At 36.1% G+C, this 229680-nt stretch overlaps 1 protein-coding gene and 1 pseudogene across 17 annotated transcripts; both read left to right on the forward strand.

The window, feature by feature from the left end:
* The first annotated feature begins 29723 nt into the window (after positions 1-29723).
* On the forward strand, positions 29724-29953 carry LOC106831289 (small nuclear ribonucleoprotein G pseudogene; annotated as a pseudogene).
* A 45449-nt stretch (positions 29954-75402) lies between these two features.
* PPP1R12A (protein phosphatase 1 regulatory subunit 12A) lies at positions 75403-227896 on the forward strand. 17 transcript variants are annotated; one of them, XM_070507253.1, is made up of 27 exons: positions 75403-76212; positions 123221-123351; positions 147692-147810; positions 156529-156688; positions 160490-160634; positions 166823-166897; positions 167529-167617; positions 167772-167929; positions 176142-176266; positions 182290-182406; positions 182794-183009; positions 184280-184374; positions 185207-185311; positions 186192-186359; positions 186750-186926; positions 194410-194500; positions 195723-195923; positions 196165-196333; positions 204386-204507; positions 207336-207401; positions 212455-212471; positions 213917-214052; positions 215927-216031; positions 219996-220043; positions 222433-222463; positions 223185-223235; positions 225735-227896. In XM_070507253.1, the coding sequence occupies exons 1-26, from the start codon at positions 75976-75978 to the stop codon at positions 223214-223216; spliced, it is 3135 nt and encodes a 1044-aa protein (XP_070363354.1). In that variant the 5' UTR covers positions 75403-75975; the 3' UTR covers positions 223217-223235; positions 225735-227896. The 17 variants fall into 17 exon arrangements, with proteins under 17 accessions (XP_070363354.1, XP_070363350.1, XP_070363351.1 ...); XM_070507249.1 differs by lacking the exon at positions 222433-222463 and adding an exon at positions 224114-224282; XM_070507250.1 differs by lacking the exon at positions 222433-222463 and adding an exon at positions 224114-224282 and having other exon boundaries at positions 186228-186359.
* The last annotated feature ends 1784 nt before the right edge of the window (positions 227897-229680 follow it).

Raw genomic sequence — 229680 nt, forward strand, 5'->3', positions numbered from 1 at the left:
TTAGAAAAGAAGAAAGATATAGAATCACCTTAGGAAACTAGAAAAACAAGAGCAAAGAAAACCCAAAGAAAGTAAAAGAAGGAAAGCACACTTTCTTTGTGTGAAATAGAAATCAATGAAATAGAAAACAAGAGAAAGAAGAAGAAGAAATCAATGAAGCAGACCACAAATAGTAGAGAAAATAATGAAGTCAACAGTTGATGCTTTGAAAAGACCAACAAAACTGACAAACTCATAGTTAGACTGCTCGGTAAATACAAAGAAAGAACACAAATTATAAATATCAAAAAATAAAGAGGGCATATTACTACAAATCCTATGGACATTAAAGTAACAATAACAAATATTGTGAGCAACTTTATGCCATAAACAACTTAAATGAAATGGACAAATCCCTTTAAAAATACGTCTTAAACAAAACTGGCACAGATGAAATAATAAATCTGGATAGCCCTACACCTAATGAAGAAACTGAATTAATTTTCAACAAACCTTCCCGCAAAGAAAGCCCCAGGCCCAGATGGTTTCACTAGTGAATTCTGCCAAATATATAACAATGAAATAAAAATATTCTCACATAAAACTCTTTCAAAATGGCCAAGAGCAACTAATGTATTGAGGGGAAAAAACAAAGCTGTATAACAAGGATTTCTCAAGAACCTAAAATATAGGTGATTTGGCCAAAACACCTCACCCAGAAGGCTATACAAGATGCGGTTTGTAGTGAAAGCAGAGAAGAGAAATCAAAATTCTCAGAAGTGCTAAGATCCATGGACCTGCGAAATTGCCAAAACAGACTTTCCCAAAAGGAAAGAACCCTGTACTGAATTGGGACTGAGATGAGGAATTCTGAAAACATCCCGTGAAAGCAGATATCCTCACAGGCTCTGTGGCAAAGGCGAAAGAAAAATGATACACAAGAAAATCTGCACCTTATATTGTGAGATATTTCACAGTAAATGTGTTTGATATTACTTCTGGTACAAAGCAAAAGAAAGCTATCCTTAAATACCTGCAAAATTTTCAGAGGGAGTAATTGTTCTGAAGTTTGGTAGGACAAATAACATAGAGAAGTTTTTTAGAAGAAATTTTTAGAAAGTTTTCAAAATTTTCAGATTTCTAAATGTTCCAAGAGTTGCTGTTTAAAAGGAGAATAGAAGGAAGGAGTGGTCACTAAATTCAGCAAGCTCCTCCTGCCCACACCAGCAGAACACTGGGTTACTGGTTCTACAGTTCCCATGAACTGGGAGCTTTGTTTTTGTGCGTTCAAGATCAGAATTCACCAACTCTGATGAAAATTTAAAAATTTACATAGAAATCTTAAAAGAAGTGTGTAATTTCTGCAATAAATATCGCTAAGAACGCAGGGGCTGAAAGATGATTGATAGTTAAGACAATTATGCAAAGCTCCTTAAAAGTTGATTATGATGTTGTGCTTGGAGAGTCTATGAATATGGTGGAAAAAGGAATTATTGACCCAGTTATGATTGTAAGAACAGGTTTGATAAATGTGCTGGTGTGGCTTCTTTGTTAACCACAGCAAAGTCGTAGTCACTGAAATTTCTAAAGAAGGGAAAGACCTTGCCATGGGTGGAATGAGTGTATGAGTGAAGATAGGATGGGAAGAGGCATTTTCTAATTCTGAAAATGTGCTTTGTCATCATTAAAGAACTGTGGTGGAAGTTCAAGGCAGCATTCTTCACCAATAACTTGAGAAGTCAGTTGGAGAGAGTAACAAAAGAAAAGGTTAGCTGATGTTTAAGAAAATTACTAAAAACATCAGTTATGAGCTTCATTGACAAAATAGATAATAATTGGCCGTGTCTTTATCCCTGCTTACAAATAGTTTATTTTGTGTTTTTTGCTAAAGAGCTATGTGTACATTCCTGTTACTGGGGCAGGAGATACGTACCAATATTTTGCTTTCAATTAAATCAGCTATGGCATTTTTACTATTCATCTGTTAAAATCAGGATTTTAATGCTTTCCATCACTAGATGAGAAGTTCAGAAGCAGCCCTTCTGTAGAAAGTAAAACTGACTATGTAAAATCATGTGACACCTTTATGTAATATTTTTAAACTACATATTTCCTATTTCTGTCCATCAAAAAGGCCTAGAAGCAACGTCATCCCAGCACTTGGCCTCTACATACTATTTCCCACTGAAAGGAACCGGCACTATTGTAAGAAATGGTTGGTCCTATGTCTGAAGCAGGAAACGTAAAATATGGGTCTGGGATATCTTGTGAGGAAAGAAAGCAAAAATGTTATCAAAGGGTAATCAGGTCATGTCCAAAGGACACAAGAGCACTCTTGAAGAGGTTCCCACTAATCAAAATGGGGCAATTTAAGGCACCAAAAAGAATAGAGATGGCAATTTCATAAAACACATGAACATATGAGAATTGATAATGAGTTCATAACGATGCTTTAAAAGGGGGGCAGATGGAGGACAAAACAAAGCAAAACTCATTAGATACGATGGAAATCTGAGAGGGCACCAAATCATTACTTTCTAAATTGGTAATAAAAGGGAAAGAATTAAGCATTTATCCTGCCTTCTTTGGATGAGCTATCCAAGAACTATCCTGCCTTTCTCTGGATGAACTCAAGAGTAACCAAATATCTTTGGTAGATGAGAACAGATAATTCCATTCATCAAAAATAGCAACTAATAAATGCATGTAAAATGATAGAATTAGAAAACTGCCATTTGCAAACTCTAATGAGCTAATTCAGGCTATGGTCATCAGTGGGTGGTAATACCATTAGATTAGTGGTTGATGGGAAACTATGAAATGAAGGATCAGGCTATCACATTTGTACCTATTAAGCAATCCTAATAACACTAAAAGTGAGATAACTCAGGCTTATATTTCATCTGATGGAATGTAATAGGAAATAATACATGTGTAGGAAATACACAATTATCTATGACATATTCTTGCCCAAATAATTTGCACCTAATTCTAAGTTTCTATATCTAATTTCAGTCTACAAGAAATACTGCAGATAGAGAAACAAGTTAAATGACATCATAGGAAGAAATATACCAAATCCAGAATTCTTCTGGCCACTTGACCCAGTTTCTTCAACAAGTCCATAGCATGACAAACCAAAGGAGAGAGCACCATTCTACATTAGAAATAACCTAAAAGGAATCATAACCAAATATGGTGAGGGTTCCTGGCTTGGATCCTAATTCAAATCAACTGTGAAAACACATTTTAGATAATGGGAAAATTTGAATATGAACTGGATATTGGATCATAATAAAATTTTTTTATAATTATATCAGATGTGATAATGGCTCTGTAGTAATGTAAGAAAACGCCTCCCCCTTTTTTGAGATGCATATTGATATACGTAGGGGTTGAAATGACATGACTCTGGGATTTGCTTTGAAATACTTTAGCAAAAATAATTGGAGGATAGATGAAGCAAGTATGTCAAAATATTGATGTTTGTTAAAGTTGGGTGATAGTGGGGTTTTTTTGCTGAGGAAGATTCATCCTGAGTTAACATCCATCTCCAATCCTCCTCTTTTTGCTTGAGGAAGATTCGCCCTGAGCTAATATCTGTGGGAAATCTTCCTCTATTTTGTATGTGGACCACCACCACAGCGTGACCACTGACCAGTCGTTTAGGTCCATGCCAGGAAACCAAACCCCAGCCACCAAAGTGGAGCGTGCTGAACTTAACCACTAGGCCACCAGGACTGGCCCCTTTTTTTCATAATAAAAATTTTAAAAGAAAACAGAAAGACCTAATATCATAAAAGTGCCAGCCTCTGCAAATTGGTTATAAAGTCAAAGTTACTATGATCAAAATTCCAAACAGATTCTTGACAGTATTTGACAAAATCACTCTAAAATTTATATGAAGCTCAAAGGATCATGTAGAGCCAAGGCAGTTCTGAAAAAAAATAATGAGATCAGAGAGATCTGCCTATCAAATTGAGAGATTTATTATAATGTTGGAATAATAAAGACAGTGAGATACTGGTACGGGAAAAGACAAGTACACCAAGCAGAGTCAAAGGCCTAGAATCAATCCCACATAAAAATGGATTCCTAATTTATCACAGAGCAGACTCCACAGAGGAGTGTGAAAGGATAAACTATTCAATGGACCCAGCAGGAAAACTGACAATCTAGTTATTCACAAAATCAAATCAAATCCCGGTGGATTAAAAACTTAAAGCTGGAAGACAAAACCATTAAACTTGTAGAAGATATATGTAATGGTGAGATCACAAATAGATCATTATTTGTTTGCACAAGGAACTTCCAGGTATTTCCAAATTCCTGAACAACTGATGATATTTCTTGACAATTTTTCTCTTTGTAGGTTTAAGATGTGGGCTTCATGCCTGAGGTCATACTGCAGAACCCCCAGGTCAGTTCTGAAAGGTACCAAGCAGCAAGATATCTCCCTTGGCAAAAAGCAGCTCACTGCCAGGGCCGGCCCGGTGGTGCAGTGGTTAAGTTCACACTTTGCTTCAAGGCCCAGGGTTTTCTGGTTTGGATCCCAGGAGCAGACTTACACGCCGCTTGTCAAGCCACGCTGTGGCAGGCATCCGGCATAGAAAGTAAAGGAAGATGGGCACGGATGTTGGCTCAGGGCCAATCTTCCTCAGCAAAAAGAGGAGGATTGGAAGCAGATGTTAGCTCAGGGCTAATCTTCCTCAAAAACAAAACAAAAAAAAGCAGCCCAGTGCCTGCAGTACTGTTAATGGCAGAGACATAAAGTCTTTCCCTAAGTTCTGAAGAGTTTGACACTTACTATGATTTTTACGTGGGAAAATAGAAACTCTCTGATCTTTTATTTCTCCAATGTAAAAAGAAAATCTGTAACTTTATACATTTAAATGGTCTCGTTAAGAAAGAAGTTGTTATCCGTACTCTTTGCATGTGTTTTGGGCTTTTTTTTTTTTTTTTTAATTTAAGAGGTGCCCAAACAGTGATGTGTGTTCAAAAATTTTCAGGGTTCAATTTCAGTGTCATTTCTTTATGTATATATTCTTTCTCTCCGTTCCCTGTCCTGGCCCAATCTCCACCCAGGATTAGTGTTACCATAATTGAATTGAATCAATCTTTTTCTTTGTGACTAGTGCTTTTTGTGTTTTGAGAAATTCTTCGTATCCTGAGTCAGAAAGTTGTTCTACTATTTCAGGGGCTGACCAACTTTCCATGTGAGGGGCCAGAGAGTAAACATTTTGGAGACCACACAGTCTCTGTGGCAACTGCTCAACTCTGCCCCTGTGACACAAAACAGCCACAGACAATGCATAAGGAATGGGCATGGCTGTGTTCCAATCAAACTTTATTTATGGAAACTAAAATTTGAATTTTATATAATTTTCAAAGTTACAAAATATTATTCTTTCAGGTATTTTTTTCAACCATTTAAAAAGGAAAAAGCCATTCTTAGCTCATGGGCCACACAAAACCAGGTGGCGGCCGAATTTGGGGTAAGCCATAGAGTTTGAAGGATTAACCATGGAGTCGTACATAAGGAAGAAAAAGAAGCGATCCCCTTCTTGAGCCTGAGAATTATGGGAAGAAAGAGAGAGGGGAAGAGGAGAGTGAAGCCATCAGATGTGTGTCTCTCAATTTTTCCCTCTCCAAACTTTGGCTCAGTGAATGAAGAGGTGTCGTTTGGTAAACGATGTGGGCAGAGGCTCCTGCCTCAGATCTCTGATTGAGATTCCATAACGCAACTCCTCAAGCTTCCCCTGCACCAGTGTCAGAATTGACCTGATAGTATGCAATGGTCACAAAGAGGAAGGTTTAGTACTCCTGGGCCAGCATCATTTCTCAAGGAAAATGAATAGGATAAGTACCATGGAGAAAAATAAAACAAAGATGATGGATAAAGCGTGTTAAGAGGATTGTCATTTTACATGGGATGTCAGGGAATTTCTCACTGGGAAAGTTTTGAGCAAAGGAATGAAAATTCTAAAATGTTCTAGAAAGGAAACAAATGCTTCAGCTCTGAGGTGTCTGGCATGTTCAAGGTACAGCAAGATAGTTACCACTCTAGAGCAGAGTGATCAAGGGGAAAAGTGGAAGGAGATTAGCTGAAGAAGATCTTGGGGCTTAGGGTGTTGTATGGGGTCTTCGGTCAGTGGAAGAAATTTGAATTTATTCTATAAGAGATGGTAAGCCATTGGAAGTTTTTTCACAGAGGAGTAAGACAACCTAACTTTTGTTTTTACTAGATCACTCCAACTGCTATATTGAGAATGGACTCTAAGTGTCGAGGACAAAATCCAGAAGATCATTTATCGGATTGTTTCAATAATCCAGGAAAGATATTGGTAACGTGGATCAGGGTGGTGGTGGAGGTGGTGAGAAGTAGTTGAAAGCTGGATATATGTTGAAGGCAGAAGCAATGGGATTTGTTGACAGAATAGACGGATGGTGTGAGAGAAAGGTGGAAGTCAAGAATGAATCTAAAGTTTCAAACTAAGAGCAGCTGCAGTTTGGAATCATTGTTCTAAGCATCCATTCTGTATATCAGGTAGGGATTTCTTCAATGATCACTGAGACAAGTAGGGTGTAGTCTTCTCATTGACTTAACTAAATATCCTTATATGTGGTGATGCCCCTGCTTCTGCTGTCCACTTTCTCTGTTCAGACGTTCTTCTTCAGATAGCCACTTTTCTTCTTAGCTTCTGCGAATCTGATTCACTGTAAATATGCAAAGGGCTAAAGTTTAAAAGAGGATACTAGATACCCTAGTTTGTGAAGTTTTAAAAATGGAATTTTACATTTCTAAAATGATGGGCTCTGTTTGAAGTGTAGCTTCAGATCTTTATTCAAAATAAAGTATCTGAGATCACTATTGTTAGCTTTCCTTCCAATTAGGGAACTTTGTTTGGTTTGTTGTTATTGGTGGGTTTCTACTTTACTTCTGAATTTGAAGCTGGGTTCCAGATCACTAAGGATATTATAAAAGGAATATAGGAGGAGCCAGCCCGGTGGCATAGTGGTTAAGGTCAGCACACTCCGCTTTGGTGGCCCAGGGTTTGCAGGTTTGGATTCCGGGTATGGACCTACTCACGGCTCATCAAGCCATGCTGTGGTGGTGTCCCATATACAAGAGAGGAAGACTGGTAGATGTTAGGTCAGGGACCATCTTCCTTAAGCAAAAAGAGAAAGATTAGCAACATATGTTAGCTCAGGGCCAATCTTCTTCCCCCGCAAAAAAAGGAACATGGGAAATCTGGGGTTCTTATGTTTGTAAATTGTAACTTAAATATGCAAGTTAGCTCCACCCCCTTCATCCTGTTGTCCCCATTCCTAGCTCTTATTCCTCAAGTATTGTATAAGTTAGGTGTGGTAAAATTTAGCACCTACCTGATGGTTCTCAATGGTTAGTGTGCATAAAAATCATTTGGAATGACTCAATAAGATGCAGATTCCCAGATCTCACTCCTAGAGATTTAGATTCAGTAGAATTTTGGTAGACTCCAAACACCCATGATGAATCTGCTACAGTGGGCAATAGAGCACAATATGAGAAACACAGATGTAGGCCATGCAGGGCAAGATGGTAAGCAGCAATGACCCAAGGTGACAGAATTAGAGGAAAACACTGAAGATGGCCATAACAGGCTCTGAGGAAAAACGATGCTAAGATATCACCTTTGGATGCATCAGCTCAACTTAACATTGAATATGTTGATTATTGATAGTTGGGCTGTGTTATGTGGGGACTTTGAAGTCAGCTTTACCTCTGCTGAAGATCTAAGAAGGCTAGCAATTAATTATTACAAACTACATAATGTTGGCCAAATTACCTCATCCTTCTGAGCCTCGGTTTCCTCACCTGTAAGTCGAGGGGGAAAAATGCCTAACCCATAATGTTGTGTGAATTAAATGAGATAATATAATTAAAGCATTTAGAATTCTACCCAACACAGAGTAAACACTCAATTAAAGTGGATTCTTATTATTAGAGAGTATAGATAACACATATATAAGGTATATAAGGTGTGAGTAGGTGGCTTGGTGCACACCACATACTTATATTCATACAACATTATATAATTCTATTCTCATCATCAAACAAAGCCCTGAAATCTCAGGATCTTTTTTCTAGATTAAAGAACTTTTCTTCAAAGTCCACATGCTCTAATATTGTTATATTTTACATAGGAATAATGATAGTTTGTATTAATTTATAGAAATTGCAAAGTTCTTCTAGTTTCATCTGTGATTACAACCTCATAAAATAAGGAACAAGGTCTTTGTGGTTTACTTTATGTAGAACATTAATATGTATCACATACAACAGGGAATTTTGTGAATGGCTTTGTTAATTTTCATCTTTTTAAATATTTACAAAATCTGCCTTAATTTAGGTTAAGTAATTGACTAACAAGCTTACTTGAACAATTGACAAGTAAAAGAGGCTTCTCTCCAAATTTCTAATTCGTGTCCTAATGAGGATAATAAGAAGGTGAATAAAGCCAAGCAAAAGACATAATTAATGATTTGGTCATGGCCTTTAAATTGGCACAATTACTGCAGGCTTGAAGAACGAGAAATTGTTGAATGGTGACAAAATGGAAAAGAGTAATGACTCACTTGAGAGTAGTCTTGTTTTTGTACTGAAAGGTCCAAAAGTCACAACCCAATGTGTGTTATTTCCAGTGTCTAGAGCCCCTTACAGAATTGGAGGGATGTTGGTGTGGAAAGGTTGTAGGGAATGAGATTTAGAAACACATCCCATTACAACTAGAATACACAACTATGTATTGGGCCTTTGGGGAGAGATACAAAAAGGAATATTGGCAACCAGATGTTAGCTCAGAGCGAATCTTTCCCAGCGAAAGAAAACAAAAACAAAAAAATAATCGCATAAAGCTAAGGAGTGCCTAGGAATCTCAAAAAGACTCCAGTTAATGCCTGTGATGGATAAGTGCTGATGTAAGCAACCTATAACAGATTGCTACCCAGTATCATCCTCAAGAAGGTCAAAGGATGGCACCAAAAATACAAATCCCTAAGACCATAAGAAGTAACAACACCGCCGCTACCATACACTTATACTTAAGTGGTAGCTACTTTGTCGAGTACCATTCTATGCATGTGAGACTGATCCCATTTCTCTTCCTCCCAAACTAAAGAAAATCATTTAAATGACAGAGCTATGTTTTCCGCCTCCAGCACACCCAACTCCAGTTCTCAAAATAAGTGAGGCCTGTTCATCAGGCCTCTTCCCCATGGCCTCTCATCCTCCATCCTCCTTCACCAGGAAGCTGGCTCCTGAACCCTCACTTAAGGAGCCTCTAAGAAACTTCTCTTTGCTAATTAGTCGACAGTCACACCTGTGATGCCATGGTCACTATGAGGTTTGATTCTTCAGGCTCTGATGTGAGGGAACTCAGACACTACCCTGGCTCCCATTCCACAGTCATTAGGAAAAGCTCTTAAAGTACCACCTCCCTTTGCCCACATCCAAGCATTATGATAAATCTTATTTTATTTAAGGTTATTTATTTGATTTGTGCTTATTCTTCTAGGGTCTCTCTTTTTCCATACCAATCCTGGTATATTAGTTGGCTTGAGGGCATACACACACCCCATTCCTTGGGCTACCCAAAAGGGCTGTTAACTTCCCAGCAGATTTATTCTCTGCACCTGCCCCAGCTCCATTCTCAGGGAGGCATGTTGTCAAAACCAGAGAAGAGTTCCCTGCCCACACACCACACACACCTTCACTTTCACTCTGTAACCAGAAACAGTACCAGATATGAGTGGATTCCTAAAACTCTGAGGGGTCCCCACACACCTCAGTTAGAGATTTAACACCTACTCCCTTGCCCCATCCCAAACTCTCAATGAGTCTAGAGAGTTCTTCTTGGGTTTACATCTTGCACAGCCACACTTAGAAAGTGTACCTTTGGCTTAGCACCTGTTGTGACCCACCTAATGAAAGGACATTGGCAATTGAAGTCTCTTATTCTTTTCATTTGCACTCTATTCAAGGGAAATTTAAAAAGGATCATATTTTCTTTAAAAATGAATACAGAATTATGTTTCAATCTATTGTCACCTTGTTCCTAATAGATTTTGTGGAAAGGCGTGTCCTCCTGACTTCACTGTTAGCACCTGCTCATGTACTTTCTCATGCGCACCAGTGTCCAGGGAGCAATATACCCAAGTTCCCTTTCTTTACCTCAAGGAAATCTTGTTTGGAAGTTTGGACAAGTTAGTTGAGCTTCCATTTCTATATCTGCAAAATGGGAATAGTGATTCTTACCTCGCAGGGTATTGTTGGGGTTATAAAATGAATGTGAAATCACTTCATAAAGTAAACGCATCATAAATATATAAATCCAGGTAATGAAATTTTAATTGGATTGGCAATTCCAAGTCTCTCAGTTGGTTGTCTCAGTTTTCTTAGTTAGATCTCATTGATTACAAGTAATACAATCCCTGTGGTACTAGCTTAAGAAAAATGGAGAAATCTTTTATAAAAATGTCATGGTATCTTTAAAAAAGAGAGAAGGAAAACAGCAGAACCTTGAGAGGAACTAAAACCAGGAATCGGGAGAACCCTGGGACTCTTTCTACCTTGTCTCTTGTTTTACTAGCTCAGCATACCTCATTCTTCCCCAATACTGCCCTTAGACCCAGGCAAGAAGGACCCCTGTCCTGGGCTCAGAACTTTAGAGGGCCCCACTCCTGCCCTTTCCTGACTGTGCCCTTCCCTGTGAGGCAAGGAGTCTATGGGCTTAAGAAGATAGGCCCCCACACATGCATAGCCTCCTGCATGGACGTGGGGGTGCAGGGAGTATATTGGAACTGGATGTACCTTCTGCTCAACAGTGCTATGAACCTAAAACTGATCTAAAAATGAAGTCTATTCAAAAATAATAAGAATTTTAAACAATCTATGCCCTTCCAGAGCCCACATAGCCCCTTCTAGAACATGTTGTGAGCACCCGAGGCCCCAGAGTGCCCTGCCCCTGGTGGTTTTGGGTTTATTTCCAGGACCTACAGTAGGCTTTTTCCTGGGTCTGTCTTCCTAAGACAGAATGTTCCACAGGTTCACCCTTCTAGTCCCAAAGCATGGTCAAGGGGATGGCGCTTGAATGAGCTCCTGGAGTGTCCATGAACGTGTAATGCCTGCACCTTCATACCTGATGAAAAGAGGAGAGGCTACAGACCATCTCTCCCTCTAAAGTCACTTTCCATTGTAGAATTCTGAGGATTCTCAGAATTTTAAATTTTCAAACCTCACCTCCCATGTGGTTGTAAATTATGTTTGTCAAGACAGGAAGATGGAAAATATCTTATTTAATAGTTCATTTTCTTAATTTATGCCTTTCCAATATTTAAACATATGAGATGAGGGCCACCATTTGTAGACTTGCTCCTGGTACCATTAATGTTAGGGCTAAGCCTGCGCTTCTTTCCCAAAGGCAGGCTGTGTTCCCAGCTCCAAGGTAGCAAGCAAGAGGGTCAGTCACGGGTAGAGAACAAACTCCATTCTCTTAGCCCTGACTCTCAATTCCTGGGAGAGTGTGATTGGCTCAGGTCAGGTTGAGGGAGGGAGGAGAGCTTCAACCTCTGTTCAGTCAGTTGAGTACCTTGGAAGTGGGCATTTCACAGCAATAGGACTGTTAGGGAAGGGAGACAGCCCTGTGGTAGAATGGGCAGGTCCCAGAGAGAGATTTGTCTGGGTAGATTACCCACTGAGTATCCAACTTCACAAGTAAAATAGATACAAGTTTGATTCTTCTTATTTCAATGGGACAAATGGGTGGGAAATACGGAAAATCATTATATTCCAGTTGGATGACAAACTATACCATGCTTTGTTAGTCTTTTTCACAGCTGGATTTAACAGGAACAAATGAACTATAGAGGAGGGGAAATTTCCGTAAAAGAGAAATTAAAGTTTTCTTAAAATGATATTTGGTCTCCAACCTCATATATTTTAAAAAGGTTATCAGTGTGCAAATACAAGTCTAATACTTTTTTCCTTATTAGAAAATCAAGCTAAATTGTTTTTAAAACATTCCATTGACTTATTCTTCCCAATCTCCTTTGCTTAGAAAAAAAATAACAAACCTAATAAGGTATACAATGTTTCATTAGAAAACACTTGCCAAGCCTTCTAGCTATAGCAGAATGAATACAGTTCATAACTGGGAACTGGAACAGTCCTATTTGAAAAAATACAAAAGACTGGAAACTAGTATTTGCTTTGGATACAAGGAAAGCATGTAGAATAACATTGTTTCAGCAAGATTATCTCCATGTGACAGTATCAAATATGGAAGGAATGAGAAAGTATAGTTAGTTTCAACCTTTTCTGAAAGAAAAGAACAACTTCATCAAAAAAAGAAATCGAGACAGGCATACATGGTTACTGTTTCCCGTATGTGTCTTCACCTCAAATAACCTAATGTTACTGTTTACACTTAAACTGAAAGGCTCATCCATTCTACCAAAGTCTGAAGCTTAACCTCCTCTACGCTTTTGCAGACAAAACTTCTGCCGATTTCATTTATCACCCATAGACAATATGCAACCCTCTGGAAGTTGTTAGCAGTTCCAAACAAAGGCGTTATTGCTCGAAAGCAACAGAGGGTCCATAATTCCATATAGGAAAGGCTTATGGGCAGTAATCCAGTTACAATGGACAATAGGAGTGGAATCTTCAAACATTTTTACTTGAGTATACGATTAAAGAGTACTTAAATACTACGAAGCACCCCCAATGTCTTTAAATCTAAATATAAAATTTTTCTTCCCCGTAAGTTTAAATAGTAGCGAAAGATGCAATTCCAACATGCAGATTTTGACATTTTAAAAATAAAATAATTATAACACTTTTTTTTAAGATTGGCACCTGAGCTGACATCTGTTGCTAATCTTCTTTTTTTTTTTCCTTCTTCTTCTTCTCCTCAAAGCCCCCCAGTACATAGTTTTATATTCTAGTTGTAGGTCCTTCTGGCTCTGCTATGTGGGATGCCACCTCGGCATGGCTTGATGAGCAGTGCTACGTCCACGCCCAGGATCCAAACCAGTGAAACCCTGGGCCACCAAAGCAGAGAGCGTGAACTCAACCACTTGGCAACCGGGCCAGCCCCATGACACTCTTTTAAATGTATCAAAAGCAATGAAAATAATATAATGATTTGACACCACCATCATTCATTTTAAAAATGTGAACCAGTTCTTTAACAGTTCCTTTTGCTCCTTGAATTCTTATTTCCTTTTCACTCCCTTCACTGAATTGTAATATATTTTGTGTCTTCCATCTCATATTAATTACCTCATCATATTTCTTTGCCATAAAGCTATGTACTGTAGTCCCCCTTAGGCACGATTTTGCTTCCCTTGGTTTCAGTTTCCCCAGTCAACTGCAGTCTGAAAATATTACATGGAAAATTCCAGAAATAAACAAATCATAAGTTTTATATTGTGCGCCATTCTGAGTAGTGTGATGAAGTCTCCAGCCATCTCCTCCCGTCCTGGACACATATTCGCCCAGCGCTTCCACACAGTACACACTACCCACCCCTTAGTCACTGAGTAGCCGTCTCGGTTATCACATGGACTGTCATGGTATCACAGTGCTTGTGTTCAAGTCATCCTTATTTTACTTAATAATGGCCCCAAAGTGCAAGAGTAGTGATGCTGGCAATTCAGATATGCCAAAGAGAAGCCATAAAATGTTTCCTTTAAGCGAAAAGGAGAAAGTTCTCCATTTAATAAGGAAAGAAAAAAAATTGTATGCTGAGGTTGCTAAGGTTTATAGTAACATTATAATATATTGTCATAACTGTTCTATTTTATTATTAGTTATTGTCATTAATCTCTCACTGTGCCTAAGTATAAATTAAACTTTATCATAGGTATGTATGTATAGGAAAAAACAGTCTACATAAGGTTTGGTACTGTCTGCAGTTTCAGGCATCCACTGGGGGTCTTGGAACATATCTTCTGTGGATAAGGGGGGACTAGTATATATAAATTGAAATTAAATGGTCATTTTCCCTTATGACTGCAATGGTCTAAGTGTTTTGTTGAAAATCTTCTGGTTATCATTAGTAGTAGTCATTGATTATTGCAAACATCATAAAGCATTGCACACTCGCAGTGTGCTAAGACTGGAGATGGGACAGAGGTAGTAGGCCTTTTTTAGTCAAGTGGGAGAAGGACAATCGTGAAAAGAAAGGAAGCAAAGGAGAAGTACAATGACCCTTGATCATGGGGAAGTCTCAAGTAGATCAATTTGTAGAAAGAATAAACATGAAAGTTTAATGTCTGTGGACTAACCCTCTTAAAGTGATGAGTCCAAGTCCCCACAGGAGGATCTTGTACCCCGGGGATTGCATGCATCGGTTTGAAGATCTTTGAGCCAGATAACTTTACCTGAAGCTATATTTGCATAATAAGCACATTCTTCTTACAGAGATTGTGCCAATCAATACATTGCTAAAGTTTTATAATGATGTTTTATTGAACACTGAAGAAAAGCAATTTGAAAACATATGTTATTTTAATTTGGACTTGCTTGAGAGGCAGTTGGTAAAGATTAATAAGGAACTAAAACCATCTTCTTGCCACTCTTACTGCTCATAACCACCTTTTATCATTTCTTCGCCTTGGCCTGCAGTGGGTTTTTTCAACCCTCCCTAAATTACTCAATGTTTTGTTAACTCAGATTGCTGTCCCAGGTGGAGAGATCTTCTGTCAAGAAAGTTATATTCCCTTCCATCTTTGCTTGTAATTGACTCAGTCTAGTCTGAGTCTCTACGTCTTGAAAGCTTTGCTGAAAGAACTAAAGAAATAGCCAGTACCTTTCAACATGTTGAACTTTTTTTTGGTGCCTTTTTCTATTAGAGCTGTGATCTCCATGACCATTTGGTCCACTTTCCAAGTTATTGCAGATGACAGTCTTCCAAATGTTTATCTACTGTACAATAAAAGTAGTCAGCTTTCCAGATTGTAATAACTGTGTTATTATACCCACCACCTGACCACTCAGCCAATGCCCACTTTTAGGTACCAAATTCTGTACCTTTTAGGATATAGGTTCACTTGCTATAATAAAACCCAGAATAACAGTGGTTTAAACAAAATAGTTTATTTTCATGTTATAATCCAAGTTTAAGCAGAACTTGTCTGATATGGCAGCTCCATGATATTGGGAACTAAGGGCTCCTGGTTGGTTCTGCTGTCCTAAGTAGTTGCCCTCATCAAAGAAGGCTCAGCATCACATTTCAGGTAGGAGGAGGAGAAAAGAGATGCAGGGAAACACATGCCTCTTCCTTTTAAGGACATGACCCAGAGTTGCACACATTACTTACGCTCATATCCATTGGCCTGATCAAATGGCCACACTAGTGGCAAGAAAGACTGAGAAATACAGTCACTTGGTGGGTGGCCATGAGCCCCAACTAAAAATCAAACCACACGGAAAAGGGTAGGGACCGGCCCAGTGGCACAGCGGTTAAGTTCACACGTTCTGCTTCGGTGGCCCGGAGTTCACCGGTTTGGATCCTGGGTGTGAACATGGCACCACTTGGCAAGCCATGCTGTGGCAGGCATCCCACATATAAAGCAAAGGAAGGTGGGCACGGATGTTAGCTCAGGGCCAGTCTTCCTGAGCAAAAATAGGAGGATTGGCAGCAGATGTTAGCTCAAGGCTAACTTACCCAAAAAATGAAAAAGGGGGGTAGAGGGGGGTTGGAATGGATATTGGGGGACAACTAGCCAAGTATATGACAATGTGTGTTGGAAAAGCTATATGCATTCCCTATACAATGCCAAACAAGTCATCTGCACTCTCCTCAGAGTTAATTGCAGTAGCCATAGCTGTCATTGGATCAGGTCAAGTGAGATTATCTGTTTCCTAACTTGACTGGCTGAGAATTACCCCTTAAACAATAATTCAAACTATGTGGGGCAGCATTATATCATACCAAAAAGACTTCTGAGAGCAAATAGATCAATATTTTCTCAAACGACAAATCTCAATTTGCTTAAAAGGACACTGAAGAAAATGCAAACTTTTCCTCAAGTAATCTATTACACTATTATATCCAGAAAACCATTTTTCTTTCCCTTCCTCCTTCCTTTCCATCCATCTTCTCCTTCCTGGATTCATATTTAATAAGTAGATACAAAGTATCTTGTTTATACCAAGAACTTTTACATATATACTATCCTACTTAAGTCATATGACAATCATGAGGTAAATATAATCATCCTTAATTTATAAATGAGGAAATTGAGAGGAGTTGGCTGACTAGCTCAAGACCACATCATTAAGTTATACAACCACGATCTGACTCCAATTGTAATATTTCCCTACCACCCCATGGTGGTGACATGTTAGAAACTTCCAGGAAGCCCTATATCTCTGTCTCCGCCTAAAACAGGTGATATGCCTATGTAGCTTTCTCTGAGAGTGTCAAACATTGGAATCTAATAAATGAGAGAAACTAAGAAGTATAGTTGGTTTGAAGAGCAATTTTAGACCCCATGGCAGGAACTTCTTGTCCCTGGAGTCATTCCTTCTTTGGTAACAGATTCTCTAATTTAGCTGGGCACAATCCCCCTTGCACCCAAGTTTGACCGGGGTAAGCAGAATTTTTCTGTACAGCATATAGAAAGTGTCCTTAAAGGAAAGAGGCATAGCCTCCTTCTTCCTTTACTACTTTTGCAGGTCGGAATGTAAATATGATTTGGGGCCTATTATGATACATCGTGCCTCCCTACCCCCAAAATAAGATATATTGAAGTCCTAATCCCCAGTACCTGGGAATGAGACCTTATAAGGAAATAAGTTCTTTGCAGATTTAATCAAGTTAAGATGAGGTCACTAGGGTAGAACTTTAATCCAGAATGACTGCTGTCCTTACAAGAAGAGGAAACTTTGAACAGACATATAGGGAGAATGCCATGTGAAGATGCATTGAGAGGCACAGAGGGAAAACAATGTAGGGACATGCAGGGAGAAGAGGCTATGTGATGACAGAGGCAGAGATAAGAGTGGTGCATCCATAAGTCAAGGAACACCAAGGACTGTCAGCAAACTGCAGAAACTAGAGGAGGCAAGGAAGAATTCTGTCCATGGAGAGACCATGGCCATGCCCACACCTTAATGTCAGCCTTTTAGCCTCCAGAACTGTGAGACAATGAATTTCTGTTGTTTTAAGCCACCGAGTTCATGGTACATTGTTACAGCAGCCCTAGGAAACTAATGCAGGGCCCAAGCAGTCATCTTGGGTCATGAGATGTTTGCTATGGATATCAGAACAACAAGAGACAAGGATGGGAGCCTTGATGACTTCACAGAAGAAAGCTGTGGACTCCCTGAATGTGGAATTTTACATCACAGAGAAATAAATGTCAATCTTGAAGCAACTGTTATTTGGAGTTTCTATTCCTTACAGATGAACCTAATTTTAATACCAGCTGTTTACCTCTCCTTCTAAGAGGTGCTACAAATGGCTAAGGTGTCTAAAATTAGCCTTAGTTGAGTATTATGATTCTCTATCTATTTTCTCAGTGGAAACAGTTGGAGGTGGGATAAAGCTAATTATAAGCTTTAGCTTTGCTAAGGAAGACAGTAAAATTAAGGTGGTTCTTTAGGATTGCTGGGAACTGGGGGTAAATGCCTCCAAGCTTGAAATCATGGGTTATTAGGATTTAAAATGATAATAACATAGCACAGAGGGTAAAAGCACAGACTGTTGCATCAGATAATCTTGGAATCGAATTCCAACTCTACCCCTTACTAGCTAGCTAAGCGATTTTGAATGAGTTATTTCACATCTCTATTCCTCAGTTTTCTTATCTGTAAAACAAACGATAAAAGGGGTGTGTTAATGGATTGCTTAACTGAAGATGGAGAACATGAGTGAGAAGATGATAACAATCTTACAGGATTGTTGAGGGGCTTAATTGAGAAAAGCACATGAAGGGTTTAACACAGTTCCAGAAACATAGTAAGTTCCTTCCCACCACAGGGCTATTGCACATGCAGTTCTATTTCCATGGATGCTCTCTTACTATCATCAGATTCTAATAAAAGTATACCATTGTCTGATTAATCCATATTCATGCATTAATCTCATATCAGAGTTCATCTCTTTAGAAAATCCTGTTTTGGTCACCCTTGCAACTAAGTTATGCATCACTTTATGATTTTTAATCATAGCTCTTAGTAAAATTTGATCTAGGATAATTATTTACATTACTATTTGATTGATTTCTGTCTGTCTTTCTAGACTAGCACTGCTAAAAGTAGGGTCTAGTGGCCAATGCTGGTCTGCAAACTATTTATTACTCATCCTCCAGGAAATAAAAACAGAAACAAAGATTAAGTGTTTAGAAACTTTTACAGCAATTTGACATAGTACTTGGCTTGTATTTTTCATGTTTTTATATTTTGTTTTTCTAGTAATTAATTTTTATTATAATTTACAAAAATATCTGTCCATAATTGTTTTTAAAAATTTTTTAAACTGATCTTAACTAAAATAACTAACAAAATGGGAATGGTAAATCCTTCCCTATCAACAGTTACTTTAAATGTAAGTGGATTAAATTCCTTCCCCAGTCAAAAGGCAGAGAGTGGCTGAATAGGGTAAAAAGAAAAAGACTCAACTATATCATGTCTACAAGAAACTCATTTCAGACTTAAGGAGACACATAAGCTGAAAGTAAAGGAATGGAAAAAGATATTCCATACCAAACAAAGTAGAATTTAAGTTTAGAAAATACCACAAGAGACAAAGAAGGACATTATACAATGATAAAAAGATCAGTGCACCTGGAAGATATAACAGTTAGAAATACATATGCACCCAACATCACAGCACAAAAATATATAAAGCAAACACTGACGGAACTGAAGGGAGAAATAAACAGGAATACAATAATAGGAGGAGATGTCAAACCCCACTTTTAATAATGCACAGAACATCCAGACAGAAAATCAATAAATAGAAGACTTGAATAACACTATAGAGCAAATGGACTTAACATAGACATATATAGAACATTCCATCCAGCACCAGCAGAATATACTTTCTTCTCAAGCACACACAGATCTTTCTCCCAAATAGATCACATGTTAGGTCACAAAACGAAGTCAACAAATTTAAGAAGATTAAAATCATCCTATGTATCTTTTCTGACCACAAGAAATGATACTAGAAATAAAAAGAAGGAAAACCATAAAACTCACAAACATGTGAAAATTAAACAACACACTCTTGAACAACCATCTATTCAAAGAAGAAATCAAAAAGAAAATTAGAAAATACCTTGAAACAAACAAAAATGAAAACACGACACACCAAATGTATGGGATGCAGCAAAACTAGCATTAAGTGGGAAGTTCATAGTGATAGATGCCTACATTAAAAAAGAAGAAAAATCTCAAATAAAAAACCTCCTGTTATACCTCAAGGAACTAGAAAAAGAAGAACAAACTAAGCCGAAAGTTAGCAGAAAGCAGGAAATAACAAATATTAGAGCAGAAACAGAAAATAGAAAAACAATAGGAAAACAATTAATGAAACTAAGAGTTGGTTTTTTGAAAAGATAAAACTGACAAGCACTTGGCTAGACTAAGAAAAAAAAGAGAAGTCTTGAATAAAATCAGAAATGAAAGAAGAGACGTCACAACTGATGCCACAGAAATAAAAAGGATCATAAGAAACTATCATGAATAATTATATGACAACAAACTGGATAATCTAGAAAAAATGGATAAATTCCTAGAAACATACAACCTGTCAAGACTAAGTCATGAAGAAATAGAAAGTCTGAATAGACGTATAACCAGTAAGGAAATTGAATTTTTTCTCAATAAAGAAACGCACAGGACAAGATGGCTTCACTGATTAATTCTACTTAATATTTTAAAAAGACTTAACGCCAATCCTTCTCAAATTCTTCCAAAAAATTGAAGAGGAGGGAAGGTTTCCAAACTTATTTTAAGAGGCCAACACTACCTTGATACCAAAGTCAGACAAAAAGACCAGAAGAAAAGAAAACATGTCAATATACCTGATGAATATAGATATAAAAATCCTCAACAAAATACTGGCAAACCAAATCCAACAGCAAATTAAAATGATCATATACCACAACCAAGTGGAATTGATCCTTGGGATGCAAGAATGTTTCAACATGAAAATCAATTAATGAGATACACAACAATAATAGAATAAAAATTAAAATCACAAGATCATCTCAATAAATGCAGGAAAACTGTTTTAAAAACTTCAAGCCCCTTTTATGGCAAAAATCTCTCAACAAACTAGGTATAGAAGGAATGTATCTCAACATAATAAAGTCCACATATGACAAGCCCACAGCTAACATCATACTCAATGGTAAAAAACTGAAAGCTTTTCCTGTAAGACCAGGACCAAGGCAAGGATGCCCACTCTTGCCACTTCTACTCAACATAGTACTGGAAGTCTTAGCCAGAGCAATTCAGCAAGAAAACGAAATAAAAGACATCCAAATTGGAAAGGAAGAAGTAAAATTATTCCTGTTTGAAGACATGATCTTATACGTAGAAAACCCTAAAAACTCCATAAAAAAAACTGTCAGAACTAATAAACAAATTCAGTAAAGTTGCAGGATACAAAATCAACATACAAAAATTAGCTGTGTTTCTATACACTAACAACGAAATATCTGAAAAGGAAATTAGGAAAACCCATTTACAATAGCAGCAAAAATAATAAAGTGTTTAGGAACAAACAACTAAAGAGATGAAAGACTTAATATACTGAAAACTACAAAACATTGATGAAAGAAATTAAGCAAGACATAATCAAGTGGAAAGACATCCTGTGTTCATTGTTTGGAAGAATTTAATGTTGAAATGTCCATACTACCCAAAGTGATCTACAGATGCAATGCAGTCTCTATCAAAATCCCAATGGCATTTTCTACAGAAACAGAAAAAACAACCTAAAATTCATATGAAATCACAAAAGAGCAGGAATAGCCAAATCAATCTCCAGCCAAATCAAGTTAGAGATATCATACTTCCTGATTTCAAAATATATTACAAAGCTATAGTAACCAAAATATTATGGTGCAATATCATAGTAAGGAAAACATAGAGACAGACATATAGGCCAATGGAACAGAATAGAAAGCCCAGACATAAATCCATGCATACATGGTCAAATAATCTTCAACAGGTGCCAAGAACATACAAGGAGAAAGAACAGTCTCTTCAACAAACAGTGTGGGGAAAACTGGATATCCACATGTGAAAGACTTATATTGGACCCTTATCTTACATCATACCCCAAAATCAACTCAAAACGGATTAAAGACTTAAGTGTAAGACCCTAAACTGTAAAACTCTTAGAATAAAACACAGGGGGAAAACTTCACAACGCTGGTCTTGGCAATGATTTCCTGGATATGACACCAAAAGCATAGGCAACAACAACAAAAATAAACAAATGGTACTACATCAAATTAAAAAGCTTCTGCACAGCAAAGGAAGCAATAACATGAAAATGCAGCCTGTTAAATGGGAGAAAATATTTGCAAATCATGTAGCTGATAAGGCGTTAATCTCCAAAATATATAAGGAACTACTACAACTCAACAATACAAAAAACCAGTAACCTGATTTTAAAATGGGCTAAAGACTTGAATAGACATTTCTCTAAAGAAGACATACAAGTGGCCGATGAGTATACGAAAAAAGCTCAACATCACTAATCATGAGGGAAATGCAAATAAAAACCACAATGAGATATAACCTTACACCTGTCAGGATGGCTATTATCAAAAAAAACAAAAGACAAGAAGTATTGGCCAACATGTAGAGAAATTGAAACTCTTTCACATTGTTGATGGGAAATCAAAATAGTGCAGCTGCTATCAAAAACAGTGCAGAGGTTCCTCAAAAATTTAAAAATAGAACTACCATATGATCCAGCAATCCCATTTCTGAGTATTAATCCAAAACAATTGCAGCCAGGATCTCTAAAAGATATTAGCACCTTAATGTTTATTGCAGCATTATTCACAATAGCCAAGATGTGGAAACAACCTAAATGTCCCTCAACAGATGAATGGATAAAGAAAGAAACTATCATATATACATGCAATGGAATACCAGTGGCCTTAAAAAAAGAAGGAAACTCTGCAATATGTGACTACATGAATGAACCTTGAGGACATTATTGTAAGTGAAGTAAGCAATCCCAGAAGGACATATATTGAATACTTCCACTTACATGAGGTGTCTAAAATAGTCAAATTTATAGAATTAGAGAGTGGAATGGTAGTTGCCAGGGGCTGGGCAGAGGGAAAAATGGGGAGTTACCAATCAACAGGCATCAAGTTTCAGTCAAGCTGGATGAATAAACTGCAGGTCTGCTGCACAATGTTGTACCTCTAGTCAACAAGATCACTCAAAAATCGGTTAAGAGGATAGAGCTTATGTTAAGTGTTCTTCTCACAATAAAAAAATATATAAAATAAAACTGAACTTTTATTACAGGTAGTTCAAGAAGCACTGTTGTGGACCAGGGATCAGCAAACATTTTCTGTAAAGGGTGAAATAGTAAAAATTTGGGCTTTTCAGGCCATACAGTCTCTGTTTCAACTACATAACTCGGCCCTTGTAGCATGAAAGCAGCCGCGGATGATGCATAAGTGAATGGATGTGGCTGTGTTTCAACAAAACTTTATTGTTTTATTCTACATTGTTATTTAACAGTTTCTGGATAGACTGCATCATGCTCACCACCAATACTCTGATTTTTATCTGTCACCATACATATGTGCCCCTTTACCCCTTCACCAAACCCCCAACCCCCTTCCACCCTGGTAACCACTAATCTGTTCTCTTTAACCATGTGTTAATCTTTCACATGTGAGTGAAATTATTCAGTGTTTGTCCTTCTCTGTCTGGCTTATTTTGCTTAACATCACACCCTTAAGTTCCATCCAAGTTGTTGCAAATGGGACAATTTTGTCTTTTTTATGGCTGAGTAGTATTCTGTTGTATAAATATACCATGTGTTCTTTATCCAGTCATCAGTTGATAGGCACTTGGGTTGCTTCCACATCTCGGCTCTTGTGAATAATGCTACAATGAGCATAGGGGTGCGTAAGTCTCTTTGAATTGTCGATTTCAAGTTCTATGGATAAATACCAAGGAGTGAGCTAGCTGGATCATGTGGTATTTCCATTTTTAATTTCTTGAGAAATCTCCATACTGTTTTCCATAGTGGCTGCATCAGTTCTCATTCTCACCAGCAGTGTATGAAGGTTCCCTTTTCTCCACATCCTCTCCAACATTTGTTACATCTTGTCTTGGTAATTATAGCCATTCTGACCAGTGTAAGGTGATATCTCATTGTAGTTTTGATTTGCATTTCCCTGATAATTAGTGATGTTGAACATCTTTTCATGTGCCTGTTTGCTATCTGTATATTTTCTTTAGAAAAATGTCAGTTCAAATCCTCTGCCCATAGTTGATTGGGTTGTTCATTTTTTTGTTGTTGAGTTGTATGTATTCTTTGCACATTTTGAGGATTACCCATAGTCAGATATATGATTTGCAAACATTTTCTCCCAGTTGGTTGGTTGTCTTTTTTTGTTGTTGTTCATGGTTTCCTTTGCCTTGCAGAAGCTTTTTAGTCTGATGCAGTCCAATTTGTTTATTTTTTCTTGTGTTTCCCTTGACCCAGTAGACATGGTATTCAAAAAGATGTTGCTAAGACCAATGTCAAAGAGTGTACTGCCTATATTTTCTTCTAGGGGTTTTATGGTTTCAGGTCTTACATTTAAGTCTTTAATCTGTTTGAGTTAATTTTTGTGCATGGTGTAAGATAATAGTCTACTTTCATTCTTTTGCATGTGACTGTCCAGTTTCCCCAAGATCATTTATTGAAGAGACTTTCCTTTCATCGTTGTATGGCTCCCTTATCAAAAATTAGATGTCCATAGATGTGTGCATTTATTTCTGGGCTTTCAGTTCTGATCCATTGATCTGTGTGTCTGTTGCTGTGTCAGTACCACGCTGTTTTGATTACTGTAGCTTTGTAGTATATTTTGAAGTCAGGGATTGTGATGCCTCCAGCTTTGTTCTTTTTTCTTGTGATTGCTTTCATTATTCAGGGTCTTTCTTGTTCCATATAAATTTTAAGATTCTTCTTTCTATCTCCATTAAGAATGTCATTGGGATTCTGATTGTGCATTGAATCTGTAGATTGCATTAGATAATATGGACGTTTTAACTATGTTTGTTCTTCTAATCCATGAGCATGGAACATCTTTGCAATTCTTTATGTCTTCAATTTCTTTCAATAATGTCTTATATTTTCAGTATAGGTCTTTCACCTCCTTGGTTAAATTTATTGATAGATATTTTATTTCTTTTGTTGTGATTGTAAGTGGGATTGTTTTCTTGAGTTTCTCTTTCTGCTAGTTCATTATTAGAGTATAAAAATGCAACTGATTTTTGTAAGTTGATTTTGTACCCTGCAACTCTGCTGTAGCTGTTGGTTATTTCTAACAGTTTTCTGGTAGATTCTTTAGGGTTTTCTATAAATATAGAAGCACATTGTCTGTGAACAGCAAGCGTTTCACTTCTTCTTTTCCAATTGGTATACCTTTTACTTATTTCCTTGTCTAATTGCTGTGGTCAAAACCTCCAGTACTGTGTTGGATAAGAGAAGGGACAATGGGCACGCTTGTCTTGTTCCTGTTCTCAGAGGGATGACTTTCAGTTTTCCCCCATTAAGCGTGACTGTAGGCTGTGGGTTTGTCATTTATGGTCTTTATTATGTTGAGGTACTTTCCTTCTATACCCATTTTATTGAGAGTTTTTATCATAAACGGATGTTGGGTCTTGTCAAATGCTTTCTCTGTATCTATTGATATGATCATGTGATTTTTTTATTATTATTATTTTGCTGAGGAAGATTCACCCAGAGCTAACATCTGTGCAAATCTTCCTCTATTTTCTATGTGGGTCACTGCCACAGCATGGCTGCCAATGAGTGGTGTAGGTCCGCACCCAGGAACCAAACCTGGGCTGCAGAAGCAGAGAACACTAAACTTAACCACTAGGCCATGGAGCCAGTCCTGATCATATGATTTTTATCCCTCATTTTGTTAATGTGGTGTGCACATTGATTTTTGGACATTGAATCATCCCTGCATCCCTAGAATAAATCCCATATGATCATAGTGTCTGATCTTTTTAATGTATTGCTGTATTCAGTTTGCCAATATTTTGTTGAGGACTTTTGCATCTATGTTCATCAGCAATATTGGCCTGTAATTTTCCCTCTTTGTGATGTCCTTGTTTAGTTTTGGTATCAGGGTAATGTTGGCCTCATAGAATGAGTTAGGAAGCTTTCCATCTTCTTCAATTTTTTGGAATAGTCTGAGGATAGGTATTAAATCTTCTTCAAATGTTTGGTAGAATTCTCCAGAGAAGCTATCTGGTCCTGGACTTTTGTTTTTTGGGAGGTTTTTGATTACTGATTCAATCTCTTGTGATTGGTCTATTCAGATTCTCTATTTCTTATTGGTTCAGTTTTGGGAGGTTGTATGAGTCTCAGAATTTATCCATTTCTTCTAGGTTATCCAATTTTGGGCATATAGTTTTTCATAATATATTCTTATAATCTTTTATATTTCTATGGTATCCATTGTTGATTCCTCCTCTTTCATTTCTAATTTTATTTATTTGAGGCTTCTCTCTTTTTTTCTTAGTGAGTCTGGATAGGGGTTTGTCAGTTTTGTTTACCTTCTCAAAGAGCCAGCTCTTAGTTTCACTGATGATTTCTACTGTTTTTTAAGTCTTTATTTCATTTATTTCTGCTCTAATTTTTATTATTTCCATCCTTTTGCTGACTTTGGGCTTTGTTTGTTCTTCGTTTTCTAGTTCTGTTAGTTTAAGATTACTTATTTGAGAGTTTTCTTGTTTGTTGAAGTAGGTCTGTATTGCTATAAATTTCCCTCTTAGAACCACTTTTGCAGCATCCCATAAGAGTTGGTATGTGGTATTTTCATTTGTCTCCAGGTATTCTTTTATTTCTCCTTGGATTTATTCATTGATCCAATGGTTGTTCAGTCTTCACATATTTGTGCCTTTCCCAGCATTTTTCCTGTAGTTGATTTCTAGTTTCATAGCATTGTGGTTGGGAAAGATGCTTGATATGATTTCAATCTTCTTAAATTTATTGAGGTTTGCTTTGTTTCCCAAAATATGGTCTATCTTTGAGAACGTTCCATATGCACTTGAGAAGAATGTGTATTCTGCTGTTTTTGGATGGAATGTTCTATATACATCTGTTAATTCTATCTGATCTAGCGTTTCAGTTAAGGCCATTGTTTCCTTGTTGGCTTTCTGTCTGGATGATCTAGCTGTTGATGTACGGAGGTGTTGAGGTCCCTAATATTATTGTGTTGCTGTAAATTTCTCCCTTTATGTCTGATAGTAGTTGCTTTATATACTTTGGTGCTCCTGTGTTAGATGCACACATATTCATAAGTCTTACGTCCTCTTGGTGGAAAGTCCCTTACATCATTATACATTGCTCCTCTTTTTCTCTGTCTTTTTTTTTTTTTTCCTTGAAGTCTGCTTTGTCTTACATAAGTATAGCAACACTTACTTTCTTTTGTTTGTCATTTGCTTGGAGTATTGTCTTCCCATCTCTTCACTCTGAGCCTATGTTTGTTTTTAGAGCTGAGATATGTTTTCTGGAGGCAGCATATTTTTGGGTCTTGTTTTTTAATCCAGTCAGCCGGTCTTTGCCTTTTGATTGGAGAATTCAATCCATTTATATTTAGAGTGATTATTGATATATGAGGGCTTAATACTGCCATTTTATCTCTTGTTTTCTGGTTGCTCTGTATTTTCATTGTTTCTTTCCTCTTGTATTTCAGACTGCCATTTCAGTGTGGTGGTTTTCGCTGGTTTTCTCAGTTTTCTCTTTATGAATTGTCTCTCTGTTCTGATTTTTTGTCTAGTGGTTACTGTGGGGTTTGTATAAAAGATCTCATAGATGAAATAGTCCTTTTTCCATTAGCCTCTTATGTCCATTATCCTAAGCAGGTTCCATCCCTTTTCTCTTCTCCTTCTGAGTTATTTTTGTCACAAATTATTTTGTTTTGTGTTCTGAGTTTGTGACTAAAGTGAAGTGCTTTATAGTTATTTTTTATGCTTTCCTTCCCTTTATCTTTTATGTTATAATTAAGTGTTTGCTAACCCGTTCTGATAGAAGGCTTCAATTTTCTGATTTTTTCTGTCTATTTATCTCCTGGCTCAAAGCTTTGTAAACTTTTGTCTTTTTGTTTCAGGTATGAGGGCTTCCTTCATCATTTCCTGAAAGGGAGGTCTGGTGGTGATAAACTCCCTCAGCTCTTATTTATCTGGGAACACTTTTATTTCTCCATCGTATTTGAAGGATGGTTTTACTGGATAGAGTATTCTTGGCTGAAAGGTTTTGCCTTTCAGTATTTTGAATATATCATTCCCTTCTCTCCTAGCCTGTAATCTTTCTGCTGAGAAATCCACTGAAAGCCTGATAGGGGTTCCTTTGTAAACTATTTTTTTTCTGCCTTGCTGCCCTTAATATTTTTTTCTTTGTCATTGACTTTTGCCAGTTTTAATATTATATGCCTTGGAGAAGGACTTTTTGTGTGGATGTAATTAGGAGTTCTATTGGCTTCATGTACTTGTAAGCCCTGTTCTTTCCTCAGGTTTGGGAAGTTCTCAGCTATTATTTCTTTGAACAAGCTCTCTGCTCCTGTCTCCCTCCCTTCTCCCTCTGGAATACCTGTAATCCTTATGTTGCTTTTTCTAATTGAGTCAGATATTTTTCAAAGAATTTCATCATTTTTTAAAAATCTTAGTTCTCTCTCCTCCTCCATCTGAAGCATATCTATATTTCTATCTTCTAAGTCACTAATTTTATCCTCCATGATGTCAGCTCTATTTTTTAAGGATTCCATATTATTTTTTATCTCATTAATTGTATTCCTCATATTCAGAATTTCTGTTTGGCTTTTTTTTATAGTTTCAATCTCTTTGGTGAAGTATTCCTTCTGTTCATTAATTTTATTCCTTAACTCATTGAACTGTCTTTCTGAATTTTCTTGTAATTTGTTGAGTTTCTTTATGACAACTGTTTTGAATTCTCTGTCATTTAGATGTGAATTTCTGTGACTTCAGGGTTGGTTGCTGAAGACTTGTCATTTTCCTTCTGCTCTGAAGTATTATGTAGTTTATCTTGGTGTTTGACAAATTGACCCTTTGCAGGCACATTTGTGGTAGTATCAGGTTGCTGATTCTACCTCCCACCACTGGGGGGAAGCAGCAGCTGTGTTTCTGATCCCACTCCATCTGCTGGAAGTTGTTTGGGTACAGTGGGTGCTCCCTGCAGGCCAGGACAACATTCATGTGTGCATGGGCTGCTCTCATCTTTTCTTACAGTCGCACCAGCCACTTGCTTGGTGGCTGGGGCTGCTTCACAGGGTCTAAACCGGGGCCACTTGTTGGGGCCATGGTGGCAAGGTGGGTGCTCCCACAGGCCTGGATCGCATTCACACATTTGCATGCAAGGCTGTTGCTTCTTCCTCTCACAGCCACACAGGGGCATGTTCCCATTTGTGGAGCCACCACAGCATGCTAGACACTCCCATAGGCTGAGATAGCATTCATGCACAGGCTAGGCTGTCCCTGCCATAGAGTAGTGCTGGCCTCTATGTGATGACCCACAACCTGGCTTGCTGCTGCTGGGGAGAGGCAGGGGAGCTCTCACTTAGCTCCACTGCTTCCCAGGTACCCTTTACATCTCCCTTCAGATGTATAGCTGCATGAGTCTCTCAGGTGCCCTGTTGTACTGTGTGAGTATCTTCCACTGGTTAATCAATGTCCACTTAGTTGTAATTCAGAATGGGAGAGACAAAGGGAACAGCTCACTATGCCATGTTGCTGATCTCACTCCTCAACAAAACTTTGCATTCAAAAACAGATGGTGGGTCAGATTTGACCCACAGGCTATAGTTTTCCAACCCCTGTAATATTCCATAAACTTCCAGGAGCAGATGTCTCAGTTGTTTTGTTCTTCATTGACTCCCCAGTGCCTAAAATATCCTTCACGTAATAGGGGCTCAATAAATATGTACCAAAAAGATGAATAATCTACATTCTCATAGATGCAGATCTTGCTTGAGTGGACATGGAGGTCATATGTGCAAGGCCACCACTACCATGGATGACCACAAAAATGGTGTTAACTGGCCCTGGTTAATAAGATAAAAACCACCATTGTTCCAGGGCTCAAACATAATCTAGGAAGCAAAAGCAAAGGCAATCACCACTTGCTTGAAAGAAGAAAGGAAGAGGGTGTTGCCACTTGACAGGGCTTCAAGGAAGCTGTGAAAGTTTGGGAGGAACAGCAGGGGGATCTAAAAGGGGCATGTGATGGATTGTTCAGCTGAGGTTGGAGAGCTTGGTTGAGCAGTGACAATGACCCAGAGGAAAGCAGTTTCCTCTGACAAAGCCTGGGGCTTAGTGTCATGGAGAGATTACCCTAGAAGGAAGATTGTTTGATGTATCTGTGCCATTTTCCTCTTTAAAAACCTCTGAAAGATACAATGGGAGTGTGAGGGAGACTGTGATTTCAGTTACAAGGCAGATCTGAGCCCACTGAGTAGGCACCATGAGCAAAGCGCACCCTCTTGACTTGAAAAACATTAAGGACAAGAAATTATCATTGAAATTAAACAGTAGCAGACATGTCTAAAGAATATTGAGGGCATTTGATCCCTTAACAAATCTTGCAATAGATGAATGTATGGAGATCATACCTGGGGGCAACAGAACAATATTGGAATGGTTGTAACACAAGGAAATAGTATCACCATGCTGGAAGCCTTGGAAGGAGTGTAAATAGAGGCTGTTTATAGATTGGTTTCAGCAGAGAAACCAATTGCTTCCACATGTCCCTCTCCAAAGGTCCTGTTTTATTTTGGTGTAAAAATCAGGTCATGTATGATTGTCATATTAAATTTTTTTATTACAATAAAAACTTTTTAAACTCCAATGACTGCTAAGATCAGGTCCAAAATCCTCTGACTGACATGTAAAGTCCTTCATCATTTGGTCCCAATCTACTTTTCTAGTCACTTCACGCCAATAACCCTTTCCCAATGTGTATTGTTCCACATGGGGTTATTCATTGTTTCCCTCAAGATGCTTGGCATTTCACAACTCGATGCCTTTGCTCTGGCTATTCTCTGCCTTGTGATGCCTTTCTTTTCCTCTCCATCCAGCAAATTCTTATCCCCCTTTGAGATCTACACTGTGAAACTTTCATGGCTTACTTATACTATTCAAACATCACTTACACTGTGAAGCCTTCATGGCTCACTTACCCAGAGAGTTTGTCTCTCATTCCACTGCTCTGCCATTACATTATATCCCAATTATTTGTTTGCACGTCTGCCTTCGTGCTGAGACAGGGAGCTCCTTGAAAGCAAGTTTTAAAATTCTGGTGCTTAAGTAGAATTGGCAAAAAAGCAAATAGCCCATGATGCTGTGTTGAAAGAAATTGTTGCAGTATTTTGTCCTGCATTCTCTCTTGCTACACTAATTTTCCTTTTTGCACTTATTCCTTCACAGCTGAATCTTCCATTTTGCTGTTCTTAGACCCAGACACCGGAGAAAACATCTCTATGCAATGTAGATTAGCTTATCTGTAAGAAGGATCCAATAAATGTTTCAGTTGTGTTTTTAAATTATTGAATACCCAAACTCATGAAGGTCCTTTAAAGAACTTTTCCACCCAGTGTGCATTTTCAGGGAAATGTAACTAGTTATGTTTTTATTAGCTAATTTACATTTAACTTATCAACACAATGTACTTTTTTAGTCATTACACTCCAAATCTAACACATTTCCTTAGGAAGCAGAATAATTTGGTTTTTTCTCTATTAACTGTGCGTTGTTTTTGCCAATTGAAACATGACACATGATAATATTAATAAAACCAAATTTTTACTTTCTTCAAAATAAAGTTCCCAAATGAGCACAACAGAGTTCTGGATCTCTGGGTTAGTAACCACCAGGAGACAATAGCAGAACCCAATCTTTTCTTTCCTCCCTTCTCTTCTTTCTTTCATGCTTTCTCTTTCTTTTTCTTTCTTTCTTTCTTCCTTTTTTTTTTCTTTCTTTCTTTCTTTCTTTCTTTCGTTCTTTCTTTCTCTCTCTCTCTCTCTCTTTCTTTCTTTCCTTCCTTCCTTCCTTCTTTCTTTCTCTTTCTCTCTCTCTCTCCCCCCATTCTTCTCTATCTCTCTCTCTTTCTTTCCTTGTTACTTTGTCTCTATGCAACAGTTTCAGATCATCATAACTTCATAATATTTTAATTTTATCATAATAAAAAAATGTTTTAAAGCTATATGAGATTACATGCAACACACTTAGAAGTTGTAGCACCAAACTGAAATAGTCTGAATGTTGCAGTTAAATAAATATCCTTCTGGACTTGATCTTTTGACATTTTATTTCATAATAAATCTTGAAGAAGTGGACTCATTCTTCCCCAATTTTTCTCACTTAAAATAGTTATCATGTACAAGTTTTCCTTTTATAAATCAATCTGACCCCTTAAACAAAATGACAACTGTGACAAGCGATACTAAATTTCAAATAGACATACTTATTCAATAACCATTTCCTGTGCAAGATACTATGTTGGACGGGGGAAAGATAACAAAAAGTTAGTTTCATATATCTTGAGAATCCACCAGATATGGTCCAGTTAACAGTGGGGAAATAAAGGAGGGACTCAGCTTGATAGTAGACTCATCCATGGGAATGTGGCAGACATTTGGAACCAATTCAGCCACAGATGCTGGGAGAAGGCCCAGTGAGAGGGCCATACTCTGTATCTGAAACATTCCAGCAAACAAGAGAAGGTAGCCTAGAAAAGTAGTCCCTCAGGTGGCCATTACCAGGAAATGGGAACACTCCTACCATGAGACTCCTAATGACTATAGTCCAGTCCCCTAGAAGCTTACAGAAAAGCTAAAAGAGCCAGTAAGTCAAGTCAACAGTACCAATGAAATCAGATAATTGATGCAGTCTTAGTCTAAGTCTTTAGTAGGAAGCAACAGTAAAGCAAAGTGTCAGATCTTCAGAGACTAATAGTCAAATTACATACAGTGACTCAGGTACCAGATATCAAGGTGGATGGTCCATTATTAGAACTGAGGCACAAAGTCAGAAACCAATCTAGGAGCAAAAACCTGGATGCTGCATCACAGAATTCTGTAGATTACTCTTGTCTCTCCTCAATATTGGTCCTGTAGGTTAGGGTGAGATTGAATATGCTTTGTGATTCAAGTTCAATCAGCAATGGGGAAGAAAGTACTGCAAAATGCAGCAACAAGGCTGAGAATTGGTCCCTGACCTCATGATTTACACTGCAATAACTGGGAGGAGGTGGGGGAGATGGTACCCAAGAGAAAACATGCATTACTGTTTTACCAAAAGAAGAGTTCATGGATATTGAGTTGGCAAAAACAAAAGCTGTCCTCTGATGTGAGTTTCAAAACAGTGCTGTTGTCTAAAGAATAAGGAATAGGAAAATGATGCTGTGTATTCTGAGAGGTCTAAGCTATAGATCCATTCAAAATCACTAGTTTCTGTGAGATTCATGTGATTTTAATGTATTGGACAGGAGTAAAGTCTTCACAGTCTGTGGAAAGTTCTAAGTGAAATTTGATGATTGAGTTTCGTGTGTGAATGCAGTAATGAACTTTGCACTCTTAATTTCCCTCTCTCTCTGGCTATTGAAACCTAGAATTAGAAAGCTATAAGCATATACTTACAGCTTGTAGCATACAGCAAGTGCTTCAAGAACTTGTGACTATTCTTTGTAGTACTGCAAGTTCAATTCAGCTAAATCGTGACACCAAGAATCAGTAGATAAGGAGATAAATGCCATTTGAGATCACACTGATGGCCATTGCCTATCTAGTCCAAGAGCAGAGAATGGATTGATTCTATGATAGCAACCACCAAACCCTAGGAATATGATCCCAAAATAATCCACAGCTTCCTTTTACAGCAATTATAGATTTTCATCATTGGCCAATAATTTAAGTTTTAGTTCTCAATCCAAAAGAATTTTTTTCTCAAAATCATACCTCCTTTTATAACTGTGAGTTGAGACCCACAAATAGGTTATAAAACCATTTCGGTGGGTCAGGACTAGAGTTTTTTGTTTTTGTTTTTGTTTTTGTTTTGAGGAAGATTAGCCCTGAGCTAACATCTGCCGCCAATCCTCCTCTTTTTGCTGAGGAAGACTGGCCCTGAGCTAACATCCGTGCCCATCTTCCTCTACTTTATATGTGGGACGCCTACCATAGCATGGCTTGCCAAGTGGTGCCATGCCCACACCTGGGATCCGAACTGGCGAACCCTGGGCTACCGAAGCAGAACGTGTGTACTTAATCACTGTGCTACCGGGCCGGCCCAGGACTAGAGTTTTTCATGAAACAAAAGAGAATACAGTAGAACTGAAGAGTAGAGAAGATAAGCAAAGAGAAGAAAGAAACTTTCATTTCAGTTTTATGTGTGCTAGGTCCCAATATAAAATATATTTATTTCTATGAATTACAGTTTAAAAAATAGACATAGATACAAATATAGATATATAAAAGAAATAGCTGGCAAACTCTCCCCAAAATACTATCACCAACCCCATAGGAGGCACCCTCCACCATAATATTCATGGGCATCAACAAAAATACAATCATGATAAAATGACCACCTTTGGCAACAAGCCAAGGCATAACTAGAAGTTAAAACAGAGAGAACCGCTTACTTAAAGTTTGGAAGACAAATTTCAAACTTAATAAGCTTAACTTCTCCAAACTTAATTTTTTCACACTAAAAAAGCCCAGATGATTTAAAGAATATCTAAGCTCTCAAAATGTTTGATTCTGTTCTGTTCTATTCTTCTGTTCTGCCAACCCCAAATCTGAGTATTGTCATTCATATTCATTCAATTCTAATATCAAATACTTCTCATACCGAATATTTATGAAGTCTTCCTTGTTTTAAGAAAGTTTCTCTTTTTTCCACTATAGAATGAATTTTCATTCAACAAAGAAAATGTAGAAGAAAGAAAAATCACTCTTAGGCCTACCACTTAAAGCAAATAGTGAAGTTTTTCTAAGCAGGGTAAATTATCCAATATTTTCAGAGAGATTTACTTTAAATTATAAGATAAGGCCAAGTTTAGAGATCACATTATGTGGGGTCGTCTGTTTGACTTACTTTATATCTTTGAGTTATACAGAGCTATACAAATATATGTCCTGATAAAATGAAGAGTAAATCAGTATAGCATTGTGGTGTCAGCCTTTGTGTTGGCAGAAATATCCACTGATATTTTGGAGTGGGGGTGAACACTGGAATTCCTTTTAAACAGAATATCTATCAGCTGCATAATTCGCCTCTGATCTCACACCCACTTGTGCTGATCTTCCCCTCACTTTGCCCAGGCACAGAATGGAAAGAGATCAGAACAGAATTGTAACAGGGAGGCAGTTTGACCCTCCACTCCCATTCTGCTCAAACTCCAGTTCAAAGATAGAAATGAAATCCAAGCAGGGTGTGGTTACACTGTGGGATGTGAGCTTGGCCAGAGCCCGAGCATTGTTATCTCATCCTTTTTACCCACTCCCTGAGCACTCAAAGTCCTATCTCTGATTCATTCCTTCTCAGTCCTCTGAACCTTGAACAGAAAGAGCTGGCGTTTTAGAACTGGATAAGAGTGATGAGTATCATCTAAACCCAGAGTCCCTACTATGGTCTGTAAGGAGCTTCGCCATTTGGCCTCTGTCTTCTCCGTGACCACATCTGCTGCAACCCTTGCCTTCTTTGCACTGCCCTCCTTGTGGGCCTCAAACACATCCAGTATGCTCCTGTTGCATACGTTGTCCCCTCTCCCTACGAAGCTTATCCCTTAGGTTTCCTCGTGGCCTAATTCAGATCCCTGCTCCACCTCTGAACCTAAAACTTTCTTGGCCCCATCACTCTGTATCTCATACACAGTCATGCACCACATAAGAACTTTTTGGTCAATGATGGACTGTATATACGGTGGTGGTCCCACAAGATTAGTACCATACAGCCTGGGTGTGTAGTAGGCGATACCATCGAGGTTTGTGTAAGTACTGTAGAGGAGGAAGAAATTTTCCTCTACCCTTCTCAGTTCTTCTGGCTTGTCTAAGGATTAAACTGACATGAGACAGATTAACAGGACAAAATCAAACAACAGTTTAATAACATATATGCATGGGAGAGACCCAGAAAAACCAAGTAACCGGGAAAAATGGCCAAAGCTCTCACCTTAAATACTATTCTCAAGCAAAGACAAAAGAAGATGTTGGGGTAGAGAGAGTCAGGGACCTCAAAGACAAGGAAGGCAATTCATAGGTGGGTGAAAAGGAGAAAATGTTTAGAAAACAAGTGTTTGTTTGGCCACAAAGAAACAGAAGAACAGAGAAAGAGTCCAACAAGAGGCTTTTCCAGGTACTTGCCTGTCTACCACCTAGTTCATGTTATGCTAAGGTGATAGCTCACGTCCTGAGACAGGTTTTTTAATTTGAATTTCTTTAGGCAGTTAAGGGGGAGGTAACAGGAAAAACTTTCTGAGACCTTTCTTTCTTAAAAATAATCAGCCTAAATAATCCTCATGTAAAAGAGATCCCATCAGGGTAGCAAATCTTGTCCTCCTCAGTACACTGTATGAGGTTTGCACAATGACAAAATCACCTAACCAGATGCATTTCTCAGAACAGATCCCTGTCACTAGTTGGTGCAAGACTGTACCTTGCTCTATTTTTCTGGATAGCACTTACGCGTGTAGCTTGATTTCTACATCCATAAATATGGGTTTTAGAGTCAGATGCACCTAGGTTAGAATCCTGTCTCTGCCCTTGCTCTGATCTTGGACAAATTATATACTCATACCTCTTAGACTGCATTTCCTTATTGGTAAAAATGAATTATTGCATGCTTCAAATGGAATTACATGTATAAGCCCCAAACTCAACACCTGTTATATTAAGATTTTGGCTTCATAAGGGCAAGGATTTTGCAGGTTTAAAGCTGTACTTCAACCCCCAGAACAGTATCAAGAATTGGTTTAATAAATATATTTTGAAGGATGGAAAAGAGAGAGGGATATAGGAAGGGAAGGAAGAAAAGAAGATAATTATGTGTTCAGTCAATGTTAACTTATGTTCATTTTTATTCACTTTTTTTCCACCAAAGTGGCTCTGAAATGTTTCTATGAAAGAATACTTGTTTGATAGATGAATATGCAGCTAACTTTTCCTAACTCATAAGAGGTCCCCACTTCCCTTCTCATCATCCAACTCCTTAAATTTATTCAATCCTTGTTTTTTATGACATCTGAAAACCAACCAATAAAGTAAAATATGAGAAGTAACATACTGAAGCTAGGATAGCAATGGTATAAGTCAGACAGGCAATTGTTGAGACCCAGAGTCTAGTTAGACCTACCAGAATGAGATGGCTCATATAGCTGATGGCCCACAACTGTGAAGCTCTCCAGACTAAAGAATGAATTCTTTGCATATTCAGTGGTAGAGACTCTGGAAAACCTGGCAAGCAAAGCCCAGAATTAGAGGCATCTGTCAACAGAAGTCCTGGCAGAAGTTCAGGCAGGCATGAAGTCAATGTCAGTGAAATCTAATAGTGGTCCTCCAATCAACTACGAGCTCCATGAGGGCAGGGACCATCTCTGATGCATGCTTTTCCATATCCACAACACCTAGCCAATTCCTGACATATTGTGCTTCCTCAATGATTATTCATTGAGTGAATAAATTATGAATCAATTAAGATTCTTTTTCAGTTAAAGGTAACAAACCCCAACACAAAAAATAATATTACTGAGCAGTGCAGTCTTAGATTTGACTTCAGAAGCAGCTGAATGCGGGGCCCAAATATTAACATCAGGATGTGGTCTCTCCATCTGTTCCTTTGGATGACTCCATTCTCACATCACCAGCACTTCCCAGGGCTGCATGCTTTCTTAGCCAAATCTAGCAGGAAAAGGGAGAAGTCTTTCACACACATGAATTAGTGGGGGAAAGCATATTGCATTGCCTCTGCTTGAAACACATACCATTTTTTTTTAAAGCTTTTATTTTTTTCCTTTTTCTCCCCAAAGCCCCCGGTACATAGTTGTATATTCTTCATTGTGGGTCCTTCTAGTTGTGGCATGTGGGACGCTGCCTCAGCATGGTTTGATGAGCAGTGCCATGTCCGCACCCAGGATTTGAACCAACGAAACACTCGGCCGCCTGCAGTGGAGTGTGCAAACTTAACCACTCGGCCACGGGGCCAGCCCCGAAACACATACCATTTTTGAGCCTATCACTGGAGCACTGGCATTAAGGGAATGCAAAGTGCTGATTGTCTGATGCCTGTTTGAGAAGAACATAGGGTCAGCTTCACAGTAACCACTTGTGCTGACAGAGAAGGTGGAGGGGTGGGGATCCACCAAAAGGAAATCTGGTTGGGGCTACTTCTTAGAAGGAGTGTGAGTGAGGGCTGGGCTCCATAAACAGCAGATGTCCACATTGAGGCAGCAGGCCTAGGCATGAGGGCACCACCCTGAATCAGTCTTGCAGCAGGGACCCAAGCATGAGGTCTAGACCAGGCTCCCGTCCCCGGGAGCAATGATGGGAGTAAGGCAATGCTGGAGGACTTGGAGCGCAGATTGAGGTAACTATAGATGTGTGACTCAGCCATGAGCCAACGTGATTAGGAACCATTACTGAAACTAAGGGGAAGGGCAAGACCTTGGTAAAAGTGGGACCAGCCTCAAGGCTGATTTGACTTTAACTTCTCAAATGCTTCCTTGAATGAGAATAGGGTTGACTCTGATGATGCCAAGGAGGTGGTAGCCTTCAGTAATGAATTAGAGGATGTAGAAGATCAAAGGGATAAAAAAAGTTCAGAGTGTCACCATGGGGATCCATTTATTATCCTCTTACTCTACTAGGTCTGAAATATCTCCTCCAGCACTGGCACTTTACCTTTAAGCATATGTCAGACTCTTACATTCAACTGCATGTTGGACATGTCTACAACCATGTGCCACAAGTACCCCACTTCAACCTCACGCTTCATCTCCTACCTCTCCTTGCCTCAACCAATACAATATTTTCCTCCAAATCTAGCTCTTCTCGAGAATCGCTGGTCTCAACTAATGGCACCTTCACCTAAGCCAGAAACCTGTCTGTCATTTCCCTCTGTCTGTCTGTCTCTCCCTGTTTAGCTATTTATCTATCTACCTCTAGTTCTCCTCTTATCTAATCAATAATCAAATCCTGTCTTTCATATTTCCTATATTTGCCTGACTCCATCCCCTGACCCCTAGTCCAAAAACCTTTGTCCTGATTTAGGCTCTCATCAGCTTTTGTGAAAAGTCCTTCAATTGCCCCCTCACTGAATTCCCTACCTTGAGACGCACATTCCTGAAAACCATACTCCACATAGTTCTTCTCTGTTCCCACAGCATTCTGTGCCTGCTTCCTACTTAACAGTTACAATATGATATTGTGAGTATGTGTTTATGGGTCTCTCCCCCGACTAGATACTGAATTTCTCAAACATGAGAGTTTATCTTTGATTCCTCAGTACCTAGCGTAGTGTCTATTGAAGTGGACCAAGTCATTGAGTGTTTATATACTGAAAGGCAAGACTAGATCAATAGATACTTCAAATTCTCTGCCTAACCACATGATCATACACAAAAAAACATCAACAGTGCCTTGTTTTGGGACCATTGTGTAAAGTTTTTTCTTGACACTTGCCGTGCCATAGACCAGACTTTTTCTGAATTAGTAGACAAAATTCTACCCTATTGGAATCTTTTGCTTAGACTACATGTTTTACTTTCATCAGCAATTTGCAGATGCAATGACCTGCAGTTCTGTAGTATGCATATTATATCTGTGAAGATGAAAGAAAACATTCCAAACTTGGGCTGTCTCCCTCAATTATAATTATAGATAGCCTACTTTGCACTGGAGAAGATCCAGAGTATCTCTGGGTATCAATTTGAAAACACTACCATAATAGTCTAACTTCATGTAAGTAATCAATCAAAAACTCCAAGTAGAGACAGGGACATAACATTCTTACCACGAGCAGACAATGAACTTTCTTCTGAATGTGTGGATTAATTGACTTAGTTATATGTAATCATTTTGGCTCACCTACTTAAATGATGTTTGAATTATGTAAGATAATGAAATTTTTAATCATGTTTCTAGGTTACCACGTGTATTTATCTTTGTTTTGATTGGAATATGTGACCTGCTTTAACTATTCAGACAAGAGACATTACATAATATGTTTATAGGTATGTGCTTTATAGTTAAATTGCTTAGGTGAATCTATGATAGGCTCTGATTCCAACAATGGGAATTTTTTTTTAAGGAAGATTAGCCCTGAGCTAACATCTGCCTCTAATACTCCTCTTTTTGCTGAGGAAGACTGCCCCTGAGCTAACATCTGTACCCATCTTCCTCTACTTTATATGTGGGACACCTACCACAGCATGGCTTGACAAGCAGTGCATAGGTATGCACCCAGGATCCAAACTGGCGAACACAAGGCCGACGAAGCGGAACATGCACACTTAACTGCTGCACCACCGGGCCAGCCCCAATAATGGGAATTTTTTTAATGTGTCTTGTTCTTACTCTTCTCTGCAAGAAAGTTCATTTGAAAATAAAGAAATGTTATCATCTTAAAAGGGTAAAAGTACTTATTGATATTTATACATTTTGAGATACTGTGACTAATGTCCCTTTGTTTCAAAAAATAAATGTCATATTAGCGGATGTTTATCTAGTAATTCCAATGAATAACTTAGAAATAATCCTGATGAATTTGCTCAAGACACAACCTTAGTGCTGTGTGAGGAAAAGACCATAGGGGATGGATGCTTTACAGAAACAAGTGATATAAAGTTTAACCAGAGTCAAGGGCAAAGAAAAAAGGCACAAATTATAGGTAAAGTTATTTTCAGAGGTAACCAGATATACAAAATGCATCAGCAATCATTCCAAAAGATTTAAACTTGTTCTTTGAAAATAATACACAGCCTTGCATTTACTTTCTAAAAATCCATAAGCTATTTAATGATTTATGCATGTTCCTATATGTATGTATTATGCTTCAATTTAAAAAGCTTACTTTGAAAATGCACACCCTCTAACACATTTAATAGGCACCTGAGATGATGACAGTTCTGAACTATCAATACAAAAAAATAAAATTCACTATTCTTTATCTTTTCCTCAACATGCATCTCTTTAATTCATAAAACAAGCTCATTCATTCATGGCGAGGATGTTTGTTTCTATTGATGATCCATATTGTGTTAGCGTGTGTTAGAAGTTAAATGAAGACAAGAATTATAAAGGTAAGATCCCTGTCACTTTCAAATGGCCTTCCCTAAAAGTCCCGGAAACTCTAACCATTTAAGGTTTGCACACACTTTACTAGATGTCCAGCTCTAGGCTGAAGGTATAGCAGAGCTTTATTTGTAGAGACATGGACCCTGGCCTTTCAGATTTGCAACAGTACAGTGACTTCTACCATGGACATCCTGTTACACAGTGCCTCTGTGTGTGTGTGTGTGTGTGTGTGTGTAAGGAGAGAAAGAAAGAGAGAGAGGCCAGCTTTTTTTCCCAGTGAGTCAGTCGTGTTGGTCAGTAAAATTAACATTCCTATCTCACTAATTAAGTGGAAACAAATTCACATGCCAATGGATGTGTATGTTGATACTGGTGAAGCCTTCACCCAAAATATACAAATTGTATTACTTTTCCTAATAAATATTCAACAAATATTAAATAGTTGTGAGTCTTTTTCTTATTTTTACAATAACATGTGATTATCTACATCTGGCACTCCGTGTTTTATGAGGCAGAGAAAGATAGACGAGAATACCGCCATGTAGGGTTAAAACGAAGGGACACAAACTGATAAATCAGATCACAGGGCAAATCTATCCAGGAGGTATATTTTGTTTGACAAACACAAAGTTTTAAAAAATTACTTAACTCCCCACATTAAATGATCTGGATATTTTGTAACAGATCTACATTTGGAGTTTCTCTTGACAATAAAAGACCTGGAAATACTGGACTCTCGTTACTGTACGGACCGAGCTGAGCACGGCTGCTTTCTCAGACTGGGCATGACCCTGCAGTTGCAGGATTGTCCCCAGGCTCTACACAGTCTGCTTCCTCACTCCTGTTTCCTGCCTGGCTCTGCAGACGTTTGAGGTTGCAATCCCTAGTTTCCATAGAGACTCTAATTTAATTATCTGCTAAATTGGCTAATCAAAAATTCATTTTCCCTGTTTTCTTCTCACCCCATAGTGGAGGATATTAATACCTTAACTGAAGTATTCTGTTTATCAGCTTTCAAAATGATCCTTGGTAAGTGTCTTATGATCCTTCAAACAAAAACAAAACAAAATCCTTTTCGTTGGTTGTTTTAAAACCAAAGTCAAGTCTTTCTACTCAAAGGATTATCAGTGTTTTTAAAAATACATTTTTGTAAGTTCAGATTTCCATATAATTATTTACCCTCTTACTAGAAAGCAGTCTTAACGATAGTTGACAAATAACATTATCCTCATATACAAAGTGAGGCATATTTCAGTGGAAGTAGCCCAGGATCAAGGCACTCAGCCATTAGCTTGTGGAAGTGTCTATGTGTATATGGATATCCTGCTTTTTATTTCTTTAAGAGAGATTTTTTAAAAAAAAGCAATCTTTTGAGTTTTTTCCTTAAAGCATGGAAGAGAACTTCTTGGTATTAAATGGTGATGGGAAAATATAAAGAATAATTTCTGTTTTGCCACTGACATTCAGTATTATTATGATGTCCATTATAAACTTTTCCTGCTTATTCAAACATTAGATGCAGGGAAAAACTGAGCATATGAATATTTCATCACACTGTTCATCTTTATCATGGTAACTTTAAACTCAAAAACTTTATGGAACAGTCTGCTGAAAGACAGGTACATTGTTCAAGTTTTACCTGGAGGCATTTTCCTAAGGCTGAGATAGGAACAAAGTTTTGCTTGGAAAATTGAGGCGCCCTTAGCCAACGTTGGTGGATGCAGCCTGCTATATTTAAAAGTGAAGCATTTAATTTTTATCTCCTTATAAGGATGCAAGAGATTAACCTCTAAATTTTTTTAATATCTTCTAGATCTATTTAATGTGCATAGAAAGAGAGCTACATGTTTATGTGCTGATATAAATATTTAAATGATCTAATTTTACCAAAGGAAACATTTTAGAAGTTATATAACATAAAAATTATAATAGCATTAAGTTAAACATTACTTTCTTGAGAAATTATTATGTTCTTTACTCATAAAGGTAAATTTGCCTTAAAAAACAAGAATAATAACTCTTTGTACCAATAAAAACTTTGGGAAAGAATTTGAGAAATTTACCATTTATGGTCTACCGCCTACAGAGATGGTGCTACCACGCACCTTCAGTCGCCTTCAGTTATTCACCCAGAAATTGGGATGAATGTGTAATAATCTACCATCCTTCCCCAAGGCCCCACCATACCTGCACGGATGCTGTGGATTGTGAGTGGGATGTCGATTACGGCCAAGAACAGGAATAATTTATCCAACATCTGTAGGGAACTGAATCTGTGACAGAACTCTAAGCAGCTGAATCAACAGGCTACGGCCAGATAATGCTGTTTACACAGAGAGGGCATAATTTAAATTTTCCCTTCAAACTAGACCATCCCAGTTCTCCTACCATCTCTCCCACCATTTCTCAATGCTCTTTATTAGTTACTTTTTTCTCATTATAAAACAGAATGGGGTCTTCTTTTTATACTCGCAGAGTCTGAAAACTCACTCTTTGTTTTAACCACATCAGGAGCTGTTCTTTTTCACAATACAGATGCCAATTTAGCCTCCTCATCGTTGGTTAACACGGTTCACCCACTCATACCTACAGATCTAACCTGGAGACACCAGAAGCTGGGGAGACAAATTAAAATAAGTGCCTGTTATAGCTTTTTGTATAAACTTGTTCTCCTTATGTACCATATTTCCACCCTCAGGACAGAGATTGTTATATTATTTTTTTGTGGGTCATGGTACACAGAAGTGCTTAAACATGTTTGCTGACTTAAAGGAACATATCGAGTCCCATGGTTTAGACTGGTTCCAAAATTTTACTATGCATAAGAAGTCACCTGGAAGGTTTGTTAAAACACGGATTCCTGGGCTCTCTCCCAGAGTTTCTGATTCTGTAAGTCTGGGTTTGGGCCAAAAATTTTGCAATTATAAGTTCCCAGATGATGTTGATGCTGCAAGGCTAGAGATTACACACTGAGAACCATTAGCGTAGACCATAGGAGTGCATTAATTGTGAGACTATAAAGTGCTCTATCTATGTATGCAGTAAAGCAATCATTTTTCTACCATTAGCCTAGTTCTTGTAGCCACATATACAAGATAGAAATACTGCCTAAGATTCAGCACGAATGTAGCAAGACTATAAAATTAATTCATTTCTCCTAACTACACAAGAAAATTTACTTCATTACTATTTAACAGTAGGGAGGGAAGAAAATGGCATAGTTTGCAAAGAGAGGAAACTGGAGAGCATTCCCAGGTGCAAGCAGCAAGGGTGGAATTGCCAGTGGCAAAAATAGGGCAGTTCTGCTCGGAGGCTATGCTGCAGGCAGCTTCAAAAGGGTGAGCCTGAATTTCTCCTCTCACAAAAACAGGACGGAGCTGCTCTGCCGTCTCCCCACTTCTCTCTCCTCGAAACTAAGGAGCCCTGAGCCTAAGCTCTCTCCATTACATAGGGAAGGAATGAATCGTCTGCTTGTCTCCTATTTTACCTAAGCTTAAATGTAGTTTAAGAAAGGTGATTTTCAATGCCATTCACTAATGTCCAAATGCATAACAGCATCAACAAGAAATGATCCAATTAGAAAAAGAACATTTTAAAAATCAATGTCAGAGATTAATGTGCTTTCATGGGAAGGAAGGCAAATGCACATTCAATGAGAAATTAATGTAGCAAGCAGTGAAAAGGGATCAGTGGAACGGAGCGATCAAAATGCCCGTATTTAGACAGGAACAGTTTCTTCTTTTATTTAGGAAAATAGTCTCCAATTCTAGGTAGAGCTCAGTGTTTCTCAAATTTGAATGCTTCCTCATGTTGAAGTTGGAGTTGTTCTTCTGTATAATATAAAATTATTCCTTGCTATTTGGATAAGATGCCCGGACCAGCAGCATCAGCATGTGAAACTCAAGAAGGAATCGGGCTTTCAAGAGAAGCTGAGGGAAGCTGCTTATCTACCTTCAAAACTAAAAGACCCTTCAGGCTTCTCTGATCTAAATCATTGCTAGTTACATACAAAAAACTGCCTTTTGGCCATTTGACCTGACTTCTGGTGTCATTGAACTTGTTCTTTTTTATTCTCCTTTTTCCTGTAAACTGGGAATTGGGTCTAAAACTTGACTAAATTTGGTTTATACATTTTGGGCACAAATACTTCATAATGACACTATAGTCCTGTGACCATACCTGGAACCACGTAATCCAGTTTGTCTGTCAGTGACACTAGGTTTGACAGCTGTGTTAAGTGATCAGGTGCTTCCAGCGTAAAGGTAAGGGTTTCTTCCCTTTGCAATTAACAAGTAATCTGTGGGGTGATACTCAGATGACTATGCAAATTTCCTCCTCCTCAGTTTCTCACCCAAGGATTTTGGCTTCTATCGATGATCTTTGCCTGAATCAATTATTCCATTAAGTGTTCCAAAGGATGATTTTTCTAATTCTGCTATTTTTTCCATATTAATAAGTTGGCATTCTTTTGCTAAAAAAAAGAGAGCTTTCACACATTAACAGCTTTCAACAGTTCTTTCAAAAAAAGACACGATAAATAATTTCTTACCTATTTCAAGAGTAAGGTGTTGACATAATGTCACCTCCACCGGTGGCAAGCAACTCTCTCTCTCTCCTCAAAACTCATGGATTTTTATTTATTTCATGTTTTATAATCATTTAGTTTTTCTTTGGGGTGCTTAATTTGTTCCAAATTTGATCAATAGAAGCTGCGAATTCACCGATTTATTTTACTCAATGTTTTAAAATCATTTGGTTATACTTTTAAGATGATTGCGTTGCTCCAAATTTGGTCAATGAAAGCTGCTTCAAGCTGGCTCCTTTATTTGAGGACTCGCCTGCTTTCTGGCACAAGATATTACAAGGTCGACTTTTACCTAACTGCCTCAGATGTGGAATCAGCCATTTCTTTAAGGAAATCTGGTTCCTTTCAGAGATTCTAACAATCAAGATCTGGGGACTACAGAGTCATCATCGCTTTTAAACGCTTTCAGTAAAGAAAGATAGGACCTATATATATTTAAACTATGAGTTCATATTGATATTTCCAATTCAAATTTAACATTGCAGGGATTTTTTCCTTAACTTCTTTGACTTCATATTTGCGTGTCCTTTTCTCATATGAAATCTTATCTCCTAAAACACTTACTTATTTTTCCCAAAAAATATGCAATAAATTTTTAAATTATAATACCAATATTACTACTAACAATAAAATCACTAAGTGATTTTTAAGTTTTCTTTGCAGTTGTTTTAGTCCTTAGAGTATATTTCACTAAGGATGCAAAGTATTACCTTAAAATTCACTAGAAATCAATTTCTTTCTCTGTGTGATTTTGTTAGCATTTTGACATACAGTTAAGGTTTGTTTCTGTTTTCAATTTTAGAGTTTTTAAAAAAGGAATGCAGTGTTTCTTCATATGTAAAATACTTACATGTTTCAAAACATAAATTGTACAAAAAAGTAGACTTAGATTTCTCAGTCTTGTAGCTCTCCCTTTCCCTTCCACTCCATTCCAAAATCACCGTATGGATAACCATTTTTTTAGTTCCTTGTTTATACTTCCAGTGTTTCTTTTTTGCAAAAATAAAAATATATGCACCTTGATTTTTTTTCACTTAGCTATATATCATGGTGATCTTTCTCTTCTTGTTATAGCTGCATAAAAATTAAAATGGCATTATCACAGTTTATGCAACCAACCAGATTCCAGAGTTTGTTCCTAGAAGCAAGATTGCTTGGTCAAAGGACAAATACAAGTATAACTTTCCTAAATAAGATTCCACATACTTTTTTAAGCTTTTCCAGAAAAATCGGCCAGGTTGGATTACCAATAACATGCATATTAATATCCATAGTATACTGTTTTATTCAAAGCAACAAGTTCTAGCAGAAGGGAAAGAAAAACAATGGAACAAGTCTAAATTGAGCTGCTATTTTGAGCTGGGCATTACAGCAGAATACAAAAAATAGTATTCGCTTGCCTTCAATGAATTTATAAAATGGAGTTGTCCTGCTCTAATCTCCTTAGGGAGACAATATGAACCTGCAAAGGAAGCAATTAGATCATACCTAAGTGAGCTCATTTCTCACTACCAGAAATAGGAGAAGTAGGCAAGAAATAATGAAAATAGTACGAATCGGATATACAGTACTTGACCGTTTTTACACTTTAGATCACTCACAGTGCTGAGATGTAATGCAATTATGATCTTGAACTAACATTGTCCTTAGGGAGGAAAACCTGTTCTCTGTAGTAGGCGTTTTCAACTTAGACATGACCGGTTAGTGAATTGTGAAGCTAATTCGGTGTGAAGTAAACAATACGAAATAGAGTAGAACAGAATAAAAAGTATCACAGGTGCCAGCCATGTGGCCAAGTGGTTAAGCTCGCAAGCTCCATTTTGGCAGGCCAGGGTTCTCCGGTTGGGATCCTGGGGGCAGACCTATGCACCACTCATCAAGCCGTGCTGTGGTGGTGTCCCACACAGAGGAACTAGAATGACCTACAACTAGGATATACAATGATGTACTGGGGCTTTGGGGAGGAGAAAAAAAGAAGAGGAAGGTTGCCAATAGTTGTTATCTCAGGGCTAATCTTCCTAACAGTAAAAAAAAAGTATCACAGGTCATAAGGCTAAACATTGTTTCATGTAAATATTTTTATTCATCAACACACACATTTGTAAGAGTGATTAAATGTGATATCAAATTAATTTCTTAAGATGAATTGTGATTTTAAAAAGCTTGAGAAATACTATAGAAAAGGAACAGCTGTTTTCTTTGAGTACTCGCTACTCAATTTTCTTGTTTAATACTGATTGTCATACACTGCTATAATTTAGTCTTCAGGTCTAGAAATACGCTTTTTTGGGTCTGGTGTTACGTAATAGGATTTGCTCAGTGATTTGTTTTTTCAGTTTTAATAAAACAATTAAATCTTTTTAGCTTGTAATAAAATATATTTAAAGCAGAAATGACAAACTGGTGGCAAAATTTGCTCAGAAGCAAATTTTGGACCAGAATAATGTTGTTTTGTTTGTTCAGTCGTTTTTATTTAGCCAGTAGAGTGTCTTAAATTTAAACTAATTTCTAATACTCAAAAATTACAAAATTTCATTTAAAATGTCAGGTTCTAGCTTTTCTTGAAGAAAAGAAAATAGACGATTTGGCAAGTATGAGCCACCCAGAATGTGGAGACAAGGCACCTCCTGCCCAGTTTGCCACAGTCTCCCTGTTACATCTCAACTCTGAGGCTGTCACTTGCATTTGCAGCCTTGTTCTTGGCCTGCCCCCCTCATTGTTATTATCTACGTAGGCTAACAGGCTCTTTGGTTTACCACTCCTGCCTTGCCTCAGCTATAAAATGGAAATAATAACTGTACTAACCTCATAGGGTCATTGTGAGAAATAAACAATTTAACTTGTGTAAGGGGCTTAGCACAATGCCTCATAAATGTTATCCATTATTCCTGGAGTCAGGTTGCAGAGATATTGAAACCCCAAGATTGATAATTTAGGCAAAGAGTTCTTAGACTCTGACAATGGCATGATGAAACTCTCAAGTTAGGGTAAAGTGTCAAGCTTTGCGACATAAATAAATATCTGAGAGGTTCTTTTCCAAACGCAGGTCTGAAAACCATGGGTAAAACCACCTGGAGTTCTCAGATAGCACATTATTAATATCTGCTGGTATATATTCTAAAAGTGAGGTTTCTACTTGCTCATCACCTGTTACATCATTTCATCCACCCAACTGTTCTCTCACAGGCACATCTGCTCACATCTCCATTTGCTCAACGATCACATTCCTGCTTCCTCCTCTTCACACACTATTTCTGGATCACCTGCCCCACAGGCCTGAAACCATCCTCACTTGAGCTCTGAGAATCTTGAGAAATCAATTTATTCATCTCTACGTATCCAGCACCAAGGTCTCCATCTGGGCATAGGAAATGTTGCTTAAATTGAATTAAATACGTTTAAAGGAACTGTGGCCTAACCAGTTGGAAATTTGACAGCAAATTCCTTCCAGCCTCAGCTTCCACAAACACAGAACTTCTGATGATCTTTGTGTCCCTTTATGAAATGAAGTCACTATGCTTTGATAGCTGAGTTGCTAGATTTAGCACATACAGGTTGTTGTCAGTGCCGTTGAGTCAACTGCAACTCCTATCGACCCTGTGTACAGCAGAGCAGAACCCTGACTGGTCTTTTTGCACCACACTCTCCCCTTCCAGCACGGTATCAGACAGTGCTCCACTCCTACTCACAGCGTTTTCACAGCCTTTTCCAGAAGTGGGTGGCCAGGTCCTTCTTCCTAGTCTTAGTCTGGAAGCTCCACTGAAACCTGTCCACTATGGGAGATCCTGCTGGTATTTGAAATCTTGGTGGCACAGTTTTCAGCATCACAGCAACATGCAGCTGCCACAGTATGACAACCAACAGAGGGGTGGTGTGGTTCCATGACCAGAAACAAACCCGGGCCACAGCACTGAGAGCACCAAATCTTAACCACTAGATCACCAGGGCTGGCAAAGAATACAGTTCACTCAGTTAAATTAGAATTTCAGGACCCGGCCCCATGGCTGAGTGGTTAAAGTTCCACACACTCTGCTTTGGCAGCCCAGGGTCACAGGCCCAGATCCCTGGTGAGGACCTACTCCACTCACCAGCCATGCTGTGGAGGTGTCCCACGTATGAAAAGATAGAGAAGATTTGGCACAGATATTAGCTCAGGGCTAATCTTCCTCTGCAAAAAGAAAAAATTTCAAATAAATAACAAAATTTTTTACTGTAAGTATTTTCCATGAAATACTAGGGACATATGCTGAAAAATTTTATTTTTATCTGAAATTCAAATTTCGTGGAGTCTCTTTGGTTTCATCTGGAAACCCTATATAAAAGGCACTTTCTTTGTTTACACTTAATATTTACTAATTTATGTCATTTGTGCATGTTCACTATTGTTTCAAGTATCTGTCACAGAAAGTTTCAATAAAGCTTTTTATAGTGATAATCACCAGGCTTTTGTCTTTGACTTAGGTACTATCTAAAAAGCTAAATGTGTCTATAAAATGGAGATAATAAATACTTATGGTGTAGCTTTTTTGTATTTATGGAAGATTTATATGCAAATTTAGTAGTTCTTTTTATCTCAGCATTTCTAGCAAAGATTGTTGGTTGGCTGTGAAGTTTATTGTCCTCAGAATATGTTCTGTACCTCTTTAATATGAATTTTCATCCTCTAATGATACAGAGAGGCAATTCTTCTCTGACACACTGAAGAACTCAATCAGATACAGGGCCTAAAATCTTCAGTGGTTCCAGGGCTTTATTAGGACAAGGCCTGGCAAGAGACAGTGGGAAACACACTCCTGGCCTAATCTGGGAATATGGGCCCATTTCTTCACACAAACAATTTGGCTCCTGGCTACTCCACAAACTAGCACTATATAAATAGGCATTGATTTTCAGGCTTTTGAGAAAGAGATATATTTATAGTTGCACCTGCAGAATCCATTTAGTTAGACATTTTCATGTACTTTCTAAAAAATGAATAAAACCTAATATGCTCTCTATAAAATACAAGACACTGGGGCCGGCCCTGTTGCTGAGTGGTTAAGTTCACACTGCACTTCAGCGGCCCAGGGTTCACTGGTTCGAATCCTGGGTGCGGACATGGCACTGCTCATCAGGCCATGCTGAGGTGGTGTCCCACATCCCACAACTAGAAGGACCCACAGCTAAAATTTATACAACTGTGTACTGGGGGGCTTTGGGGAGAAAAAGGAAAAATTTTTTTAAATCTTTAAAGAATACAAGATACTATTTTACTCTATCATGACTCGCTCTCTTGGAATGGTGAATGTGAGTCACTGAATGCCATTGAGACCATTTGGGCCACAGCAAATTTAGTCATTCAAAGTTGGCTTCCATCAAGTTACACATACACTGAGAGCTTGTTTACATTATATAGTGGACCTCTCTAGTTTTTTCTGCCAAATCTTTCATGTTTCTTTTAGTAACAGCACCCTGACTTTCTTTTGGAAGCCACCCTTCCCGCATTGTCAGTCTATGTACTCTCCACCCCAGCTATCAGTTCCTGGGAAAGACAAATGACCTAGAACATGCCAATCATGCACAGCATCCTCCTGTCCACCATGATCTGTTTAGGGGTGAGCAAGGAACCCAGGCAAGTCCAGTGAGATTGAAAGTGTCCACTTAGTACTCAGTCCAGTGGATGAAAATAGACACCCATCAAAGCACAACATCATAACATTTCAGAATATTAGGAAAAGGTAAAGTTTCTCGAGAAAAAAATCTGGTCAGAAACAAAGGGTCATGAAACAGAATGGCTTTGGATTTCTCCACAGCAAACCTGGAAATTAGAAGATAATGAAGCAACATTTTCAAAATTCTAAAGAAAATGATTTTCAACGTAGAATGACATACTATGCCAAACTAATTAGTTGTGAGGGCAGAATAAAGATATTTTAAATAGGCAAGATCTCAAAACTTTACCTATTATGCTCTTTTTTCTCAGGAGGCTATCAGAAGACATTATCCTCCAAAATGAGAGAATAAACCAAGAAATGGGAAGCCAAGGCATGCAAGAAACAGCCTCCCAGGACGCCAGTGAGGAAACGCCTTCGGATGACAGCTGTGCCACTGGTATAGCCAGCAACTGGTCCAGACTGGGGTAAGTCAGAAGACTCTAGGAGAGATTTCCTCAGGAAGATGAAAATGAAAAGAACACTTAATTCATCAGAAGACATCAAGAAGTTGAAAATTATAGAACACTTTATTCATCTAAAAATATTATGATACTTGGATAACTGGGAGAGAATTGAGTTTAGATTAGTAAAAAGAACGTGCTAGCTTGAGCCACAATAATGCTAATATTAAATAATTTTGTCCTACAAAAGTGGCAATTTCATATGATTCAATTTAGTAGAAAACTAAGGAATCAAAAAGTCATACATTTTTTCACATAAAAAGTGAGTAAAAGTTGTACAGGAAAGGAAATATAATAATATCTATTATATATAGTTCAGCTGTGATTAGCGGTTTCATTCTCATAATAATGTAAATACTGAATCGTGATCTAATCAAAATAAAAGTATAATGATATGCCAGACTCAGTGTTCAGAAGGAATTCCTGTGTGTAGTGTATATGGAGAATATGAGGAAAAGGAACTAAATTTTCATCTTTTAAAGTGACCAGTCAATAAATTAAACCCAAATCTGAAAAATCAGGAAGTGGCTATAATAAGCTTGTTATTAAGGTAAAAAGCTTGACACCCAAGGAATTAGCTGGAAGAATTCAAAATAATTTCCTCCAGGCTGACAATTTCAATAATTGAAGCAAGAGATAATGAATAAGAGTCCTAAGACAAAGGCAGAGGGGCGAGAGAAAGGGGAAGGAGAGATATCGAAAGGATTGTATGGATAGCTGTTGGTGATTAATTAGAACGCCACATTTCTGGCTTGGGCTGTTAGACGGTTCAGTTACTCACCAAGTCAGGTAAAACAGGAGGAAGAACAAACATGGTAGTAAGGGGATACATTATTGGACATGCTACATTTGAGGTACATGGAGGACAAACAGATGAGAATATCAAAAAAGCAGATGAATACGTGGGTCTGGAACTCAGGAGAAAAGCATAGATTGGAGGAACAGATGTGGTTCCACTACACCATGACTGGCTTGAGGACAGAGAGAAATTCATCTTATTGACATAGGTATCCCCATCATCTAGCACAAATAATGCCTGACATGTTCATTCGTGTATTCACTCAAAAAAGTATATATATCACTTGAAACACTAGAGGCAGGGGAAATGGAGAAGAAGAGCAGGAAGTTGAGGGAGTTTGTGTGAGAGAAACTATTTGCTCAGTGAACAAGGAAGTCTGGTGGTTTGCTGGAAGGGGAAGGGGGCAAGGAGCATACAAAGATGAAATACAAGGGTTCAGTTACATAAAGGATTGTGAACGTTGAAATAGCGAGCGAAGAGAATGGAAGAAGCAGCTGGAGTGGAGTGTAAAATCAGAATGTCAAGAAGCACTGTTGGGAAGCTGAAATTGGACGCCATCTTGTAGTGGCAATGATCCCAACAGTTGCTTTCCTCCAGCACTGCTCTCCCTTTCACCCAGTATTATGCCTCCGTGTTCTGTCTATGTTTAGCACTGTGCTCCTCCTGCTCCTACAGCATTTGTCAGTATTTTATTACAATCGTATAGTCTATCTACCCTTCCACAATGTGAAATCCCCATCTTTGTATTCCCAGCACCCAGCATAGGGCCTGCCACAAAGTAGGCTCACAATCAATGTGTGTTCAATTGAATTGAACACCAAAACAAATGATTAACTTTCCTGCAGTTGGTAATCTGAAAAACAAGCTAACTAACTGCTTGTTTTCATGGGAGTATAAAAACGTGTTTTGGGGGAACCATTGAGGTTTGACGTACAAAAAGTTATGACCTCAATGTCATTCAAAAGTGATGAACTTAAAAAAGCAAACACTTCGTGTTATGGATTGCTTAGATTGTGTTGACGGAAAGACAAGATTAAAAGCAAAGCTTTCTGAGCCAAAGTTGCCATGTTGTTTCTTTTTGTTGTACGTGACTACACTTCCTCATGAGATAATCATCAGATTCTGTCAGACTGTCTGTTTCTTGTGCAATGCCAAGGTTAACTGGGCAAGTGAGTTTCAAAAATAAAAATGGTTTTACAGTAGAATTGTGGAGATACAACCATCCAGAATGTTCCTGTCACTTCTCATGACTCACTAAAAATATTTAAAGATCTATCTGGACAGTCAGCTCCTCTGTTGAAATTTTCAACTCTTCTGTTGACTCGGGAGAGCAAATTAAGACTAAACATCTTAGGTGTTTATATGTTTATAAACATAATAGGTGATATATAATGAAAAAGATTGACCCAAATCTGCTAACATTAAAAAAGGAAAGTTTTGTAAATAAAATTTAAGTGGAGTTTTCAAGGGGATTTTCTGGCAGGAAAAAAGGAAAAGAACACTCTAGGGAGGAAATAATGCCGTATGCAAGGGCATCAAATAGTTCCAGGTAGAGAGAAGTATTATTACATTTTAAGTCGCTGCTTAGGCTGTATTTGCTAATGGGCAGGATTTCCAAGTGTTAACTGTCAGAGGTAGGGGCTGTCTCTGATTCTCTCCCTCCCAGACCATCAGAGCATTAAGACTGGGGCTGGCCCAGAATGTCAGAGGCCTAATCAGCCAGCTCACTCTCAATCTCGTACTTATTTTTGTTCTTTGTGAGCAGAGTAACATCTAAAATGTTAGTGTTAGATTGAGTTTAGATAGTGCTTTGAGTGTTAGATGGTTCTTTGGCCTAAGGTCATTTAAATCCAACTAGATTAGGAAAATGTATGTTCCCCTCAAACTAGAGGTCAGCATATCATATTCTTCTGTATTGAGGTTAAGAGCCCAAGTGCTAAGTTTGCTTGACTTTGCCATTGTTTCTTTTGCAGATTCATGCCATAGGAACTTCTTGGAAGAGTGTTGAAGTAGGATTTGGGTTTTTGTGCTCTGGCCAAAACACCCTAAATATAATCAAGTTTTAGCAAATAATGATTTTTAAAAATTGGAAAGTGTTTTCTTAGTTTGGCCTGTGCAATGTTACTGAAATTATCTCCTTACAGGTTTGTTTCCTCCATCAGATCATTAGTTTCTTGAGAAGAAGAACTGTTTTGAGTCTACTTTATATTCCTAGGGTATGCCACAGAGCCAGGCGCATGGTAAGCACTCAGATGTTTGTTGAGAGAGGCTATTCGTCCAGTGCCAGTTGTATAATTAGAATTTCCTTCATTCTTGCATAGTTAGGAACAAAGCTGCTACGACCTGCTGCTATTTTGAGATGCTGACTATCATGGAAATTGTCTTGACCTGTTTTGTTGGGATAGCCCAGTCACAAGAGCTCTAGTCGATGTAAAAACTGTACCAAGAATCTTTTGTAAAACCTTGGGGCAGTGAGTATGAGGCTGTGCAAGGAATACCAAATTGGTCGTGTTCTAATCTTGGCTCTACTACTTATCTACTAACTATGGGAAAGCCACTTCATCTCTCAGGGGCCTTAATTTCCTCCTCTGTCCATTGCGGGCTTTATATTACATTATCTCTAAATTCCCTCCCAGCATTATTATCCACAGTAAATTCATCTTTGTATTCCTAACATAATGCTGGACTCATAATATGAGCTTAATGTTTATTAGTTGAATTAGATTGAACTTACCCCAGGGTCTCTAATACATTGCTTAACAATGCTTTAGTTCAAACTTAACATGGCTTTCAATGCTCAGTTTAAATTAAAATCTAAATGGTCTCAGAGAAAAGGTTACTTTTCCCCCATGTTTTCTTTATCCAGCTTGTATAAAAAACACTCACACAGTGAGAAAATCACAATGTCAACCTGTATTTTTTAAAATCTGGGTTGAAAAATTTTGCCTTTAATTGTGAGCAAAAGATTCTCTAAGAGAATCAGATTTCAGGGGAAAAAATATTTTAAATTAATTATGCAGGTTATACAGGTACCTCAAGAAGCTTTAATAGCACATAAGTTACTAGCAATCTAAAGTGAAAAAACTCTAGTTTTACTTCTATAACAAAATGTATTCCCTCAAAGAACGTATTGAAAACCCTCCTTTTAGTTTACTTATAGTTATTAATTGAATTTAAAAGTAATGTAACTATTTTTATTTTTTTATAAAATCTATAATTCATACTTTCTACTAATTCAGGTTCTTTTCTAATGATCAATAAAATTAGTGTGGTTTTGCATGTTTATATGATTACAAACAAAATTGTACAGACTCTATATAAATATAAATCTATGGAATAAATTTTAACGGTCATTGTTAATATGTTGAGCTTGAACTCTCATCTCTGGACAGCATCAATGAGCACCTGCTGGATGTAGAACATTATTATGATTATAAGGAAGAAGGATTGATAATTTTTGACTGCTTACCATATAACAGGCACTTGCATTATCTCATTTGACCCTCTCAACAACTCTAAGATTATCATCTCCATTTTTAAAATGAGAAAACTAACGTTTAAAGAAGTTGTTACTTGTGTCAGGGAAAACAGTGGGATTCCATCCCAAGCTATCAAATATCGAAGCCTATGCGTGCTCCTAAACACCGCACCTTGTTAACTTTGTTCTAGTAACTGCTCCACATAATACTTTCTGGAGTTCATGAATCTGTCTAACTATATGTTCACCAAAAAGCTCAACTAACTAGATAGTCATATACAACTCAACTAGATAGTTGCTTAAGGGTAAAAGGTCAATATGTGCCCAAGATCCTTCAGTTACCAAAAAAGGTTTTAATTTCTAGTATGAATTTACCACTGCCTCTGATATGTGATAACCAAACTACAGTTGTAAAGAATCACCCTATCATTGGTAGGGAACGTTATTAATGCTTAACATCACTGCTAATACCAACCACAAAAACATCTGTGGTTTGGTATTTCCCTATGGCAGATGTTGATAGCAAGACTTAGATAGTTAACAGTGTATTGAGTTTATCCAAAACCTTAGACCACAAAGATTTGCAGAAGTTTCCTTCCTAAATAACTATTTCAAAATACTTCTCAGTGGAGCTCCTTAGAAGTACCTCAAAAATATACTTTTTAAATATAACTTAAATGGTTAAAAGATTAACCATTCCAAATTAGCTAAGCAACAGTTGTGTCCCTATAATCAGTCAGATAGTCTGAAGACCAATCAGTAAGTATTTACTGATCTCATGCTTGGAGCTCAATCTTCTGTTATGCAATTCTATTTCAAGGAATTTTTCCTTAAGAAAGATGAGTCAAAGATATTCAACTATGCATTTTGTTATAATAAAAAATGTGTAAAATGCCTGAAAAATCACCAAAAGAAGATCGATTAAATAAAAAACAGTACATTGAATATTTCTGTACTGTAGACTTACATTCATTGACTTGGGAGGATGTGCATGATATATGGATAAATGAAAAAGATAGTTATTAAACTCTATGTTTAAAGTGATCTCATTTTTGTCTTTTAAAAAATAAACCTGTTCAAAACCACAATGAAGTTACCATCTTACACTTCTTAGAATGGCTATTACAAAAAAACAAGAAATAACAAGTGTCGGCAAGGATGTAGAGAAAAGGGAACGCTTGTGCACTGTTGGTGGGAATGTAAATTGGTTCAGCCACTATGGAAAACAGTTTGGAGGTTCCTAAAAAAGTTAAAAATAGAACTACCATAAGATCCTGCAATTCCACCTCTGGGTATTTATCCAAATACTAACTTGAAAATATATATGCCTCCCTATGTGCGCTGCAGCATTATTCACAGTAGCCAAGATATGGAAACAACCTAAGTGCCCATTAATAGATGAATGGATAAAGAAAAATTCCATGTACAATGGAATATTATTCAGTCATAAAAAGAAGGAAATCTTGTCATTTGTAACAAGATGGATGCTACAACATGGGCATTATGCTAAGGGAAATAAGTCAGAGAAAGACAAATACTGTATGATTTCACTTACATGTGGAATCCTAAAAAAAAAAAGAGAGAGAAAGAGAGCTCATAGATACAGAGAATAGATTGATCAGATTGGTGGTTGTCAGAGGAGGTGGTGGGAGGTGGGAGAAATGGGTGAAGGGAGTGAAAAAGTACAAACTTCCACTTATAAAATAAATGAGTCATGGAGATATAATGTACAGTATTGTGACTGTAGTCAGTAATATGTATGGCATATTTGAAAGCTGCTAAGAGAATAAATCTTAAAAGTTCTCATCAAAAGAAAAAAAGACTTTGTAACTACATGTGGTGATGGATGTTGACTAAACTTATTGTGGTGATCATTTTGTAATATATGCAAATATTGACTCATTATGCTGTATACCTGAAACTAATACAATGTTCATGTTAATTATACATCAATTAAAAAAATAAATAAACATGTATATGTATTCATGAATGTATCAAAGAAAAAAATCTGGAAGATATGTACCAAAATGTGTGCAGACTTCTGAGTAATGGAATTACAAATGACACTATTTTCTTCTTTACATTTTTTAGTATTTCCTGATAATGTTGCAATGAGAATAAATTAGCTTTATAATCAGAAAACAAAAGCTATTGAAAATAACTCTAATGGGCATTTGGGGGGAGTTTAACCAATGGTCCCTGAGAAATGATTGCAATGTCCATGCATGTAGCACATTTGAAAAAAATCTATCATGTTCGAGAGAGTCCCAGCTGCAAACTACAGTATTAGTCAGTTAACTCATCAGAAGCATTTGTCAAGCGTGCCCAGTGTGAGGAACACGATGCTTCACAAAGTAGGAGAACAGAAGAAACTGAGTCTGCCTTGAAGGATCTTAGAACGAGCTGGAGAATGAAAACATACCCGCATGATCCATTTTTACAATTAACTAATAAAGAATGTAAACACTTGCTAACTTGTGTTCATGTGCAGAAAGAAATCTGTCTTTTAGCTATTTGTTGAATCAGTTTCACGTTTGTGCACAAGATGAAGTGGATGCAGACCTCCAATACTTTTTGTATCATTTAAAATTATTAATTTTAAAAGCATTAGTGTCTTAGGATCTGTAGGACTCTACTGTACCAAAAGTTAAATTTATGAATTTATAAATTTGTCTCCTGCAACAATGAAAAAAGCTAACAGTTAGATGTTATTTAATATAATTAACTTTTTATTAAAATCATCTGAAAATGTGATATTCCTCTTAACTAAATTTTCTTAATGTCTAGAGCTTACATTTTAAGCATCACAATTTTTAACATTTTACCAACTATTCACAAAGTATGTTCCTGTCTTCTTAAATATCTAAATAAAGTTAGATACTTCCTTCATAATTTGTTATACCGAATATTCACTATTAGACAAAGATTTGTTCCAGACTACTGAAGAGTAAAGCACTGTTTGCCCTTTTGTTGACTGGGTCCGTGCTGCTCTGCTTTCTTAGTTCTTGTTTCTGCTTTTGTTGTTATAGTTTTTAATCTACATAATCTTTGGTTCTTCAGGTGCCGCCTATCACTTGCTGCCAAGAATCTGACTTTAGTAGCACCCCTCCTCTAACGTTTTTTTCCGAATTTGCTGTGGGCTAAGAGTGAGAGCCTGGGTAGGAAAAGGATGAGCTCTCCTGACTCCGAGACATTTGCCTTAGCTACTCTGAGGCCTTTTTTGTCTTCCAGATTCTCAATACTGCCATGGGTTGCTGAGGTTTTCATAACCTCCAGATTTCTGAGACGTTTTATGTTAAACTGATTTAAAAATCTTCATAATATTTTAGGTTTGAAGGCAAACATCCTTCAGAACAGAAGAGTAAAGATTCATAGAATAAGTGATAGGAGATGATGCAAAATAAAAAAAGAAAGAATGAGAGAGACACAAAAGAAAGGGAGAGGGAAGTGGAGAGAGAAAGAAAGGGAAGGCAAGAATGAGGGAAGAGGAGGTGAGTGTATGAAGGACAGAGAGGAAAGGAGAGACGGAAAGATTTAGAGAGACAGAGGGAAGGAGTGATGCAGGGAGGGGTGCAAGAAAAGAGGAGGAGATAAAATTGAAGCAGCAGTGTGAGAGGAGAAACTGATGTGGAGAGAAAGAGATAGACAGACAGAAAGAGAAAAAGAGATACAGGGAAAAGGAGGTAGAGAAATAGAGGCACAGAGGCAGAGTAACAGGGAAAGAAAAAGAAAAGGAGGGAGGGAGAAATACACCACCTGACACCTTTCCAATGCCCAAGAACCCAGATATTCCTCTTGAACATATTTTCTGTGAGGTTCTATCCTTTCAGTCTATCCTGGTTTTACTTAAGCTACTTTGACTAGACTTCAGTTCCTGCAAATAAACAGGCTCTGACTGAAAAATATATTCCCTAATGATCACTTATTGACCATCTTTTAAGTACTAGAAATTAGACTCAATGCACACCTAACACATTGCAATAGCCTCACTTTATCAATGAATGTAATTGAGCTTAAAATTCCAGCAGATGGTATTCTACGTCAAAGCAGTGTGGCCTGGAATATTTAGGTTTGAATACAATTCAGAAAAATAAAATATTAGTTTTCCACTGCTGCATGACAAATTACCCCCAAACTTAGCAGCTTAAAAGAGTAATAAACATTTACTATCTCGGTGTCAATGGATCAAGAATTTGGGAGTGGCATAGCTGTATGATTCTGGCTCTAGGTTCCCATGATGTTGCATTCAAGACATTAGTCAGTGGAAGACTTCACTTAGGTTGGAGGATCTCCATATTTATTTTGAAGATTATAAGGACTTTTAGTTTTTAAAGTAATTTTATTGGGATTATAACGGTTTATAACATTGTGTAATTTAGGGTGTACATTATTGTTTATCAATTCTTGAATATACTTCACTGTGCTCACTCCCAATAGTTTAATTTTTATCCATCACCATACATAGTGCCCCTTTGTGCCTGTCACTCACTCCCGACCCCCTTCCCCTCTGGTAACCACTAATCTGTTCTCTTTATCCATATATTTGTTATCTTCCACATAGGAGTGAAATCATGCAGTATTTGTCTTTCTCTGTCTGGCTTATTTAGCTTTAACATCACACCCTTAAGGTCCATCCATGTTGCTGCAAATGGGACAATTTTGTCTTTTTTTATGGCTGAGTAGTATTCCATTGTATGTATATACCACATCATCTTTATCCATTCATCTATAGAAGGGCACCTGGGTTGTTTCCACATCCTGGCTATTGTGAATTGTGCTGCAATGAACATAGAGGTTCATACATCTCTTTGGATCATTGATTTCAAGTTCTTTGGATAAGTTCCCAGTAATGGGATAGCTGGATTGTATGGTATTTCTATTTTTAATTTTTTGAGAAATCTCCATATTGTTCTCCATACTGGCTGCACCAGTTTGCATTCCTACCAGTAATGTATGAGCATTCCCTTTTCTCCACATCCTCTCAAACATTTGTTGTTTTTTGTCTTGGTAATTATAGCCACTCTGACCGGTGTAAGGTAATATCTCATTGTCGTTTTGATTTGCATTTCCCTAATAATTAGTCATGTTGAGCATCTTTTCATTTGTCTGTTGGCCATCTGTTTATCCTCCTTGGACAAAGGTCTGTTCATTTCCTCTGCCTTTTTTTGATCAAGTTCTTCTCAAGTGCACATGGATCATTCTCAAAGATAGACCATACGCTGGGAAACAAGGCAAGTCTCAATAAATTTAAGAAGATTAAAATCATCCCAACCATCTTTTCTGACACAATGCTGTGAAGGTAGAAATCAACCACAAGAAAAAACTGGGAAAGCACCTTAACATAATAAAGTCCATAAATGACAAACCCTCAGCCAACATCATACTTAATGGTGAAAAACTGAAAGCCATCCTTCTGAGAACAGGAACAAGACAAGGGTGCCCACTCTCACCACCCCTATTCAACATAGTACTGGAGGTGTTGGTCAGAGCAATTAGGCAAGAAAGAAAAATAAAAGAAATCCAACTTAGAAAGAAAGAAGTGAAACTTTTGCTATTTGCAGATGACATGATTCTAAATATAGAAAACCCTAAAGAATTCACCAGAAAACTATTAGAAATAATCAACAGTAGTGGCAACCCGCAAAGTTGCAGGGTACAAAATCAATTTTAAAAAATCATTTGCATTCCTATACACTAACAATTAACTAGCAGAAAGAGAAATCAAGAATACAATCACAGTTACAATCACAACAAAAAGAATACAACACCTAGAAATAAACTTAACCAAAGAAGTGAAAGACCTGTACACTGAAAACTATAAGACGTTATTGAAAGAAATTGAAGACATAAAGAAATGGAAAGATATTCCGTGTTCATGGGTCAGAAGAATAAACATAGTTAAAATGTCCATGCTACCCAAAGCAATCTACAGATTCAGTGCAATCCCAATCAGAATCCTAATGACTTTCTCCATAGAAATAGAACAAAGAATCCAAAAATTTATATGGAATAACAAAAGACCCTGAATAGCCAAAGCAATCCTGAGGAAAAAGAACAAAACTGGAAGTATCACAATTCTTGACTTCAAAACATACTACAAAGCTACAGTAATCAAAACAACATGATACTGGCAAAAGAAAACAAACAAACAGATCAATGGATCAGAATTAAAAGCCCAGAAATAAAACCACACATCAATGGACAGTTAATCTTTGACAAAGGAGCCAAGAACATACAATGGAGAAAGGAAATTCTCTTCAATAAATAGTGTTGGGAAAACTGGACAGCCACATGCAAAAGAATGAAAGTAGACCATTATTTTGCACTACACACAAAAATTAACTCAAAATGGATTAAAGATTTGAATGTAAGACCTGAAACCATAAAACTCCTAGAAGAAAATATAGGCAGTACACTTTTTGATGTTGGTCTTAGCAACATCTTTTCAAATACCATGTCTACTTAGGCAAGGGAAACAAAAGAAAAAGTTAACAAATGAGACTACATCAGACTGAAAAGCTTCTGTAGGGCAAAGGAAACCATGAACAAAATGGAAAGACAACCCACCAACTGGGAGAGAATATTCCCAAATCAGTTATCAGACAGGAGTTGATCCCCAAAATATTTGGAGGACCCCCTTCTAAGATGGTTCCTTCACCAGGGAAAGTTCTTCCGTAGGGCTCATTGAATGTCCTCACAACATGGAAACTGGCTTCTCCCAGAGCAAGACAAGAAATTTTAATGCTTTTGTGACCTAGGCTAGGAAGTCACATTCTGTCATTTTCTTGCTAACCTATCAGTTATATAAGTCAGCCCTTTTCATTGTAGGGGTGAACTACACAGGGGCATGAACACCAGGAGGTGAGAATCCCTGGGGGCCATCTTGGAGGCTGGCTTTCTACCACACTTAATCAATTAGATATCATTAACTGAAGTAAACTTCGGAAAAACAAATGGTTAGAATGTAAGAAGGCTTTTAAGAACTATTTTCTTTCAAAGTTTTAAAGCTATATTGAAGGTCATATTATTATTATTATTATTATTTTATTGAGTTATTGATAGGTTACAATCTTGTGAAATTTCAATTGTACATTAATGTTTGTCAGTCATGTTGTAGGTGCACCACTTCACCCTTTGTGCCCACCCCCCACCCCACCTTTCCCCTGGTATCCACTAAACTGTTCTTGGTCCATAGTTTTAAATTCCTCATATGAGTGGAGTCATACACAGATTATCTTTCTCTCGCTGGCTTATTTCACTTAACATAATTCTCTATTGAAGGTTATATTAGTAATATTTACTATCTTAACAGAAAAATGATCATCTGAGTATGAACGTGACTTTATGAATATGGCATGGTTTTTCCTGGTTGCAACCCTGACAGTCTTAGAACTTAGGTTCTCTCTCTCTGTTTTAATGAGGTATAATTTACCTACAGTAAATTTCACTCTTTTTCATGTACACTTCTATGAGAAATGTATACCAGTATGTAACTATCATCATAATTAACACACAGAATAACTCTATCACTTCAAAATACTAGTACTCGCTTTTTCTATTTTCTTCCTTTTCTTCCTATATCCGGGCAAGAGAAAACATGTGTCTTCAGGATTAAGTCAATAACAAACCAGAAATCTTTACAATAGAGAAACTACACTATATCAATGTTCACCTCTAGAAATGTGGTGAACAAGGTTGAACTGTGATAGAAGTGTTGGAGATAAAGGAAGCCAGAGAGAATGCCACAGTAAAAACACAAAAATCACTATAAAAGTACAAGAACAATGCTATCGAGACAGATTTTAAAGTTTTCATTTCATGTCTGAACTAATCTGATGCTGTTCCAATATTTCCTGTACCTGAGGAATTAGAACATTGCAGTGGTTTTTATGAAAATGAGCAGAGGAATGGCCTTATCCACTCCAAGGGTTTTTTTTAACCCATGCTAAGAGTGAAAATTACCTTCTTTCCTGGATAGAAATATCTTAGCTGACTGCCTACTTTGGATGTAATTAAGAATAAAGACATTCTCATTCACAATTTCAAAGTATTTGTGGATTGCATATCTACATCTACACCTATCTGACAAATATTAACCTCATCCCTCTCAGCACACCCTTCATATCTTCTTTTACAACTACAAATGTGATTGGAGCATATCCAAACTTCTTTATTCTTAGCTACTCAGATAACTACTTAATAGGTATGAAAAAGACATGAAAAGAATGTCAGAGAGTTTTTCTATAAAAATTAAAAATAGGATATAAAAAAGATAAAATTCACAAGGATGAATCTGAAATAGGATTAAAATGAAATAAATTAAAACAATTTGAGAAATAAATGTCAAAGAAATTACATATAAGGTACATATGGTAGGGCATAGTATGTGTATTGTGTGTGTGTGTGTGTGTCAGGAGTGAGCATGATGAGTCACAGAGGCAAAGACATGCACAATGGGTGCAATAATATTGGAGATTTAAATAAAAGTCAAATAGTTTGGGGAAATTAGAAGTATCTAAAGCCCAACAGATATAAGAAGAAAACACTAAGTCACTCTATTGGTACCTGAAAGAAAAATGAAGAGGTTAAAAATGGAAAAAGAAATATTAGGATAACACGGGAAATACTGAAGAAAAATGGAAAGCTGGTAGAGTTGGCAAAATTGCTCAGGCTAAGTAATTCAGTGATTATAATGTACTTTTCAAGGCAAACCAACTTGGAGAAACTTTATAAATTGCTCTAGAATTTACAAATTTATTTCTTTATGGCATCCTTTTCCTATGCCCCAGAAAATAACCTCTATTTTTCTTCCAGAATGATCTTTCTGACCCAAATATCTGATGATACTTCTCCCCTGCTAACAGTTCTTCAATGGCTCCCCATCACTGACGCAGAAGTAGCGTTGCCAGTGGCCACAGGGGCCAGACAGGTGGCATAAGTGACTGTTGAATAAAGCAGATCAAAGGGGACTTTTGCAGACAGATGACAGCAGAGTCTGTCAAATGTGAGAAAATGTGGCCAGAACTCAACTCTTCAGGAGAGGCTAGAAGTCCAGATTTGTATGTGAAATTTCTCAATTTTTAAATGTTCACAACTAATTCAACATAATTTTTTAACCACAATAGGAGCCAAACAAACAGCTTCTGTAGCCTTTGGGCAATCAGTCTACCAACTCTGACCTGATAGGATAAAATCCAAACTTCTTAGCATGGCATAGAAAGCTCTTCATGATCTCTTTCCAGCCTACCTTTCCAACCCTACCTCTGGCCAGTTCTCCCTGCTGAAAAAAGCAGGTGTGCTTCATCGATTGTGAATTACCTTCACTTCCAGGAGACTTGTAGGTTTACTTGCCTTTGCGTTTCCTGTGTTCCTGTGTTCCTGTGATGGAGTGTCCTCCTTAACTCACATGCATCACTCCCAAACACTTCATCCAATCTCTCTTTGATTATCTCACTTAGGTGTCGTCTCTTCCCAGAGGCCATTGCTGTCCTTTCCCCTCCCCTCCCTAGCCATCTAGGACAGATGTCTTTACAGCAGGTTCCCGAAACATTAAGTAGATCCCAGTCATTACCTGAAATAAGGACTCTATGAAAAGAAGCAAATATATGTGGGGAGCTGAGTTCCATTTCGCATTTGTTAGGCTTGGATATTTCATGTGGCGGGGATCTGAAAAACTTTGTAAAGGGAAAAGAAAAGAGGACTAAAGATGAAATCCTGTGAAATAAGATGTAGGCAGAGAAAAAGGAGTGTATGAGAGGAATCTGAAAAGTAGAGAATTTGGAGGAAAACCAGAAGAAAATGGTGTCGTGGAAAACGAGGGGAAATTTTCAAGAAGCAGGAAGTATTCATCATGGTCAAATACTGCAAAATGTCCATTGGATTTAGCAATAACATCAGTGGTCATCCTGATAAGACCACTGATAAGAACGGTGGTTGTGAAATCAGAAAAATGGATTAAGGAGTGAATAGAAATGAGGAAGTGAAAACCCTGAATAAAGATTATGCTATCAGGATTATTCTTTTGTGTGTGGCTAGAAGGACACTAGAATGTACATGGGGTCAAGGGAGGACTTTTTGGGAAGAGGTATTTATTAGTTTATATTTAGTATTTCTCAACAGTGGAGCTATTGGCATTTTGAGAAGGGTAATTCATCATTATGTGAATTCCCTCACATTGCAAATTATTTAGCATCTCTGCCACCTCCCTCCCCACTAAATCACAGTACTGCTCCCCAAGAATTTTGGTAACCAAAAATATCCCCAACCATTTTCCAAATGCGTCTTCCCTATTAGAGAAGCACAACACAGTCTCCCCACAATGGCTTCTTTTTCTCTCTCCACGTCTTATTATGAAAAATTTTGAAGAGAAAAGTTGAAAGAAATAAGCACTTGAACACTCATTAGCTAGATTCAGAAATTATCTTGCCAAATTTGCTTTATCTATTTATGTGTGTGGGTGAGTGTTTGTATTTATTATTTATTTATTTTTTCTGCTTTATCTCCCCAACCCCCTCCCCCCCCCACATAGTTGTATATCTTAGTCGCAGGTCCTTCTAGTTGTGGGATATGGGATGCCACCTCAACGGTGGCCTGACGAGTGGTGCCATGTCTGTGCCCAGGATCCGAACGCTGGGCCGCTGCAGCGGAGCACGCGACCTTAACCACTCGGCCACGGAGCCAGTCCCTATTATTTTTTATTTTGCTGAACCATTTGAAAGAAAGTTTTAGGTTTCATTCTTCAGCCTTCCCATTTAATTCTGGAACCATTCAACATCCCTTCCATAAATATCTTTTCTGCTTATGGAAGTGTGGTAGGCAGAATTCTAAGATGGCCTCCAAGATTCTTGTCCTTAGTATACACACCACGTATAATCTTCTCATCTTGAGTGTTGGGAGGAACTGTGAAAACAATGGATTTCACTTCTGTGATCACGTTATGTTATAGGATGATGGTGAAGGAATTTTCCAGATGCAATTAATGTCCCAAACCAGTTGGTTTTGAGTTAATCAAAAGCAGCTTATCCTGCTAGTGGGAATGTAAAATGGTGCTGTTATGCTATGCAGAACAGTATGGCAGTTTCTTAAAAAATTAAAAATAGGATGACCATATGATCCAGCAATTCCACTTCTGAGTATATATTCAAAGATTTAATGCAGAGACATGAACAGATATCTGTATACACATATTTATAGCAATATTATTCACAATAGCCAGAAGGTGGAAACATCCTAAGTATCCATCGACAGATGAACATATAAATGCGAGATATATATATAAATATATATATAGAGAGAGAGAGAGAGATGGTGGACTATTATTCAGCTTTAAAAAGGAAAAAAATCTGGATACCTGCTACAAGATGGATAAACCTTGGGACATTATGCTAAGTGAAATAAGCCAGTCACAAAAGGACAAATACAGTATGATTCCTCTCATATGAGCTACTTACAGTAGTCGAATTCATAGAGACAGAAAATAAAATGATGGTCTCCATGGACTGGGGAGGTGGGGGTAGAGTTATTGTTTAATAAATAGTTTCAGTTTTTCAACATGAGAAAAGTTCTGTGAATGGATGGTGGTGATGGATGCACAGCAATGTGAATGCATTTAATACCACAAATTGTACACTTAAAAATGGTTAAAATGGTAAATTCTGTTTTATGAGTATTTTATCCCAATTTAAATAAATTAAATTTTAAAACGTAAAAAAATTTTTTTTAAAAAAAGAGATTATCCTGAGTGGGTCTGAGTTAATAAGGAAAGCTCTTAAAAGAGGGACTGAGCCCTTCCTGGAGGAAGATTCTCCTGCTGGTCTGGACAATTGAACACCATGTTGCAAGCTGCCTATGGAAGGGGCCACATGGCAAAGACCTGAGAGCAGAGTCTAGGAGCTGACAGCAGAGTCTCCAGCTGATACCAAGAGGAAAATGGGGACCTCAGTTCTACAACTACAAAGAACTGAATGCTGCCAATAACCAGGGAGCTTGGAAGAGGATCCCAAGCCTCAGATGAGGATGCAGCTGGCAACATCTTGATTTCAGCCTCAAAAAACCATGAACAGAGGCCTCAGCTAAAATGTATCAGATTCCTGATCCACAGAAACTATTATTTAAAAATGTGCGTTGTTTTAAGCCACGAAATTTGTTATAATTTGTTGCACAGCAATAGAAAACCTAATACAAACAGGCAGTGCCAGTCTGTTGTTGGCCACCGAGAATTCTGACTGGTTCATGTATCTGCTCTTGGCCAGGGAAACTTGAGGGATAATTCCAAGACTCTGTGCCATGAAAGAAACAACTCGCCCTCCCTTCCAGGAAAACCTATGCATTACTATTAATGGAAGAGGGAAGGCAAGCCAGACAGGTGAAATATAAAAACGATGTGCACTACACTGTGTATGTATATGTGTGTGTGTATATATATATTTATATAAAATTATATATAATGTAAATTGTGTATACATAAATTTTATATATACAAATACCTACATATTTAATTTAGAAGAAGTTAACTGACTACACCTCCACCAGGGTTGTGTGTCAAGTTTCTGGGATCATACTACACAGTGCTACTGTGGTCATCAGTCACATTTGCACACAGTTAATGATGGAGCATCTAACCTAGTCTGCACGATCTCTTCAGGTGTCTTCCTGACACCTGACACCTCGAACGACCCTTGAATGGGTCCCTTCCAAGGTTGCATACTTAATAGAATATTTCTAATTTTATGTCCTTTTCTTAAAGAGGAATCTCCAAATCGTGTAAATGTCAGGCACCACAAAACCTGGGTACCTGCTCAGCTCAGACCTTTCCTTACTAACTAATTAAAGTAATCCTTCTTCCCTACCCCACATCACTCTAACTGCCAGTAGCTTCAGAGTTTGTCTTTTAATTTCCCTGTTGTCCTAATTTTCTTTCTCCACTACACTTATCAATATCTGAAATTATTTATTCATTTACAGTGTGCTCATTTTCTGACCCTCCCCACTAGAACGTATGCATGGTGAAGGCAGGCACTTCATTTGTTTCATTCATTCCTATATCCTCAGAACCTAGAATAATGATTAACAAATAATAGGTGTCAATCAATATGTATTGACTAATTGACCTCAGGCCTACCAAACTGCTACATTCTGGCTGTCTTAGTCCATTTGGGCTGCTATAACAAAGTTTCATAATATGGGCAGCTTATAAACAAACATTTCTCACAGTTTTGGAGGCTGAGAAGTCTTAAGATCAAGGTGCCCGCAGATTCAGTGTTTGGTGAGCACCTGCTTCCTGGTTCACAGATGGCAGTCTTTTCACTGTGTCCTCACATGGCAGAAGGGGTGAGGGAACTCTCTGGAGCCTCCTTTATAAGGTCACTAATCCCAATCATGAGGGCTTTGCCCTCATGGCCTAATCACCTCTCAAAGACTCTACCTCCTAATACCATCACCTTGGGGATTAGGATTTCAGCATATGAATTTGGGGGACACAAACATTCAGCCCATAGCACTGGCAAAGTGTCTGGCACAGCTATATTTGGCTAGTGGGAATCCCAGGCCTAGGTCCCAGCCTCTCTGATGCAGCATCCAGCCATTCACTCTGAGTTCCTTTCACATTCTAGGGACACTTCCAGAGATCAGAGAGCAAATCCCCACTGCTCTAGAGACCCACAGACTTCTCTTCATCCTTTTAGCCTGGCATCACTTTTTATTCTCAGTGAAATCCTTCTTTCCCATGGCAGTACCCAAGCTTCCCCTTCTCCACCCTAAACAAAAATAATACTATGAATTAACATTTTTTTAAAGCGAGAATAAAAGCAAATTTAGAAAACGTTCCTGTTTGCATTGATCTGTAATACTATGCAAATGTAGTTTCAACAAATTCCTAGCCACCTAGTATACCACTTCCAATCAGAGTACTAGTCCTAAACTCTTATTTAATAGAAATTTGGAGATGACCATTTCAAGCCAGGAAGGAAAGAGTTTTGAAAGCAAGTTCTGCTTTCTTTCCTGCCACAAACATCCCCTGAGGCAAGGAAGCAGAGTTGCTGTCATCTTAAATGAGGGAAGGAAAAGAGGCAAACACAAGCAAACAAACAAAATCTCAATTTTTTTCTTTCTCACCTACATTATTCATGTGATCTTAAAACAACCACTGAAGCTGATATTATTTCCACCTCTCCGAGCATTGTCATTACCAGCAACGCTGTGTCTGTTATCACTGCCCATGTTTATTCTATTATCCTACTCTGCCTGTTTTTGCAGTCTGGTCTCTGGAGGAATTTGGAAGCTTTTCCTTGGATTTGAGTTGAAGGACATTTGAATGAATCCCTCAACTAAATGCTAGTGTTCCAAGATGGAACACACACACCTAAACTCTCCTTCCACATGCTGGAGCAGCCTTTAGTTGTTCTCCTAATTTCGGTGCTATGGAGGATGACTTAGTGTGAAGTTTCCTTCAAGTTTTCTCCAAGAGCTCATAGATACTTTCACATAAATTGGCCTTACAATGGCTGCTGTGATACCCTGAGGTGATGTGCCATGTTTCCTGTAAGCTTCACATTAATCATAACTGTTATTAACATGGTAATTAAAGTCAGCTGGCGTTTCCCAAAGTGTTGGACATGTAGACTGGTGGTACCATGAGGTAATTTTAGATGATTGGGACATTAAAACACCAATGAAGCATTTAGCAAGAAAGCTATTCTCTTTTCAATATCTTTTAATCTTCTTGATTATATTAAGTAGAAAAATACCAGGTTGATGCTACTATGTCCAGTCTTAACAAACTGAGAGCAGGCCTTGGACCCAGATCCTGGACAGGCAACCTAAGTAGACTAACACTGTTTTGTTTTTATTGTGTTTGTTTTTTTTTTTTTTTTTAAAGATTTTATTTTTTCCTTTTTCTCCCCAAAGTCCCCCCGGTACATAGTTGTATATTCTTCGTTGTGGGTCCTTCTAGTTGTGGCATGTGGGACGCCACCTCAGCGTGGTTTGATGAGCAGTGTCATGTCCGCGCCCAGGATTCGAACCAACGAAACGCTGGGCCGCCTGCAGCAGAGCGCGCGAACTTAACCACTCGGCCACGGGGCCAGCCCTATTGTGTTTGTTTTTAATGTCTTCTTTTATTCACATCAATTGAAAATGTTTTCCACTTACCAAAGAAACACAATGTTTCTTTTTAAAATAAATCTATCTAAATTTTTTAAAAAGGTTAAAGAATCCATTAACAACAGTATTTGTGGTTCCTGGATCAGGCAAAAATCATGACAAAGTTTGGGAGACACTAAATTCAGCAATTCATATGAATGGCCATGTGATGTTCTGACACCGACCATGATACAGGTTGCAAGTCATGTGCATTAGAGGCAAGCTATCATCTCTTTAGCACTATGCCTACCTTTGGATTGTTGCCCGACACTCATCTGATTCCCAGTTTGTGGGGACAGAGGAATTTTGTGGGACTATCAGCCACAAGTAACTGTTTTAGGGTTAGGTGCTTGGGATGAAGCCTGATGTGGCAGAGAATTTACCCTGAAGAGTTAAAAGGAAGCTGGCTTTCAGAGTAGAGGAAGGAACCATTGGGTCTGGGGAGTGAGGCTGACTTTGTAATCCAGAGACAAGGCAAGGGGTTAGCTGCTATGATGCAGAAATCAGCATTGGTCTAAAAGTGGAGTCTGAAGCACCTTAGGGTGGTTCAGCGTTGGTCCGATCAACAACCTGGGTGGGACTGAACATTTTACGATGCTAGCAGATTGTAAACTTTTCTTCAGGTTTCTGAACACATCAGAAAGAAACTATTATATAATGGAAGCGAGCCTAGCCCAGGCATAGAGTACAGGAGATAAGACGAAACTGCCTTGTGGACTATTCTATTCTCAAGCGCACAATTATAGAATATCAGGTTTGAATGAGGGATGAGAAGAACTTAAATATATGACTTAAAGGTACCTATCAATATCTTATGTACACTTTTGTACCAAAATATATTTCCAATTGTACAATAAAATTGAATGGGGAAAAAGATTGACTAAACAGAAAGTTGGTTTATAGAAAATTTTAGTATGCTGCATTGCGTTAGTAATATATACCTTCACCACTACTTTACAAAGAATGTAAAGGCTGAAAAAGCAATGGGATATCAATTAAATGAGCAAAGAAACAACTTAGATCCCAAGAGTTCTCAAGTATTTTCTTTACAATGGAGATTAATTTTTTACACATAAAAAAAGGCTTTTACCAAATGCCAAATAACCTGTCTTCTACCAAACAAAAGACTAATTCTGAAATTTTAATTTTTTTGCTTGGATTGACTTTAGAATTTTTCTTTTCTTGTCTTGTGTTCACATATAGCAACATGATCAAATATACTTTCAGGTTTAGATTCAGTAATGAATAAATAAATAAATCTCTACATTGCATAGGTTGGTACTAAGCTAAGGCCATACACACACAAGCTTTTGTGCCTTTGACATTCTCTAGTTGTTTGCTAATAAACTTGACCAGGGTAGTATCATATACTGGACTTTCTAGGTGATGGTGATGAGGATTTTAGGCTGGTTACCTTTAAAACTGCAGATGAGAAGCAGGCTCCGAGGACTGGAATTTTGCTTGCCCTTTTGAGAGACATTTGCATTTGTGAAGTAAGGGGGGATAACCTTGTAGGGACCTGAAATTGGCCACCCCAGGATATGTCTCTTTGGCATCGGGTTTGTTTGGGGCTGATTGCTTTTGACAAACTGGGACAGGGAAGGAGGCTCTGAGGAATGGAACTTGCCCTTGTTGGGACACATTTACATTTGTAAGGTAAATCTCTATCTGTAAAAGGTGCCTCCCTCTCTGTACCAGGAAGAAGAAGAGAGATGACCCTGTCCCTAGAAACTCTTAATAGGGAAGGCAAGAACTTAATTTGGTTGCTGTCTGGCAATCTCATGTAACTGATTTAGGGTGGTGGCTTTTGACCTTTACTTAATCCGATTTGATTCTTGTCTAAAAGTCATGGGATCACCCAATGACCAGACCCCACCTGCACTGATACCATTTTAACTTTTTTTCATGTTCTTTCCTTTGTCTTGTAAAGAAATGACTCACATACCCATGCCTTATAAAATTAGCCCTAACCCTCACCTCGGGGCAGCAGCAGCGGCTCTGCCTGCCCATGGGTCCTGTCCCCATGCCAGCGGGGGCAGCAGAAGCAGCAGCAGCAGAAGCTCTGACTGCTCATGGGTCCTGTCCCCATGCTACACTATTCTCTAAATAAAAGAGCACTACTGCCAGATCTTGAGAGTCCAAGAAATCTTTCTTTTGACTCCTCGGCTCACCAACCCCGCATCAATGGTACTTACGAAAAAGAGAACAGAAAAAAAAATCTAAGCTGTGTGTGTAAGCATTTAAAATAAATTTATACTTTAATTAAAAATTCTTCAAATTGATCATAATTAACAAGTAAATTAATGGTTAGTAGAGGATATCTGTAGTGTAATTAATCTTTGAAAAAGATATGCACAGATTCTCTTCTGACAACCTCCTGCATGCCATAACTAAAGACCCCAACATGACTAATGATTTGTTGCAGCAAAGAAAAACAATTAGCAAATTAATAAATATAGTTTAATTTGCACTTCTATTTTAAGGTTTAATTTGTCTTTATTTTTTTTTTTTAAAGATTTTATTTTTTTCCCTTTTCTCCCCAAAGCCCCCCGGTACATAGTTGTATATTCTTCGTTGTGGGTCCTTCTAGTTGTGGCATGTGGGACGTTGCCTCAGCGTGGTTTGATGAGCAGTGCCATGTCCGCGCCCAGTATTCGAACCAACAAAACACCAGGCCGCCTGCAGCGGAGCGCGCGAACTTAACCACTAGGCCACGGGGCCAGCCCCTAATTTGCCTTTAAGGAGCTAAAAAGTATCCTCACGCCCCAATCTACTTAGAGGCCATTAGGAAATGAAAATATTTGCATTTCTTCAGTTTTTCCTTTTGCCTAGATAAATTTTTACGTTCACTCAGCTATTAAGGTAATACGAAACGATTGGTTTTGTGTCATTGTTGTTTTTTAAATAAAAAGTTTTGCCTGTTCTGGAATTAGCCATGGGTCTTCAGTATCTTGAGTTCAATAATAACATTTTTAAAAAATCCTCCTTAAAAAGGCAAACCAGGAGGTAGTTTAAGAATACTTCCAATGAGATTAACATAGAACTTCCTGACCCTTAGAGCTGGGGTAGGAAAGCTCAACTCAGTGAAATTTGCATACATTAATAGCCTAGGTGGGGTTTTGCTTTGTTTGTGACTGGTAGCCTTTGGGAAATGATACTTAACTATTTTATGTTTTATTAATAAACTATTGTTTTGTCTTACTAATTTTACATCTTGAAGTAAGTGCTTGAATCAGAAACAGCATACTTCCCACCAAACTCTTGCCCAAATAAAATCCCAAGATACGGATCTATATTCCAGAGCGCTTTTAAGAGCTACCAAATAGACCATAACATGCTTGGGAAACAGTAAGGGTAAACTGTCAAATTTTCCAGCTAGACAGAGCTGCTGAAGGCGATCCTCAAATCCTTTCTTTTACTATAAATGCTGTATTCTGGAGTTTTTAAAGTGGATAGGAATTTTATTTTAGTACTGAGTTCTTCAGCTCCTAACGCCATCATTATTCAAAGGTCTGATAAGTGCATTTTATGCACGTTACACTCATTTTCTATTTCTACAATATTTTCAGAGGAAATATTTTTACCCTAACTTGGGTTCTATTACCATCCTAGTAATTGCAGTTCAGAAAATTCAGTGGTTTCCTAACCACATTCTACTCAATTATTTCATTTCCCAATATGATAGGCTGCAAGGTAGACTACTGGAGAATAAGAAAAGCTTAATTGTTCACTGCTGTACCCCAGCATCTAGAACAATGCCTGACCCAGGATAGGTGCATAACATTTGCTGAAGGAATCCTAATCCTGCTGCTAAGCAAAATTACGTAAATCAATTAGTCCCTTGGGGACTCGGTCTAGATGATCCCTCAAGTTGCATTCAATAGTAAACTTTATGACTTATCTTATTTTGGTTCTAAATGCTCTAAAAAATAGTGGATGAAAGCAATGCAGTGTTTAGAAAGTATCAATTGGTGGAGGTTGCAGATAGCTCAAAAGATGTTAGTATCTGTTACAAATCGAGTGTGCATGTGGTGTCATACAAGTTAAAAAGCCTTTTTTTAATGATTATGATAAAGTCTTTTTTTGAACACGTGACCTCAAAAGATGGCTTAAATATGTCATTACCGTCATTGTATCGCCAGTGCCTAGAACAATGATTGGCTCATTGTGACTACTCAATAAATATCAGTTGAATTAATTGTGTAATATTAACATTCCTTTTGAACTCTAGAAGCAGCTAGGTCTTCCTTCACTCATCCTTAGAAAGCGATGGAACAGGACCCAGAAATCCCTTAAAAGGTGAGGACGAGTAACAAGGCTGAACTAGGCTCAGAGGCGGTCCCAGAGAGGCTTAAAGCATTGAAGGAAAGGGAAGAGGACCCAAAACACGCGTGAGAGAAAAAACAACACAAAGCGACAAAAACACAAGCATAAGAAAAAAGACCTTTCTACAGTGAGGTTGGCAGGAAGCCACCGCAGCCACTGCAGGTCAACCCTTGTCACCAGGAGGTGACCTCGAGCTGAGATCTCGGGTAACTACCACCAAAGCCCTCGGCTACACAGACCTCACTTTCAAAAGGTTCTTATCAATACTGACAAGCCCAAGTTCATCCGAGTTCCTTAGAAAGAGAAACCACAAGCGCTAATTCTCCACCTATCCTCCATTCCATTCAAATAACGCAGCCAATAGGAAAACCCTCCGCCCTGAGCAAACGGCTCGGCGGAACTGAGACAGCCCCGGGGCCAGGTCTGCCCTGTCGAGACGCCGTACAGAGCGACTGGGGCCTCCGGAACCCTAGGCGCCCTCAGCCCGGCGGGACAACCTTCCTTCCCTGTCTCCCCCCTCCCAGGTTCGTCCCAGTCCCCGCAAACCGGGCGGCCGGGACCACACCCACTTCCCTCCGGTGGCCGGGCCGCCCCCGCCGCAGTTCGCGGGAGCGCTCTTCCTGGGGCGGGCGCAGGCCCAGGGCGCATGCGCCCTGGCCGAAGGGCGCCTCCCTGCCCGGATCTCGCGAAGTTACGTTAGATTGGCCGCCGGTGACGGGTGGCCGGGCCGGGGGCGGGAGGGCTTCTGTGGTAGGAAGGGAGGTCCGCTCGGCCGGGCGCGCCGCCCCAGTGCTCTGTGGGATACTGGAAGTCTCGAGCGTCTCCTCCCGGTTCCCAGCCCTCCTCTGGCCCGCACTCATAGAAACAGTCACACACCCCCTGCCTCCCCTCTCTTCCCTCTCCGCCTCCCCCTTCCCCCCTCGCGATAAGAAGACCCGGCGGCAGGAGAGGGGATGAAGATGGCGGACGCGAAGCAGAAGCGGAACGAGCAGCTGAAGCGCTGGATCGGCTCCGAGACGGACCTCGAGCCTCCCGTGGTGAAGCGCCAGAAGACCAAGGTGAAGTTCGACGATGGCGCCGTCTTCCTGGCTGCTTGCTCCAGTGGCGACACGGACGAGGTCCTCAAGCTGCTGCACCGCGGCGCCGACATCAATTACGCCAATGTGGACGGACTCACCGCCCTGCACCAGGTCTGTGCGCCCGCCGCCGGCTCTCGGACCCCGCGGGTGCTCGTCGGCCGCCCGCCGGGGCCTCCCCGCCGCCCTCGGCCTCCTGGGGCTGGGGGCGGCGGCAGACTCCCCGCTGCGGGGTGAGGGGGCGGCTTCCCGCGACGGAGGGAGGGAGAGAAGTGGTGGAGGCGGCGCTGGGCTGGAGGCCCCCTTCAGACCAGTTGGTGGTGGAGTTGGGAACCGGCTGATTTCCGGGGTAGAGGAGAAAGGGGACTCTGGTCGGCTTGGGCCCCAGGGCCATTTGTGGACGTGTGTCTGGGATTTGGGGTCGAGATGAGGAGGGGTGTACTGGGGTTGTGCCCGGGTCCCGATGTCAGTGATATAGGTGGAATGCAGGAAGAAAACGACCCACAAGGGGCATTAGGGACACTTGGGCAGATGGACGTCTTTGGCTTGTAGGTGGGCATTGGATTTGTTGTAGTTTTTAGGACTTGATTACAAATGATGATGATAATAGTAATCAAGAGCCCTAAGCCGAGTGCTCTGAGCGGGCGATTTCCTGTTTTCTCCTTTATTACTGTTGGTCACTGGGGAGGGGAAAACGGGGTGTAATTAGCCGATCTGCACTGGCTGAAAGGGAGGGGATGGAAATGGGTAGGGTAAGGAAGCGTTCAAAAGGGCTTGCCCACCGCCAGACCGGAACGTCCTGCAGACTCCTTGCTCGGGGAAGAATTGCCGCAGTGTCAGATCCTTGAGCCCCGGGTTCTGGGGTGTGCTCTGGGGTTAAAAAGAGAAGAATAAACACGGGGCATTCTTTTCAAAGCCGGTTACCAAGCTCTAATTTGTCTTTTGGGGGTGGGAAAAAAGAAAGCTGGTCACAAACTTTTCTCAAAATGGATGCTTTGTGCATGTTAAAGTTTTATAGTAGTCTGATTGGGATCTCTCAATGTTAGCCAAATAAGGAGAAACTATTGGCAATCCAGAGATAATGTTGCTTTGCCTTTAACAGGCCAAAAGCAACACAACCACGGAGGGCTCTGCATAAAAAGCAATTTTTAAATGATGGTAATTGTGACTAGACACACTCTTTGCATTTCTTAGTGAGCAACTGGAATTGCTAGAAAACGATTTTACAGCAACAGCTTCCCCTTACAATGAAAAGACTTGTAAACTGTATGCCTTGGTTAAATGTGGAAGATCTTAGCTTTATTTTCATTAATACTGTAACAAAAACTTGTTTGGGAGGTTGAAATTTAAGGCTTTATATTTCATGCATATTCCCTTGCTGCCTTTTTAAAAGAGAGAAGTGTGGTGGCATTTTTCTTTTTACTGCTTCCTGTTTGGTGAATGATGACTGTTTTAAGTTTTATTTAATTCAATTTTCATATCAAAGTTGGCTTATAGCCCTTGTTTGCTAAGTTCACAGGATGAGCTGAAATGACTGGACATTGAAATCAAAATTTGTCCCGAAAGTGCAGGACAAATCTGGAATTCAGAATGTGGCAAATATAGCATGGTCTTTAGCTCTTTCTCTGTTCCCTTAATTTAGTGTCTCTACTGTATAGCAGACTTTTTATTGGCTGAGCTTTATTTTAAAGCATAGCATAACTCTAGATTCTAAAAACATGGTGTTGAGAATGAAAGGAACTTTTGGCATTAAAAATGATAATTATGTAAGATGAATCTTTTCAAATTTCTTTTAAGTTGTAGTTTGCACGTTTTAGCATGGAATTGATTCTGAAAGATAGTTATTGTATGCTTGAGGTCAGAATACAATTGGATGATGGTTTACATCAATATGTTTTATTAAAATTGTCAAATAGAAATTTGAAGTTTATTAGTGTTGTGGAGGAACCCAATTGCATTGGTTTGGAGGAAAAGGACAATTTCTAGAACTTGTATTAATTATTATTGGCTTAGGTAGGAAGAGAAAATACTACACATAAGAGACTTAAGGTTTTTTTCCCTCTCAGTTTGGACGTGTTGCCAGAATTATCATACTTCTCGATGTCTTCCTGATTAACTGAATGCAGTGGTTAGTTTGGCATTATAGAAGTGTAGCGTTTATTGGGTATTTTGTTTTAGCTGACAAGTGCTTAATCAGAAGTTCCCAGGTTTATGCACAATCATTTGCATAATATCTTTGTGTAATTTATCTGCACATTCCTTAAGTCAGTGAAGCCCAAGTCTTTAAAATATCAAGCATTAAAATTTTATTTTGTTTTCTCCACTCTCATTTCTCATTTATTACCTCTCGTACTTTTTTCCCGTTGTGGCTGAGAACCAGGAGTTCGCTTTAGGCAAATTCAGGACAACAGATAGTGAAAGATGATAAAACTTTTTCAAAAAGATCACAAGAAAATTTTAAGCTTTTAAGAAATCTCTTAAATGCTGCTTGTTTTAAATACTTAAATTATAAAACCTGTAATTGACCCACTGATTTGTTTAATAGCCCTTGGATAGTTTTTTTATTTAACCTCTGGAAAGTTCATAGAATACCTGAAATGTTTTTACCAGATTACTTATTGGTTAGTCTTTTGGAATATTCATTTACTTTTTTGGTTTTGATCAAGTGTCCTAAATTTCACTGTCAGGAGAAAAGTTTTAGAAGCTTCACAACCCACAAATATACTTCTTAATATAATATTTTACTTCCATTTTTAATATAAGCACCTTTCATTTAAAAGTTAATTAATTTTTTGTGCTCTTTCATTAGAAGTTAGAAAAGATACTCACTTTTCTGCTATTCTTTTTGTATAGAAATATGTCATCCAAATAGGAGAAAAAGCAGTATTTCTTGTCAAATTTCCTATCTTGGTCTCAGCTCTGATTTTATAGCTACCTGGTAGTTTTATACTATGTGATCTGTATCTGTATTTCAGGATACTTTATAAAGATTTTAAGAGAGTTATAATAGAGTTTTCTATAGAATGCCTTATTGCTGATTCTTACTGACACTGGTGTGCATGAAATGCAGGACTGAGATTTCTTTCAACAATTTTGAGTTTACCCTTTTGATTTTACCTTGAAATCTTATCTACTTCCTCTATGCCAGTGACTTCCAAGTTGATTTCCACTTCTCACGTTTCTGCAGAGGTCCAATCCGTTATTTCCAATTTTCTGCTGATGATCAAGTATTGATTTAAAATGAAATATTATTCAGTAATTGTGATTTTATATTTAAAAATATATCTTTAAGTAGTAATAGAGACTCACTTCCTTTGCCATAGACTAGCAACTACTGTATTTACATTTACCTTTGTGATTTCTTCAAAGGATTCTTATTATTCAAACATGGATTTTCATAGTTGTAATTCAGTTTTAGAATGTACTTTTATCACTTAGCATTAGTTTACATATATCTGTATTTTTTCATATCTGTAGACTTTATCAGTATCCTTTTTTCGGTCGTATTATTGCTTCTGTTAGACAGGTTTACATTAATGTTAGGAATTTCTTTAAATTCGACCTAAATGAAACTTATATCTTTCTTCACCAAGCCTTTTCTTCTCATTGATGCCTCTGTTTCTGTTAATGATGTCATTAGTCTCTAGATCAAGCTTTAAACATTTTAATTAGTTTACTCATCCCTTTGTCTACATATATCCGTCATTCTTCTTCACAATTGCCTTTGCATCAATTCTTTTCCTTGCCAATCTTATTTTCAACCTAGTTCATACCTTTATATTTTTATCCCTAGAGTATAGTAATAGCTTAATTGCTTTTCCTGCCTCTTCTCTCCCTGGTCCAATCCAGCATTCATAGTGTTATCAGATTAATCTTTTAACAATATCACTTTGATTGTGTCACTCCTCTCCTTAAATTCAGATTTAAAGTCTTTCACCATTTAACTTATACTTGATATATCTCCCTTGTGTTGTATCCTTTACTCTTTACATTTTTGTGTCCATGCCTATGGCGATGCTTTTTCTGTCACTACAGTATCCTCCCTCCCTTCTTTGCCAATCAAAATCCTAGTCATTCTTCAGAGTTCAACTCAGTTGACAGCCTGAAGGGATCTTCTGTCCTTTGAATTTGTATAATAGTATGGCAGGGAGAGATACTCTCTCCTCTGGGGTGCTCACTATACCTTCTATTTTGCATTTCTGCTGCTATTAAAACATTTCTTAGTGAATAATGTTTGTAAGTTTGTCTTTCCTGGCTTGCTGTAAGGACTCCATCTTCTACTTTTTTGTATTTCCAGAGCCTGGCACATAGTAGGTACTCACTAAAGATTTATTGAATTGTACCTTTTACCTTGTATTGTAGATATGAAGTTTTACAGTTATTTGTATCTTGTGAGATAAATCTTTAAAACTTTCATGTACAGATATCAAGAGTGTTGTTCTCATACATAGTAGAGCTTGTATGTTTATAAAATAAATGAAAAACTTTGTTTTGGATCTTCTGTGCAGATTTTTTAATATCTTGAGATTTTAAAAAATTCTTTTTTTTTCTGCTTTTTTTCCCCAAAGCCCTGCAGTATATAGTTGTATATTTTAGTTGTGGGTCCTTCTAGTTGTGGCACGTGGGATGCCGCCTCAGCGTGGCCTGACGAGTGGTGCTATGTCTGCGCCCAGGATTCGAACCAGCGAAACCCTGTGCCGCTGCAGTGGAACGAGAGAACTTAACCACTCGGCCACGGGGCTGGCCCCTAAAAAATTCTTAATGTTAACCTCTTTCCTATTAAGAATCCTAAAGCAGTTTAAATCTTGGTTAAGTGATAGAAAAATATTCAGTTGAGTCATTAATTAATTTGCCAGCTTCGTTATAAGGCTCTGAATTAGGTCCTGTAGAGGAATACAAAGTAGAATTAAATCCATGTTCTATGCTATTATAATTTTAAAATAAAGTTTTCTTTTTGCTTTTCAGTACAGACAGACTTGTAGGTAGATTTATTATTAAATCCTTTTGCTCTTAAAAATATAAATTTGATCAACTTCTAAGGGAGCCATTTGAAGCTTCTCTCTAAAAAATATGCGACTCCCCTCTTGTCAGTAAAAGGACTACTTTCGTGTAGTCTTAAGTGCTTAATCTTCTCAGCCACGCCGTTTTTACTGAATCACAATCTGAAATGTAACTTGCTTTTTAAAAGTATTCTAATCAGGCTGAAGTGCTTTCCAACGAAAAGGAAGAGACTGGAAGCAGCTAATACTGTCTCTTGTTAGAGAGTAGTATAATTGCTGTGCATGAGAAATCGGTTTAAAATTGAATATAGAGTTTATAATTGATAGCTTTTTATTTTTTTGGTGGGGAGTGTTCAGATCTTGGAAGAGTATTGGATCACTTATAAATAATATTAAAATCTGTATTTAAAAGAATGCAGTATAAATTTTCTCTATGTTAATTTTCTCGTTAGAAAAGCTATATAACACTTTATGCCAATGGTTCTTAAAACTTCTTATTGAACTCATCCTAAATCCATTAAAAAAAACCCCAGGTAACCAAACTAAACTTCTAACCCCAAACTGGCCCTTTACTTCCTGAAATTAACTGGACAACCCTAGCCATATATGGGGTGTGCTGGTAGGGCACCATACCCACACTGCTGCTGTTATGATGCCTTCTCTGCAGTTGCTGCCTCTGTGCTTCCTGGCAACAGTTTTGTGGTCTGACTTTGAAGTGTCATAACCAAGACCATCTTTCGTGTGCTTCAGCTACAGTGTGTTTGCAAGCTGTGACTGAGCATTTTCTGGAGTAGCCAGGTAGAAGCACTGGGTGGAATAAAGGAAGTTTTTTTTCATCGTTCAACTGTTAGCACATTTTACAAATACTGTTCACATAAAAAAAGTACTTTTACTTTAAAAAATATCTAGTTAGATGATTTTTAAAAGATAACTATTTACAAACCTTTTGTGAGGGGCACATGGAATATTGCTTTGTTACTGCTATTAAAACGTGTTACTTCTTGACACTTCCCCAACTTGCTGTTTTCATTGCCTCTCTGCCTGTAAAAAATTGCCATTTTCACCCCACTTTTATTTGGGAAGTTTGTGAGGTTCCACAATCATGTTGAAAACATGGAGTATTGGCATTTTGGTATCCCTCTTTGAAAGGTTGAAGAGCTCCAGCAGTCATTTTGAGTTTTTTCCAAGTAGGGGTTGAATAGGTAGTAGCCGTGACTTACCACAGTGTTTTATTGAGGAGTGGGATTGGCTATTGAAAATTTGCTGAGGATTTGGTATATGTGAAAAACTACAGTAGGTGCTTTTACAACCATTATCTATTTAATTCTCTCAGCATCCCTTTTCTCTTGCTCAAGGTTACCAAGATATTAAACAGCAGAGCTGGGTTCTAATGTAGATCTGTGTGATTCCAAAACCCAAACTTAACACTGTGTTAGATGTCTTCTTTTTTCTCTCCCCTCCCCTTTTTTTTTTTTTTTTTGAGGAAGATTAGCCCTGAGCTAACATCTGCCGCCAATCGTCCTCTTTTTGCTGAGGAAGACTGGCCCTGATCTAACATCCGTGCCCATCTTCCTATATTTTATATGTGGGATGCCTACCACAGCATGGCTTGATGAGCGGTGCCATGTCTGCACCCGGGATCCGAACCGGTGAACCCCAGGCTGCTGAGGTGGAACGTGCGAATTTAAATGCTAGGCCGCTGGGCCCGCCCCTAGGTGTCTTCTTTTAAGTCAAAAGAAGAAAGTATCCTTAAATCTTCCAGTCATTTTGTTTGATGATTATTAGTTGGAGGTTTCCCCGTTAATCAGCAGAGAATCAAATGAAACACACATGCCTAGATACAATTTTTTATTCATCTACTTTGTTTTAGCTAGCCAACCCTTTTAAGAGCTTTCTATGGTAATTGAAATGCAGTAGTACTATAGCTAAATTAATCTCAGAATCAGTCCTAAATTTTAGGAACTGCCAAGATGATTATTTTTTTTTTTTAAAGATTGGCACCTGAACTAACATCGGTTGCCAATCTTTTTTTTTTTTTACTACTTCTTCTTCTCCCTAAAGCCCCCCAGTACATAGTTGTATATTCTAGTTGTAGGCCATTCTGGTTGTGCTGTGTGGGACGCCGCCTCTGCATGGCCTGACAAGCGGTGCCATGTCTGCACCCAGGATCCGCACCAGTGAGACCTGGGCCACCCAGGTGGAGCGCAAAATAAAAAAAAAAAAAAAGGAAACAACCTCCAGCTTGTCACTACCATTTAACTTGGTCTCCTGCAGTTTACTTTCTGATTAAATGCTGATAAAGTTACCTGAATTAACTTCTGAATTAGTAAAACAAACTTTTTCATGTTAATCATGTTTGGTTTTAATTGGAAGCCTTTTGTTATTAGGAATATCCACGTTATAAGAATATTCCATTCCTTAAATCATTTTGCAAACTTTACCCAAATTACATTTCAGGTCTTAACTTGCAAAAGGCAATAGAATTTATTTTTCCTTATTGGTAATAAGTCCGAGCACCATTTGAAACGTGATTTACTTGTTACCCGTCAAATCATTGATTCCCAGAATTTTACATTTCATGGGCCAATAAAATGTTTTTTAAATTTCACTGACTAAAAGAGGATAGCCTGATTTTTATTTTGCCATGTTAGAGCATTAAGAACAAACAACTTGATCACCTTCTACTATCATCATCCTTTGATAAAGAAAAAGAATAGTTTAACAATAACAAAAGGATACTGTATCCAAATAAAGGACAGTGGGGACTCATATATAACAATCTATAACATTATTGCCCTGTTAACAACAGATGTTCTTGATGCTCTTTCATGCAAGTAGAGAGAGTAGTTGGGGGTGAACAGATTTCATAACTCTATTCCCTAGTTCCTCCTTTTGGTAGGATATGATAGAGTGCAGGTGGTGGCAAGCCAGATCATCAGGGTGCAAGTGCCTGGCCCCTGAACACCCAATAAGGAGCAGAAAAGAATTACCTGAAGAGATTCAGGAGATGAATCTGTGAAAGCTTTCTTTAGGAATCCCTGGTTTCATATTTATACTTCCATAAGCCTTTGCATAGGTAATCTTCCTCTGGAATGTATTTCCCTGCTTGTTTATGTTAAGGAACAGCTCAAAGCACAAAGTGTGGACTTGCTTAACTACTGGGGCACACGATGATTCTCTAACTTACTGTTTAAACTCTAAGTTTGGCACTCATACACTACCTGCTATTGTTAGTATATCTTATTTCCAGACAAAATAGTGAATTCCTTCAGTTAGGGACTTTGATTTGTTTTTCTTTAAATCCCCTTTGGCATCTGCGTTTTATTTTAGCACGTGCACAGTTAATGTTTGTTGATTGAAAAAAATTGAACACAGTGTAGACTAATCTTGTGAAGAGCAGAGTTCATAGAAAACAAAATGATGACAGTTTGTGTGGGTAAATGTAACATAGCTAACAAACATTAAAAGTGTTCCGGTAAAAAAGCTTATACCGATCACTTATTAATACTTACAATGTAAAGGTACCCATTATTACAGTCAGAATTTAGTAGGAGCTCAGATTTATTTTTGAAATGGAATATATTCCTGATTACCAAGTAAAATTTTGCTTAGTTTATCTACCATACTTTCAAATTAATTTCTTTAAACAGATCATTGGGTGTTGGTTTAGAAAAGGAATCCAATACTCGCATTAGAAACTAATTCATATTTTCTAACAATTTTAATCATACATTTTTCCTAAATAACACTTTTGCTGTGCATCCCTGTATGTCAGTATTTCCTGACCTCATTAGTATTTTGGTTGTTTATCTTTTCATTGTTGTGCTGGCTAACCATAAAAAGACAAACTTGAGCTCTGTGTTACTGCCCTAAATGTGCTTGCTCGACTCGAATGCTCTTTCATGGGTGGAGACATTCCACATTGTCATGTGTTATATAGGCATTTGTGAAATGACATTCAGTAGAAACCATGAAAAGAAGTGAAGGCATTCCTCAGCTGTCACCTTTTTAGTAATCTATTTAAATGCATTATGTGCATTGAGTGAGATATTCTGCAGGGAGAGCTTCGCTGAATAAAAAGCATTACTTTAACTTACTGTCTCATATTTGAAATGAAATTACGTTTTTTTTGTTTAACATGTTCTCTAACAAAAAAATAATAAGACTGTAGAAAGTTTGTGTCATTTTCTTGAGTACTTGCATAGTGCAAAGGAGAAATTTTGTGAGATGTATGGAATTGATACCCTCCTACAAGAAGGGTACAGAATCCCACACGTGCGAAAGTGTATTTTCGTGGATTAACTGTTAAAACACACACACACACACCCCTTCATCCACACACACCAATTACTTTTACTTTGTAGTAAACATGCTAAAGTATGTACATTTTATTACCCTTCAGAATTATTTTAGATGGTTATAAACTTATTCCAATATCTATACCTTTGCTTGGAACATTTCTACAACTCTTCCATTGGAGCTTCAGCTCCTGAATGTTCTTTAGGATATCCTCAGTGTTGGGTTTTGTGGTTTTCTTTTTCTTTCAGGAGAGTTTTTAAAATTTGAAAATGATAGTCATTTGGAGATATGTCTGGTGAATAAGGTAGATAGGTCTTGGATAATCATGGTTAATAAATACTGTCAATGATTAGATGATTTCTAAATTAGAAGCTTTCTAAAAAGCTTACTCTTAATTGGAACATGATCATAAGGAGGCCATCTTGGATTTTTTTTTCTGCTTTTTCTCCTCAAATCCCCCCAGTACGTAGTTGTATATTTTAGTTGTGGGTCCTTCTAGTTGTGGCCTGTGGGACACCACCTCAGCATGGCCTGATGAGTGGTGCCATGTCCTTGCCCAGGATCCAGCGAAACCCTGGGCCACCGAAGCGGGCCGGCCCCGCCATCTTGGATTTTAGTTAACTCTTTTTACATTGTTTGGACTTGAGTATGCTTCAGAATTTATGATTAACCTTGTGTACTTTTCATTTTTGGTCTAGATTTTGCATGAAACAAGTCAATTTTAGAGCTTGTGATTTGAACAACATCTTTTTTTGTGGATGTTTGTGTTTTCCACAAAAGATTTTGATGCTGCTGTTCCAGATGATGACAGTGTGTTTCATTAAGAGCTATTGTTTTTCTCAAAGATATGTTAATTTGTGCAGTTTTTCTTAAAAGATTAGAGCAGATGACATGTTTAGCAATTTCTATATCCTTTCCAAGTACGTGGAACAATCTGCATAAAAACTTTGCCTCATAGTCAGGTTTTTTTTCTTTCAAAATGTCTATTGCTGTTTAACTCTTTCAACCATCATCTTTTACAGTAAAATGTCTTTAAGTTTCTGATCTTTTCAGCATTTTTATTTATCTTGTGGTAAACATGCAAATGCCTTAAGTAATTATTAAGTCTTCAATGCCTTCTACTCTTACTTTTTGTCTTCCTCATCTCCTTTTTATTTTAAAACATGGCTTATTTTCAGGTTTGTTTATTGTTCTAAATGTATTTCATCCCAATTAAAAGTTTAAGAAGAATAATTATTTTAGTAATTAAAGCACCATAGAAAAATTAAAAAAAGAAATTAAATGCTATTCTAATTTTCAGGCTAGAGGTAGCTCCACTTAAAACTTTAGTAAACTCCCTTTATCTCTATCCAATATATTTTTTTCTATAAATGGAATTATACTTAATTTTCTGATTTATAACGTGCTTTTAAAGTTTTACATATTTAGAAATACTTCTCTGTTAATGAATATTGATTCCATTGTGTGTGTGTGTATTTGTATACGTGTGTGTGTACATGTATACATCCCAAAATTTATTTTTCCAGTCATCTGATGATGGATATTTAGTATATTTTCAGTCTCTCATGATGTGGTAGATATTATACTACGAACATCTTTGTTCACTTGTGACATTGTATTGTTAAGATTGATTGTTAGAAATTTCACCTGCTGTTTTTGTTTTGCTCAGAAATTAAAACGTGCGGTTTTAATGCTTGTTTTTGCTAAAGGTGTTTCAGTAAAGTCTCTAATATATCTAATATAGAAGACTCTTTTTTTGACATGAAGTTCATCTCTTGCTAATAAAAACTACATGTATTTATTTGGATGTTAGAGCCATATTTTGACTCCCCTGGAGAACAGCAATTGTAAAAGGGAAAGGTACCCAGGCAGAGTATCTAAAAGCTTTTGGCCCCAGGCAGTAGAAGACTATCTTTGAAAGGACTCTTGCTGACCACATCTGTTACATTCGTAATGTAATGATGTCATCCTCCTTCTCTAAGGCACCCAGTGGAGAATCTATTTTATTACTTTGTTACTCTGTTTGTGTCAATAAAATTTGTCTATAAGTTATTTAAAATATTAAACAGTATTTGTATTTTACAGACGTATAATGCTATTATTCATTTAAATTAGTGATTAACTTCCATGCAGCAAACATAGAAATCATTTTTTATCATATGCCTTGCACTGTGTTATCTCTAAAAACAGTAGTCCCTGCCTGTGTGTAGTGCACTATCTAGTGGAGGTGGCAATGTGAACAAATGATTACCATTTTAGTAAGTGTTAGACTAGAGATACAGGGTGAGATGAAAGTTTTTATTAGGAGGACTTAACCTAGAATGTGAGGAAAGACATCCCTGAGAAAGTTATGTTTAAGTTATAGGTAACTTAACAGATGTCTTGATCCTTTTATGACCCTGCTCTCTCCTTGTTTGTCTTCTGACTCCCCTGTTCAGTTTCCCTTTCTGATCTGTTTCTTTCTTTCTTAAAGAAGAATGTTCCAGGGTTCTTATATGTCTATTTTTTTCTTTTCCATTTCATTCATTCCTATAGTTTCAACTGTTTTCGTTTTATATGATCTGTTCTCCTTTTTATACAATTCATGTCTCTTTTTGACATTGTGGAAATGACATTTCTGTTGACTAAACTAAAATGTCAGAGTCATCTTCGTTTTCTCCTTCACTTCCTACATACAGTCAATATCTCCCATCACATGCACATGTGAAAAAGAAATGCTCCCAAATCCATACTGGCTTTTATATACTCATTTAGTAGAATTAAAGTCCTACTCTGTGCCATTCCCTGTTAACTGCTCGGGGGATACATTTTTTAGCAAAACAGATATCAACACTACCCTCAGAGTTTACAGTAAAATGAAATTACCTAGCCATCACGGACGTGCAAATCAAAACCACAATGAGATACCACTTTACACCCACTAAAATGGCTATAATACAAGCAACAGATAGTAACAAGTATTCACTAGCGTATAGAGAAATTAGAACGCTCATATGTGGCAGGTGGTAATGTAAAATAGTGCAACCACTTTCAAAGTAGTCTGGCAGTTCCTCAGAAGGTTCAACATAGAGTTACCATATAATCCAAGAGTCCTACTCCTAGGAATATACCCAAGAGAATTGAAAGCATATGTCTACACAAAAATGTGTACATTGATGTTCATAGCAGCATTATTTTTAATAGCCAAAAAGTGTGAATAACACAAGTGTCTATGAGCTGATGAATAGATAAATAAAATGTGGTTTGTTACTGGAATATAATTTGGCGATAACAGGAAATAAAATACTGATACTTGCTACAACATAGGTGAATCTTAAAGACATCATGCTAAGGGAAGGAAGCCAATCACAGAAGACTGCATATTATATGATTCCATTTATGTGAAGTGTTCAGAATAGGCAAATCTGTAGAGACAGAAGATAGATTAATGGTTTCCAAAGAATGGAGATGTTGAAGGGAAATGAGGAATGACTGCTAATGGGTATAGCATTTCTTTGGAGGGTGATAAAAATGTTCTAAAATTGGTTGTAGTGATGGTTGCACAACTCTGAATATACTGTGTACACTTGAAATGGGTGATTGTATGATGCGTGAATTATATCTCAATAAGCTGTTAAATTTTTTGAAGACTGAAATTACTTATGTATTTATCAGTGTTCACCGCTCAAAATTGAGGTGCTGGAAGAGGCTGTAATTATCTTCTGCCAGTCCCTCAGCCCCAGCCTAGGCTTGGTGTTTGTCGCTGTAGTTATGATGGCAAAGAAGACAGCCGGACATTGTCCCTGCCCTGACACAGCTTGCAGTGTACTGGGCTATATAGATAAATATACAGGCAATTATATGTTTATGTCACTTGTATGTAATGACGTGTAGTGGTAGTAATACAGAGTGCCATGTAAATTCAGGAAGGCATATTTCACCTAGATTTGGAAGGGGTAAGTCTTCTTGGAGAAAGTTGATGTTTGAGCTGCTACTGCTGAGTAAAACTTAGCCAAGGTTGTGAGGAAGGGAACGGTCTGGGAAAGTATTTCAGAGAGAGGGAATAGCATTTGCAAAGAGTTGGAGGTGAACAGAGGTGCTGAAGGATTTTAATCAGATTAAATGAGAGATTTTCTCTTTAAGAAAAATGACTTTGACTGTACTGTGGAGAACGCACTAAAAAAGATAACGAGACTGGCGGCAGGGAGACTAGTTTAGGAAATTGAGTAGTCTCAGAGAGTTGAACTAGCTTAGTGGCAGTGGAGTTGGAAAATAGTAGATGGACTCAAGACATTTAAGAAATAGACTTGGTAAGAATTGAAAGCGGATTGGCCTGAGGGAATAGGAGTCAAAGATGTGCATGCCGTTGGCTTCTGGTTTGGACAACTAGGTGAATGGAGGTGCTTCTTACAGCATGTATACATTCAGTAAATACTTAACTGTGTACTTACTATGTAGGTCAGGAGCAGAGTATATTTGAATGCTATTGGGGGAGACAGGCAATAAACAAGAAATTACAGTCAAATGTGAAATGTATGCTAAAGAATGTACAGGATGTTGAGCCAGCGTGGAGGGAGGGGTGACCTAACTTTAAAAAATACATCAAAGTCTTACTTGGCTTTTTTTTGGTCTTGGATTAGCCTATTTTCTTAGGTCTTCCTGGTTCTCTGGAAGTGTGAATACCTAGTAGAAAAGAATTTATGAGGTTGCAGAAAAACCACAGGATAAGAATTCATGGTTTGATATTTTTTAGTGTTTTGATGAACTATCTAAAAACACATGCAAACTTCTGTTTGTTTTTCTGTGCCTTTCAGTTCAGAAGAATTAATTAAGAACTTCTAAGTAAAGCCAAATTTATTTTTATGATATTGTGGGGGAGGGCAGAGTAGGTGTTTTGGGGGGTATGGGTATGGGTGGAGCACACGCTGTTAGGAATAAAGGAGTGGGAGTGGGAACAATCTGTCTTTTATTGCCTGAAATAATGCACTGTGAAAATAAGTTCATAGGTTAAAATGAGAGGTGAGAGTACATTTTCTCAGAGCATGTTGGATTTTGCTAAGAATTGTACAGTTAAAGAATTATTCAACCTCTAACTTCCTTTCCTTTCTAAATTTACCAAGTGATGTTTTCAGAGAAAAGAAAGGTAAAATATTAATTATAACTAAGAAACTTATACCCTAATATTTTTCTACCTAATATATTTTAATATTTTTTCTGTTTTGCTTAGACTGTTACCGGAGTTGCTTGAGTATTGGTGACTTTTTCTGCATGTTTTAATGCTTTTTAAAGTCGTACAGTTAATGGGAAAAGTAGCAGTTGTACAAAAAGGTTGTATAGGTTATTTTGACCTTGAGCAAGCATCTTTAGACTTGTTTCAACTTAAACAGGAAATGGTTATTATATATTAAACTTTAACTCAAAATTAACATGTCGTCTTTTTCCCTTTTCAACTCACCCTTGGCATTTAAAGCCAATCTTGGCAGTGGGAGTGTGTGTGTGGGTGTGTTTTATGTGTGAAATGGATTGATAGTATATAAACTGTTCTCTTTCAAAAAACATTTAAGTGTCAAAAAGTTAGTGGCAAGACAATATGTATGGTATGATTCCATTTAGGGGGAAAAGTTGTTTGCACAGAAAACAAATCTGGGGAAATTACCCCAACTGTTAACAGTGATTCTCTCTCCCAGGGAAATATAGAAGATACTGAATTATATTGTCATTGAATCTTTTACAACAAGCAAAAAGAAATGACAAAGATGAATCTGAACTGGAGAAAAATGCCTAAATGGCTACTTCCACTAATGTATTAAGGATTAAATACTGAGACATTGACAGAGTTAATGAAATTTAGTTTGCTAGACTTTGTCCACTCAAGGAAGCTGGTGTTGATGGTTAAATAGTTATTTCTGTGCTATGCCTGCCTTTTTTTTTTTTTTAAAGATTTTATTTTTTCCTTTTTCTCCCCAAAGCCCCCCAGTACGTAGTTGTATATTCTTCGTTGTGCGTCCTTCTAGTTGTAGCATGTGGGATGCTGCCTCAGCGTGGTTTGATGAGCAGTGCCATGTCCGTGCCCAGGATTCGAACCAACGAAACACTGGGCCACCTGCAGCGGAGCGCACAGACTTAACCACTCGGCCACGGGGCCAGCCCCTATGCCTGCCTTTTTTCTGAACCTTTTACTTTGTAAGGAAAGCCTGATTGACAATGTGATGGACAGCTTGGGAGAGTTTTTAAAAGAAGTAAGAAAATGAATTAGAGGTTTAGTTAGATGTATTTTGAAGCTTTTGGCAAGTGGACTACAGAAAATTCAGAGAAAAGATACGCATAGTTCCCAAAAAAGGCAGATCGTTTTTGAGAGTTAAAGGGATTTTGAAAGATAAATTTGGATTTCAGTATTTTAAACAATTCCAGTGGGAGAGATGTAGAGGAAAGATCTAGAAAAGCAATTTTTATACAGTGTGCTCTTTTCCCCTGTTTTATATGGATATAAAAAGCATTTAATGATGAAGATCTGTTTTAAGAATGAATTGAAAAAATGGCCACAAATCTCTAAGAATAGAATCAAGAATGTGGAAGCCCAGGGTTACATGAATTTTGTGAAAATATTTTTGAAGACAGTGAAGAGAGGGCTTTTAAGACTTGTAAACTGGAGCAAGAATCGGTAGAAGGAAGTAACTGATGGCACGGCATTTAATTTACATATATGTTTGTTTAAAATGGGCTTCTAATCTAAGTGGCAAAATTCTAATATCCATTATTAAACAGTTTTAGAAGAGATTGTGTTGATCAGTAGATGCCCGTTTGAGTTTTCTGAAAACAAGTCATGTTGACCTATCTACTTCCTTTTTTGACAAGGTTGGTAAATTTAAATGAGCGAAATGTTGCAAACCAAGTATAGCTTGATTTTTAGTGAAGCACTTGGACAGGCTTTTGTTAGATCTTTGTGGTTCACTTGACAAAAATCTAGTATGAATATTAGCAGGATTAGAAGGATTAACCGCTGGATGAACCACTATATATACATCAGCCTACTGATAAATCACTCTGTGTCAACCCAGAGAGGGGACTAAAATAGTGGTCCTTGTGTTCTTAGTCTTGACCCTATCCTAGTCAACATTTAGTAGATAAAACTGCAGGACCTGAGGGAGAACTTCAAAAAGCATAGAATAGGAGGTTTTAAACAACAAGATGAAAAGATAATGGGTATTAAGATAAAATTCTGCATTAAAATATGGATGAGTATAGGTTGGTGGAAATCATCTTTGACAAAGATGAGAAAAAGGTTACTGAAAACAGCAAAACCAGTGTCTGACAGCAGTATAATAATTTTAAAATGTACTAATTCAGTGTAAAGCCAAATTAGTGTTTAGCCTAGATTGTTTTTTTTCCTTCTTCTTCTTCCCAATGCCCCCCAGTACGTAGTTGTGTATTCTAGTTTTAGGTCCTTCTGGCTCTGCTATATGGGACACTGCCTCAGCATGGCTTTGATGAGTGGTGCTGGGTCCGTGCCCAGGATCTGAACTGGTGAAACCCTGGGCCACTGAAGCTGAGGGCGCGAACTTAACCACTCAGCCATGGGGCCGGACCCCTAGCCTAGATTTTTAAAAATAATCTATTCCTCTGTACTTTGAGATACATCTGCAGAACTATGTCTAAGTACTACAGTTTAGACTTATCTGCTGTTTCAGCAGATCTTACTAATTACAGCCTTCCTTTGATTACCCACCAGGGGAAGGCTTTGTATAGAAGTTAATTCTACAGAGAATAACCTACATTCCAATCCTTTTTCTAGAATTGTCAACAAATTTTTACATAATTATGCACACACACTTGTGGTTCTTTATATGCCCTAGGACCTCCTTGAGGACACGCTATACCAATGAGTACAAGTAAAACTGGGAAATCTGAATAAGAGAGATGGATTATATCAATGTTGATATCCTGGTTATCATATTATACTAGAGTTTTGCAGAATTTTACCATTAAGAAACTAGGCCAAAGGAATATCTCTGTATTATTTCTTATAACTGCATGTGAATTCATAATTGTCTCAAAATAAATATTTTTAATTTTTATGTATTATTATTTTAATGTAAAAAATATTGAGGAACCTAAAGAGCTTTATGTTTATGTTGGCTGTGTCTCAGTATTTACTGAGTTAGAAAATAAAGCTGAAAGAACTTTTAAATGTTAACTTATTTTAAAATAATAATAGCTCATTATAAGTCAATATAAATAACATGTTTATGAAAAATAACATGCTTTTACAGAACAAAAAATTTAATGAAAAAATGCCATTGTTTTACATTTTGTAGATTTCTTTAATGTCTTGCTTAATAGAAGATAAATGGATTTTCATACTTATTTCTGCATCTAGTCTATTGTGATGTGACATTTATAGCCTCTGAAAAACTCCACCATATACTTGTGAGAGAATGAGACTGTTAACCTTACAGACTTCCTGTAAGGGTTTCAGAGACCCACTGAGCTAAACAAATGAAGGAATATACCTTCTTCGTGGTTTGGAAGATTCAGTATTGTGAAGATGTTAATTCTCCCCAAGCTGATAACAGATTCATCACAAGCCCAACCAAAATCCCGGTTACACGTTTATTGTGAGTTGGTGTATGTGCGTGTGAAAAATGAGAGACCAACATATAAATGAAACAGGCCAGGCATAGCCAGGTCAAATGAGAAGGTGAGAGGACTGACTGACTGACGGAAAATAAATGGAACTCAGTCAACCTATCCACATGTAAAAAGAATTCATCTTGACACCCTGTACTTTACACTATACACAAAAATCAATTCCAAATGGATTTTAGATGTCAGTGTGAAATATATAATAATAGATATTTGAGAAGGTAACAGAATATCTTTATAACCTTGGGGTAGGGAAAATGTTTAAACAGGACACAAAAATCATTAACCATAAAGGAAAAGACTGATTAATTGAACCACATTAAAATAAAGAATTTCTGTTCCTTAAAAGACAACATTAAGAGAATCTAGCTTCAGAATGGGAAGATACTTGCCTCATATACAGGTGACATAGGGCTTATATTCAAGCGTGTGTGTGTTTGTGTATTAAACTACAAATCAGTAAGAAAAAATAATCAGGCACATCACAAAAGAAAATAATCAAATGATGGTAAACATACAAAAAGTTATTCGATATGATTCATCAGAGAAATGCAAATTAAGACCCCGAAGTGTCAATGTATATCCACCGGAATGGTTAAAATTAGACAGAGTGGTAATACTAAATGCTGAGAATGATGTGGAGAAGCTGGAATTCTCATACACTGCTGATGTAAGAAGTATGTGGGATTTCAAATATATTAAAAATTTGTTTCTTTTTCTAAATTGGACCTGTGTAACACCAATGGCAACGTTTACTCTGTAGATTAATAACATTTTACAGCTAAAATTTCATAAGAGACTTCTGAGGCTGCTTTTTAAATTGATTCATTATAAAAAATGTTAGAATTTATAGATTGGAGAGATTCTGTTATATTGATTAGTTGGTGATTCACCTATCAGTGTTTCATAAATTTAACAAATGTTTGTTGAGTGCCTCATGTTCCAGGCTTGGGGCTAGGAGCTAGAGAATAGAGAGATTAGCAAAAGAAGACTTTGCTCTCATTAATCAAATAATCAGTGCAAAATGTGTTAAGTATTTTGAAGGGAAAGTATAAAATATTGTATATGTCAAATATATTTCAATAAAAAATAATAAAAGGGAGCAAAAGGTTTTGAGAATTTGCATGGGATCTCTGTGGAAGTGATGATTGAATTGAGAACTGAAGAGTGAATAGATGTAACTTATTAGTAAAGACTTGCTAGAGGGTGAAGAGTTGGATTCTTGGTGGTAGAAGGTGGAGAAATAGGTTCTGGCCAAAGGAAACAACATATAAAAGCCCTTTGTAGAAAGGAGGGTGGGAGCAAGGCTCAGTGGAAGAATTTAAAGTGTGACTGGAGCACAGCCACTGAGGGGAAGAATGGTACTGTGACAAGACAGGTAGGTAGAGTTCAGATCCAGTAGGATCCAGGAAGCCCTATTAAAAGTCCATTTCATACTAAGAGCTCTAGACATGCAGTGGAGACTTTTAATTGCCTTAACGTAATCAGGTTTGCATTTTTGAAAGGCACCCTGCTACCTATAGAAGAAATTGGAGTGTGGGGGAGGGGGAAGAGGGGATTTTACCAGGAGACCAGTACCAGAGGCTATCGCAGTAGTTCAGAGGAGATCTTTTCTCAAAGGGCTCTTCAGTTGAACACTGGTATTTTACAGGTTGTTAAAAGGCATGCTAAAAGGGGGAAGAAAGAATTATATTGTCAGTATGTTTGAGAGATGATCCATAAAACAAGGTTAAGCAGATTTTGCTAGAGTTTTTCACAATCTTTAAAATGTGCTAAAGAGGGTGAGTGAGGAAGGATCTGAACCCACGTAATGGAAGTAGAATCAGGATTTTAGGCCTGTAGGAGGTTTAGCTTTAGGAAATAAGAAATCGTCTGTGAAGAAAGGTTAGAGGATGGATTGTGGCAAGTGTGGAAGTATAGACTTGATTTATAAATTAGTAAAGAATTTGTAGCAGTCGGGTGAATGAGCTAAAGTCTACTGTAGGAGGATTAATTTGATAGTTATGGAAAATAGGTTGGGAAACGGCAGCTGGGGAAGCCATTTCACTAGTTTAGCTCAGAGATAAAAATACTCCTGGTCTCCCTTTGATTTTGATACTGTATTCAGTTTCCTATTTACTGAAAACGAGTTGTTTCTTGGAACAGTATTTTATAATTTTAAGCTTATAATTCAGTGCTTAAGTTACAAAGTGATTTGTATCAGAAGCTATAAGAAGTTAGGAACTGATTGATACATTTTTTTCTACTTTCCCTTTTCAAGTCAGTAATACTAACTTTCTCAGCCACTAGCTACATTCTGTGTTTAATAGGGTTGCATATACTTAACGCTAAATTGACAAATTTTTTAGTAATTGAACTGTTAGTATTCACCTTGTACCATGATCAACCTTTGAATTGGTGGGGTTTTTTTGTTCATATGTTCTAGTAATGCATTAACTTTAATTTCTTTAGGAGTGAAATTTATAGTAGAATAAACTAAATTTAAAGCCTTTAAATTTTATGTAGCTCTTCCAAGATCAGAAAAAAATTTTTTTAAGAACAAAGTAATTCATGGAGATTATATTTTAAAATACACTTTTTGGGTTCTGATTAGATGTCGTAGTTCTTCCATACCATTCTGTTTCCGTTGAGTCTTCTAGGCTAACTCACACAGGCCTTTTTCTCACCCAGTAAACTCCTCTCTTCTTTACCCTACCCAAATGATAAATATGATTTGTTGTCAGTTTACAAAGTGATTCCTCCTCTTTTTATTATGAAAACAGTATGATATTAGACAGAGGCTTTGGTTAGGGTGTAGAACTTTTAATTTATAACAGGTTCTTCTAACAAATATGGGAATTAATGATCTCTGTGTCTTCAGAGGGACTTATTTCACTGGAATAATAGTAAACACTTAGATAATACTGTTTAAATATATAACAGACACTTTTTTAGGCAGTTATATTGTCTCACAACAATCGTGTGAGGTAAATATTTTTATTATTATTCCATTATACTAATGAAGAAAATGAGGTACAGTTGTGACTGCAAGGTCACAACAAAGCTTATAAATTGCAGAACTGGGAATTGAACCTGGGCAGTTTGAGCCAACACTGTTTTTTTAAATACAGTGTTACAGTGTCTCTGGACTACTTGAATCACCAGTTTCTATCCCTGTGGTAGGTATCCTTAGGAATCCCTGGGGCTAAAATATAGGACGATAGATAAGCCAGAGCAGATCTGGTAGGTCATTTATCTCCTGAAGCTGTACCAGTAGGGAGGGTGTTCCAATAAACTTCCTGGATACACCCAGGAAACACCAAGATTTAGCTTTTGCCAGGTAGCATGCTCTACTGTCCCAGGGCTCACTGTTCATAATCATAGGTGCTCTTGGACAAGAAATTTAGGACCCTGTTTGGTATGGTTAATTTTTATATTATCAGCCCTTGGTTCTAAATACCTTTACCTGAAAAAAATGTTAACTGAATATATAATGACTAGCGTATAACACAGAATTAGCAGGTCATGTGGCTTCTCTTGGTATTTTATGTTTCCTTTAAGTTCTTTAAAATATTCCTTTTGCCAAAAGACATTGTGTAAAAGCCCTATCAAATACTTTGTTTCATTTTCAATTTATGTATATGGGATCATATACCTGCTTTTCGGCTAGCTTCTGCTCTTGTGTGAAGTCATTTTTTCCGTTACTAAAAGCTTGTTTGTTTTTATTGGATTCCAAGTTTAGAACTTCTACGTTTTACAGGACTGTGGATGACAGGGAGATAAAAAACGAAAAGACTACAAGAAAAGCAGTTCCTAGTTTCAGCAGAAAATTCGAAGGCATCTGGTTTTTTTCTATTATTAACTGCTCTCTTCCTATTTTGGAATAAAAGTAAAACTAGAGCCTAGTTTAGGTATGGTAGTTATCAGAGATACAGTACTGCAAGCAGTACGCTCTTTGATGATCTGAAATAAATAGAATGCTTTGGATCATCAATCACCCTGTTTTAAATAGAAGTGAATTTTCAGGAAAGAGTCTACTCTTTAATTATTCTGCAAGACACTGTAAAATTGAACATTGTTTAAAGAAAGCTTTATATAGGAAAAATGAATCATGAGTATTCTAACTAAACACTTCCAGTACCAGAGACCCATTTATATGAAGAAATCTCATCTGTTCTTTCAGAAATTTCCTGTAGCAAGCAATCTGATTGTTCCTTAGGCTAATAATGGAGATTACTCCATTTAAAATACTATAAACCCTTATTGACTTATACACCATAGGACATAGCAGTCTTCCCCATTTTTAAAGTAAATAGATGTATTTGTATGTGGAGTAGTAAAATTAGGTTAAGCGCACCATTAGTGAAAGTCGACAGTCATAGGATGAACCTTCATCCTCCTTTGAAGGCGCTTGCTCTGTTTACCAATTTCTTGTTTTCATCCCATTCAAGGAAATAGTCTACACTTTAAAATTTTTGTTAAATTTTGTTTTCTTTAACTTTTTTTTTTACTTGATCTTTTTGTTAGTATTAGCTAAATGTCTTTGGACACGCAAATCTTTTTCCCCAATTTTGAAGGTATTTCTAGAGTTCAGTTTTATGTTTTCATTTGTCTTTGAAAGCCAAAGTATGTTTGCTGTAAATTAAAAATTATGAGCTAATGAGTTCCAGTAGAACTAAGAAAAGGATTAGGACTTGTCTTAGTAATCTCTTAGAGTAATTGGGAAATTTGTCAAAAGCTATTTTAATTTTCTTTTTAGTCTTTTTCGCAAGGGCTCTCCTAAATGGCAGCTACACTCTTCCCACCTCTTTCTCTCCCATGCTGAGAATCTACCTGAGAGACCATTGAGTGAGAGGAGCCAGAGAATTATTACAACCTATATTTACATATTACTGAAATACATTTTAAAATTTAATTATGCATGAGTGAAAAGAAACTTAGTGAAGTAATTTATAAAGTGTAATCAGTTTTATATACAATAAGCAATGAAAAGCAAGCTGATATTTTTCTACTGGCATCTGCTAAATGTTCAAGTTTTTTAGCTTTTTTTTAATGGTTATATATTTGTCCTGTGGAAAACTTGGAAAATATGAAAGAGAAAAGAAAACTATAGTCCCTTTACTCTGTGTTAATATATTGTATTTCCTTGCAGTCCTTGTACCTTGCATACATCTGTGTCTGAGTGTATTTTTTATATATTTGTGATTATACTGTAGATACGGTTTCTTAATAACCATTTACCAGATGGCTAATTTTTCTTAATTTTTACTATTGAGTAATACTCATTTGGATGTTTATAATTTTCTTAACCATTCTAATTCTGTTTCTAGGTTTTCATTATTTATAGCTTACTCATTCGTTTATTCATTCATTCAGCCAGCAGATATTTATTGTGTGCTCATTTTGATGAGCATTTTAATGTATAATAATTTTTTTCAGTGAAAGTAGATAATTTCTTTAGCATACAACTGAATCTTCTGGGTCAAATGAAGGAATATTTGAAACTACTTATTATAAGCATTACCAAATTGCTCCCAAAGGGTTGTACCAATCTAATTTGAAGCTTTTAAGTTGAAGCTTAGACTTGAACTGGGAGTCTGTAAGGCAGGGGAGAAGATTTGGAATACATAGGTACTGTGTGCCTCCTCCTCAGGAGAAAAGAAAAAAAGATTCTAGAATAGGATATTTGAACAACTTTTCTTTATGTAGCTCCAACTTTCAATTATTACCATTATTAAGCTCTAGTGGTGCTATTTTTCGATTAGTGGGCTTTTCAATTTTATTTTATTAAAATGTTTAAACAGAATTTTGCAAAATGGCCTGTAAAAAATTGTTTGAAGGCTTTTCAGTATACCAAGCAGGAAAATAATAGCTATAGTAAAACATGAATTAGTGAGGAAAGATTATTTTAGTAACATGGCAGCTGGAAGAAAGATTAGCCAAGCCATCTGTGACTTGAATTACAGTATGATGTGTTAAGGTGCATTTTCAAACATGAATTTTGCTAGTTCAGGTTTTGGAGATGTTTTTGTATTTGCATTTGAACTTACTTTTGTGTGATTTGGTATTCACTTCAAGCAAAGTGAAGATGCTTCAGTGTGACTTGAAGAATTAAGTAGTAGTTCTTTCTCACCTTGCTTTCTGGTTTACTTTTACACCCCACACACTTTTGTTTGGCACTTGTAAGCACGAAGAGCTGTTGCCTTTCAAAAAGTTGAATATGGAGCAAGTGAAATCTGAAGATATTTTCAAGTTTATTCAACAGCCAATTGCTCAATAAAATGTTAAATTGTAGGGTGGTTGTAGGTGTTTAAGAAATAGAGAGCTATGCAAGTGTAGAGGAAAGAACTTCTGCCACTGGAATGAGTTACTTCATCTCTCTGAGCCCTTTCCCCTTCAGCGTCTGTTAAGTAAAGATGATAATATTCTGCCGCAGGGTTCTGGAGGGTGAAATGAGGTAGTATATGTGGACGTACCTAGCACAACCTTTCCCACCAAGAGGAAAGGGAGCTAATATTTGAGTAACTACTACTCTGTTTCAGACCTTTTGTTAGGTGTTGGGGCACAAATAGAAAGTGTCTGCCTTTGGGTTTACAGTCTTTTTGGGGATACAACATGAATGTATCTGAAATTACTTTAATCATTTAGAACATTTTCTCTTTTTAGTTAAGCACTACATGTAAGTGGTATTATTTTATTCTAGTCCTGCAGAATTGGGAAGAAAAGGGAAGAACTTTTACATAAAAGTAATTACTTTCCTGTTGGTAGCCGATGATGTACAAGCAGATTTTCAGGGAAGAAAATCTAATGTGGCATAGAGGGAGAGGCAGAGTTATTGAGTAGAGAGGAAAATGGGTTAGCTAGACAGTAATAGTTGTGTGGTGTGGTTTTACAGTCCTGTTTTTGGAGAGCTGCGAGTTCGTGATTGTATTTATATTTACCTTCTTTTTCTCAAAGAATTAATTGTAATAAGCAAAATAAATAAAAGATATCATATACGCATGAAACTAGAAAGCAAGATATGGACTTATATTATCAAGATCCAAGTTGTGGTATTTAGAATAATATGAAAAATTAGGTTCTGCTTGACTGGTATTTTCGGTAGCATCAGTTAAAAATGACTTCAGAAGATAAACAGCATGGAACCAAGACTTTCAAAATAAAGAGTAAGTTACTTTGAAAATTTATCATCTGTTTTTTTATCTCTTTGAAAACCACTTTTTGTGTATCAGGTAAATAAATACTTACTGAACTGAAATTTTATAATTTTAAAATTAGAATCTCATACTGTTTTTTTCAATTTTGGGAATCAAAGATTTCAGAAATCTAACATTTGCTAGAAAATTAGACCAATGTATTGTGAGGATTAGATGAAATACTGAGTGTATAAAAATGATGTATAAAATGCAATACCAATAAAAAGACTTAAGAGGAAATGTCAACTTTTCACCTTAAACATTGGTAATGATATTATCACTAACAGTTGAAGCTTAGAGGAAATAGTGTTCTTTATTAGAGAACACTCATTAGAGACTTGAAATTGAAATCTGCTTTGAATTTCTCTCTCTCTTTTAAAGGCATTGTCAGGTGTATAAAGTAGTATACATTCTGCCCAGGTTGAACAAAGTTGTTAGGCAATAAGATCCCAAATTAACAAGGCCTATCAGGATCATCTGACTTTTGGAGTCTCTTCCCCTTGTTTATCTGTATTCCACCTACACTTCCTTCAGACCCTTAAGTGTACTAAGCTCTTTCATACCTCCAGCCCCTGTATGTTTTTCGTTTGCCTGGAACCCTTTCTACCCTTTGGCGAACTGCTGGTCATTAAGCTTTGTGACTTCCTGAAGGAAGCCTTCGCTGACTCCTGTCTTATTCTCCTCAAACCTGTCTTGTCCTGTTAGCATTAGATTCTTTCATACCTCTTCTCTTAGGGTGTAATTATGCATTTATTTGTATATTTATTTGTCTACCAGTGAAGCCCAAGCACTTATCACAATGCCTGATTCATGCTGAATTCTCAGTAAATAATTGTTGAATGATTAAATTAAAAAATTCAGTAGCTTCTCTTTGGATCTTAATCTCACTTTTACTTTGCTTCTTTTTCTCTTACTTTCTTACTCTCTCTCTTTCCTTTTGGCAGATTCAGATAGTAAATATTGTTATTAGTGCATGGTAATATTTATCTTTAAGGAAGCTATGCAGTTGTCCTGTACATTTTGCCTCCAAAAAGTGAGGAGTGAGTTGTGCCCCTTCAAGAGAAATGAAGACATATGGTCTCACAGAAATATGTGTAAATTTTTTAACTGTGTTTTTTTTTGCTGAGGAAGATTGGCCCTGAGCTAACATCTGTTGCCAATCTTCCTCTTTTTGTATGTGAGCCACCAACACATCATGGCCACTGATGAGTAGGTCTGCACCTGGGAAATGCCTTTCAGCTGTCATGTCTAGAATCCAAATATCCTTCAACTGTCTTTCAGTAACTATAGGAACCGTCTTGAATAGGATCATTTGCTCTAGAGAAAGCTGATTCTTAAGCGTGTTTACTACTGAGTTTTTCCTTCAGGGATGACCCCTGTTTTTCTGACTCATGTGATCAGGTATCTCAAGCAGTCACTTCTGCCAAGAAGCTTATCCTAACTTGTTCCTAATCTGGAGCCCTCTTGTGTGTTGTCCTTGAAATATTGCATATTTCTTTAATAGTTCTGTTAGTTGTTTATTTTACTTGACTGTCTCTTTCACCAAAATATAAGTTCCTTAATTTTGTCTTTGTAGCCCTAGCACAGTACCTAGAATTCTGAGTGGTAGGCATTCAGGAAGTGTTTAGTGGTATGAAGAATTCTCCTCCTGATGACCCATTTCAAAGATGGCATCTTAAGACTTTGAACAGCAGTGGACATTTGGAAATCACTCTCCTTAACTTATTTGGTGGATAGATACACTGGTGGGCATTTAAATTAAGATTTTTAATAGGTGGACAGTCCCTCTGCACTGTGGTACAGGACGTCTCATTGATTGCCAGCTTACAGTGACTATTCAGGAGCCTTCTCTTTTCCTTACAATTCAGTGTGTATGCTTCCTGAAGTCATATACTTAAAGAGAATTGCTATTCCAGGTTGTGTGAAGATAAACTTTGGAAAATATTTTAAAATCCCAGACAGAAACCTAAATCTATATCTGGAAGGATATGTTCATGGGTGTTATGGTTAAAGCTGTAGGCGTAAGAAGCTTTGTTGTTCATTATTTAAGTTCACTGCCATTAATTTAAAAGGCATATTTATGGAAATGTGTATGTTGTGTGTATTTATCCAACAAATATTTATATGTCCATTATGTGGTAGGCGTTATTCTAGATACTAGGATACATCAGTCAGTGAACAAAGGAGACAAAAATCCCTTCACTTGGGGAGTTTACATGGAGCTTACATTTTATTTCTGTATGTTTCTATGTGTATGTGTCTAGATATGACACTTTTGTAAGATAAACAGCATAATGAATGGTTTTAAGGTTGTTTTGTATTTTAGCAGAGGACTAGGATAAAATTAGAGGGTACTTATCAACCCTTGATTGCCTTTAGTCCTATTTCACAGATGTACTTTTTGGGGTTTTTTTCTCGTAGCTTATCCAGAACAAGAAGGACAAATAAATTTTAATAAGCAATTCAATTAAATTGATATTTATTGTTCCAGCATGTGCAAAGTACTTTGCTATAAACATTGTAGGGGAAAAAAGAGGGCTAACACAATTTGTAACTTTAAGAAGTATATAGTCTAATAGAGGCAAGTTAAGTACACAGGTAAGTAATACTGTGCAGAATAAGATGAAAGGTCCAAACATAATGCCAGGTATATTCACAAAGGGGGGATATTACGCCAATCAGTGGCTAAATAAAAAAAAAAACTCAAATCATCAAATGTTGGCAAGGATGTGGAGCAGTTGAAACTTTCATCATTGGTGGAGATGTAAGTTGGTACAATTACCTTGGGAAAATGTTTATCCATTTCTTATAAAAGTAAACATAGACCTGCCTGGAAATTCTATTCCTAGTGTTTACCCACGAGAAGTGAAAACGTGTGTTCTAAAAAGATTTGTACCTGAATGTTTATAGCACTTTTATTCTTAATAGTTGAAAACTAGAAACAGCTCAAGTATTCATCAGTAGGGTAATGGATAAACTATGATAAAGCCATACAAGGGAGTAGTTACTTGGCAATAAAAAACAAACTACTGATACCCACAGCTACATGAATGAATCTCATAAACATTTCGCTTAAAGAAGCCTCTCGCAAAATAAGGATCTACTCTAGAATTTCCACTTACATGAAATTTTAGAACAGCCACATCTTATTTATGGTGGAAAAAAACCAAAATAGTAGTTGCCTCTGAGTGTAGGGAATTGACTAGAAAGAGACATGAAAACTAAAGAAATATTGAACTCTACTTAATGATACACATGCTGAAGTATTTAGGGAGATAATTTACTAATTATCCATACTAATTTCTACAGTTTTACTTTTTTTGTTACATTTCAAAGTAGCTGGATTAATAGATGGATAAAGTATTGACTAGGTAGATAGATGTGTGCCAAAGCAAGTAGTAACATGTTAATAGTAGAATCCAGATCCTGGATATATCAACTTTGCTGTATGTTTGAACAGTTTCACAATAAAATGTGGGAGAAAAGAGAGGAATTTTGTATGTGGAAGGTAGTATCAAGAAATATTTTTATGTTTTATGAGTTTTTAGGATGTTGAGGAATGGAAAGGATTTTTTTTTGGTGCAGGAAGGGGGTCTAGACAGAGGTGTAGGGAAAGCATTAGAGGGAGTGGCATTAGAAGAAATACAAGGATAAGAGTTGGGCTAGTGGTAGTTCAGTTTGGCTGAAGTGTAGGGTAAAATATTGAGAGAAGAACATGGAAAAGTAGAAGGCATTTGTGTAAGAAGTCATTAGAAATTTATTTTACGAATAGTAGGACATTTCTTCCTCCAACCAAAGAGAAAGAAGAAAGGGGGGTGTGGTGATGTAAGAACTTTTAATGTGGAAAGAGTGAGATCCTTATAAAATTGCCATTGACCATTTCAGTTTTCCTGGTAATACAAGAGTATAGCTTTTGGATATTTATCATAAATGGTATTGTGAAGCAGTAGGATTTAATATCAATGGAATCTTAAGGAGACTGGAGGAGTTTTGGTGTGGTGAATACAATGTGACAGGAATTCAGGCAAAAGACATCTAAGATTAATCTGTTAGTAGAATATTACAGTGAGGTTAGGGTGAAGTTATAGTAGACCAAATCAGTATGGTTTCATGATTTTTCTAGCATTGCTTCACAGCATCTGCATAAGAGCACAGAGAGCAAGTGGATGGTGTTATACTCATCCCCAGAGATTGGCAAGAGTTGTAAGGAATTCTGGGGTGGCGAATGGATAGTTGAAATAGAGAGTGGGCAAGTAAAGCCTCTGAATGGTGGACTGGGAAGTATTGGAAGGGGTCAAGAATCAGGAATTCACAATGAGGACAAAAAAAAGAAATTCAGTCAAAAGAGGGATAAAGAGATGGAGGAGGGGGTACTCTGGTCTTCTCTGGAAATTTCTGAGTTCTGAGATCTTAGAGTTCTTAAATTTGGAAGTGATGGCATCAACTTTTGCCTAATCACATAAGCCAGAAATTTAGGAGGCATTCTTAAAACTCTTAATCTCCATCTCAACGAGAATATTTTGATTCTTGAGTTTTCAATGTGAAGATAATCTAAAATATATGAGCATGAGCAGCTACATAGATGGGTAGATAGATGAATGACTATCTTAGAGCCAAATACTGCTGCTTAGTTTTAGTTGCATACGTTAGCATTTATGTTAGAGTTGGCAGCAAATGTAACGGATTTAACTGTCATAGACAAATGAAAAAAGACCAAAGCGGATTTAATGAAAATGTCACATTTGCAACGAGTCGGAGTCAATTCCCAGCCAAATGGCATCACAAACCCCTTTACAAACTAAAGAGTGGCGAGAAGATTTATAAATTTGTTTTGATATGTAAATGTACTAAAGCACGTATAAAGGCCTAGGTTTATGTTAGTAGCTATTTAAATAACATAAAACTGACTGAAATTATTTTTTTTAGCTAAGTGTGTGGGAATTTTTTTTTCCTTGTGGAGAGATCCCGTTATATTACTCATATTGGACAGATACTGTTGGAGAGAGTAAATTTAGTCTCCTTGGTCTAGTTTATAAGGCCAGCCACAATCTCCCCCTCTCATCTCTGCTTAATTCTCCCTAATCACATACCACTCCTTCTTGCACTTTCTGATCCTTCAGCAATACCAAGGCTATCTGATATACTGCTCGCCCCCGTTAGGAAAACTGTTTGAGCCTTCACCATTTCTTTACCCTTAAAGACGCAGGTTAGGTTTCCCGTAGAAGCCCTGACTCCTCCCTAGGCCATGTCTATCCTCTGAGCTCCTAGGAAATAAGGCACTTGTCATATTAAACAGAGGTCACCTTCTTTCCTGTTTGGCTCCCAATTAAAATTGTATATTTGGTAAGGATCTATATCAATCATGATTGATCTTTGTATGCCCGGCCTATTGTACCTAATCAGTGATAGATGTTCACTAGTTGTTGAAAAGATCTCAACAGTGTAGCAGTGCTGATGAGGGGCATTAAAGTCCAGAAACAGTTTTTGGACTTCTGAAAGATGTCTTCTGGAAGAGGAAGTTTATTATTGTGATAAAATAGAGCTTTGGGGTTTACCTTCATGTCTCATTTATATAATCTGTTCTCTTATTAACATGAAATAGCTGTATCAGAAAAGACTTCCATTTGTATCAGACATGACTATTCTATTGAGCTTTACACATTGCTGAGTTCTGTAAAATGAACTACTTCTACCTTCCCTATTTCTGGTTCTTGAAAATTAAATTACAATGTAAGTTATTAGTATATTTTATTATTCTAAAGACATGAGCATGCAAAGTTTTAAATAAAATATAAATAATATGAACGTGAACTCTTCTCTCAGGGTCTTTGCTCATTTTCTTAAGGTCACCACTATTTTTTCCAGGAGCTCTGAAATGATCAGCACTTGTTGGCATCACATGATTGTTCTTAATCACTCCCATGCAAAGAAAACATTGTCAGTAACATTTATTAGTTTTCATTTTTTCAGCAATTGTCAGTTTTGATGTTACTGGGTCATATGTCAGCCCTCTGCATTTTACAGGCCATAATTTCTCTAATAAATCTTTTTCCTCCTATTGGGAACTTTGTGACCTAAAAAATAACCTGAAAGTAAGCATTACTCATAGAACTAAAACAGATGTTGCAGAATCCACACACTTGCAGCACAAGTACTTTTATTTTACTCATGAGAAGTCCTCACATAGTTCCTAACTACTCTTATTTTAGACTCAGTTTTTTTTTTTTTTTTAATGTTTGTCAAGTGAAGAGCTACAAATTAAAATGAAGATAAGAGGCTATCAGATAGTTTAAACAGGTGACAGATGAAAGCAAGATTTAAGACAGAAAGCCTGTTAAAAGCAAACATGATTCCCCAAAAGCATTTTAGGTATCATTTTAGCTATATAAACTATTGGCTATAAGGACACTGTTGTATAACATCAGAGTTTAATAGTTGATAGGATAATGAGTTAATAGAGAAAAGTTAAATTACACTGTTTTGTGTTTGTTTAAAATGACAAAGAGATGTGTAACAGACTTCAGGAAGATTTCCATCAAAAGTTACTTGGTTTTTACTTTTTTTTAAAGAAAATTTCGATGATTTATATGTACTCTTCTTTATATATTTTAACTTTGTGAATTTGATTATAATGTTTGGCAGGAACTCTTTCAGGATTATCTACGAGAATATATTTAAGTGAAACTAGAATTTAGAAAAAGTTCCCTCTCATGGTAGTTTGGTACCTGTGTTTCATGTATTTTAAGGTTATTAGATTTGACTGTTCCCTAGGCGTTTTCTAGCCATGGGAATCCCAAAGCCTTATATGGTCAAGACTTAGCTTTTAGACTTTCAGTGAAATGCGAGGCACCACTCCAAAAAAGAAAAAAAAAACAACTAGCTGGCTTTCACTTTGTCTTCAGTGCTCTCTTTTTGGCTGCCTTTATCACCACAGTAGCTAAATTACTTAGGACCGTATGTGCGTTGGGAGTGTGTCTCACTGGTGGAAGGAATTCCTTTTGTGGCAGTAGTTTTATGCTAGAATGCTAGTATTATTTTAACAACACATTACATGCTTTTGGTTATATAATTTGATTTTTTCTTAAAGGAAACTTAAAAGCAGTTCTGGTTTATTTTCTCTCACTGTAAGGGAGGGGAGGGGATCATGTCTGCATGTGGTGCAGTTGTGTAGGTTTCATTAATGGCAGGTATTAGGGAAAGTGAAAGTGAAATTACTATTGCTTGGAGACTTTCCTACCTTGGAACTCCCGCTACCAGATTAAGGAACATCCGTGAAAAAGGTGTGAACATTCAGGAGTAGCAGTGATAGTGAACAAAGGGCTGCTGAAACAGTTACTTATTTCTCCACTGGTATGAACTCTAGTTGTCTTTTCGCTTCTTGCTTGTGACTTTTCTGAGTGATCATGAGCATCACTCATTTGTATATTTAGCTCCAAGATAGCTTAATACTTGGTAGATATTAAAATTCTTAGTATCAGTTCCACATTTTTCATGTAGGAAGAAAAGGGGAGGTATCATTCCCCTAACACAAGAACGTTGCAAAGTGTTTTGTAAATTATCCATTGTCCTATAGTAAGTCAAATGTGACATGGAAAAATTCATTTCTCTGATACAGTCATCTACAGGTGACAAAGAAGCAGCAGCTTGTTTCTGAGTCCTACCAGTGAAGCTATCCCATCCTTGTAGGTTCCATTCAACATTTGATTAGTCTCATGTATGCTAGATACTATGTTATGAATACATAACGGTGTCCTTGCCTTTGAGAGCTCTTGGTATAGTGGAGGCAGAAGGAGAGGAAAATGAATCAGACTTAGTACATATGGGTAGATAATTAGAACAGTGTTTTAAGTGTGTTAGGACAGGTATGTTCTTAGTGTTACAGAAAATGGAAGGAGATAGTGATTTAACTGTAGCTACATTAACATAGGCTGAGGAAGGCCTTAGAAATAAAGGCTTAAGATGGTTAAAAGAGGACTAAATTGAGGAGGAATCTATAGGTCAGCAATCCCTCAACCCCTACCCTTTGTGTTCGTCCAGAGAAGCTGTAAGGGTCCAAACTACCTGAGTTAATTCTTATGATCAGAAATAATTGAAATTTAGTTATCAGGTTACTTTTTCTTGGCAGCTGTACTCAACTCCCTCCTCCCACCAACCTGCGTTTTTGTGACGGAGCCTAAGAATGTGCTTTTGTAGGGTTTTTAGCACTGGGTTTTGTTTTCTATAAAGACCCTTTATTTGTCACGTCTGCCTCAGCAAAATTTTGTAGCCTCTCTTTCTGGCAGAGATACCTATGTGTGTCAAAGTCTTTTAGGTAGCTGGAGAGCCATCCCAAAAGATGAAAATCTCATTTGTAATGTATTGTCAGCCATGTTAATCATTGGGTGTCTAGTTTAGATAAAGAGTGAAAAGACCTTTCAGAAGGTTTCTGAATCCATGTGTAGAATCTGCGTGCAGAGTTTTCCCACAAAGGTGAAAAATAGTTGAAATTGTTAATTCATTATCGATTTTTTTGTATCTGAGACAGATTTGGAATTCACAATGCTGTAGTACACACATTTATTATATTATAGATAGATTGTATGTATGGGACAATGGTTCCCAGACTGTGTGCTTCAACTTGGACATAAAAGTAGATTTTGGTGATAAAAATCAATGTTAGTGGGAAAGGGGACTTGTTGACAAGTGCTGCAGTGAAGAAATCTGTTTAATTTAGTGTTTCCTAAATTTGATTGTTTTTAAGAACTCTTTTGTCAAAGATCATTTGTTAACTTTTTCAGTTCAGTAGTTTCATGGAAATAGTTTGGGAAATACTGCAGTAAATTTTTGTGATAAATTGACGTCAAAAGGTCTCCGATCTGACAGTTGTTTCAGGAGGCAATTTGAAAATTTAGGTATTCTTTTTGCCTTACTACTTTCTCTTTTGACTAGATAGTGATTTACATTTGAAGGCATGTCAAAACTTTGTTACCTGTAAATGTAACAGTACTAGCATCTTCTTACAACACTTTGGGGAAAATGATTAAATGCATGAATTATGCAATAGAAAATTATACATACCCGTTTCCTTCAGTGCAGAGGAATGTATAAAAGCCTTTTTTCTTCTTGCTGTTCATATGCCCTCCCTCCTCACGAGGAAATATTGAAGAGATAATAATTTTTATTATGTATTAGGAAAGCTCTGGTTATTTAGAAGGTTATTTTTTATTTTATATCTTTTTACTCATCAGGGGTGAGTACTGGCACATCATCAGGTGATTGTTATTTATTCTTAAATTATAATTTCAGATTGTTTTGGCGTATTCAGGAAATGGAAGGTGGTCCAGTGTGATTAGAGCTTTGAATTTGTGGAAATGGAGAGATAGGTCTAAATTTAGATAACTCTTAGCTTAAAGAACTAACTGATGACATTTAAGAGGAGTTGAAATACAGGAGAAAAGACAGATTAGAGATTAAGTAGAGAAGGGAACTTGAAGTTTGGATACATACAAGCTGAAGCAATGAAAACTGAAATAATGCCTTCTATGTTCATCAGAAATCTAGCGTTGTAGCCGTTATTTATTGCTGCATAAGAAATTACCCTTAAACTTAAAATACCAAACATTTATCATCTCACATTTTTTATAACTTAGTATTTGGATGTGGCTTAGCTAGGTGCTTCTGGCTCAGGATCTCACATGAGATCGCCCTTAAGCTATTGGGTGGGCCTGCGGTCTCATTTGAAGGCTTAAAGGCGTGGGAATAGGGATCCACTTCAAACCACCACTCATGTGGTTATTGGCGGGCTTTGCTACCTTGCTACTTGGGCCTCTCAACAGGACTGCCTCTTGACATGGCAGTTGAGTTCACCCAGGTTGTGAGTGATCCAAGAGAGGACAAGGGAGAGTACATACCAAGATGAAAACTACAATCATTTTATACCCTAATCTTAAAAGTGACATCCCATCACTTCTACCTCATTCAATTTGTCAGAAGCGATTCCAGCCCACACTCAGGGGAAAGAGTTTACACAAGGGTGTAACCACCATAAGGCAGAGATCATTGCCATCTTAGAGACTACCTTCCACAAGTGGCAAATTAAAATAAAATAATGTTTATGACATTTTATGTAAGTAAATACTTAACAGCTGGTTCCTGTTTACTATGCCACGCATACTAGGAACTATTTATTTCTTCCTTTCTTACTATTCAGCAAAATACTTGATAATCAATTGTATCTTTGCTTTTTTTTTGTATCAATTGTCTTTTTTTTTTTTCCTCTGCTTCCATCCAAATGTTTGGTGCCCTCTTATTTTGTGACGTGGAAGTATTAACTCCTGCTTGCTTAATTCCTGCATCAGTGGTCCTAGAAATGCAGAGTAGCTTGGTAGTCTCAAATGGAAAATAATATTTGGTTAAAATAACTGAATAAGATTTTTTTTCGAGTTTTCTTCCAGGACCCAGATGTTATTTGCCAAAGCATATCTGGATATAGAAGAACAACTTGCAGATTCTCAGCCTCTTTTAGACATATCTTTGCTCTTTCTTTTCTGAAAAGATTGTAGGAATATAATTCCAAGGCTTAGATTGCCTCTTCCCTGCTTTTTTTCCCCTCTTATCCATGTCATGGCTTGACAAAAAAATTGCCTTTCTCTTCCTGAACTCCTCCTCCCTTTTCCCTCAGTTTGTGTATGTGTGTGTGATTTTTTTATTTAATGTTAACTCCTGAGGTTTCAGAAAAGGTGTACTGAAATAATCCATGTATCCTAGAATGAGGAGAATTTGAACATGTATTAGAATGAGGAGAATTTGAGATTAGAGAGGTTACATCGTTTTGTAATTTCCTCTATGTATATATTTATTTCTGATTAAACTGTGAGTTTATTGCAGGCAGGGTTTGGCTTCAGGGTTTATCTGTATTAATATTTCTACTTGTTAGGATTTATGATGTTTGCATTCTTTTTATGCACTTATTATGAGTCTTTTGGCCATCCTGTCTTGATTTCTGAATTTATTTTGTTCTTTTAATTGGCTGGATTTTATTCTTAAATAGGGTTGATCATTTTACTTTTGCTCTCGTGTTTTATTCAATATGTTATTAAATAGTAGCACCAAAATGTGGGGCATTTCCTTTGGTTTGTCAGGTTGTATTTTCTTCCACACTACTTTCTCCATCTGGATTTTTGCATGCTTACATATGTACTTTACTTTTTCTTCCCCTTTGTTTTGTTTCCCCTTTCTTTGAATACTCATGGCCCTCCAGATTTGACATAGGCTTTTCCTGATCACGTTTTACATATGCTGCTTGTGCCTTGTCGTTTATTTCTCTGACTTCAATTACCATGGATACCAGTGGTTCTCAATCTAGTGTGTTTTTAGAAATTAGATGGGAACTTCTTTAAAGTGGAAATTCCTGGGCATGCCTTCAGAGGTTCTGAGTTCTCCTCTCTTTCTTCAAAATCTAGGTTAAGTACTCTATAATTAAGTCCACAGTATTTATCATACCTTTTTTTGGTTATTGTTTGTTTAGTTATCTCTTGCCTGCTGGATTCTATGAGTGCAGAAATCTTAGTTTACATGCTTTACCAGTGTATTCCTAGCAGCTAGCATAGTGTCTAGCTGTAGTGGGCATTGAGTAAGTATTCGTTGAATTAATGAAGAGTCTGTGCTCTTTATTGGCCGCATATTTTGCTAAACACTGAAGAAATTCACCAAGAAACAATTAGACAGTTAACAACTATGTGAGTTTTTTGTTTTGGAAAAACATAAGAATGTTACGTCTTCACTATAGAAAAGTTTTTGGAGAATAACTCAATGACTGACTTCCTTTAGTTAATATTTTGGCGTATATTTCTCCAGACTCTTGATTATGTATATCAATGGCAAGAATTGTATCATATAATAATACTCTTTTGTAAGCTGTGGTTTTTTAAAAAATTTAATTGAATAAAATAGTAGAAGCTTTTATTTTTTCCCCCGAAACTAAATTATTTCCTTATTAGTATATATCCATTGATTAAACTCCTCTAGGTCAGTTTGTGCCTATTTCCAGAGCTCAGATAGTAATGAAACCTGGGAAAAGATTTATCTTCTCCAAAAAAGGATTCTTTAACTCATCTGTACTCACATACTGACTTTTTCCTTTATTAATGCTAAATTGCTTTAGTATTTTTTTTCTTTGTTTGCTTATCTTAATTTCCTAGATTATAAGCATCCTCAGGACCGTGCTACATGATCATTTGTTTTAGTCTACTAACAAAAATTTATGGAGTAGCAAACTGTTAGGTATTATGGGATATATAAGGCAGTTTCTATTCTTAAGGGACTGTAATCTAGTTGGAAGAAAAGACTGGAAGATGTTGAACGATAATAAAGGCAGCATGTTTCACACAGTCCTCAGTACGGTTTTATGTGCACATACACACAGTAGGTCATAAATGCCTACTCATTAAGGGAAAGTTAGCGTTTTATTTTTATTCATTCTGCATATATTTACTGTTCTCACTTTATGCCAGTCACTGTACATAAAGGAAACAAAGAGAATATACTCTCTAGTGCTGGTCCTTGAATCCACCAGAATGGATGGCTCAATGTGTTATACATAGTAGGCAATCAATAAAAATTATATGTGAACGATCCTCAAGTTCAATTCTTTTTTTATCCCTAATGATTCTAAACTCTAAAAGAAATGCTCTTTCCTTACCAAGTCCCCAAATAAAAGTATTGACTTCTAAAGATTTAGGTTTAACTGACTACTTTATAGATATTTATCAACAAAAGAAATAACAGAGCTGTGTAAGAGTAGATAAGGAGCATATTTTAATCTTTGAATATTTATGGTTTCCAGTTTTGGGTGATCTCATTCAAATATTTAGTACTTGTTGGGTGAAGTATGACTGTTTAAGCAGTACTTAGATTACTTTTCCCCTAGAAACTTTTTTTTGTAGTCTCAAAATTTTTTTTCCGGATTTTTTTTTATAGTCTGTTTGCCATGTCTAGTTCATTCAATTCACAAATATCTGTTAAGTGTTCTCCTTGTCAGGCGTTGTGTCTACTGTATTCTCTCTAGGATACTGTGTGTATACATAAACCTGAACTTTTCTTAATCCAAATGAAGAATTTCCCTTGGTCTAGCCATTGTGTTTAATCTCTATTTTGAATTTATTGTTCTAATCATTTTATCATTTGAATATATGATTTATTATGAGCACAGATTTTGTTTTACAGCTAGATTTCCTACTTGCTTGTATCATGAGCGTAGAAAGTCAAAAAAACAATTGAACTTAAATGCAATGCTGAACTTTACTTGTTTTCATAACTAAATATAATAGATAACCTCGAAAAGATATTTGCATTCCTTTGTTCATTGCAGTATTATTTACAATAGCTAAGATATGGATACAACCTAAGTGTCCATCATTGGATGAATGGGTAAAGAAGATATGGTACATATATGCAGTGGAATGCTACTGAGCCATAAAAAGGAATGAAATCTTTCCATTTGAGACAACGTGGATGGACTGTGAGGGTATTATCCTAAGTGAAATAAGTCAGATGAAGAAAGACAAATACTGTGTGATTTTACTCATATGTGGAACCTGAAAAAACAAAACAAGCAAGCAAACAAAACAAAAACAAACTCATAGATACAGAGAACAGATTGGTAGTTACCAGAGGGGAAGGAGGTGAGTGGTCAGTGAAATGAGTGAAGGGAATCAATTGTATGGTGATGGATGGTAACTAGAATTTTGGTGGTGATTTTGTAGTGCATAAATTAGAATGTTATACACCTGAAACTTATATAATGTTATATACCAATTTTACCTTAATAAAAAAAGAGACAGATGTACAATGAAATATTTAGGAGTGCATCTGGAAATATCTGCCAAAGTGATGTTAAGAAAGAATAAGAAAGTTAGAAGGATCACACTTCCTGATTTCAAACTATGTTACAAAGCTACAGTAATCAAAACAGTATGGTACTGCCATAAAAACAGGCATATAGAACAATGGAACAAAGTTGAGAACCTAGAAGGAAGTCCACACATAGATGATCAACTAATCTTTGACAGGGGCACCAAGAATACTCAATGGGAAAAGGATAGTCTCTTCACAAATGATGTTGAGAAAACTGAATGTCCATTTGCAAAAGAATGAAATCGGACCCTTATACTATACACAAAAATTAACTCAAGATGCATCATACAGTGCATTAAACAGTGTTGGTGGAAATGAAAATTGGCATGGCCTCTATGGAAGACAGTATGGCGATTCCTCAAAAACTTAAAACTCAAACTGCCATATGATCCAGCAATCTCACTTCTGGATGTGTATCCAAAGGAGATGAAATCACTATCTTAGAGAGATATCTACTTGTCACGTTCATTGCAGCATTATTCACAATAACCAAGATATGGAAACAATCTAAGTCCATCAACAAATGCACGGATAAAGAAAATGTGATATATATAATTATATACTTCTGTACACACACACACACACACACACACACACACACACACACACACTCTGGAATATTATTCAGCCATAAAAAAACAAAGAAAGCTTGCCATTTGCAACAACATGGAACCTGGAAGACATTATGCTAAGTGAAATAAGCCAGACATAGAAAGACAAATACCATATGATCTCACTTATATGTGGAATCTAAAAAATTCAAACTCATTGAACCAGAGACTAGAACCATGGTTGCCAGGGCTGGAGTATGGGGGAAATGAGGAGTTGTTGGCCAAGGATTCAAACTTTCTGTTATAAGATGAATAAGTTCTGAAGAATCTGGTGAACAGCACTGTGATTATAGATAATAATACCATATTGAATACTTGAAATTTAAGAGAGTAGATCTTAAGTGTTCTCACCACACACATACACAAAAAGGTAACTATGTGAGGTGACGGATGTGTTAACTTGATGTAATCATTTCACAATGTATGTGTATATTAAATCATCACATTGTATAAGTTTCAAAAATCACATCATATAACCTAATTATGTACAATTTTTATTTGTAAATCATGCCACAATAAAGCTGGAAACAAAGCCAAATGTAAATAAATGAAGCTGCTCTATTCAAAGACAAATTCAGATAATGGTAAAAAAATAAATTCTGCATCATCAAAAAATATGTATAATAGATGACCTCCTAAGATTATAAATGCTCATTTATTTGCCAGTCTTAATGCAAGACCAAAGTGTTTATTTTTTTTTAAGTATGAGAGTGCTGCTTGGAATTCTTCATTGTTTTTCTTGTATAAACCACACCTATAATTCCTCCTTTGATATGTCCAAATTTAGTTTTCTTTAAAATAGAACGAAAACTTGGTTGGATGTCTCCAGTTCAGTTCTTCTTTGAGCATGTTCACTGACATCTATGTTACTCTGAATGCTTAGGGCATGGACTCTTTTCTAACATATCTACAAATTTCTCCCACCATTTGAGCGAACTGAGTTTTCATTACTAAGAGTCATAAAGAGTTGCTTCAAGGAAGTAGAAATTGATTTAGAGAATTTCTGTATTCAAATTAGTTTGTCTATTACTGATCAATAATTAACTGTGTTACTAATGATTGGGCGCAAATTGTAAGCATTTCAACTAATTGACTAAAATTACATTTTCATCTAAGTTGCTATAATTTCATTTGTACACCTAAATCTTTTCTTTTGAATTACTCTCCTGCATTGTATATAATTTGCATGAATGAGCTTATGTAAAACTTTAATGTACGAAAATTTGTTTGAAGGAGATTTGGAAATCTCTAAGATTTTTCTTAGTGCATCTTTTAAAATGTAGTCATCTTAGAAATCACTGGTGGATGAGACTTCTACAAAAAGTGGTACTAAAAGGAATATGTGACAACTCCCCATCATTTAATTTTGTTATGTAATTTATGGAGAAAAATTCAAATAGGTATGATTTAGCCCATGGATTATGAATTGATATAAACATAACAGCACTTACTATTTGACAGGTACTATTCTTAAGTGCTTTATATATTAATTCATATACTTCTCATAGTAAACTTTCGAGGTGGGTATTATTATCTTCATTTTCCAGAGCAAACTATGGCACACAGGATGTTAAGTAATTTACCCAGTGACATCCGGCCAGTAAGTGGCAAAACTGGATCAATCCTAGACAGTCTGGCTCTAGAGTCTGTACTTTTAACAAAACCGCTTTCATGGAAAGGAATATAACAGCGTTAGAATTTAGTTCAAATGCTACTAATGTTGTAATTGTGATTTTACTCAATCGAATTATATAGTTGTTCAACACATTTGTTTTTCTCTCTTCTTGGAATGAAATTTCATGATTTTTCAAGCTACACGTGCCCCACCCAAAAACCTCTCATTAACGTATGGACTGTCTACTTTGAGCCAAGTTTATAGCTCCTTTATTCATTCTTTGTTGTTAGGCTTCTCGACCTTTTCCTTAAAACGTTGAACAAAGGGAAACAAAGCTTCTCCTTGAGCTAACTTGCTGAGAAAAATAACTACACTCCCTTTTGAATAAAAACAGATGTTTTATGTACTTGAACTAGTTTGTTGAATTAGTTTACAGCTCAAGTTGGCAAAGCTACCTGTACCTGGAATTAAATGACAAAAGTGTCTTTACACAGCCATTTATTGTTGGTTATTTCTGTGGCTAGGTATTCAAGAAAAACTTAAGATAAACTGTGTCAGATAAGATTTTGGAAGTATATTTGAATTGTTCTGTTTCTTTCCATATATGGCTTAATAAACTGACCATATTTAGTCAAATATTTAAAGTCAGCAAGTCATGTCTCTCTTAATGTGCTGCATGTGTTAGCTTTTGATTCTTTTAGCAACAATATTATTGTGGACAGGCCTTGCCAGTTTCTTGTGTATGCTTTATAAATGTTCAGGAGAACACTTTGAACAACTTATGCCACAAACTTGAGATTCATATATGATGTAGATTATGTGACAGTGTGTTTAGCATTTAATTTATATTAAAACATTTGAAAAACTTACTACATTTGTAAACAAAATAAAGGAGCAAGCAGATTTTACATAAACAGCTTTAGGTATTTTTGTTGGTGTTTTTTTACACTATACTGACTTAAAAACATAAACATTTTAAATTAAAATCAGCAACTTTCATTTATTGGGAAATAGCTATTCCTGTATGTTAATATTTTCAAAGAACCAACGCAATCACCTTCTTAAAATGGCGAAACTTTAAAAATTAACCATTTGTCCTGAAATTCTTTTATCTTCAATGTCAAGGAATTACTCATAAGATAAGGCAAGTAAGATCTATTCTGGATTTTGCTTACCTTTATCCTCACCATATGCAATTTTGCATCTTCATGCACCAGGAAGTGTTTATCACCTATTTATGTGTTAGGCTCAGGTGTAGAACCTCCTCCAGGAAATACTCCCTCACTACCAACTATTCCTCCCTGGTTTCTCCTTTTCTGAGCCTCCACAGTGAGCAGTGCACAGCCCTAAAGCTGGGTTTATCAGATTGCTTTTGATATAATTATCTGCTTGTGTATTTGTCTTCTGTACTACATGGTGAACTTCTTGAGAACTTTGTCTCTTTAACTAACTGAATAAAATACCACAAATATCTTTGTCTTCCAAGTAGAATATACTGATCATAATTTAATCTTAACCCTTCTTTTACTGTTTTCATAATCACTTCTCTACATTGTTGCCCTAAGTGACTTGAAGTCCCATTGTTTTAGTTATTACCTTAATGCGGATAATTCCCAAATTGATCTTTTCATCCCTCATTTATTTCCAGAGTGCTAGATCTTCATACCCAGTTGGCCACAGGATATGCGTGGCTACATAGGTATACAGACACTTAGAAGTTCAGCATATCCAAAGCTAAAATCATCTTTCGTTTTCCTGCCTGCTCTTTGAGCCTGTGGTATTTCATGAATGGCTTCTCCCTGTCCCTCACTCTTCATATACAATCTCTAATTAAGCTTTGCACATTTTCTCCTGAAGATCCATGCTGAGTAACTGCTATTGCTCAGTTCAGGCTTTTCCCTCTTTATATTGCTTCTAGTAATCTTTCTGAAATACTAATCCGATCATGTCACCCCTCTGCTTAAAAACTCTGAATAGGCTTTTTAGAGACATCATCATCTTGAAATTCTAAAATGTTTTCTTCTACTTCCCCCTACTGCTGAATTGAGCCACTGTTATTGATGCAAGTGGAGCAGGTTCCCTTGATGTGTGGGAGTAGAAAGTGGGTTGAAAACCACCTATAGTATCAAATCCAGTCATCTTTGCATTATATTCAGATCTTTTACCTCCAGTAGATTCAGACTTTTTACCACCTGGCCGTACCCTGTTTTTATAGCTTACAGATCCTTGACTTGCTGTTTGTTTTAGTCCCTGCATTTTTTAATCACAGTGCATTTGCTCAGTGAAGTTCCTTCTATTTGACTTGCTAGATGAACAAATCTTATGTAGTCTTGGGCTATCTTAGGCACAAGAAGATCCCTTTATGTCTCCAGTGATATTTTAGAACTTTCTACCCACTGCTATCATGTCCTTATATGATCATTGTTATTTATGGACTAGCCTCCTATCTTATGTAATGTAACCTTTTCCCTTCCCTGTATTCCTAAGGCTTTGGCATATATAGTGTTTAGCATATATAATACGAAGAGTAGCTAAAGGAGTTAGGACTATTTAACCTAAAAAAGAATATGTTAGAATTCTTGGGGGCGGGAAGTCTTCATAATATTGAAAGATTACCAGTTAAAAGAGAGATTCCATTGGACATTTGGAGCTTTAGGAGGTAGAGGATAGAAATTAAAGGAAGGCATATTTTTACATATACAATTTAGAGAAATAAGGTGTCTTATACTGTAGGTAACACATAGTAGAGTTTCAATAAATGGTAGCCTATTTTTTCTTTTTTTGCTTTTTAATTTAGGTATAATTAACATATAGTAAAATACACAGCTTTTAAGTGTGCCATTCAATGAATTTTTACACATGTATATAACTATGTAAAAATCAGAACGATAGGGAACATTACCAGTCCTCCAGAAAGCTTGCTCGTGTCCTCTCCCATCATTTTCCCAGAAGTTTAACCATGATTCTGAGCCTTATCACCAGAGATTAGTTTTGCCTGGAAACCTACAGCATGTATCCTTTGTGTCTGCCTTTTTTCACTCACCTGTATGTCTGTGAGGATCATCCAGGTTGTTGAAGGTAGCAGTAGTTCTTTTGTTTGATGTTCTTTTTTCATTGATGTATAGGATTTATTATATGAATAGAATCTTCCCCCCACACACGTACACACCACCCCATTCATTTATCAATTCTATGTAACTTTAGTAGATAGTATCAAATGGTTTTCTGAAGAAGTTGTGTGAATTTTACACTTTACGCTAGCAGTAGATTTAATGTTTTTCATTTAAGATTTGTCTTAGATTTTCTTTTTATGTAAACACTGCCTATTCATTGTAAACATTTTGAAAATAAAGGAAAATTTAAAGAAAATAAAATTATTCATAGTCTCACAATCGTCAATAATGACTATTAACCTTCAATATATATTCTTCCAGTCTTTTTGTGTACATATTTTTTAGTAAAATTGGAATCATGTTAGGCAAACTGTTTTGCATCCTTTTTTTAAAACTTAATATGTTGGAGCATTTTCCCATATCCCTTTATAAAGAATCATTTCTTGTTAGCTTGACATTATTCTCCATTTTTAAAAAACAATATTTGTATTAGATACATTTATTGAGTTTTATATTTTTATGTTGATGATAAAAAATCAGAATACTGTTTTGGAGCCTATAGGAATTAAAAGAGGTTGAGAGAAAAGGAGAAAAGAATTTAATACCTTTTCTCAAGGAAAATTAATGATTAAGCTTATAAATAGGTCTAATATTATTTCAAGCCACTGTAATTCTTTAGCTATTTTCAAATAACATTTTATAAACTACTTTCTAATATAATAGAATTTTGACCTTTCTTCTTTTATTATTAGATACCTGTGGTTTTCAAATCTCTCCTACCCTTACTTTAACCACTGCTGCTTGAAAAACACAGTTCTTTTCCCCAGCAGTGTATACTTAAAATCCATGTAAATGGTACTTACGTACTCATTTACCATCTGCTATGTGTAAGGTACTTTTCTGGGCACTTTGGGACCTTGCCGTCAGGTTGCTTATAACTTGTTCCAGGCGTCGTGGACACGGAAGAATGCTAAACATGTTAGGAAATTTTAGAGATAGATAACCCACCAGCTTCTTCCTTTCCCTTGAAAGATAAAGATACCAAAGTCCAAAAAGATTGAATTACTTGTCCACGGCCACAAAATTTGTGGCAGAGCCAGAATGAAAGCCTAGAGCCAAAAGCTGTGGTCCCCCATCAGTGCTTATCCACTTTAGATGTAAAATACTTTGTCTTTAGTGCTTTTCTTGCCGCTAACTTTGTCGGGTTTTTTCTCCCTAAGAGAATGCTACTGAAAGCATTTTCTTTTGCTTTTGTGATAGGTAAAGGAAAATTGGTTTCATTTATTAAGTGCCTACAGTGTATGATACCGTGTTGCAGAGATGGCAAATAGGTGAGAAATGCATTGATAAACTAGGAACGTCTGTGGAAAGAGCTTATTTTTTGGAATCTGAACGTGTATGTTGGAATCTTAGCTCTGTGATTTCCTGCCTGTGTGGCTTATTCAAGCTACTTAATCTCTTTGAATCTTAGCTTTCTCATTTATTCATTCATTTATTGAACCCCTATCACATGCCAAGAACTGTATAAGGTGCTGTGGATACAGCAGAATTCCTGCTCTCATGAGGCTTTTTGTGAGGATAATGTATATAAATCAGTAAAATAGATAAAGCACCAATCACACTACCTGGCACTATAAGTAAGCGTTGATAAAAGTTCCCTTCTTATTTACAATAGGCTGTGATTCTCAAACTTTTTTTGTCTCAGGACCCCTTTATACTCTTAACCATTATTGAAGGACCCCACAGAGCTTTTGTTTCTGTGGGTGGTATGTATGAGTTAGTATTTATAATACTAGAGGTTAAAACTGAGGATTTCAAGTATTCATTTTAAAATAGTAATACTTTATCCATGTTACGTAGACAACATTTTTAATTGAAATGTTTGAATTTATAGTTGGCAACAAATACTGTTAGTTGTTTTTCTTGAAATGACAGACTTACTTTGTTCATTTTCAAGAAAATTTCTGCCAAAAATCCAAGTTAGACTAACTATAGTTTGTCATTTAAGTAAAAATGATATTCCGTGAAAAAATGGCTAGTTCAACTTGTGACTCAGTGGCACAGGGGCTTTTCCTCGGGGTAGTCACTGTACTCGGAAGAAATGCTTTATGCATACTTCTATCTTGCTCCACAGAATGTAAGAAGATTGTATGTTCAGAGGTGAAAATTTAATAAAATTTATAGTTTTTACTTCTCTGTCAAGGACATTCCTAAGTAAAGATAGCTTTTTTTTTAAATTGTGAGTGTGTAGTGGTGAATACAATGACTGTCAGTAGAGGGTTTTTTTGCCACCGCCTTGATTTGTGCTAAGGCACAAGCAGTTTTACTACAAGTGCTTTTGCACCCTGAAGTGCACATGTCAACACAGTGCAGAGGGGAAATACCATCTTAGTATTATTTTGAAAAATGGTTTTGACTCTGTCAGCTCCCTGAAAGGATGCCACTTTCCTCAACAGACCACATTTTGGAAACTACTACTATAGAGGATATTATTGGTACTTAATTATAATGTTTTGATTGTTTGTGTTTTAATATGTACTTGTTTTCCTCATGGAGTTGGCATAAAGAGTCTAGTCACGTACAGTACTGTTGTATGTATATGTAAGCAAGGACTTTCACAATTTAGTTAGTATCATTGGCCTCTTTTATGGCAGTACGGTCAAGATAGCACAGACTAATTTACAGAGAATATTTATGTTATAAAAGCTTCAGAGTAGCAATTTAATTCTATTGATGTATTATTGGGAGTGTTGATTCAAATTTTTTCTAATCACGCTCTCTGTTTTGTTTTTAGGCTTGCATTGATGACAATGTTGATATGGTGAAGTTTCTGGTAGAAAATGGAGCAAATATTAATCAACCTGATAATGAAGGCTGGATACCACTACATGCAGCTGCTTCCTGTGGATATCTCGATATTGCAGAGTAAGCCTACTTTTATCCAAATACTGCTTTAGAGACCTGAGATTTTATAGAAATTGCTGTTAAAGATAAATGAGTGAATTCTTATGTTACCTTAATTCATGAAAATTATTCTTCCCAGGAAAGAGAATAAGTGGTTCTTGGGAATCCAAATATTGAGTTTTTCGGTGTGAGATCCTCTTTCTGTCTCCGCACCCTTTGGCTTTTGGTACTTTGTATTGATATGAGTCTTTGTACACATTCTCCATCGCTGTCTCCTTTACTTTTGAGTACATGTAGAGCATTGTCAAATGATTTTAGGTTAATATTTAGCAATCTAGTCTATTCCTATGTAATTATGAATTGTTAGGGGAAATTAACGATAAATCTGGATTAGGTCACTTTGCTGTAAGGAGAATATGATACATAGTTCTCAGTTAGTCACTATATTTATATGCTTGTTTTTAGTAAGACTGTTTTCTAAAAATGTTGTTTAGAAAATTCAGTGAGAAATAGTCAGTGTATTCTTAACTACCTTTAATGGGTGAGTACTTTCCCATAAAATCTGATTCTTTAAGCGTTTAACAGAGATATAGATTTCCTGACAAAATAATTTTTCAGTAAATTATTTTTTTCTCAATACTATGTATCTAACACCATAAACAGTTTTGTTGTCTATTTACTCACATCAAAACTTATCAACTAATAAATATTAAATGTGGGGGTTCTACTCTGTGAATCTCTCTTCATAGTTTTATTTCTTTGTACATTTCACTTTTTACCCCCTTGTGTATTGGAGATAGAGTACATCAGTTTAAGGGGGAGGCAGTGTTTGGTGAAATGAAAAGTGCTCTGGCCTGGAAATCGGAAGGTCTGAGTTACTTCACTTTTATTACTAACTTTAACACTAACCTGCACTACATCTTTTGGTAATTTGTTTTCTCTTTCTGGGCCTTGATTTCATTATGTGTAAAAATTTGGTTTTGCCATTGCAAAACAATATTGGTTGTTGCTAATTATAATCATGGCTCTCAAGTTCCTTACTCCTTTCTTTTCTTTTCATGCTCAACAGAGATCTTAGATCTCTTCTTCATAGGAAAAATAGCTAATGTGCATTTATCTTCAGCTGTTCTTAAATACTTGGTAGTTAGGCTCTGGAGTCATTTGATGTGGCTTATGAAGGCTTCCTCAATCACTCTCAAGGGGTATGATCTTGGGCAAGTTGTTTAACTTTTGTAAGCTTCAGTTTTTTCCTCTGTGGAATAAGCATAATATTTCCTAGGTTTGTTGTGAGGGCTAACTGAGGTAACTCATCAGCGTAGTCCCTGGCACGTAGAACGTACTCAGTATGTATTGACTTTTGACCATTATCTCATTTATCTCTTCTGGGAAAATGAAAACCTGACTTCTTTCTTCAGATGTTTAATCCTTATATTTCCTTTTTTTGTTATGCTTCTGAGTTTGAAAAGATAATAATTGTCCTGAATAGTTTCCTCACATAGACTTGATTGATAACCCATTGTGTCAGTTGGGTTGATTTTAGCTGCAGGTAATAATACCAAATTTAAAATGACCTAAAGAGTAAAGGCATGTTTTATAAAGGATAATACATAGTTTAGAGGAAGGGTATTCAGCTTTATTATGCTGCTTGATGATGTCGTTAAGGGCCTGGGGTCTTTTAGTCTTTTTCATTTTATACCTTTCCCAAATATGGATTTTTTTCTTAGCCTGTCCCCTCCTGGTCACAAGATGCTTGCCATAACTCCTGAATTGTGTTTTTACAAATGCACACCCAAGAATAAATTAAGAAGTAGGTGGGGAGTAGAAAGCGTGTTTTCCATACTGTGTGTGTGTCAGGGAGGGGAGCCTTCACGGAGAGCCATCTGACTGCAGCAGATTCCCCCTGGAGGGACTTCCCTTGGCCTGAGCTTGGTCCTTTGCACATGTCTGTGCTGGGAAAAGCAAGTATCTGGCATATTCAGTTTTTTGGGTTTTTTTTTAGAGATTTTATTTTTTCCTTTTTCTCCCCAAAGCCCCCCAGTACGTAGTTGTATATTCTTCCTTGTGGGTCCTTCTAGTTGTGGCATGTGGGGTGCCGCCTCAGTATGGTTTGATGAGTAGTGCCATGTCCGCGCCCAGGACCCGAACCAACGAAACACTGGGCCGCCTGCAGCAGAGTGCGCGAACTCAACCACTCGGCCACGGGGCCAGCCCCTGGCATATTCAGTTTTTTACATGCCAGTAAATAAGTATGAGGAGCCATAGTAAGCAATCTGCTACAGGTTTTAATATTTTCAGTAGAGTAACTACAACTTTTTATTTTTTGGAGGGTAGAACGTGGAATATGTTTTTCAAAGGACTTGTGGAAACAAAAATGACCTGTTTTGGCGGAGGTTGACTAGAGTTGTGCTGATCTAACTGTCTTTCTTTAGGTAGTTTGAATTGGTGGCTTTGGTATAACTGAAGTTTTAAGTCCATAGTTTCTTTGAACCAAATTAAAATTAGAAGAATGACGACTTTTCCTTTTTTGCTCTTTCTGCCATCTGAGATTCTTTTCTTAAATAATGACAGTATGTTTTTGTAATATTGTTTTATTGAGGTCATATTGACTTGTAATGACAATGTTTTATAAAAGACAGTTTATCCCTAGTATATAATGGGTTATTTGTTAAGGTGATGATACCCAAAACCCTTCCAAATGCATGATTATTTTTATCAGCATTGTCTCTTTCAGCAATTAATTTCATTAATGAATAAGAGAAGTTAATGAAACCCTAGTTTTCTTCAGTCTAGAAAAATATAGCATGGTGGCTTAGGAGTTAGGGTGAAGATATCCCCCTAAATCAGAGCATTATGGAGTAAAAGAAGGCCCCATTAATAATGATGTAGAGACAACAGTTATAAACCAGGAATGACGTAGGAAAATTGGGTCACTCCGCTAAGTGAAGTATTTGGACTTAAATTTATTGTGAATCACTAGTTTTGTGCCCTTGGTCAACCCTGCTTAGCCTCTATGATTAATATTATTTATAAAATGGGAATGATATGGCTTCTTCCTAGCCCTTATTTCTCATCTTGCTTTCCACATTTTCACTCTGGTTAATACTGGGGTGCTTTTAGCTCCCCCACATTCCCTCTGGTTCGTATCAATGTGTCTTTGTTCATAGTGGTTCATTTGCCTCATTTCTCTACTTGACTAGCTCCTGCCAAACTCTCAAGATGCAGTTTGTGTAAGGGTCACTTCTTCCAGAAACCTTTCTGATGTTCCTGGCTGATTCATGAGCATCTTTGACATATCACTTGTTTATATGTTTCTTTACTAACTGCGTTATGCACAGGACAGTACTAATTCATCCCTGTTGAAGTAAGAGGTGAAACAAACAATGAAACACAGATAGTTTCCTCTGAGGATTTGGGGATGCTTAGGATACAGTGAGTTCCTGATTTTTTACCTCAATTGGAGATAGTAGAGCAAAAAATGTGAGGTTTCAGTTTAGTTTCCAGGCATTTAACAAATTCATATTTGATCTGTAGCCCAGCAAAAGCCAAGTGAATAGATGAGTGATAGCTCTTCATATTCTGGCTCCATTATTTCACCTTTTCACCAAAATAATTACCCTCAACCTCTCCCTGCTTTGAATAAGGTAGAAGTCATAGGGAAAACTTAGGATCACGTAATGAAATGTATGCCTTAACATCATTCTCTTCATTTGGTCTGCTGAATTGGCAGTGTGTGGGTTGTATTGTGTCTGCACAAAATTCCTACATTGAAGCCCTATCCCATAGCCTTGGAATGTGACTTTAGAGGTGGAGTCTTTAAAGAGATGATTAAGTTAAAATGAGGCCCTTAGGGTGGATCCTAATCCAGTCTTACTGGTGTCCATTTAAGAAGAGGAAATTTTGACACAAGAGACACCAGGGGCACACACACACAAAGAAAAGACCATGTGAGGACTCTGAGAAGGCGGCCATCTGCAAGCCAAAGGAGAGGCTTCAGAAGAAACTAAACCTGCCAACACCTTGATCTTAGTCTTCTAACCACTAGAACTATGTGAAAATAAATTTCTATTGTTTAAACCACGTAGTCTATGATATTTTGTTGTGGTAGCACTAGCAAACTAATACAGGCAGTATAAAATTCTCACTGTCACATCAAGGTATTCTTCCCTAAAAATTATAGTGTTGATGTTATTGGGCTATGGATTAGAAGTAAAACTGAATAGTGTGACTTTTGGACGTAATAGAAAAGGCAGCTGATTATGGAGCCCAAGGAACTATGTATTCAACTTATTGTTCCAATCTATAGTGATTCATTAGTTGTAGCTCTCTCACCTAAAACTGTAACTCAGTTATTTATTGAAATTATTATGTGCAAAGCATTGAAAACCAAGTCCTCTAACTAAAGAAATAATTAGATGAAAACATAGGAGCTGTACAGTGGCAGCATTTTAATTTTGTCATTCTTTTTCATTTATTAGCTGGAATATTTTGGTGAAGGAAACTTCCATGTATTTACTATTTGGTTACCCTTAGTACGAGTTTTATAGGAAAGACAAGATGTATTTATTCTTTTTTCTTTCCCTCTGTATACTAATTTTTTTTCTTTTTTTTTTTTTTGGAGGAAGATTAGCCCTCAGCTAACTACTGCCAGTCCTCCTCTTTTTGCTGAGGAAGCCTGGCTCTGAGCTAACATCCGTGCCCATCTTCCTCTAGTTTATACGTGGGACGCCTGCCACAGCATGGCTGCCAAGCAGTGCCATGTCCACACCCGGGATCCGAACCAGCGAACCCCGGGCCGCCGAGAAGCGGAACGTGCGAACTTAACCGCTGCGCCACCGGGCCGGCCCCTGTATACTAATTTTTAAAATAAAGAATTGGTTCACTAGTTACCTTCAAAAAAGGCTAATTGGTGTTTTGAGGTCTAAGTAACTTTAGGAGCTCATGCATTTAAACATACTTGATGTAGGGGCCGGCCTGGTGGCGCAGCGGTTAAGTGTGCACATTCCTCTTCGGCGTCCCGGCGTTCGCCTGTTCGGATCCTGGGTGTGGACATGGCACCGCTTGGCAGCCATGCTGTGGTAGGCGTCCCACGTATAAACTAGAGGAAGATGGGCACGGATGTTAGCTCAGGGCCAGTCTTTCTCAGTGAAAAGAGGAGGATTGGCGGCAGATGTTAGCTCAGGGCTAATCTTCCTCAAAAAAACACAAACAAACAACATACTTGATATGTGTTAGTCCATTGCAGTTACTATCCTTATTGATTATCAACTTGTATCATCTTTGGTCATCAAGGGTCTCTTCATGTTAGCTTCTAAGTCTCTGGGACATGACCAAATAAAGTGATCTTTAAAATCTTCCTTGCTCTCTAGTATTACAAGATGTTCAAGACTCATCTTTTACATTCCTGCCCTGGGTCTGGAATTGCCGTTTCTCCAAGGAGCCCTGTTCTTTGTAATGGGTGTTGGAAGTGCTCATTGCTACGAGATTGATCATTGTTTCCAATTCAGTTTCAGCACCAAGGTGTTTTTCTTGAGCCTCTTCTGTCTTGTATCAATAGTATTTCCTTTCTCTCTACCTTCGTTGCCAGGATCTATAAGATTAAAATAACACATAATTACTAATTTGTTTCATCATATATTACACATACGTTAGACTGCTTATAACAGCAGTACCACCACCACCACTGCCATCACCAATACGATTATTGAATGCAGTTTGAAGTTTGTGTTTTGTTTTGTTGGTGGGGGTGAGGGGGAACCTTTCTTTTTGTCCTTAAGGTATCCCACTTGGAATATACCATCAAATTTACTGTGTGTTGAAGTCACTTGAAATAGTTCTTTTCTGTGTGGTTATGCTACCATCTAGATATACCATTAGGTTCATTGTTTAATTTTATTTATTTTTTAGAGTTTGCCTTTTTAAAATTTAATTTTGTTTTATAATTTATGTAAAATACCAAGTTCTAACAGCAATCTCTGCTCTACCACCCTATTTCCTCTCACACCCTATAGATAACCATTTTTTAATTTTATATTCTATCCCAGTTTGTTTTTTAGTATAAGTATTATTTAAAATAAAAATTACTTCCCCTTTGTAGATAAATGGTAGACTATCATGCATGTATTTCTCCACTTTGCTTTTTTCACTTAACAGTCTATTCTGGAGATCACTATATAGTGGAATATAGAGATATTTCTCAATTGTTCTTTGTAGGTTTAGTACTCCATTGTATAGTACGTCATTGTAGTTATTTAGCCTCTCTCTCTTGGTTGACCAATGAATGTTACTTATTTGAATAACTACAGTTTTAGCCTTGGAATCCTTTTTTTTTTTTTTTTTGAATTCTTGCAAATCATGGGAATTTTTATGTTTGTGTGAAAAGTATTTTGTATTTGAAAAATACAACAATTTGTTTTATTAATGTTTTGGTTATTTATGTGATTATTATTTCAATACTGTTTTTGTATTCTAATTTCATCACCACCTTTCAGTACCATCTGTGGGCTTTCACTACAAATGTTTAAGGAATGCTTTAATCTTGAGTTGCTTTAGTGCTTGCCGTAAAATTTTCAAATAATAGAGAAAATTAGCTCTGTATTAGGCTAGCATTATGTAGTTTCATAGTGCATAGAATGGAATATTCATTAATTAGTATATTTAATATATTTTTCTTTTTGTTCGTAGTAGTTTTAAAGACACTGCTGTTGAGGATTTCATATCACTATAAAATGCTGCTATGATTACGTGAATTCGTTGCCTTTTTCATGTTTTCATTTACAGCCTGGAAAAAGTTTCATTAGCTTTGTCACTTGATCATTAAAGAATCAGCTATTTAAGAATATGAAAACTTTAAAATATTTGTCGTGACTTATTTATAGCTTGGCTTTTCTTCTTTATAGGCCTTTATTCCATAAACATCCAACAGAATCCTCCAGATTTCTCTTGGCTTATCCTTCAAAATATATCCAGTATCTAACTGTTTTTCATCACCTCTTTTATTTCTCCTTGCTACTGGACACTGTTGTTTTTCACTGGAATTATTGCAGTTGCAATAATCCTATCTATAACCATCCTCTTCCCCCATCTATTTTCCATGAAGCAGCCAGAATGATCCTTTTAAAATATTGCAAGTGAGATAATACCACATTTTCATTCGGAGTCCTCCATTGGGTTCATAAGGCATTCGGGGTGGAAGCCAGAGTTCTGCTGGCCTGCAGGGCTGTGGTTTGGCCACCTGTCACCTCTCTGACTTCATTTCCTCCACTCTTCTCCAGGCTCTCTCTTTTAGTCACACTTGTCCCCTTGCTTAGCTTTAAACAGACTAGACATCTTGTTTCATAGTCTACACCTGCTGATTCCTGTCTCTGGAATTCAGTAATGATGTTATTTTTGGTAAAAGAATCAGGAATTCTTACCAGTTTAAGAAATATGTAAACTCCACCACCACGCCTATGAGAAATGCCTATGAGAGACAAATCTGTTTAAATCTTCATTCTGTCAAATAATTGCTGTTAACTTTGGACACATTACCAGCTTCTCTGAGCCTCTGCTTCCTCATCTATAAAACAGACATTTTAATACTTGTCTCTATTTTATAAGATTATTTTGAAGATAAGTGAGATAATGTGTATAAGACACTGGGCACAATATGTGGCACATATTTAGTGTTCAGTAAATGTTAGCTACTACTTTTAGTGAAAAGAAGATAAGCTCTTGGTTCTCCTGGCTTATTGTCATTTGGTGTTAGAACAAGGACAACCTTAACTAGATGAGCGGAGCAGAGGAGAGTGAAGTAGTCATTTGTCATATTTACTTTGATATCTGGGTATTTGAGCCCCAAGAAGAGTTGGCAGATCCATGGATTTTGGTTTTATTTACATATTTATTTATGTGTCATTGTCAGAAATGATACTTTGTTGGTTTTAAATGATATTTTGTCGGTTTAAAGCAGACCATATATTTTGATTAGAAGTCTCAGAAGGGGAAACTCAATCTATGATCCTATGAAAATAATAAAATTTTATTTGAGATGCTTACTTAAATCTTGCTATAATAATAATGAGGTATATTTGCCTGAAACTATAAAGATAATGTTATCCTACACATTCTTACTCAGTTTGTTTAACAACTTTGTGGGAATGTTCACAGTTATTTCTGTTTCACAGTCTCAGAACTGAGACTCATTCTCAAGACTCAAATTCTGATGTTCTTTCCATTATATCTCAACTGACTCCTATAGTAGTGGTAGGCATTATGAGACATAAAAATGATTGCAACACAGTCCTGGTATTCAGGCTTATAGACCCATGTGAAGTCAATTAACTAATACTAGATAGAATAATGGATCAGGAGATGGACAAGGAACACTGAGGAAGATGTCATTAATTCTGTTTAGGCAAATCAGAGAAAGAAATATTAAACAATGAGCAGGGTTTTTGCCTTTGGGAGTTGAGAGCTGCCTGAGGAAAGTTATGCTATTTATGAATGAGAAATAATATATGGCAAAGCTCTTTTAACCAGCTTCCACTATGTTAACTAATATTTACCATTTCTTTGTTAAAACGTATTGACTGTTTCCCATAAAGTTTCTAAAACTGAACATTGCAGCTAATAGGCAACTTGTACTAAGCTCACTCACTTCGGTTTCCCAGTTGAATTAGAAGCCTGTCAAAAGTTAGTTGTTTGTGTTCTAGCCCATTAATGTCTGCTGAACTTGTTACTGATTATGTAATTTAATTAGATAGCCCAAAACTGGTGAAAAGTGTACAAAAAAGAAAATGGTTGCTATAACTAAGTTAAATACTTCAGAAAGACTCAGCAAAGGCAAGGCACTAAATATATAATTGCTGTTTAATTAAGAAAGACTGAAAGAAAAAAATCTAGAAGGATTGTATTACTCGGATTGCTTTTCTGTTGACTTCAAGTTTTTGCTTCACTTTAAAGACTGAAGTCTTACACAACCCGTTATGGGTATGGTTTATGCAAGAAAGGCACCATGGTTTTAGTCATTCGACACATTCTCCAATATCTCTTCTGTTGAAATAAATGTCTTATTTAGATATTTTGCTTATTTATTACTAAGTAATAAGTAATAGTACTTATTTATTTTCATATATGTATTATGTTTTATGATCTCTGTTTTAATCACCTTTTCTAGTTAACCAAGCAAATGCTGGTCCTGATTGCATTGGATAAAAGGGTTTCTTTGGAGCCATAGTTTTTTCAAGAGAGAAGCATTAGAGGAATATGGAGAGAATAGCAGATAAGACTGGGAAAGTGAACTGGGGCTACAGTGTAGAGGAATTTGTATGCTTAGCTAAGTTTGACCTTTAGGGGTGATGCATTTTTAGGGTTGTGATGCTCTTCACTCTGTATTTTAGGAAGACTATTCTTGACAAATTAGGGAGGTTGGACAAGAGAGCTAGGGCAGTGGCAGTGAGATTGGAAGCGAGGCAGATCTGAAAGATATTTGCAAAATAGAATTGATAAGGTTTGGTGTGATTCACTGGATCTCTGGGTAGTTAAGAAAAGAGAAATAAAGATAGCGATAATGCTGATGATAGGTAGCATTTATCAAGTCCTCACTATGTTGTAGTCACTGCTCTAAGTCCTTTAACTATACATAATTTCAGTCATCCTAACAATCAAAGGAAACTATACTCCTCCCACCACCCCACTGGCCCATGTGCACAATTCTAAATCCTGAAAACTGAAAAATAACAGAATAAATTTCAAGTTTGATGTATCCTCATTTGGTAACCGTGACCTGAATTGATGTGAGGCTATTTATAGTCTTACTATAAATTTATTTTTTGCAAAAAAAACTTAATGTGTCTGCTTATTGAGTGCTGTCTTAGACTCAGTGGGATTATTACATAATCTACAGTATTATATTTCTAAAATATGAAAATTTTGAAGTTTGGGTTTGGATGAGTGACAGTAGACCTGTATTATAATTCTTATTTTATAAATGAGGAGACTGACTCATAGAGAAAAATCACACGTATTTCTCTAAACTAGGATTTGAACCTAGACAGCCTAAGTTTTCAGTACTGTACTTTTAGTCCCTGTGCTATTCTACCTTCCTTTCTAACCTTTGTACTTGGGAAAATGATGCCATTAAATTTATTAAGGGATCTAAAGGGCAAGATTGGGGTAAGCAGAGGAGGGAGTGTAGTGGAATGTGGATTTAGGTAGGCCTCATTTGATATGCCAATGGAAAAGTTGCAATAGGAAGCCAGGAATATTTTGACTATGTTTATAATACATATATTGGATTTCTCTCTCAGGTATTAGTCTGGTCTTTTCCATTGGCACAAATAATTATATCTATAGCATAATTGTGGAACATGATGTCAGAAATTAAGCAAAGTGTTTGGCAGAGTGTCAAGGCTACTAACATTTGGAATAATAACATGATTTATATACGAAAATAGTACTTCTGCCTGTGGGGTTCTGACAAGTTGAAATTTTTAAAAACGTTAAAATTGGTAATGTTATAAACTTTGCAATTTCTTGACAATTAAAAATGGGAGAGAAAGAGAATTTCTGCTTCTGAGCAGATAGACTAGATATGCTTTTCCCTATTCTTCCTGCTGAGTACGGCTAAAAACCCTGAACATTACATATAAAACATAAGAAGACTCTAAAAGGTGGACAGAAAGTGGCAGAGCAGTTAGGGATCTCAGGACCCAAAGAATGACCCAAGAGTGAGTTTCCTGACTTTTCTTTTTGCCTCATATATCCCATATTGGAGCTGAAGAAGCTGATAACCCAGCACCAATGGGCACAGACCAAAAAACTGCAACAAAAGCCTAATCTCTTTAGCCAAATACTAGGAGAAGGGCATCCTAGCAAGACAGAAAACTATAAAACAAAAAACACTCTATTCCAGCCAAACACCATAGAGAGAAACCTTGGTCCTACCCATGCCCTCACCAGCAAAGGCCACATAGGGAGCATAGACTTCCACCCTTACCAGGCTGTAATGAGGCATCCTAGCACCCTTGCTGTAGAGATGTCAGATTAGGCTAGATACAGAGCCAGCCAAGACATTCATCCTCATCAGATGGTTAATTAGCCCTCCTCCCACTTATGATGGAGACCATGTGGGAAGCCTGGACTTCCACCCTACCTGGCAGTAAGGAGGAGCTCTTACTTTTGCCTGCTGGAGTGGTGTCAGAAGAGGCCTAGGGAAAAGTGGATACTTTTCACCACCACCCAGCAGTGAAGAGACCTGCTGCCCTCCCCTCATGGTGCCATTGGAGGCCACATGGGGAGTAGTGGGGAGGCACTCATACCCTTCTCAGCCAGGGAGGTGTCAGTGAAGGCTTGGTGGACAGCAGGTAGTAACAAGAAGCTGCCCCATCTGTGCTGTCACTGGAGGCCAAGTGGGGAACTTGGACTGTAAAGTTTGATAACAAAAATAAATGAAAATTAAACATACACTCAACAGAAGATTGGAGGGGATAGAAGAAAGCATTAGTGAACTGAAAAATAGTACAATGCAAATTACCAAGTCTGAACAACAGAGAAGGTGGACTAAAATAAAATGAAAACTGCCTCAGGGGCCTGTGGGACTATAACAAAGAGGTATTGGAGTCACAGAAGAACAGGAGAAAGAGAGCATAACTGGAAAAGTATTTAAAGAAATGATAAATCATGGCTAAAAGCTTATGCAAACTTGGCAAAAGATATAAACCTGCAGAGTCAAGAAGCTTAGCAAATTCCAACAGATAAACCAAAGCAGTCAACACCAAGACATGCCATATGCAAACCTTTGAAAACTATTAAAAATCTTGAAAGCAGTGAGAATGAAACTACACCATGGGGAGAGAAAATTGAATGACAGCAGATTTCTCATCAGAAATCATGGAGGCCAGAAGGAAGTGACACAATATTTGTCAAGTGCTGAAAGAAAAGAACTGTTAATTTGAAGGAAACTTTCAAAGGTACCAGGTCAGGACTTTTGTTTAGATTCTTACAGTTAATGACTATTTTCAGCTATTTTTCATTGTAGTATAGAACTTCAAAAGTGAAGTAACAGGAGTAACGTCAGCATCATGGCAGAGTGAGCTCTTCCCTCATTCTCTCCCACCTAAGATACAATGAAAAGGACATTCACAAACCAACAGAGGACATTCACACAGCACAATAGACATCTGAGAGACTCACACAGCCATATGTCTGAAGATAAGGGTGCTGGGCCCCCCAGGAGGCAGTGGAAGGAAGTAAATGGATCTCCTCTCCCTCCCCTAGTGGCAGCTATCTAGGGCATGGTACCTCACTTGGTGTCTGGTGTTCAAGTCTGAGGGAAGAAGGGGGAAAAGGCAGCCCTCTGTGGGAACACTCACTTTTGGAGTTGCCTCCCAGCCCACAGGAACACTCCACACTGAGGTGGCTAAGCAACCGCTCCCTCACCAAGCTGAACAGCCCAGGCAGGCAGCCAGTAAGGGCACAGTAGAAGTGGGGGCAGGGAAGAAGTTGCTGCCTTCCCCCATCCCACCTGGAGCATCAGCTCAGCCAGTTGGTCAGGGCAGGGGATCCCCACCAGAGCGCCTGTGCCTACGTCTGAAAAGCAGCAGTGGCCACATGCAAAGAGCCCTCTCAACCCAGCACCTGGCCTACCACTCACCCCAGCGGTGGCAGATGGAATCTGTGATCAGATCCTGCCACTATGTGATGGCAAAAGTCCACCCCATTAAATAGCATGAAGAAATATATTGACACTCCAGGCCAGAATGAAAATGACAAGTACACAGGAACAAATCCTGAAGTCCCAGAAACTTATGAACTAAATGACAGAGAATTCAAAGTAGTTATCATAAAAAACTCAGTGAGTTACAGGAAAACTCAGAAGGACAGTTCAGTAAACCCAGGGATAAAATTAATGAGCCGAGGGAATTCTTCACAAAAGAAATTAGAACTATTTAAACAAAAACCAGTCAGAAGTGGTGGAGATGAAAAACACAATGAATGAGATAAAAAGAAAATCTGGAATCCTTAAAAAACAGAGCTAATATTATGGAGGACAGAAGTAGTAATTTAGAGGAGTAAAATATAGGAAAGTAACAGGTGGCAGAGTGTTTTTAAGACTGAAAATGAAGAAATTCTCCCAGAAATATCTGACTCAATTAGGAAATGCAACATATGGATTACAGGTATTCTAGAGTGAGAAGAGAGGGAGAAAGGAGCGGAGAGCTTCTTCAAAGAAATAATAGCTGAGAACTTCCCAAACCTGGGGAAGGAGCTGAAATTACATGTAAATGAAGCCAGTAGAACTCCTAATTACATCAATGTAAAAAGACCTTCTCTAAAGCATATAGTTAGTAAAACTGGCAAAACTCAATGGCAAAGAAAAAATAATAAGGGCAGCAAGGCAGAAGAAAATAATCTACAAAGGAACCCCTATCAAACTTTCAGTGGATTTCTCAGTAGAAACCTTACAGGCTAGGAGAGTGTGGAATAATATATTCAAACTACTGAAAGACAAAAACTCTCAGCCAAGAATACTCTATCCAGCAAAACTATCCTTCAGATACAATGGAGAAATAAAAACTTTCCCAGATAAACAAAAGATGAGGGAGTTCATCACCATAAGACCCCCCTCCCAAACCAGAAATGATCAAGGAAGCCCTTATATCTGAAAAAAAAAATAAAAAGAAAGAAAGGGTTTACAAAGCCTTGAGCAAGAAGTGAAATAGGCAGACAAAATCAGAAAACTGCAGTTCTCTTTCAGAACAAGTTAGCTAACATTTAATTATAACGTTAAAGATAAAGGGAAGGAAAGCATCAAAAATAACTATAATCACTTCATTTTAAGTACAAACAACACAAAACAGAAGAAGTTGTGACAACAATAACTTATACGGGGAAGAGGAAAGTGATAGAACCTGCTTAGACTAAGGGAAGAAGAGACTATCGGAAAATGGACTGTCTCATCTGTGAGATCTTGTAGACAAACCTCACAGTAACCATTAAACAGGAAATCAGAACAGAGACACAAATGATAAAGAGAAAAACCATCATAGAGAACCACCAAAGTGAATTGGCAGTCCAAAATACATGGAACGAGAAACAAGGGAAATACAAAACAATGGGAAAACAAGTGATACAATGCCAGTATTAAGCTCTCATATATAAATAATCATTCTAAAGGTAAATGGATCAAGTTCTCCAATTAAAAGACACAGACTGGCTGATGGATTAAAAGGCAACATCCAACAATATGCTGCCTCCTGGAGACACATCTCAGCTCTAAAGACAAACACAGGCTCAGAGTGAAGGGGTGGAAGTAGATACTCCAAGCTAATGGGAAACAAAAGAAAGCAGATGTTGCCATACTTTTATCAGACAAAGTAGACTTCAAGATAAAAAAGGCAATGAGAGACAAGGCAGTATGTAATGATAAAAGGGACACTCCACCAAGAAGACATAACACTTATATATGCACCTAACACAGGAGCGCCAAAGTCCATAAATCAACTGTTAACAGACCTAAAAGGAAAAATTAACAGCAACACAATAATAGTAGGGGATCTCAGCGCCCCACTCACAGCAATGGATAGATCATCCAGACAGAAGCCAACAAGGAAACAGTGGATTTAAATGAAAGACTAGACTAGATGGACTTAATAGATATGTATTTAGAACACTCCATCAAAAAACAGCAGAATATACATTATTCTCAAGTGCACATGGAGTGTTCTCAAAGATAGACCATATGTTGGGAAACAAGGCAAGCCTCAATAAATTTAAGAAGATTGAAATTATATCAAACATCTTTTCTGACCACAACATTATGAAACTAGAAATAAACCACAAGAAAAAAGCTAGGAAAGTGACAAATATGTGGAGACTAAACAGCATCCTACTGAACAACCAATGAATCAAATGAAGAAATTAAAGGAGAATTCAAAAAATATCTGGAGACAAGTGAAAATGAAAATGCATCATACCAATTCATATGAGGTGCAGCAAAAGTGGACCTAAGAGGGAAATTAAGGTGGGCAATACAGGCCCACCTTAACAAACAGAAAAAATCTCAGATAAGCAATCTTAAACTACACCTCACAGAACTAGAAATAGGAGAAAAAACAAAGCCCAAAGTCAGCAGAAGGAGGGAAATAATAAAAATTAGAATAGAAATAAAAGAAATTGCGACCAAAAAAACAGTAGAAAGTATCAAAGAAGCTAAGAGCTGGTTCTTTGAGAAGATAAATAAAGTTGACAATTCCTTGGCCAGACTCACTAAGAAAAAAAGAGGGAAGGCTCAAATAAATAAAATTAGAAATGAAAGAGGAGAAACTACAATGGATACCACAGAAATACAAAGGATTATAAAAGAATACTACTAAAAGCTATATGCCAACAAATTGGACAATCTAGAAGAAATTCTTAGACTCATACAACCTCCCAAAACTGAACCAAGGAGAAATAGAGAATTTGAATAGACCTATCTCAAGTAAAGAGAATGGACCAGTAATCAAAAACCTCCCCCAAAATAAAAGTCCACGACCAGATGGCTTCTTTGGAGAATTCTACCAAACATTCAAAAAAGATTTAATACCTATCCTTCTCAAACTATTCCAAAAATTTGAAGAAGACAGAACACTTCCTAACTCATTCTACAAGGCCAACATCAGCCTGATCTCAAAGCCAGAAAGGACGACGCAAAGAAGGAAAATTATAGGCCAATATTGCTTATGAACATAGATGCAAAAATCCTCAACAAAATATTGGCAAACCAAATACAGAAATACATTAAAAGGATCATACACCATGATCAAGTGGGATTTATACCAGGTACACAGGGATGGTTCAGCAATCACAAATCAATCAATGTGATACACCACATTAACGAAATGAGGAATAAAAACCACATGATCATCTCAATAGATGCAGAGAAGGCACTTGACAAGATCCAACATCTGTTTATGATAAAAACTCTCAATAAAATAGGTATAGAAGGAAAGTATCTCAACATACTCAGCATGGCAAAACTGAAAGCCATCCTTCTGAGAACAGGAAGAAGACAGGTGCCTTCTCTCGCCAGTCTTATTCAACATAGTATTGGAGGTTTTGGCGAGAGCAACGAGGCAAGGAAAATAAATAAAAGGTGTCCACATAGGCAAGGAGGAAGTGAAACACTTGGGGTTTGCAGATGACGTGATTCTGTATATAGAAACCCTAAAGAATCCATCAGAAGACTATTAAAAATAATTAACAACTACAGCAAAGTTGCAGGGTACAAAATCAACTTAGAAAAGTCAGTTGCATTTCTATACTCTAATAATGAACTAACAGGAAGAGAACTTGAGAATACAAACCAATTACAATCGCAACAAAAAGAATAAAATATCTATGAATAAATTTAACCAAGGAGATGAAAGACCTCTACACTGAAAACTATAAGACATTACTGAAAGAAATTGAAGATGTAAAGAAATGGATGTGCATGTGGATTCCATGCACATGGGTTGGACGAATAAACATAGTTAAAATGTCCATATTACCTAAAGCAACCTGCAAGTACAATGCAGTCCCAATGAGAATCCCAGTGACATTCTTCACAGAAATAGTACAACGAATCCTAAAATTCATATGAGGCTACAAAAGTCCCCAAATAGCTAAAGCAATCCTGAAAAAAAAAGAACAAAGCTGGAGGCATCACAATCCCTGACTTCAAAATAGACTACAAAGCTATAGTAATGAAAACAGCATGGTGCTGGCACAGAAACAAGTGGAACAGAATTGAAAGCCCAGAAATAAAACTACACATCTGTGGACAGCTAATCATCGACAAAGGTGCCAAGGATATACGATGGAGAAAGGAAAGTCTCTTCAACAAATGGTATTGGGAAACCTGGACAGCCACGTGCAGAACAGTGAAAGTAGACCATTATCTTACACCATACATAAAAATTAACTCGAAATGGGGGCTGGCCCCGTGGCCGAGTGGTTAAGTTCGCGCGCTCCGCTGCAAGCGTCCCAGTGTTTCGTTGGTTCGAATCCTGGGCGCGGACATGGCACTGCTCATCAAACCACGCTGAGGCGGCGTCCCACATGCCACAACTAGAAGAACCCACAATGAGAAATACACAACTATGTACTGGGGGGCTTTGGGGAGAAAAAGGAAAAAAATAAAATCTTTAAAAAAAAAAAATTAACTCGAAATGGATTGATGACTTGAAGTTAAGATGTGAAACCATAAACTCTAGAAGAAAATATAGGCAGCACACTCTTTGATATCAGTCCTAGAACCATCTTTTCAAATACTGTGTCTACTCGGGCAAGGGAAACAAAAGAAAAAAATAAACAAATGAGAGTACATCAGACTAAAGAGTTTCTGCAAGACAAAGGAAACCAGGATCAAAATGAAGACAACCTACCAACTGGGATAAAATGTTTGCAAATCATATATCCAACAAGGGTTAATCTCCAAAATATATAAAGAACTCATACAACTCAACAACAGAAAAACACCCTGATCAGAAAATGGTCAGAGCATCTAAACAGACATTTTTCCAAAGAAGATATACAGATGGTCAACAAGCACATGAAAAGAAGTTAAACATCACTAATCATCAGGGAAATGCAAATCAAAACTGCAAGGAGATACCACCTTACACCTGTTAGAATGGCTGTAATTAGCAAGACCAAAAATAAATGTTGGAGAGGATGGAGAGAAAAGGAAACTCTCATACACTGCTGGTGGGAATGCAAACTGGTGCAGCCACTATAGCCAAAACATTATGGAGATTTCTCAAAAAGTTTAAAGTAGACATACGATATGACCCAGCTATCCCACTACTGGGTATTTATCCAAAGAACTGGAAATCAACAGTTCAAAGAGATTTATGCACCCCTATGTTCATTGCAGCATTATTCACTGTAACCAAGACCTGGAAGCAACCCAAGAACCGTTGACTGATGAGTAGATAAAAAAGATGTGGTATTTATATACATTGGAATACTACTCAGCCATAAAAAAGACAAAATCGTTTCATTTGCAACAACATGGATGGACCTTAATGGTATTATGTTAAGTGAAATAAACCAGAAAAAGACGCGGCATGATTTCACTCATATGTAGAAGATAAACTAACCCATGGACAAAGAGAACAGATTAGTGGTTACCAGAAGGGGAGTGGGCTAGGGAGTAGGGCATAAGGGGTAAAGGGGCACATAGATATGGTGACTGGCAAATAATAATGTGCTACTGAAATTTCACAGTATAAGCTGTTATGACCTCAGTAAAATAATTTTTAAAAATGAAATAGCAAAGTGTATTCCCCCTGAAGACACATAAGATTATTTACACTTATTTTATAATTTTTTTTTAAAGATTGGCACCTGAGCTAACAACTGTTGCCAATCTTCTTTTTTTTCTGCTTTATCTCCCCAAATCTCCCTGGTACATAGTTGTATATTTTAGTTGTGGGTCCCTCTAGTTGCGGCATGTGGGATGCCACCTCAGCATGGCCTGACGAGCGGCGCCATGTCAGCACCCAGGATCCGAACCGGTGAAACCCTGGGCCGCTGAAGCAGAGCGCACGAACTTAACCACTCGGCATGGGGCCGGCCCCTATTTTATAATTTTTGTTGCTCAGAGACTTCCAAAAGAATATGGCTTTTATTTATGAAGTTAATAGTGTAATGTTCTACCTACCCACCTTTGAAAAGTTAAGGTAGCTTCATTTTCATAATTTCTGTCTCATTGGATGGCTTTGAATGATTCATTTGGATTTTCAAGAAACAACTATTTCGGTGGTATTCTGCTGACTTTCTGATTTTTAAAAATATTTGTTATTGTGGTAAAAACTCATAATAGTAAATTTACCATCTGAACCATCTTTAAGTGTAAGTTCAGCAGTGTTAAATATATTCACATTGTTGTAGACAAATCTCTAGAATTTTTCATCTTGCAAGACTGAAACTCTACCCACTAAACACTAATTTCCCCTCCCCTTTCCCCCTAGCCTTTGGTAACTACCTTTCTATTTTCTGTTTCTGTCATTTTGACAGCTTTAGGTCCTTATAAGCAGGATCATACGTATTTGTCCTTTTGTGACTGCTTCTTTTGCTTAGCAGCATAATGGCCTTGAGGTTCATCTCTGTGATAGAATTTCCTTCTTTTTCTAAGGCTTCAGTCACTGACTTTCTGATTTTTAAAAATTCATGTATTGAATACATGAAAAATTCATATATTGGTTAAAATGACTTCTTTTTTTTTCCCCAGCTGAAGTGTGTGTATGTTCTCTTTGCCTCCTTAAACTGGACTTTTGCCCAGAAATAGCAGCAAGTAAAGAAGGATTCAGTGATCCAAGTTTTATATGCTAATGCTGTTTGGTGAACAGTGTAGTACAAGGAGCTGGGTTAGAACGATATTGTCTCAATTGCCAGAGTTTCCTTCAGACCGCATCTCCAGACGGACCTACAAAAACAAGATTCAGCAAAACCATTGTGCACATGGGCCTAAGCAGAGCATAGAAGTGGGAGTCCCCAGTCCCATCACACTGAAGGCCTGATTAGCATTTCTGTTTCTGGAGGGAAAGACTGACAGTCCATCAGTCCCAAATAACAATAATAGAGCTCTGTAAAAAGGAACTGTTCAGTTCTATGGGAAGTTATTGTTATTCAGCCTAATACATATCTCTTGGGCAGGTTAACTGTACTGCAGAAGTTGGTTTTTGAGTTACTTTTCAGGACCTAGGGGGAGAAAAAAGAAAAAGAAAACCAGAAAAAGTTGTTCGTGCAATATTGTAAAATGACTTCTTAATACTAGTTTTCCTACAGTAAATAAGAAAATCAATATACATTAAATTTTCCTGCTGAAGTTATTTTTTCCTTTCTCTTAGATCACTATATTCTCATTAGCTTCTAATTGAAAGACCAAATTTTAATTAAAAGATGAAAAATTTTAAGTGAACTGTTTCCCTTTCTCAAACAACTTCTCTGTGGTTTGATTTTTAACAAAACTCAGAATCCAAGATAAATTCATAGACGCTGTCAAAGTTTCTTTCAAATTTAGTTAACACTGAGTAATTCTTACACAGATAGAATCCTGCACAGTTATCTAATATACCATACCCAAGTTACGACCAGTAACTTGGTGAACAACTTTATACCTTTTGTTAAATTTTTAAATAATTTTGTAAAAATCCGTTTGGATCAGGTCTTGATTTTGAGGTCTATTAATTTATTTATCCAAAATTGTTTATTGACTCAAAGCTGCTGGATTATTATAAATCTCAATCAACCCTGGTACATTACCATTTTTTACTTCTATAGGTTATAAAGAATTTCGTCATTTACTAGGTAGCATCTCCTATTTTGACCTCCTATGTATTGCTTGAGGAAATTATTAACCATTGTTAAGAAAAGAAAAGCCTACTTTTTAAAAAAAAAAAAAACCCTGAAGCATTCAAAAAAGTTGCCTGAGAAATTGCCCAATCTTCTGACTTTCATTTTGGGACTCCTGTGTGATATCTTTAGTTTTTTTCTTTCCAAGAAATCTTAAAATAAATATGGTAATTTTTCCTAATTAGCAGTCATGTGAGCTGCTTATAATAACCCAGCTTTTTTTGTTCTGAAGGAAATCTAGCCATCTATTTTCAGTATCTCCAGGGTCCCTCAAAGTGAATTTCTGGTATTCCAGGAAGCCTATATTTTGTTTCACATTATCTTAGACATTGCTTTCTAAGTGTGATGATTTTGCATAATGTGGTAACAGATAGAATTTTATTTTTAGACATTAACGCATCTAAACTTCACACAGCCCTGTAAGTTATCTATAAACTAGGCTTTAAATGATTTAAGTTAATGAATGTCACACAGCTGTCAAGAGGCAGAGGTGGGAGCTGAACCCAGAATGTGCAGAACTTAAACGAGTATGTTTTTTTCACCCAACTAACCTTTGAACAGCTTTTTGAGATTATTCATGGTAGATAAGAATTAATCTCATGGGATTTTACTTTGTTTTTTTTGTTTTTTTGTTTAAAGATTGGCACCTGGGCTAACAACTGTTGCCAATCTTTTTTTTTTCTTTTCTGCTTTATCTCCCCAAACCCCTCCTCTACACAGTTGTATATCCTAGTTGCAGGTCCTTCCAGTTGTGGGATGTGGTCCGCCGCCTCAAGGTGGCCTGATGAGCGGTGCCATGTCCCCGCCCAGGATCGGAACCCTGGGCCACCGCAGCGGAGCGCGCGAACTTAACCACTTGGCCACGGAGCCGGCCCCACTTTGTTTTTTATATATATGTGTTTTTTAATATTTATGTTTACAAATGATAGTTCTGGGGTGTAGGAGAGGTTTGTGAATTGTAGGCATGCATGTATATATATACCTAAACTTTTGGCTCAGGGATTGCTCCAGGCCCTGCTTCCTGCCAGCAGTTTTGAAGCTTTACTCTTGTTAGTTTCTCTTAATATCCTTCCTGTTTACATAAATTTTGGATTGTCTGTATTTGGCTTTTGACTTGGTATTTCCTTGAGACTGTGCTTCCCATATAGCTCCCTCTGCTGCAAGCACTGCAGCTATACTGAAGTATTCCTTTTTTTCTCAGTCTTCTATGCTGTGAATGATTTCTAATATCTTAGCAAAGTAGACGTGGTTATGTATAAATTTCTCTAATTGTTTGATTGAGATTTTGCCTAGCAGAATAATTACATATTCTCTTGAAGCATAGCAGTTTCTTACTCTACTTATATCTTTTTTTTGCTTCAGATTTGTTTATTAATTCGTAATATAAATGTTCATGTTTAGTTTTATATTATATTTTTTAAAACTATGGAACAGAAAAAGTTACCTCAATTCAAGTTTGACTTCTGTTTGCAGAAGTCCCATGAAGCTCATAAAAATGAAACACTACTTTGTACAGTGAGAAATGTTTACAATATACTATTAAGTGTAAAAAGTCAGGCTGCAAAATGGTATGGTAGCCACTTTTGTGGTGTGATACATGTATACAAAATAAACTTACTGCAGAAAACTTGGATAAAAAAAAAATGCTCCCCACCAAAAAAGACAACTAATACAAATCCTTCCTAATCCTAACTCAGAGAGATAATCACTTAGAGTGTATATTCTTTCATTCTCTTTCTCTTTCTGTGTGTATGTGTGTCTGTAAAAGTTACATCTCCACATAGATACGTATAACTAGATGGTAAAGCCTTTCTTAAAGCAAAAGATTAACCAACTGACTTTATACAGCCTTTAAACTTTAGTAAAATACACAATACTGTAAGAAAAGTTTTTTTTTAAATGCAGTGACAGCATGGAAAAAATATTTGCTACACACCTATTAGTGGTTGTAGGGACTAACTTAGTTTTGTGTGTATCAATAATTAGTACCACCATCCATATGTCAAATCATAGAAGTCAAGAATTCACTTTGTCCTCGATACCTTCCTTGCCCTCACTTTTCATATCCAGTTGATCTACCAGTACCTCCTAGATATCTCCTGGGAATTCATCCAAATCCTCCCTCAGAGTCCAGCTTCCAACATAAGTTTTCTGTATGACTGAGTAGCTCTTTAACTGGCCATAAGTGTTTGTTGAATTAATGAACACATTAGAAATACAAGCAAAAGATGTAAATAAGAAGTCCACAAAAGGAGAAAATGCAAATACCGGTAAACGTATTCTGTGTATTTTCAACTTCATGTGTAATCAGGAAATAAAACAATGATAAGATGTTTTATCCCCGTCGTTTTGGGAAGATTTTTAAAGATTAGATAACATCAAGTGTCCATTCAAGAACATGTCCTTTAGGAGGATGGTATTAAAGTATGATCTAGCCATACTGTGGAATATCTTTCGGCTATTAAAAAGGAAGTGTTGCATTCCAGGGCATTTAGAATAGTCCCATTAATTTTTATTTTACAGGAAGAACTTCAAAAGTGACTGCGTATATATGTTAATATACACCCATATAAATTCATAGCAAAGGTACTGGAAAGATATTTGCCGTACTGTTGATAGTGTTTATCTCTGGGGAGGGAACATGATAGTAGAAGGAGCTGTATAAAGGGGTTCTTTCTTCTTTTTTAAACTCAGTGGACTTTTTTCTTTTTTTCTTCCTGTTTTTATATTGAGAATATTTTTATGTAGTCTGTAAAAAGAAGAAATATGACTAAGAGTTAAGTTGATTAGGGGCATAGAGAAAAAAAGACCCATTCTTTACATAGAAAAAAGTAAAGAACATGGTTTAATCTGGAACTACAAGCAGTTCCATGTTGTTGGAGCCTAAAGTGTGATATAGGAAGGAAAAGGAATAAGGCTGAAAAAGAAGACAAAACCAGATCATTGAGGGCCACGTATATATTTTCCTAGCGTGGTATAACCATTCAGAGGTTTTTAAGTTGGGAATTGACTCCACTCATGTTAAATAGGTGATTCTGGGAGATGTGCAATTGACTCAATGAAAGAGACTTGTAACCTTTTTGTATCTGGATCCCTTTGGCAGGTTTGATGAAGCCTGTGGATACTTTCTGAGGATTGTGTTTTGGATGCATAAAATAAAGTAAAAGTACAATGAAAACCTAATTATATTGGATTTCAGTTATCAAAATATTAGCAAAACACATTTGTGATATAGTTATATATGTGCTTCTGTAGTTACACATTAAATAAAAAGACCTAGTGGTTGGTCTAATAATTAATTTCAAAATAGGTATGAACATAAACAGTGTTTTAAGATATCTGCATCGGTTGTATGGTCTTCTAATTCTGTCCGTGTACCCCAGGTTAAAAACTGTTGTTTGTGGCAGGAGACTGGGAGCGTGGAGATCAGTGAGGAAACCAGTCAATAAGGAGAGAATGAAAAATCTTAGTGGAGATATCTGAAATGATCCTATGAAAGACTTTCTGATTATTATTAAAAATTAGCATTTTTTTGGGGGGGCTGGCCCCATGGCTGAGTGGTTAAGTTCACGCACTCCGCTGCAGGCGGCCCAGTGTTTCGTTGGTTCGAATCCTGGGCGCGGACATGGCACTGCTCATCAAACCACGCTGAGGCAGCGTCCCACATGCCACAACTAGAAGAACCCACAACGAAGAATGTACAACTATGTACTGGGGGGCTTTGGGGAGAAAAAGGAAAAAAATAAAATCTTTAAAAAAAAAAAATTAGCATTTTTTGTTAGTAAAGCAGTGTGTGTACATTATAGAAAAACTAGGAAATATAAATTTAAAAAAGAAAAGAAAACATGCTCTATGGTAGTTTATTAAAGCTTAAATAATACAGATACTATCCTTGGTTTTTATTGTTGCTCTTATATAGGAGTTTTCCTCGTTGGCTATGCATTTAGTCTTATCTCAATGATACTGTCATTGCTTAACTGTCTTCCCTTTGATTTTACAGGTTTTTGATTGGTCAAGGAGCACACGTAGGAGCTGTCAACAGTGAAGGAGACACACCTTTAGATATTGCTGAGGAGGAGGCAATGGAAGAGCTACTTCAAAATGAAGTTAATCGGCAAGGTAATGTGAAAGCAACCTAAATGGAGAAAAAGTTTAGAACTGTTTTAGAAAGAATATGATACTTGACTTTTTCAAGAAAATAATTGTTGACAATGAAGGACAATCATAATTTGAGTGGGGAAAAAAATCAGCTTTCCTAACATTATGTACAGTATGATTCTGTTTGAAAAAATATGATTCTCACCTCTACTTCTTTTTAATGTTTTTAAAGTTGAAAGAAGTATCATAAGCAGTAGGATCAGGCATAAAATTATATGGTAATAAGAGCTTTGGAGAGAAATAAAACAGGCAAAGGGGATAGGAAGTGCACAGGGTGAATGTTACACATTGCGAATTTAAATAGAGTGGTCAAGAAGTCCTCACCGATAAGGTGGTATTTAAGTTAAGATCTGACTGAGGTGAAGGAATGAATCATACAGATTTGGGGCAAGAACATTCTAGACAGAGCAAGAGCATTGAGTGCAAGGATGAGAGGGTGCCTGGTGTGTTCAGAGAGGGCAGCATGTAGACTGGTGTAACTGGAGCAGGCAGAACAAGGAAGAGGTGAGGCTAGAAGAAGATGAGGTCTCAGAAGTGGCTATATCACATGAGGCCTTGTGGGCCATTGGAAGGACTTTGGCTTTTCTTCTGGGTGAAATAGGAAGTGAAATAGGAATTGAGGTAGAGGAGTGACATAATCTGACTTACTTTAGAAAGGATCTTTGTGGCTGTTGTATTGAGAATAGATTGTAGGAAGGTAAGGGCAGAAGTAGGTTGTTATAGACAAAGTGATCTGAAGAGGTTGGATTTTAGGTATATTTTGAAGATTTGGCCAAGAAAATTAGATTACGGTATGCAGGAAAGAAGGTGGCAGGGAAGATTCTAAGGTTTTTGGTTTGAGCAACTGGATGGATGAAGTTTCTATTTGAGATGTGAATATTGTGGGAAAAGTAGATTTTATAAGGAAAGTTCAGAGATTCATTTTCAGATGTGTTAAGTTTGCCTGTTAGATATCCAAGCATTTGAATATGTGAGGAGAGAGAGGTTCAGGCTGGAGATAGAAGTTTGGGGGATGTTAATTTATAGATGAGTGATTGCTTATAGGTGGAGTTTCTTTTAGAAGTGATGAGTGTTGTAAAACTGATTGTGGTAATGGTTATACAACTCTGCGAATTTACCTAAAACTACTGAATTATATGCTTTAAATGGTACGTGAATTATATCTTAATAAAGCTGTTATTTTAAAAATACACACGTAAAAAAATTAATACAGTGACTCCTCTTTTGGGTATATACCCAAAGAATTAGAAGGAAGATTTCAAAGAGATATTTTACACCCATGTTTATAACTGCATTGTTCACAATAACCAAAAGATGGAAGTAAACCAAGTGTCCATCAACAGATGAATGGATAAACAAAACGTGTAATATACAAACAATGGAATGCTATTCAGCGTTAAGAACGAAATTCTGACACATGCTACAGCGTAGGTGAACCTTAAGGACATTATGCTAAGTGAAATAAGCCAGTCACAAAGAGACAAATACTATATGATTCCACTTAGATAAGGTACCTCATGTAGTCACATTCTTAGAGGCAGAAAGTGGAATGACGATTGTCAGGAGGTGGGGATGGGGATTTGTTGTTTAACGGGTATGACGTTTCAGTTTTGCAGGATGAAAAGAGTTCTGCAGATTGGTTGTACAACAGTGTAAATGTGCGTAACACTACTGAACTGTGTACTTAAAAATGGTTAAGATAAGGGGCCGGCCCCATGGCCGAGCGGTTAAGTTCATTCGCTCCACTTCAGCTTCCCTGGGTTTCGCTGGTTCGGATCATGGATGTGGACAGGGCACCGCTCATCAGGCCATGCTGAGGTGGTGTCCCACATAGCACAACCAGAAGAACCTACAACTAGAATATACAACTATATACAGGGGGCTTTGGGGAGAAGAAGAAAAAAAATAAAAATAAAAATAAATAAAAATGGTTAAGATGGTAAATTTTTTGTTATATGTATTTTACTTACAGTTAAAAATTTTTAAATATATCAATAAAATTACAATATGTATTTCCACTATATTCCATTATGTTTAGGCAGTGATTAAATGTGTATTATCAGAAGAAAACTGTTTTTTTCTAAGGTTAAGTGATAAAGGAAAGGTATGGGATATTGATTTAGAAGGTTGACTCCTGCCGAAGTGTGGTTCATTGGGAAATAGAAGTAAAGGAATAGAAGCTAAGGCAGTGCCTTGAAAAGAGAGTTTTATTCCTTGGGATTAGGAAAATTTATAATGACTACTCAGTTGTTAAAAAATATCTTAGGCACTGAAACTGAGAAAATATTTAAATGCCTAAATAGAATTGAGGCATTGTAACAAATGGTTGAAGGTAACTGGAGCTTGGAAGAAACAGGGCACACTTTAGAAAAGTAGTTATAAACTGGAGCTTGGTTAAGTACATAGAAGAGCTTTTAACAACTATGTTCTAAGCAGGCATTTTGGGGTAATGGGATCCTCAAGACTTGAGGAAACAGAAAGAATAGATATAAAGCATCACAGCCTAGAAAGAAGAGTACCTTATCTGCTCATCTTGCCCTGATGAGCACCCAGGTAGATAGCTGTTTCCTGTTAAAATAAATCTTTTTATGCTGTCCAATATTAGTTAGCAATTATTATGAACTAGGAAAGGCATGGAGATGTACTGAAACTTCTTGCCTTTGGTTTCCCTATAAAGGAAATTGTTAGCAAGGCTGATTTTAATTGTAATGATTCCTTCAGTATTGATTAATGTGCCAACAAATGTTCTGAGTGCTGGATATTAGGGAAAAAAAAGAATAAGAGAGTCTTTGTTCTTAGGGATTTCACAGTGTAGTGGAAGTGGCAGATATATAAACAGCTTCACAGTGCAGTGTGCTAAAATATAGATAGGAACAGAATGTTGGGGGAGAACAGAAAAGGCTATGACTAACTGCTTTCAATAGTCAGGAAAGGTTTCAGAGTGATGACATTTGAGAGGGAGTTTGCTTGGCAGAGAAGGGAGGTAGTAGATAGAAAAGGCATGTCAGACAGGGGTATCAACATGTGCAAAGAAAAGGAATTGGAGACATAACATATGCAGAGAATTCATTAGAATTGGAATGAAGAGGGAAAGTCAGGATGGAATTAGTAGGAGTAGGAGGTGAGGCCTGAAAAGATGAGGCTGGAGCCAGATGGTGAAGGACGTCTATTTTGTAGGCATTGGACAGATGCGACAAAGATCTCCAAGCAGGAAATTAACCTGATTAGATTTGGTTTTTAGTAATAAAGCTAATGGCAGATTGGAGGATGAATTAGCATGGGGAATGCATAGTGGCATGCTTTCCTTGAAGAAGGCTCTTAAAAGATGCTAAGGACCAAAAGGATTACATTTAAGATGGAAAAGAGCAGGACTGTCTTGAGGAAGTACTAAGATAAAGTTAAAGCATTTTGGTGAAGAATTGAATCTGGAGATGAAGCAAGAGTTAAAGCCAACTCATCTGCCTCCTGAAGTTTGCATTCTAAGAAGTGATGATTGGATGGATTCATATGGGAAAATAGGGCATGAAGCAGAAACAGATATAGGGACTACGTGAGTTTGTTTTGGGATACGTTGAGTTTGTGGCAGCTAAAGGACATCTAGATGACAGCGTTTGGTGCACTGTTGGAACTTAGGAGATGTCAGGATGGAAAATGTAAATCTGGGAGAATAATAAATAGATAAGGAGAATTCTTGGAAATAATAGATGAGATGACCCTGGAACTTAAAAGTGAAGAGCTAGTTCAGTAGCTAACTTTCATTAAATGCTGATTATATGCCAGGCGTTGAGCAAAGGGCTTTACGTACATTATCTCATTTCATCCTCACAGCAGTTCTGAAAGGTTAATACTACTGTTACCCCCATTTCACAGATGAGAAATTGAGGCCCAGTGATTTGCCCATGACCATACAGGTAGGAAGTGGTATAGTTTAGTCTCAAACAGTGTGACAGGTATCTTGAGCCCACTCTCTTCATCACTGTATCATTCTGCATTTTGTTAGGAATGTCTCCTAGAAAATAGTTCATGATGTTCATTTTATTCATATAATGGGAATACATGAATTTATGTAGCATAACTTTATTCCAAAGAAACAGGATGGGGACATCTCTCATAGATTTTAATAATTAAAAAAACAGCACTCTAAATATATCTCTAGTAGTGATAAGATTTCTTAGATTGTTTATCCTAGTATGAAAGTTAATATTTTTAAATTCTTTAATCGTTCTTTTGACACATTTCTTATCCTGATATATTTGATCAATACCGAGTTATGCTTAAGTAAATTGCCTTTAAAGTAGTAATGACTGAACAGTAGCTAAAAGTATTTCCAGTTTATATTTTAATGCAATTTTCTTCGTTTAGTTTCGGACACAAGTCAATTTTTGTATCTCTTAGCCGACAAAATTCCAATTTAATTTTATCTTTTCTTACCTAAGAGATTAAGCTACATTTCATTCTAAAATTTACTGTTTTTCAATAGTAGTGACAGATGTTAACTCGTCTAATCACTTTATTATATCATATATATCATATATCAATTTAGTTTTAATATCTATTGTTTTCATTGTTTAAAAACTTGACAGTTATAGTAGGTGGATTAAGACTGGTTAAATGCATTATAAGATTTTCTTTCTATTAGACCATAAAGCAAGAAAAGAGAAACCGGTCAAAGACTTTTAGAGCTGATAATGATAGTTAACACCTTGGTGTTTATTCCTGATCTAAGCATTTCACATATATTAATTTAATTCTCACAATAACCCTGTGGATAGGTACTTTCTACCTCCATCTTACAAATATAAAAGCAATGGTAGCACAGATTAGGTGTCTTGCCCCAGATAATAGAGCTCATAACCGGCAGATCAGGGGTTGAAACCCAGCAGTCTAAGTGTAATATCTGTGTTCTTAACCCAATATACTAATGTTCAAAGAAATTATGGCTTTCTCAAGCCTACTAGCTAATTAATGCACTGGAATTAGAAAACAGGTATTGTAATATGTAGTACAGTGAGGTTTTAAAAAAATTTTTAATGAACTAATAATGAGCAGGGTCTGTAACTCTAGTCAGTAATATTTAGAAAAAATTTTTAAGAGTGAGAGAAGAGTTTTTCTTTTCTCATTGGATTTTCTTAAGCATAAGAAATTTCCCTTCACATATAATTTAATTTTAAGCTTGAGTTGTTTTGTTTTTGTGTGTAATTCATATAAGAGCACAATTTGGAGGCAAAAGAGGGTAATTACTTTGTAATTAGATAAAGATAGCTTGAACACAGATAAATCCAGAAATAAGAAGTGGGTATTTTTTTATTTCAAAACCAGGGGAAATTTAGAACAGTAAAAGACAATAAAAGTCAGAATGTTTAAGATGGTGAAGACAAAAAGGATAAAGATAATAAAGAGGTTCGTTTGTAAAAGACATAATAAAAGAATAAAGCATAAGAAAATAAATCAGTCTGAGAAAAATCATTTAGTAAAAAGGTTATTCTTAATGTATTTTAATTACAGCTTTATAATTTCTTTTATGATAACATTAGAAGGCATCTTAAATACGATGGACTAAACATTGGTCCTGAGCTAATTCTATTGCCAGTCATGCTTCTTTTCTTTTTTTGGTGAAGAAGATTTACCCTGAGCTAACATCCATTGCCAGTCTTCCTGTTTTTTTGTTTGTTTGAGAAAGATTAGCCCTGAGCTGACATCTCCGCCAATCCTCCTCCATGTCTTGTCTGTGTGAACCTGGGCCGCTGAAGCAGAGCGCGTGGAACTTTAACCACTAGGCCACGGGCCTGCCCCCAATCTTCCTCTTTTTTGCTTGACGAAGATTGATCCTGAGCTAACATATGTGCCAATCATCTCCATTCTGTGTGTGGGATGCCACCATATCATGGCTTGATGAGCGGTGTGTAGCATGCCCAGGATCTGAACCCGCAAACCCCGGGGCACGGAAGCAGAGCGTGCAGACTTAACCACTATGCCACTGGGCCAGCCCTGAAATGGTGATACTTTTTAAATAAAGATTATAATAGGTTTGGTTCATTAAATATATATAGTGCATTTAATTGATTGTTTTTATAAAGTCTATCTGGAGAATCTTATTGCAGGTTTCTTTCAAATGTGGTAATGAGATATTACAGTCTCTAACTTGAAGATGACTTTTCATGCACTTGTGTAATTTTGGTATTTTAAAAATATTTCTCAGCTATGGTCTACTTTTTAGAAGTTGAGTTCACTTTAACAGTTTACTTGTCTCTTGAGTAAGCAGCTATGTGCTAAGCAGGCAAGATAAGGATAGAGTCCAGGTAGAGGATGATAGCTTGCACGACACGGCACTGACACATGATTCACTCGGGGACCTGTGTGGAGATCTAGATGATTAGAACATTGGGCGATGATAGAAGAGAAAGACTAGAGGTTAAAAATGCATTGAGAGCAAATCAAAAAAGGTTTTGTCTGCTACACAAAAGAGCTTGAGCTTTGTTTTATAGGAAGTGAGCAATCATTGACAAATTTATGTAGAAAAGAGAGATGGTCATATTTCGATACAGAAGAACCACTCTGGCAGTGATGGGAGGAATGAATCGGAAGGGACTGAGGCAAGTGAGTTAAGGATCAATAGTAGTAGTCAAGGTATGAGTTATAAGACATGAATTGAGATGGTAATAGGGCCATCAGGAAGACCGTCTAGGAGATGGCAGCTCAAAATCTGGTAATTAATTGGATGGGGGCTAGGGATAAGGTAAAGGGAGGGATTAAGTTAGACTTCCAGGTGACTGGGTCAGTAGTGGTACCTAGTAGTGTAGGAAACAAGTCAGGCAGTCAGCAGACTGACTGGAAAATTGAGGTAAGATTTCAGTGTTGAGTTTGAGGTGACCATGGCATATTGTTTTATTATGTTATTTCCCCAGTCTTGACTTCTCTGTTCTCCAGGCTCAGATATCCAATTGACTACTTGATATCTCCAATTAGATGTCTATTAGGGCATCTCAATTGTCACATTTCCAAAATTGAAAATTTAATTTTTCCAGTTGCTCACACTACAAACCTTTGATTCATCCTTGACTCCTGTATTCCTCCTATATCCAGACTAACAGCAAATTTTGTTAGTGTGCCTTGAAGAACCCAGAATCTAACCTCTTTACTACCTTCGCCACTACCATCCTGGTTCAGGTTACCATCATCTCTTGCCTGGTTTATTTGCTATAACCTCCAAATTGATACCTCAGTTTCTCTTCTTAACTTTTCAACTTAAGTGATCCTCTTAAATTAAGTCAGGTAGTGTCACCCTGCTCGTTGTCTTCACTGTTGTAAAGACCCCCTGGCCTTCCTCTAAACAGAAGAACATTCCAAGCAGGCTTCTGCCTCACAGTTTACCAGTACTTCCCTTTGCGTGGAATCTTCTCCAGATTATAGCATGACTGTCACTTGCTTTATTTCTTACTGTAATGTCACCTTACCAAAGAGGCTGATCTTTACCACCTATATAAAATAAAAACTCTCATTACTCTCTGTCCCTTTACCCTTTATTTTTCTTGACAGATGTATCATCTTCTGCCATATAATAAATTCATCTCTATATCTATAGCATCTAATAAAGTACCTGACATACAGGAGGCACTCAGTACATAATGAATGAATGAAAAATTCTGATGAGACGGTTGGATACATGGATATGAATTATAGGAGAGATCTTAGCTGAGGAGTTATGAGTGTGTATAATTGTTTTTTACTCATTTATATGTTCATCCATCATTCATTTAGTGAACATTTACTGATCCCTTTTTCTTGTGTCAGGTACTCAACCAGAAAGTGGAGATGAAAGATAAAAAAGCAAAGCAGTATCTTTACGTTTAATAAGCTCATAGTCTTCTGGAGTAAGATAGATTGTAAATGCATTGTGGTATGTGCTGTTTGTTAAATATCCAGCAGTTGAAGCCATAAGACAACATGATATCATTTAGGAATTTCAGGATTATCTTTTCTATTTTAATTTTTTTCTCAGGAAGTTGAGCTCTTTTGAAGAACTAGAGTGTCTTGTTCCTTTTTGAGTTCTCCTCGCTCTTACCATCTCAACCTAGCGCGATGCTGCTTCTTAAATACTTTCAAATGAATAAACATCTGTTTAACTTATTAAAATTATAAAACTAATACTAATGGTATGAACCATGTACTATGTTGGAAAAGAAAAGGGAATTTGGTAGAAAAGTAATCTGTTTTAAGGTATAGTAAATTTTAGATGAGGACAGGACCTCCAAGTTGAAGTGTTCACATTATACCTACTAGGCTAGAGTTCAGAGAACTGGTCAAAGCAATGGATAGAAATTGAGACTTCATGACATTTGATTGCTTTAAAAAAAAAAAACACCTTATTTTTTAAATCAAAGGATGAAATACCTTGAGGAATATTCAAATTTTAAAAAACAGAAGGAATAATCAGAAAAGGTAAAAAGAAAGCCAAAATATGTTGTGGGTCAAAAATTAAATAAGCAGTAGTTAAGGCTAGTAAAATATCTGCAGTGTTTCCACATTTCTTTATTCAACCAGCTTACAGCAGCCTATTTTCAAAAATATAATTTCACTTCTAATTTTCATTTCAACTTGAAATGTTTTGGATAATTTTATTTCCGAACATAAAAAGAATATTTTCTATGAAGAAAAAATAAAACGTTTTTATTTTATCAGGGGTTGATATAGAAGCAGCTCGAAAGGAAGAAGAACGAATAATGCTTAGAGATGCAAGACAATGGCTAAACAGTGGTCACATAAATGATGTCCGGCATGCAAAATCTGGAGGGACAGCCCTGCACGTTGCAGCCGCTAAAGGCTATACAGAAGTTTTAAAGTAAGTATTGCTCTTCACAGTCATTTTTCTTCTTCGATTTGTTTTCTTTACTTCATTGTTCCTTTTCTTAAGATACCTGCAAACGTTATTTTGAAACAGCTTATAAAAGTTATTTAATGTCCATTTACCGGGAGAAAGAGAAAACTACGTTGAATATTGCTTTGTTTCTAAAGTTCTTTCTTTCACTCTCAAATTTTGGTTATTCTACTGTTGTTTTCTTCTGTTGCAGTTTTATAATAAGTTAAATTTGAGTGTCATACCACCATTATATGTTACCTTCTGGGCTAATAAATTATTACAGAGTCATTTTGAGGTTCCCCAAATAAGTTAACTCTGGTTGCTGAGACTAAGAACAATGTCACATAGAAACATATCATCAGATTCTGAGAGTTTGATTCCTACTGAACATAATTTATCTAAAATACAGTTTTCTTCTTACTATATGAACACTGGAACTCAGAGTGCTATTAGAGTGATATTAAATATCAAACCATAAGAAACTTGGACTTGTATAGGGCTATATATTGATCAGCAAATTTCCTTGGAAGAAAGCTCCTTTATGTCAAAAATAAATGTTTGTTTTGTTTTTTTTTACTTATGCAAGGCAAAGTTGTTGGCAACTATATGAAAAAAAAACTCAGTGCATAACTTTTGTTATATGTATGTGAAAGGAAATCAGACTGGCCCTTAGCAAAATCTACTGCACCCTTTGTATTGCTTTGGTTCCACTGGGCTTCCAGTGTCAGTCTGTGCTCTTTATTCCCTCTCCTCAGTAAAAACAATGAAGTGTAAGGTGGTCGATGATTCCCGTTTCCTCCTCTTTCAATCGCTACTCACTTCAGTAACTTAAGCTTTCTCCTAGAATAGTACAGTTAACTTTTAAGTAGGGTACTTGTCCCCCATCTGTTTCTCTCTAATGCAAAGCTTTTCAAACCCCATTAGTGTTTCACAAAATGAACTTAGTGAGTTGCCAACAGCATTTTTTTAAAAGAACTGAAAATATCAAAGAATATTGCATATGGTAAATGTAAACATTGTTTTTTAAAACTCTTGTTTCTATAAACATATGTATGAGTACTGGATTGTACTATAAAATAGATTTCTAGACTGCTTCCAAGTGCTCTTTGTAATTAGGTTATCTGGGCTCTTAAAATCCTTCATTAAGATTCTCATTGGGGATCAAGATAAAAATTACTTAGCATGTAAGACCTTTAGTCATTTGGCCACTGGCCTGGGCTCTCTTTTAAGCTAAGCTGCTACCGTTGCTCCTGAGGCTTGCATTATTTCAGCTGTATATATCTACTTGAAGTTCTATCATGATGTCTTAATACCTACTCTTGTTTCTGTCTAGATACCTTCATTCACCATCTCTTCTTCAACTTGAAGGCAAATTCCTTTCAATCCTTTGACTCTCTTTCAAGGGTCTTAAGCCTATGGAAAAAAAATGCTCAACCTTGTTTATAATAAGTGCAGATAAAGCTACAGTGAATTACCATTTTCCATCTGTCATATTGGCAAAATCAAAACGTTTGGCACAGTGTTAGCAAGGTTGGGAAAAAGCACTCTCTTGATTACTGGTGGAAGTATAAATGACAATTGAGCAAATTCTGTGAAAGTAATGATTATTATTTGGCCTAGCAATTCTGCCTCTAGGAATGTATTTGTCAGATATTCTCACTCACATAGGAAATAAGGTATGTGCTAGTGGCATTGTTTATAATAGGAATAGGAGAATGGTTGAATAAATTCTAATACATCCTTTCACTGGAATACTCTGTAGCAATTAAAACAGTGCATATATATAGATATGGAAAGAGCCCGAGGATGTATTATTAAGTGTCAAAACCAAGGACAGACATATGCGTCATTTGTGTTTGTTTAAGAAAATTTTAAATTGTATTTGCTTACACATACATAAAATCTCTGTAAGGACCCAGTCAAAATTAGTAGTGTGGTTATCTATGAGGAAGGGAAACTGGTTGGTTGGCTAAAGGTCAGCAGTGGAAGAGTGGCTTGCTTATGTAGCCATTTATTCTTAGTTCTGAACCTTGTGAGTATTTTACTTAGGAAATAAAATATTAAATGAAAGATAAATACTTCTGTTTCTACTGTAGCCTTCTCACCACTTACTCCTCCCTGCCCAAACACACTCAATCCCTTTCAATTGATTTTGATGCTTTTCAGCTCTGGACTCCCATTGTGTCTCCATCACAGAACCTATGTGTGAAGGTTGATTGCTGTTTTACTTGACTTTTGTCTTTCCATTAGAAGAATATGATAAGTACTGTCTTATTTTTTGAGTATCTTTGTATGGCCTGGCGTATACAGAGAGAGCCAAATGTTTGTGGGAGGAAGAGATGTATCTACCTTCCTCTCCACACAGAATCCCAAGTACTTATAATTGTATGTCACTCAGGATATTTAACATTATTATAGTTCATATTTCCTAATAGGGGATATATTTTTATTATCATATATTCCAGTATGATTTCTCTCTCTATTAATACAGTTTCTGAAAATGTCTATGTTAATGGACATATTTTTTTAACTTAAATCTCTGGACTTATATCTGTTAGTCTGTTCTTTACATCAGTGGCTCTTAATGTTGCTCTGCAGGCAGGTGACAGGCAGTGATATGAGAATCATATGGGGGACTTATTGAAAATATAGATTGGCAGGGCCCGTCTCCCATTATGCTGATTAATTCAGTGGGACTCGGGTGGAGCTGGGGTATTTTTTTTTTTTACAAGTTCTTCAGATGGTTCTGCTTAGGAACCAGAATTGGAAACAGCTGCTTTAGATATTGTTGGAAAATAGAAGATCAGTTCTTGAAACATAACTAAATGAAGGGTTGTGTATTAGCTATCACTACCACCTCCTGTAGGTAGAAAGAAGCCCTTCTCAAGCTCGACGTCTTGGAAAGTAAGGTAAAGGTCAACCAGATTTCATGAGCTGTGAAATATTTAGTGTTCGCCTGTGTGTGTTGGGGGAGGGGCTGTGCTGTGTGCAATTTATAGACCCATTCTTTGCTCTCTGTGAGCTTAATTTCTAAATAAAATAAAGGTTGATGTCCGTATACAGTCAGAAGGGCATACTAACATAATTTATGCAACTCTTTGCGTTTTATTAAAATATATCCCTGTTTTCTAGCTTTGTTGATGATTGGAATATCTGCTGTCTACTGCTACAGAAAAGTAGATTTGACCCCTTGGAGTATCTGTTTTGCTTTGCTTTATTCCTAACAGTCAGATTGTCATTTTCCTACGAAAGTTTTCCATGGTAAAGGTTCTCGAAAGCTTTCACCAAACTGATTCCTCAATTGCAAGGCAGCAAAAACACTACAAAATAAGCTTGTTTGATCCCAGGATATTTTTAGAACACATTTAGCCTGAGATGATATCATATGGACACCTGAAGACATTCCCTACAATAAATCAGTTTTAACATACAAATTGATCCAGTAGTTTTTGATCTCACATTGAAAGACTGTGAAAATTTCAGTTACAAGTCATATTAACAAGAATTAATCAGTGTCACACCAAACTGTAAGACTGAGAGTCATTAGGAATTAGTTAAAGCTGAATGCATTATTATGGCAGTAACTCAAGATCCTCTATACCAGTGCTTTCTAGGAATTCACTTTCTTTTGCCCTGGTTAATTCATTGGGTGGGGCAGGGAGGGGGGATATGAACTATGAAAAGAAATATAAGTTTTTGTTAACTCATAGGGTATAAAGCTATTGGTTATGTTTGTTCATTTCTAGATTTTAATGATTATCTAATTCACTGTAATTTCTTTAGACTTTTAATACAGGCAGGCTATGATGTTAATATTAAAGATTATGATGGCTGGACACCTCTTCATGCTGCAGCTCACTGGGGTAAAGAAGAAGCATGTCGAATTTTAGTGGACAATCTGTGTGATATGGAGATGGTCAACAAAGTGGTAGGCCTTTTAAATATTTTAACTTTTAGAAATATAGTTTTAGCCTAAAAAATGTTATAAGAATATAAATGATATAGTTATGTTAAGTTTTATAAAACATTTTGTTTCAATCATTTATTGATTTGTATTATTAATTGTCTTTTTCAACTACCTACCAGGTAATTTTGACCTTGTTCTGCAAAGAAAGAAGTATTACTCTTTCAGTAATCAAATTAACATCCATATAGAATAGATTGGGGTACTTCCATAGATATTATGTACTTAAGAATTCATAAAGTAAGAAAATTTTGCATTTCTATGTGTATGTTTTCTCCCATCACTATATTTATGAATTGGAACATAGATAGAAGCGTTTCTAATTCTCTTTAGCTGACAGTCTTATTTGTATGCTTATAGTAGTTTTTTAAGTGATGTGGATAGTGCGGTCTTAATAGCAGGTGAGAATTGTGAAACCCGTAAAGTTTTATGCCAGATTAAATCAATGAGATGCAACAACATCTAATCTCCTAGTTTTGCAGATGAGAAGACAGTTTAGTGAGGTAGGTGATTTACTTAAAATCACCCAATTACGTAGAGGAAGGAGGGAGCAAATGTCATATAAGTGTTTTTCAGAAAATCATGAGCAGATTCAGGTTATCAAATTCCTTATTAGATTAGACTTTTCTCCTCTGCTCCCTTTCACATACCATCAATGAGTTCTTTCTACTAGTATTTCTACTAATTCCCTCCCACTCCATGTTGGTAGATAATAAAAGTTATCTACCAGTAGTTGCAGAGCTCAAAACATGCCTCCTTTAATGAGCTTAATTACTCTTAACTTTCATAAACTATCCCTTCTGTATTGCATTTCGTAGGATAATATAGTGGATTACTTACCAGAGGTTCCTAAAATGATCTCATCTTTATTCAGATGGGACCATGTAATTCTATTGTGTCCATTAATATGGTGGTGTTGCTGGTTACTCTGGTAACTGCAGTTTCTAATTGGGGATGTGCAAAGGGAAGAGGGCAAATATGACATACCATATGCCTGAGATTTGCCTACGAGTAGGTGGTTGGCGTTTGAGGGTAGTAGTGTAGATTCATGTCCTAGTTGCTCACATAAAGAGAGAAAGAAACCCAAAGAACTCCTTTCTTCTTTCTGGAATATTTCGTATATATATTTATGAATGTATTTTATATAAGAAATGTTCAGGGAAGGAAATTGTGGGAGGTGGTGAAAATCTTCAGGAAAGTCAATATAAAAATGATCCGTCTCTAAGTATACAGATGCTCTTATATATAAGTACAAAAGTCTTCAATCTAAATTTTAGTGAAAACTTTTGATAATGTGCTTTCTGTTGTTTTTTATTATAATAGTATTCTGTTTTGTAATCAGCATTAGAAGACAAATGTTGATACTATTTAATTTTAAATAAAAAGGCCAGCTAATTTTAGCTTGACAATTCGTCTTTCCTCTCCTTTCATGTAGAAATTTTCCCAGCAGTTGGGATTTTTCTGAAGAAATTTGTAGACCTGTTATCTCCTGATCTCTGTTCTGCATTCCTGTTTTTCTCCCAATAGTGCCGCCCTAACGGCTGCTTGTCTGCTGACATGGGCCGTGCTGGTTGGTTCATTCGGTGATAGTGGCCTCCAGATAAGGACCAGAAGAGAGGAGCTTATTAATTGAGATGGTTTTCCAAAAAGATTATATCACTTTCTAGTTTAAGCATGTTATGTTATGCTGGTGAAACATACACAATATATAGTATGTATGAGAAAAAACTATTTTATCTTGCATCTGTTCTATAATTGTTCAATTCCTATGCCATACAATTCATCATAATTATGCTGTAGGAGGAAGACTACCTATAAAATCATTTTGCTTTATCTACCTTTGTTTCCATATTAGTATAGTAGCAGTTCCTTGTATCACCCTAAATTTTAATGTCTTATTCCCTCATTTCAGCATTTCACTGCATCTTTATCTGATCTTAAAAGAATTGTGCCTCATAATTCCTTAAAATTTTAGAGTTTTCAACTTGTTTTCCCACATATTGTCTACTGCTATCCTTTTAACAACCCTATAAAGTTGTTGTCTGAGTTTTGCAGATTTGGGAACATGATCAGAGAAGTGGAGTAATTTTCCTAAAGCCATAATAATTGTTTCTTTTTATTCTGCTAAGTTCCTCTGCAACTTTTCGTAGTTTTTGGTTTCTTGTATGTTTTATTTTTCCAGATATTAACTCATAAGTTGTAAAAATATCATTTTAAAATTTTTGTCAAAATATGGTCTTTTTTTAAAATTATCAAGATTTTAAAGATATTTTAATAGTGAGGAGCTACATAATGTGTATATCATTCTAAAGGCCTTTGTGCCCTAAATATACCCCCAAACAAGCTTTTTTTGAGAACTGTATTCTGTAGTAATGGAAGATATTCTTATAAGACTTATCTCGTAATTTTTAAAATTTTAATAATTTTGCCTGTATGAGTTAGACTGTCTCACTGTTTGTTTTCATTGGCTGTATTTTAAAATAATATGTCATACTTCATGTTCCAAAACAAATTAGTCTTAATTGTTTAAACCTGCCTATATGAATTTATCCTCTCATTTGATACTGTCTTCATTACTTACAGATTGAAGATTTTTATTAAACTTCTTTTAAAAGTATCAAAGAAATGTACTTAAGATACCTTCAGAGTTTAGATGAATTCTTTACTAATGGAAAATGTAATTTGGGGAAATGTATAATATAGAAAATGCAACAAATGATATCATAGAAAACTTGGAAGTCTTTCTACGTGAGTGGGGAAAGTGTTCTGAAAATAAATATTTAGAGTTTTTTTAGAGTTTTATATTTAGAGTTTTTTAGAGTTTCTTTAACTTATTTGCAAACTGTAAAACATTTGCTATCATTTTAATTCATTATTATAAATTACATGATACAGACTTTAAATATAAGGATTTTTATTTTGCTTAATTTATTAAAATAATTGTTTTACTAGAGTGTACCCAAATATTGTCCATTTTTAAATATTAACTAAGATATTTTTCTAATTGGAATTTACTCTTAATGCAGTACTACAGTGATTAGTAAACAACTTTTTAGCTTGACGGCTGTCATTAAATGAATTTAGTATTTACTTAAATATTTAAATGAATAATAAGATTTCTGCTGCTGTTGATGTGCCCAAGGGGTTTTTCTCCCCCTGATGCTATCTGAGCTTATTCTTCTTTTCTATAAGACAATGGAACGGTGGAGGCCTAGATTCTATTCCCATTTTCCCATCATTACCTGTGTGACTCTGGGCAAATACCATACACTCAGAGCTGGGTTTTCTCATGTGCACAGTGTGAATCATAATAATGTTTGTCCCGACTACTTCACTGGTTGTTGTGAAGATGAAGAGAGATCATACCTGTAAAAGCAGTTCAGTTAGAGTAAGTGAGGAAAGAAGAAGGAGGAGACTATGAAGTTATCCTTAATGACTCTAGTGTGGCTCTGGTAATTTACAGATACACTGAACTGGTGTTTTTAAGCAGTAGTCTTTTTCTTTTTTGATAGAGTTCTTATTTTCTCATCTGTCAACATTGTGTCCTCAGGTGTTCCCTGGTTGCTTTGAGTTACTCTGCTTATATGCCTTACTGTGTTTGTACCCCCTTAGTGAAGCTTAATAGCCTTCGAGTTGTTAAGAATCAGGTAATGTTCATAAATTTACAATTGGTTAGCTTCATCACCATCCTATAGATTGTTTAAAGAGCATGGGTGAGTTACTGAGTTAAGATGATGGGATTGCTTTTTTGAAATTAGAAACTTTGCTCTGTGTATAGCCTACATTTTACTCTAGTTTTTATTCTCTATCAGCTGCTGTTTGCAAAGTAGACTCATTTATCAAGGGAGAAGTGAAAAGAAAGGTTAGTAAGGTGATCCAATTTTTTTATTCTTATAAAGGAAAATTCCTTGGTTATGAAACAACCTCATTGCATTTAACTACTGCTAAAATTAATTACAATTCAAAAAAAATATTTCAAGGTGTAGTATTTCATTCATGAGAAGGGTTGATTAATGCTAAAAATAATACTTAAAAAGAAGCCAGTGAGTTGTTTCCACATGATCTTCAACACGGTTTGTTTAACAGGCATAGCATGTGTAACATGTAACATTGTAGAACTAATTATACAAAGAGAGTATGATAATGGCAAAACAAAGAGTAATATGTATTGCTAATCTAAAGGGCATTTTCAAATTGGGGGCCAGTTATTTTGTTTCAGAGCCATTTATTCTTCAGGAATTTAATTCTTAGCATTCAATAGTCAAGGTTGAAATGGGAAAAAAGGTTTCTTAAAGCTGAAACTTTTTCTCTTGACCTGAATGGGGAAGGATAGATTGCCTCTTAAATTCATGCTGAGAAGACTTTTCTAACAAGAAAAGGCAGATATAAAAGCTTTTTTGAATCTTGTAAATTTTAAATTCACACATTCCCCTAGCTTGATAAAGCCACATTTTATGTACCGTGGTTTGTGTTTTGTTTTGTTTTGTTTTGTTGAGGAAGACTGGCCCAGAGCTAACATCTGTTGACAAACTTCCTCTTTTTTGCTTGAGGAAGAGTGTTGCTGAACTAACATCTGTGACAGTCTTGCTCTGTTTTTTGTATGTGGGATGCTGCCACAGCATGGCTTGATGAACAGTGTGTACGTAGGTCTCTGCCCAGAATCTGAACCTGTAAACACCAGGCTGGCCCCTGTGTTCTTTTAATTTACAGTTCATAAACCATAGCTTTTATTTTATACATAGACAGTGGAAAAACTAGCTCAGATACTGGATAGCTTATATTTCAGAAATGTAACTCCTTTCCAAGGAGATGTCAATATCCTAGTGTTGGTATAGAATTGAGGGTTGTGCTTTGTTTTTAAATGGAAGAATTTTTATGATTTTAGAAGTCATTATTATCTATCCATCTGACATTGTTTGTGGATCTAAGACTCCTATTATGAAAGAAATTTGGATGTCCTTTCAGAATGGTATATTTTCTAGTTGAAAAAAGTTGGATTTTTTCTGAGAAAGGATCATAACTCTGGCTAACATATAAGGTAGAATATATTGTAAATAATGAACATTTTGGCGTTGTGTACCAGTATTGTTATTATAAAGACTAATGAAGGCAACAGGAACAATCATTACTATGTTTAGTTAAGAGCTCTTTGAAATTTTCTTTTGTATGTTGAATAAAAATGGATTGAGAGATGTTCATCTGGACTGTTTTTTGAAACTAAGTCATACCTGTGGCTGGCTGAGCTTTAAGCAGTTTAGACATATATATTTTGACTTTATTACTCTACTAAGAACTTAATTAATTTTTAGGGAGGTATCAAAAAGAAATAAGACCTTAAAAGGTTAAATATGGAGTTACCACATGACCCAGTAATTCCACTCATAGCTGTATCCCCAAGAAAATGAAAATAGATGTCCACACAAAAGTTTTTGCATGAATGTTCATAGCAGTGTTATTCATTATATATAGCCAAAAAGCAGAAAGCAAAAGCAAATGTCCATCAGCTGATGAACAGATAGCAAAGTGTAGTGTGTCATGCAATGGAATATTACTGAGCAATAAAAAGGAATGCATGCTACAACATGGATGAACCTTGAAAACATTACGAAAAGTGGAAGAAGCCAGTCACAAAAGACCACAGTTTGTATGATTCCATTTATATGAAATGTCCAGAATAGGCAAATCTATCATATCAGAAAGTAGATTAGTGATTGCCTTGGGCTGCCGGGAGCGGGGGAGAAAAGTAGGGGAGGTGACTGCTAATGGGTATGTCGTTTCTTTTGGGGTGATGAAACTGTTCTAAAATTGACTGTGCTCATGGTTGTGAAACTCTGTGAATACACTAAAAACCATTGAATTGTACACTTTAAATGGGTGATTTGTATGGTATGTGAATTATGTCTCAATAAACCTGTTGCCAAAAAAGTAAAGGCAGATGTATCAGCTGCTTCTCTCTCCTGTGGATTTCTCATACATCTCGTCAAGTCATGTGTATTATGTTTTTTAACTACCATAAAAAATGTTATCTGGCTTCTCTGTATATATTTGTACAGAATCACCAAAGGCATTTTATAATTAGTTGAGATATATATATATATATATATTTTTTTTTTTTTTTTTCACCATCACCACCCTGCTTGTTTCCTACCTAGGGCCAGACAGCCTTTGATGTGGCAGATGAAGACATTTTAGGATATTTAGAAGAATTGCAAAAGAAACAAAATCTGGTATGTTTGAAGACTGTCTAACTGTGAATTTCAGACAGTTGAAAAAGTGTTCTTAAAATGTTTTGTACTTTTTGGTTTTAAGTTATTCCTGGCAATCAAGCTAAATGACAGTAAAACAGAATAAAGGAGTAGTGGTGGTTTTTAGCCTTTTTTGTTGCTTATCCTTATTTCTCTAACCTCCCCTTCACAAAGTGAATGCCTCTGTAATGTATATGTTCTCAAGAATAACATGCTTTTGTAATTTCATAAGAAAATTTGCTTAGAAGGTAAAGACTATAAAATCTCAGATTTCTAAAATAGCAGGTCCTAGATAAGCAAGGAATTACGTAACTAGGAAACAGGTATTTAAGTAAAATATCATCAGACATCCTGAGTGGTTATTGGACCCTGACTTTTTCAGTGAACTGAAGTTGGAGGGATCTAAAAAAATCCATCTTAGTCCTTCATGGTGCTTTTTATCTGTCTCGTCCTCTTTATTCTTTATCCAAGCCCTTTTCAGGTAAAAAATCTTTTGTTTTGTTTTTGTTTATTGTTCTGAAAACTGCTTTGTTAATTATTTTAAATTCTGTATTTTACTCATTAATATTATTTTAATAGTATTCTTATTTTCTTTTGCATAACTTTTATAAAGCTCCATAGTGAAAAACGAGAGAAGAAATCTCCACTCATTGAATCAACAGCCAATATGGAGAATAATCAGTCACAGAAGACCTTTAAAAAGTAAGTAAAATATTAAAGTAAGTTTTGTTTTGTTATGAAATGGGTTGGCATGATGGCCACAGACATGATTATTGGATTTTGTGGATCTGGGAAAAATTAATGTGTTTTGACGTTTGGTGTTTATAATCATTTGAAAGCTCTTTTCCTTTCACAGCAAAGAGACATTGATTATTGAGTCAGAGAAAAATGCATCCCGTATTGAATCTCTGGAACAAGAAAAGGTTGATGATGAAGAAGAAGGAAAGAAAGATGAATCTAGCTGCTCTAGTGAAGAAGATGAGGAAGATGACTCAGAGTCAGAAGCTGAAACAGGTAAAATTTGAAGGTTAAAGGGATTCTCAATGAATTTTGACGTAGTGTAAAATGAGATCAGGCTTTAATTTTGAAACTTTTCAGACTGATTTGCTACTTGTTTGGACACCTGCCAAGCCAGTAAATTACCTTTCAGTGAGCATTATAAACTTAAGTATAGTTGTGAATTCTTGTTCTCTAATTACTTGGAGTCTCTTGTTCACCTCTGCTTTTTGCTGACCCGTGCTTTCAGGTTTTACGAAGATGAAGAGTCTCCTGAGGCTCCCTTAGGATAGTGCAGATAGGGTATAAATGGGTTCCCAGCAATTCAAGAATACTTCTGCTACTTTCTGAAGCCCAAAAGACTGGGAAGCTGTTTCTAGCAGGATCCCAAACATGCCCTAAGAAATAGTAAAGTTTTAGAAAGTTGGGACCGAATCAGGATACTTTCCTGAGGAGATGTGGGGAAATCTGCTTTGTTTTGAGAAATTTTAAAGGTACAGAAAAGTATAAAATAATAAGCATTCATATTCGAACTACCAAGACTTAATAGCTGTTGACATTTAGTGATATATGCTTTAGATTTTTTTTTTAGTAAAATTAAAACATTGTCGTCTTCAACCACGAGCCCTAATCTGCTTCTCTTTCCTTTCTTCCCAAAGGCAATTACTGTCATGAGTTTTTTCTGTAATCTTTTAATCCATTTTTATACTCCTATCTTACTGTATATTCAGAAGTAATATAAAGTAATTACAAGATTGTTTTGTGTTTTTATTTTTATACCCTAGAAGTTGTTATGCAACTTACTTTTTTTCACTGGAAGATTATATTTTTGAGATTTCTTCGTATCTGTCTGGATCTTTATCTGTCTACATAACTTATCCCTTTAGTTGCTGTATAGTATTCATTAAATACATCCATTTCCCTTCTGATAAAAATTTCCTTATTGCTAATTTTTTGTTGTTGCAAGTAATGCCACAGCCCTCATTTGTGTAATTGCCTCCTTGTGTGTCTGTGCAAGAGATTATCTAATAGATAATACTTAAAAGTTGAATTACAGATATACCTTGGAGATACTGGAAGTTCTGTTCTAGACTACCACAATAAAGCAAATTTCACAATAAAGTGAGTCACACAAAGTTTTGACTTCCCAGCGCATATAAAAGTTATGTTTATGCTATTCTGTACTCTCTTAAGTGTGCAATGGCATTATGTCTAAAAAAACAATGTACATACCTTAGTTAAAAAATGCCTTTTTGCCAAAAAATGCCAACCATCATCGACGCCTTCAGTGAGTGGTAATCTTTTTGCCTCAGTGTTGATGATTGCTGACTGATCAGCGTGATGGTTGCTGAAGGTTAGGGTAGTTGTGGTAATTGCTTAAAATAAGACAACAATGAAGTTTGTTGCGTTGATTGACTCTTCCTTTCACGAACAATATCTCTGTAGCATGTGATGCTGTTTGATAGCATTTTACCCACAATAGAACGTTCTTTCAAAATTAGAGTCAGTTCTCTCAAACCCTGCCACTGCTTAATCAACTGAGGTTATGTGATATTCTAAATCCTTTCTTGTCATTTCAACAATCTTCACAGCATCTTCACCAGGAGTAGCTTCCATCTCAAGAAACCACTTTGTTTATCCATAAGAATCGACTCTTCATCCCTTAAGGTTTTATCATGAGATTGCAGCAATGCAGTCACATCTTCAGACTGCACTTCTAATTCTAGTTCTCTTGCTGTTTCCACCACATCTGCAGTTACTTCCTCCACTGAAGTCTTGAACCCCTCAAAGTCATCCATGAGGGTTGGAATCAGCTTCTTCCAAACTTTTGTTAATGTTGATATTTTGAACTCTTCCCATGAATGATAGATAGATATTCTTAATGGCATCTAGAATGGTGAATTCTTTCCAGAAAGTTTTCAGTTTACTTTGTCCAGATCCATCAGCGGAAACACTGTCTATGGCAAGCTATAGCCTTACAAAATGTTTTTCTTAAATAATAAGACTTGAAAGTCAGAATAACTCCTTGATCCATGGGCTTCAAAACAAATGCGGTAGCAGGCATGAAAACAACGTTTATCTCATTGTACATCTCCATCAGAGCTCTTGGGTAACCAGGTGTATTGTCAATGAACAGTCATATTTTAAAAGGAATCTGTTTTTTCTGAATAGTAGGTCTCAACGGTGGGCTTAAAATATTCGGTAAACCATGTTGTAAACAGATGTGCTGTCATCCAGGCAGTGTTGTTCTGTTGATAGTGCACAGGCAGAGTAGATTTAGCATAATTCTTAAGGGCCCTAGGATTTTCGGAATGGTAAATGAGCATTGGCTTCAACTTGAAGTTGCCAGCTGCATTAGCCTCTGCCAAAATTGTCAGCCTGTCCTTTGAAGCTTTGAAGCCAGGCGCTGACTTCTCTCTAGCTGTGAAAGTGCAAGATGGCATCTTCTTCCAATAGAAGGCTGTTTCATCTACATTGAAAATCTGCTGTTTAGTGTAGCACCTTCCTTAACGATCTTAGCCAGATATTCTGGGTAACTTGCTGCAGCTTCTGCATCAGCACTTGCTGCTTCACCTGCACTTTCATGTTGTAGAGATGACTTTTTCCCTTAAACCTCGTGAACCAACCTCTTCTGGCTTCAGACTTTTCTTCTGCAGCTTCCTCCCCTCTCTTAGCCTTCACAGAATTGAAAAGAGTTAGGGCCTTGCTCTGGATTAGGCTTTGGCTTAGGGAATGTTGTGGCAGGTTTGATCAATTCTATTCGGGTCTCTAAAACGTTCTCCATGTCAGCAATAAGGCTGTTTTGCTTTCTTATCATTCATACGTTCACTGGAGTAGCACCTTTTATTTTCTTCAAGAACTTTTCCTTTATATTCACAACTTGGCTAATTGGTGCAAGAGGCCGAGCTTTTGGCTTCTCTTGGCTTTCAATATGCCTTCCTCACTAAGCTTAATCATTTCTAGGTTTTGATTTAAACTGATAGATGTGTGACTCTTCCTTTCACTTGAGCACTTAGAGGCCATTATAGGGTTAGTAATTGGCTTAATTTCAATGTTGTGTCTCAGGGAATAGGGAGGCCCAAGGAGAGGGAGAGAGACGGGGGACAGCCTGTCGATGGGGCAGTCAGAACATACACAACATGTATCGATCAAGTTTGCGGTCTTATCTGAGTGTGGTTTGTAATGCCCCCAAAACAGTTACAATAGTATTATCAAAGATCACTGATCACACATCACCATAACAAATATAATAATAGTTAAAAAGTTTGAAATATTGCAAGAATTACCAAATTGTGACACAGAGACACAAAGTGAGCAAATGCTGTTGGAAAAATGGCACCGACAGACTTACTGGACACAGGATTGCCACAGGCCTTCAATTTGTAAAAAATATAATGTCTGCAAAGCACAGTAAAATGGGATGAGCCTGTATTGAGTCATATTTTCAGTCTTCATGGATGCTGCCAAATTGCTTTACAAAGTCAGCTATAACAATTTATATTCTTTTCCTTTTTACTATCAAGGATGTGATTTCTGCAGTTTTTTCCCTCTGGCCCACCTGTTCTTATAGATTTTGTTAATCAAATTGCTTGATTAAGTAGCATTTATTTTCTTATTCTATGTCAGTTAATCACTCAAAACTTCTGAACAGCACAAGATTCCAATATTGCCATCTTTGAGTTGTATAACCTGGCATTTTGACATAAATTTTTCAGAAAAGAATATTCCATTTCCATTAAAATTTTTGATCAATGAAAGAGTTGCTGTCGTTATCAGGATCAGTTTGGTGGTCATTGGTAAACAGAAATGGAGCCCTAGAATTTCTTGGACTCCCTATAGTTCCTATAGGCATGACAACAACAGTTTTGAATCATTTTATTTTTACTCAGTCAGCAAAATATTTTCTCTAAGAAAATGTGATAAGGTAAAGTTTATTAAATAAACACATGTGAAGGAACATACTAATAATTCTGTTTCCATAAAAACAAGATGATGCTAATAAACAAAAACGGGCTAGCTTTGTTGCCAGGTGATGTTTTGAATTCCTTTATTTTCTTGAAGCTTACTAACCCTACAAGTAAATTATTTTTCAGTGATACACAAAGTTTTTGAAATATGTAAAGAGCTAGATTCTAGTCACTTAGGGTTGAATTTTTTATTTATTACTGTCCCATTGCTGGTTGAGTGAGTTAGCATATCTTTTGCCTTGGTGAGACAGTAATATTGGTACAATTGGAAGCTACAGCAACAAGTAGTCATTGAATGTTATAATTTATTTGGATAACATGCTAATTAAAATGTTCTAATTATAAAAGCAAATTATAGGAATAATAACATGCAGAGTGTTTAAGAACACAGACTGATTCATACATGTAATTGTATATGTGGGTAATTTATTTTATCTCAGATTTCTCTGTAAAATCAGGACAATAATACCTGCTTTATGTGAATACTATATAACCATTACTTTGTAATAAATGTTAGCTCTGGTATAATAATTGTATAAAATTAAACTCTACTGATTTAAATATGATCAATATACATGCTTTCCTAATATCATCTAGGTTAAATTTGTGCTATTTCCCTTGTTTATTTTACAAAAACTGAAAGATGAAATGATAGCATTGCAATTTAAATTGACTCAGATACTTTTGCAAGTATTTAGAGTTATTTTTGTGAAGTTAATCTCCTCTGCATGAGACATGCCTTGGCCTCCAGTCTGTAGTAAAATATTTTATTGCAAGTCAGACTATCTGCACATGTGTATAAGAAAGCTAGGACTAGCACCTAAATCTCCTAACTCACGTGTCAAGTCTTTTACTAATTATGCAGTAGAATTCAAGAACTGGAAGTCCAGGCATCTCATAGAGATTTCTGAGATTTTGTTACCTAATTTTTTCTTAATTGACCCCTTCTGTACAATTCACTGGTCAATGTTAGGCACTGGGGAGCTATTTAAAGCAAATTAAAAGACTTCAGATTTAGACCAGTCTTGCCACTAACTATCAAGTCTCCTGACCTCTTTTGGTTGAAATTTCCTTGCTTGTAAAATGAGAAGAATTGGACTAATTATCTGGATAGTTCTTTAAAATTTTCCATAAATATAAATAAAACTAATTACCATCAAATTGCGTTGTATTTGTCCCTGTTTGGAGTTGAAGCGTAACAGTCACTCTGTTCAGTTTCTCACTGAGCTGACTTTAAATGTTCGTCTGAAGCATTATACAATGATAATTTTGTTCTTCCTGTTGCTAGTGGTCAGTTGTGCCAGGAAAATTTGACTCTATTATCTTAAGAACTAATCCATGTAAATGTTGTGTGGTTCCTTCTCTCTCACTCTTTTAATATCAGCAAGGCTTTATCATACTTTATTTGGCAAGCTTGAGAAAGCAGCCATTTCCCTGTAGAGCTACAGCTTGATTTGGCAATTTCTAAACTTACTTTTTTCTTCTTCTTGTAAGACTTTTTTCTTGGAAAACCGACTGATGTAAAGTAACTACTTTGTTGAATTTTCTTTGGTAAATTATTTAGCAAGCCACTTTTGGTTTTTGGTTTTTGTTTTTTTGCTGAGGAGAATTAGCCCTGAGCTAACATCTTTGCCAATCTTCTTTTTTGCTTGAGGAAAATTGGCCCTGAGTTAACATCTTTGATAGTCTTCCTCCACTTTATATGTGGGATACCTCCACAGCATGGCTGACGAGTGATGTATGTCCACACCCGAGATCTGAACCTGTGAACGGGGGCCACCAAAATGAAGCATACTGAACTTTAACCACTACACCATGGGGCCAGCCCCCCAAAGCGGTTTTCTATCAAGTATCTTTCTCATTAATCAGATGAAAACAGGAACTCAACCAAAAGTTTTAATTTCCTTCCAGATGATCTATAAATTTGAGAGGTAGTTGAGGGAATGAAAAAAGGGAAGCATAGTTTTGCTTTTAGGGTTTTTTCCCCCTCTAGGCCTTGAAATTTTTTTTATTTATTTAAATCAAATGGAAAGAAGAGCTTCAACAATATTGATAATATTTACTTAAGTTGGATGGTAGACACCTGGCATTTGTTTCATTATTATTCTTATAACTAACATAAATGTTTACAACGTGCATATACCTTCTTTGGTGTGTAGATTTCACGAATATAAAACAAATTTCTAAACCAAGAGAAAATAGGGGAAGAAGGAGAAAAAATGAAAAAGAAGTATATTGAGTTTTATCTTGTTTATTATTTATTTCTTCCTCTAGACTGTAAACTCTGTGCAGTTAAGCTTTTTGTCTTTTCATTGACTGATAGATACATTACCAGTACCTGGGACAGTGCTTAAAGTATGGAGACACTTAATAAATATTTGTTGAATTACTGTCTCCAGTTAGGTGGATTGTTTCCCAGGAAGATGGTCTAATTTGGTTATGCATAATTTGTAATTAACTGTGCTGAATAGGCTTAGCTTCTGTAAATGAAAAGAAGTATTGTTTAACAATGAGAATAAAGTTTATTATGCTAAGTTTAGTTCATTCAGTTTATTTGAAAAGCTAAGGTTATAGAGACTTTTATTATTTATTTATTTATTTATTTTAAAGGAAGATTGTCCCTGAGCTAACATCTGTTGCCAATCTTCCTCTTTTTTGTTTTTTCCTCCCCGAAGCCTCAGTACATAGTTGTATATCCAATTTGTAAGTCCTTCTAGTTCTTCTATGTGCAAAGCTGCCATAGCATGGCTTAATGAGCGGTGTGTGGGTCTGCGCGCAGGATTCAAACGGGTTAACTCTGGGCCACCAAAGCAGAGCATGCAAACTTAACCACTATGCCACTGGGCCGGTCCCTATGGTGATCTTTAAATGTGCCAGTTTGACCTTGTCCTTTGGTATAGTTTGAGATATTTTGTTTTTCACCCTATTAACATCTTATGGATTTTTCTTAGACATACATAGAACTCAGTGAGTTGCAAATCCAGAGTTGCTGGTGGGAAGTTTATATTTGTCCTATAGATAAGAATATTTTAATATTGTACTTAATAAAGTGTAACAGCATACAGTAATGATAAGTTAGGTGGAAGATTCCTTTGGAAAACTGATCTAAAGGAGTGAGAGAAATAGTATAATGAACATAAGTATCTCATAGGGCTTTAAAGCACAATACTTCTTCCCAAAAGTATAGAAGGATATGTATCCTACTCCATTTTTAAATCAAGGGAATACTTTAAAACCAGATAGAATGATGTTTGACCATTTGGAAAGTAAACTTTTCTATGCCATTTATAAATTACGGTGAATTTAAAGATTTAAGTTTATATATGACTGTTTTGCTAAAAGCCAATCTGATTTATATATTCAAACACAGTCTTTGAATTTTTTCTAGCATCAGATTGATTTTTAAAAAATATTTTCAGAAGTCTCTTTCTGAGTGATTCATTACTAGTTGGAAATTGTCTTGATACGTTGTAGAAAGAGATTTAGCCTAATTCAGCTGATACCATGCCCATTTTAACTTTAGACTTTTTAGGGGTGAGAAGACGTGCCCTTTGTGACATTTAAGCATACTGTTTGACAGGAATATAAGCTGATTATTGACAAAAAGCACTTTTACATTTCTTGGAAAAAAGAGGAGCTATCAGTTTCAGATAAGCAATTAAGTTGTGTATCTATTAGAAAATTTCATAGCTCTTATAATTTTTTTAGTTACGTTGTAGGCATGCATTCAAGTTTTAAATATTAATTTATATGTTTTTTAATTTCCATAGTGTTAAAAGTACAAAAAGCAGATTTTATTTGTGCTGCTTGTTCTTAGAAGCTTTGTTGCGTGTCTTCATGTTATCTTGTTTACTTCAGCATGCATATTGAGACATTTCTAGAAACTCCTTGAAAAATTCACTTGTTAGGGGCCGGCCCCATGGCGGAGTGGTTAAGTTCACTTGCTCCACTGTGGCGGCCCAGGGTTTTGCTAGTTCAGATCCTGGGCAAGGACATGGCACTACTCATCAGGCCATGTTGAGGCAGCGTCCCACATGCCACAACTAGAAGGACCTGCAACTAAGATATACAACTATGTACTGGGGGGATTTGGGGAGATAAAGCAGGAAAAAATACTTCACTTATTAAAAGGGATAATAGTGGGAAAAGACTTTGAACTAACAAAACCTGAAACAAAAATAGAATATAAAATACTGTTTGCCCAGCCATTGAAACCAAATTCATATAGACTCTTGACTGTTAATGTCCTTCTTTTAAAACAGATAAGACAAAACCCATGGCTTCTGTAACTAATGCCAATACTTCTAGTACACAAGCAGCTCCTGTGGCTGTTACAACACCTACTGTGTCATCGGGTCAGGCAACACCTACTTCACCTATTAAAAAGGTAAGCCAAAATAAATATGTTTGCTAAAAGTACATGTATTTTGTTCAGGTACTGTTTGGACTAAAGCATTAAGGCAATTCTAAATTTTTATAGTTTATTCCAAAAATATTTAAGGTTTTAGAATAAGAATATATTTTTCTTTCTTTACTTTGAGATTTCCTCTGAACCATATTATATTCTTTTTAAAATATCTTTTGCAATTGATATCGCAGTTGATAATAAAAATAAATGATAGAAAGATAAAAAACTTTATATGAAAACTAGCGATCATGGTAGTTTTTATTTCTGTTGAACTTTTGAGAAACACGTTTATATCCTTTGTCTCTTAAAGTAAAGATGCATTTTGATAATTTCTCGTGTATAAGTTAAACACAAAAAGTAGTACCACAAATCAGTGAGAGAACTAGAATTTAGATTTTCTAACTCAATTCAGAGCAGCAGGCATGCAAATGTTGTATGCCAGTAAGCATATCTCTGATGTCGGACAGACCAGAGACCAACCCCTGACCCCGCTTCTTGTTAGTTGTTACGACCTTGAGTGAATTACTGTCTTCCTTATCTGTTAAAAAAAAAAAAAGACAAAATAAAAACAATAAACAAAGAGAAAGTTAACGTTGTAAGCGTTGGTTGAGAGAGATCCTGGCTAGTGACTAAGTGCTCCCAAAATATTAGTTTCGTTTCTTCCTCTTCTCCCTTATTCTGTTCTCCGTTTGTTCTCCATCCTTCTTGCTTCCTTTTCTCCACCAAACGGTGCTTTCGGGCTAGTGCGTTGATCTTTTTAAAGACTTCTCTTTTTCCTGCTTCCCCAGAACCTGTACTTCTTTTAACCCAAATTAACGATGAAGAGTTTTGTTTTTTTTACCTACTGGTCTCTTTTTAAGGGCTCCTCCCCATCGGCCCTTACTTATCTTTAATGAGCATACTCATTTCCTTCTCTACATGCATGTACTCACTTTTCTTTTTTTTTTTGCAGAACCATTTAAAAATTGATTGCCATCAGTATAATACTTTACCTCTAAATAGTTGAATATGTATCTCCTAAGTGCAAAGGCATTATCCTTCATTCCCACACTAAACTTAGGAAATTTCACTTGGATATAATACTATTATCTCTGTTCACTAATATACATACATACTCAAGATGTTCCCAGGTGTCCTCTTAGTAATATCTTTTTAGTTGTTTGTTTTTCCAAATCAAGGATCCACTCACAGATTGCACATTGTATTTAGTTGTCATGTCTCTGCCTTTGGACTTCTTACTTTGTTGCTTGTCTGACATTATTTGGTTTGCATGGGTTTGAGGACTGATTTTAAATCCCCACAGCGTTTCTGTCATGTTGTTAGTCTTGCCAGTCTTTGAATTTGGCTCCAGGTGGTCAAAATGTTAATTTTTTTAAGTTATAAACTAGAAAATTTTTAAAAAATGCATACTGTTAGTAATAAACCTCTTCTAAAACACTTCCTAAAGAAAACAATAATATGAAATCTTTATGACAGAAATATATAGATTTCACTGGTACAGTTTGAGTAGCAGGAAGCTGTATGAATGAGTTATCTTTCTGTATTCTAGAACTGAGAGCTGCTTGAATTCATTTAGAACTCATGTTCATATGATCATAATTATATATGCTTTATAGTGAAATTCTCCAGAAGTAGTCTGTCTGCAGAATTTTTAAGATGATTATCTTGCCATAATTGGTGTCACCATCAGCTGCTTTAAAGTGTCATTTAATTCTAGAACCCCTATATACTTCTTCAATGAATACTAAACTTTAGCTCTTTTGATTTATTATCTGTTAAAACTACGGGATTATCAAAAGCTCCACCCCCCTGGAATATGTGGCCAAGAAACTGCCTCTCATTCTTTTGATTGTTTAGCTAAGCAATCTCTTTCCTACCATACTCACATAATTAGAATAGACTTTTTATGATCAACTATATCTTTATCAAGCATAACCCCAGATTTATGACATTTTACGCCAACTGCCCTAACTGAAAGCAGATACTTAATAGCTCTGTTAGTGGGCTTGTAACTTCTTTGCTGTAAAAATTCTTATTCAGAATTACTTCTGATTCTATAATTGATCTAATGACAACTATCTGCTTCTGTAATTTGCATGTTTAAAAACTGTTTTATTCTCAATTTCAAGCATCATAACTTACTTTGAAGATTATATTGTTTCACTCTTTGTTCTTAAGGTTTTGTAGCCAAATTTTATTCACAGCAATAAAGTCATGGTGTACAAAAATTTTGAAGTATATTTTAATAAATGGCAAAATCTTCTTATCAGTATTGTGTGACTTTTAAAGCCTCTTATTATGTTCAATGCTACTTTTTTCACTTTAATTTAGCATTTTAGTGTTTCTTAAGTTTGTTTCAAGATGGGTTTTTTTGTAGCTCAGAGACCTAACAGATACAGATTTCCTTAGATGAATTGTTAATTTGTAAGTGCATCTTAAAAGATTTTGCAATTAAGAGTTCTATTTTTAGATTCTCACTCACTACTCTGCTTCTAATATTTAGATAAAGGTATCTTAAGTTCTATAGCTTCCTCCACCACTGCATAAACTATATATAAATAAATACATACACTCACTCACAGCAAGGAATAGATCACAAAACAGGAAGCTCTAAAATAGTGTTAAATATCACTTATATCCTGTAATAATACAGGGTAACTGAAGAGAAACATAGATGTATTCGCTTTAAATGATCTTCCCTTAAGGTCTTAACTCTTCAGCTAAAATTAAAGAACTTTTTCGGTAGCAATGAGATCAGGCCTATTATTTGTGGAGATATTATCTATAAAACCATAAGTTTGATTTTATGATTTTAAATTTTAACTAAAATAAGTTCATAACTCTCTCTAGTTAAAATAAATGTTGTTAGGATTTCTGGAAAAAATTACCTATCTGCTGTGTACACATAAATTCCAGTAAGTGTAAACTATATTTTCTTCACTAGATGGTAAGAATTCTGAATTTTCTTGGAATTAAATGTTTTGCTTAATTAAATCTGGTTATTAAGCATAATAATAATTTAATAAAAGACTACTATGTGCTGTGAGTATAGAAGTATGCAACTAAAAGTGTACAGTTGTAGAATGATGGTTAAGAAACAGAGGAAATCACATTTGATTTGAGCAGTAGAATGAGAACATTTCAGCTAGATCTTGAAGAATAAGTAGGTAGTATTTCAACTAACAGAGAAGGAATGATTGTACAGTTTGTTGAAAGGGAGAGAAGAGAAACAATGTAAGCAAAATAGGGATAATGTGGAGTATTTTATAGGAAAAATGAGTTACCTAGTTGATTGATTTATAGGGTACAGATGCAATGTAAAACAGGAAAAGTAGAGCCAAATTATGGAATGTTTTCGTTTCTGTGGTAACATTTTTAGAATTTGATAGATAGTAGAGAATCATAGAAGGTGTTGAACAAGGCCATGAGAGAATTATTCTTTGTAGAATATTATTCTGATAGCAGTGTACAGGGATGTTTGAAGGTGAGAGGCTGATTGAGAGAAGATTTACTAGAAAAGTCATTGAAGTTGCCCAGGATGGTAAGCATATAAACTTAGAGATGTGGCAGTGGCCTTATAAAAGAGAGGAGGAGATTTAGAGACTTGGCACCCAATTTATAGATGGAGGAAGAGGACAGAGAAGATGTCTAACATGACTGAAGTTTCAGACACAGGAGATTGAAGAGATTATTGGTGCCATTAACAGAAATAGGGAACTGAGAAAGAATTAGTTTGGAAATAAAGGTATTCGATTTTAGGCATGTTGAGTTCCAGGTTCCAATTATAATTTTAGATAGTGCCTTCTACAGGTAAATAGAAATTCAGCCCTGTGAATTTAGGAGTCATTGTGAGCTGGAGAATAACAGATTTCAGAATAAACTGAATACTGTTAATATTTAGCCTGAGGAGATAGAGAAGACCCTACTCCCAACCCTCAGGAGAAGAAAGTAGAAAGAGAACATGGGAGATCTGAGAATAGACTCTTGGAGTGCTTATGTTGCCGAGCTATGAGAAGGAAAGCCACTAACAACAACAAAAAGACCAAGAAAGAGGGTGGTGAGAAGAGTAGGAATGTCTAAATAATGTCCTGTTACAAAAGCCAAAGAAAAGAGTTTCAGGGAGTAGGTATAATTGAGTATTTCAGAGAGGTTCATTTACACGCCAAGTAAAATTGAAAGGTGCTTTTAAACACGTAAACCAGTACTTAAATCCAAATTCATGTTAGGCAGAGTGGAGGTATGTTGCTCGTTACAGTGCAACAAATGTCCCTTTGGAAATTGATAATACTGCCTCATTTTTCTCAACTCTAAAATAACAGTAATAATAGTATTTCATTAGGTGCTTGTAAAGAATAAATGAGATAACCCATGTGAAGCACCTAGAGTGTGACATGAGTAAACACTTGGTAAATGTTCGCTTCTGCTGCAATATTCAGTAATTGTTATCTGCTATTTGACTGTTTTATCATGGAGAAACATCATTTATTTCTGCTTTGGGGGATATTCTAGGGCTGGGATTGGCAAACCGTGGTGTCTGGCCCAAAGCTGGCCTTCTACCTGTTTTTGTACAGCCCACAAGTTAGAATGGTTTTAATATTTTTAAACGGTTAGGGGAAAAAATGGAAAGGAAAAGAATATTTTGTGACACAAATTCAAATTTCAGTGTCCCTAAATAAAGTTTTGTTGGAACATAGCCATGTTCATTCATTTAGGTATTACTGTGGCTGCTTTTGTGCTACAGCAGTGTAGATAAGTAGTTACAAGAGAGACTCTATAGTCTGCAAAGCGTAAAACTTACAATCTGGCCCTTTACAGAAAAACTTTGCCAACCCCTGTTCTAGAGTACTGTGACTTTAAACTCAGAAATCAATAAACAGTCATCTCAATGCCTATCATATTGCATAAAATATTACAGAGGTGTTCCTGAAATTTTCTGTCAGTGGAGTTAGTGTTTTACTAATTTTTTTTCACAGTGCCACTGACCAAAAGAAATACCTCTTTGTTTCATTTATTATTCATTATTAGGTGCAAATAAGTTAATAATGGCAGTTTGTGCAGTGTCCAACAGATGTCACTGTGCGTCTCTCAGAACTTTAAAATATCCCACAACACCCCTGACAATTTGTTCTGACCCCCTGGAATGCCTCAGTGCACAGTGGGAACTGGGGAATGCTGTCTATCATGTCTTTGTTTTCGACTCTGTTGATAGGAATTAATTACTAGAAGTACCAGAGGTATCTTATAACCATTTTGTCCATGAAGTAGCTCTCCAACATCATGAGTACTTTAAACTGCTCATTACAACAAACTTTGGCAGTAAATATGAAAGAAAGGATTTTTTTAAATTACCCATATCCTATGCTCAAAGCAACTAATTAGTTGCTATATTTGTCTGTGTATATTTAAGTATTGTTTAATATTTAAACTCTGTAAGTGACGTTGATGAAGTGAGCTAAAGATAACAGATGTTTCGTTTTTAGGGCTGTTGGAAAGCCCTGAAAATTAAATAAATATTTGCACCAAAAAAAAATAGTTTTTAGTTGAAATGTTTAGATTAATGTTTGGTGGAAATATCAAACAGTAAATTTAAGGCTATAAAATTAAAAATATTACTGAATTAAATACTATAATTAGAAAATATATAGTATTCTTTCTTTATTGATTATGCTGGATTTAAAAATTTCTACCCCAAGTATATAAATGAGTAAAAACAAAATTAAAGTGCAGTAGTTTGTTCATTCACATATTGTAATATTATCTGCTGTATGTGCCTTTAACTGCTTTAGAAGATTCTCTGCTAGATTCGTTCAGATTATCTCAGGCTAAAACTGAAACTTGTTCACAGTGACTTTTAAAGTTTGGATTATTACCCAGTTATTGGGTTTCAATTTATTATAAAATCCTTTTAAAAAGAAAAAAGTGTGTTTTGCTCATAACCTCCTTTTCTGTTTTCATGCTTTCAGTCTTTCTCTCTTTACCTGTCTTATTTTAATTGGCTTTAGTCTGATTTCATTGCTCCTATCATGCCTGTGGTGGAATCAGTAGATCCTGCATCATGGAGGCAGGGCTTGCGCAAAACTGGCATTGTTCTTGTGCCCAATAAGGGTGAAAAATCTATGGTGAGGCATTTCTATGTGCAAGGATTTATATTAGGTTACAACATAACAAGTTTAATATGAAGATTGGTTCCAAAGATGCATGATTTTAAGTCCTTATGCTGTGCTCATTTTTGTTCTCTATATTTGCATCATAATTTTTCTGTGTGATATAAAGTGTGGAGTGTGTTTTCTTAAATCTAACTTCTACAGAGATAGTTGATTCCTTTTTCAGTTTTAGATCTTTACATTTTTGACTAAGACATTAACCTACTTAGTAAAAGTATTTCTCTTGAAACTATTAACTATGAGTTTAGACATGTTATCTAAAAGTTGTTTCCGGCTTAAGGACTGATCCGTCTTGATAATTCTTTTTTTCTTTTCCTTAAAAATAAAATAAAATAAAAACAGTTTCCAACCTCAGCTACAAAAGTTTCTCCCAAAGAAGAAGAGAGAAAAGACGAGTCTCCTGCATCTTGGAGGTTAGGACTTAGAAAGACAGGCAGTTACGGTGCACTTGCAGAAATCACAGCGTCTAAAGAGGCTCAGAAAGAAAAAGACACTGCAGGTGTTATGCGTTCAGCTTCAAGTCCCAGACTTTCCTCCTCTTTGGATAATAAAGAAAAGGTAATCTATTTCTCAATCTGGTTTCTTTAAAAACTCTAATAATTTGTTTCTCAGGAACATCAAATCCAATGGGTTTTCTACTATGTATCATTAGATCTATGTATCAGCTTAATTCACCCGACTTAATGAATTATTCACTAATACAAATCTACCTACTGTAAACAAATATCTAGATAGAATTATACGTATTGGAAAATCAGATGTATTCGCTCAAGACATAAATCATGAGATTATACTCAATTAAAGGAATCTTTTATCCTAGTTGAAATTTACAATAAAATATATAAGAAACAAGTTTATTTTATTTATTAAGAAAGTTTTTTGACATTTAGGAACACATTTATTCTAGAATGAGAGTATACTCATAGGTTGCATTTATTCGGTATCTGCAGTTTCTTTACCTGCTTTTTCATCTGATGCATCACGAGCAACTTCGTCTTAATGAGTGGTTTTAATAACTATATTTTGAAAGGTAGTATTAAATTGCATCAAATAGAATGCACACAGTTCATGCAATGCTATTTTATATAGTTGCATTTCAGTGCTTGGACTTTTTTTCCTCTGCAATTTTCTTCCTTTATTTAAGAGTGTTTCCTTGTATCAGAAATTCATTTCCTTTGGTCAGAAAGGGAATTTCTCATCAAGTAATTTTAATATTTTTTATTTTGTATAAATTTATTGCCCAATTGTTTTCCAAGTACTTGATGCCAATATAGCAGGCAATATAGTGGGAATGTATCAGATGCCATGCCACAACAGTCTCAGCCAGATTTAGATAAATATAATTTAAATAATTTATGTTTTGAATATTTTAATGTTATATTTTAAAGCATAGAATGTCAAGGTAGTAAATAGTTTGTATAACATAAATGTTGGGACTTATATGTGAGACCTTATTTCTCTAGAAGAAATGAGGATATTTTACCTTATGGTACTATATTACTTTAAGTAATCTATTATAGAAGTTTTAGAAAAAGTCATTGAAATGTGGGAGAATTTTTCTTCCTTTCTTCTGTTAAATATTATCTAATTCTAGATTAAAGGACAAAGAAAAGAAAATTAGTTTGAACAGGCTATCCTTTAGTGCTTATGGTACTTGTCTGTTAAAGATATCAATTTCAGAGTTTAGCTAGGAACTGTGGAAATACTATAAAGTAAACTGTGATGGGTGTGTAATTACAAATCGTTGAATACTCTTTGCTTAATACTTCCACAGCTCCTATAATCATCACACAGATTGATTTTTAGTCTTTTTTTTCCTGTTGTGTAGGAGAAAGATAGTAAGGGAACTAGGCTTGCGTATGTTGCACCTACGATACCCAGACGACTAGCCAGTACATCTGACATCGAAGAGAAAGAAAACAGGTAAATTCATTATGATTTGCTTTTATGTTCTTACTGTAAAATCTTTACTATCTAGCATGAGAATTCAAACATGAGCATTGTAATTGTGTGGGATATGGATCGCGGGAAGAGACAAAGGGTATTCCTGATAGAGGGAACTCCAAATGCGTGGTCCTGAGGAGGTGCAGGCTTGGTATGTTCATGAAATAGAAAAAAAGAAAAAGGCATTGTGGTCAGAAGACAGTGAGGGGATGATGGTGGCAGATGAAGTCACAAACTAGTACATGCTCTCTAAATGTTTGGAACGTATAGAAAAGGAGAAAGAAGAGGGAAGAAAAAGTCCTTAATCACTGTCAACATTTTAGTTTGTTTCTTACTAATTTTCAGCACATGGTGTGTGAGAACTTTTTAATATAGTTATAGTCATGGTATAATAATCCAGTTTTCTGTCTTGACTTATTTTTCACCTAACATCTCATATGTAGTCTTAGATGTTAATATATGTTTTCCATAAACATTGTTTTTCATTAATATATAATGATCCATAGAATAGATCTGCTGAGGTTAAAGTAACCATTTACCCTCCCCGAACTGTGAACATTTAAGTTGTCTAATATTTGTGATCATAAATAAAACTTCTGTGAACATCTCAATTTTCTCCCCATAATTAAGATTATACCTTAGGGATAGAATCTTAGAACTGGAATTACTTTCACTTCTTAATAAATATTCCAAAGTGTTTTCCCAAGGGATTTTACTAATTTCTGCTTCTACCAATGTTTATTAATATACCGTTTTCTTAACCCTATTTTAAAATTACCTACCAGAAATCTGAAGCATATTCTTTTCACAGAGACTCTTCAAGTTTGCGAATAAGTAGTTCGTATACAAGAAGAAAATGGGAAGATGATCTCAAAAAAAATAGCTCAATTAATGAAGGATCAACTTATCATAAAAGGTAATAATGTAATTCTTAACTTTTCTGTATTCTTTTATAAAAATATGAGGCAATTTGGAGCCCTCAATTTAATATCATATAAGAAAATACATCCTTTTATTAAATATATCTTTTGTTGTTTAAAGCTTCATCTAAGACATAGAACATCTATTTAAATATGGGTGCAAATTTGCTCCTACTTATGCCTTTCTATTACACTATCTATGTAATTAAATTTGATATTTTATGAAGTATCTTTTAGATTGTAGCGTATTAAAGAAGAACTCATATAATTGCTGAGAGCAGTTGAACTAGATCAGTGTCTTAATTGATCTGGTCATCGTTTGGTGACCTAGAAAGTTTCCACCTGTCTGAGACCTCAGAGCTATGGAAATACCTTGAATTAGAATGTTGGTAATAGCACATGGGAGAGGGAAAAAAACCTATAAATTGTTTCTCTGCTAAAGGCAACCAAAAAGAAGAGAAAAAGATGAACAAGTATAATGTAAGTATGGGTCACTCCTAGGAATGTGACTCATTGCTGAAACAGTTTTCTTCAAAAATATCAGTCTTAACTTTCCCTGAGTAAAGCCAAAGCAAAGTGTTTTCCTCAGACCCAGGCTGGCGTGACAGTTCCAGAAATGTGAAAGATCAGATCAGATCATCATTCATTCTCGTTGAGTGAGGAGGGGAGGCAATAAAGTGATACACTACCAAATTAGTGAAATCATCTAGACTCTAGCAAGTTGTAGATGCAACTCTTGGTGCTGGAGCCGGTGGTATATTTAGGAACACAATTTTTTAGATTTTTCCTACCCTTGTGAATCTGTGTAATGTATAGACTTTAACTATAGAGTACACATACGAACACATCCTATATAGATATGACTCTTTCCTTTAGTTGCTCCTTCGGTAGAAGACATAATGATTTGATTAGTTCTAGTGTTCCAAGCACCACATCAACACCAACAGTTACCTCTGCAGCTGGGCTTCAGAAAAGCCTGCTTTCCAGCACAAGCACTACTACAAAGATTACAACGGGTTCTTCCTCAGCAGGCACACAAAGCAGGTGAGTCACAGATACATTTTGTGTTCAGGCCTACTGTGTGCTTATGTATGTGCATGCATTTTTGTTTAGAAGATTGTGGGGCTCTGGATTTTTTCATTTACCTTGTTAAAATTATCTGCAAGCAAAAATTGGTTCCCAAAAGAGGCAATTATGCATGTCTGGGGAAAATGTTAAGTTCCTGAATTATGAACTTTCCTTGAATTAGGTTGCTTAAAATATAAATTTGTCTCTGACAGCTCTGGGTGAGCTTTTTTGTTCATAGCTGAAAGATGTCTTTGTGTTTTTAAAAAATCCATCCCTGTAGTCACATGTTTTCAGCTGCTAGAAAGTGCTTTCATTGTTTAGCTGTTTTCCTTTTCTCTTTTTGTGTTGCTGCTTATGATACAATAGTACCTCAAATCGTTTGTGGGCTGAGGATAGTGCTGAAAAAGAAAAGGACAGTGTTCCTACGGCAGTGACCATTCCTGTTGCTCCAACTGTTGTAAATGCTGCAGCCTCTACCACAACCCTGACTACAACTACTGCTGGCACTGTCTCCTCCACATCAGAGGTCAGGGAGAGACGCAGGTGTGTAAAGCCCAAATAGGACTGCTGATGTATCTTGCCCAGTGATGAAAGTTGTTTGTTTTGTTTTGTTTTCTTACTCTTAGGAAGTTGATGACCATCTCTCCAGTAGGTTAATAAATGGAGTAACCTATATCAGCTCAGAACTATGTAAATTGATATAATTAGCAATTACTGGCTTTAAGGCTTGATAACCCACCTCTGACAGAATTGATGTTTCTGTTAAAAGGCAGTGAGCCAGACAGTTGTCTTGTTACTTAGCCATCTTAGTTTTTTTATAGTTGTTTTAATTCAAAACTTTTTGTGATGGATACCTAAACACACACAATCACACTCATGGAAAAGTAGGTGTAACTGACAAAAACAGGTTTTTTCATTCTTCTCATTGTTCCCATCCATTATTAAGAAATGGATTGTAAACTGTTTTTGTTATTATTTTTGAGAATTTCATTTTAAGATTCTCTTGCTAAAGAATGGCTTCTTGTACATATGTGTAAGACAAATAATTTTAAATACGTTAAATACATTCACTTAGTTTTAATTCTGGTACATAGAAGGCACTCTTTGGTTAAATTTCTTAAAGGGTCTATGAGTTTTATTTTGTGCATATTTATAAGCATTGCTCATTTCTTCCTGCTGCTGCCAATTGGTATGGAATCATAGATCTGGAAAGGAACTTATCTTTTGTGATATCTTGCTTTACAGAAGAAAACTGAGACCCAGAGATACAGACTTTTCCACTTTATATGGTTAATTAGTGTGAAAGCTAAGGCTAGGCCCGAGATTACAGGCAAATCAGTCCAGTGTTCTTTCTGCTGTATCATGTATAGTCCCTAGCTTTGAATTTTGTTTTCCTCTCAAAAAAGAGGAAAATCTTAGGAAACTAAATGTAACCTTTTTTATATTTTATTCTTGCAAAATTAAATTAGCTATAAACTGATAATTTCCTTACTAAAATACAAACCGGATTAACTTTGTTTTATTTCTGACACATAGTCTTTCTTTATTTTTTATGTTATTGGAGAGAGTTGAGTTTCAGCTTTTAAAATTAATTCTGAAAGACATTAAAGATTGAGAATTAAATATTTAGAGATATTGTCAGGACAAAGCAGATTCTAATAGTATAAGAAACAAAATGTGCCTGTTGACATTTTTCCTGGTCTATATTACAGAAATTTTGTTTGTCTTAACCTTGTTTCAATGATGTTTGCAATAATATTAATTAATGTTTGTGTTTTGTTTTATGTCAAATAATTGCTTGCAATTTTGAATACATTGTTGGCCTCTTGTTTGTCTTGTAATTAAAGTTCATTAGTGGTTTTGAAATGTATATGGTTGAAAATCTGCCCCCAAAAATGTATATATGATGATTTAAAAGTATATTATGACTGAAAAAGATGACAGTACATTTGTGCCATTTTAGGTACCCTTACATATGTACTTTTGGATATTATGTAAAGTTACCATACACGCTATAAATTCCACGGTCTTCTTAAATTTTTCTTTCTATTGATCAGGATTGGATGAGGATTTCTTGTTTTTGTTTGTTAAGATTTCCAATGGATTAATTTAGGGGATATCTGAGGGGTGGTAGGGAGGAGAAAAACTAGCTTTAAATAGATGGAACATGATAGCAGATTCTTTCATTGTTTAAGTATTTCTCATTCTCCATAGTCTTTTCAAACTGCAAAACCTTACCTTACTAATAACTTCATATTTGTAGCATAAATTCACATAGAACTGTTACTTTAGTATAACCAGTCTCTTCCACCACTTTCCCTTGGCTCAGCCAGCTCCCATTTGTCCATTTATTTATCTTGCCTCTGGAAGGAAAAAAGTAAGTGAGAAACAGCGATTGGTATTCAGCTTTTTAGAAATGTAATTTGGTTGACTAACCAAAATATAAATAGTATAAATAAATATAAATATTTCAGCCAATAAATGTCAGTGAAATAAAAAATATATAGAATAATTGCATTTATTGAAAAAAATCCCTAATTTAAAAGTAAAACTATTGGGTTACTCAGAAAATAGTAAGCAATCTAAGACTACTAAAGAGTACAATTACATGTTCTATCTAGTTATAAGAAAGAGATCTGGTATGATAGTATAATATAGTAATGATTAAGGCCACAATGGAGTTTGACTGGTATAGTTTACCATCTTTTTGATCATCACCTGTTTAGAATTAAACACACATAAAATGTATTAATTATTTTTCTTCTCTACATCCTATTCTTAGAGGTCTGCTGGTCTCTATTTCACCCCAAGGGAAGACAAAGGAACTGAATATCAGATGGAAACTATCAAATATAGGAAATATATTGTGTATTACAAATTGATAGGCTAGATTTTTGTGCTAATTTGGGGCGAATCTTGTATGGAAAATTTAAATGAGCAGATTTTACAAGTCTGTGAACAAGTAATTTTTATCCATCTAAGCTGCAAATGTTAAATCAGATATGATAAATAGATTTATTAACTTTGATGGCAACTTGAAACTGTGTTGAAAAAGAATCTAGGCTCCTGGGAAGATAGTGTGATGGTTGATTAGTGCTATTTGCCGTGTGTGTAAAAGGGCAAAGTGCCAATGTTCTAAACTAAATATGAAAACTTTGTATGTGTATAGTAAAAGTCAGAATTCAATAGTCCATGTTCATGCTTCCTTTCAGAGCAGCTCCTGGAATGCTGAAGTGATATATCTGGGCTGCTGTAAACTTTTTTTATTTAACCAGATTTTCTATCACAGTTAGATTTCTTCTTTTACCTTTTTTCTTCTCATCTGGTGGAAATCCAAAAAGCAATAAATTGCATAGGGCCAGTAGGTACATAAATAAGTGTTAAATGAATGGAGGAAAAAAGTAGCCAGTGGACCATATTTTCCAAGCTGATGTTTCACAGAGCACTTTTCCACATTTAATAGGTGTACCGCAAAAGAAAATAAAAAGTGTTTTCTACTTAAATGATCTTAGGAAATGCTGAGTTAAACACACTTAAACAGATTTCTTCTCTCAGCACTTCTCCAACCTTTTAGTATGTTGTGATTTTCCTGGAGAATGTTAGAATGTATAGCATTTTCAAAATTTATATAACCAATTTCTACAACAAAGCTTCTCATATTTCAGATATAATATTTCTTTTTTTTTTTTATTAATGTTATGATAGATTACAACCTTGTGAGATTTCAGTTGTACATTTTTGTTAGTCATGTTGTGGGTACACCACTTCCCCCTTTGTGCCCTCCCCCCACCCCCCTTTTCCCTGGTAACCACCGATCAGATCTCCTTATCAATATACTAACTTCCACCTATGAGTGGAGTCATATAGAGTTCGTCTTTCTCTGACTGGCTTATTTCGCTTAACATAATACTCTCGAGGTCCATCCACGTTGCTGTGAATGGGCCAATTTTGTCTTTTTTTATGGCTGAGTAGTATTCCATTGTGTATATATACCACATCTTCTTTATGCAGTCATCAGTTTCTGGGCATGTAGGTTGGTTCCACATCTTGGCTATTGTAAATAATGCTGCAATGAACATAGGGGTGCAATGGACTCTTGAGATTTCTGATTTCAGGTTCTTACGATAGATACCCAGTAATGGGATGGCTGGGTCATAGGGTATTTCTATTTTTAACTTTTTGAGAAATCTCCATACTGTTTTCCATAGTGGCTGTACCAGTTTGCATTCCCACCAACAGTGTATGAGGGTTCCTTTTTCTCCACAACCTCTCCAACATTTGTCACTCTTGGTTTTGGATGTTTTTGCCAATCTAACGGGTGTAAGGTGATATCTTAGTGTAGTTTTGATTTGCATTTCCCTGATGATTAGCAATGATGAACATCTTTTCATGTGTCTATTGGCCATATTCATATCTTCTTTTGAGAAATGTCTGTTCATGTCCTCTGCCCATTTTTTGATCGGGTTGTTTGTTTTTTTGTTGTTAAGCAGTGTGAGTTCTTTGTATATTATGGAGATTAACCCTTTGTCGGATAAGTGGCTTGTAAATATTTTTTCCCAATTAGTGAGCTGTTTTTTTGTTTCAATCCTGTTTTCCCTTGCCTTGAAGAAGCTCTTTAGTCTGATGAAGTCCCATTTGTTTATTCTTTCTACTGTTTCCCTCAACTGAGGAGTTATAGTGTCCGAAAAGATTCTTTTGAAACTGATGTCAAAGAGTGTACTGCCTATATTCTCTTCCAAAAGAGTTATTGTCTCAGGCCTAATCTTTAGGTCTTTGATCCATTTTGAGTTTATTTTGGTGTGTGGTGAAAAAGAATGGTCAATTTTCAATCTTTTGCATGTGGCTGTCCAGTTTTCCCAGCACCATTTGTTGAAGAGACTTTCTTTTCTCCATTGTAGGCCCTCTGCTCCTTTGTCGAAGATTAGCTGTCCATAGATGTGTGGCTTTATCTCTGGGCTTTCAATTCTGTTCCATTGATCTGTGGACCTGTTTTTGTACCAGTACCATGCTGTTTTGATCACTGTAGCTTTGTAGTATGTTTTGAAATTGGGGATTGTGATTCCGCCGGCTTTGTTTTTCTTGCTCAGGATTGCTTTAGCAATTCGCAGTCTTTTGTTGCCCCATATGAATTTTAGGATTGTTTGTTCAATTTCTCTGAAGAATGTTCTTGGGATTCTGATTGGGATAGCATTGAATTTGTAGATTGCTTTAGGTAGTATGGACATTTTAACTATGTTTATTCTTCCAATCCATGTGCATGGAATGTCTTTCCATCTCTTTATGTCATCGTCAATTTCTTTCAAGAAAGTCTTGTAGTTTTCATTGTATAGATCCTTCACTTCCTTGGTTAAGTTTATCCCAAGGTATTTTATTCTTTTCGTTGCGATTGTGAATGGGATTGAGTTCTTGAGTTCTTTTTCTGTTAGTTCATTGTTAGTGTATAGAAATGCTACTGATTTATGTACGTTAATTTTATACCCCAGATATAATATTTCTTAATCTCTAATAAGTTTATTCTCTTTCTCTTTTTATTTTTTTATTTTTTAAATTTTATTTGTTTTATTTTTCTTTTTAAGATTTTATTTTTTCCTTTTTCTCCCCAAAGCCCCCTGGTACATAGTTGTATATTCTTAGTTGTGGGTCCTTGTAGTTGTGGCATGTGGGATGCCGCGTCAGCATGGCCTGATGAGCGGTGCCATGTCTGTGCCCAGGATTCGAACTGGCGAAACCCTGGTCCACCGCAGCGGAGCACGCGGACTTAACCACTCAGCCATGGGGCCAGCCCCTCTTTCTCTTTTTGAATTACTTATCCCAGAAAAATCATTAGAGTTGTTATAAAAATAGGAAGTACCTGTTATATCTAAATAAAAACCTTAAAACTCATGACAGTAGATATATAGACAGAATGAAAATTATAAAACTACAGGAGAAAGAGAAATGTCAAGCTTTGTGTAGCTCGAGTATCGTGGAAGAGGGCAGGTATCCTACCAGTGGCGTTCATCTCTGGATCTATGCGTTGGTACAGATGGAGCCATATGTAGCAGAATCTCAACTAAGAGAAAGTCAAACAAAGGAAATGGCTGATAACCAAAATGTTTAGTGAATTTTTTCCTTGCCTTCCACATTTAGGAGAACAAATTAAGGTAACAGGAAACAAACAATTATAAATTTAATTTTAAAAACATTTAAAACTTAGTTTATAAACTTAAATCAGTACTGATATTTTAGTAGAAACAAAATTTGGTAACATAGAGCTCTTCAATGAAATGCTTCAATTTGATGAAGTGTGCCTTATTGATAAGATAAATGTAGTGCTATATGATAGCAAAAAAACATAGTCTTTCAGGATATCCTAGAAACCTAGAGATGAAAACATGATAGAGAACATACAGATAAAGAGAAAAAAGGAAGTTATATCATCATAATATAGTGCCATAAGTTGTTCAACCAAATGGAGAAAACAGGTGATATTTTCTCAAATTGGATGATAAAAACAACCTAAGTCAAAATATAGTAATGGTGGGATTTTCATCTTTCTAAGTTTATTGGATGTCTCATTCAAGTAAAAACACCCTCTTGAGAATTTCTTGAGTTCTCTCGTTTACAGTTTATCTGTAAGAAGAGAAACGGGAAGAACCAGCCCTCTAGAACTAACTGTAATCAATGAGTAACGGTTAATTTGATGAAATTGAGGCAACTAGGATCTTGGGTGAGAAACAACCTTATCATCTTAGGGTTAATTATCCAAGGAGTTGAATCCTGGGAAATAATGAATCACCTATTGTAGTTTTAGAGAGACAGATTTCAAAGAATTCAAGAGTGTGGAGGAAAGAAATATGAATTCCTATGTAACAAAAGGAATGAGGGCTCTCTAAAAAGAATTCTGAAGAAAACATAAATGATTCTAAGGAGTTTGAAGATGTGTTGAACTCTCTGAACTTAGAGCACATTCAAAAAAAACTAGAAGAGGGTCTGGCCGAGTGGCGTAGTGGTTAAGTACATGCACTCTGCTTTGGCAGCCCAGGGTTCGCAGGTTTGGATACTGGGTGCTGACCTAGCATCATTTGTCAAGCCACACTGTGGCAGCATCCCACATAAGACAAAGGAGGATTGGCATAGATGTTAGCTCAGCGCCAGTCTTCCTCACAAAAAGACAAAAACAAAAAACCCTAAAAGATAAGGCACAAAACCAAGAATAAATTCTGAAGTTTGTTAAGAATATATGAATAGTGTCACAGAGGTTAAAGAGCAGAATGAATTACAAATTGAGAAGAATACTAAAGCTAACAAAAGAGTCTTTTTAAAAAGTAACATCTGGAGCTGGGGGCAAGTGGTATAATCTTGATAAACAACACGGAAAATAGAAGTACTCGACTTCTGAGTGTTCTCTGAGAAATGTAAGCTAGATGGTCATGTAACTAGATGTTAATGATTGAACTTCCCAAGTAATAGTGATCATTGGGGGAAGTTTTCTTGTTATGTTGCAGGCTCTGTCTTATCTCTGCTTGTTCGACTCCTTAATTAATTAACTCTTGGCATAGGTTGCATGCTTTTATAATTGTGCATATCCTGTGATAGGATGTTTACCAAAAACATCACTAATAAATGCACATGACAAGACTACAGGGAGTGTTACTTACTCACTGGTCATCCCATATCCTGAATGTTGCATGCAGTCCTAACCATTGTACCATAAGAAGAGACTGACAGTGTAGAGTTAGCCAGATAACTTCATATGTCACCTAGGATAGTGTTGCAAGGAATCAAAAGAGGGACTAAAAGGAATGACATTACGTGGTTTTTAAAAAAAAGAAAAAAAAACTGGTTAGGAAGAACTTGAAAACTATGATATGTTAATATGATTATTTTCAATCTAAAAAATTATCGCATGGCATTGTTGAATTTCAGAGTGGGTATAACTATTTTCTGAAGACATCTTTTTAAACCCATTAAGATGCTAAACTTGTATGTTTCATTCGCACACATTTTTATATCTCCAACTAACGATTTTTATTTATTACTGTAGATCATACCTCACTCCTGTTAGAGATGAAGAGTCTGAATCCCAAAGAAAAGCAAGATCTAGACAAGCAAGGCAGTCGAGAAGATCAACACAGGTAATAAAGTGTATAATATATAAACTTCCAAATAAATTGCCTTTGCCTTTTTTACTTTCCTGTGAGAATATTGATGTCAGTATATGATGTGAGTAAATCTTAAAAGATAAAAGTTGCTTTAGTGGCCCTCCCTTTGCCTTTGTGTATGCTTATACTGTTAATATTACAATCTATCTAATTAGCGTATGCTTTTGTATCTCTTTGAGTATTTATTTTTTTATTCCTAACATGGTGTCTAGCACAGAGTATTTGATAAGCGTAAAAAGAATTCTGTGAATGTTTGGAGTTGTGGGGGAATAGGTCTGTTTTATTAGCTGTATCAAGCAGCTAATGTGCAAGTATGAGAAAAATGTCACTCGGGCTAGTTCTTACCTCCTTATCTCCTCCTTGCCATTCTAATTATGTCTCTTATATCCTTTTGTGTCTTTCCTTTCCTACAGTTGAGGAGTTCCAAAATCCAGATTCAACTGTTAGATCCTTACCGTTACTCACATTTCAAACTGAAGTCTTTGCTAGGATCTTAACATATTTTTTCTTTGTACTTTTATTTCTTGAAATCCAACCTGTTGTTCAAAACTTAACCTTCAAAAATTTTTTCTTTACTGAAATCTTTTGTGTGCATATACATATATAAAAACATAAATACATATAAATTTAATATACAGTCATGCATCACTTAAAGACGGGAATACGCTCTGAGAAATGCATTGTTAGGTGATTTTGTCACTGTGTGAGCATCATAGAGTGTACTTACACGAACTTAAATAGTATAGCCTCCTACAGACCTAGGCTATGTAGTACTAATCTTATAGGATCACTGTCATATATGCAGTCCTTAGTTGACTGAAACATCGTTATGCAGCACATGCCTGTATAAACAATGTAATATATTGGCTTTTCCTCCTTTCTCTGAACTTCTTGGGAATTTTATATTCATATGGTATTTCTGTCATCTCCTGTGCTATTTTGTTAATTTCTTGAATAGAAGGACAGTTTCTTACACATATTTTATGTTTTTCTCAGTACATATTATTGTGCTTGCTCATGATGATTCTTCATAGAGTGACTGACTTGCTAAGTAGAAATTCTGTTTCAATTTGGAAACCAATTCCAAACATGCATATTTGACTTTTAATACATTCATATTTAATTTATCTACTTACATTCCTTTGAAATAAGCTTTAATGCCTCTCATAATTAAATTTATCTTTTTTGTGTGCAGGGGGTGACATTGACTGATCTTCAGGAAGCTGAAAAAACAATAGGAAGAAGTCGTTCTACCCGAACCAGAGAACAAGAAAATGAAGAAAAAGAAAAAGAGGAAAAAGAAAAACAGGATAAAGAGAAGCAAGAAGAAAAGAAGGAGTCAGAAACATCTAGAGAAGATGAATATAAGCAAAAGTACTCCAGAACGTATGATGAGGTAACAGTATACCAACAACACAACTAGGTCAAATATGACAAATAGTTCTTATGATTCTCAGTATACAAGAGATTGATATACTAACAACTGTATACAGAATACTCAAAAGGATTTTAACTGGAAATCTGAATTATTTTGACATGATTAGAACATTACTTTTCCTTTGGGATGAATTTAAGTGTTCTGTATGTTTTTAACTCTTTTAATATTTCATGTGACTTTTAATTTTAATGTTTCACAGACTTACCAGCGTTACAGACCAGCATCAACTTCAAGTTCAACTACTCCATCCTCTTCACTTTCTACCATGAGCAGTTCACTCCATGCTTCAAGTCAACTAAACAGGCCAAATAGTCTTGTAGGTATAACATCTGCTTACTCCAGAGGATTAACAAAAGAAAACGAAAGAGGTGAGCAGACCAAATTTTGAAAACACTTTGTTTCCTTCAAATAATCCTTTGAATTGGTTTTTCATGATAAATAGTTCAACAGAAAAGAAACAACATCCTAAACTGGGACTCATTCTACCTAAACAAAAAGAATATTAGGGTTGTGAATGAGAAAAGTAGAAAATTAAAAAAAGAAAATTATATGGTTTGTCGTTGTTAGGTATGTCTTTATAACCTAAGACTTCACAAAAATCTTGATGTCCACCAGCAGCAACGTCAATATAAAAGAACTAGTGGGTGACTGTTTCTAGGAGCAGTGATCATATCTTTTAAATGTTTTTTCTGAAATTGTTTTCTAATAAAATCACTTAACACTTGTAATGTCCTTGCTAAAACAAAATTGTTTTTATGCTTGTTTCTTGAGAAATAGATTTCTTTTTCAGCTATATAGTGTATTGATGCTTACTGTTAACATTTACTGTTATTTCAAATAAACTTGCTATTTGAAGTCCTAATTTGAATTAGAGATGGGTACTAAATAAAATTATTCCTAATTTGTAAGCATTTTATATTTTAAAAGCAAAATCTCATATTATTAGTCATGGTAATATTAGTAATCCTGTAGGGATAAACTTAAGAAAATTAAGTTTTTTCCAATTTCCAGCTGGCTTTTTTGTTGTTGGTAGTCAGAGAGATGTTTCAGTTCTTTAAACCACTAAGTGTTAGGCCCACATAATATTTGTAAAAATTTTGGGCCAAAAAATTAGAGATATTTGCATGGAAGTTCAGATTTCCATCATCTATTGAAAAGTTGGAAGATTTGGCAACATTGGGTCTAATTCTCACCTGTCAACAATTGACTGGAGCCAAACAGTAGCAACCTCCCACTCCCTTGGAATGGTGCCCTCCTGGCCCATTGTACCCATTTATATCACCTGCATGGCCACTGTAGGCTTGGAGTTTGAGATCTTTGCTCTAAACTGATTTCCAGAAACAACTTTAAGAATCCCTCTTAATACTATAATTTTGGGATTTCTTTTGCCGTGACTCTTTGCTAATGACACAAGGAGCCTTATAAAAATCATTTTTAGCATTACTTTCTTCCATATATGTCTACTTTTTAAGTTATATTCAAAGCCCTTTATATTCCTCTAGTGTGCCATTCCGGACACGTTTTGATTGTGGTAGGAAGGAACAAATTTTAAGACTAACACTTTTTTATGTTGATTTTTTTGTTTAATTTTATTCAAGTCATAATAGTTTTTAACTGTGAAATTTCAGTTGTACATTATTTGTGTCACCGTATATATGTGCCCCTTTGCCACTTATGCCCACCTCCCCAACCCCCATCCCTCTGGTAACCACTAATCTGTTCTCTTTGTCCGTGTGTTTGTTTATCTTGCACCTATGTGGGAAATCCTGTGGTGATTGTCTTTCTCTGTCTGGCTTGTTTTGCTTAACATAATTCCCTCAAGGTCCATCTACCTTGTTGCAAATGGGACAATTTTGTCTTTTTTTATGGCTGAGTAGTATTTCATTCATCAGTTGATGGGCACTTGGGTTGCTTCCATGTCTTAGCTATTGTGAATAATGCTACAACAAATACAGAGGGGGATAAGTCTCTTTGAATTGTTGATTTCAAGTTCTTTGGATAAATACCCAGTAGTAGGATAGCTGGGTTGTATGGTATTGGCTATTTTTAATTTTTTGAGAAATCTCCTTACTATTTTCCATAGTGGCTGCACTAGTTGTATTCCCACCATCAATGCATAAGGATTCCCTTTTCTTCACATCCTCTTCAATACTTGTTGTTTTTTATCTTGGTAATTATAGTCATTCTAACAGGTGTAACATGATACCTCATTGTAGTTTTGATTTGCATTTCCCTAATGATTAGTGATGTTGAACATCTTTCCTTGTACCTGTTGGCCATCTGTATATCTTCTTTGGAAAAATGTCTGTTCCTATCCTCTGCCCATTTTTTGATCTGGTTGAGTTTTTGTTGTTGGGTTGTATGAGTTCTTTATATATTTTGGAGATTAACCCTTGTCGGAAAGTTGATGTACAAATATTTTCTCCCAGTTGGTGGGTTGTCTTTTCATTTTGTTCTTGATTTCCTTTGCCTTGCAGAAGCTCTTTATTCTGATGAAGTCCCGTTTGTTTACTTTTTCTCTTGTTTCCCTTGCCCCAGTAGACAAGGTATTCAAAAAGATGCTTCTAAGACTGACGTCAAAGAGTGTACTACCTATATTTGCTTCTAGGAGTTTTATGGTTTTTCATCTAACCTTCAAGTCTTTAATCCATTTTGAGTTAATTTTGGGGTGTGGCAAAAGATAATGGTCTACTTTCATTCTTCTAGTTTTCCCAACATCATTTATTGAAGAGACTTTTCTCTCTCTATCGTATGTTCTTTTCTCCTTCATTGAAGATTAGCTGTCCATAGATGTGTGGTTTTATTTCAGAGCTTTCAGTTCTGTTTCATTGATCTGTGTGTCTGTTTTTGTACGAGTACCATGCTGTTTTGGTTACTACAGCTTTGTAGTATATTTTGAAGTCAAGGATGGTGATGCCTCCAACTTTCTTCTTTTTTCTCAGGATTGCTTTAACTATTGGGGTTCTTTTGTTGCCCCATATGAATTTTAGGATTCTCTGTTCTATTTCTGTGAAGACTGTCATTGGGATTTTGATTGGGATTGCATTGAATCTGTAGATTCCCTTAGGTAATATGGACATTTTAACTATGTTTATTCTTCCATGTACATGGAATATCTTTCATTTCTTTATGTCATCATCAATTTCTTTCACTAATTTCTTATAGTTTTCAGCGTATAGATCTTTCACCTCCTTGGTTAAATTTATTCCTAGGTATTTTATTCTTTTTGTTGCGATTGTAAACGGGATTATATTCTTCAGTTCTTTTTCTGTTAGTTCGTTATTAGAGTATAGAAATGCAACTGAGTTTTTTAAGTTCGTTTTGTACCCTGCAGCTTTGCTGTAGTTGTTGATTATTCTAATACTTTTCTGGTGGGTTTTTTAGAGTTTTCTATATATAAAATCATGTCATCTGCAAACAGCAAGACTTTCACCTCTTCATTGCCAATTTGGATACCTTTTGTTTCTTTTTCTTGCCTAATTGCTCTGGCCAAAACCTCCACTACTATGTTGAATAAGAGTGGTGAGAGTGGGCACCCTGTCTTGTTCCTGTTCTCAGAAGGATGGATTTCAGTTTTTCCCCATTGAGTATGATGTTGGCTGTGGGTTTGTCATATATTGCCTTTTTATGTTGAGATATTTTCATTGTATACCCATTTTATTGAGACTTTTTGTGATAAATGGATGTTGGATCTTGTCAAATGCTTTGTCGGCATCTATTGATATTGTTGTGTGGTTTTTACTGCTCATTTTGTTAATGTGTTTTATCACATTGATTGATTTGTGAATGTTGAACCATCAGTGGGTGTCAGTATAAATCCCACTTGATCATGGTGTATGATCCTATTAATGTATTGCTATATTCAGTTTGCCAATATTTTGTTGATGATTTTTGCATCTTTGTTCATCAGTGATATTGATCTGTAATTTTCCTTCTTTGTGTTGTCCTTCTGTGGCTTTAGCCTCATAGAATATGTTATGAAGTGTTTGGTCTTCTTCATTTTTTGGAATAATTTGATAAGGATAAGGTATAAAATCTTCTTTGAATGCTTGGTAGAATTCTCCAGGAAGGCCTTCTGGTGCTGAACTTTTATTTTTTGGGAGGTTTTTGATTACTGTTTCAATCTCTTTACTTATGATAAATTTATTCAGATTTTCTTATTTCTTCTTGATTCAGTTTTGGGAGGTTGTATGAGTCTAAGAATTTATCCATTTCTTCTAGATTGTCCAATCTGTTGGCATATAGTTTTTCATAGTATTCTGTCATAATCTTTTGTATTTCTGTGGTATCCATTGTAATTTCTCCTCTTTCATTTGTAATTTCATTTATTTGAGGATTCTCTCTTTTTTGGTTAGTGAGTCTGGGTAAGGGTTTGTCAATATTGTTAATCTTTTCAAAGAACCAGCTTTTAGTTTCATTGATCTTTTCTACTGTTTTTTGGTTTTAATTTCATTTATTTACACTTTAATTTTTATTTCCCTCCTTCTGCTGACTTTGTGCTTTCTTTGTTCTTCTTTTTCTAATTCTGTGAGGTATACTTTAAGATTGCTTTTTTGAGAGTTTTCTTTTTTGTTAAGGTTGACCTGAATAGCTATGAATTTCCCTCTTAGGACCGCTTTTCCTGCATCCTATATGAGTTGGTATGACATATCTCTAGATATTTTCTGATTTCTTCTTTTACATCTTCAATGATCCATTGGTTGTTCAGTAGCATGTTGTTTACTCTCCACATACTTTCACTTTCCCAGCTTTTTTCTTGTGTTTGATTTCCAGTTTCATAGCATTATGGTCAGAAAAGATGCTTGATATGATTTCAATCTTCTTAAATTTATTCGGGTGTGCCTTGTTTCCCAGCATATGATCTGTCTTTGAGAATGTTCCATGTGCTCTTGAGAAGAATGCATATTCAGTTGATTTTGGTTGGAGTGTTCTATATATATATATCTATGACGTCCATTTTTCTTTCAATTTTACTGTTTCTTTGTTGGTTTTCTGTCTGGATGATATATCCATTGATGTAAGTGGAGGTTGAGATCCCCTACTATTACTGTGTTGCTGTTAATATCTCTTTTTAGGTCTGTTAATAGTTGCTTTATATACTTTGGTGCCCCTTGTTCAGTGCATATATATTTATAACTGTTATGTGTTCTTTTTGGAATTTCCCTTTTATCATTATGTACTGCCCCTCTTTGTCTCTCATTGCATTTTTTATCTTTAAGTCTACTTTGCCTGATATAAGTATGGCTATACCAGTTTTCTTTTGTTTGCCATTAGCTTGAAGTATCATCTTCCATCCCTTCACTCTGATCCTGTGTTTGTCTTTAAAGCTGGGATGTGTTTTCTGGAGGCAACATATTGTTAGGTGCTGTTTTTTAATCCATCCAGCCACTCTGTGTCTTTTGACTAGAGAATTCAATCCATTTACTTTTAGAGTGAGTATTGATACATGAGGGCTTCATACTGACATTTTACCATGTTTTCCCGTTGTTCTCTATTTCCCTTATCTCTCGTCCTGTGTGTTTCAGTCTGCCAATTCAATTTGCTGGTTCCTTGTGATGATTTTCTCGGTTTTCTCTTTATTTATCATTTGTGGCTCTGTTCTGATTTTTTGTTTAGTGGTTCCCATGAGGTTTGTATAAAAAATTTTGTAGATGAGACAGTCCGTTTTCTGATAGCCTCTTATCTCCTTGGTCTAAGTAGTTTCCATCTCTTTCTTCATCCCCATCAAAGTTATTGTCATCACAACTCATTCCATTTTGTGTTAAGAGTTTGTGGTTAAAATGAAATGATTATATTATATTTGATGTTTTTCTTCCCTTTATCTTTAATGTTATAATTACATTTGCTAACCTGTTATGATAGCTGCAGCTTTCTGATTTTGTCTGACTATTTTTCTTCTGGCTCAAGGCTTTGTAAACTCTTTATTTTTTTTCAGGTATGAGGGCCTTCTTGATTATCTCTTGTAGGGAGGGTCTTGTGGTGATGAACTCCCTTAGGTTTTGTTTATCTGAGAAAGTTTTTTATTTCTCCATGATATCCGAAGGATATTTTCAGTTGACAGAGTATTGTTGGCTGAAAGTTTTTGTCTTTTAGAGTTTTGAATATGTCATTCCACTCTCTCCTGCCCTGTAAGGTTTCTGCTGAGAAATTTACTGAAAGGCTGATAGGGGTTCCTTTGTAATTTATTTTCTTTTGCCTTACTGCCCTTAATATTTTTTCTTTGTTGTTTTTTGCCAGTTTTGCTAATATATGCCTTGGATAAGTTCCTTTTACATTGATGTAATTAAGAGTTCTTTTAGCTTCTAATACTTGTAATTCCAGCCCCTTCCCCAGGTTTGGGAAGTTCTCTGCTGTTATTTCTTTGAAGAAGCTCTGTGCTCTTTTCTCTCTCTCTTCACCCTTTTGAATATCTATAATCTTTATGTTGCATTTCCTAATTGATTTGGATATTTCTCAGAGAATTTCTCATTTCTTTTTAGTCTTAGCTCTCTCTCCTTCTCCTCCATGTGAAGCATTTCTATATTTCTGTCCCCTAAGTTGGTAATTCTGTCCTGCATAATATCAGCTGTGTTATTTAAGGAATACAGATTTTTTTTTTAATTTCTTTCATTGTATTTTCATCTCCAACATTCCTGATTGGTATTTTGGGTTTTTTTGAGTTTCAGTGTCTTTTGTGAAGAATTCCCTCTGTTCATTAATTTTATTCCTCATTTCATGGAACTGTCTTTCTGAGTTTTGTTGTAACTCATTGAGTTTCTTTATGATAGCTGTTTTGAATTCTGTGTCGTTTAGATTGTAAATTTCTGTGCCTTCAGGAATGATTTCTGGGTTTTTTGTAATTTTCCTTCTCATTCTGGACTGTTAATATGCTTACTCATACTATTTGATGGGGTGGATTTGTGCCTTTGCACAGTGATAGTGTCTGGTTCCAGATTCCACCTACCACCACTGGGGCAGGGCAGGAACTGTGTATTCTAGGCCCACTCTGGTCCCTGCTGGCAGCTGTGCCTGTTCTTTGGAAGCTATGCTGACCGGGCCCGTCTGCATTTGTATGCTTGCTGCCACTGCTTCACAAACATATTCACAGGCACTCAGTGGGGCTCTGTTGCTCTTCCAACTGGGCAGTCTGGTACCCGAGATGATTGGAGGGCCTCTTTTGTTTGGCATGTGTGATCCTGGGAGTGCTCCCAGTCTGCACTTGCTCTCTGCCCTCTTGAGATGCTTGACTTGGTGAAGACACCCCTGCAATTGCTTAGCCTCCTTGGTGTGGAGCTTTCCCATGGGCTGGGAGGCAACTCCAAGAGCAAAGTCGTTCTCACGAAGGGCAGCGCTCTCTCCCCTCTCCTCTCAGAGCTGCATGGTCTCGCACCCTATGCCTTGCCATTGGGGGATGGAGAGGAGATCCCCTTACCTCCTTCCACTGCCTCTTGGGCATCCAGCACCTCTACCTTCAGACGTATGGCTGCATGGATCTCTCAGACCTCTACTTTGTTGTGTGAATCTCCTCTGTTGGTTTTGAATGTCCTTTTCACTGTATCTTAGGGGGAGAGGCTAAGGCATCACTCCACCATGATGCTAACATCACTTTCTCCATGTTGGTTTGTTTTTAGTATAAGATAAATATTTTTTCCAGAAAAAAAAAGCCTTGCTCTTAGATAATATCTAGTGGGAATGAAATGAATACTATATTTATTCTACTGCTAAATGAGGACTGAGAATAGTAGAAGCAGATAATTTGTATGATGCCTACTAGCTAGCTGTTCCATCATTATAAACTGTTTGGTTTTGGAGCCAGCCCGGTGGCGTAGTGGTTAAGTTCGTGCCCTCTGCTTCGTTGGCCTGGGCTTCACAGGTTTGGATCCCAGGTGTGGACCTTCACACCGCTTAGCAAGCCATGCTGTGGCGGCATCCCACGTACGAAATAGAGGAAGGTTGGCACAGATATTAGCTCAGCAACAATCTTCCTCAAGCAAAGAGAGGAAGATTGGCAGCAGATGTTATCTCAGGGCTGGTCTTCCTCACACACACACAAAAACAACCTGTTTGGGTTTTTTCTTTGAGCCTCAACTTTGGGTATGGTAACTGTCTCCCTATCAGAGCCCCATTCTTTTCATAGGAGTCAGTTATTTTCTGTGCAGCAGATACTATCTTTTGAGTGAAATTTTTGGTTTAGGCAATAGGAGAATGAAGTAATTAAAATTTGTTTTTGTCTTGATCCTCAAGTACATATCTAATGGGAGATATAGATACATATTTAAACCAAGTGTTATATGAGCACTGAGAGGAGCAAAAATTAATTGTGATTGGAGAATTTTAGAAGACTCCATAAAGGAGATTGACTTAGAATTGTTTTTACATTTACATTGCCAAATACTGTCAAGATACATCGCCATCATATGGTTCATTGTAATCCTTAACAGAGGGAGAAAAGAAAGAAGAGGAAAAAGAAGGAGAGGATAAATCACAGCCTAAATCAATCCGAGAACGACGGCGACCAAGAGAGAAAAGAAGATCTACAGGAGTTTCGTTTTGGACACAAGATGTGAGAACCTATTAAAATATAACTACTTGATAGTATGCTTAATCTTTCTAAAAGTCCACACTAATAATTTCTTATATGCCTCAGATTATATATTTAGATCATCACTGTGTGTTTTGAGCTGAGTTATTAAATCAGAAAAGTTCTTCTTCATCAGCATAGTTAATGACTACTTAGATTTTTGGTATTACTTAAAAGTAGGAGTTCTGTCCAAGTTTTGGAATAAAAATAATAATGACTGCAGCTCGGCATGCATATAGCACTTATTGTATAATGGCTAAATTGCTCCTTTATCTTAGAGATTCTTGAAAGAAAGATGCTACACATTTAATCCCATTTTCATCAGTATGATTATAAGATATGCATAATAATTATTTCTGAGTGATGCTGGATAGAAGCAGTGCTTTACTTATCAAATTATAATAATTAATCCTATAAAATTTAATTTTCTTTCCTGATCACTGAGTATATGCCTCACATTGGTACTCATATGCAGGAGAAAGAAGAGCTGTGGGGTAGCACTGTTATTGTGAAATTTGTAGTGTTTCACTATAACATATAACTACAGAAAGGCAAACATAATTTGTTTTGTCTTTTTTTAGCTGCTTGTTTTTTCCCATTTTTTATTTTAATGTTTAATATAGAATGTTCAAATATACAAAAGTAACAGAAAAGTAGAATGAGCCCACCATACGTATCCCATTTTTTCAGCTAAATCCCCACCACCTCCCAAACTCCCATATTATTTTGAAGAAAATCTTAGACATACTATTTCATCTCTAAAAATTTCAGTATGCATTTTAAGAGATAAAGACTTTTTAAAAATTAAGATTATATTTTTTTAAAAATGATCAAAGTAACTACAATATGTTTTCACATGATAAAGGATCACAATACCATGATCACATTTATTGTTAAATAAATTAACAGTAAATCCTTAATTTGAATATCTAGTCAGTTTCAATGTCCAGTTGACTCTTATTTGCTATAAATGTTTTGTTGTTGTAGTTAGACACTTTGCTGGTTTGATTAAGATTCAAATTAGGACCATATATTGTGATTAGTTAATTCTTTAAGGTCTCTTTTAATCAGGAAGTTTCTCCCTCCATCTCATTTTTTCTTCCTTACAATTACTTTCAAATGGCCTGAGTTTATCATAACGCTGAAGTGTAGTTTAATACATTTGTGTAGTTTTTTATGTTTCCTATAAATTGGTCGTTCCAGGTAGAAAAACCAATCAGATTCTGCTTTGATAGTCTTATGACAAGGTATTTTTGTTCCTCCATCAGGAAGTGTGTGATGTCTGGTTGATTTTAATTGATTGCCCAGTAATATTTTAATAACAGTAAAATAAAACCTCAGTCTTAGCACCCTAACATAGTAACTCTTCTATACTTAAAATTATTTCATCTTCTTAGTAACTCATATGTATTAGGAGTTTCATAGACAAAGCTGTTTTTATTGTATAGTATTTCTTTTTGCCCAGTTTTATTTAGACCAGCTCTCCCTTCAAAACTCCACTTTCTGAAGTTATACACTTAACCAGCCTTATCAGGATCCTTTCTGAGATACATATTGGCAATACTCATCTCTTTAATTTGAGCCTGCTTTGAGTTGTGTTCTAATCAGCCATCAAAGTACAGGTCTCCGTTCTCGTCCTAGCCACACTTTGAACCTGATATCAGACAACATATGAAAAAAACCAAGGGCTCTATCAAAGGGGCAGTGGTGTGTAGTTAGGCAACTGTTTGCTCTGTTGTTTTATTAGGTTACTTTTTTTTTTTTTAGTTACTACTTTTGAGGACCTCTGAGCCTCCTCAGTTTTTTAATTTCCAGTTCTGTCTTCTCCCATGAAACTGTAATGCATAAAGACAATGAGCTTATGATGCAGAATTAATATATTTATGTTAATAACTAATACTAGCAGCAGCAGCATTGATTTCTCCTGTTCACTTAATGACTTCCCATATCATTTTTGCTAGATACCACAATGATAGTTTGTGCAAAGAGTCTCTTATCCTTAGAACATTTCTGTAAAGTTTTTATCCCCACTTTATGGATGAGATAATTGACTCAAAAAAGTTTTAAATAAGTTTACCCCAAGTCACATAGCTGAAAATAGCTACAGCAATACGAAATTAGGATGATGTAGTTTTAAAGCCTATGGTATTTTTATAGTAAGCCTGAGCTACATATGTTTGAACACAGATTTCCGTGTTCTTTCAGTCCCTTAAGGTTTGTTGAAATGTTCAAGGCCGTCCAGTAGAATATTCCCATTGTCTGGGATTCTAGGCTTGTAGCCTGCTGAGACCTAGATTGTCTATTTGGTGTGCTGTAAACTCCCAAGAAATTTCTAGATGAGTGAATTACCTAAACGTAATGGGACCACTGCATAAATCTTGCCAAGCTTATAGAATCCAGCTTTTCTTACCTAAGACAATGAATTTTCTATTTTTGCAGCCTCATTAGAGTTGAGTGGCTATTATATTGAATATTAAAGTACAAGCAGTATCATTACAATGTAAAATGGAATATCTTCTCCTCTCATGCTAAGCCTTCAGCTTCGTCATCCTCAATATGAGGTGGTTAGGAAGATGGTCTTTCTTCACCATATATGCTAACCTACTTAGATTGTGCCATGCAGAGAAAATAGTCTTCCTCTAAATAGGGTAGAAAAATTCCCACTTAAAAGTCAGTTTTCCTTTTGATTCATTGCCTGGTAGATTTTTCTCAAGGGTCATTTTAAGTTAGAAAGGCCCTGAAGTATTTAAATATCAGCTGTTTGAAATTTATGTTTACTTTTCTAAAAGTAAATTGACAATCTATTTTAGAGTGATGAAAATGAACAAGATCAACAATCAGATACAGAAGAGGGATCCAATAAGAAAGAAACTCAGGTAAAAAGCACTATTTTTTGTATTCGTAAGTATTCATATTTTTTAAGGATCACTCTTTACTTGTGTTTTATCTTCATTCATGCAAGACAGTTACTGCACACTGTACCTCCATTCTGGGGATAGACTGTCAGTGGTTCTCTGGGATCAGGGGTGGAGGGACTGGAAAGGGGCACAAAGAATATTTTCTAGGTAATGGAAATGTTCTGGATCTTGATTGTAGTGGTGGTTTATGGATATACACAACTGTCAAAAATCATCAAACAGTATAGTCTTTAAGTGGGTATTGTTTATTGTATGTAAATTAATCTTCAAAGTTGAACAAAAAAGAGAATGGTACCCTTGACCAAAGAAAGTATCCAAATGATATTCAGAAGTAGTGGATACTTCAACGTACCCAGATTTTAGTTTTGGAAATGGTAAAGTGATGTTGTAGAGAAGGCAATGTGCCTTTTTTTAACTTTCTTTACATTTGTTTAGAAATTTAGTGTCTCCAAAGGACTTTTACATTCATTATCACACCTCATCTTCCCAAAAATCTTCTGAAAAAGACTTTTTTTTCTCAGTACTGATAAAGAAACTAAGGCAAGTTTGAATGACATAGGGTTGCATAGCTAGCAAATGGTAAAAGTTTCTTTCCACTAGTTTCCCCACCCCCCCCACCCCTATTCCCTATTGTTTGGCCATGCAGAAAGCTGACATACTTTAAAGAGCTCTGTTCACATGGGGTAGAGCTGTACAATATGGGTTAGATCTAATCTTATAAACTCAGCACTGTCTGGTCTGAAATGGCATTCTGGTTGTATCTTCTTCATTTTGACCTGGAGTTCTTAAGTAGAGCAGTTAAAATTCCTTTTACTCATCAAGGGTCTACAATAGTATAAAGTGATCAGAAGTTGATTACCTGTGCTAGGTGAATGTGAACATTACTTTTAGGGCCAAGTTTGCCTATTTTGACCCAAAAGGTATTTCTGTTTTATCTTTACTTGGCCAGACAGAGAGATTGAGGAATTAATTACTTCCAAGGGTAAATTATTTGCAGGGCTTAAGTTTTGTCACCTTTAGACACTTTGCCTATCAGTTGTCAGCACTCCTCCAGTTCACCTGTCCCTTGTTTACTGTATTCTCTAAACTTGTCCATTATCTTCCTTCCCCAGTGATACCTTATGAATTCCCATCTTTCAAGGAAAAACAATGGACAGGTAAACAGGAGGGAGGGACTCAATAAACCATCCCCAGCTGACGCTTCTCACTGCCTTATCACACAGACCCCACATCCCACCAGGCTAGGATAGGAGGGAAAAGATTTTCTGGCTTCCAAAGTTAGGACTTTGAAGCATATATATATATATATATATATGTTGTGTTTAAGTTTTACCATGAAAATTTCACGTGCGATACATTAAGGTTGAGTAGAACGTTTTTGTCAGAAGAAGAATTTTCTTAGTTCCAAACAATTTCAATAGTTCTTCTTCATTTTAAATTGATGATTGTTTAGATCCTGTTTTGTGCTAGCATTATGCAACTCTCTATCTCAGCTTTATCCTCAGGCTGGTTTACCTCAAGGGCTAGGATTATAATAATTGACTCAGGCCAGGCAAGGGCCACCACTGAGATATTGCATCATTTTGCTACTATTGTGGGCTACATACCTTCTCACCTAAAACTAATGACTGCTACACCATGAGGAAAAAGAAGAATGGACATCAAGACACTAACCCACAGTGTCTTCTACAATAGACTAGAAAAGTACTTTCACCCGATAAGTGTGCTGCTTTCTTTTGAAAATTTGTAGCATTAGTCCTTTTTTGTGAAAAAGTAATGAGCAGCAAAATTCTTCTGTGTGTTTTCTGAAATAGTGTTATCACCTCAAAAGTGTTATCCTATCAGAAGTGTTTGATAACTAAACTTCTGTTCAGTTTGTAGAGTCAAGTTAACTTACCCACATTGAAAAATGGCTCTCTGGCATGTACTTTTTGCTTCAGAGAAAAGTAAATTGTAAGATATTCAAAAGTTCTTGAGAATTCTGAATTGCATGTGAAGCATAAGCTATCTGCCTTCAGGATATAAATTAAGAGAAAATTTTATCACAGAAAATTTGAATTATTTTTCTCATGATATTATTGTTCATTATTTCCAAAAATAAGGCTTCTGTTGTTTGGGTTATTATGATTTGCTTTTATTAAGCTGTTGGATGGTAAAATTTTTACCATGCAAAGAACATTAGTAAGAATTTAAATATGACACCAGGGCAAGAAACCGTAAATAAAAGATTAACAGATTTGATTATTTAAACATATAAAGCTAGAATCTGGCAGAAAAGACATCCTTATTAAAGTTGAGACACTTATTTGCTCAATTAAAAGTAAGCTTTTCCCTCTTTTATAACATTTAAAAGATGAACATTTGTACTATACAAAAGACTCAGTAAAAAAATTAATGGAGGCATGAGCCAGCTCCGGTGACCTAGTGGTTAAGTTTGGTGTGCTCCGCTTTGGTGGCCCAGGTTCGGTTCCCGGGTGCAGATCTGCGCCACTCTTCTGTCAGTGGCCATGCTGTGATAGCAGCTCACATACAAAAAGAGGAAGATTGGCAACAGATGTTAGCTCTTGGTGAATTTCCTCAGCAAAAAAAAAAAAAAGTAAAAAATAAATGGAGGCAGAATACATGAAGTTTATAAACTTTACTAAAGAAAAATTATGAATTAACAATAAGCTCGAAAATGCACTTAATCTCATTAATAAACAAAGATACAACAATGAATATAAAAGTGAAATTTGTGAAGGTTAATGGCATGGTTGGTATTGAAATACATGTTTTCATATAAGATTTGGGGCTATAATAAATTCTTCCTTTTTGTAGATCAGTTTAGCAATACAAAAAAAAAAGTTTGTCTTGTAGCTTAGCAATTCCACTTCTAGAAATGTATTCCCAAGAAAATGACTAAAGTGTGTAAAGATAGGTGTTCATAGCAGCAAAATAAAATGTATTTACATAGATATTTTATGTGTTCACATGGATTTGTGTACAGCAGGTTAGCACTGGTTATCTAGGGGGTTGGAGGGATGGGGAATTATAGAAGAACTTTTTATACTGTGGTACTTTTATATGAGCTTATGGTACCATAATCAGAAAAATTAAAAGGGTATTTTTACTTTGGAAAACAAATTTAAAACACAAAAAGCAAAGACGTTATGCTAAGCAACATTATGCTAAGCTGGCAAAATAGACATTCTGTATGATTCCACTTACATGAGATATCTGAAGTATTCAAACTTGTAGAAACGGAAAGGACATGGGGAGTTGTTCAGTGGGTATTGAGTTTCAGTTTTGCAAGATGAAAAAGTTCCCGAGATCTGTTGTGCAACAATGTGACTATAATTAACACTACTGAACTATTCTCTTAAAAGTGGTTTAGATGGTAAATTTTATGTTACGTGTCTTTTACAAAAATTTTTAAAATACAAAATATAACCAATGACAGTGCTATGATTTTTAAAGACAAAGAAATAGAATTTGAGTGATTTGTTTGACTAGTTGGAGTTATTATTTATTCTTAAAAATTTAAGTCACAGTGCAAACTGAGGTGAAATGTGATCTTCTTGTTTGATATGTGCACATTTTATTTCACGCATGGATATTTTCCTGAATTTGAATGATATCTTGTTTATTTCTTTTCTTTCTTTTTATTGAGATATAATTGACATATATTATATTAATTTCAGGTGTACAAAATAATGATTCAGTATTTGTATATATTGCAAAATGATCACCACAATAAGTCTAGTTAACATCCATCACTGCACATAATTGCAAATTTTTTTCTTGTGATGAGGACTTTCAAGATCTACTCTCTTAGCAGCTTATGAATTTGAATGATATCTTGAAAATTGAAATTTAACTTCAAAGTTGTTGTTATAAAACTAAAGAATAAATAAACTATTACATCAAAAAAATAGGAAGCAAGTACAAAATTGGTTTTGCAAAGGAAATTTAAGTAGTTTTTAGTACGACATTTTTAGTCCAAATTAGACTTCAGGTTGTCCCAAAGGAACCCAGTAATTTTACAGTGCATTTGAAGATAAATATAATGGGAAAATACAAATATCTAAATTCAAGAATTTAACAAACCATTTCTGAATAGTTACCTTATAGAAAAGTATAGATTCAGTGAGTGTTCCAATAGAAAGAGAACAGTTAAAGATGACCATCAAAAAAGTACTGCTTTGGCCCCCAATAAGACTATTTTATTGTATTAATTATTTCACTATTTGGATAAGAAGAGTTAATTGGAGGGGCCGGCCCAGTTGTGCAGCAGTTAAGTTTTCGTGCTCCTCTTCAGCAGCCCGGGGTTCGCCCATTCATATCCCTGGTGGGGACCTTCTCATTGCTTATCAAGCCATGCTGTGGCAGGCATCCCACATATAAAGTAGAGGAAGATGGGCACGGCTATTACCTCAGGGCCAGTCTTCCTCAAAAAAAAAAAAAAAGTTATTGGAACTTCAATATAGCGTACCACTTGCTTGAGAAAATTAAAGTAATCATAGTTTCCTATCCCCTAATTGTTAAACTTTGAAGGAATGTGTAGCTGGATTTCCAAAACAGAAAAATGAGAAAAATTGCTGCTTTGAGATGTCACATAGTAAACTTGATATAGATGTCGCATAGTAAACTTTACATTCCTTCATGTAAATATGTTACTTTCTCCTGCTGACTGGGTATAAGTAATGGATATGTGTCTTATTCTCTCAGTTTTTCTTCTGATTAAAAAATAATGTATAGTGGCATTTGTAGGAATTCACAAAAGAAGACCATAGACTGCCAAATTTAACTGTATGGTGTTGTGCATGTAAAAATAGACAATGCCTCTGGTGTTCTAGAACTTATTTTTAAAAGCAACCACATTACAGTTAAAATGTAAGTAGTAAATAGATGTTAGTTTAATGGTGTGAAAACAGTATTGGTGTTATGTTAAATTTACTTGACTAATCAGTAAGTTACCTTAATGAAAGAGTAGGAACTTAGCCTGCCTATGTTTGTTTCTCTTTTTTTCTAGACGGATTCCATTTCTAGGTATGTTTTACTTCTTTTTTGTACTGACTTTTTTCTCATTTTTATCCTTTCTAAAAATATATTGCTAGATATTCGTGGATTTTGTAAGTTGATAGAATTGAGTAATAAAAATGTATAGATACTTAGATGACCTAATAGCTGTTACCAGCTTTCTTTGTCAAAGGCTTTACGTCTAGTTCAGTAGTCACACTAAGTCACTAAGAAAGAATATTTTTCCTAAGTCTTTAAAACAGTGATAACTTTCTTAAGTTTTCCTAAGCTTCCTAAGTTACTTCAACATTGACTGTCTCGTTATTAACATCAGGGGCTAATGAAACCCACCAGAAATTTATTTTATTGGCTATCAGAATCTTCTCTTTTATTCCTACTTTAGATGAAAGAAATTCAATGCAGACACTAAGAAGTGTCATCTATCCAGCTCAAAATCGCTTATCTTTTCAGAAAACCTCCACGATATCCTTGAATCTAATCTCCATTCCTTTTCTCTTGCCCATAATTGTTACCCAAAGCCTTGTAAACCCAAGAACAAATTTTTATATCTAGCTGTCCCTTGGTAGCTGAGGGGGGATTTGTTTGAGGACACACTGTGCCCCCACCCACCCCAGAATCCACAGATGCTCAAATCCCTTGTATAAAATAGCATAGTATTTGCACATAACCTTCACACATCTTGCTTTGTACTTTGAATCATCTCTAGATTTCTTATAATACCTAATACAATGTAAATGCTATGTAAATAGTTGTTACACTGTATTATTTGGAGAATAATGACAAGAAGAAAATGTCTGTAGGTGTTAAGCACAGGCCCAACCATCATAAAGGCATTTCAATGCATGGTTGGTTGCATCCCTGGGTGCAGAACCCTCATATACGGAGGGCCGACTGTACTGATAATTCTACTGACTTGAAATATAGAGGCAGTGGTATTTATCAGAAAAGGTAACCTAAATTCAGAACCAGATAATATGAGAATTCTCATTTACAAATGAGAGATATTGTTTTTCTTTAGGACAAACCTATTATCTATCACTCTGGATAGACTGTTACCAATTTTAAATTAGAATTATATTCTACTTAAAACAAGGGAAAGTACTACCAGTTAAACTATAATACACCATCAATTGTAAACCACATTCTGATTTCAGAGATGTTAAAATGTGAAAAAATATGTACAATTTAAAATTGTTGAAATAATTTATCATGATGTAAAACCACTTTTGATTTTCAGATATAGAAATATTGAATCCCTTCCTCAAATAATGGAAATTAGTAGTATTAAAAATAAATTCCCGTTTATTATATATTATAAAAGTTGATTAAATAACAGGGGGCAGAATGTTACCTACTGTTTTTGGAATATCAAAGTTAATAAATACTAGGATACATGCTAATGTAAGTTGTGAAAGCCTATTATAAAGATTTTGACTTAAACTCATCTTTTGAAGATATGAAACCACTTCCACGTCAGCTGGTGATCGCTATGATTCCTTGCTGGGTCGCTCTGGATCCTACGGTTACGTAGAAGAAAGAAAACCTCACGGTAGCAGGCTAGAGAGGGATGACTCAACTGACTTTAAAAAGGTACTTGGTTATTGAGTGACATTTAATTAAAAGTAATCTGTTTGTTGAGATATTTATGTTTGAATATTATTCCTAGAAACTCATAATGAAATCAGTGTCTTGAAATAACTTACTTTAATTTTCAGTTTTGGACAATTAATCATAAGTAGAATATAAATAGCTGGGTTTTTTTTGTTTTTTAGAGGAAAGGGAAAAGTACCCAGGACTTTATTTCACATGGCAGTATCTCAGGCCGGTACTGTCATACTGTCATTAAACTGAAGAGGGGGATTGAGTAGGTCGGCGGGCGGGTAAGGGGAGGTTTGTGTGCATATGCACACACACTTTTCTTTGTCTATTTGTTACTAGGAAGAAGCCACACAAAACATGTGGCTTCTCTGGGAGAGTATAAGTTTTCCTAGGTAGCTGAAAAACTTGCGGTAGCTCAAGTGCTCTTAAGAATTATCCTGGAAGCTCAGCAGTCTAGGATTCTGACTGTCGTGATTCTTCTTAATATGAGATTGAAATAAACCTGATGAAGTTTGTTGGAGAAAAAGAAGGCTTGTGGTATTTGTACACGTCCCCAGGTATATGGCAGCTAACTCACTTTCTTAAAAGCCAAATCAGCAAGGGTAGGAAAGTCAGTTTACATTATGAATAAGATTCAGTCATTCATTCAGGAAAGAACTGAACACTGAACTGTGCTAAGTAGTGAACTTCTACTCAGGGGCAGTGCAGATAGATGCTGTCCCTCTCGTATGAGCATCTTCCATGTAGTGAGAGACAGACATTATCATACATCCTACTAATGAATGCATAATTTAAAAGTGGAAGCAATTATCCTGAAGTAAAGAAACAGTTTCATAAAAGTGTGTAACAAAGGAAAGTGACAGGGCCTGAGGATGGATTTCCTAAGGAAGTGAAGCTTCAGTCAAGAAGAGAAGACTGGTTAGTAATTAGATGGCAACAGTGGGAGAAAAAAAAGATGGAGTGAACTGCAATCACCTAAACCTGGTAGTGGAAGGGTATGTGATGCGTCGAAGTAATTAAATTTTCATCATGGTTAGTAGAGCAGAGGGGATGGTGGTGTGAGATTGCAGCTAGATGTGTAGCTGGGAGCAGACCATACAATGTCCCCCTTACAGGCTGTTTTAAGGCTATCCTTATACTGAGAACAATGGGAAACCATTCAAGGGATCTTTAATGTATGGGGATTACCAGAATGGTTGGCTTATGAAAATTATGAGATTGTCATTTTGAAAAGTTAACTCTTGCTGCTATGTGTAAAACAGAGGTCAGGAGAACAATTCTAATATTAGAATAGTCTAGATAAGAGATGATTGTAGCTATCTGTGATGGTGGTAGTAGAGATGAGGGAAAAAGAAAGAAAGTGTTATGAAAGTGTTCAAGAAATATTTCACTTTCCTTTTAACTTTAATAAAAATAATACAAGTATAATGATAAATGCAACTGATACTCCATCTCAGTCTCAGGAGTTCAAGAGGGAACGATAGGCAGAAAAACAGACCCCAAGTAAAGATCGCAGTGGCTCCTTAGATGCAGCTGTAGTTGCTGTGCAGATATGTGGTCCCTCTTTATCAGATAACTGAATTTTTTTTAGTGGAAACTGGAAAGTCAGATTTTTCAATGAAGTCTTAAATTTTAAATACTGGAACTAGCTTTTAGTGTTTATGTGGAACAAACATAGTTGCATAACCAAAAATTTCTGCCTTGGAACCATAAAGCATTGAAATATATTTTTAATGCATCCTTTAATAGCTCAAATGTTACATTAATCTTTCTGTTCTTAATATTGCAAAATAATTAACAGGAAATCTTCTTAAAATACTAGGAAAGCAGAAAAGTAATTTGTTCTTCTCCTCTAATTTTTATAGCTTTATGAACAAATTCTAGCTGAAAATGAAAAGCTGAAAGCACAGCTACATGATACAAATATGGAACTGACAGATCTTAAATTGCAATTAGAAAAGGCCACCCAGGTTTGTACCTTTTTCTCTTTGTTACTGTAAAAGAAATGGTTGTGATTTATTCTGTCTAAGAAATTGCACTGAAATATTCTCTAGTCTTCTAAACATAAGTTTGGTTACTGATAATAGCTTATTTATTAACAAGAAGGAGTCAGGATGATACAGTTTACTAATAACTTCATTTATTTTTTTCTAAAGTAAATGAAAAATATAGAAATATAGCCTAATAGTAGAAAGTTGAAGTATTTTTAAGCCTTTTAATACCTATGTTGTGGTACATGAAGGATCTAAATGCTTATTTCCAGCATACCAATGTAGCAAGACATTAAAAGCATCTATACAAAATCTTCTTAAAGCCATAAAATTTCTTTACAGTAATTTTTATTCATTATGGATATTTCCTGTTCATTCAAAAAAAATGATTTGACATAGTAATGTTGGCAGTAGGTAATTTTAGTCATAACTCCTTTTACCTTCCTTCTATACAACAGCTTAGAGGAGCGGATTTTAGACAACGAGATTGGGATTGCAACCTTGTACATATAATCTAGGATGCGTATGATCTAGAAATTGTTTCCCAGACTCTTTTTCCGTGGCTCACTAGTTCTAGAAGATAGTAATAGACTCATTTCTCCTCCTCCTCCTCTTGACTCCTTTCCAAAAATAGAAAAACTTTATGATCCAAGAAACTTGGGAAGTACTGTCTACATCTAGTCTACGTCTTGGAGATTTTACAGGGTCTATTTATATGTTAAAGGCTCTCAAGGGTCCTGTAATTTTTAAGGAAACAAACTTATTTGATTTTGACATGAGACTTTCTAGCATAAACACATTCCTGCATTACAACTCTTTGAATCCAGTTTGAAAGCACTGATCTAAAATGGTATCTCCAGTTCTATAAGAGAGACTGCATACTTTCTTTGACCATTCTTTCACACTCATCTTTTTCATAATTTTTTAAATTAAGTCCCTATGTTGAACGTAAACTTGTTACCAGGTGCCTTTTTGTCCTTGTTGTTAACCACCATTATGTTGTGAAGCAATTGTCTATGCACTGTGGACACTGCTAAAATTCCAGGGGTCACACTAACCTTATGAGGTTATGAAGGCTCTTCAGATTCCATCAGTTGATGAAGATTCACTGTAAAGATACACAGAGAAATAAGGCAAAACAAAAACACATTTCATAGCCAGGTGTCATAAAGACTTGGAATGTCACACAAGTTAAAACTTGCTGGCTTACACTTAGACTTATGGTAAGCTGGAATGTCATCATTCTTCAGGTTGCATTAGTAGTTTAGTGAGCCTCCACACATAAAAATATCATAACTAGTTTCCTGAAAATGTCTTCAGCTCTAGAGATTTTTATTATAATGTTTTCTAAATAAAAATGTCCACCACTCCCTACTGTAGTGTTCTCTCATTATGGTGATTCAGTGTATCTGTGTTTCCACTGCTTGCTGCCTTCTCTGTATTTCTCAGCTCCTCTGTCTACTCTTGTCATCTAATTCTTCCTCTGTGTATCTCATTCAAACTCCACGAGAGAGGAACTGATAGAATTAGCCAGTTATTACCAGTATCGAGCAGTCTGGTTAGTGCTCATGGTCCTGTTAGTGACCATTTCATAGGACAGTGGACAATCTATAGCAAGCTGCCTTTGGGTCATGTACCAGTTTCTGATCCTGTCAACTCTGGCAGAGAAACAAGTCACTGGATTCAAAAGTATGACAGTTTCTGCCTTAGCAGGCATTCTGAATATCATGCCCAATATACTAAATAATAATGGGAAAGGTAATTCAGAGTATAAGATATTGAGTAAATATTCAAAGTTAATGTCTTAGTTGGAAGAACTGTGAAAATGTCATTTAAAAACTTAGGGATATATGTAAAAGTAAAACTGACAAGCATTAAACTTTTTATTCAACTTTAGAGTATTTATCTGAGCCTTTAAGTCTAGAGTGAATCTTTCCACCTGATTTGTTTTGTTAGCATGACTTCCATAGCTATTCATGAATATGTATACATAGTGGTGGCAGTTTTGATAGTCACATGGAATTTTTCCAAGGGAACCATTATCCTGTTAAGAATTACTCTTGAAGTTTAGGTCTGTTTGATAGTATTTAATGAAGGGAATCTAAAATCCTTGAATTCTGCCTTAGCCCAGCTACCTCCTCCCTGTACAGTCTCCAAGGGAGGGAAATAGGCTAATTTTCCAGAAATTGGTATGATGAATAATCATTTTGTCAAATGTCAGTTCACCAGGCTTAAGTAATTGTGATTTCAACAGCTTTGACTAGAATATTTACCGAAAATATTAACTAAAATTGCATTTTTGTACCTAAGAAATTGGCATGTGAATCATAAAATTGCTAAAATATTCCTATATGAAAAAATCCCCAATAAAATCCTAATTTCCTATCTAAAATTTTAATAACTTATATGTGATGGCATTGTCCCAGCTATTTCTCATTTCTTTCAGGTGAATTGAATATCATTTTTAAATTGTTCAGTCTTTTAAGTGTTTCTAGGATTCATTGGCATATCCTCAAGGGGCATATTAGACTGTGTTTTATATTTCTAACAATTGAAATATAAATAAATTTAACAACATTGAAAAGAAATCAGAATTAGCTTAAACAATCTCATCACATTTGAAATTCTGGATTTGATTTCTAACAATAAGCAATTGGAATACATCAACTTATTTTCCCAGAAAGAGTAAGCACAAAAGCATAAAACCATTTAAAACAACAGAGAAAAGGATACCTGGCCAAAATTAAATCTAATATTCCATAACCATAAAAAAGAAATTGTGAAAAAAGGATCAAAACGTAACTTGGTAACAAGTCGTGATGATACTAAAACCTGAATGCTGAAAGGGTTGACAGAAAATTATGTAAAGAAATGCTTTTTAAATTAGCATATTAAGCAGTGAAATTGTGCTTAATTGATGATGAAATATATATATTTTTTTCTTTTTAAGTATATTTTGTGGTTAGTCATAAAAAAGCATTCTTGTTAAAAGTTGTCAAAAACCATTTTTGGTAAATTGGTAAAATTGGTTATTCAGCAAATTGGCTTTTGGGGAATGAGCTATTTGATTACTTCATTTGTAGCGAATTGACCAGGATTCCCAAGGGAGATTTATGTACAGAGGTCAATGTAAATAAGAACTAAGATACCATTTGTTTTTAACTGGGCCTGTACTCAATATCCATATGCAGAGCTCTCTGGTATTGGGTGCAACATGTGGCTTAAAATTCCAAGGATCCTTTCCATGCCCGAAATCTCAGGATTTTATCAACTTTGAATTGATCGCATAATGCAGGAAGCAGAAAAAGAAAGAGACCTGAGCTCACCAGGAGAAGAAAAGCTATATAGTTGGGATTTCTTATAAGTGACAGTGGGTATGAACCTTCTTACAAATTTTGAAGCGAGGATGATTGGAAAAGAAAAGGAGAGAGTGAGCGAGCAGGACTCAGATAGCTGTGAGAGAGGACAAAAAGACAAGTTTACTGGTCTGGCTGCATGCATACAGAGTCGCTCAAACTGGTCAAAACTATATTTCAGTCAAGGTCCTGGAATCTGACCATTCAGATTAGCAGCCACTCCTCCTGGTGGTGTAGGAAAGCAGACAGTTGGAGCATCAGAGGGAAAACTAGGATGTCTTGGGTTTTGCTCCACAGTACTCACTCATCCTGACCCCCAGCTAAACTCTGTGAAGACCTGAGAAAAAGTGATAAATAGACCATGAGAGGTGTGGAGACCATTCTATTTCTAAGCATTCCTTTAACTCTTTATTATTTCATTACAAACCTTGTTTTCTCTTTCCCTTACTCAAACCTGTGTATTACTCCACCTGAATAGTGTGATTTCTTTTCACAGCACTAGAGGAGAGTTAACATGGTCTTCCCTCCACCCCCTCCCCATCTTTATTGTATTTATATCCCTTTTAATGTTTCTTGCTTTCTTTCAGAGACAAGAAAGATTTGCTGATAGGTCACTATTGGAAATGGAGAAAAGGGTAAGTGTCCGTCTTATTGAATAAGTAATCATTTTCCCCTTTATTCTTTTGTGTTAGCAATGGTAGGTTTGTTTCCTTTGGTTTTGTTTTTATGGATGGTAGTTTTAATTAGTTTAAATTAATATTCATTAATTTAATTATGAATGTTTTCTAGCTTAGGTTCTTTGAGGAAGATTCACCCTGAGCTACCATCTGTTGCCAATCTTCCTCTTTTATTGGTCTATGGGCCACCCCCACAGCATGACCAGTGACAGACGAGTGGAGGAGGTCCGCACCCAGAACCAAACCTGGGCCGCCAAAGCGGAGCGCACCAAACTCAACCACTGTGCTGTCGGGGCCGGCCCTAGCCCAGCTTCTTTATAGAGTGCTCTGGGGTCTCTCTAGGTGTGAGATTACCTTGTTAAAGAAACTTAATTTACCATATTATTCTTTTAATAGATTAAGAAAAGTATCTTGCCTTGATTGTGAACTATATACATTGTGATAGTGAATCTGATATTTTTGGAATGCCATTTATCACTCTGATTTTCTGTGATGATATCCTTAAAACATTTCAATCATATATACATTTAGTTTAGTGCTTTGCAAAATTGAAGTACTTCCATTCTTGAAGTATAGTTTTTAAAGATTTGGGGGACATCAAATTTTGAAATTCTTTTTAAAGTTAATAATACTTTAATTTTGAGTATAAATATTTAAGTAGGTTATTTTAAACAAAAAAAATGATTATGAGAAAATCCTTTTGCTATTTTATGTCTTTCTACAATTTTTTATCTGGCTATGATATATTCACTTGTGTTTCTCTCCATTTATTATTATTATTTATTGCTCAGGGGTCTGGCAGTGGCCATAGGAATAACTCTACAAGTTTAATCTGAGCAATTGAGAATGTATAAATGATCAAAAGTTAAAATGCTCAAAGAGTGTGTAGTGAAAGTGAGTGGTGGCTAGACTTGTAAGATCTCAGCCAGAGAAGAAATTACATCCTGAGTAGCCGTGATTTCTAGATCAAAGAATAAATAATCAGGAACATTGGATATAAAAACATTTTTTCCCATTACATCTTAAAAATAGCCGATTTACCTTTTTGACCAAAAAAAGAGAAATGATAAAAAGTACAGAATATGTAAGTAAATACAGTCTGTTAACATCTGTCATTTACTAAATTGTACCTTGTAATAACTGTTAGTTTTACTATGATTTCAGCAAGTTTTAAAAATTACTGTTCTGGGCCATTTCAAAAACTATTGATGTAACTAGTAATTGCTAAAAATTTAGAATCACTTATTTTATTAAATTTAATGTTGATTATTATATCCTTTCACAATATAACTGTTACTGAATATTATATCCAAGATGTGCGGAAATAATAAAAATTACTTCTCTATTATCTATACTAATTGTTGAGATGAAAGACATAGATAACAGAATATAATCAAAAATTTATTTTTTGAGACAGTTACATTTTTGAAGAATATTTAGTTTTTCTTGTGAAAGTAATATGTTTATTACAAAAATTTTTACGAAAGATGAAAATAAAATCATAATTCTGTCATGTAGAGATACCTGATATTTTGATGTCTATCCTTTTTTTTTATCTAGGCTTATGCACACACGATACACACATGTTCCTATTCTGACATTCTCACCTTACCTTCTTTTTCTGCCTGTCAAATGCAGATAAATTATGAAATAGCTAACCCACTCTCAATTTAAGACATTGGTAATAATAGTATTAATAATAACTGCTAACGTTTATTCAGCACTCTCTTACGTACCAGGCAGGCACTGAGCTAAGCACTTTACATGCATTTTCTCTTAACCATATTTTTTATGTTAATAAATTTATTTGTCAATCATAAGAAATTGCCTGCAACTTTGCAATTGTTAATTTGTCAACAAGGCAATCTGGTATAATTTTTTTGTCTTGCTTTTCCCCTAAGTAGTTAGAATCTTAAAGGCACCTAATAAAATTGAGGATGATGGGGAGGTTACCTGTGAGTTGGAGGAAATGTGCTATTTGTGATATGTCACAAAGTTATGAGGATCAGATATGACACTGTATGTCATAGTATTTTGAGAAGTACAGTTGTGTTTATGAATTTGTCATGGCTGTATTATTAACTAGGAGAAATGTCTGTTTATAGAAAATAACATTGTTGTCTATGTAATAATGTTTAAACATGCTGATAATGGAATAACATGGTACTTATGAGACTATGAGTAGGATTCCATCTATTTTTTAAAATTCCATGCTCTAAAAATATTAACATTTACAGTAAATGTACTGCTTTACTAAATAGCAACATTAATTAATTATCTGGGAAAGAATGTCTTGGAAACAGTTTCAGTGTGATTAAACTAAATTTAAATGGTTTGTATCTGAAAGGTGACCGGCAAGAGTCAGTATCTTCTGGGCGGTATGACCTAACCGAAGTTTTACAGCACATTAATTACTGCTGCTTGCTTTTGCGTAACACCCTAGAATGCTTATTATTTGAGGGAGAGGAAAACAGTACACTGCAATAATGTATGTTGCCTTTGCCTGTCACTCTTTGAAATGAGGGAGTTTAAAATGCTGCAGTTGCTTCTTCATTAGATTCACTGCATTAATGCTACACACAGTGTCAACCTAAATACAAGCTATAAAATTGATTGGATAAATAATGGCTAGTAAACATTGTATGTGCAGGAGATGAACTTCCCTCAGATCCTTTTGAAACTTTAAAGTACACATAGTTTAGGCATGTTTGCTTCTTGCTTTTCTGCTTCTCTCACTGTAGAATAATTGCATCTTTGTGTGAGTTTCTTTTTCCTTATTATATAATCCTCAGTCTTGAGTATTAGTTTATTCTATCCCAAAGTTTTATGTGAACTAAAAAAATAGTTTGACCATGTTATATATCATCTTACCAGAAAGGCAAAGCTTTAAAGGAAGACCCTATAGAAAGGAATAAAAATAATTTCATATTATTTCTCTCAAATTTTGGAAAGCTCTTTACACATCACTGCCATCACATCTTTTTCTACACTGCTCCTGATTTGATTTTCGATTCTAAAGTGTCACTATTTCACGATTTAGAAGAAAATTTAAGAATATGATAATTATGTAATTAATTTTGGTACCTTAAATCGATATAGGAACGAAGAGCTCTAGAAAGAAGAATATCTGAAATGGAAGAAGAGCTCAAAGTAAGTAAACCATGCCACTTGTGAGAGAGAGTGCTGTTTGTGAACTCAAATTTTGCAGTACTGTTACAGATGCTATGTTTACCTTAATTGTTCTCAAAGCTGATCGTGCAGTTTGTGAATTATCTATATCTTGTGCTTCTCTTTCTTCCTAAATCCAGGTTTTAGGTGAGTTAGGAGAGTATTTAAAACTCAAATCTTTTTGTTAATCAATTTTTATGGCACTTTTGATGTTCCAGGTATAGAAGAAATTAGACAATAATGGCAAGATTTGGGGTTTATTATTTCTTCACATTTCACATTCTTTCTTGGAGAGTAAATGCTGGAACGGGGGATCGATTTACAAAAGTTCTTCTTTGAAAATAAAGGATATTAGAGTAGTGGACAGGCAGAACTATATTTTATCAAACTCTACGTTACCTGTGGAAATAACTATTTATTTTGAATGAAAGAGTGTTTGAAGGAACACTCTTTGCAGGAAAAAAAAATACCATAGTTAATTCATTACCTCTTATCACATTGTCTGGCATAAAATACCTCTATCACATTATGAAATAACAAACTAATGCATAGGAAATTGTGCCCATAGAATTAGAATTTCAAGACTTAAATGTTTCATTGAATTATTTGGTTTCCTGTTAGAAAATTATTATTGAATGGCTTCGGAGACAAATTTTCTGGATTTTGTTTGCTTATGTATTTTGTTTGAAATGGAATTTTGGGACTACACTGTTTACCTTTGTAAATCTCATGGAATGTTCTTTTAAGAGTCGTAATTTTTTTCTTCTTATATTTGTTATCTGTGATTCTTTATACTTTTATTGTACTCTTCCATTTTCTTATTTTTTATTTTCTATTTCTTTATGTTCTGATTCCTGCAGAACCTGCACCAAATAAAGCAAATTCAAACTCTGAGAGAGTTAAATGAGCGACTGCTGACTGAGAATAGGGCCTTGACAAGAGTGGTAGCCAAGCGCTCAGGGTTCTGTAGGCAACTGCAGTCTGTGCACCTATAATTTGTAGTTTCATCCTTCTTCTTGGTAGAGCCAGGCAGGTGTTTTTGTATTAGTAAGCGTGTCTTGAGCTCACTTTTACAAATTAATGCCATTGTGTCTGGAGCTTATCATATTACTATTTAATTATGCATGGCTTCTCAGAATGTTAGAAAGTGTCACTAATTGTATATCACGATTGATAAACTACAGTAAACTTAGGGAATGATTTAGGAATTTAAATAAAGGACTTGTATGCACTTGTGCAAAGCTTGTACACGTTTCTGACTCTACAAATATTTTAGGGCTTAAAAATAAGGCTGTTTAAAACTATTAGAAAGATAATAGAACATAAACAGTATAACATGTATTTTACATGTTAATATATGTTACAACTTAAGATTAATCTGTTTTTCAAAATAATGTCATTTTCAGTCAGAACCATAGTAGTTAATATTCACTTAGTTCTCTATTACAGAAGTATCCTAATACATAAACTTCAGACTACTGTATTTTGTATCCATACATTCTGAACACAGGAAAGAATTGATTGGTTCCACATAAAATTTCTTCATAAAGATTTTGTTTAAGGTAGTTTTGCAGATAGAAGTTTCAGAGAAAGCTGAGGAAAGCGGACTTGGAAAATATGCTTTAAGGTCCAGAATATAAGCTATTCCATTTCCTAGCAAATCTGGCACAGCACAGGTAATTTAAATCATTCCTCGTGGAAAATCCAGTTAACTTACAACATTTCCACCCCCTCCTTCAGTTTGTCTGTAAAAGAGAAAATTGATTTGCTTTGTTTTGAGGGTGTGAGGGTGTTTTTTTCTGTTTGCTTCAAATTCTGGTTCTTTTTTCTGTGCTTGGATATTTTCGTAAACACAGACTTACTACTTTGGCTTATAAATTATTTTATACTGTTCTAATGTTAGTAATAATTGCTTTGTGACCATTTAATGAGCACTTATCTTGGACCAGACATTGTACTATGCACTTAAACTTAGTACTATAGGCGAATCCTTTAAGAAATTTTAATAATTTAGAACAAGTCTAACTCCCTCAGAACTTTTCCTAAATAGGCTGGTTTTCTTATAGAATAATAGGAAGTATTATCGTTTGAGGTCTGACGTAAATAAAGCAAAAGGCCTTAGTTAAGGTGCTGGCAGGAACTCCTAAAGGAACTGCCTTTGAAGAGCCTATTCTAACAAAAACAGGCTTCATTTTCTTGGCTGTTCTAATATGTGTGCTTGTGAGTCATAATATCAAGTGATTTATTACATTTCAATTGATAACTTTGGGAGAATAAACTTTCATTCCGTCATTTATTAAACTAATTAGCTTCACAAATTGGGGTTTGTTTTTTCTTTCTTCCTGATATATGTTTTAGCCACTAGAAATATATATAACTGACAAGCTTGTTCACGTGTCTTGTGAAAATATAACATTATTAAAAATAATATTTTATCTTTCTACTGAAGTAAAATTTTTTGTTCTATTTTTCCCCTCATAGATGTTACCAGACCTAAAAGCAGACAACCAGAGGCTAAAGGATGAAAATGGGGCCTTGATCAGAGTTATAAGCAAACTTTCCAAATAGAAAAAAAAAGCAGCAAGTAATGGAATTGCACACGTTAGTAACCCAGCGGACCATAATTGACAGTCACTGGAAGCCTGGGAAGAATCCTTGGAGACTGTCATTTTCGGATATCCTGCCAAATGCCCTCTTATCTAGGAGTTTTGTTTTGTTTAATTATCTGGGTTTTTTTTTTTTTTTTTCTTGTATCAAGACCATTGTTTCATGTTAATGCAGCTGCTGAGAAGATTTTTTTTTTAATGACTGAGAAAACTTGTTTACAGCTCCAGCATATAAGGAAAGTGTTCAAGGCCAGATATGCCTCAGATATTTAACCAGTAAGCCTTAGTTGTACATAAATACTTTTGTGTCAACAAAAACTTTCAGCTTTCACAGAAGACAGTTATTCAGCATTTTTTTGATGTGCCACAGTTTCCAGTTTTTCAATATTTAATTTGTTTTGCTTTCCATCTAAGTTTGGGTTTGTATTTTTCCTTCTAACTCTCCATGTGGCAGCCTCTTCTATGTTTTCACAGCTCTCTCCTTTACAGAAAAGAACACTTACCCTTCTGAGGTCATTGTCGTGCGTCAGGCTGATGCTGTGTCGTCTCCCACCTGGAACCGAATTGCTTGGTGGAACATTGCTTTCACTGTTTGTGCAATATGCATTTATTTCTTATATGAATGCTTTAAAGTCAATGGAGATTAGATTCTTTTAAGTCCTATTTTCTGCCTTCATTGGTCACTTTCTTGTTTCTGTTTGTTTTTTATTATTGTAGAATGAGATGTTAGATTCTGTAACCTTCACATTCATTGTAGCAGGTACTGAGTGATGCTGTACATATAAATAAGTGTATTGTTTTGATTTTTAGACCACCACATGGCATGCTTGACTATTTTCTCAATTCAACAAAGTAGGCTACTCCATAATAGTGTTAAAAACGAAATTTGCTAACAATGTGATATAAAGACTTTAAAAGTAACACATTCTGTGGAGCCCTATCTTTACAAAAGTTTTCTACTGTAAAGTGCTTTTACTTTTACTTTTAGTTTTTGTTTGATAGTATTCAACCATAATTAAAGTTGCATAAGATAATTGCTTCACATTTCACATACCTAATATTTATCTGAGTGCTGTCTAAAACTGTTGTGCTAGCCAAAGTGATGCTATGAAATCATTTGCAGACTTAACCCGTGAGTTAATGTTAAATGCACTGTTATTGCCATGTGAAGAGGCATTGACTTTGATATCACCATCATGTTCAGACCATTTTATACATTTCAGTGGCCTTTTTTTAAAGAAAAAAGCAAAACCAAGTACATAGTGAAGACGGCTTTTATTTGGACAAATAGCTTTTATATTTTCATTAAACCATGCAAAAAATGTTATACCTTTCTGGCACATGACCGTGTCCTTAACCACTGAACAGTCCAGCCATTTGGGCAAATTGTACATTGCAAAGCTTACAGCAGCCGAGTGTATTATTGATTGTATTGTGTACTATATTAAATGTGAATTTGTACCCCTTCATTTTAAAAGGTCATTGTGTTCTACTGCCTATTTTAGATTACTTTGGGGTTGGGAAAGGGTGTTTTGGTAAGCAGGATTTTAAGTCCTCTCTCGATTGGTTTTATGAAGATATAAGGTTATGCTCTTACTACCAAGCTCAGGATTCTTGATTTTTAAAGGTACAAGGATAGTTGTGGGAATTTTATTTTTGGTTATATTTGAACTGTATGAGTGGTGGGTCTGAATATAGAGAATTTCCATGGTCTTATGTGGACATAAAATATACAGATAATTGATCAGTTTGAGTGACTGCAACACCTTCTGGTTGCACAACAGTTAGGCATGCTAAGGATTATATTTGTGAAGTTTGGATGCCTGTGAAGAATGATTAAATACATGTTTCTAATATTTTAGTGTTTTGTATTTAGGTTATTTATTCTTTGTATCTAAAACTGAACAGCTACTGTGCTATATTGATTTTATTGGTAGTATTGAGCAGACCTTGTTTCTGCATGAAACTAGTTGCAAAACCCACTATTTTGGAAATAAAAATGTATTTTGACATATACAAATAAAATGAATAAAACTATTTTAAATGTGTGAACTTTTACTGAAGACATTTTAAATTTTGTTCTGAGATATTTAAATTCTGCATGGGTATTTTTTTCACTAATTGCTTTAGCTGGATTCCAATTTGAATAATTTTTGAAATTGTAATATTGTGATAATTTGCACAACATTGTACATGCACATCTGTAAATGCAATCTTAATTGCCATATTTATGCAATGTGTGTATCAATTTGGACAAATGTTTATATATTTTACATAAAGCTATGTGTATGCAGCTTCTGAGAACTAGTGTTTTATGATAATAAGTGGGTAAAAATAATGACAACAGTGAGTTTCAAGGTAGTAGCTTTGTAGCACAAGATTTCATTTACATAAACATTTGTGGTTTCTAAATTAAACTTGTGCTCTTTCTTAGCTGCAAACGTAGGCTTGGGAATACATATAAAGATAATAGTCCGTTGAAATGGAAGATGCTAGATCATTCTCCAATCTAGATTTGTTCAAGATTCAACCCCAATCTACTAACGCGTCTGTAACTACATAGGAGGCACTTTCATGGGAACTTTGGTAGCGGACTTATAGTAAACCTGTGTTTCACTAAATTAATACAACAAGAAGTCTGTTTTTTTCTGCTTCTAGTACTTACCCCATGCGTGTTCACAGAATGATAGCTATTACTGTTCTTGTTTATCCTGCATTAGAAAAAGAATGCCACATGCAAATACTTCAAAGCCAAGTGAGAGCATGTGCAGAACTATATAGGACAGTATTGATACAAAAGTAAAGTAGATGCTCACTAATCCATTAGGCTACTTTATTCTTTTGCTTAAAGGTTTATTGCCAGTTAGTCTTTCTGGCTAATGTGAAACAATCATGCCTCCCAGTGTCAATACTCACTGAGTCTGTTGTTGTAAGAAGAAAACAGCCAGAGGGTCAAATTCTCTCCAAACTTGGACCTTGTATTTCCTATAGGACATAATGGCCTTGTAGGTTGTCCTTCACTTTGCCATTATAAGCAGAATACAGCAAACTCCATTAACAGTTATTAACTATCCATTAGCCGGATCTTGCTAATGAAAACCTTTGGTTGCAAAGATGAAAGCTGGCTGATACGCAGTCTTTTCTGTGATGTTCCATGTGTTACACTGTATGTGTGTGGTCTCTGTATCTGAGTGTGCATGTTCAACAGGGCTAACATATGCATGAGAGCTGCTGTTCAAAGAGGATTGGCTATAGAAGGAAATACTTATGTTCCTATTTTATTCTGTAACTAAGTAAATAGATTTCTTGACTTTGATTGTGAAAGGGTTCTCTGGGGTTAAGTGCTACGTAGACAGCAGAGTGCTCTTTCTCTTAGTAACACAGTGTCATACTGCTGTTCCGTGCCTACAAAATGACTGGATTACACAGTAAAAACAGAGGAGTCAAAAGTTTAAGATTCTATAATAAGGTGACATAAATAATTGTATCTTACTACAGTAACTTGAAATTTTATTACAAGTTTTCTAAAGTTTATTAAATTAAGATTTTTGAGCCAGGCTGTCCCAACTTGTCACTCACTGCTTAAATTCTAATAAATGTATAGGGCACAGAAATTAACCAGATTTTCATTTTAAAAGGCTGAAGAAAAAGAAGGGGAAAAAGTTGGAAGAATGAGCAATTTTAGTAGATTCTGTCCTGAATAATGTAAGTTGTAGTGTCTGTCCTTGGAGCTCATAGGTCTGGGAGAGGTGGTAGAAAAAAGAGGAGAGTTACCTTCTCTCCCCTTCCTCACGCTCAATTTTCCTTACGGGTCTGTTTTG

Source organism: Equus asinus, chromosome 4, assembly GCF_041296235.1.
Source record: "Equus asinus isolate D_3611 breed Donkey chromosome 4, EquAss-T2T_v2, whole genome shotgun sequence".
Taxonomy (NCBI): Eukaryota; Metazoa; Chordata; class Mammalia; order Perissodactyla; family Equidae; genus Equus; species Equus asinus.

Excerpts from the sequence above, each read along its gene's own strand:
- PPP1R12A (XM_070507249.1), top strand. The coding sequence starts at position 75,976 with ATGAAGATGGCGGACGCGAAGCAGAAGCGGAACGAGCAGCTGAAGCGC. Across the intron at positions 160,635-166,822 it reads TGGAGATGGTCAACAAAGTG|GGCCAGACAGCCTTTGATGT; the intron begins GTAGGCCTTTTA and ends TTTCCTACCTAG. Across the intron at positions 195,924-196,164 it reads ACTCCAGAACGTATGATGAG|ACTTACCAGCGTTACAGACC; the intron begins GTAACAGTATAC and ends AATGTTTCACAG.